At 56.9% G+C, this 250,325-nt stretch overlaps 82 protein-coding genes across 82 annotated transcripts; 43 read left to right on the top strand and 39 right to left on the bottom strand.

Moving 5' to 3' along the window:
- The first annotated feature begins 319 nt into the window (after positions 1 to 319).
- On the top strand, positions 320 to 12,764 carry F5144DRAFT_57802 (uncharacterized protein). The gene is made up of 4 exons (XM_066789244.1): positions 320 to 7,176; positions 7,231 to 12,360; positions 12,429 to 12,576; positions 12,664 to 12,764. Exons 1-3 carry the CDS (start codon positions 636 to 638, stop codon positions 12,473 to 12,475), a joined length of 11,718 nt encoding a protein of 3,905 aa, XP_066649015.1. The 5' UTR covers positions 320 to 635; the 3' UTR covers positions 12,476 to 12,576; positions 12,664 to 12,764.
- F5144DRAFT_57829 (uncharacterized protein) lies at positions 12,658 to 19,581 on the top strand. The gene has a single exon (XM_066789258.1). The coding sequence runs from the start codon at positions 12,774 to 12,776 to the stop codon at positions 19,524 to 19,526; it is 6,753 nt and encodes a 2,250-aa protein (XP_066649014.1). The 5' UTR covers positions 12,658 to 12,773; the 3' UTR covers positions 19,527 to 19,581.
- A 44-nt stretch (positions 19,582 to 19,625) lies between these two features.
- F5144DRAFT_477755 (uncharacterized protein) lies at positions 19,626 to 21,125 on the top strand (the record flags this gene model as incomplete). The annotated part of the gene is made up of 1 exon (XM_066785062.1): positions 19,626 to 21,125. The coding sequence occupies one exon, from the start codon at positions 19,626 to 19,628 to the stop codon at positions 21,123 to 21,125; it is 1,500 nt and encodes a 499-aa protein (XP_066649013.1).
- An 836-nt stretch (positions 21,126 to 21,961) lies between these two features.
- Positions 21,962 to 22,674, bottom strand: F5144DRAFT_557119 (uncharacterized protein). Its single transcript, XM_066788004.1, has 2 exons — positions 22,652 to 22,674; positions 21,962 to 22,591 (listed from the first exon to the last, which is right to left on the bottom strand). Exon 2 carries the CDS (start codon positions 22,547 to 22,549, stop codon positions 22,370 to 22,372), a length of 180 nt encoding a protein of 59 aa, XP_066649012.1. The 5' UTR covers positions 22,550 to 22,591; positions 22,652 to 22,674; the 3' UTR covers positions 21,962 to 22,369.
- Positions 22,675 to 24,473: 1,799 nt separating this feature from the next.
- F5144DRAFT_57723 (uncharacterized protein) lies at positions 24,474 to 26,736 on the bottom strand. The gene is made up of 7 exons (XM_066789184.1): positions 26,607 to 26,736; positions 26,015 to 26,548; positions 25,668 to 25,953; positions 25,452 to 25,586; positions 25,106 to 25,389; positions 24,867 to 25,006; positions 24,474 to 24,604 (listed from the first exon to the last, which is right to left on the bottom strand). Exons 2-7 carry the CDS (start codon positions 26,465 to 26,467, stop codon positions 24,592 to 24,594), a joined length of 1,311 nt encoding a protein of 436 aa, XP_066649011.1. The 5' UTR covers positions 26,468 to 26,548; positions 26,607 to 26,736; the 3' UTR covers positions 24,474 to 24,591.
- On the bottom strand, positions 26,708 to 27,658 carry F5144DRAFT_57689 (uncharacterized protein). The gene is made up of 2 exons (XM_066789166.1): positions 27,590 to 27,658; positions 26,708 to 27,519 (listed from the first exon to the last, which is right to left on the bottom strand). Exon 2 carries the CDS (start codon positions 27,504 to 27,506, stop codon positions 26,949 to 26,951), a length of 558 nt encoding a protein of 185 aa, XP_066649010.1. The 5' UTR covers positions 27,507 to 27,519; positions 27,590 to 27,658; the 3' UTR covers positions 26,708 to 26,948.
- Positions 27,659 to 28,374: 716 nt separating this feature from the next.
- F5144DRAFT_524130 (uncharacterized protein) lies at positions 28,375 to 34,975 on the top strand. Its single transcript, XM_066786784.1, has 3 exons — positions 28,375 to 33,315; positions 33,366 to 34,496; positions 34,558 to 34,975. Exons 1-3 carry the CDS (start codon positions 28,630 to 28,632, stop codon positions 34,672 to 34,674), a joined length of 5,934 nt encoding a protein of 1,977 aa, XP_066649009.1. The 5' UTR covers positions 28,375 to 28,629; the 3' UTR covers positions 34,675 to 34,975.
- Positions 34,976 to 36,127: 1,152 nt separating this feature from the next.
- Positions 36,128 to 38,784, bottom strand: F5144DRAFT_589135 (uncharacterized protein; the record flags this gene model as incomplete). Its single annotated transcript, XM_066790004.1, has 7 exons — positions 36,128 to 36,288; positions 37,030 to 37,221; positions 37,251 to 37,411; positions 37,753 to 37,805; positions 37,871 to 38,017; positions 38,440 to 38,558; positions 38,688 to 38,784. 7 exons carry the CDS (start codon positions 38,782 to 38,784, stop codon positions 36,128 to 36,130), a joined length of 930 nt encoding a protein of 309 aa, XP_066649008.1.
- A 4,481-nt stretch (positions 38,785 to 43,265) lies between these two features.
- F5144DRAFT_543726 (velvet factor-domain-containing protein) lies at positions 43,266 to 44,965 on the top strand (the record flags this gene model as incomplete). Its single annotated transcript, XM_066787264.1, has 6 exons — positions 43,266 to 43,585; positions 43,720 to 43,774; positions 43,843 to 43,922; positions 43,996 to 44,261; positions 44,337 to 44,640; positions 44,716 to 44,965. The coding sequence occupies 6 exons, from the start codon at positions 43,266 to 43,268 to the stop codon at positions 44,963 to 44,965; spliced, it is 1,275 nt and encodes a 424-aa protein (XP_066649007.1).
- A 2,443-nt stretch (positions 44,966 to 47,408) lies between these two features.
- F5144DRAFT_543725 (uncharacterized protein) lies at positions 47,409 to 48,018 on the top strand (the record flags this gene model as incomplete). Its single annotated transcript, XM_066787263.1, has 2 exons — positions 47,409 to 47,608; positions 47,700 to 48,018. The coding sequence occupies 2 exons, from the start codon at positions 47,409 to 47,411 to the stop codon at positions 48,016 to 48,018; spliced, it is 519 nt and encodes a 172-aa protein (XP_066649006.1).
- A 514-nt stretch (positions 48,019 to 48,532) lies between these two features.
- Positions 48,533 to 49,643, top strand: F5144DRAFT_598146 (uncharacterized protein; the record flags this gene model as incomplete). The annotated part of the gene is made up of 3 exons (XM_066790916.1): positions 48,533 to 49,290; positions 49,425 to 49,498; positions 49,564 to 49,643. The coding sequence occupies 3 exons, from the start codon at positions 48,533 to 48,535 to the stop codon at positions 49,641 to 49,643; spliced, it is 912 nt and encodes a 303-aa protein (XP_066649005.1).
- Positions 49,644 to 50,034: 391 nt separating this feature from the next.
- F5144DRAFT_589132 (Uroporphyrinogen decarboxylase) lies at positions 50,035 to 51,422 on the bottom strand (the record flags this gene model as incomplete). Its single annotated transcript, XM_066790003.1, has 5 exons — positions 50,035 to 50,117; positions 50,172 to 50,568; positions 50,621 to 51,156; positions 51,218 to 51,259; positions 51,368 to 51,422. The coding sequence occupies 5 exons, from the start codon at positions 51,420 to 51,422 to the stop codon at positions 50,035 to 50,037; spliced, it is 1,113 nt and encodes a 370-aa protein (XP_066649004.1).
- Positions 51,423 to 51,650: 228 nt separating this feature from the next.
- On the top strand, positions 51,651 to 54,147 carry F5144DRAFT_557088 (uncharacterized protein). The gene has a single exon (XM_066788003.1). The coding sequence runs from the start codon at positions 51,887 to 51,889 to the stop codon at positions 54,035 to 54,037; it is 2,151 nt and encodes a 716-aa protein (XP_066649003.1). The 5' UTR covers positions 51,651 to 51,886; the 3' UTR covers positions 54,038 to 54,147.
- A 3,185-nt stretch (positions 54,148 to 57,332) lies between these two features.
- Positions 57,333 to 60,652, top strand: F5144DRAFT_57281 (uncharacterized protein). Its single transcript, XM_066788924.1, has 4 exons — positions 57,333 to 58,360; positions 58,420 to 58,947; positions 58,995 to 60,473; positions 60,545 to 60,652. Exons 1-4 carry the CDS (start codon positions 57,509 to 57,511, stop codon positions 60,632 to 60,634), a joined length of 2,949 nt encoding a protein of 982 aa, XP_066649002.1. The 5' UTR covers positions 57,333 to 57,508; the 3' UTR covers positions 60,635 to 60,652.
- Positions 60,653 to 60,961: 309 nt separating this feature from the next.
- On the bottom strand, positions 60,962 to 62,940 carry F5144DRAFT_543720 (uncharacterized protein; the record flags this gene model as incomplete). The annotated part of the gene is made up of 3 exons (XM_066787262.1): positions 60,962 to 61,020; positions 61,070 to 61,094; positions 61,381 to 62,940. 3 exons carry the CDS (start codon positions 62,938 to 62,940, stop codon positions 60,962 to 60,964), a joined length of 1,644 nt encoding a protein of 547 aa, XP_066649001.1.
- A 229-nt stretch (positions 62,941 to 63,169) lies between these two features.
- Positions 63,170 to 66,181, bottom strand: F5144DRAFT_57246 (molybdenum cofactor sulfurase). Its single transcript, XM_066788892.1, has 2 exons — positions 65,861 to 66,181; positions 63,170 to 65,804 (listed from the first exon to the last, which is right to left on the bottom strand). Exons 1-2 carry the CDS (start codon positions 65,952 to 65,954, stop codon positions 63,400 to 63,402), a joined length of 2,499 nt encoding a protein of 832 aa, XP_066649000.1. The 5' UTR covers positions 65,955 to 66,181; the 3' UTR covers positions 63,170 to 63,399.
- A 188-nt stretch (positions 66,182 to 66,369) lies between these two features.
- Positions 66,370 to 68,801, top strand: F5144DRAFT_502888 (P-loop containing nucleoside triphosphate hydrolase protein). The gene is made up of 3 exons (XM_066786412.1): positions 66,370 to 66,564; positions 66,618 to 66,818; positions 66,874 to 68,801. The coding sequence occupies exons 1-3, from the start codon at positions 66,513 to 66,515 to the stop codon at positions 68,517 to 68,519; spliced, it is 1,899 nt and encodes a 632-aa protein (XP_066648999.1). The 5' UTR covers positions 66,370 to 66,512; the 3' UTR covers positions 68,520 to 68,801.
- A 25-nt stretch (positions 68,802 to 68,826) lies between these two features.
- F5144DRAFT_625706 (uncharacterized protein) lies at positions 68,827 to 71,225 on the bottom strand (the record flags this gene model as incomplete). The annotated part of the gene is made up of 2 exons (XM_066792238.1): positions 68,827 to 70,232; positions 70,954 to 71,225. 2 exons carry the CDS (start codon positions 71,223 to 71,225, stop codon positions 69,056 to 69,058), a joined length of 1,449 nt encoding a protein of 482 aa, XP_066648998.1. The 3' UTR covers positions 68,827 to 69,055.
- Positions 71,226 to 72,593: 1,368 nt separating this feature from the next.
- F5144DRAFT_524106 (Aldehyde/histidinol dehydrogenase) lies at positions 72,594 to 75,012 on the bottom strand. Its single transcript, XM_066786783.1, has 2 exons — positions 73,960 to 75,012; positions 72,594 to 73,905 (listed from the first exon to the last, which is right to left on the bottom strand). The coding sequence occupies exons 1-2, from the start codon at positions 74,651 to 74,653 to the stop codon at positions 72,851 to 72,853; spliced, it is 1,749 nt and encodes a 582-aa protein (XP_066648997.1). The 5' UTR covers positions 74,654 to 75,012; the 3' UTR covers positions 72,594 to 72,850.
- Positions 75,013 to 75,085: 73 nt separating this feature from the next.
- Positions 75,086 to 77,753, bottom strand: F5144DRAFT_557075 (Calreticulin family-domain-containing protein). The gene is made up of 4 exons (XM_066788001.1): positions 77,286 to 77,753; positions 76,859 to 77,138; positions 76,015 to 76,799; positions 75,086 to 75,961 (listed from the first exon to the last, which is right to left on the bottom strand). The coding sequence occupies exons 1-4, from the start codon at positions 77,430 to 77,432 to the stop codon at positions 75,458 to 75,460; spliced, it is 1,716 nt and encodes a 571-aa protein (XP_066648996.1). The 5' UTR covers positions 77,433 to 77,753; the 3' UTR covers positions 75,086 to 75,457.
- A 1,043-nt stretch (positions 77,754 to 78,796) lies between these two features.
- On the top strand, positions 78,797 to 79,719 carry F5144DRAFT_479267 (Methylthioribulose-1-phosphate dehydratase; the record flags this gene model as incomplete). The annotated part of the gene is made up of 3 exons (XM_066785151.1): positions 78,797 to 78,957; positions 79,048 to 79,569; positions 79,626 to 79,719. 3 exons carry the CDS (start codon positions 78,797 to 78,799, stop codon positions 79,717 to 79,719), a joined length of 777 nt encoding a protein of 258 aa, XP_066648995.1.
- A 283-nt stretch (positions 79,720 to 80,002) lies between these two features.
- F5144DRAFT_543714 (uncharacterized protein) lies at positions 80,003 to 80,696 on the bottom strand (the record flags this gene model as incomplete). Its single annotated transcript, XM_066787261.1, has 2 exons — positions 80,003 to 80,377; positions 80,481 to 80,696. The coding sequence occupies 2 exons, from the start codon at positions 80,694 to 80,696 to the stop codon at positions 80,003 to 80,005; spliced, it is 591 nt and encodes a 196-aa protein (XP_066648994.1).
- A 3,199-nt stretch (positions 80,697 to 83,895) lies between these two features.
- Positions 83,896 to 84,632, bottom strand: F5144DRAFT_479540 (DNA replication complex GINS protein SLD5; the record flags this gene model as incomplete). Its single annotated transcript, XM_066785171.1, has 2 exons — positions 83,896 to 84,436; positions 84,508 to 84,632. The coding sequence occupies 2 exons, from the start codon at positions 84,630 to 84,632 to the stop codon at positions 83,896 to 83,898; spliced, it is 666 nt and encodes a 221-aa protein (XP_066648993.1).
- Positions 84,633 to 85,353: 721 nt separating this feature from the next.
- On the top strand, positions 85,354 to 88,045 carry F5144DRAFT_57042 (uncharacterized protein). The gene is made up of 3 exons (XM_066788765.1): positions 85,354 to 86,088; positions 86,143 to 86,580; positions 86,653 to 88,045. The coding sequence occupies exons 1-3, from the start codon at positions 85,694 to 85,696 to the stop codon at positions 87,956 to 87,958; spliced, it is 2,139 nt and encodes a 712-aa protein (XP_066648992.1). The 5' UTR covers positions 85,354 to 85,693; the 3' UTR covers positions 87,959 to 88,045.
- A 277-nt stretch (positions 88,046 to 88,322) lies between these two features.
- F5144DRAFT_56825 (uncharacterized protein) lies at positions 88,323 to 91,318 on the bottom strand. Its single transcript, XM_066788639.1, has 2 exons — positions 90,635 to 91,318; positions 88,323 to 90,568 (listed from the first exon to the last, which is right to left on the bottom strand). The coding sequence occupies exons 1-2, from the start codon at positions 91,142 to 91,144 to the stop codon at positions 88,568 to 88,570; spliced, it is 2,511 nt and encodes an 836-aa protein (XP_066648991.1). The 5' UTR covers positions 91,145 to 91,318; the 3' UTR covers positions 88,323 to 88,567.
- A 1,264-nt stretch (positions 91,319 to 92,582) lies between these two features.
- Positions 92,583 to 97,270, top strand: F5144DRAFT_589118 (uncharacterized protein; the record flags this gene model as incomplete). Its single annotated transcript, XM_066790002.1, has 5 exons — positions 92,583 to 94,673; positions 94,946 to 95,225; positions 95,481 to 95,788; positions 95,927 to 96,772; positions 96,815 to 97,270. 5 exons carry the CDS (start codon positions 92,583 to 92,585, stop codon positions 97,268 to 97,270), a joined length of 3,981 nt encoding a protein of 1,326 aa, XP_066648990.1.
- Positions 97,271 to 98,239: 969 nt separating this feature from the next.
- On the bottom strand, positions 98,240 to 100,391 carry F5144DRAFT_480800 (FAD binding domain-containing protein; the record flags this gene model as incomplete). Its single annotated transcript, XM_066785248.1, has 4 exons — positions 98,240 to 98,547; positions 98,621 to 99,655; positions 99,709 to 100,088; positions 100,153 to 100,391. 4 exons carry the CDS (start codon positions 100,389 to 100,391, stop codon positions 98,240 to 98,242), a joined length of 1,962 nt encoding a protein of 653 aa, XP_066648989.1.
- Positions 100,392 to 102,658: 2,267 nt separating this feature from the next.
- F5144DRAFT_608600 (uncharacterized protein) lies at positions 102,659 to 104,051 on the bottom strand (the record flags this gene model as incomplete). Its single annotated transcript, XM_066791597.1, has 2 exons — positions 103,493 to 104,051; positions 102,659 to 103,449 (listed from the first exon to the last, which is right to left on the bottom strand). The coding sequence occupies exons 1-2, from the start codon at positions 103,884 to 103,886 to the stop codon at positions 102,659 to 102,661; spliced, it is 1,185 nt and encodes a 394-aa protein (XP_066648988.1). The 5' UTR covers positions 103,887 to 104,051.
- Positions 104,052 to 104,351: 300 nt separating this feature from the next.
- Positions 104,352 to 107,249, bottom strand: F5144DRAFT_637806 (Indigoidine synthase A like protein-domain-containing protein; the record flags this gene model as incomplete). Its single annotated transcript, XM_066792674.1, has 4 exons — positions 106,202 to 107,249; positions 105,617 to 106,153; positions 104,634 to 105,566; positions 104,352 to 104,453 (listed from the first exon to the last, which is right to left on the bottom strand). Exons 1-4 carry the CDS (start codon positions 106,775 to 106,777, stop codon positions 104,352 to 104,354), a joined length of 2,148 nt encoding a protein of 715 aa, XP_066648987.1. The 5' UTR covers positions 106,778 to 107,249.
- Positions 107,250 to 108,064: 815 nt separating this feature from the next.
- F5144DRAFT_479170 (uncharacterized protein) lies at positions 108,065 to 108,905 on the top strand (the record flags this gene model as incomplete). Its single annotated transcript, XM_066785142.1, has 3 exons — positions 108,065 to 108,164; positions 108,225 to 108,523; positions 108,609 to 108,905. The coding sequence occupies 3 exons, from the start codon at positions 108,065 to 108,067 to the stop codon at positions 108,903 to 108,905; spliced, it is 696 nt and encodes a 231-aa protein (XP_066648986.1).
- A 320-nt stretch (positions 108,906 to 109,225) lies between these two features.
- Positions 109,226 to 111,376, top strand: F5144DRAFT_56766 (WD40-repeat-containing domain protein). The gene has a single exon (XM_066788604.1). It carries the CDS (start codon positions 109,283 to 109,285, stop codon positions 111,125 to 111,127), a length of 1,845 nt encoding a protein of 614 aa, XP_066648985.1. The 5' UTR covers positions 109,226 to 109,282; the 3' UTR covers positions 111,128 to 111,376.
- On the bottom strand, positions 111,267 to 111,654 carry F5144DRAFT_589113 (uncharacterized protein; the record flags this gene model as incomplete). The annotated part of the gene is made up of 2 exons (XM_066790001.1): positions 111,267 to 111,383; positions 111,514 to 111,654. 2 exons carry the CDS (start codon positions 111,652 to 111,654, stop codon positions 111,267 to 111,269), a joined length of 258 nt encoding a protein of 85 aa, XP_066648984.1.
- A 431-nt stretch (positions 111,655 to 112,085) lies between these two features.
- Positions 112,086 to 114,300, bottom strand: F5144DRAFT_589112 (kinase-like domain-containing protein; the record flags this gene model as incomplete). Its single annotated transcript, XM_066790000.1, has 4 exons — positions 112,086 to 112,108; positions 113,176 to 113,614; positions 113,658 to 114,203; positions 114,286 to 114,300. 4 exons carry the CDS (start codon positions 114,298 to 114,300, stop codon positions 112,086 to 112,088), a joined length of 1,023 nt encoding a protein of 340 aa, XP_066648983.1.
- A 2,256-nt stretch (positions 114,301 to 116,556) lies between these two features.
- On the top strand, positions 116,557 to 121,470 carry F5144DRAFT_480925 (uncharacterized protein; the record flags this gene model as incomplete). The annotated part of the gene is made up of 3 exons (XM_066785255.1): positions 116,557 to 117,922; positions 117,983 to 118,939; positions 119,243 to 121,470. The coding sequence occupies 3 exons, from the start codon at positions 116,557 to 116,559 to the stop codon at positions 121,468 to 121,470; spliced, it is 4,551 nt and encodes a 1,516-aa protein (XP_066648982.1).
- A 353-nt stretch (positions 121,471 to 121,823) lies between these two features.
- On the bottom strand, positions 121,824 to 122,140 carry F5144DRAFT_557042 (uncharacterized protein). Its single transcript, XM_066788000.1, has one exon. It carries the CDS (start codon positions 122,048 to 122,050, stop codon positions 121,886 to 121,888), a length of 165 nt encoding a protein of 54 aa, XP_066648981.1. The 5' UTR covers positions 122,051 to 122,140; the 3' UTR covers positions 121,824 to 121,885.
- A 37-nt stretch (positions 122,141 to 122,177) lies between these two features.
- On the bottom strand, positions 122,178 to 123,306 carry F5144DRAFT_557040 (uncharacterized protein; the record flags this gene model as incomplete). Its single annotated transcript, XM_066787999.1, has 1 exon — positions 122,178 to 123,306. A coding segment is annotated over exon 1 (893 nt), but the record flags the coding sequence as incomplete, so codon positions are not given.
- Positions 123,307 to 123,660: 354 nt separating this feature from the next.
- Positions 123,661 to 124,229, top strand: F5144DRAFT_598122 (mitochondrial 54S ribosomal protein mL53; the record flags this gene model as incomplete). The annotated part of the gene is made up of 2 exons (XM_066790915.1): positions 123,661 to 123,841; positions 124,114 to 124,229. The coding sequence occupies 2 exons, from the start codon at positions 123,661 to 123,663 to the stop codon at positions 124,227 to 124,229; spliced, it is 297 nt and encodes a 98-aa protein (XP_066648979.1).
- A 276-nt stretch (positions 124,230 to 124,505) lies between these two features.
- Positions 124,506 to 125,595, bottom strand: F5144DRAFT_480911 (inorganic pyrophosphatase; the record flags this gene model as incomplete). The annotated part of the gene is made up of 4 exons (XM_066785253.1): positions 124,506 to 124,647; positions 124,702 to 125,129; positions 125,191 to 125,310; positions 125,413 to 125,595. 4 exons carry the CDS (start codon positions 125,593 to 125,595, stop codon positions 124,506 to 124,508), a joined length of 873 nt encoding a protein of 290 aa, XP_066648978.1.
- A 1,620-nt stretch (positions 125,596 to 127,215) lies between these two features.
- On the top strand, positions 127,216 to 128,230 carry F5144DRAFT_625689 (uncharacterized protein). Its single transcript, XM_066792237.1, has 2 exons — positions 127,216 to 127,278; positions 127,333 to 128,230. The coding sequence occupies exon 2, from the start codon at positions 127,582 to 127,584 to the stop codon at positions 127,909 to 127,911; it is 330 nt and encodes a 109-aa protein (XP_066648977.1). The 5' UTR covers positions 127,216 to 127,278; positions 127,333 to 127,581; the 3' UTR covers positions 127,912 to 128,230.
- On the bottom strand, positions 128,055 to 132,703 carry F5144DRAFT_56515 (uncharacterized protein). The gene is made up of 3 exons (XM_066788480.1): positions 129,990 to 132,703; positions 129,343 to 129,927; positions 128,055 to 129,279 (listed from the first exon to the last, which is right to left on the bottom strand). The coding sequence occupies exons 1-3, from the start codon at positions 132,579 to 132,581 to the stop codon at positions 128,290 to 128,292; spliced, it is 4,167 nt and encodes a 1,388-aa protein (XP_066648976.1). The 5' UTR covers positions 132,582 to 132,703; the 3' UTR covers positions 128,055 to 128,289.
- A 1,784-nt stretch (positions 132,704 to 134,487) lies between these two features.
- F5144DRAFT_480734 (uncharacterized protein) lies at positions 134,488 to 138,226 on the top strand (the record flags this gene model as incomplete). Its single annotated transcript, XM_066785245.1, has 6 exons — positions 134,488 to 134,551; positions 134,731 to 134,864; positions 134,936 to 135,322; positions 135,379 to 135,445; positions 135,503 to 136,868; positions 136,921 to 138,226. The coding sequence occupies 6 exons, from the start codon at positions 134,488 to 134,490 to the stop codon at positions 138,224 to 138,226; spliced, it is 3,324 nt and encodes a 1,107-aa protein (XP_066648975.1).
- Positions 138,227 to 139,032: 806 nt separating this feature from the next.
- On the top strand, positions 139,033 to 141,241 carry F5144DRAFT_617490 (cytochrome P450). Its single transcript, XM_066791883.1, has 4 exons — positions 139,033 to 139,617; positions 139,684 to 140,223; positions 140,402 to 140,903; positions 140,977 to 141,241. Exons 1-4 carry the CDS (start codon positions 139,401 to 139,403, stop codon positions 141,143 to 141,145), a joined length of 1,428 nt encoding a protein of 475 aa, XP_066648974.1. The 5' UTR covers positions 139,033 to 139,400; the 3' UTR covers positions 141,146 to 141,241.
- Positions 141,242 to 142,504: 1,263 nt separating this feature from the next.
- On the top strand, positions 142,505 to 144,148 carry F5144DRAFT_625685 (uncharacterized protein; the record flags this gene model as incomplete). Its single annotated transcript, XM_066792236.1, has 1 exon — positions 142,505 to 144,148. The coding sequence occupies exon 1, from the start codon at positions 142,574 to 142,576 to the stop codon at positions 144,146 to 144,148; it is 1,575 nt and encodes a 524-aa protein (XP_066648973.1). The 5' UTR covers positions 142,505 to 142,573.
- A 323-nt stretch (positions 144,149 to 144,471) lies between these two features.
- Positions 144,472 to 145,685, bottom strand: F5144DRAFT_637764 (chaperonin 10-like protein; the record flags this gene model as incomplete). The annotated part of the gene is made up of 2 exons (XM_066792673.1): positions 145,183 to 145,685; positions 144,472 to 145,014 (listed from the first exon to the last, which is right to left on the bottom strand). Exons 1-2 carry the CDS (start codon positions 145,534 to 145,536, stop codon positions 144,472 to 144,474), a joined length of 897 nt encoding a protein of 298 aa, XP_066648972.1. The 5' UTR covers positions 145,537 to 145,685.
- Positions 145,686 to 146,268: 583 nt separating this feature from the next.
- Positions 146,269 to 148,620, bottom strand: F5144DRAFT_481220 (kinase-like domain-containing protein; the record flags this gene model as incomplete). Its single annotated transcript, XM_066785273.1, has 5 exons — positions 146,269 to 146,756; positions 146,823 to 147,192; positions 147,256 to 147,851; positions 147,916 to 148,477; positions 148,573 to 148,620. The coding sequence occupies 5 exons, from the start codon at positions 148,618 to 148,620 to the stop codon at positions 146,269 to 146,271; spliced, it is 2,064 nt and encodes a 687-aa protein (XP_066648971.1).
- A 1,292-nt stretch (positions 148,621 to 149,912) lies between these two features.
- F5144DRAFT_598113 (uncharacterized protein) lies at positions 149,913 to 151,628 on the top strand (the record flags this gene model as incomplete). The annotated part of the gene is made up of 2 exons (XM_066790914.1): positions 149,913 to 150,835; positions 150,890 to 151,628. The coding sequence occupies 2 exons, from the start codon at positions 149,913 to 149,915 to the stop codon at positions 151,626 to 151,628; spliced, it is 1,662 nt and encodes a 553-aa protein (XP_066648970.1).
- A 462-nt stretch (positions 151,629 to 152,090) lies between these two features.
- On the bottom strand, positions 152,091 to 153,293 carry F5144DRAFT_598112 (adenylate kinase-domain-containing protein; the record flags this gene model as incomplete). The annotated part of the gene is made up of 2 exons (XM_066790913.1): positions 152,091 to 152,743; positions 152,951 to 153,293. The coding sequence occupies 2 exons, from the start codon at positions 153,291 to 153,293 to the stop codon at positions 152,091 to 152,093; spliced, it is 996 nt and encodes a 331-aa protein (XP_066648969.1).
- Positions 153,294 to 154,268: 975 nt separating this feature from the next.
- On the bottom strand, positions 154,269 to 155,876 carry F5144DRAFT_477874 (uncharacterized protein; the record flags this gene model as incomplete). Its single annotated transcript, XM_066785070.1, has 2 exons — positions 154,269 to 155,387; positions 155,445 to 155,876. 2 exons carry the CDS (start codon positions 155,874 to 155,876, stop codon positions 154,269 to 154,271), a joined length of 1,551 nt encoding a protein of 516 aa, XP_066648968.1.
- Positions 155,877 to 156,561: 685 nt separating this feature from the next.
- F5144DRAFT_589096 (uncharacterized protein) lies at positions 156,562 to 157,448 on the top strand (the record flags this gene model as incomplete). The annotated part of the gene is made up of 4 exons (XM_066789999.1): positions 156,562 to 156,663; positions 156,919 to 156,996; positions 157,055 to 157,288; positions 157,374 to 157,448. 4 exons carry the CDS (start codon positions 156,562 to 156,564, stop codon positions 157,446 to 157,448), a joined length of 489 nt encoding a protein of 162 aa, XP_066648967.1.
- A 2,243-nt stretch (positions 157,449 to 159,691) lies between these two features.
- F5144DRAFT_480552 (P-loop containing nucleoside triphosphate hydrolase protein) lies at positions 159,692 to 161,365 on the top strand (the record flags this gene model as incomplete). Its single annotated transcript, XM_066785235.1, has 3 exons — positions 159,692 to 160,212; positions 160,292 to 161,278; positions 161,332 to 161,365. 3 exons carry the CDS (start codon positions 159,692 to 159,694, stop codon positions 161,363 to 161,365), a joined length of 1,542 nt encoding a protein of 513 aa, XP_066648966.1.
- Positions 161,366 to 161,746: 381 nt separating this feature from the next.
- Positions 161,747 to 163,924, bottom strand: F5144DRAFT_524045 (uncharacterized protein; the record flags this gene model as incomplete). Its single annotated transcript, XM_066786782.1, has 4 exons — positions 163,457 to 163,924; positions 162,992 to 163,399; positions 162,610 to 162,896; positions 161,747 to 162,532 (listed from the first exon to the last, which is right to left on the bottom strand). The coding sequence occupies exons 1-4, from the start codon at positions 163,527 to 163,529 to the stop codon at positions 161,747 to 161,749; spliced, it is 1,554 nt and encodes a 517-aa protein (XP_066648965.1). The 5' UTR covers positions 163,530 to 163,924.
- Positions 163,925 to 164,250: 326 nt separating this feature from the next.
- F5144DRAFT_56108 (Nsp1-like C-terminal region-domain-containing protein) lies at positions 164,251 to 166,669 on the top strand. Its single transcript, XM_066788236.1, has 2 exons — positions 164,251 to 166,259; positions 166,336 to 166,669. The coding sequence occupies exons 1-2, from the start codon at positions 164,388 to 164,390 to the stop codon at positions 166,525 to 166,527; spliced, it is 2,064 nt and encodes a 687-aa protein (XP_066648964.1). The 5' UTR covers positions 164,251 to 164,387; the 3' UTR covers positions 166,528 to 166,669.
- A 210-nt stretch (positions 166,670 to 166,879) lies between these two features.
- On the bottom strand, positions 166,880 to 168,109 carry F5144DRAFT_56092 (mitochondrial ATPase inhibitor, IATP-domain-containing protein). The gene is made up of 3 exons (XM_066788233.1): positions 167,525 to 168,109; positions 167,143 to 167,274; positions 166,880 to 167,002 (listed from the first exon to the last, which is right to left on the bottom strand). The coding sequence occupies exons 1-3, from the start codon at positions 167,644 to 167,646 to the stop codon at positions 166,963 to 166,965; spliced, it is 294 nt and encodes a 97-aa protein (XP_066648963.1). The 5' UTR covers positions 167,647 to 168,109; the 3' UTR covers positions 166,880 to 166,962.
- A 1,593-nt stretch (positions 168,110 to 169,702) lies between these two features.
- Positions 169,703 to 171,840, top strand: F5144DRAFT_589091 (concanavalin A-like lectin/glucanase domain-containing protein; the record flags this gene model as incomplete). The annotated part of the gene is made up of 6 exons (XM_066789998.1): positions 169,703 to 170,139; positions 170,203 to 170,426; positions 171,003 to 171,006; positions 171,139 to 171,674; positions 171,728 to 171,751; positions 171,782 to 171,840. The coding sequence occupies 6 exons, from the start codon at positions 169,703 to 169,705 to the stop codon at positions 171,838 to 171,840; spliced, it is 1,284 nt and encodes a 427-aa protein (XP_066648962.1).
- Positions 171,841 to 173,809: 1,969 nt separating this feature from the next.
- F5144DRAFT_637732 (major facilitator superfamily domain-containing protein) lies at positions 173,810 to 177,842 on the bottom strand (the record flags this gene model as incomplete). The annotated part of the gene is made up of 7 exons (XM_066792672.1): positions 176,627 to 177,842; positions 176,443 to 176,519; positions 176,194 to 176,398; positions 175,395 to 175,729; positions 175,219 to 175,292; positions 174,332 to 175,120; positions 173,810 to 174,275 (listed from the first exon to the last, which is right to left on the bottom strand). The coding sequence occupies exons 1-7, from the start codon at positions 177,627 to 177,629 to the stop codon at positions 173,810 to 173,812; spliced, it is 2,949 nt and encodes a 982-aa protein (XP_066648961.1). The 5' UTR covers positions 177,630 to 177,842.
- F5144DRAFT_55979 (uncharacterized protein) lies at positions 177,843 to 178,669 on the bottom strand. The gene is made up of 2 exons (XM_066788169.1): positions 178,192 to 178,669; positions 177,843 to 178,132 (listed from the first exon to the last, which is right to left on the bottom strand). Exons 1-2 carry the CDS (start codon positions 178,513 to 178,515, stop codon positions 177,890 to 177,892), a joined length of 567 nt encoding a protein of 188 aa, XP_066648960.1. The 5' UTR covers positions 178,516 to 178,669; the 3' UTR covers positions 177,843 to 177,889.
- A 2,637-nt stretch (positions 178,670 to 181,306) lies between these two features.
- Positions 181,307 to 182,413, top strand: F5144DRAFT_55937 (uncharacterized protein). Its single transcript, XM_066788136.1, has 2 exons — positions 181,307 to 181,509; positions 181,591 to 182,413. Exons 1-2 carry the CDS (start codon positions 181,399 to 181,401, stop codon positions 182,308 to 182,310), a joined length of 831 nt encoding a protein of 276 aa, XP_066648959.1. The 5' UTR covers positions 181,307 to 181,398; the 3' UTR covers positions 182,311 to 182,413.
- A 570-nt stretch (positions 182,414 to 182,983) lies between these two features.
- F5144DRAFT_637728 (glycoside hydrolase superfamily) lies at positions 182,984 to 185,491 on the top strand (the record flags this gene model as incomplete). Its single annotated transcript, XM_066792671.1, has 5 exons — positions 182,984 to 183,141; positions 183,201 to 183,755; positions 183,815 to 184,393; positions 184,458 to 184,650; positions 184,724 to 185,491. The coding sequence occupies 5 exons, from the start codon at positions 182,984 to 182,986 to the stop codon at positions 185,231 to 185,233; spliced, it is 1,995 nt and encodes a 664-aa protein (XP_066648958.1). The 3' UTR covers positions 185,234 to 185,491.
- Positions 185,492 to 187,447: 1,956 nt separating this feature from the next.
- On the top strand, positions 187,448 to 188,463 carry F5144DRAFT_589085 (DNA damage checkpoint protein rad24; the record flags this gene model as incomplete). The annotated part of the gene is made up of 5 exons (XM_066789997.1): positions 187,448 to 187,508; positions 187,571 to 187,877; positions 187,932 to 188,173; positions 188,226 to 188,296; positions 188,350 to 188,463. The coding sequence occupies 5 exons, from the start codon at positions 187,448 to 187,450 to the stop codon at positions 188,461 to 188,463; spliced, it is 795 nt and encodes a 264-aa protein (XP_066648957.1).
- A 378-nt stretch (positions 188,464 to 188,841) lies between these two features.
- Positions 188,842 to 190,658, bottom strand: F5144DRAFT_617471 (mitochondrial 54S ribosomal mL59 domain-containing protein; the record flags this gene model as incomplete). Its single annotated transcript, XM_066791882.1, has 4 exons — positions 188,842 to 188,981; positions 189,021 to 189,702; positions 190,132 to 190,192; positions 190,260 to 190,658. 4 exons carry the CDS (start codon positions 190,656 to 190,658, stop codon positions 188,849 to 188,851), a joined length of 1,275 nt encoding a protein of 424 aa, XP_066648956.1. The 3' UTR covers positions 188,842 to 188,848.
- A 454-nt stretch (positions 190,659 to 191,112) lies between these two features.
- F5144DRAFT_556917 (Pre-mRNA-splicing ATP-dependent RNA helicase PRP28) lies at positions 191,113 to 193,802 on the top strand. Its single transcript, XM_066787998.1, has 2 exons — positions 191,113 to 193,407; positions 193,468 to 193,802. The coding sequence occupies exon 1, from the start codon at positions 191,188 to 191,190 to the stop codon at positions 193,303 to 193,305; it is 2,118 nt and encodes a 705-aa protein (XP_066648955.1). The 5' UTR covers positions 191,113 to 191,187; the 3' UTR covers positions 193,306 to 193,407; positions 193,468 to 193,802.
- A 184-nt stretch (positions 193,803 to 193,986) lies between these two features.
- On the top strand, positions 193,987 to 195,694 carry F5144DRAFT_608574 (uncharacterized protein). The gene is made up of 2 exons (XM_066791596.1): positions 193,987 to 194,695; positions 194,748 to 195,694. The coding sequence occupies exons 1-2, from the start codon at positions 194,307 to 194,309 to the stop codon at positions 195,331 to 195,333; spliced, it is 975 nt and encodes a 324-aa protein (XP_066648954.1). The 5' UTR covers positions 193,987 to 194,306; the 3' UTR covers positions 195,334 to 195,694.
- Positions 195,695 to 196,276: 582 nt separating this feature from the next.
- On the top strand, positions 196,277 to 197,727 carry F5144DRAFT_55792 (mitochondrial carrier domain-containing protein). Its single transcript, XM_066788050.1, has 2 exons — positions 196,277 to 196,600; positions 196,656 to 197,727. The coding sequence occupies exons 1-2, from the start codon at positions 196,472 to 196,474 to the stop codon at positions 197,568 to 197,570; spliced, it is 1,044 nt and encodes a 347-aa protein (XP_066648953.1). The 5' UTR covers positions 196,277 to 196,471; the 3' UTR covers positions 197,571 to 197,727.
- Positions 197,728 to 197,831: 104 nt separating this feature from the next.
- F5144DRAFT_478830 (TspO/MBR family-domain-containing protein) lies at positions 197,832 to 198,543 on the bottom strand (the record flags this gene model as incomplete). Its single annotated transcript, XM_066785122.1, has 3 exons — positions 197,832 to 198,146; positions 198,223 to 198,393; positions 198,430 to 198,543. The coding sequence occupies 3 exons, from the start codon at positions 198,541 to 198,543 to the stop codon at positions 197,832 to 197,834; spliced, it is 600 nt and encodes a 199-aa protein (XP_066648952.1).
- Positions 198,544 to 199,608: 1,065 nt separating this feature from the next.
- F5144DRAFT_55738 (uncharacterized protein) lies at positions 199,609 to 202,873 on the top strand. Its single transcript, XM_066788020.1, has 3 exons — positions 199,609 to 199,825; positions 199,958 to 201,951; positions 202,009 to 202,873. Exons 1-3 carry the CDS (start codon positions 199,711 to 199,713, stop codon positions 202,576 to 202,578), a joined length of 2,679 nt encoding a protein of 892 aa, XP_066648951.1. The 5' UTR covers positions 199,609 to 199,710; the 3' UTR covers positions 202,579 to 202,873.
- F5144DRAFT_556903 (chaperonin Cpn60/TCP-1 family) lies at positions 202,850 to 205,176 on the bottom strand. The gene is made up of 4 exons (XM_066787997.1): positions 204,856 to 205,176; positions 204,746 to 204,797; positions 204,037 to 204,692; positions 202,850 to 203,979 (listed from the first exon to the last, which is right to left on the bottom strand). The coding sequence occupies exons 1-4, from the start codon at positions 204,916 to 204,918 to the stop codon at positions 203,137 to 203,139; spliced, it is 1,614 nt and encodes a 537-aa protein (XP_066648950.1). The 5' UTR covers positions 204,919 to 205,176; the 3' UTR covers positions 202,850 to 203,136.
- Positions 205,177 to 205,196: 20 nt separating this feature from the next.
- On the top strand, positions 205,197 to 207,057 carry F5144DRAFT_502785 (P-loop containing nucleoside triphosphate hydrolase protein). Its single transcript, XM_066786411.1, has 4 exons — positions 205,197 to 205,460; positions 205,539 to 205,630; positions 205,684 to 205,798; positions 205,856 to 207,057. The coding sequence occupies exons 1-4, from the start codon at positions 205,458 to 205,460 to the stop codon at positions 206,963 to 206,965; spliced, it is 1,320 nt and encodes a 439-aa protein (XP_066648949.1). The 5' UTR covers positions 205,197 to 205,457; the 3' UTR covers positions 206,966 to 207,057.
- F5144DRAFT_556900 (uncharacterized protein) lies at positions 207,058 to 207,482 on the bottom strand (the record flags this gene model as incomplete). Its single annotated transcript, XM_066787996.1, has 1 exon — positions 207,058 to 207,482. A coding segment is annotated over exon 1 (217 nt), but the record flags the coding sequence as incomplete, so codon positions are not given.
- A 440-nt stretch (positions 207,483 to 207,922) lies between these two features.
- On the bottom strand, positions 207,923 to 209,462 carry F5144DRAFT_55708 (uncharacterized protein). Its single transcript, XM_066788002.1, has 2 exons — positions 209,143 to 209,462; positions 207,923 to 209,075 (listed from the first exon to the last, which is right to left on the bottom strand). The coding sequence occupies exons 1-2, from the start codon at positions 209,223 to 209,225 to the stop codon at positions 208,217 to 208,219; spliced, it is 942 nt and encodes a 313-aa protein (XP_066648947.1). The 5' UTR covers positions 209,226 to 209,462; the 3' UTR covers positions 207,923 to 208,216.
- Positions 209,463 to 209,987: 525 nt separating this feature from the next.
- F5144DRAFT_617461 (uncharacterized protein) lies at positions 209,988 to 211,111 on the top strand (the record flags this gene model as incomplete). The annotated part of the gene is made up of 6 exons (XM_066791881.1): positions 209,988 to 210,239; positions 210,397 to 210,420; positions 210,494 to 210,550; positions 210,611 to 210,738; positions 210,798 to 210,823; positions 210,902 to 211,111. The coding sequence occupies exons 1-6, from the start codon at positions 210,202 to 210,204 to the stop codon at positions 211,109 to 211,111; spliced, it is 483 nt and encodes a 160-aa protein (XP_066648946.1). The 5' UTR covers positions 209,988 to 210,201.
- Positions 211,112 to 212,560: 1,449 nt separating this feature from the next.
- Positions 212,561 to 213,710, top strand: F5144DRAFT_479525 (vacuolar membrane protein-domain-containing protein; the record flags this gene model as incomplete). Its single annotated transcript, XM_066785169.1, has 2 exons — positions 212,561 to 212,992; positions 213,051 to 213,710. The coding sequence occupies 2 exons, from the start codon at positions 212,561 to 212,563 to the stop codon at positions 213,708 to 213,710; spliced, it is 1,092 nt and encodes a 363-aa protein (XP_066648945.1).
- Positions 213,711 to 215,378: 1,668 nt separating this feature from the next.
- On the bottom strand, positions 215,379 to 217,648 carry F5144DRAFT_608566 (uncharacterized protein; the record flags this gene model as incomplete). The annotated part of the gene is made up of 4 exons (XM_066791595.1): positions 217,215 to 217,648; positions 217,024 to 217,154; positions 216,684 to 216,950; positions 215,379 to 216,632 (listed from the first exon to the last, which is right to left on the bottom strand). The coding sequence occupies exons 1-4, from the start codon at positions 217,507 to 217,509 to the stop codon at positions 215,379 to 215,381; spliced, it is 1,947 nt and encodes a 648-aa protein (XP_066648944.1). The 5' UTR covers positions 217,510 to 217,648.
- Positions 217,649 to 218,181: 533 nt separating this feature from the next.
- Positions 218,182 to 222,502, bottom strand: F5144DRAFT_608565 (uncharacterized protein). Its single transcript, XM_066791594.1, has 2 exons — positions 221,814 to 222,502; positions 218,182 to 221,744 (listed from the first exon to the last, which is right to left on the bottom strand). The coding sequence occupies exons 1-2, from the start codon at positions 222,282 to 222,284 to the stop codon at positions 218,511 to 218,513; spliced, it is 3,705 nt and encodes a 1,234-aa protein (XP_066648943.1). The 5' UTR covers positions 222,285 to 222,502; the 3' UTR covers positions 218,182 to 218,510.
- A 2,325-nt stretch (positions 222,503 to 224,827) lies between these two features.
- Positions 224,828 to 226,114, top strand: F5144DRAFT_55166 (P-loop containing nucleoside triphosphate hydrolase protein). Its single transcript, XM_066787701.1, has 4 exons — positions 224,828 to 225,119; positions 225,241 to 225,313; positions 225,382 to 225,401; positions 225,502 to 226,114. Exons 1-4 carry the CDS (start codon positions 225,070 to 225,072, stop codon positions 225,908 to 225,910), a joined length of 552 nt encoding a protein of 183 aa, XP_066648942.1. The 5' UTR covers positions 224,828 to 225,069; the 3' UTR covers positions 225,911 to 226,114.
- A 2,059-nt stretch (positions 226,115 to 228,173) lies between these two features.
- Positions 228,174 to 228,799, bottom strand: F5144DRAFT_598084 (40S ribosomal protein uS9; the record flags this gene model as incomplete). Its single annotated transcript, XM_066790912.1, has 4 exons — positions 228,174 to 228,338; positions 228,406 to 228,420; positions 228,489 to 228,688; positions 228,748 to 228,799. 4 exons carry the CDS (start codon positions 228,797 to 228,799, stop codon positions 228,174 to 228,176), a joined length of 432 nt encoding a protein of 143 aa, XP_066648941.1.
- Positions 228,800 to 229,993: 1,194 nt separating this feature from the next.
- F5144DRAFT_598083 (chitin synthesis regulation, resistance to congo red-domain-containing protein) lies at positions 229,994 to 230,566 on the top strand (the record flags this gene model as incomplete). The annotated part of the gene is made up of 3 exons (XM_066790911.1): positions 229,994 to 230,043; positions 230,099 to 230,227; positions 230,290 to 230,566. 3 exons carry the CDS (start codon positions 229,994 to 229,996, stop codon positions 230,564 to 230,566), a joined length of 456 nt encoding a protein of 151 aa, XP_066648940.1.
- Positions 230,567 to 231,468: 902 nt separating this feature from the next.
- F5144DRAFT_523981 (Metallo-dependent phosphatase-like protein) lies at positions 231,469 to 232,275 on the top strand (the record flags this gene model as incomplete). Its single annotated transcript, XM_066786781.1, has 1 exon — positions 231,469 to 232,275. One exon carries the CDS (start codon positions 231,469 to 231,471, stop codon positions 232,273 to 232,275), a length of 807 nt encoding a protein of 268 aa, XP_066648939.1.
- An 835-nt stretch (positions 232,276 to 233,110) lies between these two features.
- On the top strand, positions 233,111 to 235,173 carry F5144DRAFT_55014 (uncharacterized protein). Its single transcript, XM_066787623.1, has 2 exons — positions 233,111 to 233,490; positions 233,546 to 235,173. The coding sequence occupies exons 1-2, from the start codon at positions 233,321 to 233,323 to the stop codon at positions 234,933 to 234,935; spliced, it is 1,560 nt and encodes a 519-aa protein (XP_066648938.1). The 5' UTR covers positions 233,111 to 233,320; the 3' UTR covers positions 234,936 to 235,173.
- Positions 235,174 to 237,336: 2,163 nt separating this feature from the next.
- On the top strand, positions 237,337 to 241,471 carry F5144DRAFT_55002 (uncharacterized protein). The gene is made up of 3 exons (XM_066787613.1): positions 237,337 to 237,673; positions 238,139 to 238,881; positions 238,941 to 241,471. The coding sequence occupies exons 1-3, from the start codon at positions 237,664 to 237,666 to the stop codon at positions 241,383 to 241,385; spliced, it is 3,198 nt and encodes a 1,065-aa protein (XP_066648937.1). The 5' UTR covers positions 237,337 to 237,663; the 3' UTR covers positions 241,386 to 241,471.
- Positions 241,472 to 242,205: 734 nt separating this feature from the next.
- F5144DRAFT_54981 (uncharacterized protein) lies at positions 242,206 to 242,601 on the top strand. The gene has a single exon (XM_066787603.1). The coding sequence runs from the start codon at positions 242,291 to 242,293 to the stop codon at positions 242,519 to 242,521; it is 231 nt and encodes a 76-aa protein (XP_066648936.1). The 5' UTR covers positions 242,206 to 242,290; the 3' UTR covers positions 242,522 to 242,601.
- Positions 242,602 to 243,630: 1,029 nt separating this feature from the next.
- On the top strand, positions 243,631 to 245,525 carry F5144DRAFT_598080 (uncharacterized protein; the record flags this gene model as incomplete). Its single annotated transcript, XM_066790910.1, has 5 exons — positions 243,631 to 244,209; positions 244,271 to 244,370; positions 244,428 to 245,111; positions 245,165 to 245,365; positions 245,419 to 245,525. The coding sequence occupies 5 exons, from the start codon at positions 243,631 to 243,633 to the stop codon at positions 245,523 to 245,525; spliced, it is 1,671 nt and encodes a 556-aa protein (XP_066648935.1).
- A 366-nt stretch (positions 245,526 to 245,891) lies between these two features.
- Positions 245,892 to 247,845, bottom strand: F5144DRAFT_478088 (Ppx/GppA phosphatase family-domain-containing protein; the record flags this gene model as incomplete). Its single annotated transcript, XM_066785085.1, has 3 exons — positions 245,892 to 246,066; positions 246,118 to 247,635; positions 247,739 to 247,845. The coding sequence occupies 3 exons, from the start codon at positions 247,843 to 247,845 to the stop codon at positions 245,892 to 245,894; spliced, it is 1,800 nt and encodes a 599-aa protein (XP_066648934.1).
- Between the last annotated feature and the right edge of the window lie 2,480 nt (positions 247,846 to 250,325).

Here is a 250,325-nt window from a genome sequence, read left to right as displayed (position 1 = left end):
CCCTCCGAGTTCATCCAATCGTTGTCCAGCATCGGCTTGTTGCATGCGACTTGCAGTTTTCATCCCAGCTGAGGAAACTGGAAAGAGGCCATCGGGTTCGGGCCCCGGGATGGGTGGGGGCTGTTCGCTGGTCAGCAGCGCTTGCCTGCTCTTGTTGCTGCTGTTCGCAGTTCAGATGGACGGCTAGACGGGCAAGACGGGGTGGCACCGTGGTGGGTCGTCGCTGCCCATCGTTGGTACCCTTGCACGACCCTGGGATGTGGATGGAAGACCCATGTTGATGCTCTAGGGAACTTGGTCGAGCTTGGCAGGCTGAGGCGCTCGGTGGACCAACCTTGCCAGCTTGCCAACCCAATATCCATGAGGGGAGCTCTCGAGCCCCACCGGCAAGCCAGTGGCACCGCGGTTGAATCCCAGCCTCCTGAAGAGACCCTTGTAAACTAAACAACAAACACTGCTGCTCGTCAGACGAAATTACGGCCCTTCCACCACACGGCCATCGCGACGCCGACGGAAGCGTATCTCGACCCGATTGAGACCTGATCGAATATCGCGTAAATAAACGAAAACACACCCGAACATCAATGAATGCGCCGTGAAAGAACTGTTCAGCTGTTTTTGAGCGGTCAAGCACGATGCGAGAGCCCCGTCGACGGAGCCCGGAGAGCACCCGGCGGCGGCGCGCCGAGCGCCGGCATTCCAGAGAGCAGCTCGCCGCCGCCGCCGCTGCCGCCGCCGTCTCGGCTCCCGTCGCCGAATCCGCCCCGATAGTGTCCCACTCCCACTCCCAGGGACGGGCCCGTGCCGATTCGAGCTCGTCGTCGTCGTCGACCTCGTCCTCGTTGATGAACATCTCGCGAAAAAGTCGTTTCGGCATCCGCTCCTTCTTCGCCTCCTCGTCGGTCAAGAAGGTCAAGAAGCGTCGCTCATTCCGCAAGAAGAACTCCTCCTCGTCCTCTTTCGACAGCGATTTGGCCTATGGCGCAGGTTATATGTCCAGGTCCTCCTTTGAGAGGCAGCAGGAAGCATACCAGCAGCCCCATCAGCACCACCAACACCCTTCGTATCATCCCCAGCAACTGGTTCAGCAGCATCCCCAGCAATACCCTCAGCAATACCCCCAGCAATATCCCCAACAGCACCCCCAGCAATACTCTCAACAATACCCCCCGCAATACCCTCAGAACGCGCAATACCCACCACCACATGCGCAGCATACCCAGCCAACCTACCATCCCGCCCCCGGCGTCCCGTCTCACCACCCCTCGCAGGAGGATCCGTTGTTCGGGCCCGATGGACGGCCTGCACTGAACAGGGCCCAGACTGACGAGGAGATTCTCGCTCTAGGACGTAGGCTTTCGGACCTTGCCCGAGCCAAAAACGACCGAGACCTCGAACGGGTTGGCAGAAAGCGCCCTTCCCGCATAGGAGCAGCCGTCGCGGCTGTGTCCGAGTTCCAGCGCCACGGGCCTCAGGGGCAGCCCGCCAGAGGCATGGGCTCCTCCAAACCTAGCCGCCGCGACGACGACTCTGATACCGACTGGGAATCCGCCTCGGACTCCGATTCTGATTCGACGAGCGACGCTGACTCTGCCCTGGCTTATGGCCCCATGCCAAAGTTCTCGGACCCTAGCTTGCCCATCGCCCCCCCACCGCAAATCCAGAGCATTGCCCCGACCGTCATCTCTCAGGTGCCGCCTGAATCTATCTACTCTCCTCGCCGCAAGAGTTCCGCGGTGGACCCAGCCAGGTTCGGCCCTATCAACTCCCTCCGTGGCTTCATCAACACACCTTGCGGCTTCCGCCCTGGCGAGTACCCACAGCACCCTCCGGGGCCGACGGAATCACAACTGCCACAGCATGACCCGATCCCCCCACCACATAGTGCATCGATCGAGGCTGGACCAATGCGGAACGTTTACCCGGTCCCGACCACTAACCCCTCCCGCTTCGAAGCAGCTCCGAGCGCCTCGGGCGCGCCTGTTCCGCTTGCCGGGGCGGCAGCTCCATCTACGCCGACGCGTCGGGACAGAGACAGAGACACTGACAGGGACAGCGTGCTGTATTCCAGCCGCCCCGAGTCGTCTGTACCGATCCAGGCGCCGAAGCCGAGAGTTCCCGTGTCGCCCCGCGTGTTGGAGGACCAGCGCGCTGCCGTCGAGAAGGACCAGCAGACCCAGCAGGGGAGCCCGCGCGAGCGTCGGTCTAGGAAGAGTCGCGACTCCGACAGGAGGAGCGCTGTGGATTCTGTCGCCTCTGGTGCGCTGCCCGCTGTCATCGGCGCTGCTGCAGGTGCGGTACTGGCTGGCATCGCGGAGGACAGGCGGGAGAAGAGGCGCGATGATAAACGAGATGACAGGGGTTACTTTGATGACCGCCACGCCCACCCGGCGGCCCCCGACATGAGAAGCGCTGTAGAGAGTGCTTTTAGCGGGGCCCCTTCTTCTGCCGCCATCTCAGACGCTAAGAAGCAGCGTGAGCTCGACGAGCTTCGCGAGAAAGAAGCCCGTGTGCGCGAAGACCGTCTTCGCTACGAGCGCGAAGCGGAGCGTCACCGCGAAGCCCGCGAGTACCGCGAGAAGGAGGAGCGCCACCGCCAGGAGGAGGTGGACGCCCGCCGCCTTCGCGATGACCCGGAAATTGCCGACAAGTATGAACGTCGCGTGCGCGAGGAGCGCGAACTCCGCTACAAGGAGGAGCGTCGGAGCAACGACGAGCGCACGCGATCGGAGCATGACCGCATGTTGAGGGACGCCGAGAAGAAGCGCGATCGTGAAGAGAAGCGCAAGGTTGAGACGCGCGAGCACATGGAGGAGCGCAGTCGAGAGCGCGAGGAACGCCGCCGCTCGAAGGGCAAGGATGCCGTCACGGTCGTTGATGACCGTGGAAGCAGTCTCTCGGCCAGCAAAGAGGCCCCGCCCCCCTCCGAGAAGAAGCAAGGGGGGTTGGAACCTGGGGCGCGAAAGCCTACCCGCGAGGAGAGGCGTGCTAAACGCGAAGAGACTCGTCGCATGATTGAGGAAGTTCAGCGCCAAATCGAGCTCGAGAAGAAGCGGCTTGCGGAACTAGACGCGGGCAAGCAGCCTCTTGTAGAGGAGCGTTCTGAACCCGGCCCCTCGAGCAGCAAGAACGACACGGTCGATCCCTTCCAATATCAGGTTGCGACTGATGCCTTTCCCACTCCGGCGCCGGGGAGCCCAAAGCGTTCCATCACTCCCGTTATCCACACCGTCGAACGCGAGCCGGATTGGGCCCGTGAAGCGCCTAGTCGACTTGGCGAACGCGAGGAGCGGCTGAGCCGGCGCTGCTCTTTCGAGCGAGAGGTGCGAGAGGCCCAGGCCTCCGGTGAAACAAACGGCGCCACCACTCCAGCCGGGGACAGCGAGACCCCGGCTGCCATTCCAGTGCCTGGCGAAGACCGTGCCCGGTCCCGTTCGCGTGAACCTCCCCGAGGCAGAGATCCGGAACCTGTTAGAGACGTCGTGCAGGACGAGGCCAACCGGCACTACCGCGAGAAGAAGATGGCCGAGAGGATTGCCGAGGAGGAGATTCGCTCTCGCACGCCTTCCCCGTCGCGGTCGGTCGTGGACAAGTACGAAGACAACGAGGACCCCGTCGGGCGCATCGTGACTCCGCCCGAGATGAAACGCCCCCCCACCAAGAGCAAGTTCGATGGCCCCAACGCCGACGTACGCATCGACAATGTTATCATGCCGCACGACGTTTCCAGGTTTCATCCCCCTCCCGCGAGCGCGTCCGGCCTGGGCCCCGTGATGATGCCAATCTTCAAGTCCAGGGACCCGTCGTGTGAGCGCGAGCGGCCTATGCTCAACCTTGTTCTCCCCACGCCGAGGACGTCGCCCTCCCTGGAGAAAATGAAAGCCAGGCAGGCAGCCGTTCAAGCTGCTGATGATGCGACGTCTGAAGACGAGAAGAAGAAGGAAGACCGCAAGCCCAAGACGATCACCAACTACCGCGGCCAGACGGTTGAAGTTCCCGATGATTATGATACCGGCCGTGTTGTGGAGAAGGAAAGCCGCGAGTCGTCTCAGGAACGCCCTGCCTTCAAACTCAGGTTTGGTGGTAAGAAGAAGAGCGCCTGGGGAAGCCTCATTGCGGCTGCTGTTGTCGGTGCCGCGGGCAAGACGAAGGGCCAGGGATTGGGCCAAATCGAGAAGGCTGCTGGGGTTGTTGAAGCGGACAAAGACAAACCGCGGGATGTGGAACCCGTGCCGGAGCCTAAACCCGAGCCGGTGCCTGTTCCGGAGGTTCAGCCGACGATTGAAACTGTCGCGGAAGCACCCCGAGGCGTTACGCAAGAGCCGGAGCCGGTATCAACTGAAGCAGCGCCGGAATCGCAACCCTCGCCAACCCGGAGCGTCTCGCAGGCACCATCCACGCCCCCTCGTTGGTCGCGAGTTCCCTACGAATTCGACGATGACCCTCCCCAGGTCGGTCCGAAACCCGCCAGTCCACAGGCGCCTCAGACGGCGGGTTCTTATGGAGATGACATCGACTTTGCCGCCACCGTCGCTGTGGGCCTGCAAAGCACTGGGTTCAATCCGGACATGGTAGTTAATGATCCCACCTACCGAAAACGAGATTCGCCCCCCGGTTTAAATGAACTCACTTACACGGCCCCATCTTCTGAAACCGTCACCGACCGCGGCTTTGATTCTGTCAACCGTGGTGTCGAGAGAAAGGTTGTCGGTGGAAATGCTGAAGCCGCGCCCAAACCCGAAGATGTCGAACTCAGCAGGGAACCTTCGGTGCTCGATGCGGATGATGAGTGGTCAGTCAAGAGCTCCACAAAGTCCCCGAAATCGAAGCGGGACAGCTCTTACGACACCACAGTGTACTCCGCTCCTTCGTCTGAAGTGTCTTTTGGAAGCTCGAGCAGCAAGAAGAGCAAAAGGAACCGCCGCAAGAGCACTAAAGATTCCTATGATATACCGGAGCAAGACGAACCGCCTGATCGACCCGGGGAATCTTTTCAATGGATCGACCGCGAGGCGAGCTCGGTCGTGTCCGATCCGAGTGGCAAGCTCAACGGCGGCCATCATGACACGACATCCGTCATCTCGCTCCCCACAAACGGGAGCGGCGAACACCACGAGCGCTCAATAACACAGAACGGCGACGAGAAGGATTCTTTTTTAGGTAATGCCGGCACCTTTGGCGCAGGTGCCGGCCTGGCGGGAGCCGTTGTTGCTATCGCAGCTCAGCTTTCCCGTCCTAATGCCGCCCAGGACCTTGTCGAGGAGGAGAAGGAGCAGGGGCCGGTTCGTCGCGAGCGCAGCATCAGCTACAGCTCGCAGACCATCGATCCAGAGATCGTCCAGCGGGAAATCAAACCCGCCATTGACCCCCAGTTTGGTGATCTCCTACCCCTCCCTCCTAGCAAGCCTGGTTCGCCCAGCTTTGATCACCTAAACAAAGAAGATTATTTCTTCCCTTCCCTTCCCGACAGTGAGGAAGACACACCGTCTCCTCAACAAACTCGCCCACGCCGCGGCACCGTTGGCCACACGCATACCCGCCGGCGTAGCGCGGTTGAACCACCCAAGACACCGAGCCGTACTGCAGTGCCAGTGCAGTTCCGCATGGGCCGCGGCTCGGTTCCTTCCTCCCCGGCCTTCCGCTTCTCACCCATACACTCACCCGTCGCAACCACCCACTTCGAGACGAGTAATATCTCGCCCAAAAGGAACCGCTCTGCGCGGCCGATGTCGTGGGATAGCTCGCGAGACTTCAAGCCGCTTTACCTGCTTGAGAAGACCGCGAGCTCGAGCGCCCACGGTCCTGCCGCCGATACGAAGCAGCAGGACGAGTACCCCGCCCTGCCACCTAGCGAACCCCCCTCGCGGGAGTCGCCCGGGCCAGAGTTTGAGGGGCGCGAGGACGACCTGGATTACCTGAGCGTCGGGCTCAGGGTCGCCGCGGGGATGGGAGCTTCCGTGGGCCTGTTGGAGGCCCTGCAGATTGACACGTCGAGCAGGGGGCTTGATGTTGGTGCTGGCGAGGTCAAGTTTGGCGAGCCGCTGGGGTCGGGCGAGACGACGCCGAGAGCCGCCCCCGCTTCTCGTCCTCCTTCGCGCGGCTTCGATGCCCTGACGGAAAAGTCGGATGAGGCTGCCTATGACGCTCTGGGTGAGTGGCAGGTTGTGGGGGATCTGGACGCGTTGCCACCGCTGCCGGAGAGCCCTGTTGAATCCCCTGCCCTGGCACCGTCGCTCCCGGTTGTTGCTGCCGAGCTTCAACCTGTCTTTGAGGACTCGAGGGGTTTGCCTGCTCTTCCTGACAGTCTGCCAGCCTCGCCTCCGTTGGCGGCGTCGCTTCCGGCTCCTGCGCAGTTGCCTTTCGCTGAGGACTTGGAGCAGTTGCCGGCCCTGCCTGAGAGTCGCCCATCCTCGCCTGTTCTAGAGGTTCCACGTTCGGCTCCTAGCCCGCTGCTGTTTGCTGAGCCAGAGGTGCTGCCTCCACTTCCTGAGAGCCGCCCAGAGTCGCCTCCTCTAGAGGCGCTACCTGCTACTCCTAGCCCGATGCTAGTTGCTGGCTTCGACCAAGTGCAGTTGCCTGCTTTGCCTGAGAGCCGGCCGGGCTCGCCTGCTCTGGAGGTACGGCCTTCTGCCCCCAGCCCGCTGTTGCTTGCTGGCTCCGAGTCAAGGGAGCTCCCTCCGCTTCCTGAGAGTCGTCCGGACTCGCCTATACTAGAGACGCTGCCTGCCGCTTCTGGCCTGCCGTTGTTTGCTCGCTTCGAGCCAGAGCAGTTGCCGGCTTTGCCTGAGAGCCGGCCAGACTCGCCAGCACTAAAAACGCTACCTGTCACTCCTAGCTTGCCGATGTTTGCTAGCTTCGAGCCAGAACAATTGCCGGCTCTTCCTGAAAGCCGCCCGGAGTCGCCTGCTCTAGAGGAGCTATCTTCTGTTCTCAGCCCGCAGCTCCCTGCCCTTCCTGAAAGCCGTCCTTCTTCGCCTACCTTAGATGTGCTACCTTCCCCCAATCGATCGCTACCTTCTGGCATCGCGGCAGAGCAGCTCCCCTCACTGCCCGAGAGCCGCCCGGACTCACCACTTTTGGCACCGCTGTCCCCTGCGGCTACAACTCCTTTCCCGGCCAAGAATCTGGAGAACCTACCAGCATTGCCTGAAAGTCGTCCCGAATCCCCTGTATTGGGTAGGTTCTCGTTGCATTTGCTCCGTCTTGGTATTAAGCTAACACAACGCTCAGCTCACTCTGAACGCTCGATTTCGTCGCCAGTATTGCCGCCATCCACGCCCGCGTTGATCTCTCGGGCTACGGATGTCGAATTAGACCAGCTGCCGCCTCTCCCGCAAACCGTCCCCGGTTCTCCTGTTCATGAAGCCCTGGCTTCGCCCCCGGCGCCTGAACTGTTGACAGGCCCGGTCTCCCAGGATGAACTCGGCGCTGCACTTCCCGCTCCGGTACAAGAACCAGCGTTTGACCATGAACTGAAGGAATTACCTCCCCTCCCCGAAACTCAACCGGCCTCGCCTGTTTTATCGACAGTGGCTCAAGCTCCCACAGATTTGCCGGTCGACGACGGGCTGGAGTTGCTCCCGGCTCTCCCTGAAAGCCGGCCAGTTTCGCCTGCTCCATTGGAAATAGTTCATACTCCCGTCCTGGCGGCCGGTGATAAGCTAGAGTCGCTCCCACCTCTTCCTGAGAGCCGGCCACTTTCGCCTGTTCGGGAGTTGCCTGCTCCCACCTCGTTGCCAGTAGACGACAGGATGAACTTTCTCCCACCTCTTCCAGAGAGCCAACCGCTTTCCCCTGTTGAGGAACTGGCCGCTCCGTCTGAGCCCGTGGAATCTTCCGCCCCTTCTATTCCGGCACCCGAGCAAATTGAGCACGCTTCTGTTTCCCGCGGACTTGATCTCATCCAGGAACCAGAGGTCCTACCCCCTCTGCCCAAAAGCCGCCCTGACTCGCCCTTCGTGGAAGTTCTCGCTCCCGTTGCCGCGCCCCTGCCGTCTCTGACTGAGCAGGCGGAAGAGTTTACTGCGCAACCTTCGAGTCGCGAACTGGAGTTTGAGGATTTACCGGCACTTCCTGATAGTCGCCCTAGTTCGCCCGCTGAAATGGAGATAACGCCTGCTCCCGCCGCTGAGCCTTCCACCTCGATTCTCCCCGCTGGGGTTATCGCTGAAGAAACAACACCAGCGCAGGAGTGGAGTGCTGTCAAAGACTTGGAAAAGCTGCCTGCACTTCCGGACAGCCGCCCTAGTTCGCCCGCTGAAATGGAGATGACGCCTGCTCCCGCCGCTGAGCCTTCCACTACGCTTCTTCCGGCTGAGGTTATTTCTGAAGAAACAACACTAGCGCAGGGGTGGAGGTCGATTGAAGACCTGAAAAAGCTGCCTGCACTTCCGGACAGCCGCCCTAGTTCGCCTGTCGAAATAGAGCTCGCACCTGCCCCCGCCGTCGAGCCTCCCACCTCGCTTCTTCCCGCTGAGGTTATCGCTAGGGACGCAACACCAGCGCAGGAGTGGAGCTCTGTAGAGGACCTGGAGAAGCTGCCTTCACTTCCGGAGAGCCGTCCTAGTTCGCCCGCTGCGGCAGAGCCCCCAGTTGCTCCCACCACTGAGCCTTCCGCCTCGCTTCATCCCGCTGAGGTTGTCGCTGAGGACACTACACTAGCGCAGGGCCGGCGTCCAATTGAAGACTTGGAGGAGTTGCCTGCACTCCCGGAAAGCCGGCCTGACTCACCTGTTGTAGCCGACATCGCTCCGGTTGAAGTCGTCGACTTCCAGCCTACCATTGAGACTATCTCCACGCAAAACCAAGACCTGGAGCCAACTTCAGACGAGCTACCGCCTCTGCCTGAAAGTCGCCCCGACTCCCCAGTGCGGAGAGACTCAGAGTTGATCGAGGTTGTGAAGGCACAGCCTGTTGGTGAAGACATTGCTAGGGAGCACAGCTCTGAACAAGACCTGACGGCTTTGCCCGCGCTACCAGAAAGTCGCCCGGACTCCCCCGTTCAGAGAGACACGGAGTTGGTTGGGGTTGTCAGTCCCCCGCTTGTCGTCGAAGACATTGCGCAGGACCGGAGCCCTGAACAAGACGTGACGGCTTTGCCCGCACTCCCCGAAAGCCGCCCCAGCACTCCTACTCAGCTCCCGACATTACCGGCCGTGCTTCCCGAGTCCTCAACGGTTTCAGTTCCTGAAGGCGAACAGACACCCGTCGCTAAGAAGGTTCAGCCGAGTTTTAGCCAAGAGTCCACGATTCAAGAACGGGACTTTGCCGAGAGGCCTTCAGCAGAACCTCGTTCTGGTCGGGTTTACCAGCCTGCTTCAACATACGAGGAGCTCAAGAACTCTGGGTTCCATAAACGGATACCGAGCCCCCCGGCGACCCGCGGCTTCGACAAACGGGAGATTTGGGAGCCCACGGAGAAAGGAAAATCCAATCTGCTCGGTGCTACAGCAACTGCCGCAGGTGCGGCAGCGGCAAGTGGCGTTCTCGTTGCTCACATGCGCCATGACGACTCGCAGCCTGATCTGCAACGCCTTGAATACGACAAACTGCAAACGCCGAGCTACGACAGGGCCGAGAGTGTCTACTCGTTTAATGAAGACGCCTCTACCGTTGCAGCGTCTGAAGCACCAACCTACCTGTCCGGTTCGACCTTCTACGAGCCGCAGCCCGAGTCTGGAAAACCGGAGGAGTCACCGCCAAAACCTGGCACGCTCGCATATCTTCTGAGCAAGAGAGGCGTGAAGTTTCAAAACCAGGCAGATGAGTGGGCTACTGCGAGGGCTCCTTCTCTTGAACCTCTTCCCGAAGTGAGGGACAACCGCGACTCGGGAGAGACACGGACCGAAATCAGCCCGGGTCAACCTGCCGCTGCTGCTGTTGAGGAGAAGCAAGAGGCTGAGCCGCATACACTAGAGGGGACTTCAAGCGCGCGCAAGAAGGGCAAGAAAAAGAGCAGCAAGAAGGAGGATTCCCGCATCGAATCCCAGGCTGAGAATCAACAACAGAGTCAAGCCAGCGAATCTCACCCCGGGGACCTGGCTTCCGCACCCGCCGCCCAGGTTGATGCGACCACCAACGACCAGCCGCAGCTCACCACCGCCGAGACGTCCGCGCTAGATCCAGCTGGGTCTACCGACATGCCCGAAGGTCACGAGAGCACCCCTGCGCCCAGCAAGAAAAGCAAGAAAAAGAAAAAGGCCAAGAAGGGAGATTCCGTCTCGGAGCCCCAACAAGACCCCCGGTCAGCTGCAAGTACCCTCGAACCCGACAGCGCGGGTCTCACATCGGAGTCTCACTCGGCTGCAACTCTGCAAGGGATCGGACTAGACTCTGCAGCACCTCAGCACGTGGAGCCACGCGAGTTGTTGGAGGCGGACGCTGTCCCGCCCAGCAGCGGTGAGGTCACGGTTGTACGGGAAACCCCGGGAGATGCAGCGATTGAGCAGGGCCCTCGACCACAGCCCGTTTCGTCCGCACCTGCAGGTGTCAAGCCCGAGCAAGGCGAGCGAGTTACCCGAAGCTTGCAGGAAGCTGAAGCCGCGCCAGCTGAGCCGACTAAGACAAAGAAGGGCCTCTGGGGATCTTCGTTATCGATACTTCCTTCTATCACCGGCAATGTCGGGTCTCTTTTCGGCAGAGCGAGGGGGTACCCTATCCAGGAGAAACAGCATCAGGAGCCCGAGAAGCGGGAAGCTCAAGTTCAGCCGGAGCCAGAGGCATCTCGTGATGCACTTCCGATGCAGGATGCAGAACAACAACAACAACAACACAACGACGAATCATTGGAGTCGATCCCACTCCCGCCACCAAATTTAGGCGAATCTAGCAGCCAAATTCCCGATGTGGGGCGTGCGACTGGAGTGCATGAACCCCCTGACAGCGACAAATCAGGGGCCGACACGGCGGACGCTGCTGCAGACACCGCTGTTTGGACACCCAACGAGCAAACCCCAGCCCCTGGAATCCCCACAGTCGGTCCCGTCGATGAAACGACGCCACTTTCGGAAGCATCACGCCTCGAGAGCGATGTGGTGGGTAGCACTGACGACATACGCGGGGTGACAGAGGATGAGCAGCCTGACAAAACCGCACTTCGGTCGCCAGGCCAGTCCCAAGGTTTTGAATCATCGGACGGCACCCAGCAACCAACTGTCGAAGGTCCCGTTGCCGCTGATGATGGTGTCGAAACAGCCGATGCCATGGAAGAGAAGGGCGAGGAGCAGGAGCAGAAGGACATGCCCAAGGGGGATGAACCAGCTCCCCAGGACCCGGCACAGGATGCGGTGCCTCCACCGGAACTAGCACCGCCGGCTGTTGCCGAGGCTAGCCACGAAGATCCCCTCCCTGAACCCCAGGCCAATCCGGGACCCATTGTGGCCACCGAGTCTGGCGCAGTGACCAACGAGGGCGCTGATCAAGAAACACCGGCTGAGCCTGCTGCGAAAAAGGGGAAAAAGGCCAAGGGCAAGAAGAAGAAGCAGGCCGTGGTTGAGGCTGAGGAAGTGCCCGCCGTGGAGCCCGCTTCGGAACCTGCCGTCCCAGAGACAGCGCCGGAACCTCCCGCGGCTCAAGACGAGAGTGCCCCTAGTGAGCCGGTTGTCGAGACTGCTCCGGCCGAGGAGCCGCAAGTTGAGCCCCAGCCCGAGCCAGCGCCTTCAAGCAAGAAGAGCAAGAAGAAAAAGAAGAAGCAGGCCAGCCAGGATGCAACTGAGACTCCGGTCGAAGCTGCCGCTGAGCAAAACATATCCGCACCAGTTGAGGAGCCAAAAGCCGCGCCCACTCCGGACTCACTTCAGCCAGAGGCGCCCTCTGCCACGCAGTCACCATCGGTTGAAGATGCCCAGACGCCGCAAGGAGACGCCAGCACGCAGCCTGAGGTGGCCCAGGAACCTGCCACCGGTAGCAAAAAGTCCAAGAAGAAGAAGAAGAAGCGCGGATCGTTGGCTGTCGAGACCGAGACCCCTGAGACTACTGCGCAGCCTTCAACGTCTGAGGATGCGGTGCCAGCCCCCGTCACGGATGGTCCCCCCGAGCCGGAGCCGGAGTCGCTAGCAGCACCGAGCAACGCCAACGACGATACGCCACAAGACAGCCCCTTCCCAGCGCCGGACGCGGATGACGCACCCACAATCGCAAAGGGTAAGGACAAGAAGAAGAAACGGCGGAGCGTCAGTTTTGCCGAGCCTCTTGAGGAGCATCTGGGATCCTCCAATGCGAGAGGTGAGGACGACAACAACCAGAAGACCCAGGACTCGAAGGACTCCATCTCCGATGTCCCCACGGTTCCCCCGCAAAGCGGCGACTCTGTTGTTGAGCGGCCTGCCCAAGCCGAGTCCCAGAGTCCCAGCACTCAAGTCGGTGTCACTGTCCCCTTGCTTGATGCCCGCGATGTGTCCGGAGCTGGTTCTGACGTGGAGCCGCTGCAGGAACCCGCCTCTCCTTCTCGGTCCCCGGAACAACGGGTGGACAATGAGACATCGCACGGAATGTCCGACATGGATCAGCAGCACACCCTGGTGTCGGGTGAATCACAATCAAGGGCGGAGGGGGAGGAGGAGGAGACTTTGGATGAGAGTGAGTCGAAGTCGAGATGGGAAAACCGGACTACCTAAAGTCGGGTAGTCAGTCACTTCATGAGCTGACGTTTGTATTTTGTTTTAGAATCTCCAATTGACGATTCATCATCATATCCATCATCTCCATCATATCCATCATCTTCCAATGAATCTAAAAAGAGCCTCCCGCATCATACTGAGGCCGAACTGGGAAACATGCAGCAGCCGACAGGGCCACTTTCGGGTGAACAAGGTGACAATCTGGGACTTGGTTCTGGAGATGCAACCCCACTGCACACCGCCCACAGCACCACTGAACCAGTGCCAAGTGGTGCAGCCAGCGCCGAGTCTGGGCCAATAACAGCCACCCCAGCCGCCAACCACCTGCAGCAGGGACAGGGACCAGTCGTCACCCGGGAGCCTGGCCTCGAGTCCGCGGCATCTCAATCGTGGGATAATAAAAATAACGGTCAGGAAAACAATACAATTCACGAAGGTCAACAGTCGGCATTGTCCACCGAGCGAGTTCAAGAACCTTCGGTGTATCGGGTCGCCGTCGATGAGACCCAATCATCCACGGGAAAGGACATTGAGGCCCAATCGACCGAGAGTGAGATCCTCTCCCACCGAGCACTCTGCGAACCCCCAACTTACGAGGCTATAGTTATAGGTCCCGAACGTGAACACCTAGCGCCAGCTGCATCTCCAATTGGCACTCCACCGGATGAGGCCCAACCAACCAGCCTGCGCGAGCGGCCCTCGACTCCCTCCGACTCCGATTCCGAACCCGACTCCATATCCCAGGACATGCCTCTCCAGCCCGATGAGGACCGCTCACCCTACAGCCTTCTCAACAAGTCCAAGAAGAAGAGGAAGAAGCCCAAGGCCGAGGCAGAACCATGGCCCGTAGAGTCTCCGGAAGCACAGTCGGCCGCGGTTCCCACCTACGGGGTCCCCGTCTACGAGAGCCGCCCGAGAGAGCGCAAGCAGCTCAGCACCGTGGTGGAGGAGACCGAGCCGCCGTCCGAGTACGGCGATGGCGATACCCGCTCCCTCATATCGGGCGACGACAATCAGTCTCTGCAGCGCCGCAAGTCGATCGTCTCCGAGTCCTCCCACACCGTCTCCTCTCTGGGTTTCTCCTCCGAGACCAGCGCCGGCAGCCTGGCTGATGACGAGGGCGGGGAGCCTCATGTTAACTCGCTCAAGAAAGTGGCTGGTAAGAAGAAGAAGGGAGCTGCTAAGCACGATGCTGAGCTTACTTCCGAGCCCATTGCCCCTGTCCTTGAGGATCACGTCATGTTCGAGGAACCGGCAACGATCGAAGAGCCAACAAAAGGCGAAGAACCAGCACTACAGGTTGAAGAGACAGCACCAGCACCTCTAGCACCAGTCGAAGAGCCGACAATTCTCGAGGGGCCAACGGCTGTTGAAGAACCAAGAGCGGTTGAAGAGCCCACAACCCCTCTGCCAACTGAAGTCGAGGTACCTGCGCCAGAGGTCTCTGAGCTGGTTGTCACACCAGTCCAGGAAACGGAACCCGTGGATGCACAGGCAGATGTTGCTGAACCCCAGGCTGAAGAGCTGGCCCCCCCTCTGCCAACTAGAGTTGAGCAACCTGTGCATGAGGCGCCTGAGCCTGCCGCTGAGGTTGCACAGCAGGTTCGCGAACCCGCTCCCGAGTTTGATTCAAAACCCACCGAAGAAACGCCCAAGCCTCCCGTTGAAATTCCCCAGGACGCCGCACAGCCAGAAATTACCACCATCAAGGAATCGGCCATCGAGGAACCCGTTCAAGAGAATACGGAGCCCATCTCAACAATGCCTGACCCGGTAGAGGAACCCAAAACTGCCACTGTTGAAGAGATGCTCGCCCCTGAGGAGCCTGCCGGTAAGGAGCCCGTTGCTGAGGCGCCTGTCGTCGAAAAGCCCGCCGCTGAGGAGACGCCCGTACAGCCGCAAGAGGAAATTCAGCAGCCTCCCGAAAACAGGCAACCACTACGGGCGGTTGTGCCACAGGGGGCCATAGTCGAGGATGTACCTGAAACCGAAACAATGACTCCTCCCCCGCCTCCCGAACAGCCCCCCGTTGCTAACGACCGCGCGCTGGCGGTCGAAGAGCCGGTCCCCGCTGCCGATGAATCCTCTGGCGACCCCGAAAAGCCAGGCTCTCCTATTCCAGACGTACCGAGCGCTCCTGTTCCGGATGTACCGAATTCTCCCGTTCCTGAGGTTCCCGATAAACCTACTCCTAAGGTGCCAAGCGAGCCTGCTCCGGAAGTGCCAACTCAGCCCGCTCCCGAGGTGCCAGGCGATTCTGTTTCTGGCAAGCCAACTCCCGCCCCTGAGCCCCAGCCGGAGGAAGCTTCCGCCCAGTCAGCCAAGAAGGCCAAAAAGGACAAGAAAAAGAGGAAAGGCAAGGGCTTGCAAATTCTTGACCCTGAATCCGAGGCCCGGACTACTCCCACTGCCATTTCAGAAGAACAGAATCCAGTCGTTGATGAGCCAGCCCCCGGAACTGAAGCATCAGCCGTGGTTGACGAAATCAGTGCTGTCACAGAAGAGCTCGCTCAAGAACCCGAAGTGTCTGCGCCCCCGCTTGCGGAAGACACCATGCCTATGCCAGAGACAACCACGGCCGCGGGAGAACCCACTCTACTGACCGAGGAACCTGTCATTCCAGCCGAGGAGGCGGCTGTACCTACAGAGGAATCCGCGCTCCCTGCCGAGGAGCCGACGCCCGCACCAGAAGAGCCGGTCTCAATTCCTGAGCCACCAATCACCCAGGAGCCGAAAGCTGAGGTTTCCCTCGAAGCTGGGGCGGAACCGGTCATCGCGGAGGAGGCAGTACCCATCGTGGCCGAAGCAGACAAAGAAGCCGAGCCGATTCTGGAAGCACAACCCGAGCCTGAGCAAATCCTGGAGACACCAACGAAGAAATCCAAGAAGAAGAAAAAGGGCAAGGGATCCAGAGCTACCGACATCGAGGATCCGAGTACGAGCACGCCAACTGTCGTGGAAGAGCCCATTTCACGAGAGCTTGAAGAGACAACACCTGCGGTTGAGGGGGTCACGGAACCGGAAACTCAGATCGACGATGCCCCGACTACCCCGACCAAGAAGGGAAAGGACAAGAAGAACACTGAGGTGGAACCGGAACCTCAGCCTGAACCCGAGTCCCTTGCCGTTTCCCAGCCCGATGCACTCAACTTACCTGGATCAAATGAACCAACCACTACTGCTATCGAGGATACCCCTGAGACACTGGCCGAACCTACTCCCGAGAAACCGGAGTCTGTCTCCGAACTTGTCCAAGAGTCTGCGGCGGACCCGGAACCGAAGGAAACAGTTGCCGAACAGGAAGCGCCCCAGGGGCAACCACAAGAGGCCATCACCGAACTTATCGATGCCAAACCAAGGGAGCTGGAGTCTACGCTAGTGGGGGGTGCTCCTGAGCCTGAGCCCACATCAGAATCCGCCACTGAACGTATTCCTGAAGCCGAACAGAGCACCGCCATTGTTGAGCCGTTGAAAACTGAGCCCGAAGTACCAGTTGCCACCGATCCCACCGAGCAAGATGCCGTCTCGCAGGAGCCCAGTCAAGAAGCCCGTCTGGCAACCACGGGTGCTCAGGCAAGGGAGCTCGATCTCGCAGCGGAACTACAACCGCAACCGGAAGAAGCCCTAGACGTCCCGCCCAAGAAGAGCAAGAAAGACAAGAAGAAGAAGAAGGGAAAAGGCAAGACCGCCGCGCCTGGCCCAGAACCCGAGATCGAGGCCGTCCTCGAACCTAAGGTGGAGCCTACCATCGATCCTGCTGCAGAAACTACGACCGAGCCCGTTGTCGAAACTGTTGCCGAACGTGCTCTAATGCATCCTATTGGACTCTCCACAGAAGCTCTCCCAGAGCCTGCCACTGAAGGCGTTTTCGAGGCTGCCCCCGAGCCTGGGTCTGGGTCCGTCGCAGAACCCGTCGTCGAGGTTATCAATAGACCGGTTGCTGAGCCAGTTGCTGAGTCAGTTGCCGAGTCTCCCGCCGCAGTCAGCCAAGAGGCGCAGGAAGACACCTGGGAACCACCAACGAAAAAGTCAAAAAAGGACAAGAAACGCAAGGGTAGCAAACAAATTGCACACGAGCCGGCAGATATCCAAGTTGAGGCGCCTGCCGTTCCGGAGCCGGTGCAGATGGAGGAGTCGTCTGCTCTCGAACATGTCCATCTCCAAGAAACCCGCGAGGTCCCGGAGCCAATTCAACTCGGGACGACACCTGATGTTCTGGAACCTATCCAAGCCCAGGAGCCACCCGCCGCTCCGGAATCCATTCAGTTTGAAACGCCAACGTCTCGTGCGTTGATGGAAGAGCCCACTGGCGTCCAAGCTATCAATGATCACCAAGCTGTGGACATTCTTCCCGCAGGCACAGCAGAGGAAGATGGAGAGGATGAGGAAGTTGTCCATTTCACTGGCAAGAAGTCTAAAAAGGACAAAAAGAAAGGCAAAATGACGGATGCCATCCTTCCCGTTGCAGGCTTTGCCACTGCCATTACCGCGGGTGTTGCTCTCGCTGACGAGGACTTTGGTCTGAGCAGCAAGAAGGGCGAAATCGCACCCGAGGTTGAAGACAAACCGGCGGCTGAGGCTAGCAAAGACGTGCAGGAGAACCCAATTGGGGACGAAAAGCATCCAGAGGTGGTCGGCACTGCACCTTTCACGGGCTCGGAAGAAACCAACGGCAACAACAAGGTCGAAGACAGCAGACCACACTCACCAATTGACGAGAAACCCGAAATCCACCCTGCGGTCTCAGAAGCCCTCCGAGAATCACCCTTCCTCGCACCCACAACAATCGGCCTGGGCCTGATCCCCAACCCGCCCGAACCCTACCCCGAAGATGCGCCCTCGCCGAAACTGCTGAGCGGTCTCCAGACGCCTTTCTCGCTGGACGCGCAAGTCGAGGCCTCGCGGCAGCTCGGGGTGGACATGACGCCCGCGCAGGACAGCAGCCACGTCGATCACGAACCGCCTTTTGACTACGATGCGCACCGGAAGAAGGCCAAGACGGAGAAGTTGGAGGCGGAGGCGGCCGAGCTCTCGGAGCCGGTCGTCACGGCCCGCGATGCGGAGGAGGTCTGTCTTGTTGAGGACAAGGGGCTTGGCAAGGAGAAGGGGGAGGAGCGTGAGCATGAGCATGATCACGACAAGTTAGTGGGTGGTGTGGCGCTTGCCGCGGCGGCGGGCGCGTTTACGGGCGGGGTGTCATTGTTGGTGGATGAGATTGGGAGTGAGAAGGGTGGTCACGAGGAGCGGGAGAGAATGGGTGTGGTTGCAGACAATCAAAATTCGGCAGAGAGGGGTGTGGACTCTGAGGAGACGAGGGAATTCAAGGCAGAGCCGATGGTGTTGGAGGTGGATCACGAGGAGAAGAAGGAGGAGGTTGAGGAGATCAAGAAGCGCAACTTCGAACCAGCGACGATGGAGATGGATGAGCCCGAACATCAAAACGACAAGGGCTTGGACCTTCAGGGGCCGACGATGGAAAATGAGACAAGCGTTGAGTCTCACAACCCACACGGTCTGGGCCGCATGGATTCCGAGACCATCCCCAGGTCAATCAGAGGCCCCTACGCGGCAGGAGATGCACCGTCAAAAAAGGGAAAAGGGGAGAGGGGGGGGAAGAAAGAACAACTGGAACGGTCCGAGTCACCGGAACCAGCGGTGCAACGAGCCTTTTCCTTCCCCGACGACATCGCGGATGAGGAGGTATTCAACACTCGAGAACCCAGCAAAGAAGCCGAGGGAAGCGACAAGAAAGGAGCCGAGCCTGCAGCAAACGAACGGGTCCGACTGCCGGCTCTTTCCAACTTATCGGATTTTATGCGGTCCCACTCCAGCCTACCGCCAGTGCAGGAGGAGCTCTCAGACGAGGAGGCGGCAGACGACCAACGGCTAGAATCGCCAACCCCACACAACCACAGCCGAAACTTTGCAAAGACGCCAGAGTTGCACCACCGCGACAGTGGCTTCTCGTCCGGATCGCCCCATCTCTCCCGATCTCTAGCCATTCCAGACGACCATGATGTCGATACCCTACGCGACAGCGGTGTGCATCTCCGAGATTCGGGGGGAAGCCTGACACCACCGGTCCGAGAAACCCATCGGTCACTGTCGCCGAGAATTCCCGATGAGCGATTAGGATTGCACACACCGCGAAACCGAAACGAGGATGCAGAGCGGCGGTTCAGGCGGTCACCGCTAAGTGGGCACGGGGGGGTTGTTAGTGCAGTTGGGGCGATTGGGCCCGAGACACCACGCCTGTGCGAACCTTCACCGCCCCCTCAAACCCCCGAGCCAGAGAAGCTGCAGGTCACCAAGAAGCGGGCCCCAGCGTCCACCAGCGCAGCAATCACGCCGCATGTCAGCGCCATTGGGGGTGGGGGTGCTCCAGTGCAAAGCCCTTCAGACAGCGCCCATCGCCTGCCAAGACCCACAGACCCCAACCCCAACCCCACCGCCCACCGCATGTCGTCCAATACCAGCCTCGCCCGCCTTCGCACCCCGGAACTACCAGCTGCGTTGCGGCCTGACACTCCAGGCACTTTACGCTCCTCGAGCGGCGGCACCCCCCCGCTGCAGCTCCGTCGAATGGACAAGCGGACCAGTGGAGACCTGAGGTCCGCTTCACTCGGCCAGCTGGGTCTGGATGCCAAGACCCGCGAGCAAGAAACAAATCAGAACCTGGCTAGTGCAGCAGCTGCTGCTGCCGCTGGGGGGATCGCAGCAGGTGTGGGTGCAACGGCTGCACTGGGAACCCTCCATCTTCAATCACCGCCATTACCGTTACCAGCCAACTCCTCCCGATCTGCACAGAACACGACGCCCGTTGCGAATGAGGGTCGGGTCCGCGCCAAGGACATGACCGATGTCTTTGTATGTTTTTTTTTTCTATTCTTAATTCCCCGCTCTTCTTAACCAAAGTGGAATATGTCGATATTTGATACTAACTGGTCCAAGGATGGCTACGGCGAGGGCCGCATTGGCTCGCCACGCTCACCGACTCGACCGCACAGCATGCGTCGCCGTCAGAGCATGCAAGTGCTCGAACTCGAGTCGCGCGTCGAGCAACTCCTAGCAGAAAACCGTATGCTCGCCGATGCCCGCTCCCAATCCGACTCATCGTATACCCACCGCAATGCCACCGTTCTCGCCGAGCGCGAGTCCGAGATCGAGTCGCTCCGCCGCATGGTCAAGGAGGCCAACGATGTCATTGACAGGTTAAAGCAAACAAACGAAGGCCTACGCAGTTCCACCTCGGCCATCGCCGTCAAGCACACCGAGGAGCTGCGCCGCATCGAGTCGGAATATGCCCAAACCGCGCGGGAGCTCGACCTGGCCCGCGGTTCTGCGGCTCAGTACGCCCGCGCCGTGAAGGACAAGGATGTCGAGATCGCCCAGCTGCGTGGGGAACTCGAGGCGTCGACAGCCCAAATCCGCGAGCTGCAACAACAGATCCTTGAACAGACCCGGCCAGCGGACGACCCGGATTTCCTCAACAAACGCGACATCGACTACTTTGATCACCGCTGCCAACAGCTGTGTGCCCACGTTCAGCAATGGGTCCTGCGCTTCTCCAAATTCAGCGACATGCGTGCCTGCCGCCTGACATCCGAATTCAGTGACGAGAAGCTCATCGACCGCCTCGACAACGCGGTGCTCGACGGCTCTAACGTCGACACCTACCTCAACGACCGCGTCCGCCGCCGCGACATCTTCATGAGCATGACCATGACCATGATCTGGGAGTTCGTCTTCACCCGTTACCTCTTCGGCATGGACCGCGAGCAGCGCCAGAAACTCAAGCAGCTCGAAAAACAACTCATCGACGTCGGCCCGCCCCACGCCGTCCGCCAGTGGCGCGCCGTCACCCTTACCCTGCTTTCGCGCCGCCCATCCTTCAAGAAGCAGCGCGACCAGGACACCGAGGCCGTTGTCCAGGCCATCCTGGACACCCTCTCGAAAATACTACCGCCGCCGTCTAACCTCGAAGACCAGATCCAGTCCCAGCTCCGCCGCGTCGTGCGCGAGGCCGTCCTCCTCGCCATCGAGATGCGGTGCCAGCGGGCCGAGTACATGATGCTGCCGCCGCTGCAGCCCGAGTACGACGACACCGGCGAACTTACCGAGACCGTCACCTTCAACGCCGCGCTCATGAATGAGGCGTCCGGCAACGCCGGCAAGACCAACGAAGAGCTCGAGGGCGCCAACACCACCGTCCGCGTCGTCCTCTTCCCGCTCGTCCTGCGCAAGGGCGACGAGCTGGGCAAGGGCGAGGACGAGATTGTCGTCACCCCCGCTCAGGTGCTTGTCGACATCTCGCCCCACAGCAGACGGGGGACGCCTTCGGAAAAGGGTCTTGGCAGGATGTTGACTCCCGTCTCGGATGCGGGCGGGGCTAGTTTGGAGGCGAGGAGCATGGGCGGGGATAAGAGCCCCAAGGGAAGCATTAAGGGAGGCGTCGGAGTGACGGCCTTCAGTGATATCAGCATGGAGGGAACGGGGGGGTATCTTTGATGGAAGGGAAAACACAACATAACTACAGATGATGGAGAGTGGAGTGGATGGGGATATTATTTTAAGGGGCGGTATGGCATGGCATGGTATTAGGAGGGATGGGATGGGCCTGGTTCTGGATGGACCGATGAATGGGAGGATGGATAGATGGGAAGGTTGATCAAAAATGGGTTGGGATGGGTGGAAGGGAAAATCATGCCTGGCTACTTCTCTTCTTTGCATTGCTTTCTCCCATTTTGTTTTCTTTTTTTTTTTACTTTTTGGTTATTAGGAGTTGGGGCTTGTTTTTGTTTGATGGCTTCGGCCTTGACGTTCAGAGATGATGACCGTGATGAGAGAGCAATACATCATATAGTCCTGTTTAGTTTTTGTTTCTCTTGGCTTTGAGTTTTGGGGTTTATATCCTTGTTGCGTACTTTATTCATTCTCACTCTGCCACTATTTTAGAATGTTTTGTTCGTTGCATCTCAGAAACTTCTCAGACTTGGTCTTGGTGTTTCTCTTTGGTTCTATTGCAATTGTTCCTTACTTCAGCGTGCTGTTTGTTAGCTAGCGGCCTTCTTTACAGAGATAGAGGGGTTGGGTTATGAGCAATGAATGATGAAGTCTCTCTCGCACTGCAATCATTCCCATCATGGTTGATAGTTTCACTGTCAATCACTCCTCACTGCAATTATCCAACCTTACTGATCCAATGCTCTGTATCAGTCTCACCCTTGCAAACTCATGGCGGTGTATATTCTCGAGTAACCCTTCCATGGCCCACCAGCTTAAATACAAGATTGGTTCTTGTGCAGTGACCGAGCTCCATCAACCTTGTCCTTCTCCCAACAACCCTCACAAGAGAGTGGGTCGTGGCCGTGGTGGTATGAGATGGAAGACTGATCCGACCTCCCGGCACGGCCGTGCTAGATAAGGCCGCAGAACCGGGTCGCCTTTCGGGTGCCCGGTGGTGGCGTGGCTCTATGGGCCGCGTCTCAGGAACTGAACCGTTTGTCTTGGAAAGTAAACTTTGGATTACCTCTTCTGTATGAACACCTCAACGGTTCGGTCCGCCACCGGGCATTCGTTTTGCACTTTTTGCACCTTTTTGGTCAGCCTTCTTTTCGCTACTGTTAGATTGTTAGATCAGGCCGTTCTTGCAAATCTTATCAGGTGATTCATTAACGCTCTTGTGGGTTGTTTACATTCATCCCCACCAGCCCTTAGTACTCATTAGCTTTATTAACCACACTGCACTGAACTCAATGCCATTTATCACCAGCAACCTTCTGATAGACCAAGCCATCCTTCGCAACGCCAACCAACACCTTAACATCCAGCCCTTTCCGACTCGAGCACTTCCTTGTCTCCTCCTCCAACCATGCAATTACATCCCGATAACCCGCCTGTTTCCTCACCAGCACTTGTCTGCACGCCACCATAGCAAGCCTGCCACCCGTCAGTATACAGGCCAAATCACATATGTGGGTTTCATGGCCTGAGCTTACCAAGCAGTCTCCTGCTTATTGACAGAGCACACATAGCCCGGGTACCGTTCCCTCCTGACCCGGCTTGTCAGTAGCACAACGGCAACGTCGATTAGCGCCTTAATTGTGTCTACATTGCAACATTCTCTAGGTCAGCCGTGTTCAAATCCACCAGCAACTTACTATCCACACCAAGGTGTCACCTACCGATCAAAACCGCTGTACTCGGCCGACTAGCCAGGCATCGGGCATACGCCCACATCTTGGTAGCTGTTTCGACAAAGGCTGAGTATATGTTGGCGAGAACCTCCCGGCGCGAGTTGTGTGAGGTGTCGAAGAACATGAGGTGGGATTGGATTTTGAAGGTGTCTTGACTGTACGTTAGCAGTGCGAACCATAGTGAAGGGCTACCGTTGGCCTCAGGAAACCAGTCAATGGCAAGAGATTCAACTTACTGATGACCTTGCGCTTAAAGTTCTTCCCAGGACGGCGCGAATACTCCACCGTCAAGGAGTTGAAGATGCCTACATCCCCATAGTCAGCACCTCTCTCCCCTCCCAAGAAAGAAAAAGAAGAAACAGAACGGCCAGGAAAGCAAGCACATACCACTCTCTTTCAACCCCTCCCTCCCCTTCGCAACCGCCAACGTCCCACAATCAATCAACAAGCCACAGTATGGAAACCCGCTCCCCTCCCCAACCCTCGGCACCTCAACCCCCCCCACCACCAGCTCAAAATTCACCAAACTCTTTGCCGCGTTCACCACCACGCCATACTCCGGCAACCCCCCATGCATGACCTCCACAAACCTTCTCGCCTTGCCCTTGTCGGTGGTAACCAGCAAGAAATCATCAATCAGCCGCATCAGCATGCAGTCGTCGCCGTCATCGTCCTCGGCGCCCACCAGGAAGGGTAGGCGAGTGCGCTCGAGGTCGGCGTAGAAGTAGTTGCAGAGCAAGGACGACAGCACGGAGCCCTGGGGGATGCCGGCGCGCTGGCGGTAGAACTTCTTGCCGACGCGCACCAGGTTTTGCTGGACGTGCGCGGCGGTGAGGGCCAGCAGGTCGCGGGCGTGGTGGGTCGCGTGCGCGGCGCTGCTGACGAAGACGGTGTCGTTCTTGTGCTTCTTCTTGTTGCGGAAGGGGGCGTCTTCTTCTTCGAGGCGTTGGGGGAAAGGGCGCGTGTCGGTGCTGCTGGCGGCGGTGGTGTGCCAGCGCCGGGTTGGTTTTGTGTTTGTGGCGCTGCCGGTGGGTGACTCGGATAGGGCGACTTCGGCGTGCTTGAGGAGTTTGTATTGGGATTGTTGGGGGATTTGTTTGAGGAGCTCGATCATGGCGTCCTGAGGGATCGTGTCGAAGGCTGCTTGGACGTCTACCTTGGCGAAGTAAAACTTGTGCTGCCCGTCACCGAGCTTGGTTTTGAAGGCCTTGATGCGCTGGTAAACATCTCCGACAGAGAAGAGTGACGTACCTAACCGACTCGGGTTCAAGGTCTGTTTTTCTTTTGTGTCAGTGGACCAATCCTGCGTGCTATGAACAATGGTCTCACCTTCTCAAGTTTGAGCACCGCGGCGACCGGGCCTAAAATTGAGTTGATACTGGGCCCTAATAGCTTGCTGTTTCCTGGGAGAAGTGTACGCCGCCGTAGATTCATGATCGGGCGCATCTTATTCTGCTTCGGAAGGAGTCGAACGTGAGAGTAGCCCAGCCGCCGTGACTGTAAGATCTGGCGAGCGTCCTCCATCTTCACCTCTTCGAACATGGTCGTTTTCAAAACAGCTAGGGCCGGCTCGGCCACGTAGCGCCAAACATCATGGCGGAAGAAGAAGAGACGGTACCGGTCAACATTGGACTCGGTCACGTAAAAGTTGCTGCGAATCAAGGGTATTAAGAACGAGTCGATGAGATAGTACAAGAACTCGTAGAAGATTTCTGTTCGCTTTCGCGTGTCTGACTGGGAGCTCCTCTGGTTGCCCAGCCCTGGCGGCGTGAGCCATTCTATGTCATTAATCTGCCGGACCGTCAATATCAGCCAGAGAACGAGTACGGTAACTGCGCCTACCTTCATTCCCTGCATCACCTCGTGTAGGTACATGCTCTCGAAGCGCCGAAGACAAACAAAGTGATGGATCTTTTTTAGGAAGCACGTTTTATTGTGCTCCTGGATGGACTCTTGGCCCCAAAATTCATTGGGGATGACTCGAGAGATGACAGCCTGACAAAACGCAGAAACACTCGCAGCCGGGGTGGCTAACTCGGTAAGAGAGGCGTACTGCATATTCACGATAGGTGTAGCTGGCGGTTTCAGGCCCTTCGCCGTTCTTTTGTGCTTGCTTGGGGGCCTAGAAGATTGCGGCAGCGCTGGACCGGAAGTCGCCTGGGTCGTTTTTTGACTCCTGGCTTCCCCGGGAACCTGAATATATGAGCGCCAGGTTCAATGCACGAGAAGAAATGGACTTACTGGGCAATAATGCTGCAGCATCTCTGCGTAAGAACACCGTGAATGAAGTACCTGCAATCGTTGGACTAGGTCCACCGTCTTGCCCCTGAGCCTCTTGGGGATATGTTTGACAGGTTTCTTTTTGGGCTCAGACAGAGAGTACTTGGCTGCTATCTCTTCCTCACGGAGCGCATAATCCTGAACCTTCTGGGCCGTCTGCCTTCGATTCACAGCCGATGTAAACACGTTGTGAAGACCGAATTGCCGGGGAAATAGATACATCATGATATGAACGACATCATCATGGTTCTGGTCAAGTTTTGCAGATGCCTTGTAAGGAAATCGATTCAGAACATCTAGTCTGGTGAGTATCGGATTATGGGATAAGCAAAGTAACGGAAGAAGACAGAAGACATACGAATATGACGGAGGCCGAATTGGACGAGGCCTCGGGCATTGAGGGCGGCCCTGGCGTAAAGCATCCTATTCCTGGCAAAGGAAATTTCGGAGGGACGGAGACCAGCATCTCTCTGGCCAACACCCACAAGGAGAGCTTTTGCGTTGTCATTGGCCTGTGGTAAAGTTTCGAGCTCCGAGATGGGGGTTCCGCCCATCTGATAAAGGTTCCTCTTACCAGCCTTCACGGACCTGAATATTGCACAGTCAACTAATAAGTCGATCATGATGCGCTCCCCTTCTTTCCCCAGCAACATGAGAAGTTGCGGCCAAGGGCTTTGCTTCAGTGCGTGAACATGCTGATTGGGATAAGCTGAGTATAATCCGGGGATAGTCGACGCGGCAGCAGGGTTGGGTCTGTTGCTTTGGCCGGCCTGCTTTCTGAATCCATCGCACAAGGCGTGCTTTGGCCAGGAGCCAGCGTCTTCCCTGGAGAATAGGAGCCAAACGGTAAAATCAACGATCTTTCAGCGCATGGACATGTGAGTTACGTCATCCGGTACACTACAAGCATCGCCCTCTTACCTCGGACTGCGAGTAGATGGATCCCTTGAGGCCATCTGAGAGGGTCACATACGACTCGTCGCCTTTCTGCGAGAAGCCGACCCATTGCAGCCAGCGATGGCCGTGGTCGACCTCGGGGCGTTGGCGGCATGCCACAATGGTTGTGTCGAGAAGCTCACCCAGGGCAAGCTCATCTTCCGTAGGGGTTTTGTCAGGAGAGAGATGGCCAAGGCCTACTGATCCGATCTTCTTCCGTCGAATACGCGAAGAGGAGGGCAGCTCTGAGAGGGCGTATTGACGCAACGTCTGGATTTCCGGGTAATACTGGGCGAGCAGTGCGTGTTTGATGATGACGTTGGGTGGTTTCCCACACTTGACGTGCTTTGCCGGTGGTTCAACGGAGCTAGGCCCGGTTAACCCTCCGGCGTGGTCTCGGCCCCTCTTTCGGGACCCCGGACCCGAAGCCGGGTCCATTGATGCGGGGTCCGGTCGATGGGCTCCACCGGTCGCTTCTGTAGATAGCCCAACGGCTTCGAATGACCCCCAACGATGTTCCTGAGCGAGCAAAGTTCCTGTCGGTGCATACCTCGTCAAAGATGAGAGGCCGACTGACCAGCTTGATGGCGAGAGACAAAACCTATCAACAGCCGGGCGACATGTGCTGCTGGGTGATTGGGTAGGAGTGGTGCGGGATGAGATGAATTGGGATTCAGATGGGCTCTTTTCATCAGTCAATTCCGTTCTTCAGTTGAACATAGAGCAAGACAGGCGCATTTAGGCTGGCCGATTGGATGGGCGGCCACCGGCTCCAACAAGTAGGGTAGCCAAGCCCGAAGCAGGCGAGTGGCACTGGTGAGCACTGGCAAGCGCGCACTGGGTTGGATGCCCTGCGGAGGTTGTGTGACGGCGCGTCGGCGCGTCGGGGGGCGTGGATGGGTCGGGATGGCTGACAGCCTCAAACGGTTTGCCCAGTCGAGCCAGTTTTGTGACAACCTTTTTTTGGTCCTTGTTGGGGGTCAAGCCACGCTGCCCAACATCGTTTGCCCTTGCGGGGAGATGTTCGTTTCCTGGTTGGCGGATATTGAAACGGGGCTCGCGGGGCTGCTCGATGAACTGCAGCTCTGCAGCTAGAACACAGGATCGTGTTCTGGGTTTCTGGGGAATCGTTGTCGATTATGGGCGTCATTAGGCAGCCACACCCACTGGGCCGACTTTCATGCCTTCGGATCGGACGCCCGCGATTCGCTGCCAACGAAATTCCCAACCAACCCTGGGAGCGATCGGAATACGGAAAGTGGGACCCGAAGAGACCTCGAGGCAAGCACAGCAGGAGGGCAGCAAGGGCAGGCAAGTGCAAGGTAAAAGCATGGAGGCTTGGAAAAGAAGCCGTTGGCCTTATCTTTTTTACTGTTCTTACTTTTTTTATTGGGAGATCGGCACAGAGTCTGTGAGAGTTTATGCTTCTCGACGGCAGCAGACCTCGAATCTTTAGCTGCCTCTGGCGAACTTCCATTAACTACAAGTAAGTAATTACTCGCACGGGCATCCAGGAACCACTGTGGCGTTGGGGTTCATCCCTCTAACTATTCCTCGGATTTTTTTTCTTTTGGCTTTCCATCCGAACTCAAACCGAACTCAGCCAGGGTTTAACCTTGCTTTTCGAGGGGAATAGATTCCCGAAATACACGAAACCGAAGGTAACTTGAAACCGAGAAGCAGAGAGAAAAGGGGCAGCGAGTGAGAAAGGCTAGGAGGGGGATGGCAAAACGAAGGTGGGCATGAGCCCAAATCCAAATCGGGCAGTTGCTTCCTCATCAGTATTCGTAGAATCAATCCATTTCGAACCCGAATCTGCTTGATCCTCCAACCTTCCTCGCAAGCAACCTCCCTGGACCCCGGTTCGAGCCTGGCTGACATGCAATGCACTTCCAATTGCAACCCCGCTGTGTGCGACTTTTTTTTTTCTTGCTGCAGCCGCCTTCGCATAGGACGAGCCCGGGCGCCCCATAGCACAGGAAATTGCGTTCAGGGTTTCGAAGCATTCCGAGGACAATACGAATACTTACCGTGACTTTCCTTGTATCTGCGCTAGCTGCCGAGTTTGACTTTGTTCATTGTATTTACACACAGTCTGACAAGTGCCCACAACTCAACCAGGCCACCTGCATTGTGACTACATGAAGAGTGAATACCCCATTTAACGGCCGCGAGGATGGGACGGGTTCCTGCCTGTATTGCGAATTGCCTACATACACAGCACTGTAAAGGGAGGAAGCCCCTTCCTTAACTTGGCGCTCTGGGTGGATCCGCGGGTTGCAGCAGCGGTGCCGAGAGTGTGACTGCCAGAGGTGGATGGACGTTGTTTCTTCCCCCCAGGGCTGTCCCCAGTTGCTTCTGCCGACGGCCAATCCAGCCAGACCAGCCCAATCCAACCAATCCTCGTGCTTGCCAGCGCATCAACCTCGACAGGCCCCAACATCCCGCCCACCAAGCCCACCCCAGTTGCCCGCATGGAACGTCGATGATCTCTGGAATCCTCAAATCTTGTTCGCTCCGAGGCGTGTGCACAGTAGCAGCAGCCAGCCCGCCAGGAGCTGCCATAGAGTGATGGGAGGAGGGACGAGTACAACGACACCATGGACCATGGCAGTCTCCGAGACGAGCCTGTTTCGCGCTCCGGCCCGTTCCTCGACCATCTCGACCATTACGATTACAATAGCCAGGATCAATCGCCCCTCTCACCACAGCGCCAGCACCATTATCGCGACCCCTTCGACGACATAGATGCCCTCGGCTCCGGCCCGAACTCGCCCGACCCCTTCGACCCGTACGCCGCCGCGAATCTGCACGCTTTTTCCGCCAATGCCCTCGCGACCGCCCACCATCCACAACCTCCCGACGACTCTGTAGACCCCGCCGACTTTTACCGCAGCTACCAGAGCGCGCAGCCGACCGAGAATGCTGGGAATGCCTCCCCGCCAGTGAAGGACCCCATGGCCCAGGCGACTGTATCCAGCAGCACACGGCAAGCGCCGTCGTTGCGGTCGAACGGCAACGGAACGACCCCGAAACACCCCGCCGTTCCGGTGAACCACCGCAGCGCCCTGCGACCGGGCCAGCGTTCCGCCTCGACTCCCGTCGACAGCCGATCAGGAATTTCTGGGGCGGGGGGTGCGAAATCGTCAGCGGCCGCCGAGGGCGTTCCGCCGACCGTCAAGGATCTCAAAAAGAAATTTGACCAGTCATCCTCTCAATCCGCCTCCGGCGGCCGGAAATCCGTCCCGAGAGGCTCAGGCCGAGACACGGCGTCGAGTAGCGTTAATGGGAGATCACCCGGTACAACCTCGCACAGTACAACCAGGACGACGGCGACACGAGACAGAGACAGGGACACAGGGCGCGGCACAGGTAAAGGCTCCGGAACCCGAAGTTCGCAACGATCGAAATTGCCTACCGAAGACCAAACGTCTGGCAATTCACAGTCGTTTGCAAGCAGGATATCCAGACCTCGCACCGCCGGTTCCACCACTACAAAATCACCCAAGCCCATGGCACAGCCTGCTGCGCCGCGTCAAAATGGGCTTTTGTTTGGCGAGATCCTGCCGGATCAGAGCGACGCCGTCACACCAGGGTTCGGCATCGAACCGGCCCGGCCGAGGAGGACTTCCGAGTCCAACATCATCAACCCTGCACGGGCACAGATGCGAACTCTCTCGAACCCGGACATCGCGGACACCGAGCCACCGTCGCCAACCGATTGGTACCGCGCTGCAGGCCCGGTTGAGCAGCAGAGCACGGATCACCCCGTGTCCAAGATACCAAAAAGTCATCATTCTCGGGCCCGCAGTGATCTTGCTGGATCCAAACTGACCTTGAGCCGTCCGGATCACGGTGCAGCGAGGCACGATGTCGACTCCCCAATCTCACCCACATCGCCGGCCTCCCCGACCTCGCGTCTTCCGCGGCTGGCTCGGAGAATGAACGATGCCTCGACCCACGAAAGCCCGGTGTCGACGCGCTCCAACTCCCCCTCCACCTTCAACAAGTATTCCACATCCAGCGGGAGAACATCCCGACAGCATGTCTCATCAACAACAACACGCGCGAGGACGCCCACAGGGAACCCCGCCCCCAAGACATCAAGCCGAACCTCGAGCTCGGCTCGTAAGCCACCGCCGTCAAATATTGCAACCCGGCCCACCAGTCGACCCAGTAGTCGGCTCAATGCCTACGTCTCTGTGCCGACTCCCAAATTGTCTCCGAGCCTGCGGAGCTCTCGGCCACGCCAGTCAGTTGCTACCGCCACGACTGCAGCATCGAGAATGCGAACCGTAGAGGCAAGCGCTTCCCCTCTCAGACAATCCCAACGCACCCTCAAGACGGACGAACCGACCCCCCGAAGGCGTAAGGTATCCGTTGGCGCAATAGATTTCGCCCAACGACGGGAAACCATCAAACTTGCCTACAGCAAATCCATCCGGGAAACCCAAGCAAAAGAAGTCAGGCAGGCCGCTGCGGAAAAGAGAAAGAAAGAGTTAGCTGCTGTCGCTAGGGCAAAGGTTGAGGCAGAGGCGGCTGCAGTGGCGGCTGTTGCTAACGCCACGGCTGCGGCGGCTGCTACGGCTTCTGTGACGACACCGTCTAAGAAAGCCCGGGACAATGGTCGGCCCTCCGACGCGGCAACAGAACAACAAGAGCCCCAGACCGAAGAATCACAGGAGTCTGAGGCGGACATGCTTACGCCCCAACCACCGGCGGAGGAGTTCCGTGCTCCTCTTGATTCACTGAGATTAGAAATACCAGGCAGTTTCCCCGGCGCCGGGTCCCCATTAGACGAACAGGACGACATCCCCCTCTCCGCCATCTCGATGACAAGCGCGGTAACTGAATTCGATACCGAGGTGCAAACCGAGCCCCCTAGACAGGAAATGCCAATATCAATCCACGGCGCGTTGGGAGTGATCACGCCGAATTTAGTTCAACCCACACCTCAACCCGAAACAGTCGAGCAGCAACTCCCCGAGCAAATCCCCATTCCGGATCTACCCAAGAGAGCAACGTATCAGTCCCCATTTGATGACGATGCCGATGAAGACGACAGCGTTTCTATCAAAATTTCTCTTGATCCATCATCAGTCCCGAGACCACAATCATCCGAGCTCACACCAACTCGCGCGACCTTCGAACCCGAATCTCAGCCCGAACCCGCCGTTGCCCCTCCTCCGGCCGAAGACGACGAGTACGTGCCCCGGCCGTACACCTTCTCCGACAACTACGAAACCACGATCACGATTTTGGGCCCGGAAACTGATTTCAGGCCGTTCCACAAGGAGCTGCCTCGTGCAACCATACCCCAGACCAACTTGCCTCAAGCAGATGAGCCTCCCGCTACCATTACCCCTGAGATTATTGCTCCTGAGACTTTGCATCTTGGCGATGCCCAATTTGGGGAACCCCAGATTGAGGTCGAAACACTGGACCGTATCGAAGACTTCTATACCGGACCGCGCCTGCGCGACAACATTGCGGCTCTACGTGACTCAATCTTCACTTCCTCCGATCCTAGCACGCCTCTTGATGGTCACCTGCCCCCGGCGGAGTACCAAAACTTGCCGGAGGCGTCACACAATCTGGCTGTGCCTGGCCTGCTCGCACCGGGGAACCGTTCAAGTCAGCATTCCGCGTGGACCGACTTCTCATTCGGGAGTGAAGACCGCGACACTGGGCACCCGAGTTCTACATCCCAGTCACATGAAGTAGACACCCATGACGACGGGGCGTCGTTCAGAGCCGCAGCTTCTACAGGAGATCTCAGTACTTGTGCCTCAAGCCTCGGCGACCTCGCGCACAGCCCAGAGTCATCCCCGCTGGATCAATCCGGCGCCCCGCCCTCCCCTATGATACCCGATTTGTTGGGTAGCCAGCAACAACTCCCCGAGCTCACCACTGCGGAATCCTTCAAGCAGCAGAGCGAATCGGAACCCGGAAGTGTAGCGCCGCTCCCGGAACGTGAACCTCCTCGCCCTCCCACAACGGAGCGCAAGTATGAACGGGAAAGCACTTTGTATCTTGCGGAAAGCCGGCCAGAAAGTTACGCATACAGCCAAGACGGTGAACGAGATCTTTCCGGCACTGTGTCACCTCCGGAGTCCTTTTCTCAACTCCGCCTTGACCAAGAGCCATCACGTGTCTCGCTCAGTGAGACACTCTATGATGGCCAGACCCCGCTGACAGAAAAGGAGCAAGAAGAGCAGAAGCGGCTCCGGCAAAGGCAACTGGTTATCCGAGAGCTCATCGACACGGAGGATGCCTTTGTCCGAGACATGACTGTCGTCGAGGAGATCTACAAGGGCACGGCCGAGGCGTGCCCCAATCTGGACAATAAGACAGTCAAGCTGATCTTTAGGAATACGGACGAGATCATCGCTTTTCACGCCGCCCTGTTAATCGAATTCAAGGAGGGAGCATCGACCATCTACACCCCCAAAGGCAGGCGGTCTCCTCCCCCAATGCCAGATGCGAAAGACTCCGACACGGCGACCCTGAATTCCGTTTTCTCTGCGAACAAGCTCGAGCGGAACGACGAAAAGGATCGCCTCACCATGCTTGGCTCTGTATTCTCTAAGAATATCGAGCAGCTGAAGGCAGTTCATGAGGTGTATCTGAGATCTAGCGATAACTCCTCAAAGCGGCTTGTGCAGATACAAGAAGACAAGACCGTAATGCTCTGGCTCAACGAGTGCAATGAGGTGGCGAAGGAGCTGACCAGTGCTTGGAACTTGGACTCGCTCCTCATCAAACCGATGCAGCGCATTACCAAGTATCCCGATATTATCACCCATCTCCTGAAGTACACTCCAGAGGACCACCCGGACCGCGAATCGCTGGTCAGCGCGAGGACGGTAGTGATCGATGCTATCGACGAGATCAACAAGACTAAGAAGAACTTTGAGTTGGTCGGCCAGATCGTTGGCAACAGGAAGCGCAAAGACTCGGATGTCCGGGCTGGGATAGCCAGAGCGTTCGGCAAGCGCGTCGACAAATTGCAGGTGTCCGCCACCAAGACGGCCGAAGACGAGGATTACCAAAAGTTTCAACAGCAGTTTGGGGACGATTATCTACGGCTCCAGGTCGTTCTGCGTGACGTAGAGTACTACTCCAGGAACGTTGCGACTTACGTTCACGAGTTTCTTCAATATCTGTCCTCCATGGAGCTCGTCATGCGCCTCCAGCCCTCCCGAGACTATGCCCACTTGGAAAGCAAATGGGTGCAGTTCAACGTATCTATGAGAGACATTGAGAAGATCGCCCTGGAGAAACATGTAAGGCTGCCAACTCGGTTCTACTGATTTGCGTGCTAATTCATTGCCAGCTTACCGACGTTCGGAAGCATGTCATTGAGCCGTTTGAACAGGTCATCAGGTGCTACGGAAACCCCTCACTCGCTATGAAGAAGCGGGCGAAACGGCGCCTGGACTACGAAAAATACATGGTGCTAAAGGCCAACGGCAAGAAGGTAGACAAGCAACTCGCAGAGCTGGTTGAGCAGTACGAGGCGCTCAACGACACGCTCAAGAAAGAGCTCCCCAAACTTTCCGCCATGACAGCCAAGATCGGGAACATCTGCCTGGGCAAGTTCATTAGCATCCAAGCGGCGTGGTATGCCATCTGGAAGGAGAAGGTCAAGGCGCCGCTGTCCGACGTTACGCACGTCCCCGAGCTCTCTGAGATTGTGACCAGCTTCCAGCGAGAATTTGCGCTGCAGGAGGAGCGGGCAAAGGCTCTCGGGATCGTCAACCCCACGCTTAAGGGCAGGGCGTCTCAATCGACCACCGACGATGCTTCTTCCATTCTCTCCAAAACCAAGTCACGACCGAGCGATATCCTCTCGCCCCGCGGGAGGGGCTTATCCATTAACAGTGATCACATCCCGGCTCTCCCTACGCCCGACTTTGTGAAGCGTAACAGCGGACAGTTCAGCTTATCCCCGGCGAGCAGCGCCCTCCCGAGCCCCGCCAACTACTACCGCGACTACTACTCTGGTATTAACGGCTACCCCCGCGGCAGCGGCGGCTCGCCCGTCACGCCCGCTGAGAACTCCAACGGAAGCCGACCCCCGGTAGGCGCAGTCCCCCTTTCTATGCGCCCCAGTACCGGCCGCAGCTTTGACTCGACGAGCCTGCCGAGGCAAAGCTCCGAGTCCACCGCCATGTCAACGAACCGACGTGATTCGAACTCGACCTTCAACTCGAGCTACCCAGCCCACAGCGCCGGTGCCGATCAGCAGACCAGGCGTCTCTCGGGTCTGTTCAACTCTGCGCTACCGCTGCCCGATGGGCCGGAGGAGAGCGCCAGGTCGTCGAGGGCCTCGTCTAGGGACAGGGGGACTGCTGCTAGCAACGGGTATAACGTGCTCTGGCTGGCCGCGTCGCTATTTGAGTTCAACATCGAGACCACCAAGCATGAGGCGGGGTATCCTTACCTGACGTATCAAGCGGGTGAAGTGAGTTATCCTCCATATCCACCTATTGTGAGAGGGATGTTTGCTGACCGAACCTGTCCAGATATTTGACGTCATCGCTGAAAAGGGCGAGCTCTGGCTAGCCAAAAACCAAGACGATCCGCGCGGCGTCGTCGGGTGGATCTGGTCGAAACACTTTGCTAAGCTGGCCGATTCGTAAATCGTTGGTCGTACCGTACCTTCTCAACTCTCACGAGGGCGCTTTTTTTGCTACCAGGTCATGGGGGCTGTGATACCCATCCTGTCGGCTCCTCAGTGGGACCGACATCCTACCTGCGACCGGGTGTACTGATTTCTCTACATTCTACTCCGGATGCCGGATGGGAAGGCTCATGGAAGACTTGGACTTGTTTTTCTATTAACATCAAGAAAGAGGCCGGGGTTTATTACGATTTTGTGGGCACGGCGTTCAGAGAGGTGTTCAGTACCAGGGAAACGAACTAACTAGGGGAATCAAGGGGGGGATCAAGGAGGGGGGGGATGATTCTCAGAAATCAAGGAAACGGATGGATGGGCTTTATTTTGTCCTTTGTAATGCGGACCGCCACGTATGATTACTACCCCCACCAGCGCTGGTCTTTTTTGTCTTCACCTTTTTCCTTTTTTTTAAACTTCGACTGCGCGGCACAAGTGCTGCTTACATTAGGATTTGCCGATGAGGCTTGGGTACTAGTTGTTGTGCACTAGATACCTTGTGTTTTATGAGAAAGGGGAATGTTCCTCTACATGGCTTCTCAATTTCTGATTCTTGTGTGTATAATTTGAACTCCTCATTTTGTCTGTCGCCATACGATAGACAGGCAACCTCGTGAATGAGACAGGGCCACAAATAAAATTAGGTCTGAGGAATAAAAAACAGTGGTTGACTACATGGGTGGTTTGTCTCCTCGTGTATTTGCACTTCCTTGCGTCTACGATGAGACCGGATGGAGGAGAGAATTGGGTGGTCTCATTAAAGAAGAGGGTTAGGGTTGGAAATGCTTATTGTTTACTTTACCCCTTTTTCGGGATCGGTGATGGAGAGAATCCAGGTCTTCAATCGGTAGGCGGGTCATTAGATAACGAGCGTACCCTGACAAATCGGATACATCGATTTGATGTCTCAGAGTGTCGACCGGGAACAATGGAGATCTGACAATGGTGATTGAGCACGAGTGTTCGAGGCGGTAACTGACTAGTTCAAGCCAAGCCCAGACCCGAGAGATCTGAGCGACACTAACTTACAGATTACCGACAACTTCCTATTTGGGATCGCTACGCTTCGGCAAGGGCCGTACCGGTTGCAGGGCCGCTTATAAGGAACTGAGTAAGCTACTAACTAACTATTTAGTAATAAGGTGATACATTTGGCTCCCGAGCATGGGCTTTTTGTGCGATGGACGAGCCACGCTGGCGGACGGTTTCGAACCTGTCGATCATTCGCATCTGGGCTGCACCTTGGCACGGGCAACACGCGCGCGCGTGGTTGTGAACCCGGTTTTGACGAACACGACGACGTGGTTCTGGCCTCCTCAGTGCAACGCCGCGCAAGGAAAAAAAAACCCGAGAGTACGGGCGCGGACCCCCCGTGACATGCTACAGTGCTTGCGTAAGGTGTATGTATCATCCGAAGCTCACGAACCGCTCGTGCGCGAGGCTCTGCCACATGCTTTGAAGATGAGACGGCAGATGCGCCCTTGCGGCGATCCTGTCCCCTCGTCCCATCTTGCTAGGCGCACCCGGACGGAAATCCCCGCGCATCGGCAATCGCTCCTCAGCGTCCTGTCATCATCGCCTTACCATTGTTGCGTAGGAGATCACACCTGGCAGGCCGCCCGTCTCCTGCATCTCGTCCCGGCTCGGGAAGCGGGAGATCCAGAGCCGCAGGGGGTGACGCGGCACGAGACGAGAAATCGGCGTATGTAACGTAAGTGGGCTTTGGATTTGTCGTTAAACGCTCAGGCATCCCATCTCGATCGAGATCTGGCCGATTGTCTCATGTGCGTGCCAGATCGCCAGCCTTGGCGCAGCCGATCCTCAGTGTTCTGGAAACTCTCCTGACCGCAAGGTCCCCGATGCTTCGACTGCATCTGCGTCATTCTTATAACAAAAGTCGTTCGACGTTGTTAAGATATTCAGCGGGGAGAAGAAAATGAGAGATAGGAATAAGTAACAAGAAAACATAGATATAAAAGGCAAAAAAGGCAAGCAAAATAAGCGAAAAGAAAAGGAGGAACCAGGCTGACCAATATTGCTTGCCAATAACTATCAACTCTAGCTCTTCAGATAAGAAAAGGCTCTGGACGGGCCTTTCCTCACGACTAGTAGCGCCCCCGCCGTAAACGGGTTGGCTCGATCGGAAGCGCGCCCGACCGCTCCAGAAACTCAAGATGCTTTCTGGCAGATCGTCGGGCGCGGGCGGAGCCAAACAGATACCGGCATGTCAAAGCTCTGCGGCACGCCGTAGCCCATGCTGAGGAACCCCCGGATCTCGAATGCTGGGTGCTCCATGTCAACACCTGTCATGTGCGAGGACCGATTCCCGAGAACCGGGTATGCTCGACTGCCCTTGTCCTAGTCATCGCGGAGCGCCCGCGCGGGCCGCAACCAAGAATGAAGCCTGGCAGCTCGATTCCCCCGTTTGTGACAGAGAGCACGGGATAACCAGGAGCGCTGTTTGGGCCCAAGATTTGTGACCTACGGCTCGGGCTTTCTGGGGCGAGAGTGGCTGGAGGAGGAGGAATCCACGCGGCGAACCTTTCTTGGTCAGAAACTGAATGTTTGCGTCTTTCTTTCCACGCCGGCACGGGATCGACAAGCGAGTTGGAACTTCGGCCTGTCCAACATGCTCAAAGGACGGGTGCTCGAGGCCCCCAACTTCGCGACCCCTTCCAGTCCCGATGAGACATGTAGGAAACCTGTTTCGGTCCTGCCACACAGCTGGCCGGTCCTTGTTGGTGTGGTCGGCGTTTAGGAAAGGGCTTTGCTTTCCCATGGTCTTCACACCCACTCATCCGGACCTCCTCCCCTCGAAGCGCGCCCTCGAGGCCTCCACCCCGCGCAGAATCAGTGCTTCTGCAGCAGCACGAGTTAGGCAAATATACCCCCCCGCCCCGCTTCCTTGACAACCCCCGACACGCCAGCCGACCCTCCCCCTTGCCGATCTCGTCCACCGAGGGGCAAGATATCCAAGCTGCGTGACTCAGTGCCAACGGTAGGCGGCCCTGCTCAACCTATAGGATAAGCAGAGATCACGCACTGTACTGTACCACCCCCTCCCCACGGACAACGCGGAGGCGCCTTTGTCCTTGGCTATTGACCTGCCCCCCTATAGACCGACGAGGCCGAATAAGGGGTCTAGACTGCTCATCACCCACCGTCAACCAGCGGTTGCGGCCCGCAGCGGGGGCGTCATTGGACGGTAGTGCTCTCTGCTCACGGCGAGACCCGCGAAAGTTGCCGCCGTGGTACCGAGTCTGGCCCCATTCGTGATGGCCATGCTCGAGAGGCACCGCAAAAGGGCGCTGTGAGGGAGGGTATAACGGCCAGTATGGGAGGAGGGGAGTTCACGTAGTGTGTACGGGGCCCATCGTCCACCAGAATTGCTTCGTGAGGCTTCCGTGGATGCAAATTCATGTCCTTATCCCCACGTCTAGGCAGCCCCAGGTGATCTTCGTAGAAGACCCATCTTGGCCAATACCTTCTAGCCATCTAAGACCCCGCGTTCTGGCAATGGGCAGATTGTGACATGATGCGGTTACCCCCAAAAGCTGGGGCTAGCCATGCCCAAACATGTTCCAGGCGGAGTCCCAGCGGCGAGAACTATAGTGAATAGGATGGGTAAGAGGGTTAGAAGTGGTACGGGCGCCCGCTGAGAGAAAGCATTATCCTCGGTCCCGTACGCAGTGATTAGCGAGCTTCCTAGGTAAGCGTCCATTATAGCAACGGCTTTTCCCTCGAGGGCGCCCCCGGAGCAGGTTGCTGGAGGCGTTATTTCAACGCTCATCAGCCATGTACATCCGATCCCTTCAAAGACGGCTGAGCGGGTAGGTCTCGCGGAATATCCTGCAAAGAAACCCAGATCAGCTGCCGACGATTGAGGTGGGCGGGTTAAAGTTTGTGTGAAACGGTACGGATTGCAAAGCGCGGCACGTTTCCGTATTCCAAATCACACAAGGGGAGAAAAACACGCACCGGAGCTGTCTGGTGAATTGACTGCAGATCGGGACGGCACACGGGACCTGGGTAGACGGCGGTGCCGTGCTGGACACGCCAGGCTCGGATTCGGCATCTTGTCAATGCAAAGAAGCCGACGGCACGATTTTGTTTGCTAATTCGGCTAGGCGCCGGTTAGGCGAGGCCGGCGCTGTTACCCAGCCCTGGCTTGGAGCATGGAGCCAGCTGGCCATGGGGGAGTGTTGATGGTGTTCCCATGTCGAGGGGAAGCGGTGGAAGACTGAGCTCCCTTGGCATCTCAGCCCAGATGGTGTCAGTGCGAAGCGCTGTGGTTCCCAAAGAGTCACCCTCTGACAGGCGCCGCATGAATGAGCATGGGAAAACAACCCCTGGGCTGTCTTGAGTGCACGGATTTGGAACATCTAGAATCCTTCCCCAAACGCAACGCCAAGCCGGGTGGGTGAGCCATGGGATGCCAAGTGTCATCAGCACAACCATGCGCTCAACGCAAAGGCACACCACCACCCTTACCCTGGTAGCCGTGTCCACCTTGTCGACATTTTTCAAACGACAGCAAAGGTGGGAAAGGTGGCGGTGTCTGCTGAGGAGCGGGACTCTTCTCGGGTACAAGCATCCGGGCTGCGTACCGAGTTGTATGGCCGGCGATTGGACATCGAAAATCCATCTTCGACAAGGCAGCATGATCGAGGCGGTCCGTAGATCAGCAACTCGTTAGTTATTCACATTGGTCTGACGCCATTGAGGGGTGGATCAGGAATTGGGTGGAGGGGCTCCTGCAGCGCACTCTATCTGCCCCCGACGTTGGCGGCGGTGAGAGCGGCGAGCGACAACTCGGTTGCTTCTTCTGCTGCTTGGTCCGGGGGTTCAAGCGTCGGTTATGTTCGAGAAGCTGTCCATCTCGATCCTGGGCGGCACTCCCGCCGATGCGCTCTACCGCATGTGGAAAGGTTTGCGTGCAGAAGGCTGGGACGCAGGACCGTTGTGGTCCATCCAGTGTTTCAGTTGGAGACCTCGTCTGTCGAAGAGATTGATTCGGAGGCGAGGAGGACGCTGCATGATGCACGCCTGCAGTCAATGGAAGCTCCGTGGAAATCTTGTGGAAGCTGCAGGGGCACAAGGTGCAGAAAGAAAAGAGAAAAGAAAAAAAAACAAGGCGGTGCTGGGACAAGCCCGAGAGCGCGCACAGACAGGTAAGTTGACGTCTTTTCCTCGATTTGGAGTCGGAGCTTCTGGCGATCCAAGAATTCAGATGCGCTTCTCCCGTTTTGGGAATTTGCTCGTTTTTGATTTTCACTTTTTGGGCGTCTTTGTCGCTTGTTTGGGGGATCGACCAAAATTCCCTTCTTGGCGCGGCAAGGCACCAACTTGTCAACCAGCCAGCTGTGCTAGCCGTGATTGACGGCGATGCAAGGTCTGTGCGTCGTGGGGCGTGCGGTCTGATGGAAAAGCTCCTGCCACCCCGTCAAAATGCTAGCTTAGTGGGCCCGGCGCCACCCGGTATCCCCCCCTACTGTGTGGAATGCACTGTAACCAGCCTGTTGTTTCCGCACTGGAAGCTCTGAACCTGGGAACTTGAACTTCTAGATGAAGGGTATCCCACACACAAAATCCAGGTTGCAGGACAGGACCGGACCATTGAACCGCTCTTTCACGAGACCAGGTGCTCTCCTCCGTCCCCGGTTTTTTGTGTTCACGGTCAGAGATCTGGAAATCGTGGAGAACCCATGCCTGAGTTGACAAGATGACCGACCCCGGCTCGGTTCTTTTTTGGAGCCAGCATGGCCCGGAATTGCAGGGCCTGAGCTGGGGAGAGGAAAGGGCCTCTAGGCCTTCGGCAAGCAAGGGCAGCCGGGGTCACGCGGCTCTCGCAATGCTATTCTTGGACGTGGCAAGTCGACCCGCCGCGCCCCCAGATGAGAAATTCAATAACTAGGTATCGGGTGGGATTCAGCGCGCTCTCGGTGTTCGTCTTGCGAAAGGACTCGGGGTCCTCCCAGCGGGTAGTGAGCAAATTAGACCCAGCCTCTGCTTTTGGCCAGGCGTGGAAAGGTCCAGCGCGGGTTTGCTTTGGGCGGGGCTGGCCGCTGGCGAAATGTTGTTAATCCCCCCGCGACCCGAGATATAGCTTCACCCGGCAGGGATCTTGTCGGGAGGGGCGCAGTTGGCGTCAACCTGCTGGTCCTTTCCCCTCAGTCTGGTGAGGTGAGCTTGGTGAGACTCAAAGTGTAGCGTCTGTGGTCGAATAGGAACGCATCCAGCTTCCCGCAACAAGCACGCCGCTCGCATGCATGCCCGCTCTTGCGAGGCGCACACACCGGCGCTCTCCCACACTCTTCGGCGGTTGGGTGACGCCGCCATCCCAAGGACGGGTTCGATCCAAGCCAGAGGGGTGTAGCGGCGGGTGGCTCGTGTGGGGAGCTGCCCCAGGGGTTTCGCGAAAACCTCGAATCAACACCCTACCTTGTTGCCGTCAGTTATAGGAGCCGGGCCTGCTGTCATCTCGACGCACATGCCATATCTGGCGACCGCAGCGGGAACTAAATTGCAATATAAGCCCACACCATCTGCTGACTGGCTGACCGTCCAGGTGGGAGCGCCCACTTGCTTGTCGAGCCGCAGGTGCCGTGCCGCTTAGCCAATGAAACCGGGCACTGCGTGTCATGTTGCTGTACCGGTGTGGAAACTCGATGATGTGAGGTATTGAAAGACGTCAGGGATGCCCGGCGAGACACAGCGCACTGTCCACGGGATGTGCGGGGAGGGGGTATACCGTGGTAGGATGGGGAGCAGAAACCGGCCGACCGTGTTGTGGCGGGATGCCGATGTCAAGCGATGTGTTTCTTGCTATCCAGTATGATGCTCTCCGGGCGGGCAAACTTGGGCCAGGCTCGGTGGCGACCAACACCCCGCGGCACCTGTAAAACATTTGGAATTGCTCGTGGGTGGGAGGAAGACGCGAGCTGCGCGGTGCCGGCAGCTTACTCTACCCGAAGAAGGAACGGACACGGCAAGGCATGCTTGGCAACGAGCTCTCGGGATCCCAGCATCTCTCGCGCGAGATACAGATACCCCAACGCAACCCCCCTCGCGCGACACAACACAACCGAGAAGCCGCAGGGATGACACCTCCCTTGATGTGACCCGCGCATACTCGCCATGATAGTGATCAGGGCGCGGCGCGTGTAAACGTACGCAGTCCAGAGTCCGGGAAGGGCCGTGGCCGTGACCGTGAGCCTTGCTCCGAGTTTGACTGCTTCTCAGGACCTCTGAATGGTGTCTGTGGGTGTTTGTCGTCTGATTGACCCCCTGCCGAAGCCGTTCCGAGACAGAGAACCCAGGTCCGCGGATTCGATCGCGGGCCCGACTTCGAGTCCCGCTCGTCCAGGACCGGGGGTTGGGGAGGGGGTTAAGATGGAAGGTATCGAAATGGATCACAGCTGTCTTGTGTATGGCCCGTGCCCCACACCAACCGACCGTGTCCCGTGTGTCGAAAATCCGAATGGCACTTGCGCGTCGCGGGTCGGGGTTGACTTAAGGCTGACTGACCGTTGCAGACCAGAGTCGCCGTGTTCGTGGCATCATGCGACGGAGCTTCGGCGGTGCCCTGGGCACTGATGTTCTTCTCTCCCTCGGACCGGCGGTCTTTTTTGTCGGCTGAAACTGAAGGAGACCTGACTCCTGTTCATCCATCGCCGGGGATTCTGCAAGATCTGTTTCCTCTTCCCTGGGTCTGTCCAGGTTGAGGAGGTGCTCCCGCTCCCGCTCTTGGAACTATGGCTGCGGCTGAGATTTGCAAGGTCGTGGTTGAGTGGTACGTACCCAAAAGAACAAGGGGACTCGCTGCAAGTTCACCAAAATGGTGGCCCCTCCTAACCCCCCCCCAGCAGATGGTGGGGTTGCAGGCACCCCCAGCACAGTGCTGAATTAACACCCCCTGCAGAACAGCCCGTCCCCCAGAACGGATCATGGGTCAGTAAAACACACCAAAAGCGGGCCAAGCTCTGCCCGCATCCCCGGAATAGGTGGACCGCCATCGACCATCACCCATCACCGGGCAGCGTCTCCCCACCACGACCCTCACCTCCTCGCCCGATGCTTTTTGGTAGTTCCATGACCAGGGCGCAATAACACAGACTTCGAAGACAATTTCACCTTCCTGGTAGCCAGCTCGCCAGACGACCCCCAAGGGTATATAAGCAGCCACGGCCCCCCTCAATCCAACGCCAAGCTCAGGGTTTCCATAATCTCAGGCCCATTGTCTGTCTTCCCATCTCCAATCTCCAATCACCAGCCAACACCGCGCCGCTTCCATTTCCATCTCCATCCTCCCATCCTCAGTGGGCCACCCGCCGCCCCTCGTCGATCGCAGACTGCTCCCACCCACCTACCTTGCCGCGCCGCCTAAAGAAGCGCCCGTCGTCTACCCGCTTTATTCTGGAGCTAATCTCCGACCGACCGGTACTCTCTTTTGCCGCCGCAACACGCCCACACAGCCGCCTCGGGAATCCAGCCGACGACCGTCGTCTTTGATCCGCAACCGGCGCGGTCCCGCGGGACTCGACCGCAACCTAAAACATGCATCAACCGCCGTACCCCCCGAGCCAGGCACAGCCGATGCCCCCCGACATGCACCCGCATCCCCACCAGCCGCCGTATCCCGCGCACCAGATGCAGCAGCTCCCGTCAATGCCCCCACCGGGCACCCAATACCAAGAAACCGTTCCGATGGCAGGTCCCGGAGCGCTGCAGCAGCCAGGCCAGTCCTCCGCCGACGCCTCCCAGCCGTCGCCGTCGCAGTCGCAGGAGCGCGCCCCCCTCACTCCGGAGCAGAAACGCCAGCAGGAGTTGAACCTCAAACCGTACTCGTCCGAAGATGACCAGAGCCGGGTATACTCGTAAGACGCTTTTTTTTCCCCTTCGGCGCCGGGCCGCTCGCCTCGGTTGCAGCAACCGAGGCGCGGCGATCATGCGCGTCATGTATACTTTTTTTCGGGCCGCTGTGGACAGGCGCTAATCCGAGCTCCGGCAGCCTGGATGTTGTGCAACAGCCGCAACGTGCGCGGATGTGTGGCTTCGGTGACAAGGTACGCTTGTCTTTCTGGGCTGAAGATTTCGGCTTGTCGGACGGGACCGTGGGCTGACAGCCGGATAGGACCGGCGGCCCATCACGCCTCCGCCCTGTGTGAGGCTGATAGTCAAAGACGCAAAGACCGGGAAGGAGATCGATTGCAAGTAAGTGGACCGCCGCCCGGACCGAGACCAAATACTCGGGCCGCAGCTGACCAGGTGCATACTCGTCCGACAGCGAGATAGAGCATACAATGTACGTCCTCAACGTTGACCTCTGGTCCGAGGATGCGTTGAAGGAGGTGAATCTAGTTCGCCATACCACAGCCACGCCATCTATATCGTCCACGTCGCCTGCATCCTACGCCCAAATTGAACAGACTACGCCGGCGTATTCGCACATACTACCGTCCAGCAGGGATATGGGTTATCCCCAGCAGATGGCTTATCCTTCCCCGGGTCAGGCTGTCAGCCCTTATGGCATGCAGCAGCCATACGGCCAAGGTAGGCTTTTGGTCGCCCCTTGTGGAGGCACGCCGTTTTGAATCTCGTTTTGCTAATGATCGCCCGCGCAAGCAGGCTTTGTTTCGCCCAACGGAACTGGCTACCAGCCTCCGAATCAGTACTATCCTCAGGCCGACATGCAGGGTATGTCGCAGCTCGTGGGCTCGCCCTACGGCGGCCCTCCCAGAGTTTACGAGTCCCAGTTTGGCGGCATGCCTCAGCGCATGTCTATCAGCGGCAACCCCCCGTCGGGCATGTTTACTCGGAACCTCATTGGGAGCTTGGCAGCCAGCGCTTTCCGCCTCCAAGATACCATAGATAAAATCGGCATATGGTTTATTCTGCAGGATCTGAGCGTTCGTACAGAAGGTTGCTTCCGGTACGTTCTCCCCCCCGCTCTTTTTTTGTTGTCTTTTTTTCTTTTTTCTGTCGGTCAAACTAACCCATACCCAAGGCTTCGCTTCTCGTTTGTGAATGTCGGCGCCCCCGGCCAGGCGGGCAACGGCTCCATCAACGTCGGCAAGGCCCCCGTCCTCGCCTCCGTCTTCAGCGACGTCTTCCAGGTCTACTCAGCCAAGAAATTCCCGGGAGTCTGTGAGAGCACAGCTCTCAGCAAATGCTTTGCCAGCCAGGGCATCAAGATTCCCATCCGCAAGGACAACCCGAATAAGAACGCGAACCAGGACGACGATGATTACGATTAACCCGGGGTCCCCAGTTAACACTGTCATTTCTCGTACTCGGGGGTTACGACTGTCAAGCCACCAAACTAGTTTCGGCCCATGCGTTTGTCAGCCTGTATTAGACAGCGGTGGGTGCCATCCAATATTCGCCTTGTTTTCTCGGCCATTCCCCTCTTCCCTGGGGAAGTTCATAGACCGGGAAGGGGGGAGGTGACGGAACATTCGGGAGGATGGGTGGGCTGGTGGCTTGCTGCTGATGAAAAGTTTCTCTCTTGTTAACATACGGTCATGCCTGTTGGAAAATGTCATGATTCAGGATCGCGGTGATACCAATTGCCATTCGGGCCGGATTCTGGGTGGCGGAGGAGAAGAGGGCGGGTCGGGTTAACTTTTGTTTTTGCTGGTTCTTGTATTTTTCCCGACATATTTCCTTGTCTGTCTCATCATGTATGCACGCCATTTCCCAACATGACGAGATTCAGAGTAGATGGGCTGGTGGGTAGATTGGGTACATAGTTCGCGCTGGCTAGATTTGGAATCCGAGTCCCCCCCTATTTCGCAGTTCAGCGCTCAGCCCCCTAATATCATCTAATAATGCAGCACATAGCTATTAACTCCATCAACGCGGACGCCGCGCCGTCTGTGGTATGTACCGCATCACCGGTATTGAAATGCATCCATCGGTACGTACCTACCTACGTTGTTGTGACCACTCCACTCCTCCCAGGTCCTTCGCGATCCGACGTCCCACAGGGCAAGCCACAGGGTCGCACCGAGCCTCCCGACGACACTAGTGCGGAAGGCCTGGCCAACGGGAGGCGTGAGGGGAGAGACCGCACCCGGCGACATGACGTGCAGGAGAGGGGGGGAGGACGTGGACTGTGTGTGGTGCATGTGTGTAGGTATGTATGTATGTATGTACACTACATACGCGTGCGTGCGTGCGTGCGCGCGCTGTTGTGTCGGACCGCGCTAGTTAGGCTGCAAGTCATCACCCGATACATGTGGCAGGATGTAGGTAGGTGAGGTATGTATGTGTGTATGTTATGCTGCAGCTAATTGGGGTTTGTTTGTGTCTCATACTGTGTCGACTGTATGTTCTGGGTTTTGGCTTATCTTCCTTCGCTTCCCCCCGAGGAGGGCCAAGTACTATCTTCGATTGTAAGGAAAGGAAACTACGGTTTACTATTAAGAGCTCTTTCACAGTAAGGGTCGAGGATAAACCATGGCGTTGTTGACTCGAATTGACACGAAGCAGTTCGGTGAGTATTCACCCTCCGGCCAAAAGAAAAGGTGATTACAAAAGAGACTTCGGGAAAAAAAAAATAGAAACTGAGTAAAAGAAATGTAAATCGAGGGGAAAGAGCTTAGGCTTCTGGGTGGCTTTTGCTTCGCCCTACTACTCGAGCGCCTACACGTGGGGTCCAGCCTTGTTTTTTTCACCACGCGGTGGTATTGTCGAGGTAGGTATAGGTATGAGACTAGAAATGTGGTGTAACCATCGGGTTGGGGTTGATAGCGGGACTGGCGATTTTCTGCTGTGCTGTGAAACAAAGTATCGTCGATTCAGGGTTGGTCCTGAGCAGACTTTCCTCAATTATTATTTGAAAGGGGATTCAAAAGTATTAATGGCAAATCGAATCGGAACTTTGATAACAACGCGGTATTAAAAATTGAGATTCCGACGCCTTGCTACGATGCGGGCACTCTGAGGAGGTCGGTTCGTCCCAAAAAGGAGGACACTGCTGGGACAGAGAATGAATGTGCTTGAACCCCGCTCACCGAGGTACATACCCCGTTCGGGCTATTCCCCAGGGCTGAATCCGAAGTCTATGGAGTCACCGCTCGAAGAGGAGAAGGAATCGCCAAGTAAAATGGCACCATCTGGCACCTGATGCACATTCTTCAGCTAGAAAACAGCGCCCTCAATCTTGCCTGGTACCTCAACCCATGTCGAGCGCGCTGGGCGTTCCTGGGCAAAAGCCGGGCAACACCAGGCGGTTGGTCCATGCCCGGAGGTGAGGGGCATTGTTGGGATGGACAACGAGGGGCAACGAGGGGCAAGCTAGAATTCCAGGGGTGTTCAGGTGATGTCAGGCCAAGACGGCCGCCCCAAAATTAGCAGATCTTGTCCCCTGTTTGCCATGTTTAACTTGCAGGAGAGAACGTGGTCTAGAAGGAAAATTCCTGCAGCCTTGTGATCAAATTTTCGAACTCAGGTTCCCGGGCGGAGCTAAGCGATTGAAGAATTTGAGGTTGGGGATCCTTCCTTCCATCCCGGTCCCAGTTGGGGGATTCCAGGTCCAAGCATAAAATCCACCGCGGGGTCCCAGCTTTGCCGTCTTTGTTTCAACAGTAAAACTTTAACTCTATTTCCATGTGCCCTTAAATAAATCTACCACCAAACTAATCCCGACCATTCCTCGCTCACCTCGTCACACCTCCAACACACACACACACAACCATGTCATCGCAATTCCAATCTTCCGGCCGGGGCGGCGCCGGCAACATCGTCGACAGCTCCAAGGCGGCACAAATCCAGCCCGAAGACCTGCAAACCCCAACACTCAAAACCTCCATGGTAACCACAGGCCGCGGCGGGACGGGCAACTTTGCCGCCGGCCTCGACGCCGAGGAAAAGCGCCGCCGCCAGGATGTTGAACCGTACGGCAACCCCCCCCCCCCCCCCCCCCCCCACTCTCTCTCCCCTATTCACCCCGGCCAACAAACATTAAACTAACATAACACCTCCCAGCGTCGTCCGCCGCCCCAGCCACGGTGCTATGCACATCGGTCGCGGGGGCACGGGCAACGTGGTTAAGGACACCCCAAGTCCCGCGAAGTCGCCCGCCCCCCCTACGGCTACGTCTGGGGCTACGGCATCAGAGAAGCCGGCAAGCCCTCCCGCTACTGCTGCTGCTGCTGGGGTAGAGAGGGAGAAGAGCCGGTCGCCCGTGAGCGGGGATTCGGGGAAGGAGGACAGTGAGGGTGATGATGTGGCGGTGCCGGCGCGTAGGCCTGAGGAGATTGGGTGGGCGGAGAAGGGGAAGAATTTGCTGTTTGGGAAGAAGTGAATGGGTTTGATGTGATGGGGGAGGGGTGGAAAAGGTTGGGCGGGTCGGCGTTCTGGAAGGGGTGGGGGTGGTATTGGGCTGGGGCTTTATTTTCTCTGGCTTGGTTTGTTTTGCGCCTGGTTGGTTGCTAGGTTGGGCGGGTTGGTGCTGTTACTTGGATGACTCCCGTGTCTCTTCATACCCCGGCGTTGGTGGTGAAAATTCGGGCGGAGCGGAATGACTTTTTTATGTATGAGCGGCTGAATAATAGCAGCGGTGTATGAGTATATGGGGATATGATAGTGATTGAATCCGATCACAATTCGCTGTGAGAAAAGAGATAGCCTGGGATGTTCTCTGTCTGACTCACTACGCCGTCGAGAATCCTTTCCCGCGACAAATCCGGAGGAAGACCGATACGAGCCGAGCTTATCACCCCTGAAGTCCACTCCACATACTCCAAACTCAAAAGTTAACAACCACCACTCACCCCGATCATCAGTTACATCGGTGAGCAAACGGCAGTGCTATCGCCATGTCTCACCCTCAAACAATCCTCCTCGAGGACACCCCCACCCCCTCCCCATCCCTCCTCGCCCTCCTACAAGCCCACCTCCCCCATTCCATCACCGTCCTCCGCCACCTCCAATTCGCCCGCAACTTCCCCGGCGGCCACACCCCCAGCACCCATATCCTCTACGCTCGCCATGCGGAAGAGGACAACAACAACCCGCCCCCAATCACCACCACCACCGCCCCCTTCGCCGTGGCCTTCGTCGACCTCTCCCGCGCGCCCGAGACCCAACTCTCCCTCTATTCCTCCCTCGAGCGCGCCGCCAACGAAGCCACCACCACCACCACCACCGAGCCCGAACCAAACTACTACACCTGGACCACCCGCCCCCCGCAAGACGAAACCTCACTCGACCTCGTCCTCACCCTCTTACGGCGCATCCGAGCACTCGCCACCACCACCACCACCACCGAGGCCGAAAATCCGGACCCAGCACCAGAGAACCTGACCCCCCTCATCGGCTCGCTGCACGAGACGGTGCGGCAGGGCCTGCTGGCGCGCGGGGTGCGCATGGCCAAGTCGGCGGCGGTGCCGCCCGGGCGGGCGTGGGAGTTTTGTGGGAAGTGGCTGTTTCGCGTGGAGGCGCTGCTGGGTGGTGGGGAGGAGGAGGAGGGTGGGGGTGGGGGGGTGGTGTTGTTACCGGAGGGGGCGGGCTGGGATCGGATGAGGTGGGGGGATGCGGAGGTTGTGCAGGGACGGACGAGTGTGAGGCGGTTGCCGTGGGTGCTTTTTTTTCTTCTTCTGGTTCTTTTTTTCACTTTTCTTTTAGCTGGTTTTCACGCTTGTTGGGGAGGAGGGGGGGGCTGGATGGTTGGTTGGGGATGAAGTGCTGATCAGATTTCTGTCGCTGTAGGGAGACGCTGCTTAAGCTGCCGAGTACGGTTGTGAGGTTGGAGGATGGGACGCCTATCGCGTGGGCATTTATGGGTGAGTTGGAACGGAAATTGACCTTGGCTTCGAGGCAGCCGACTAACACATCGTCTGATTACCAGGGCTTGATGGGACACTAATGACATTACACGTCGAGGTTAGTGCTGATAATAACAACTATGTCGTAGGCCAGCGGCGTTGATGAGTGTTTAGGAACAATATCGCCAACGAGGTCTAGCAAAGGCTTTAGCCTGCAAGCTAATGAGAGAGCACGTATCAGATTACGGTGACGACGGCTGGGGGGCCGCCGACGTGTTTGTTGGAAATGCCCAGAGTCAAGCTTTGTGCCGAAGCATTGGCGGCAAGAAGAGTTGGATTTTATCTTGGTAAGATAAAGTTGAACATGGTGTTTCAGATCAGAACACTCGGCTAACATGTTTCAGGGCAAAAGTTGATCTTTCTAGTGTGGGAGGCCCGATGTGAAGAGTGGAAAAGGGGTTTGATGACATTTTAGAGCCCAGAACCCCGCATGATTTTAGCCAGTTTTACATGGTATCATGGCATTATATACAATGAAGACTCGGCCCGCGCCGCTATTGGGAATCTGTCTTGGTCAGGCGATGGATCTCCTGGAAGAAGAATTTCAGGTCGTCGGGGTTGACGAAGGGTGTGATCCCTAGAATCATGTTAGCGACATACGGCATCGTTAATAATGGATAGATATACGCACCGTGCCCGAGATTTACAATCCAGCCTTTCCTCCGGTTGGCCCAGTCGTAGCCTTTCACCATCTCCTCCACAACCTCGGTGATGCCGGCGTGCGAGCCGTACAAGACACCGGGATCGGCGTTACCCTGGAGGACGACTGGGCGGTCACCAACCGTCTTGACGGCCTCGGCAGGATCGTGAAGCCAGTCGAGGCCGACGATGTTGTATCCCATGTTGCATGCAGCGTCTAGGGCATACCATGCGCCCTTGGGGAACACAACCATCGGAACGGGTTCTAGCCCCATCTCCTTGAGCCTCGGGGGAAGGTGCTTGGCAATGTACTCCAAGTAGGGTTGAGAGAACTTCTTGAACGATGATGGCGAGAGTTCACCTGCCCACGAGTCGAATACTTGGATAAGCTGGCACGGATGGTCAATGAAAGCACAAGGAAGCGGGGATCGACTGCAATACCTGGGCACCAGCTTTGACTTGAAGCGCGAGGTACTCAACGCAAAGCTCCGAGATCTTCTGAAGAAGGGCCTTGGTCTCCTCAGGGTACTTGTAAATCCACTTCTTGGTCTCCTTGAAGAACTTGGACCCGCCGCCTTCGACCATGTAGCAGAACAAGGTCCAGGGTGCTCCGCAAAAGCCGAATAGCGGCACACGGCCCTGAAGCTTCTTCCTGGTTAGGGTAATAGCCTTGTAGACGTAGTCGAGCTCCTTTGCGACGTCGACATTGCGCTTCATCACCTCGGCGTACTGCCCGTCGTCTGGGCTCTGCAGCGGACTAGGGAAGTGTGGCCCCTTCTTGTCGATCATTTCCACCACCATTCCCATGGCCTGGGGAATCACCAGGATGTCGGAGAAGATGATAGAGGCATCGAGGAGGCCGGCATAGCGCTCAATGGGTTGCAGCGTGAGAGTGGATGCGACCTCAGGGTCTCTGCAGCACTCGAAGAAATCACGGCCGCCTTTCGCTTCGTGGTACTCGGGGAGATATCGACCAGCTATGCTGATAGTTAGCGCATATATATCAAAGCAGTGTTGGAAACAGGTGGGGTGCCTTACCCTGCCGCATCACCCAGATGGGCGGTCGTTCGACCTTCTCGCCTGTGACCTAACGTCAGTGTTTCCGTCCCATTCATCCGGGAAAAAAAGGATAAAAATAAAAGGGAGAAAAAAAGAGAGGATGAAAAGAAGATTCAAGAACGAACTTACCGCGAGCAACCCGCAAAATCAAATCATTTTGAAGAGGAGGGAATTGGTGTTCCATGGTTGCGGTTGTTGACATCAAGCAAGCTCAAGCTCTCAAGGTTCTCTGGATCGTGTTCTGGAACTTCCCCGCCATGGGCTCTTAAATGGGTCACTGACATTTGACAAGGACGCGGGGCAGTCGGCACAGCCGGCCAAGCCGTTCCCGGTCTGCGCCACACCTGCAAGGTACCCATGCTGGAGCTCCCACTTTGCCGAGCCATCCTTCCAGCCACACCAAGTATTCGAGATCGGCCAAAGCTTCTGAACGTCAAAGCTTCATCATTGCGCGAAAAGTTGGGGGGGCTTTTGGCTCAGCTTGCGCCGACAGCAACCGACGACGACGGGGCCAATCGGTCTCAACACCTCGCGACCGAACCGCATGCTGCTCCATCCACGAGTTTCAGACCTCGCTTTTTGGATGGAGCTGGCAGAACCCACCAATCGCTCTCCCCCTCTTCTCACCCTCCCCTCCGCCCCTCGACAATGACGCCCCCCGCTTCGCAGTGCCGCCGCGCCCTCCAACGCCAGATAGTCCCTTCGAAGGATTCAATATGGATTACGGATGGCTTGCTAGCCAGCGCATTTGAACGATACTGCTGCGTGTCGAGGACGTGGAACAGAAAGGCTAGCAATGTCCCGGGGCCGCTAGAGAGCCAACGCCGACTCGGACGGCGGCGCATGGGGGACGCCAGCACCTGGCACTGTCCACCAACACCGCCACCATGGGCATTTCTGGTGCCGCTGAACCTAACACAATGGACTTGGAAACCGCCATCATTAGCTCGCACCCGAGAACGCAACCAACTACGGCACGACGATCACACCTCCGCCGAGCCCATATCGCGGTTACCCCGATTGTTACGACAGTCAACACCTCAAGAGGCCGGTCGGCCCCTCGCGGCTTCTACAAGTGCGGCATTACATGATCCGAGTTTATCACCCGTTGTCACAACGCCGTCTGATCCATACGCAGCCCCCATGGGTGGTTTCCGGTGGGCGGTTACCCATGCCGACGATGAGCGCCTCGCATCCTACACCGGGAAGCTATGCAGCAGGTTGAGGCACCTTATCGTGCTTGGAGAGATCCCCCCCAATGATGTTCTACCGCTGTCGAAAGAAGTATGGGATATGTTGGGTTCGCGATTGCAGGGATCACCACTGGACCATCGACTCTCCTTGTCGTTCTGCAGGGCGATTATGAGCGGGATTACAAACTCTAAGGTGTTCTCACCCGATCTTCTGGATGCGCGATTCTGGAACACGTTTCTCCTTCAAATGTCGAGGCTCCCAGCCGACGATACGCTCTGCAACCTTTTCGTCAAAGTCATGGCGTCGATGCCTATGACGCACCGGCCCGATGTTTATGACGGCATTCTCTCTGTCCTTGGCTGTTTCTTTTCGACCTGGAATCTCTCGCGAGTAACGCTCGGGGGATCCGAGACCAGGCGGCTGATGGACATCGCCATCTTGGGAGAGCTGTACGAGAAACAGCGAAAACTCTCGGCTTTGCCTTCATGTCTACGGCAGGCCCAGGCGATTTCAGGTACCTTGCGGGGCGTTACTCCGGAAGAGACGAAGCAATTACTCGCGGCCGCCCACCGCCTCGTCTTCACGGCAGCAGGCACTTGGCAGACAGGTCGACACACCTTGCGATACAGCTGGCTTTATATACTCGCCCAAAATTCCCACGTCAACGAAGACTTCATGTTTGATGCTGCCGCCTCTCTATCACACTCGTCATTGAATATGCAACCTTTATCTATAGTAGAGGTGTCCTCGCTGCTACTAACGCAGTGGGCGAGCCGAGGATACCTCAAGGCCCCGAAGGACGTTTATCGAGCTTATAGGCGGCATCGTGGGAAACGCGACGAAGCGGCGCTCGCGGCGCTTTTCCTCGGAGTATTTTCCCGCGGGAAAGGAGAAACTAGGAAGGGCCTATACCGGAGTGCCTGGAAACTATTGACCAAGCTACAACAGACGGATTACGTGATGCGATCGTTGCTATTTGACACGCTCACTGGGAAACTGCCCGTGCGCATGCTCGAAGACCTCGCGTATACATCCAACGACCACCTTACGGCAATCCACCTCCGCGATCTGTGGTCGGAAGAGGTCAAGACCAAAGACCAACCGCAATGGTTTCCGGGCGCTTTCGAGAAGTACGCTGAAGACATTGTCCACGACCCGAAAATCCCGCCGAAAGAAATATGGCGCGTTTTGGACATCGGAAAGCTGGAACAGCAGGGGACGACATTTAGGAGCAAGATCCAGCGCCACCGCGGTGCGTTCGGGAGACGCCGAGCGGCGGTCGTGGAGAGGGTGGCCAAGGCGTTTATGGAAGCGCCCCATCTCTCGAGCCGCGCGACCCTCCGCCACGTATCGCGGTCGTTTGCGTTCCTCAAGGTAATCAGGGGCAAGGTCCCGGACTTCATCATCCAAGACATGTATCGCATTGTCACCAAGGACCTGTGGGAGGAGAAGCCCGGGAGGACAAAGCGGCTGTTGTGGTTTCTGAGAATTGTTGAGAGAAGACACGGCCTGGAGATGGCCTGGTCGTGCCGTCTTGCGTTGAGGCGCTGGAGGGCCAGGTTGCTGCAGAATTGGATCAGCAAGGGCGGGGGAAGGCAGTTTTGAACGGGTTTGCGCAGAGAAAGTCAGACTTCAAGCATGGGCGGCACGGGGCCGTGTCTCGCTACAGACTCGCGAGAGAGTTATCATTTCGACACCGAAAATAAAGTCATACAAACCGTTCCAACCGCCTAGCCTTGCCACCCTTGTGCTGTCCGGGAGAGCCGAGAGCTAGTAGCTCCGGAACCTGTCCTCCTGCTCAGGCGATGCATGTTACGCACGTCATTCCACGTGAGGGGAGGCGCAAGATAGCAAGCAAGCAAGCAAGGCCGATCATGCCAGTGCCCATACCACCAATAACAACAGCCACCAATAACAAACCTGAACTCCCACACTCCCACACCCCAACCAACACCAATCCAATTACACTCAAACCACAAACCATGCCCTCCCCTCCTACCTAATCCTCCCCTCGTCAATTCTTGCTCCCCCCCTCCCCCCACCACACCACCCACCCACCTGACACCCACACAGGCAGGTAGGTAGGCCAGGGCGGCGGCGGGCTTGTCCGTCATAGTCGCACAGGGGGCGACGCAGCAACACTGGCTTGACGTTCCACAGCATGCCTAGATCGAGGTGGGGCCCGGGCTGGCGGAGGCCGCGGGGAGGAAAGCGGTTGGCGGGGGAAGAAAACTAACTCTAACTTAGGGCCGGCAGGGAGAGTGGAGAAGGGGGGGCGATAGTCCGCCGGAGGGGGGGAGAGACAGGAGTGGTGGGCCCCGGGGCGCGGAGAGGCAAGAATGGAAGCAGAAAGGGGGGAGGGAAGCCAGCCACCCGGTCATACTCTTCCGGCTCGGTACCTATGTACATAGTACACACGGTATGTACATGATGATGGCTGGACTGGCGTGTGCGCGTTTTACTCACACGCACACACACCACACCACAAACGCGCGCGCGCGCGCTCGTCATGTCTCACCCGGATGCGTGGTGTCGGATAAGGGGATGCGCGCGTGCGCGCCTGTGTGGGGATGCATGCCGAGTGGGAGTGCGTGTGGGTGGACGGGTGACGGTGTTGAGCGGGGGGATGAGCGTGGTGGTGCGGGAACGGGCCACCTTTCCGCTTTCCCCGGCGCCTCTTCCCCCCCTTCTTCCCCCCCTCCCCGCACCCTCGACAGCCTTCTTTTTTTTGTTCTGCTTCCAGTGGCGTCCTTAGCCTTGCGATTGCCAGCTCGTGTCAGTGGGTGTCTTGGATGATCTGGAACGGCAGGCTGCCTCCCCTGACGGGAGCCGGGGGGGAACGTGAGTGAATGTTGTTTCACTTTCGACGCTCGACACTCGATCTTCCCGATGGGCCTAATCTCGATGCTGCAGCGACCCTCTTGCCCCCCCTTTCAACCACGAAGAATCAACATCATTGATAGGACGGCGTCATTTCGGTGCGCGACATATTACCAATCAGCCCAGCCCGCGTTCCAATTCTGGATCTTTCCTAGACTTTCTCCCCGTGCATGTGAGAAAAGGGTACGGGAGTTTTTGTCTCAGTTTTGCGTCGCGTCGGGGCCAAGGCGGCGCGGACGCTGGCTGCTACTGCGGACTCGTCGGATGGTGGCTTTCATGTTGAGGTTCAACAAGATCCGTTTGAGCTGTGGTCAGAGCCAAGCTTTAGATCAACTAGAAATACAAACGCCTCCACAAAATAACCAAGCTGCCAGGGTCGGCTGATCTGCAACGCTAGGCTAGAAACCTCTTAGCGTGAAGAGGGTGGGGAGTTTGTCAACATGCCAGTGCGTGCTCAGCTCGTGGTCGTGGTTGGGCTTGGGATTAAAAAGCGTGCGGCATTCGATGTACACAGTAGCGGGCGAAATTAAAATTCAATCCTGTCAAGATTCATAAATTAATATTTTACACCTTCTCTCTTAGGTGCCTCGTCCTATATTTGCCCATCCTCAAGTGAGAGAGGGAAAAAGGAGATGGCGGAGCCGATCATCTCGGGATTGTCTCGCACCGTCCGGCAGCGAGCGGGAGTTTAGCGTCCGGGTGGGGTCGGGACCCTGGAAAAGCGCAAAGCAAGACAACTTTACCTGACACGACAAACGTCTACACCGGACTGGAATGGGGTGAGGCGGAAGGGAAGGTGTGGGAGGAGAAGAGGCTTGCGTGAATATTATCCGCCTCAGCCACGAGGTACCAGCCTGCCTACCGAGGCAGTCTCGGACCAGCCCGAAAGTCGACAGTTGCGTGTTTTAGCCAATGGCGCCATAGGGTTGCAAAAGGCACCCGGTAAGATGGGAGAGGCTCTGAGACGTTGAAAAGTCGGTAGCAGCCCCCACCCCCCGCCATCCCTCCCATCCCACGCGCGCAGAGTAGGATTGAAGATTGCCTGGTAGGTACAGGGGGTGTGGAGTCGGGGACAAGTTGTAGCCGAAGTATCGCTGACCCGGATACCGAGTTCACCTTCTGCAGCCCGGGGCGATCTGCGTCGGGTATTTGGGGGGAAGGTACGAAGTACTCTCGTACCGTAGCCCTAGGTGGTCTGCGGGCTGCTCCTACAGGAAAGAACTACCTTAGGTCTGTAACCGGGCAGAGCCGGGCAGGACCGGGCAGGGATATGGGATCCGGACTGCGGGCCACCGGGAATCGCCCCTTCCCAACCCGTCTCCTGCGTGCAAATTGCTCCAAGTGTAGGCCGCAGTGAGTGTCATACGCCAAAAAAAAAAAAAAACGGCGGGGTGCCTTTGCTTCAGAAGGCCATCCATGGTGCCGACATGGAGGTGGCCCACGTCCCAGGTTGCTCAGGACAGCGGAAGCTCCCCCCCATCTCCCCTCCTCCCGGGGACCTAGACAGAGTCTAGAGCACGGAACACAGGCCACAGAGCCCCGGCTGCCTCGTGTTCCTAAGAATGGAATAAAGCCCGACACCCTCACGAGGCCATGCGGCTGTCAAATCAGACCGACATCTAGTTACTATCACATACATCCGCGTCAACCAACTATCGAACGGAGGTGGAGATGGATGCGATGCTGCGTTGAGGCTTGTTCGGGAGACGGGCCGGGTCGGCTTGCCTTGACTAAACTGACCGGAGTCACTAGACTGGGCAACACGCTCACCCAATGTCGAGTGTCCCCGGGTTGCAACAAGCCGACACCAAGCAGTGGACGAGAGCCGGTACAAACCTGCCATATCTGCACCTTGGCTGCACGCAACAGATAGGCCGCGACTCCAAACACCCTCTGCCAATCTATTTAAGTTTGAAGCATCACCCCTGCTTCCAACCACTCGAGTCCTTCGTTTTACCTGTCACCTCGACCTCGACCGTTTTCACTTCTGCGTCAAACACTCGACATTATCTACTTTGATATCTCTCGTGCCTTGACTTCGACAAACACACGCTTCGGTGTTTGCCCGAGACCCCTCCAGTCGCGGACCCCGTACGCTCGTTTGCTTCGTTTTCCGGCCCGCTTTAATAATATCTACCATTCACCCCCTCGCCCCTCCGATACTGGCTACTGGTCTACATCTTTTGGACCGTGATCATGGTTACCAACAACCTTATCCCGGATATGATGCCCGCCCACTACTGGTCTCATCCAATACACTCGGCGCCGCTCCGACAAGGCCAGGGCACTTACGGCACCGTTCTACCACATCGCTCAACCCCAACACCTCATGGCCCTAGTGGTGCTCGGGCATCTGCCGTGCTTGACTCAACCTCGTCCGGAATGCGAAGGCAGAGCCTCGCCACCCCAGCGCCGCCCTCCACATGCAACGCCAATCCGATGAAAAGCACATCAGCAAAATCAAATGAAGCTTCCAATGGGCCACCTAACGGCGAGGAGGATGCCCAAGTCCTCGGCCCTGGGCCGCTTAAAACGACCGCTGCCGCTTCCACCCCGCAGAAACCGATTCGCCGCCGAATGCGCATGATTACCTCCTGCCTCGAATGCCGACGACGCAAGCTGAAGTGCGAAAAGAAACATCCGTGCCACAATTGCAAAAGGTTCCAAAGAGAATGTGTCTACCTCGGCCCCAATCTTGATGAGGCTAGTCAGCAACGCTTGACCGAGATCAAGGAAAAGGTTGGCTCACTCGAAAGACAACTGGAGCGTGATGTGGCCAAGGGAGCAACCTCCCGCCGCAGTGGCAGCGGGAGCCCCGACGACGGCTCCGACCCCCAACACCAGCGGTTTGTGGCAGACGATGTCGAAAACGACCTCGGCGAGGAGCGAGAGCTGCAGATTACCCCGATGGTGGCTCTCGACCTCACCTACGACGACTATTCCGACGGCAACGGAACTGACGATCTCATTGACCTCGGCATCCGCGTTGGGAAGATGAGAATAACCGAGCGGATTGGCGGGCTAAACAGACCGCGCATATCGGAAGAGGTACGCGTTATAGCACGAGGAGGTCTCCCCAACCACTATGCCTCGCTAATGCCGCCTAGATTCAAGCCGGGATAGCCGATACCCAGAATCAAATGTACGGCACACAGAGCGCCTTCGTGGTCAACGGTGGGCTACAAGACGTCCTTGATATCCCAGATTTCCTCAAGCCGGGAGATTCATATCTTGCTCCAACCAGCGGCTTCTTTTTTGGTCAGTTTACCGAGTCGCCGACTTTGCTTAGCCTGCTGCCGCCCATTGAGTTGGGCCACCGGTTGATGCACCGCTACCTTGAGGCCGTCCACCCTATCGCACGATGCGTCCACCGGTCCTCCTTTGAGGGGATTTACACGTCGTTCTGGGAGGAGGTTAGGCAGGGTATCGAGCCTCGTGCCTCGGTACAAGCCGTTGTCTTCGCGGCCTGGTTCAGCGCTGCTGTTAGTGTGGACGACAGTTTCTGCCGGGGCCAGGACTGTAGCAAAGCCCAGCTAGTACTGCACATGAAGATTGGAACCGAGACTGCTCTGAGCAAGGCTAACTTCCTGAGCACGACGAGGTTCGAGACTCTGCAGGGCTTTGTCATGTATCTGGTGAGTTACGCGTTCAACTGTCTCCTGAGCAAGCTAACAGACACCAGCTTCCACTCTGCCGAGACGAGATTTCGAGGGCTCATTCGGTCCTGGTCGGCGCCGCTGTCCGGGTGGCCGAGTGCATGGGCCTTCACCGCGATGGCTCAGCATACGGTCTCACCCCTTTGGAGACGCAAGTTAGGCGCCTGGTCTGGCACCAGCTGTGTTTCCTTGATGTCCGTACATGCGAGGCCCAAGGGCCAAAACCGGCGATACGGCGCGAAGACTACGACACCAAGATGCCCTTCAATTGCGAAGAGGACCAACTGACGCCGCAGGCCACGGTCTGGCCGGCGCCGGCAGAAGCGTGGACCTCGATGCTCCTGCCGATCATGCGGTCCGAGATCAACGAGATGATGCGCAACATCTGGACAGACCGGCGCAAGCTGGAAAATCGAAAGACGACGCTAACTGCCATGCTAACCCGTGTTGAGAACTTCCGGAAGCGGATGCTAGAGAAGTATAGCCGGCAACTTGACGATCGGGTACCGATACAAATGTACGCCCGGCTCGTCATGGAGCTGCTTATTTTCCGGCTCCATGTCATGGTGCTGCACCCTTTTCACTCCAACGCGGCAGACCCTCTACCCGAGAAGCTGAGCGGTTTGCTGGTCACCAGCGGCGTTATGATCATCGAAATTGCCATCCGCCTGGAGACGAATCCCATGTTCCGAGATTGGGCGTGGTATCTCGGAGCCTACCAACAATATCAGATCGCACTGCTGCTAGCGACCGAAGTATTCTACCGGCCCAACCACCGGGCAGCCGAACGCATATGGCCCTGCCTCGACTGGGTGTTCCAGCTTGACCCGAACGTGCCGCGGGAGCAAAAGAGTCTGCAGATATTGACTGAGATCATGAGTAAGACGAACCTCTACATGAATCTCCGCAAGGTCCGCGCCCCGACAGCCATCAACAAGGCAGTGCCCGGAAAGAAAGCTGTCAAAGAATCCCCGCCACCACCGCCGCCGCTCCCGGACCACCCGCCTCTTCAACCACAATCTCAAGGGCACCCATACCCACCCGCCTCGCAACCCCACCATTCTGCGGCTGGGGACGTCCCCATGCTCAAGACAGAGCACATACCCTGTCCTCCTCCCTTTTCGTCTTCTCTTTCCGGGCCTATGGACAGCACCTTTGTCCCCAATACGTTGCCGCCGTCTTCGTTTTCCATGAGCATGATGCTTCCACCTCAGCCACAGCTGCAGGATCCACGTCAGCACCAATACCAACAGCAGCATCAACACCAGCAGCATCAGCCACTCGACTTTCTACCACCAAATCATCATCATATGGTCTTCACGGGTGTGACCAACGGGGAGGCCCTCTGGGGCTTGCCGCCGCAGAACGCCGGCGCAGGGAGCCCCGAGAATAGCAGCGACGGCGGGAGCGTGGCCGGCCAGCAGCGCCACGGAAGCTTTGCCGGCCCGGTGGGGCACCCGATGGGGCAGCCGCCGATGATTAATGTAATGCAGGACCTTGACTGGGTGAGCTTTCCCGTTCTCCCTTTAGAACCGGTGTGTCATGAGTGAAAGGGGGGCTAATGATATACATACAGGAGGCTCTCAATGAACTGTTCCCGACAGACCCGCAGACGGGCCAACTGAGTTTCGATACGTTTCTTGAGAACGGGATGGGTCCGTGGTAGGGCGGTGTGGGTTGTGGCATTGATTCAGGGGGTGTCTAATGTTGCCCCATGTGGGTGGTTGTGTTTGGTGCGGTTGGCTGAGAGGGTTTGAAAAGAGCGTGGTGGATAGCGGGACGGAATTGGTTTGTTCTAAGTGTGTGTTTAATACGGGGCGCGTATCTGAGATTCAGGCATAGAGCGTTAATTGTCTGTTGTGATCTCTGGCCGAAACTAATCAGTCCAGGGAGGTGTAGGCCGGTATGGCTCATTGTGATTGGGGGTTACAAAGAGAAGAGATTTGGAAGCTCGGCTGACTGTTTGCATGTTAAAGTCCTCCTAATACCAGATCTACCGAATGTTTCTCCTCCGACCTTTCGTTGCACCCTCGAGTTTAGGTTGCATGTAAACTAGTGTGATAAACAGTAGCACGGGATATCAAACGCTCGATTTACATACACTGAGCTCTACCCATCCTTACCCCCTAAGTCTACCCAAATCTAACCCGTCTTATCTAAATCCATGCACCCAGTATACCATACAACAGGAATGAAGAACATCCTAACAACCCCCTTCCACCCCCACCCCCCCACCCCAAATATAACAAATAAATAAACAAAAGAAAATCACAAAACAACCCCCCCCTCCCACCACCACCACCCCCACCCCCCCTTTCCTCCCCCGTCCCACCACCGCAACCCATACGCCACCCCATCCCACCGCCAGCAGCCCCCCTCCCCCGGCGTCTGCACCAGCCCCAACGCACGCACCACCGAAAAGGGCACCGGCTCAAACAGCCACACCCCGGCCCGCCCCATGTCGTCGACTAGGCCCCAGGCGGTGAGTTGGAGGAAGGCGAGGGTGTAGAGGAGGTTGGTGAGGCGGTGGGAAGTCTTTTTGGGGTTTGGGTTGGTTGTGTGGGGGAGGAGGATGGGTTGGAGGGCGATGCCGAGGGTTTGCAGGGTGAAGAAGGCGATGGAGGTCCAGGGGCGGGTGGTGCGCGGGACGGAGGTGTGGCCGCCGGCGGAGTGGAGGGTGCCGCTGAGGAGGAAGGCTAGAAAGGCTTCGAGGAGGGGAGGGGCGGGGGAGGGTTTGTTGTTGTCGTTGTTGTTGTTGTCGTTGTTGTTGTTGTCGTTGTTGTTGTTGTCGTCGTTGGGCCGCTTTTCCGCCGACGCGAACCACCACCGTGCGGGCGCGACAAAGCCCGCGCGGAAGGTCTGGTGCCACCAGCCGCCCCAGAACCCGGCGAGGCCGCGGTCGAGGACGGAGGGCACGAACCCCCCGAAGAGGGTCGGGTGCTGCCAGAGCTCGGCGCGGGCGCCGAACAGGCCGCGGAGTGGGAAGACGATGGCGAGTTGGAGGAGGGAGTGGTACAGGTGTATGCCGGCCATGATGCCCGCGAACGCGGGGATGTTGCGCAGCACGGGGATGGTCACCGCTGGAAGGGGCAGGCGGGCGTACAGCGCCGGGAGGGGGTGGCCCTGGGTGGCGTAGTCCGGGCCGAGGATGAAATAGGGGTCGTGGCGCATGGTGCCGGTGAGGATGTCGATGGTTAGGTAGGAGAGGGTGAATTCGAGGAGGCGGGAGCGGAAGAAGGCGGCATAAGTTTGTGAGCGGCGGGTGCCGGTGCGCGAGGCGAGGGGGATGAGGTCGAGCCGGACTAGTTCGTTGCCGTCTAGAGGTTTGGTAGGGAAGGGGGGGTGGGGGATGGACGAGATGGAAAAGTTCCATCCTGCGCCACGGCACGCGGTGAGAAGGTCGGCGGTCCAGCCGAGACGGGTGAGGTAAGAGGCAGTAGCTGGGAAGGGCTGCCAAAAGTATTCGTTGTGGGGCAGGGAGGCGGCAACGCTCTCATCGGGCGGCACCATGGCAACTGGCTTCTCTTTTTCCCCTCCGAGGCCATGCCCGTTTTCAGTCCGCCTCGGTCGCCGCTCAACCCTCGCCGCCTCCCATTGCGGCCGAGTAAAGATCAGCAGCCTCAGCGCCGAGATGGTCCCCCAGACCGCCAGTAGCCCAGTCGCAAAGGCCACTGCCTCATTTATGGCAGATGTAGTCTGCAGTAGGCGAGTGTTGAGATAGACGACTGCCGCGGCGACAAGCCAGCGCATGCGGTACAGCCATGGCCGATTCGTGTGGGGGATGCTGAGGTAAAGAAGCGGAAGGAAAAAACTGCCAACAAAGGACCAGGGGATGACCAGTGGTTTGAGTTCACCGGCCGCAACCGCCGCGTTGAATGCATCCCTGTATTGCTGTTGTTGGTAGACGGCTAGGTTAAAGAATTCTTGGCTTGACCCGGACCCGGAGGCGGATCCGGGAGCGTGGACGACCATCGGGGCACCACTTTAATGCTATCCGAAACGGGAAATAATGAAGCAATTAAGGTTGTAAGTCGAGTCAGGTTGTGAAAACACTCAAAACAAGAACCCAACAGACCGCCTGGCTTGGCAAATAAATTAAAAGAACAATTGAAATGGAAAGTGGCTGAACAAGGGAAGAAAATTTGAAGCGGCGTAAATGATCAGCTCGCACTAGCTAGAAGCGGCGGAGTTTGCCGTGGGCGTTATATTGATTCGAAAAAGAAACACACCACTAACCGGCTTCACTCGGCTCATTTGCTGCTGTGGCTTTCGTGTCTTATGCAGTTTCGAGGGTTCGCAAGTCGCAGACCTAGACGGTGAGACAGCCCACTTAACTACATTTAAGCACGAATTGCCACGTCTTCCCTAGCCCCGATGACCACGCCGAGATCTGACTCGGCAGTTCGCATCTCATCTCACTCCCCGGACCGTTTACTCCCCCTTCCGCCACTCCGGCACAACCATGTCCCCAACTCTCACAGTTGGGAATTGCCTCTCCTTCGTCAATCCCAATGTTCCTTGATCCCCGTCATTATAGCACATGTGCACCCCAAAGAACACCTTCCCGTCAAACCTTCGGGTCTTTGACAGCGTCACGAACGGCTCCTCGCTCTTTTCCGCCGTTTCCTGGTTGATGCAGACCATGTGACACCGCCGGCATGCACCCAGCATTTCAAACCCGTGCTGTTGCGGGCCAACTTTTATGCTTGACCAGGAGTCCTCGGCGTAGGGTGCCAAGGGAGCGTCTAGGTCGGCAGGGGCAATGACTATGTTGGCTCGAAAGACGGCGGGCGAGACCTGCTTGGAGTCGGGCTTAGACAGGTGTATTTCTCGGTTGAGTTCAGTGACGCTCGGGAGAGTAATAGCGAGTATGGGGCTTTCGTTAGAGAGTAAGATCCGCCGCGAAACCGTCTTTTCCGTGTCCGAGTCCGGGGGTGACGGCGGAAATGAGCCTGGGAGGGCGGGCCTGGCTGTTGGAAGGAGGGAGAGTTGATGTTTTTGCAGATGGGCCTTGGAATGCCGCATGCTTTTACCGTGGCCTCCCGCGGGGAACCGCGCCAGTAAGCAGGGCACACCGAGGACGTCGGAGAAGAAACTGTTGATGGCTGTGGACGAATATGTCTGCGCCTGGATCTCCTCTCCGCATACACGGGAGGACCTCGAGCGCGAAGACGAGGAACGGAAAAGAGAGGGATTTTTGGAGAGCGGTATACTGATTTCTCGGGTTTGGTGAGCTGGCAACTCCCCCGCGTAGCTGACCCGCAGCTGGCCCCGTTCGAAATCAAGCGCCGGGCGTATGAGGGCCATCTTAGGATGCCTTTTCTGGCTCAATGCCTGGCCGGTGCCTTGGTGCACTAGACACCATTCTCTATCCCAAGCAAGCCCTTCGGGCCTCACTTCCCAGTCGGTACCCGGGGGAACCTGGAACCCACAACAGCTCTTGATGGGGTAGATGGACATGCTGTGAATGCGAAGCCGTGACGAGTCATGGGGTTGCGGCACCGGTTCCGTCCTAGCCGGGGACAGTGACGCATCCCGGTAGAACTCGGTAATAAAGTCGACGAAACTGTCTACGTCGGAGATGGTACTCATGGCACCGAGACTTGCCCGGATAACGCCCGTTGGCTTCCCGGCCATGATATCCATGTCAGTCCCGCAGCGAAAGCCCGAGCTGAAGTTTCGTCTCATTTCCCATGGTTCAAGCCCCAGGGCCGAGGCGATGCCGCCAGGGTTGCAGACACCGCCAGTTCGAATATGGAACCCTTTCAGGGTGGCAAGTTTCTCAACCTCGGCCAAGCTTATCCAAGCCCCCTGACTATTGCGGATGTTGAAGGTAGTAACGGGGCCACTCGCAATACCATTGCTTGACGTCTCCGGGCTCGGTGAATACAGGACACAAACCGGCTGGCCGTTCCCGTGCCTCAACGATTCGAGCCTCGTGTAGAGCATCGCGGATAAGAAAGCTGTATGCGACGCGACATGCCGCATCGAGCCGAACAGCTGCTTGTGCACATCTAGCGCCGCATCCAGCGCGATGATACTGTGAACCGGTAATGTTCCGTCCTCGAGACGTTCATGTAGAAACTGGGCCTTGGGTGCGTGCCACTGCTCTTTCAAGCAGACCACCATGTCAACCGTGCCGCCACCAAAATATCGCCTCGTATCGAATGCCCCCTCTGCGTCCCGCCTCACGATCAACGCGCCCAGATCCGGGAAACCAAAGATCTTGTAAAAGCTGAGGACGGTAAAGTCGGGAGCTGCATCGGCCTGGCTCAGGTCGAGTGGGGACGAGCAGACTAATGCTGCTGCATCTAGCAACGTGTACGTCTTCCTCGCCCCACGACGACGGACCTTTTCAGCCCAGGTCAGGGGGTACCGCCGCCCGTCCATGTTGGACTGTGCCGGGTAAGCAAACAGAACCGGGCGGTCTTCGCTGTCATTTTCGAAAGGGCTGCTTCCGCTAAGCCAACCATCAACCTCCCCGTCGTTAAGGCAGAGACTATTTCGAGCCTCTTCTCTGACGCCAATGAGGCTTGTGTGGCTTGCCTGGTGGTAGGCATAGTCGAACCCGTCCGGAGCAGCCCTCAGGGCATCAGCGACAAGCTTGATTCCAGCAGTCGCATTCGCCACAAAAACGAGGTCGAACTCGGCGGGGTCAGCATTGAAGAAACGCAGGACCCGTAGACGAATGTCCTCTATTCGTGTCGTCGAAAGCTGTGACGAAGCCGACGCAGAATGCGGGTTTCCGAACAGGTTCGAAGTCATCTCCTTTGCAAACCTGTCCATCAAGGACTTGGGGTAGGGGGTAGTCCCGGCATGGTCGAGGTAGATAGAGCCTGTGATTTGGTTAGCCACTCACATCTGCTACATGTAAAGTCATGAAATTACATACCATTCAGCATAGGATACTCTTCATCCCTAAAACTTTCAACACGAGCATTGTAGCGTGTGTCGACTGACTTTACTTGGTCGTCGGTCCTTGCCATGACCACTCTGATGCTATCGTCGTGTCCGTGCCTCCACTGATAAAATACCGGCTCGTGACATCTGCGAGCGTAACACGGTGATATGCATATCTCTTAGAATTCAGGAACAACGACGCCGAAAGAGTGCTGTTATAAGTGCCACAAGCAGTTGTGGTCAGGCGCTGCTTTGACCCACAATATGGCCTTGGGGCAAACGGAGTTCGCCCCCTTCCACTATGCGCTTGAGGTGCGCTCTTGTCCGTGCGGGGAATGTGGGGTCAGGTCTTCTCCAACTGATAACAAACATCCCCGCCAGCCACGGTGGCTGAATTGAAGCCACAACTACATACGCCACATTCCGTCTTTAAGTGGTTCGCGCTCAAGCGCGTCAGGGTCCCGCGACGCGGTCGCGTTCCACGAGCCGGGAGGCGCGTAGCGCCAATTTACACAGTACATGTGGACCGGAGCTCCCTTCTTGGCCTCGACACCTTCCTCCCGAAGCTTCGTCCTTTCCTCTTCCGAATTGAACTTCAACAATTCAACTGCGCCTACCACATTTAATTTAATTGTATTACAAAAATGGCAGTCACAACTCTTGGAAAGAGGACACGCAGCTCTGGGCAAGAGGAGGGTAAGTGTGATCGACTTGCACCGATCGAATCGCTATTGACAACCGTCTTACAGAGCCCACGCTGAGTCTCGACTTCTCCGCAAAACGCCCGAAGCGGACCCCGAGAAAATCTATCGAGAAGGAAGACAGCTCGGTTTACGATAAGGAGAACAAGGAAAACAACGAGCCCGAGTCTGATTCTCAGGGGGAGCCGGACCCTACACCCACAAAGTGCCACTCCCGACGGACCTCGATCGCCAGTACCGTCAAGAGTTGTAAGTAGATGTCGGTAGAGGACGCATTAACTTAGAGGCTAACCCCCACCCCCAGCTACTGTCGCCCCCGTCACTCCCTCCACACCGCGTCATTACGATGTCTTCGCTAGGGGCACAACAACTCCCCGCCACCGGGTCATGTCGGTTGGCAGGCTCTCGAAGCGGATGACACCTCAAACACCGCTCACCCCTACTACTCTTCAGACGGTTTACCACCAGGCGAGGCAGTTGTTCTCACGAAGCGCAGGCCCCGGGCAACTAATCGGACGCGACGACGAACGTGAGCAATTACACAAGTTCCTCGAACGCTGCAATACAACTCGCCCCAGTGGATGCCTCTACGTCAGCGGTCCCCCCGGTACAGGCAAGAGCGCGATGGTGAACAGCATTACCGACGAAGTGGTGTCTGGGTCGGATTCTGTACGGAAGGCCTACATCAACTGCATGAGCATCAAGTCATCCAAAGACCTCTACATCACCCTGCTGGACCAAGTCGGTGGAGACGCCGACATGTCCGAAGACGACGTTGTCGAGGCTCTGCAGAAGCTCTTCGTCCGCAAGAAGTCCTCTGATGTCTTTTTGGTGGTGCTGGACGAGATCGACCACATCCTGACGATGGACCCCGAGAGTCTCTACCGTGTGTTTGAATGGTCGCTGCTGCCAACCGCGCGCCTTACCATGGTGGGCATCGCCAACGCGTTGGACCTGACCGACCGCTTCCTCCCTCGCCTCAAGTCGCGCAATCTCAAGCCTGAACTCCTCCCGTTCCTGCCTTATACCGCGCCCCAGGTCAAGCGGATCATCACGGAGCGCCTCAAGACTCTCGCCCCCAAGGGTTCCGAACCCGACTTCATCCCCTTCTTCCACCCGGCGGCCATTGAGCTCTGTTCACGCAAAGTCTCCAGCCAAACCGGCGATCTGCGCCGCGCATTTGAAGTCTGCCGCCGCGCTCTCGATCTGGTCGAGTCCGAAACCCGCATGAAGCACGAAAACGAAATCAAGGAGAACCTTCTCCAGCAGAGCCCGTCACGCAAAGTCCTCGGCGAAAACCGCAACTTCGCCTCCCCGGCCCGTCCTTCGGGGGCCCAGCAGCTTCAGAGGTCTCTTCAGCATCTTACCGTCTCCACAGCCCCGCGCGTGAGCATAGCCCACCTCAACAAAGTCACCGCCGCGGCCTTCAGCAACGGCGCCAGTCAGCGACTGAAGACGCTCAACCTACAACAAAAGGCGGCCCTGTGCTCGCTCATGGCCATTGAAAAACGCAACCGCTCCACCCAGGCCGCCCAAGCCGCCTCCACACCCACTACTCCTTCCTCCCGAGCGCGCGGCGTGACGGCCCCGACGATCAAAACCCTCTACGCGGCGTACTGTACCCTCTGCACCCAGGACTCGCTTCTCCACCCCCTCTCGTCCTCCGAGTTCCGCGAGGTCGTGGGTAGCCTGGAGACGCTTTCTCTGGTTGCGCCCGTGGACGGAAAGAGCGGCTCGTTTGTGGCGTTGCTGCAGGGTGGTACGCCCACCCCCAAGCGGGGCAGGAAGAAGAAGGATGTTTTTGCTTTTGGCGCGAGCGGCGGCGGCGGGCTGGCCGCTGACGAGAAGAGGGTTGCCAGCTGTGTTGGGGAGCGGGAGATGGAAGGCGCTGTGGAAGGGCTGGGGGCCGGGATTCTAAGAGGGATTCTGAGCGGAGAGGCCTTGGATTGATTTGATTGTATGGCTTGTTCCTTTTGCAGTGGATGTGGGTTGCTTTTTATACTCTTGGAGTTTGGGGGTTTTGCATGGCATGGCCGAGTATTGCATCGGCGGTATAGCATTGTTTGGCTTTTCTGGTGTTAGCATCGGGTTGGAAAAGGGGATGGGTTGTATTGTGGAAAACGGCATGGTGTTGGAGAGCATTGTTATATAGACCACGTCACTGCCCGCTAGTAGCAGTGGACATACATACATGTGAGAGCAAACACATCAGAATACCTGGAAGACTTTCGGGACTTGTTTACCTGCGTTTTGTGACCCTCCGCGCTTTCTTGAATACAGTCTGCACAGACAGGTGCTTGGGCGCATGAAGAGAGCTAGGGGCGTTTGGATGACGAGAGCGCAGGCAAAGATGCAAGTGTTAAAGGTGAATGGGGCTCCTTCTATTCTTTACTGTGAGATAAGACGCTCAACAAATCATACAAACAACTGGACCTGTTCCTCCAACTACTCCCCCTCTGCGTGATGTTACCACACCTTAGCAAACCCTACTCCCCCACCAACCGGTCTTCGGCCTGGGGCCGCTCGAATCGGGAGACTTCTTCATCCACCCGACGATCCATCTCCTCGAGGACTCGATCCCTCTTAGCTTCCAACCTGCGGATTTTATCATCCATCCGGCGAAGCATCTTGGCCGTTTCACCAGCCGCAATGGTATTCATCCGGCGCAATGCCTGATCCACCTCACGATCAATCGCCACAAACAGCTCATTCTCATCCCTTTCCGAGTAACGCATCACCCTCCCACTCACCCGCCGGCCCCGCCCGCGGCCCCTCCTCCTCCTCTCATACAACCGCACCCTCACCCTCAACCTCTCCCTCATATCCCTCCCAATCTCCCTCCCCCTCCACCCCGCCCACCCCCTCACCTTCCGCACACTCCCCTCCACCTCCCCCCACAACTCCCCCACCAACCGCGCCCCCTCCCCCTCCACCCGCCCCCAATCCCCCCACTCCACCCTACCCCCCCACCTCCACCTCCCCCTGCCCCGCTGGTCCAGAGAGCGCCCCTCATCCTCCTGCCACCCCGCCACCTCGGCGCGCACCTCGTCCTCGTGGTCGCGCGCGCCGTCGCGCAGGTCGTGCGCGCACTCGGCGGCGCGGGAGCGGAGCTCGGAGATGAGTGCTTCGCTTTCGCGGTGTAGCTGGCGGCGCGCGTGCGCGAGGCGGAAGGAGAGGGTCGCGCGGAAGAGGTCGGGCGCGCGTTGATGGTGGCGGAGGGGGTGGGGCGGGGGGGAGAGGTGGGAGTAGCGGAGGGGGGAGTAGCGGAGGGGGGAGGTGGAGGAGGGGGGGGTGCGGGAGAGGGAGAGGGAGTGGGAGGGGGTGCGGGAGGGGGAGGGGGGGTGGTTGTTGTTGTTGTGGGGGGGGTGGTTGTCGTTGTCGTTGCGGTGGGGGGAGCGGGGGGGGGATGGGGATCGGGTGGTGTTGCTGTGGGAGAGGATGGGGGAGCAGTAGGGGGATGGGGTGTTGTTGTGGGGGGGTTGGTTGTTATCATCATCGTTGTAGTTGTCGTTGTTGTAGTTGTCTTCGTCGTTGTAGTTATTGTCGTCGTGGTAGTTGTCGTCGTAGTAGTCGTTGTTGTTGTTGTCCACACCCGCTCTGGACGGGGTTGGGCCGTAAGGTGTGTCCATGGCTGGTAGACCCTCTAGAATGATGATCGGAGGGCTGTTGGGAATGTCAGGTATGTTGTATCTGCTCTTGAGTGATGTGAAGTAACAACAAATCACTTGAACCAAATAGTAGCAGAAGGCTGGTACAAGGCCGTGCATTCGTTGGCAACTCAAGCAAACATAGATCCCGTTGCGGAGTTACTGAACCAGGTACCGGTTGAAGAGAGGGGGGGAAAGAGAAAATGACCCCATTACTGGACTTATAAGCGGGATTTATATTGCGGAATGAAGAAATTCAAGTGGCTTGTTCCGAGTGCCTTGTTCGAGTCACTTCCTTGTTCAAGTCCGTTTATCTCATCACAACTTCTTAGCCCGGCTGGTTTGGTGGCTCTGCTAGACCATAGATATGATAAATTGACGTCGATTTGGAATTACCGTTTCCCAGATCTGAGCCCCAAGGTATTTGGATCACACAAAAAGTGCTGGTATCCTTTCTCTCTTTTATTTCCTGGCTTTTATTACTTATTTCCTTTCTCTCTTCTTTTTTTCTTAGTTTCATTTGCTTCTTTCTTTCTGATCTTTTCTTAATTTCTTACTACCTCGCGAAATGGAACAACACGTTTTGATACCCACTTTACAAAAGGGTGCTTCACACGTACGCCATATATCCGTAGGTATAGGCCGCTTGGCTACGTATGGGTATGGCCAACGGCCCGTGACATGGAACTATCCAAGGAATTCTCTCAGTATCTGTCTTGCCGCGCGCTTTGTTGAACCATTCCTTGTACCCTTCCATGTGCCCTTCCTTGTGTGCTTCGGCGACGGCCTGCTCCAACTCGGCCACACGCTGCTCCCATTTGGTTATGTATCGGTTCTTCTCAGACATGTCATGTTCCATGGCAAATCTTCCCAGGATGAGAAGATGAGCTTTAAAAGCCTCTACAACTTCATGGAGGTATTCTGCCTTACCGCCACCCCCCACCTTGAACTTCTTCGGGTTGGAAATGAGGCGGGTCCTCCGGAGGATGCCCTGGAGCATCACAGACATGGTAGGGACCCTAGGTACGATGTCAGGTAAACTTGTGGTCAGAAAGTAAGTACTCACTCGCATCTTGGCACCCACATATTAAACCGCCCACATTCAAATATATATAACTCGATAGAAACAAAGCCAATTTCCAAAAAAAAAACCCATCACATTGTAGCTACAAAACACGGCTTTAATACTCGGTATACCAACCTTTCGTCCTTTGCACTGCAGCCAACCGACGTGGCATCGAATCAATAAGCCTATCAATAAGGCTCTGTGGCACCCTCTCCCATGCCACCTTCAGGGCACCGGCCACCTTTTGTCTATTTTCTTCGTTGTTTTTAAGAAGGTATAGCCCTGGAAAGTCCCTACGCAGGATCTCCTTCATTTTCTTCCAAAGGTGTTCGATCGGGTATAGATCAGGGCTGTAAGGTGGGTGGTCCTGAACCCAGATACAGTGGGTTTCCAACCATTCTTTCGTCTTCTTTGCTGTGTGGATTTTCGCATTATCCTGAAGAAAAAAAGTACCTGGCCGGTAGAATGGAGCTAGGCCTTTCCGTTTTGCCCCTTCTCCGTCCATCTTCACTTCCTAGAAAGTGCCCTCTCCTCGTCGTGGGGCATTTGGATGAACCTGATGAACCTGATGACCCCTTGGCCCCTATGCACCCCCTTTGGCCATTGGAGGGGACCTAATGACGGTGGGTTCACTTCGTGGGTACAGATCGACCTCGCCGGCAGGTTACTGAGCAGGAGCACGAGGAGAATCTGATGTGCTCTCGCTGTCGAGAGGTTGAGGATTTCTTCTCCTGTCCTAGGGCAGTTCGGGATTATAGCCCCCGTCTTTATATCTAGTAGGGGGCGAACGACAGATCGGGTATTTCTAATCCGAATTTCAGCGTTCCTGATCTGATATTCGACTGATGAGAGTTGGTGGGTGATATGTCGGACCCGGCGGTGTAATCTCCGGTTCCTGCGAATCTCTCTTCCCTGTTGGTTACTGGTGATATTCTCGAGCTGCGGGCCGACTTGGATAGGGCCAATGTTAGCAAGTAAGGGAAGTTCGGTTCTTAGGTTAGGTAAAGCTAATATTGCAATATTGAAACCTAGGAGTTTCATTTGAGGTAAGGTAAGCTAGGCTCTACTAAGGGGATATATTATACCTAGGGAGCTAGGTACTACCAGCCCTCATGCGGTTCAGGGGCCGGCTGAGAAAATGCAGCTTCCACACGGAACGGAACTCGGTAGTCCATATCCGCCGTGTGGTCACGCCGTAGGGCCTGGGAATAACGCCAAAAGCCGTTACAAAATGGCGACGCACAACCTCGGTCATTGGGTTGGTGGTGGGCCGTAATAACTGGGGAAAGAACACGTATAAAGCCCGAGGCATGATCGATTGACTCAGTATATTTTGACTTGCCATCCCCGATCCGAAGCTCCAAGCTATGTATATATAGTTGCAAAAAGGGCAGGCAGATGGATGACCGACGCAACACTCTCTCGAGTCAAGTTCCAAACAGCAATGCTCGCTCGCTTGTTTACTTCCCTCACCAACCCCAATCCCCACTAAACAAACCCACATCCTCAGCAGCTCAGTTCAAAGACCCCATCAACCCTCCTCCCAACCATCCACAGCCATCAGGAACTCAGCTATGCGTGGGCATAGCCACATCCGCCTTCTTCGAGATGGCATCCTCGGCACTCCACATGGCCGTAACCGTCTTCTGCTGCGTGTAAAAATTGATGCCCGGCCTTCCGTAGAAGGTGCTGGCGCCGCCGCCGGCGATGCTCTTCTTGTTGCCGGTGAAGCTGAACATGGGGAGGGGCACGGGGATGGGCACGTTGATGCCGACCTGGCCGGCCTCGATGCGGCGGCGGAAGGTCTCGGCGGTGGGGCCGGAGCGCGTGAAGATGGCGACGCCGTTGCCGTACTCGTTGGCGTTGATCAGCTCGATGGCCTCGTCCAGCGTGTCGACGTTGAGGCAGACGAGTACAGGGCCGAAGATCTCCTCGCGGTAGCACTGCATCTGGGGCGTGACGTTGGAGATGATGGTTGGGGCAACCCAGTTGCCGTTGGGGTACTTGGCGGGTTTGAAGCCGCGCCCGTCGAGGAGGATGTTGGCGCCTTCGGCTTCGGCTGATGCGATGAGGGACTCGATGCGCGCCTTGCTTTGGGGGGTGATGACGGGGCCGAGGTCGGCGCCCGGTTCGAATCCGCCGTTGACTGACAGCGCCTTGGCGCGCTCGGCGAGCTCGGGGAGCCAGTCCTTGGTCTCGCCTACCATGACGAGGGTCGAGAGGGCCATGCACCGCTGGCCGGCCGCGCCAAAGGCGGCGCCGACGACGGCGTTGAGGAACTGGTTCTTGTTGCAGTCGGGGAGCACGGCGGCGTGGTTCTTGGCGCCGAGGTTGGCCTGCACGCGCTTCCCGTTGGCCGAGCCGCGCGTGAAGATGTACTCGCCGGCCTTGTTGCCGCCGACGAAGCTGACGGCCTTGATGGCGGGCTCGTCGAGGATGAAGTTGACGGTGCGGTGGGCGCCGTGCACGATGTTGACCACGCCGTCGGGGAAGCCGGCCTTCTGGCAGAGCTCGGCCAGGATCATGGCCGCACCGGGGTCGCGCTCCGAGGGCTTGAGGATGAGCGTGTTACCGGTCACGGTGGCAATGGGGATGCACCAGAGAGGAATCATGGCGGGGAAGTCTAGACCGTCAGGTTAGCATCTCCAATAACTTGCGTATCCCAAGCAAAACCTACTAAACGGGCAAATCGCGGCCACCACCCCCAACGGCTCACGGTACGTCCTCGTCTCCATATCCTTGGCCACCTCCAACACCTCGCCCTTCAACAATTCCGGCGCACCACACGCCGCCTCAGCGACCTGCAAACCACGAAGCACGTCGCCCTTAGCATCAGCAAAGGTCTTGCCCTGCTCGAGGGTGATGCTCGCGGCGAGGCGGTCCCAGTTCTCGCGGATCAGGCCCACCAGCTTGAACATGATCTGCTGCCGGTGCAGCACGCTGGTGGCGCGCCATGTCTCAAACGCCTTCTGCGCCGAGGCGACGGCGGCCTGCAGCTCGGCGTCCGTGTTCTGCGGCACGCGCGTCACCAGGTTGTTGGTGGCCGGGTCGTGCAGGTCGATGAACTCGGTCGTGCTCGAGGAGACGAACTTGTTGTCGACGAAGAAGGGGGTGTTCTGCACGTCGGAGATCTTGTCGTGTGTGGTCGGGAAGCTGGTGGCCGTGCTGGAGAGCCCGGCGGCGGCCGAGGCTGGACTGAGGTGTTGTGCTGTAGCGTGTAACCTCCTCACCGCCGTCGACGAGGCGGGCTTTGATGAGGGTGTCATTCTGGATGATGAGGCGAGAAGGGCGGATCTGGGAGTGCTGGATGATTGTAGAAGACGGCCGGTTGTAGCAGATGCTGAAACAGCCCTCGTTGCTAGACGACGCATCGTGTTCTCGGGAAGACGGTGAGACTAGGTCCCCTGGGTAGGTAGGTGGCTGGTCTGGGCGTGTTCGGACAAGGTATGGGTATGGGTTGGGTTGGGTTCAATACCGGGCTCTATTATTAACTACCGAAGACCGAATTGTTTGGGAATTGCCCCTTGTGGTTGGTGGTTGGTTTTGGTTTTACTATCGGTGCAGCCCGTCCCTCCTACGTAGCAAGCTTCCCATGGATACCATGCAGCGGGCGTCTCCTCCCTTTATCCGATCCGCCGTCTCGCTGTCGGCAACAGGTCGGGTGCTGCTGCGAGGACCGGACGTGGGGCCAAGGGCGGCGAGTCGTGGATTCGTGGAGGCTTCTCCGCAGTCTCCAAAGCCGCGTTCTGCCGACCGCCAATCGGGGTGCCCCAATTCCGTCTTTCAACTGGAGAAGCTCATGTGGAGACCGCCGAGAGTCCGGGGAGGAGGAGCAGCCCCGACCCGATTTGGGGCGTCACGGGGTGCGCTCGGCTTACTGCGGAGGGATTAGGGGCTAGGGTCGGTTAATGATAATAATGATAACAACATGGCAGAGGGACTGCTCCACGTAATCAGCAACGAAAACAAGCTGTGTCCAATACTAACGCCTGTGTATTTTGGTCCTAGAATACATATGCGCCGAGGGACTCCGCAGACCACGAAATAAGCAGAAGAATGAAGCAAGAATAACAGCCTCGCAATCGCCAGCCACTGTCCTCAGAATTCGTTTGACCTTGACTGTGGCACGCTCTCGATTAAACTCCCACGACAGATCCTCCAACCCCAAACACCATCTACGACTGGCTCCGGGTGTTGCGCTTGGTCGCCTCCTTGGCGGTGTCGGCGCCGGTGGCGGCAGCCGAAGCAGCCTTGTCCTTCACGTCCTTGGCCTTCTCCTTGACATCGGCCGCAACCTTCTTGGCGGCCGGAGCAGGGGAGGAACCGAGCCCGATGAGGCCGAAGATGAGAGCGACGAAGGTGACGAAGATAGCGGCAATGCCACCAGCGATCTCAGGCACAAACTTGATCGCCTCAAGAGGGTCCTGCTTGGCGATGGTCAAGAAGAGGTCGAGCTTCTCCTGGACGTACGTCTTGGGGTCGTCGAGGAACTTGAGGTCGCTCGGCGAGCTGGGCTTCTCAGCCTCCTTGGGCTTGTCGGCCTCCTCGAGAGCCTTCTCAACGGGGTGCTTCTTGAAGAAGGTCTCCTCAGCAAGCTTCTTGGCGTCATCAACCGAGTGGCCGACGTAGATGTTGTCGAAGAGGATGTCGTTCTGCATGGTCCAGATCTCAAAGCCGATCTACCAAAATTCGTTAGCAAAAATTATGGCAGTGATGAAGAAGAGTGACTTACAGCGCCGATAGGCTCAAAGTTGGCGGGGTGCTTGTCCTCGAAGTAATCCGGGTTCTTAATCTGGCGAGGAGCCCAGACACCCTTGTAGGCCGGGTTGTCGATGTACGGGGCGGTCCACTTGCCCTTGTAGTCGGGGTTCTTCTTCATCGGCTTGGTCCACGGGCCACAGCCAGAAACGTCGGCGCACTTGGGGTTGGCGACGGTGGGGGCAATCCAGTCACCGTCCTCCTCATCATCCCAGTCCTCGGGCTTCTGAGCCTCGGGGTCGGCGACGATCAAGGGCTCGTCAACGAGCCAGTCCTCGGGCTGGGTAGCCTCCTCATCGACAATCTCGAAGGGGGCCTCCTCATCCCAATCCTCGGGCTTCTTGGCCTCGGGGTCGGCGATACGCGCCTCGTCAACCCAGTCCTCGGGCTTCTTGTCCTTGGGGTCGTCGATCTCCTTGGCGGGGTTGACCGCGGGAGTGAAGTCCTCGAGGAGGCTGCCCTCCTTGACCTGCTCGCCGTTCTGCTCGATCACGTACGTGTTGTTGGGGTGCACGATGAGCGTGTATAGCTCCGTGGTCTTGACGATCTTGGCCGCCGCCGGGGAGGTCAGGTGCTTCTCCTCGTACTCGCCCGTCTTGGGGTTCTTGTGGTTGAAGATGAAGTGCACCTTGTTGGTGTGGCCGCACTTGTCAGGACCGAACATGATGACGTACGGGGTCGTGTTGGAGAACTCGTCCTGGTGGAGGGCCTTGGTGTCCCTAAGAAGCTTCATGTAGGCACCACCGCACTCGAGACCATCTGTAGCGCATGCGTTAGAGCCACGATGCGCGGTGATTTGGACACGTGGGAAAACGTACTCTGCAACTTGACCTCGTACTGGACCACCAGGGTCTTGCCCTTGGGGTCGATCTTCTTGGGGAACTTGGCCGAGATGGCGTGGTGGGCAGCGGGGTTCTTAATGACAAGACCCTTGTCGCCCTCCATTCCCTTGTAGACAGTCGGCTCCTCAACCGCCCACTCGCCGACGTAGGCCCATTCCTCGTCACCCTGGACATCCTTCTTGGCGTGGGAGGGCTTCCACCGCTTCTCCCAGTCGTCGGTGAACTGCTCGAGGAAGGGGGCCTTGAGCTTGGAGGGCTGTAGCAATGCGCGTTAGCAAGGCTGTCCGGTCATTCGCCAGCTCAATGCTCCCGAGGTCAAACGGCCGGAGCTCGGCATGTCTGATGTAGGGTCGATACATCGCGGCGATTGTCGCTGGCAAAAAAACAAAACAGCAACACTCACAGTGAAGGTAGGAAGCTCGGGGGCGGCCTTGGTGGCCGACTCGGCGACCGAGCTAGTCTCGTCCTTAATCACCTTCTGGTCCTCGGCGCTTACGCCACCGGCCAGAAAAGCTGCGCCGGCGGCAGCGGCAGCGACGTTGAACTTCATTTTGGAGGACCGAGTGCTATCTCGAGCGGCTCAGTAAACCGATAAGTTGAAGCGCAATGCAAGAGACCAAGGGTTGTTGGAGGGAGGAAGGAATGTCTTTGCAGACAGTTGACACGATGGGATTGGGCAATGGATATCGCTTCCAGAGCTCAAAGAAAAGAGAAAATCGCCAGGCGTGTGGCAGGCAGCTGGTGTGGTGAATTTGAAGCTCGGGCAGGCGATTTCTGACAACGTGTCTTTAACAGAACGCTGAGCTTGAGCTCCCGGCGCTGCGACAGTGGGACTGCGGGGACTGCATGGGGAACCAGGCTGGTCAAACAGCGGGCCTGCCGAATTCATTGGAACCTTCCGTGTGATTGGACTGCCCTGGCCAATATCTTGTGAACACCCATCAACAACACGCCGCAGCAATCCGGCAGCAATCCGGCAATCAGCTTTCTTTGTCTTGTATACATCAATTCCACAGAAAGGTTCTTTCTCCTTGTTGTTTGAAACCCAATTACTCCAATTGACACATGTGCCTTTATTTTTGAGATTCCAATGGCAACAAAACCGGAAGGACCGGAGCTTGTCACGCCCAAACAAAAAAAAAAAAAACACATCTGCTATTAAGGGCCATGATTATCTCCGTGACTTGAAACTGTATTCCGAAACTACCACGGCAACCACTTAGATAGCCAGCTATAGGAGGGCACCAGTAGCCATGTGTTCTGATCCCAAAGTGAGAGGTGCTTGTCCGCTGAGTCAAAGGCAACCTGCAGCCGCTCGGGTTTGGCCCCATCTGCTTCGCCGAGCAAACCACATAAGAACGCTGCACATGTGAAACCATAGCAACGAGTTAGCTAGCAGCAGGTTTGCATCCAAAGAGTCTTGGTTGATGATATTCGAGAGAGCCTCTCAGCTGGCCTCCCAATGCTTCTTCCAGAGAACAAACGAAAGACCACGTGGAAGAACCATAAGGGCAATAAGGAGCGAGCTATTCAAGACTCCGTCAAATGCTCCGGGTGGAGTCGCTGCAGGTCAAAAGCAAGCAGTGCCGGACGCTATCAACGCAGTCCATGCAGTTGAATGCTTCGCCGCATGTGCTCCCGCTCCGCATGCCAAGTGGAGGGACCATCCGGAACCACTCCGCAGATGCGAGCTTCCCTGTCGTCAATTTAGCCCAAATAGCCTCATGTCTGGATTTGAAACTGCCGCCTCTCATTAATATTTGCCGACAACCACGGACACCATTGACAACACCCATTTGGAAAGAGGACACCTTGAGCGTTTCGGCCGTACACAGTAAGCAGAGAGCGCTAAGACCACGCCGCTACCGAATACCCGTGGACGCTGCCGACAACCCCGGACCGAGCCCGCCCGGCATGACCCCGCCATCAAACGGCCAAGCTGCCGAGACCAATGATCACCTCGTCCAGTCTGATAATCCGGAGCACCCAGCGAACCTGATCCCCTCGCTCTGCGCCAAGTTTTGGACACTCGGCTGGGTCACTGGCACTGGAGGAGGCGCCTCGATCCGCGAAGAGTATGTGCAACTAACTATCACCTCATCTCACCACCTTACCCCGCCATCATACCTCGGGGGGACCCAACACTGACCCTACGCCAACGGCAGTGACCTCGTCTACATCGCGCCCTCGGGTGTCCAGAAGGAGCTGATGAAGGCCTCCGACATTTACGTACTCTCCCTCGCAGCCCAAGCGCAGTCCCTCGACAGGCGAAGCCGGGTCTACCTGCGCAGCCCGCCCAGCTACAAGCCGAGCCAGTGCACCCCCTTGTTCCTGGCGGCCTTCACGAAGCGGCGCGCCGGCTGCTGCATCCACACGCACTCGCACTGGGCAGTGCTGGTGACGCTGATCCTCGAGACGCAGGGTGCTGGGAAGGACCGCGAGTTCCGCATCAACAACATCGAGCAGATCAAGGGCTTCGGGAAGGGGTTTGAGAAGAGCGGGAATTTGGGGTACCACGATACGCTGGTGATTCCGGTGATTGAGAACACGGCGCATGAAGAGGACTTGACCGAGTTCCTCGAGGAAGCGATGGATAAGTATCCCGACACCTACGCCGTGTTGGTAAGGCGGCATGGCGTGTATGTGTGGGGTGACAATGTGCACAAGGCCAAGACGCAGTGCGAGAGGTACGGCTCCCTTACATCCATCCGCAAGCAAGGGAGAGTCTCCTGACAAGCAGCAGCCTCGACTACCTCTTCCAGCTGGCGGTCGAGATGAAGCAGCTCAACCTGCCCTGGATAACCGACATCGAGCCAGTGACGCCGCGGAAGCCGTAGAATCTAGACCGGGCGGCTCACAACAGACTTCCACAACTCACACAACACCAATTGAGTCACTCGCCCATTCCCGGTGGTGTCATGGCATTGCATTTAATTACCATCAATTCAAACCTGCAAAGTTGCACAGCCTAACTACCCAATCCCAATTACCCACCCAGGCCCAATTACACCATCACATCAAGCCCATCCACCCACCACCCACCGAGAGCACATTCTCTTCCAATTTGATACCCAAAACCCAAACGTCATGAACCCAAACTCAAAATACTTTTTTTCCCCTTTACAGAGCCAGGATGGCAGCCACGAGCCCAAGAGCACCGGCCGAGGACGCGCCGAAGAGCGCAGCAGCGCCAGTGGACTGGGACGGCGCGGCGCCGCCCGACGTCTGGGAGCCCTCGCTGCCGTCGGTGTTGGTGGCGTCGTCGCTGTTGCCGTTGTTGTCACCGTTGCTGTCGCCGTTGCCGTTGTTACCGTTACCGTTGCCGTTGTTGCCGTTGCCGCTGTTGGAGCCGCCGGTGGGCTGCGGGGTGCCGACGGTCGGGGTGTAGTAGTTCTGGCCGATGCAGTCGCCCACGCACTTGGCGTAGGCGTTGTTGTCGGCCTCGCTGCCCTTGCCGGCGGGGCAGGCGGCCACGCAGGTGTTGGTGTCGTTGGCCTGGGGGGAGGGGAGGGTTAGTTTGGTGTGTTTTGTTTGAGTGTGTGGGGTTTGGGTTGGGGGTGGGGTGAGTGAGATGGGATGGCTTTTTTTTTTGGCTTACCTGCTTGTCGTTGGGGTTGGGCACGGCGACGCACTTGGCGCGGCAGTTCACGTCGTCGGCCTTGCAGGTGTTGAGGCAGCGGAGCACCTCAGCCTGAGCAGAGGTCTGGGCGGCGGTGGCAGCGTCCACGGTCTGGCTGGGGGAGTTGCCAGTGGTGGTCTGGGCGTTGGCGAACAGCGCGAGGCCGGCGGCGACGAAGATGGAGGTGACACGCATGTTGGCGGTGTTATGGTATTACAGATATTAAGTTTGTAATTGGTGTGTGAGAGCAAGTGATGCTTCAACGAGTGTGTGATAGGGAACACGATATGAAAAATGGGAAAGGTGACAGGTGAAGGAAGACACGGAGAGGGTGTGGGATGAGGAGTCAAAACAGGAGGAGGGAGGAATTTGAATTCCTCGGGCCGGGCTGGGGCATTCTTATCCGTTTTCCCATCCCAAGGGAGAGACCATCAGGGAACTGGCGCTCGTTCTGCAGCCATCGGGCGCGATCCGGAAGCTGGGCGCCGTGCAGGGAGCGGCACGGTCACTTCCCACCTGCATTCTGCTGCCGCGGTACATACCATCCAATGGAGCAGAGTGTGCCACTGCCAACCGCGCCCTCCCGTCCCCACTCCTAGAATAAACACGAGGAGGGATCCTCCCTGCTCGTTTCTATTCGTGCCACACACACACATACACACAGCAACGGGCATGCGGGCGGCTCAACCGAGCAAAAGAGACTTCAAGGAAACCCAGGGGGAGGCGTGGGAAAATGGGAAGATATCTGGCTCTCCAGGTTTTCTGTCGTGCAACAATCCTGTTTCCTTCCCCACCCCATCGTCCGTCCGCATCCCCAGCCGTTCTCGAGAATATTTTACACGAAACGCGGAGTGCTACCTGAGCGTGCTGAGCAGTCACTTCGTCTTGTTATGAGAACGGGATTTCCTCGCTTCTCCCTCCCCAGGGGGGGCAAAAAAGAAACCATGGCGCGCTTGTTTAAGATTGCGATAACTCAAATCCCAGCACCATGCTCTGGTCAGCCCAAAGAGTGGAAAGGGGTGGCATCTGCCCGATCTGGCCATCCGATCATTCTGGGCACCAATCATGACGCGGGATTTCGCGTAACAGGCTCCAAGGAAAAATGACTTGGCGCCCACGGCCCAGCAACGCAGCGCCGTGTAGCCTGGCGAACCTGGAGACAAGCCCGGGAAACACCCCGGACGCGCGATGTCATCGTTCAAGGGCATGGCTGCTGCGCCGGTTTTCATCCCTCAATGCTCAATGGCACGGTCCGGATCCACGGCATGTCAGAAGCTTCTCCGAGCCAAATTGGAAATGTGTGGTCCGTCGAACTACCGGCGGAAAGAATGAAGACCCCAGCCGCTTTTCTCGATCACAAGCCATCAATTTGGCTAGTGTTCCTTTTTCTGTTGCATCACTCCCGGTCAGGATGTGGATCGGTCATCATCATTCTGGACCATAGCCTCTCCATTTTTTGAACTCTCTCTCAGCCCACAGCAGGAGTTAACATCGTCTGAAACAAACAACACTGACAAGCGATATGGGACGGATGAATCTGGCCTCTGAACTAGCGCCTCGGCGTGGGCCAAAGTCACTTCGGTGGCTTTGATTCCCTCAGCTGCAGCCTTCGTTTGGGCCAATGGCCTCGGCCGCCCTTGTCTTGTCTCCAAGACGACCAGCGCGAATCAGTTCGGGGATCGTCGGTGCTCACGACGACGGTGTCGTTAGACAACAAGTCTGGTGACAGAAGGTGTTGGTGATTTGTCTCGGGGGCGTTGTTAAGTTATATTACACAGAGAGTCAGTCACGTTATCACACGACTAGCGTGTTCATCACCAAACCACATCTAGAAGAGGCTGCGGGTCAACCGAACCCGCGTCCAGATTCCTCGATCCATTCCAGCAGCACCAGAGGGCTCTCCGTTCAGCATCTCGGCCGATAGTTACTGAGCGCAGTCGTCATCACCATTGCCGTTTTGCTCTCGGGTCAGGCCACATCCCATCTTTTCAGAATCAACCCCCCACAAGAAGAGCCCAGGCCCAAAAACATCCGACCTCCCATGCATTTCGAGGCTCCTGTCGAGTCACCAGGTCTAACACAGCGGTCGTGGCGCGCCCACGGACAAACTAACTAGCTAGCGTGGCACTGGTCTGACTAGGAAAATGATATGGCGGTCGAGCCGGCCCCATGTCATCATATCCTTGTCCGTCGTCGTCGTTGAATCATCTGAAGTCAAGAGCCCTGGTTACTCCGCCGGCATTTTTAAGACGCAAAGCGAGCCCGAGGTCGATCCGGTACAGAGCGAGCTGCTCAATGGAGAAGTGGGTGCAGGCTAACCAGTTCGCTAAAACCGTCGGCCGTGTCCGAGAGGAGAGTGGGCCTCTAGGAAGAGGTTGTGGGCGGGATCGTCAGTGTGGGCGGTTATTACAAGACACAACAAGACTTTAGAAAGCAGTTACTGTTACCTCTGCCAAAGGGCGGAACAGGGGATGCTCGGCAAAGACCAGTCCAGCACTCGATTACGAAACGAATTGTTGCAAAAACCTGCAAAGAAAACGAACAGCTCCACTTTGATATACGAGAAGCTCAGAGACCGCTCTTGCGGCTCCGGGCTTGCACACGCCAGCTGGCAATCGTTGTCAATTTCTTCCATCCAAGCCACGCCCTGTCTCGGCACTCGGTCACCGCCGGAGTGGGGGACAACACGATATTTCACCTTGCCGACACTGTGTACCGCAAGGGAAGCAAGGAAAAGCAAGGCGGAAGTCGACAGAATTTTCTAGCAATGTCAATGCATTGTTTCTTTCTCAAAGCATCAAGCAGCCAATTTCCAATTCCAGGGCAACAGAGCGGGGAACCGTTGTCAACTCCACCCGCCCCACCACTTTGTTCAAGGGCCCGTGTTTGCAACCAGGTTGTTGTTGTTGTGGGAACCGAGATCTCATCGGTTGGTTCCACATCGGGCCGGCTCTCTGAAGCGGTATTCCGATTCAACCGGGCCGGGGGCAGTAAATGGTGGCCGCCCTTTCTACGGGTTCTCCCTCGGCTTGACCGCCGGTGAATCCGAGGATGGATATTCTTGAGGCTCTTTGACAGCTGGCGCGCCCTAGCCTACAACTCTCTCACCGTCAACCCATCGGCGGACCAAAGACCAGATGAGGGGAGTTTCGGTCCCCGCGCGTATGCTGGTGCTGGCTGTGGATGGGGTTGGGGCCCGGTCGAGGTGACTTCCTGCTGTCTCGGCGCCCCATGTCGCATCTGCTTGGGAGCAGTGTGGAGTTGTCCAGCGTGGTGGACGTTCACAGCCCTTGACATCTGACTTTCACTTTCCAAGCGGTGGGGGAGAGTGACGGTTCACGCGTGACATGGACGCCTTCACGCCCTGGGAGCCACCATCCTCGGATGTCATTATTCAAACGAGCTCGGCGGTCCCAGCCTCCACCAGCTTTTTCGCATCGGCCCACCGCAAGATAACGATGTCGCTCTCCTTCAAATCCGCGTACGCATCCGTGTCGACGCCGCGCGCCTCGACGGGCGTGTCCTTGAGGGCGCGGATGAACACGGCCGACTCGAGGTCGGGCGTCTCGATCATGCTGATGCCGGCGGCGGCGTCGTTCAGGTTCTGCAGGTTGGCCGGAAACGACGACAGGAAGGACGACAGGTAGTGGTTGTGCAGCAGGGCCTGGTGGCGGGTCGCGTAGGCCAGCTCCATCTCGGACAGGCGGGCGCGCAGTTCGTCGGTCGACAGGTAGTGCAGGGTGTGGCGGTCAATCTTGGCGATGCGGGCGCGCAGGTAGCTGCGCACGAGGTAGCGGTAGCGCTCGAGCTCGGTCTGGATGACGATCAGGGCGAAGTTGGTCTTGGGGTCCATGTCGCCCGTCATCTCCTCGACCTTCTCGATCTGCTGCTTGATGTTGTCATTGATGCGCTCGAAGAGGCCGTCGGCGGGCCAGCTGTGTGTTTCATGTTGAATCAGCGCGTGTTGGGCAGCGAAGGGGTCGAGAGCCAGGGCAGAGGGCCATACGCCAGGAGCTCGGGTGCAGATCTCTCGGCGATCCAGGCGCGGGTGAGCTCTTGGAGATCGCGCTTTTCTTGTGGTATGCTATGAAAGGTCGGGTCGACTTCCCGGAGGATGTCGTCGATATCCATGGTGGCTGGCCACTGACCACTGTGTGCCTGTGTGCTAATAACGCAAAAGGGCCGCTTCGTTGGAATCAAACTGGGAAGGGTTTTTTGGGGGTGCACAGATGCAACTAGCTCCCCTTGTCGAGCTGACGGGATATGCGCGGTTCTGTTGTCGCGCTGAACGCGGGGCATTCGGGTGGGGGTTGCTCGCTGCGGGCCCCACAATCGGCCTCCTCCCAGCCCTGTCGATGGAACGCTGCGGCAACAACACAGAATGGAATTGGAGTGCCTGCCAAGTGCCGCTTCTTCCCTGCTTCCCGAGACCTCATCCTTGCATCGAGACTGAAACAAACTGCCCGCGAATGATTTTATTTTATTTCATTTTTATTTTATTATATTTTTGAACGAATCACCTAGCATTCAATTCGATCAATCACCGTATCACTTGCCAGTCAGTGTGCGGTTCCCGTAACATAGCCTCAAGGATTTTATCGGGCCATCGTATTCTTCAGCCCAACCCAGGACCCCCCCCCCCCCGCAGCCCCGATCTCCGGCTAGCCATCCAAAAGCGATGGCTGAAGAACACCTCTGTCATTCCGTGGGCGATTCGACAGTTCGACAGCCCCGCGTCAGCTGCACCGCCCGCAGCCCCAATTAGTCAAGCGATGGTTGGGTTCACAAACCTCCCCGAGATCCCGACGGCTTGCGTCAATCTGACCCGAAGAACGAGACAAGAAAAAGGCAACTTTTGACCCTCGCTTGACCCCTGCCTTGAACCCCCGTTAGCTATTGGTTATTATTCGCTCGGGCCTGAGTGGTGCCCGCCATTGCGGGTTGTTGTTGCGTAGCTGAGAAGTCGGTGTACTTCGCATGCGTATGGTCTGCACGCCGCCACATGTCTTGGTCCTTGATTTGTTGTCTGACGCGGTGAACGAGGGGAGCAAAGCTCTGTCTGTAGAACGGGGAGGGATCGTCCCGGAGCCACACTGCTCGGTCAGCCTTCTTGATGCCGTTCAGGTAGTTAGTCCTTGACGTAACATGTTTGCTCTCTCCATGGAACCACATCATGATCCGGCATACTCGCCATGACTTCTGTCTGGGCCCGGCTAGCTGCTGTCATTACCGCCGTCCTGGTGCTTGCTGCCTGTCCAGCCTCATCGTCGATACTGAGACATGGATCTGAAACAAGCCTACCTCTTGCACCTGATGCAAATACCCGGTACCACAACACTTGGTTGGACCCGATTCCCGGGACCGAGCCTCTGTTCGGCCGCCGCGAGCGCACCCTGGACCTAGGCAAGAGAGACTGCCTCGCCAACGGCTCCAATTACTGTTTCGGTAACGATGTCGACTTCTGCCCTGGCTGTGGGAACTGTTGCGTTGATGGGGAGTTCTGCTGCGGGGAGGATAAGGTGTGCTGCGGATCTGGTTGCTGCTCGAGTGATCAAGTATGCTCCCAGGGAAAATGCCTCGCCTCGGTGTAAGTCATGTAGGCTGCCACAAAAGTACCAGGCCACCAAGTTGACAAGCTAAGGGAAACCGTAACTGTTACGTCGACTATCGTCCAAACCATCACACATATTGCGACACAGCGAGCCACCATTTTTATAGCCGAGGTCGAAACATCAACGATTCTGTCAACCATCGATGTCACTATCTCAACCGCGGCCACGCAGACTAGCGTGGTGTGGGAGACGACAACCGCGGTCGCAAGAAGAGCTGCCACTGGTCTGCAACAACCCCAGCCGAGCAAAGGAGGCAACCAGCCGCAACGTCCACAGACCATCGAAGGCCGGGGGACCTCTATTTTCGCTGATCCCACTCCTATCCCAAGGAAAGCGAGACAGGAGGCCACTCCTACGGTGACCGACTATGTCACTGAAACGGTTGACACGACGAGCATATCCTCCATTATGATTACCATCCATACAACTTCAACGGAGGTCACTACAGTCTATCAAACAAACACTCAGTGCGTCTCAAAATATCATCATGGCTAGAGAAGCTGTGATGGGTACCGACTAGCAATGCTTACATCCAATAGCGTCCTCAAAGCAGAAACAACCACCACCATAACCTCCACTATCACAGTCACCTCCAAACCACCCACAACGGTTACCCTCACCGAGACCGCCAGCATAATCCCTTCACCAACCGCATCCGAAACCAACGAGCCCACCTCTTCATCCTCCGCCGCACCAAACGCACTCCCAACCCCAGCCATCGCCGGCATAGCAGCAGGAGGCAGCGTCCTCGCCCTCCTCCTAGCCGGCTTCATCATCCTCTCCATCCGCCGGCGTTGCGGCGGCGCCTTCCGCCGATCAGGGAAACGGCGCCCCTCCGCCGACTCGGTCACCCTCGACTATTTCCAACACCAATTCCACCAGCAGCAGCAGCACCACCACCACCACTACCCGCTCCATTCCGACGAGGACGCAACCCTCTACCCGGGAACCGGAACCGTAACAGGGACCGCAACCGCCAACCGAAGCCGCAGCAGCACCCACACCGGCGCAGGCGCAGGCGCAGGTACACGCACCAGCACAAGCGCCCGCCCCAGCCTCGGCTCCCGACAGCCCACCCTACCGCGCGTCCTACCACAGTTCGCCACAGCCACCGCCGCCGCTGCCGCCCACCACGACGCCGAGTACACCCTCCCCGCCTCGGCCACCTCTCCCGGCTTCCCCACCACCCCTACCACAACCACCAGTCCCGGTACCAACGGGAGCGCGTACAAGGCCGGGGGAGGGGGAGGGGGAGGGGGAGGGTACCTGACCGCCAACCCGGAGCAGTACCAACAATACCACCAGCAGAAATACCAACACCAGCAACACGAGCGGAACGAATCCGGCCTGACGACACTTGTTGGCACACCGTCGCCGACATCGCCTGGGTTTGCGGTGCCGGCCGGCGGGAAGGGGGTGGGGGTGGAAGAGTATGGGTATTTACAGCAGCTGCAGAAGCCTGCACAAAATATGCCGGTGAGCCCTATGAGTCCGGGAAGTCCGGGGGGTTTGGGCGGTGCCGGCGGCGGTGGTGGTGGTGGTGGTGGTGAGTTGGGTGGGAGTCCCGGGAGCGGGTGGGTGTATCGGGTTGAGATGGCAGCGGAGGCGGATGGGGGGAGTAGCGGCGGTGGTGATGTTAGTGGTGTGGGCGGGACGCGGCAGAGGGCGTATTCGTCGCCGTCGGCAGCGGCGGTTGGTGGTCCTGGTCCTGGTCCTGTTGTTGCTGGGGCACCGCCGCGGGTTCCGGCGTGGCGGTATCAGAGGAGCCGGGCGGCGACTGTGGGGGAGCTGGCGGGGGATGTGGTTGAGATAGAGCTGGATGGGAATGGGGTGCGACGGGGTTGATGGGAACGTCTGTGGTGTGGTGCGGTATGGGAAGAGATCTGTCTCAGTGTGCTTCCTGGGAAGCGAACCCTCGTTTTGCTTTTATTCTTTTCCCGGCGTTCATCTTTTCTTTTCTCCTAAGATACCACGGGATAACTTTCGTTTAGAGCGGGCAAGGCGGCGGCTGGGCTGGTTCATAGGATGGGTACATTTCGTACCAGAATAGGCCGTCTGGGATGGTTGGGGCATGCCATACATTCGCTTGAGGCAGGACTCAAGCTAGGGGGATTTTGACGTCGCGGGCGTTGATGTTGCTTCGGTTTTGCAGACTCATAGATACCCTCGTTTTCAGAGCGCATATTTCAATCGAGAACAACGGCGAAAGCCAAGTTGAATGACTTTATTACATCGTCCCCGTGACCCTACCGCTAGTTATCCCGATGCAAATCACTACGCCGTCCGTGAGGCCCGAAAACATAAGAAGGTATATACCACCGTTCCTGCAGTTCATTACAATATACACTATCGTCCCCACACATGGTTCGTCTTTTCACCTCCCCGTCGATACCCAAGATTCATTCGTGATCCAATACACAACATCCCCTTCCCCAAACCCGAATCGTTCATACATCACCGCTCGTACTTTGGTAACGGCTCTTCTGGCTCAGCAGCATTCCTCGATGCCGGTAATGGCAATGCATCTGTCCCCGCCGGACCGTAAGCGTAATGCGATCCATACGCGCCCTCATCTTCGAGCACAGGGGCCGAGGGTTGGAGATCGTGACTAGGGGGGGCACTCGGCTCGGCTGCTGGTGCTGCTGCTGCGGCGCTGCTGCTCCCGCCGTTGTCGTAATCTTCAGGGCATTCGGGCGGCGCGCCGGCTTCAGCAAGCAGCCGACGCCTCTCGAGTTCCTGCTTATCTTCATTCGTATGGGCACCGGTGCTGGTGGACAGATCCTCTAGCGCTGGTGCCGACGGCGCGCCGAAATAGTTTTCTCGCGTTGGATTAGACGGCTGCACATCGTGCGAAGGGCCCGCGACAGGCGTTGGTATTTGGTCGTCGGCGTCGTAGATGTTCTCGCCGTTGGTGAGATGTGAATTGGAATGGCTCGCGACGGGGGCTTCTGGTGGCTGGCTGGGGAGCAACCGTTGTTCGGCACGTCGAATGCGCTCTTTTTCGGTGAGATGGGTATCGTCTGGGATGTCCGGAGGAGGGATGTAGTGGGGGGCAGGCGGATGTTGCGGCGAAGAGGTTCCCCAGTAAGGGTAAGGTTGAGGCGCTTGAAAGTGAGGTGATGGGGTATAGTCCTGAGGATAGTCATCTGGAGGGTAACCGTTGCCGTCCTCGGGGGCGTTTGGCCAGGGTTGTTTCTCATTCATATCGCCATCGTACACATCAGTTTCTAAGACTGGCACGGTGTGGGCGAAAGAGTTCGGCTTCGCCGGCGCTTTGGCTCGCAGCCGGCTACTGTCGGCTGTCCCCACGACGACCTCAAACACAACGCAGATGACGCCCTTCTGGCGCCGGAGCCCGTCTGTATCAATAATGCTTGAGCTCCAAGAGGTCATGGTGGCGGGACCTCCTTCGTACGGGTTCCCGGTCAGGCCGAGAGGTCCCGCCACGGGACTCACTCTCGTGCCAGACGGCTTGATGCCATGTATTTGATTCGCCAGTTTCCCCCCCAGGTCGACGATCACCTCGACGTGGTACTTGAACGAGATCATCTCGTACGGAGCACCTTTGATGGTGGGAAACACGTCTTCGGGCACTCGCACCGAAGCGGTGAGATTGGCAGTCAGGGTGTCCGGGTCGATGATCAACGGGGCAAAGGCTTGTGACAGGTCCTTTCGGAACACGCTGCAGGACCCTGCCGAGGACAGAGATAGGCCGCCCAGCCCTGTCTTGGACCTGGGGTAGTATTCTTCCTTCTCCAACCGCCGAGCCTCAGCCTCGGGTAGTTCCTTGGAGAGCAATGGCGGCGACGAATCTATGCGACCCAACCTATACAGAGTGACGATGACACCGTGCATGCTCTTGATCCGCCTGATGTGCTGGACCGATATTTTGATGGGGACCATGTCTCCTCGAAGACAACCGCCTTTTGGCAGTTCAACGGTTGCCGTGATGGTTCGTTCTTTCACAGCGGGGACTTTCTTCCCAGCGAGTGAAGGGGTTGCGGCTACCGCATAGTTCGCATCTCCCGCTCTGCTTTGGCCAGTGCTGCCACTAACGGCGCTCTCGCTGCTCACACTCCGGACATCGCTTTGCGGGCTTCGAGGATTATTGCCCGTCAGCTCGTGTTCTAGGTCTTCGCCGATCACGGATAGGGAGCCTTCGGTGGAGTTCTCGTTTGCCCGAGACGAGTCAGGCTCAGAGACCGGCACGGCTCCGTCGATTGCGACGGGAACCTTTTCCGCGCTGACAGCAACCTGCTTCTTCTTTTTGGGTCGCTTGGAAATGGGCTCGAGATAGATGGTACGCGGTCGTGGCGGGGCTAGGGATCCTATGTCAAGCTTCTCAACGAGGTAGAGTTTTCGCTCGCAGCTCGTTTTAGGCGCTGTTTTGGTGCCTATGGACGTCGGACGCGTCAGAGTCGCCGTGATCATGTAGGATATTGTCCCGCGTTCGAACTGGACCGATGTAGGTTAGCGACTGACGAAGAAAGTTAGGTCACATAGTGCCCGGAGGGCGCGTACATCTATACTGCTCGGCAAACCATTCGTGGGGAACAGCAGGTTGAAGTTAAACTCGTATTTGCCCGGCTCGAGCCTCCCATCGCCGCTGAGGGTTTGCTCATCCTGAAATAGTCTGACGCAGCCGTTGCCGAGATGTTTATGACGCGAACCACGGCTCGACGTAGTCAAAGCCTCAGCAGGATCAATTATGGGCTCGTTCGTGGGGGCGTTGAGGCCCTTGTAGACGCGCATGTGACCATGGAGCGACACGACCAGGTGGGTGATGCGGACGGGCTTCACGACGGTCAGGACTACGGCACCCTGCACCTGGTCACCCGCACCATACTTGCGATGGGGCTCGGCCGGGCGGATATGGAAGTCGGCGATGTAGCGGGCACGCGACCGGAGGGGTAAGGTGAAGCGCGAGAAAAAGGAGAGGCTGCTGGTCGACGACGGTTCCTGGGAGGCAGACGCGGACGCAGGGGCAGGGTCGGCGGCGCGGTTGTCGGCTGGCTTCTTCGAGAAGCCCATCTATGCTTGTTGCCTTGACAAACAAACCGAGAGGCGAATGCGGATACGTGTTTGGCGCGTTCGGGAAGCGGCGTCTGCGAGATGGGAGGGGGGCGTGTGTGTGTGTGTGTTCCAGCGTTCGGGTTCGGGTTCAAGCGTCGGATGCTGGATGGCCGCGTCGCTGGCCATGCGACACAGGAGGTCGGGCAGGGTCCAACAAGGGCGCGCACGCGTACGATGGATCGGGCTGCGCGCTGGCGGCGTCCGACCGAGTCGGGATCGCGATAGTAGGCTCAAGAGCGGGACCAGAAGAATACAAAAGCCAAGAGATCGTGGACGAGATGAAGCTTGGGGGTTGCATATGCCAAGGCTAGACAGGCTGACTGCTTGGCTTTTGCCAAGATGACAGGAGAATCGTGGGGAGCGGCCAGAAGGTGGAGGACGCTCGAATAAGACAGGAACGGCTGGCTGGGGGGTTCGCGCGGGGTCCTCTAATCTGCGGGAGGCTCCGGGTTCTCCGCTGGGAAGGGGGGGTGCGCCGTTTGGGACGCCGAGGACGGCCTGGAAAAGCTTGACTCGGGGTGATCCAGGGGCTCCAACCCGGTCTTATGTGGGCGGAGAACAAATATCCAGTGCAAACCAGACCTGCATACTCAACGGGTAACGCCGTAGCTTTTGCGCGCACCAAATGGCATGAGGATGGACGTCCCGGATTGCACATACACATTCGTCGCATCTATGTTCCATCAGACGAAATGATGGGTTGCGTTTTCGTCTGACAACACATCGACGCTTTAGGTCCCCTTGACCGAATCATCTGATAGTTGGTCTGCATGGTGAGGGTTGCCGGCGTGGAGAAATCAGGAAAGCTAGACGGGTTAACTAGCACCGAACTGGTCGGTCTGCATGGTAATATTAATAACGGTAACCGAGCCTCTGGAGGGTTCGGTTTATTTCGGTGTCGGGTGTCTCGGACTCACTGAGTCGGTGTAGGTTGGGCGGCCTCCCTTAACTCAATATACTGGACAAGTAGGGAAGTAGGACTAGTATCCGATTGCAGCTTCACTTCCACCATTTGTGAATTTGGTGGTGTGAGTCAAAAGCTACCGAACAGCTCAGGTGCCCGTGTCCGAGGGAAGGTGCGCTCTGTTGACGGTTGATGGGGCAGTGCCCTCCCACCCACGAATACTGTGTCAGCACCCTCAGGGAACTAAACTAACCCCAAAGCAGTGGCACCGCCTTTCGTGCCCACTTTGGAACACTGCTCCCCCAAACTACCGACTCGACCTTCCCAATTCCCGCCCCAGCCAATTCCTGTTAACTGCTGAACTACTGCACCAACATCAGTTCGTACATACCATCCACACAGTACGTGCCCACCTGCATACGATGCTAGGCAACTGTGTTCATGCAGTCGATTAAACATGGAATTTGAACATAGAGGCAACCCATCGCGAAAATGAGAGACATCACCGAGTTACCTCATGATCTTTTTCTTCTCATCATTTGGTATCTCTCGCCTCGGGATTGCGTGCGGTGCCGCGCCGTCAGTCGCCAATGGCACGCTGCCTTCACGAGCGAAGATATTTCACTATTGCTTTTGCGCTGGAATATCCCTCGATGTCGTGAATTACGTTTAGCTGCAGCTGCCGCATCAGGTTCGATCCTGAAAACCGAATTTCCAGCGAATGTGAAGGCCGAACTCGAAGAGGTCGCCAAACAGCCCCGAAATTGGTCCTCGACCTTCGCTGAGGTGGCTCGCCGATATTTCCATTTGAACAAGGGCCGTCCTGGGGTCATCGAGAAGCTCGAGTTAGCCCCGAGTAGCCAGGAACACGGGTCCGTCTTCTCCTTCTGGGGCGTCGCACATTGGAACCGGTTTCTTCGCGTGAGCTATGGGACTTGCAACTTCCACTATCCTGATCCGGTTTGGTGGTACAGTCAGGAAGATGGAGTGTTGGTGTACCCAGCCGCCTTGGAGGTTCCGCCAGAACGCTGTGATGGGCGCATCTATCATATCCTCGACCTGGCCACGGGTCAACGGGTCCCTGTTTCCTTTGACGTCCGCGCAAGGCACGTTCGTCGAGTTCGGTTAGCCCAAGGGGTGCTCATTTTTGAGTGGGCAGAAGCACTGCCCTACCACCAACTCAATGACCGAGAGGTCGTACATCGCCATTTTGTGACGGCTTTCGACGTTATTCGCAAGCCCTCCGGCGCTGCCACAGGGAGGACATGGGCTATCGAGTTCCGTTCCGAGTGGAAGCTGCATTTCCTCGGCCTGCCCCTGAACCGCTCTGACCGCTTCTTTTCGGCACACACTGCCACCCACTATGCCGTGTACTTCTGGCAACCCAACCGCTCACTCTATCAAGATGACCCTATCGAACAGCTGGCTATTTGGGATATCTCGTCTCCCAGCCCGTACCGGCCGTCAGAAGATCCTCAGGGCGGCAAGCGGCCAGCCGTCGCCCGGGCGCCGTCGTTGCCAACTGGTTTGTGGAGCGGGCAGAATCGAACGTCGGCCGGTAATGTACAGGGGCTGGTTGACTCTAGCCCAAATACGAAGACGCAAAGAAGAGCCTCGTTGGCAACTGCTACCGCTGGGCCACAGGTTATCCGACGCATGGCCTGGCGCGAGCTGGACTTCTATGGTTTACGCCAACGGGCAACGCCACGGCTCAGGAGCTTGGCCTTGGATAGCCAGAATCTATATGTGATAGAAGAAGAACACCGGTGGGCCGATGGTCAACATAGCTCCCTGAGCCCACCCCGTGTGCACCTGGTTCGAAGCACCGGAATACCCGTCATCCCAGCGCCAACGCCTTTCACGCAGGAAGCCAGCAAGATTGCTGCTCGGTCTACCACCGACCTCGCCGGGGCCAGCCAACCTGACCCCCCGACGGCTACGTTGTCCAACATTGTCGATGGGCCCGTCAACGGTCCCATGTGGGTCGATACATGCGGCGCAAATGGGGATGTCGATATGAACTTTTGCTGGCGCATGGCGGACACCAACGGCTTCAGACCGAGCATTTCACACGGCGTGTGGCTCGCTCCAACCACGGGACATCACCAGGAAAACTACGACGATCGGTCCCAGCCGCGGTCGCCGCCGAGTCCTGTGGGCTGGCCATGGGCACTCAGTGAAACGAGCTCTTCAAACCCCATATTTGCGACAGAAACGGCTCGCTGGCCTGGCTGGGCCCCTTGTTGGCGTCACGAAGATTTTCCGTACCTGACTGTCTCAGAGATGGTGGATTGTGCCGCCGGCGTACGGGTAACGGCCCGCCACAGCTTCATGTTTGAGGGCTTGTCGGTGCATATCCGCCCGACCGTTGTAGTTAAAAATACTGCGGCGGTGACAATGGCCCAAACCAATGGAGCTACTGGGAAGGCCAGGCGGCGGTCTAGTAGTACGAAGCCAGTCGCAGCAAGAAGCCAGGAAGCATCATTTCCAAACCAGATGTGGTCTGACCTCGCCGCTAAGGGGCATATTGCAGGCGATGAACGGTGGATTGTGGGAGAGGATGAAAAGGGAAGAATTACTATCGTGCGATTCTGAGCAATACTGCAGCCATCGAGCATCCGATTCCTTTACACATTAGAGAGACGCCTAGGAATCCCAAATTGGGTTACTGCCCGCAGGGAGCCTTGCACGATTGCGACGCGAGCGGCTGGCTGAGGTTGCCTCCCATTGGAAGAAGGGTGGGTGACTGAGCCCCTCTGCCCTTTTGGGCTGAGGAGCCCAAGGCTCCTGATCTCAACTGGCACCCCTCGCTCGACTTCCATCTCTCGGGCTATCTGCTCATATTTGAGCGTCAGCAATCGACTATGCGCCTCCTAAATGTCGATACCTTTAAGCTAGAGGAGTTCTTCTCTTCGCCGCCCGCCTACGCCATTCTATCCCATACATGGGGTAACGATAACGAAGAGGTATCATTTCGCGATGTCTTAGACGGGAGGCTCGACTCGGACTCTTCGCGGCCGCTGAAAGTAAGAGGCAGCTGCAAAATTGCCAAGGAAGATGGCTACCAATACCTCTGGATCGACACCTGCTGTATCGACAAGACCAATTCGGTCGAGCTTCAAGAGGCCATCAACAGTATGTACAGGTGGTATCAAGAATGCGGCGTCTGCTATGCGTACCTCTCCGACGTCCGCCCCGGAGAGGACCCGAATGAGGATCGATCAACCTTCTCGTCAAGCCGTTGGTTCCGGCGAGGATGGACTTTGCAAGAGCTCCTCGCCCCGTTGAATATGCGTTTCTACGACGCAGATTGGTCATGTCTAGGGACGAAAGGGGATTTGTGTCACTTGGTCGAAACCGTCACGGGAATCCCAACTTCGTTCCTGTTAGGTATGACCGATCTTCACCAGGCCAGTGTCGCGCAGAGGATGTCTTGGGCCGCTAAGAGAGTCACCAAACGGCCCGAAGACATCGCGTATTCCCTCCTCGGAATTTTCGGGGTCTCCATGCCAATGATATACGGCGAGGGGGATAAGGCCTTCCGCAGGTTGCAGGAGCAAATCATGAAAGACCTCGGGGACGACTCAATCCTTGCCTGGGGATTTGAGCCAGATCCAGCGCCACCTGATGATACAATCAACACCGTTCTGGGGGCCGCCCTTGCACCATCCCCTTCGTTTTTTGCGACTTCAGGGCACGTAGTGATGATGGGCCACGGAGCCCACTCTTCGTTCGAAGTTCATGGTGGATGTATTCACCTCTCGATACCCGTCCGGGTCACAGCAACAGAGATTTTCGGCCTGCTCCAATGTGAGCTTGAACGGGACAACGACAAGGTGGTGGGGATACCTCTCGTCGCTGCGCCTGGGAGACCACCAGGCAACCATTTCAGGTTGGACAACCGTGGAGCCAGATCGCTGCCAAAGCCTGCGCCCGACAGCTCTACCACTTTGGTTCATCTGCAGCTTGATGGCGAGCGCAAGTCACCCACTCAGGCCGTGGGTGCCTGTCTAATCCATATCCGGAAATCCGTCCCGGGCTTGGAGCTCATCGGCGTACATCCAGAGGCTTGTTGGCACAAGGAGAGAGCATTGATTGAGGCGGCAGCCAAACCCGCGGCAGAAGGTGTCCAAAGGATTATAATGCGGTTTCGGGAGGCTGCCAAGGACGTAACCGATTTTGTTACCGTTGTTGAGATCGACGCCGAGGCACAACCCAGCTGCATTCTCATGGTGGCATCCAGAAAAACGACGTTAAGGGAAATCGATAGTCGTCCAAACGCCTGGAGGAAGATGGCCATCGGGCAACAATGCGCGTATAACTCTTCCCTGGCCATACGCATGGATCTACAGCCGCTCCAAGCCTCTACTCCGCAAAGAAGATACGTCCTCACACCCTCGGTAATGCCCGCGGCACTTGATTCCACCGTCAGCGCGACAACTGCGCTAGAATTAGCAGGGCCCGGCGCATTATTGGGCGACTTACGTCGGGCCTACAAAGATCAACAGAGCAAAGCGGAAGAATTACAGGCCACCCTAAAGCAAGAGAAGGACAAGGTATCCCGCAAACAAACTGAGTTGGAAAGGGTGAAGCGCCAGCTCGCCGCCCTCGAACTGGAAGCCCGCCTGTTGGCCGGGGCCGTTGACCGGGGACACAAGGCAAATGCTGATCTACTTGAACAAGTGACGCTGGCCAAACGAATACAAATGGATGCCTGGCGGAAGGTTTTCAGCATAGAAGGGTTCATGGCAAACTATGACGCCGATAAGAAGGCCCCCGAGAACGAGGTTGCCATATCCAAAGCGGCCGAGCATATCTTAGCGTTCGCAGTCGAAAGGGGATACGATAGCTTCGCACGCAAGTTCATCGAGCGAACGGACAATATATCGATACCGGATTGCGAAGGAAGGACGCCCCTCCACTACGCCGCCCACCGTGGCCAGGATGAGCTGGCCCAGATGCTGATCAACAAGGGCGCCGATATCACCTCGCGGGATGCACAAGGGATGACCCCCCTTCATGTAGCCGCTGAGCGTGGGCTCCAAGACATCACCGTGTGTTTACTTCTCTGCGCGGGTGCCGACCTGTTCGCGACGACCAACGCCGGTGACACGCCACTCAGCCTGGCTAGACAAGGGGGACACACTGCGCTTGTGGATCTTTTGCAGTTGACAAACTAGCCCGAGCGGCGCAACACGGGACCCAACGACAGCCCATCCCAACCAACCTCCCCTCCCATCTCCACTCCCACGTACAGGGCCGTTCCGCCTATGCCGCTAGGGTGGGAGGAACATATCATCCACGGCAATCCGCCCCCGGTGCGAGGTCCTCCGAGCATGGAGCGGAGCCTGTCAGCTGCGAACCGGGCCGGTTCCCCCGCCGCGGGCCCCATTACGCTCTGGGAACCGCCCAGCCACGACTCTGACGAACGATCACGGGTGTGTCGGAGTCCCGGATGACTTACGAGTCAAGGCGTCCATGGCGCAGGTAGTGGAGGGCGCATAGAGGTAGACAAACCCCCTCTTCTAGGTAGATGTTGGCGCCCCATTCCCGATAGGGCTGTAATTGTAGTATCTACGTACGTCAGGAACTCGAATGTGGCATGCGCGGTTTCGTGTTATGTGCAAACAAGCTCAGGGGCTAGGAACGCCAACACCTGCGGCGCCAACTCTAGCCCAATACCCCTTTCATTTCACTTGATGTCATCCACAAAGAAATCAGTGAGATACTACCATATTACACACGGTTGTATTGCCGAAGTACAAGGTAAAACCCGAAGGTGGACGAAGTTTGAGTATAGTGGGTCGGAAGTAAATAAAAGGGGTTAAGAATGCCACCTTGGGGGGAAGCAAATTCAACGCTAGCAATCGGGCACAGCGCCGAACACCAGAGAACAAGTATGAAAGGAACTAGAACACCTAAAAATTTTGAATGTCCTATCGTTCCGGGCGCCATACAAGAAAAGAGGAAGAAAGAAAACATAAGGTTGTCAGAAGAAGGAGGGAAACTAAACTTCTTCTTAAACACCTCCCCCAACAGCAACTCATTGTCTCATAGGATCTTGTATACAAACAAACCCCTTCTAATCCTTAGAACCACGAATCCCGCCATCCCCAGTTAACCCCCACGCAAACTCACAAACCGTCAGGTCAAGCTTGAGCCTGCATCGCCACGGGCAACTGCAAAAACCGTGAGTAGTATTGATCCAGCCACCTGGCGGCCATCTCCCCGGAATCTCCAGCGTTTAAATCCCACTGGCCGATCGAGCCGACATAGCCGTCGGGGCGCACATTCACAATGGTCACCTCGTCCGGGAGGAGGCCGCCGACCCACTTGTTGGAGCAGCGCAGACCACATGTGTCCTGTTCGGGGATGTCATCCAGATAAAAGGTCCAGCGGCTATCTTGGAAGAGCGGGGGCAGGCTCTGGATTTCGACGTCTGCTTGAGGCATTGTTGCTATTGAAACGGGTTAGTTCACTGGGCAAGGGGTCGCGGAGAAAAGAAATGAGAGGTAGGTAGGGGTACGTACTGACGAGTGCAAACGTGAATAAGTGGCTGACAGCCGTGTAGCGCTCTGGGCGGAGGTAAATGTCCTCTGGGGCCGGCATGCGCGGCTGCTGAGTGTATGATGCCTGTGCTGCGGCGGAGAGCTGGCAGACGAGAGAGCTGGCTGAGGCGATAGCGCGGCAGAAGGCATCGAGGAAGATACACGACTGGTTGACGTCCCACGCCATTACATAGATGCGGAATTGGCCAAGCATTGGAATATCGAGCTGGATATCAACTGGATTGGAATCAATGTAGCGTCTGACTTTGCCCGGAGGTAGGAGCGAACCCGGTTTGAGTTTGCCGATGAAGTTTGGGATGGACTCCTTCATGTTGATGGCGTTCTCGCCGTACTCGGCTCCGACGCCAGAGATAAGACGCGCATTAGTCCTGAAACTCTCACCAAGCGCGGCGAGATTTCCTCCGGCGACCCGGATTTCGTGTTGGTAATCGAAGTTGATCAAATCGAGGGCAATCTTCCTCCGCTCCGATTCGTAACTTTGAAGTAGCACGGGTTTGGCAAAGCCTCGAACAGCAAGGTTGAGTTTCCAGCACAGGTTCCATGCATCGTGCATTGATGTGTTCATTCCCTGGGCAGACTTTGGCGAGTGCGTGTGGCTGGCGTCTCCGGCGATGAAGGCCCGCTGATGGTCGTCGCAGAATCGGTGCGCAATACGCTGGCCGACCTGATAACGGCCGAACCACTCAATGTTATTCCACTCAAGCTCAAACGGAGCCATTATCTCCCTGGCGCGTTGCATGACGGCCTCCTCGCCGAGCTGATTCTTATCTGCCTTGGGCGAGTTTTTAAGCTCGACGTAGAAGCGCGTTACGTTACGCTCCCGTGGAATCACCAGGATTGAACCGTATTCCTCCGATTGCACCAAAGCCTTAGACCAGATGTCAGGAAAATCGGTCTCCACCTCGCCGTCCAGCACACCCCAGAGCGCAGGTTGCGAGATTCCGTCAGACGTAGCGCCTGGGATGCATCCTCTGACCTTGGAATGGGCACCGTCACCTGTAGAACAGTCAGTCCAGTCCTCAAACCACACCGGTCTCAATGATACGCACATCCAACGAGATACCCCGTGAGAAGAGACCTGCGCTCTTGGTTCACGTTTGTCCGGCAGTTGATCTGGAGAAGCCCGCTATTGTTGTCGCACACGCTGTACGAGTCGAAAGCCGTGTTCCTGCGGATCTCGATGCCGCGCTTCTTCAAGTCGTCGATGAACACGCTCTCAACCACGCCCTGGTGTACCAGCAGGACGTAAGGGTCTATCACATCAACGACGGGCGGGTAGTGGATTTCGCGGCCAATGCGTTTGAGTGGTGTGTCGGCGGTGCTCTGCCAAAAGGAAATGCTGTAGACCCGGACGCCGCGTTGCAGAAGGGGGTCCGCCAGCCGCATTTGCCGAAAGGTCTCGAGTGACTTTGGCTGCAGACCGTCGGCTCTGCAGCACACCTCAAGTCAGAAACCATGGATGAAGGGGGTGGAGATGGCCTAGGGTAGCTTACCTTCCCACCGACGTTTGGTCTGCCCGATCATCCACCACTTCCACCTTGATACCGAACCGGCCAAGGTTACATGCCAGCATCAAGCCTGCCGGGCCTGCCCCGACAACACAAACCTGGCATTTAAGGGGTGCCTGGGGCATGCTCCGGAGCAGGGCCAGGCGGTCGACACACCCAGCCGTGTCCATTCGGTTCTTGCCCTTGCCTTTCGAGGGCTCGCTGGGCACTGTATCGAATACCATGGCTATTGCTGTTTATTGGATAGCAAGTGGGCTGGCTGGTCGCGGGGGGTGGCTGTCCGCTATCCGGTAGGGAACTCCTCAAAAGCTGAACAGGGCCGGCGGAAGCCGTTACCAGTCACAAGGCGTCGTCAAAGATACAAACCAGGCTCTCGATTGGGCCCCGAGGGTGAGAACTGGAGTTGACAGCTCAGTGGTGGACTGCAACGACAGCAAGCGGGGGACCGCCGCAGCTCGAGATGACAACGTCACCTGGAGTTTGGGTGCAAGAGACCGGAGTGCTGAGATAAAGCTACCACAACCGTAAATCCGGCCTGGGTCTTTGGCGAGGGCAGATCCAGAGCGTTGCAACAAACAATAATGGTGACAAGACAGAGGCAGAAACCCTGAATTTAGAATACAACTTGAATCTAATGCTGTCAATGCGGCAGGGGATCTAGTGGGACGAGAGATCTGCAACCCGCTGCTTGGCTTGGGGTAACGTCAAGATCGCGGGAGCCGCTCAGAAGACAAAGTTCTTCGGGAAAGGGCACTTGGGCACGAGGCAGTGAAGGTGCAGGAAAGAGGGTAGGTACATTGTGTGAAAGGAACTCGGGCTGAAATTGGTATTCGATGAAACCTAGGTAGTGCAGGAGGTATTTGACAGGCAGGGAAGGGGCGACGACCCGGAAGGGTTCAACGCTCGATTTTGGTGCATCGTCTCAAGCTTGTGCTGTTGTTTTGCGGGCAATGCCAGGCGGGTTTGGCGGGTAAGCTGATATGGTGTGGTCCATCCTTCCCCATTTTGCAGCACAAGTGGGCTGATTCTACACAGGGGATGATCTGATCTCGCGTGTTCGCTCCCCGCAGGTCTCCGCCCGCTGCCCAATCGGCGGGCATCCATTGGTCACTGGCCAGTGACAAACAGCCGTCAAACAAGCAGGGGCCCAGTCCCGCCAGTCCAGAACATCACTGAAGGCAAGCCCACTTTCCGAGCTTGGGCCTCGAGAGCGCCACCAAGCATTTCAAAGCCTTTCCTCTCGAGGCCGCCTTCTGGGGGTTTCCAGATTCCTTCCTGAGATGAAATTGAAGTAACAGCATTCCATTTTGAGACATCGACATCTCCCCGCTTGGATCCAAGCTACTACCTAGGTATTCATCAAAGGAAAAAATAAATACGCCCCGTTCGATGTATAGACCTCCTAACAAGGACAGCGGTTAGTTTTTAGGGTTGTGTAAAACCTTTGAATGAATTATGAGTTCTCTCAACTTCTCTGCATCTTCGTACCCATTTTGCTGGGCTACATTGCTCTCAACCACCGCATTGGGAAATTCACGAAGGTGGCGCTGCCGAGACGGCCAGGATGTGAGGGGAAAATCAAAAAGGCGAGACAGCAGGACTTTTCCGAGGCGTGCCGTAACAAAACGGCCACGCTTCTAGCTAGGTAGGTAAGGTAAGTAGGTACTAAGAAGAGAAGAGACCGGCGTCGACAGTCCAGAGCTGCACGGAGAGTGAAGCTGCCGACCACGAGTTTGTAAATGTATCGACGAAAGGGTGGGTATTACTGTTAGTGTTGCCATTAGTTAAGGGGTATGTTGTCAAGGAAAATTACTTCTAATAGGATGATTCGTTGAAGTTACAAATTCAACATGGCTGTTATTGTGAGATGGGTTGGTTACCTAAGTAATTCGTTTAAGGTTAGTAAGAGGTATTACTCCTGTCCCCGGTTCTATAAGTAGCAGTTATGTATCCTGAGGTTTGTTCTTGCCTTCTCACCAAAGTATAGCTTCCAGATAATCGGGTTAGGTTGTCTTAACCTTGGGCTCTTGATTTGTAGCAGGAGGCGTTAGGTGTGGTGTGAGTTTGGGCAACCACCTGGCATACTGGGAAAGTAAACTAGCAGGGACATTCAAACCGCACCCTTAGATATGCGCAACAAGACTGAAATGCTGGGCTAGTTCGGTGTTGTCTAGTCATTTGGCGGTGGCATTGTCCCCTGCACAGCGTGTTATTGTCGTGTCTAGGTACCTACCTAGGTACCCATGTACGCTCGGCGCGGTATAATCCATCTCCAGGTGTGAATACGGTCTAATTAGCGTTGTAGTACCTCCCTGGTTTCGTTGGTTGGTAGCTGATTTTATATTGCTCGAAGAACTCCCAAATCATTAAATAGGATACACGCAATAGAAGAAAGCACCTGATACGCCCGTGAGTACACACATAAACAAACACACAACACCCCTCCACGCCGCCTTATCCCTCTCGAGGGACCGTTCCAACTCCCATCACATCACTTCTCCACCAAAACCGTACTCGCACCCGCTCCGACACCCTCCTCCGCCTCCTCTTCCACCGTAACCCTCTTCCCCCTATCCTCCTCCTTCTCCTTCTCCTCATAAAACCGCTCCACATCCTCCACCACCTTCCTCCCCGCAAACGCCTTCATAATCGTCTGATTCTTCGCCCTCAACCTCGTCTGATACCAATGCGGCATCCCCGCCAGCACCGGCAACGTGCCCGCAAACCCAGGCAGAATCAACTGATTGCTCTCCCCCTTCAGCACCTGCCTCACAACCGCCTCGGCCACCGTGGCCGGGTGCAGCGCGGGCATCAGGAAGGGGCTGTCGTTGTGGTAGCCCCGGAACAGCGGCGTGGTGGTGTAGCCCTGGTTGACCAGCACGGTGCGGACGCGGGGGGCCCCGTAGCGCGTCGCCAGCTCCGCTGTGAGGCCCTCGTGGAAGGAGTGCGCCGCCGCCTTGGAGGCGGCGTAGTCGACCATGTTGGGCACCGTCACCCACGCGGCGACGGACGCTACCGTCACCACCATGCCGTGGTTGGCGCGCACCATGGCGGGCAGGAATTCTTGCGTGGTCCAGTAGTGCGCGAAGGTGTTCACGTCGAAGGTGAAGCGGATGTCGCGCTCCGAGGACTCGAGGATGGTGCGCCCTTGTACGACGCCCGCGTTGTTGATCAGGACGGTGGGGTCGCCTACCGCGAGGCGCACCTCGCGCGCGACGACCGAGAGGGTTTTGCGCGAGGTGAGGTCGCATTTGAAGTAGTGGACGTTGGGGGCTTTGTGTTCTGTTAGTTGGTGATGGGGAGGAGGGGAGTTGTGCTTGCTTACCAGCCGTGTAAGTCAGGGGCTGGATATCCAGCACAACGACCTTGATGCCCCGTTCGGCCAGCAACTGGACAATCTGGCCACCAATACCGCCAGCGCCGCCTGTTACGACGACGATCTCCTTCGACCAGTCATACTTGTCGTCGACCCAGTTGTTCAGGACTTTTCGGGAGAAGTAGTTGTTGATCCACCTGACAAGGCCAAACACCAAAAGCTTCTTGAGGCGGGAGTAAGCCAATGGGTGGAGGATGGCCCAGTCCTGGCCCTTCTTCGTGTACTTGGTCAAGAGAAGCAGCGGGAGAACCACTTGCGGGTTGAGCGCCGTGTTGCGGATGATTTTGAGGACCGTGTCTCCCTTGAAGCCCTCGCGGGGGAGGAAACCGTTGTGCATGGGCATTGTGACGACTCTGCCAATGTCTGCTATCGTGAATTGAGAGAGGTAAAAGGCATATGATGGCCAACGTCCCTAATTAAGTCTGGAATGGTACACGCCAAGGAGCAAGGGAGCGGTGGAGATGTGGGGAGCTCTCCCTATGCGGGAAGATGCCGAGGTTGCTTTGGGTATGATGCGGGGAAGTTGTGAAGATCTGGGAGGCCTTGTTGCACATGTTTCATCCCGTGCCTGGCGTGCCAATTGCCTTATTGGGCTGGTGTCTCGATTGTCAGGGAAGAGATCTGTGTTGCTCAGGGGAGAGTCAACAACATCCCACGAGTCGTGGTTGAGAATGCGACTCCGCAGCATTTGTTTACTTTCTTCCAGTCTGTAATTAGGTGAGTTGTGTAGTAGCAAATGATCTCCGGGTATCTCGTTAAGAACAAACTTCATATAATACGTACATACACTACAAACGCACCCATCACCTCATCGCCGCGACTCCTCAACCGCCCTCCTCAAATCCCCCCTCAACCCCCTAACCTCCTCACTAACACTCTCCTTACTCCTCAACGTCAACACCGCCGCCCTCTGCGCAACATCAATCAACCCCTCCACCCCCCCCCCCATCGCCAACCCCGCCACCAACACCCCCATAAACGTATCCCCAATCCCATTCACCGACACCACATCCTCCACCCTCTCCACCACCGGAAACAGCCTCATATACACCCCTCCCACCTCCCCACCCCCACCCACCGACCGACTAACCACCCACCGCGCCTGCTCCGGATCCCTCAACCTCGGATCCCCCTTCCCCAACACCATCACCAACAACGCCCCCCCCTCCCCCATCTTGGCCACAATCGTCGGGATATACGGCAACAAATTAACGCACTGCACGGGCACGCCCGAATCAGCCACCGCCGCGCCGGCAATGTCCACGAAGCGGTCGCGCGCCCCGGCCATGATGCCGAAGCCGTCCAGCACGCCGAACCACGGCGCGCCGTGCTCCAGGTAGCCGCGCGCGCGGGCGGCTTCGTACATGGCGAGGAGCTCGTGCTGGTTGGGGGTGCAGAGGTCGACGGTGGGGTGGGGGTAGACGCCGAGGGTGGGGGGTTTGTTGTTTTTAGGGAGGGCGGGGAAGAGGCGTTGGGATTTGGTGGCTGAGACGGGCTCGAAGGCGGTGCGTGCGTTGTGGTGGGCGCCGGCGCGCAGCCAGGTCTGGATGTCGGTCTCGGACCAGTTGGCGTCGACGACGAGCCATTTGGGCTTGGAGGTGGCGACGGTGGAGGCCCAGTCCGCGGGGAAGGAGTGGGTGGTGAAGATGTCCATGTCGGCCATGGCCATGACGAGGTTCTTGTCGGCGTCGTTGACGGCCACGTATTGGGCCGTGCGGGTGGACGGGAATTCGGCGCCGAGCTGGCGGATGCTGGAGGTGTCGAGGCCGGTGGCTCGGAGGGTGGAGAGGATGGTTGACCCGGCGATGTCATCGCCGACCATGCTGCAGAGGCGGACTTTCCCGTCGCCGCTGATCCTGTGGGCTGCGAGGGCGATGTTGTGCCCGACGCCGCCGACGGACTGGCTGATGCTGGAAGGGTTGGAGGTGTGCAGGGCTGGGGACACTGTCTTTCCACCAGTGTAGTCGCAGTTCAAATCAAGGGCTACTGAGCCTGCTACGAGGACGTCCACCGGATGGGGATCCTAGGCCCGGTCAGTCGAAAGTGGTGTGTATTGGTATCCTAGTGGCCTACCTCTGGCTTGGCCGTTGTATCTACCCCTGATTGGACTTTGGCCGCCGGAGTTGATGCTTGGTTGGTTCCGTCAACGCCGGCCTTGACCGTCACCGGCGCCCCGTCTAGTAGTTTCGCCAGCTCGACCGAGATCTTTGCGGCACGCGCAACATTGGACCGCACCAACGCTACATTTGCCGTCGTGCTTCTCTCCTCGGTGAGCTGCCTGATCCTGGTCAGGACGTACGGCGTGTTGGCACTGCCAGTGAATCCCTTCTCCGCCGCCTCCCTCACAGCCGTCTCAATAACCAGCTCCATCTCCTTCCTCGGGATCCCCGCCTCCTCCGGGATGGGGTTCGCAAACAGCATCCCCGACTCGACGCCCAACCGCTCCTGCGCCAAGATAATGGCCGCGGCGTCCCTCTCATCCCTCACCACCGCCGGGCTCGGCACGCCGCTCTCACGGGCCCAAAACGCCGGGAAATCCACCCCCTTCCCATCCACCACCGCGCGCCCGTCCGCAAACGTCGCCACAAACGCCCCCTGCGTCTCCAAAAACTCCAACGTCCTCGGAATATCCAAAAACCCCTTACACCCACTACTCACCACCGCCACCCTCGTCCTCCCCAACTCCGTCAAATCCGCCGACACATCCATCGAGCTCTCCCCCCCACGATGCACCCCCCCCAACCCGCCCGTCCCAAAAACCCTAATCCCCGCCAACCGCGCCAGCACCATCGTCCCCGAGATCGTCGTGCCCCCATGCCCCCCCGCACCCGTCCGCCCCAACACCGCCGGGGCACTCAACCTCGCCAGATCCCTCCGCGACGCCTTGGCCGCCCCCTCGCGCACCATGCGCGCGATCTCCGCGGGGGTCAGCCCCACCGTCGGCTTGCCGGCGAGGATGCCGCACACGGCGGGGACGGCGCCGTGCGAGCGTACCACGTCTTCGAGCTCTTGCGCGAGGGTGCCGCCCAGCGCGCCGTGCGTGTAGATGGTGGATTCGAGGGCCACGAGGGGTTGGTTGGTGGTTAGGGCGGTGGTGACTTCGGGGGAGAGGGTCAGGAGGGAGGGGGGGAGGGTGGGGTGTGTGGTGGTGGTGAACCGGCGGGTGGAGAGGAAGTGGTGGTGGTTTCGGATTGGGGCCCGGGAGAGGGCGCGCGTTGCCGTTGTTATTGCCATGGTTGATGCCTCCCGGGGGTTGTAGATAATTGGGGTGGGTTGGTGTTTGTTGGTAGCCCCGGATAAAAGGGCTGCTTGTTTACCACTCTGGGAAGGAACGGGGAGAGAAACGTGATCTTTCTACCTTTGAAGTGGAAGGACGTGGTCAAATACCCAAGGAGGTCATCGATTCCCGAAAAGCGATTCCGAACTCAGTGACCCCTCAAAAATGGTGGATTTTATGGGGAATCTCTACAAGTGTTACTCCCAAGGTGGAAGGTGGTGAATGAGAGCTGAGAACCACAAGAGGTCTCGGTGAGTCCCGCTTTCGAAGCAAGCGGAGAAGCTCTCGGCTTGAATTGACCAATCAGCGATATTACCGATCATACTTCCAAGAGGTTTGCCGGGTTTAGTATTTGAAGAGATGGTGTGGGTGGTGTATGGCTTTTAAGGAGGTTACTGGCCTTTAAATGGCCTCTAACCAACTCAAAGTCCATCCCGAACTTAAGCAAACGTTCTTAGAGTTCAACTCAACCCACCCACAGCTCAAGGTTGGTACTTTTGTTAAGCATGGCCTGTGCGGCACGGCAGGTTCGGCCCTGCATCGCGGGTGCCCCACGCTCAACGTTGGAGCTTACCGGATGAGGATTGGTGCCAGGCCCAGGAATTTCAGTCAATCTGAAACCCTCCAACATGCATGAGAGAGCTTCTTCCTCCACCCTACCCGCATTCCCACAACAGCTTGGGCGACGCATCACAACGTGGAGTTCTGACCCTGGTTCTTTCTGCCGCTCTCTCTGTCGCCAACTGTGAATCATGCGAATCATTTATGCCCACTCTTCTATCCGTATCGACAAGATGTTGAATCGTTGAGTCGGTCGTTTGTCCTCGGTTCCAGTACATCCGATCTGGTACATACATGGATTCGGCATCCCACACCCGCGGGAGCGGATCCGGGACAAGACAGGAAGCGAACCCGGTTCTTGTTAGCCCATCCTCTTAATTTCGTTTCGTTATTTAGGGGCCGCGATACCCTCCAACGCCATTCATGACCACTGCTCATCTTCTCTTTTTCGATCTTCTTCCCGTTATTCGAGGTTTCTAGAAGTTCTAGAAGTTTCAGACGGCAGCTTACCCTTCGTACACTCCTTAACCTGTAGTTTCGACATTCGACTTTTTTGAGGACGCTGGTTATCCGCTTTTTTATTCGCGGCGCTGCAAATATTGTAATTTTAGTTTAGGATTCAAGAAATGGCATCCAAATCCCTAACCACATACGCGGGGGCAGCTCTTTTGGTTGCTGCCCGGATGACGTCCGCGCTCAACTTCACTATCGCCAACGGCCAGATCTTTACACCGGGCCTGGTTATCGTTGATGCCCCTCAGCCGGGCACGCCCCTCGGCGGCGGTATGTCCCTTTCCTCTCTCCCACGCAGTTGATTCAAGGGTGACTAATTTAATTCCCAAGACCTCATCGAAGTCGCCCTGGACGTGTCCGTCAACGGCAAGCTCCAGCTCCCTCCTTACCCCGAGGACAGTTCCAGCATGATCCACAAAATCGGCATCTTCCTGTCCAGCTACAAAACAATGCACAACTTCACCATCACCAACGGCACCGCCTCGGCTAATAACGCCAGCCTGGGCGACATCATGTTCCAGGAGCCCGGCAGCACCGTGAAGCACGTCAAGTGGACCTGGCCCGACTGCCTGGTCGGGGACGGCGGCGCAGACAAGGGCTTGGGAGACACCGCTCGGGGGGCGTACAATGTAAGCCAGGCACATCCCCTAGACCCCCTTTTACCATCCAGAACCAGTGAAACTGACGGCGGCGGCCGCGCGTGCGTATTTCTAGGTCTCCATCCGCCAGTCTTTCCGCCTCAACGGCGAGGACTATTACACCATCTTTGACCTGCCCATCTCGGTCACCAACAGCATCCCCGCCAGCGACAACCGGCCGTCGTGCGCGGAACTGGATAACCCGCTGCTCAGCCCCGAGGAGGTTTTCGATTCGGCAGATAACAGTGTGCCGGTCATGTTTGCGCCGGGCGATGCGACTACTTTGGAGACCAATCCGAACGGCGCGGCGAGTTGGAAGGGAGGGATGGGGTGGATTGGTGTGGCGGGTCTGGTTGCTGCGCTGGTGATGTGAGATAAATGGGAATAGACCAGTGATGGTTGTGTTGTGATAATACCCAGGGATGGGGTGGCTGGATAGGGAAAGATTTCATAACCTCCTATCTTGTTACAAGATGAATGGAATACCTTTTGAGTCATTCAAGTCTCACAAACATACACCCTCACACTCACCTCGCCTCATCTCAAATATCTGATTACACAGGAGAATATGTGCGAGGCTGAGGGATCTAAGACCCTGGCTTAACTAGCCCCACTTAGTAAAGTCTTGGCATTGACCATTCTGCAAGGCTGCGATGCAAGCTCAGAAAAAAAAAAAGGGAACCAAAGCGATCACTGATTGATCTGCCCCTCGGTGTTCTTCCACAGCCAAAATTCCCACAACAACTCACCATGTCGAGGCGCCGCCAAGAACAACAAGAGGACTTGCCCTCCGACGAGGGGTCATTTGCCAACTTCGACGAAGATGATGTCCTCTCTTCCTCCGACTCCGACGACGACGATTTCGCCGAAACGAGGAGAACTGCGCTTCTCGACAAGGATTCCGACGAGGAGGAGCTGGAGCGCTTCGTCTTAGGGAGCAAGGAAACATTTCGCGAGCAATTATTCCGTGACGACTTTCTCCCTGCTGTCACCGACTCCAAAGCACTTGTAAAAGTCGCGCCTGAAGATGATGCTACCGCCACAGGCCACGAGCATGTCTCCGACTCAATGCTCTTTACCCTCGACACAGGGGGAGACTCAGACGAGGAGCTTGAATTGGCTGAGGCAAGGCAGACACCGCAAGAAAAAGAGGAGGAGGTACCCGCGTGGGAGGACAGCGACGACGAGCGGCTGACCGTCTCCCTGGCCGGAGCCACGCGGCTTAGGAAACTCAGAAACACGGAAGCAGAGGATGTTGTTAGCGGCACTGAATACGCACGGCGGTTACGGCAACAGTACCTCCGCCTTTACCCCCTTCCCGAATGGGCCAACGAGGCCGCTACCGCCGGGTCCAAACGGAGGAGGCGCCGCTCCTCGGCCGGCTCGAACGATTCCTCCGCCTCGGACATGGAAGTGGACAGCGACGGCGAGAGCATCGACGCCCCCCTGCCCCTCGACACCTTCCTCCGCGACGCCAACTCCTTCGCCCCCACCGCCGACAACACCCGGGCCAAGCGCCGCAAGCTCCGCCCAGAAACCCTCGACATCCAACGCACCCGCGACATCCCCGACACGCACAAAGCAGGCGTCTCATCCCTCTCCTTCCACCCGCGCCGGCCCATCCTCCTGTCCTCCAGCACCTCCTCCATCATGTACCTGCACCAGATCGACGGCTCCGCGCACCCCGTGCCCAACCCGGCGCTGACGTCGGTGCAGGTCAAGCGCACGGACCTGCGGCGGGCGGCCTTCGTGGGCCCCGACGGCGACGAGGTCGTCTTCGCCGGCCGCCGCCGCTACTTCCACAGCTGGAACCTGTCGTCGGGCCTCGTGAAAAAGGTCTCCAAGATCCACGGCCACCAGAAGGAGCACCGCTCCATGGAGCGCTTCCGCCTCAGCCCCTGCGGCCGCTACCTCGCCCTCCAAGCGAGCGACAAGAAGGGCGGCGGCATGCTGAACATCGTCAGCGTCGCGTCCATGCAGTGGATCGCGCAGGCGCGCATCGACGGGCGCGGCGGTGTTGCGGACTTCGCCTGGTGGGCTGACGGCGAGGGGTTGACTATCGCGGGCAAGGATGGCCAGGTCGCCGAGTGGAGCATGGCCACGCGCCGGACCGTCGGCATCTGGCGGGATGAAGGGTCCATCGGCGGTACGGTCATGGCGCTGGGCGGGCGCGGCGGGCCGGCCGAGCTGGGCGGCGATCGCTGGGTGGCTGTCGGGTCCAATAGCGGCGTGCTGAATGTGTACGACCGCAACGAGCTGCTGGTCAGGCCGACGACTGGCAAGCAGTCGGCTAAGGCGGATGCCGCCGTGGAGATCAAGAAGCTGCCGGAGCCGACGCGCTCGTTCGAGCAGCTGACGACGTCCATCTCGGTTGTTACGTTTGCGCCCGACGGTCAGCTGCTGGCGTTTGGCAGCTTTCACAAGAAGGATGCCCTCCGGCTGGTGCATCTGCCTACCTGCACCGTCTACCGGAACTGGCCGACCGAGCAGACGCCGCTGGGGCGGATTACGGCGGTGGCGTTTAGCGCGGGGAGTGATGTGTTGGCGGTGGGGAATGATGTGGGCAAGATTCGGTTGTGGGAGATTAGGGGCTGAACGAACGGGGGGTTGGTTACGTGGAGAGCAGCATGTACAAGCAGGGTGGGAGAAGGGATGGGATGGATGGTGTACAATTGATGTTCAGAGAGGAAGTGGAAGTGTTTCCTCGAATGCTAGATACAGTGTGGTGTTGTGATCAGAAGAGTATCCGCAACAGAGCCCTCACAGGCCCCATCTCCTTGGCCCGCTTCTTTGGGAAAATCTTGCGCGTCCGCATCGTGTATTCGGCCAGTTGCCTCGCGTTCCCGAAGCGCTGCGGCGTCGCCCCGTCCCCACCGCGTCGAGAAGGTCGTGGATGTTGACGTGGATGGTCCCCAAAGCCTGCCGTTTGTTCTCTTGTCAGTCACCAGTCCGCGCTGCTCGACATCAGCGGGTGGTCATACCTTTCGGCACTGCGTGATGCTCGTGTAGTTGCCGGTGAGCCCGACGTCACGGCATAGACGCTGCCAGTCTTGGACAGTGCCCGCGCCAAAGTAGGTGTTGAATTCCGCGGCGATGTTGCGAGACCTCTTCTTCCTGGCCATGATGGCGGTGCTGAGTTCGGCCCTGGTGTTGGGACTCAGGGGGTCGTCGAGGACCTGGGTTCTGGTTTCCTCGCGGGAGACAGAGAGAGGTAGCCGGGTCAGGAACCTAGGATTGGTGGTTTGCTTGAGGAAAGAGAGAGAGGAGATGATGTTGACTCCAGCATGCGGACGCACTCCTTAAGTCCTGGCTCGACACAAAGAGCAAACCCTGAGTTGGGCGCATATGCAGCTCCCTGCAACTACCCATGGCCGAAGCTAGAACCTTGTCATTTTTATTAACTGCTGTATGTTTTGAGAGCTGTCATATAATTCACAGTTTCAGATTGCTCTCTCTCAGAGAAGACAAAGCAATCCGTAAAATAAAAGTGACTGCTCAACCCACACATCCCCCTGTCCCAAACAACACCACCACAACCACCCCTTAAGCTCACTCACCCTTTGGCCAAAAAGCGCACTGGAAAGGGGAGCAAGAATCAATAAAAGAGAAATAAATAAAGGAGACTAGGAAAGAAAAGGAAGTAATGGGACCCAGGGAAAAAAAAAGGAAAGGATCTCGAGAAATGAGAGAGGCAAAGGAAACTGAGCAAAAAAGATTACCTAGAGAAAATAAATTAGAGAAAAGGAACCGAGTAAAAATATTAAAGTAATGAAACTAACCAAGCAAAACGAAAATAGAGTGTACGCTTCCCAGAAGCTCTTTTCGTTCCTATAGTCAAAGTCAAAGGTTCATCGACACCCACACTGGGAGCTCAGCTTTTTTTGCCCATGGGGTGGCGCCCAGGCTCCCCTCCCTCCTCTCCCTCTCCATCTCCATCCCCATCTCCTTCACCATCTCCCCCCACCCCAGCTCCATCGCCAACTGCACCGGCCGCCCGCACACAAACCTCACCGGTTCCCTACCCTCCCCAAACCCATCCCCTCCCACGTCTTCCCACCCCCCCCCCCCCCTCCACATCCACATCCACACCCTGCCCTCGCCGCCACCAACAGCCGCACTACCCCGGCCTCCCCCATCTTCACCGCGCGCACTAAAGGCGGCGTGTAGTCGGTGTGGGTGGTGGTGTTGGGTGTGGCTGATGTGGCAGCCGTTGTCGTTGTCGAGCGGGTGGGGGGGGTGGGGTGGTATCCTTGGGCGAGGAGGGTGGCGAGGAGGGTGGCGAGGAGGGTGGCGAGGAGGGCGTGGTTGCGGTGGGTTATGGCGCGGGTGAGGGTTTGGGTGGGGGTTAAGGGGGGGGAGGGTTGGTGGTGGTGGTGGTGGGGTTGTTGTTGTTGTTGTTGTTGTGGTCGGGGTTTGGGACGGGGGTGAGGTGGTTGGTGATGGGGGTGGAAGGTCAGGTTTGGTGATGGTGGGTTGGGAAGGGTGGGGAGAGGGGGTGCTGGTGGGTTCGGGGGTGGGTTTGGGTTTGGGTTTGGGTTGGCCTGAGGGTCGGTTGTATGTGAACCCGGCGAACTGCTTCAGCCGTTCCTCTAGGGATAGCCATCGTTCAGGGGGATAGTCGACGCCGTGGTGCTGGAAGGAACTCGCGGAATAGCCGGGCTTGAACACAGGCTGGTAGCCCCGTTGCATGAGCTTGCTCCAGTCGATATCCTCGAAGAAAGGATGGCCCTTGGCCTCTACGGTACCGCCTGCGCCTGATCGTTGTCCGGGATCTTGGTTAAGGAGCTTGCTCAGGATATACGTGACTAGTGAAGGGAGTGAGTTGGGGAACTCGAGAGGCTGGTTGAGGATATTGAGCTGGACCTTTTCGGCGTTATTATCGTAGAATGGCGGTAGTCCCGTTGGCATTCCATACAAGAAGACATACAGTGTCCACCAATCGGCGGCCCTGGGCGTGTTCTTGTGATCAACAAGTAATTCCGTCGCTGGATACTCGGGTCTTCCATGGGTGACTTGGTCACTGCTCTCCCTCTGTCGTGTGAAAAGACCAAAACCGCAAAAGAGTGATATGTCCCACCGAGTCTAGCAAGGCATTTCCGGCTGTTAGCTAGCCGATAATGTTGACATTGTGCAGATATTCCAGCGCGCAAACCATCTCAACGGCATAGAGTCTGGCCCTCTCGACGCCGAAACGTTGTGGTTCTTGGAGATGACTTAAAAGAGGGCCTCCACTAACAAATGGTGTGTATAACTCGAAACCCCTGGTTGATTGGCGTGTGAACGTGAGGGAGGGGACAAAGGGAGGGCTGATTTGGGCAGCCACTTTAGACAAGGAACCAAGTTGGGCTCCCTTCATCGTCCTCCTTGCATACCGCTGTTGAGTGCCCTGTCTCTTAACTTGCTCGACTCCGGATGGGCCGAGCCACACATAATCGGACGTGTCAATATCCAACGTCCAGTCCTCAACATGTGCGTATTCTAGGCTGACGAGAATCTTGCCGGTGCCGCCTTGTAAAATCACCCACTGCGGGCCTGATACCATCGATCCGTCGAAGGAATTTAATCTTGCTACACCAAGGAATACGGCCTGGCTCCCCTTCCACGCCTTTGGGCCTTTGGGGTACAACTGACTAACCAACTTAGCGGCCCTCGAGATATCGAGCTTGCAGGTCTAGTAGCACCGCATTGAGCAACCCACCCAGGATTTTCAGTGGTCCCCACAAGAGAGTCACTAAAGACTTGCAACCTCTCACCATCCAGCAAGGCATATGGGAGATGGTACCGGCGACGAGAAGATGGCTGGGTTCATCGGAGTAGCCGTTGAAGATTTCACCGTACCGACCCGCGGCAAAAAAGCCGACCTTCGTGTAGTGTTACGATTGGGATGCTAGGGAAACTAGGAGCTGTTGACATGGTGCGCGCTGCGACGCTACGATGCGCCTTCGTTGATGGGCAGACATATAGATGGTAAGCACCGGAGCTTAGTTGCACGGCAGTTCCGGGTTAGGAAAAAAGTGCGAGGGTTGTGTACCATGCAACCCTACCAATGCCTCGACACGTAAATCATTGATGAAGAGAGAAAAGCGAGGGAATCGAGCCTCTGTCAGAAGCAAGAAAGGGGGGGCTGGGTTGGGTGGGTTAGGTGCTTGGTTCGAGGTTCTTGGTTGATGAGTGAAGCTGACGAAGACCAAGTCCATACATCCACATACCTACAAATGACAATGGAACCAGCAAATGTTTGTCGTCCGTTTGCTTCTCGTCATGATATCTCGGTAATTCTTTGTATTTATTCTCAAAGATCAACATTCCGAAATATTGATCTCTCAGCCACAGGGACGGAATCGGCCATTCCGGTTGTCGACCTTTTCTTTCGAAGCAAGACTAACATGAAGCGCAAATCCCAACCAACCCCTCTGAAGTTGAGGGGTAGGGCAATCTCCACATGCTAGTCGCCAGCCTGCCGGCTCCCTTCCCACCTTCCGAGCTTCCATGCCTTCCCTGCTTGCTCTAGCCAGGCCCACAGCCATGCCTTCCAAGGCTGGTTGGGCCCCACTCCCATGCCGGTTTTTTTACCAATCTCCTGCAAGCCACTCGGATCGCGAAAGGCTGAAAGATTGCCGATCCAGCGCGATTAAGGACTTGCAGGCACTGGCAGGGCCGCCATTGGACCATTTGAGAGCATTTGGGACCATCCTCGGTTCTTTTTCCGCTGCTCCGATCCTGTGCGTTCGCCGCAATGGTAGGCGCTTGCAGAAGTGCAGAAGGTGCAGAAGGTGCAGTGGGGCGGAGACCGATGGTGAAAAACCCAATTCGAACAACTTGTGCCGAACCTCAATCTCACAAATGCGCCGAGCCAGGTCGACTTACCGAGCTAACCCGGCCAGTTCAAAGCGGCGAGGTGGCCAAAAGCTGGCACAGCTGGGCAAGAGACCCGGCGATACGCGTTTCGACACACCAGGCGGCGCTGGTTGCCGCTGGCCGTGCTGTTTCACACCATGTTGGCAACACCTGTCACCTGGTTGGTGTTTACCAGCGCTTGAGTGGCTGACCCTCATTCCGCAATTCCCTCAACCCATTCCCGGGTGGGATTCCCGTCCCGGGAGTAAGCCATTGGACCGATCCAGACTTGCCAGCCGATGAGAAATTGGAAGTCGCTATTGTAACGAACAATCACAGGCCGTCGCTCTTCCCGCGGAATACGTGTCAGACCAGACTGGCAGTGCCAGTCAGCCTATCACCATGAGGCCTCACTTTCCTTTCCCAATCGTTTCCCAATCGGCCGAGGATGGGCCTGGCGGGAGGGGGGGTAGCCTGGCTAAGGCGGCTGCTATGCACGCCATATCTTTGTTGTCCAGGGCCCCTTGGGTACAGCCAGCCCTGCGCCGCGCCCGAGGGCTGGTTTCTTCTGCTGCCCGCCCACGTTGCACCGTATGCACGGGGGATCGTTTAACACCCATTCTGTTTATATCCTTGATGGAGGGGTAAGATCTGACTGCAAAAAGCTTTCTTTGACTTGGCAGGCAATCAATTGACAAACTCACGTTTCCCATTCCTCCTTTTCCATCTGACACTCCCCATCCATCATATCAATTGGCTTTACCTGTTCCTTCCCCTGCCACCCGAGGACATGGTTCCCGACCTAGCATCTTGATGCCCCTGTGCTTCGATAATTGTTCCCCTGCGCCGATTGCCTCATCGGAAAACCCCTCTACCCCACAGAAACCTGGTCAAGTAGTGGAGCACACACATCTGCGTCTTATACAGTCACACACGACAGGACACTGTCGACAGTCGACAGTCGAGCAAATATGGTTTGGTGGGAGTCAGAGCACAGCATCCTCGATGCTTCGCCATCGGCAAGAACGCAGCTCATTATGGGCGATACCTTCCCTCGGTTGGAGCTCACACCCGCCGAGAAACACAACGAGATGGAACGAGAGAGGGCATTACTGTCTCCCGTCTTCGAGGAGCATTTAGGGTCGTCCACGATACCGGCCCTGGTGGTGCACGTCGACATACGCTTCATGGACCCCGCCATCCGGTCCAGGTACTGCCGCAGATATACCAGCTCCTCAGAGTTCGAAGCCACAAACAGGATATGCCGCGGCCTTGTGCGCCGCATTGAGCGCTGCTCCGAGGAATTCATCACCCGGAAGGACTCGGGTGCCCTGGAGATGTTCAAGAACGACACCTATGAGCGCAAGCCGCAGCGATTCGAGATGACCTTCCGCGTCATGAGGAGAGGGATGGGCGAGTGGGCCGAGCGAACGTACCGGTCTTACGAAAAACAGCCCCTAACCGTTGCGCACACGAAGGAGGTTATGCTGTCCGTTCACTGGATGATTGGGCTCTTTATGCGCCGCCACGACCGAGACTTCCAGTGGCTCGACTGCCCGGCCCCAGAGCTTGATTCAGAAGGAAGCGAGACTGCAGTCCCTTCTCGCGATGGCCCCCTTTCAACCTTGTCCATACCTCGATCCCGCTTCGTCGAAACCTCTCAGGCCTTCGAGTTCGTGTCTGGATACAGCATCGAAATCTATTTTCGAAGTAGGAACCCGCACCGACGGGTCCCCACGTTCGAGAAGAGGGCAAGAGTCTCCAGCACACAAACCACGCCGCTGACCCTGTTCCTCAGCGAGGACATGCTGTGGAAGGCGTTGCAGTTTGCTAACCAGGCACTGGACTCAAAAAAGCGGCAGTTTGACCATCATCTCCGAGACCATAGGGAACTCTACTCCACTCATCTTGGGGATGACACGTTTGAACTTAGTCTTAGGGTGCAAAATCACCTCGGACCTGCATACAACCATGTGCAGAGAAGCATCAAGAGCACGCTCGCCCTATTTCGGGACCTGGACGCTCAAGACTGTGGGGCCTTCTTTTCTGGAATCGAGGGGTATCTTTCGCACGTTCGGGACGAGGCCGATGCATTGCTGAGCGGCATGAACGACTTCGAGATCCACATCGCCGAACTCAAGGGCGTGGGCTGGACAGTACGAGACGCCGCCAAGTTCACTCTCGGCCCCTCGGCGTCGTACGGCCGCCGGACCATCCAAGCAGCACTGGATCGCATCCAGACCGGCATCGGGGATGTTATCCGCGGCCACAACATTGCCATCCACGTCAACGCCCACAAGCGGGGACACCTTGTCCTGGACAAGGCCATCGTTGCGCACGAGAAGCACGGGAGCGCGAAAGAACCATTTGCCTCACGCGAGGACGCGCAGGCGGCCTTTGTCGAGAGGCTGAAAGCCCAGGTCCAGAAGGATATGGACAAGATATTCGAGGACTCGTGTTCCATCGACGACATCCCCGAGTATGAGGACGTTTACTTTGCCACTCGCCCCATCACGCCCGTCACGCCACTGCATCCTGAACATGCCGTGTTTGGTGATACCCCCCCAAGGCTCGATGAAGGCAAAGTCTTACCGCCCAAGCCCAAGGGTGTAGATGTGACGTGGACTCCGGTTGCTGCTCGGCCCATCACGCCCGTCACGCCGCTGCAGCCAGAGCAAGCCGTGTTTGATGAGCCCTCCCCAAGACCTTCGCCCTCGTCAGTAAAATCCTCACCAGCAAAGCGGCCCGCCCTAGATGTTTTGCAAAGCTCACCGAAGCCGCGCGCCCGGCGGCTGTTCTCGCTGTCTCGTCGATCTACAGAGTCCGTGAGGTCGATCGATTATCTCAAGAAGGCGGCTCGTGATTTGTTTTCGCATGATAGTAAGTCCGGTTCTGTGATCAGCGAAGAGAGATCAGAGCAACATGGGACGGAGTCGCCTATGCCCGTGCCCGAAGCCCGAGGGCCCTTGCTAGCTGCCGCAGAGGTAAAATCCACGCGGTCATTTTCGTTGTTTAGACGGAGCCGCTCTTCTACCTTTCGCACGAGCAACACTTCGACTCTCGTCGAAGAGCAGACCGCAGAGGGCGGTCCCCATGGTCAGAATGACAAGAAAGCTAGAAGGGGGCAGCTACAGGGACGTTTTGAGGGTTCGATGACGTCTGGAGAGGAGGCGAGCTCTCAAGTTGCTCTGACAGGGACTGTCCTTGTAGAGGCACCCTCAACTTCCGGCTTGGGCATCAGCCTCGCTGTCCAACAACCTGAAGCACCGTGCACAGAAAATAAAAACACATCAGCAGCTATTCGCCAAAAGAAACAGGGGAGAATGGACACTGCCGAGTTTACCGACGCTCGGGAGTACTTGGTCAGCCCGGCTTCCGAGGAAGTCGCCCAGTCGGAGCTCTCGGGTGCTCTGGCTAGGGTAGTCACCCCGAGAGAGGATGACGAGTTCTCAACGGCACCGTCCACCCCCGAATTGAGCACGGGAGCCTCGTCACCGAGGCACAGCGTATTGATAACTCCGGAGTGCCAACGGACTAAACCGGGCACGAAGGACCCTGCCCTCCCAGGCCGTTACCCCGTGTCCGAACCCGAAGATGTTGTTGCATCCGATCTCCCGGGGGCGAATATCCTTGAGCTGAAATCTAGGGATGAACGCGACTATGTCGTAGCCGACGAAGACCCTGTCGACCAACCCACAGCAACGACAGAGTTCGGGGACTTTCCCACTAGTCACACAACCACTCCCCGGGTGTCGGAAAATGCCGACCCAACCGCTCGGGTTGTGTCACGTCACCAAACACCCGACAACCCAACCCCCCCCTCACCACCACCACCCCCAAAGCCCACGTCTAACAACAACACAACCCCCCCAGCACCATCGGATACCCAGTCTTCTTCTTCTTCTTCTCCCTCCCCCCTCGGAACCGAACCCCACGCAACCGCAGCCGACAGCCCCCCCGCCGCCGCAGCCCCTGCATCGGACTTCCCCACCCCAGAGTCCGAAATCCGGCCATCGGACCCGAGCGAGCAGCCGTCGGCCGCCTACGCCTCAGATCTGCTTGCTGTTGCTGCTGCTGGACGGTGCGAAGCCACTGCCACTGCCACCACCGTTACCGCTGCCGCTACCCCAGAACCCGCCTATGGGCTGGACGCGTCATCGCACGGGAGCGAACTTGGCGCCGGGCGCGGTGCCGAGGCTGGGGCTGAGGCTGGGGAAGAGGGCGCGGATGGGGTGAAGGGTCCGAAGAGTGTTGTCGGGCCCGATGCCGGTGCCGGAGAGGGGTGTGTCGGTGATGGAGAGGTTGGTGGCGGGCCCGGGTTTGTGGGCGAGGAGCCCGGTAGGGAGCGCCTCGCTGTTGGGGAGGTGACCTCGCTGGATGTCGGTCCCGTCGAAGAGGCCGAGGATGTTGGTAGTCCGGCTGTGACTGACACCCGGGTTCCCGAGGTTGTCGGCGAGGAGGAGAGTCGCGGTCCCGATTCCCACACCGAAGTTCATGTTGCGCCTGAAGGCGGTGCCGCGATTGAGGAGGATGTCGAACTCGGTGCCGTATCTGACGGACCCGACGGACCCGATGTGTCTGCTAGTCAGGCCGGAAATGGCCACGCCGCCGGGAACTCGGATTCGGAGTCCCCCATCGAGGAGGAAGAGCAGGTGGCCGTGCCCGGCCTTGGGAGTGATACGTTACCGAACGGAGACGGGATCGAGGAAGAGCCGGGCGCGGTTTCAGCCGTGCCTGATACCACCGAAGGTCCCGAACAAAGTTCCACCGGGGAAGTTGAGGAATCCGTCTCGGCTCCGGTGCTGGGTGGACGACTACCCGGTGACAACGTCGACGGCGGGGCGCGCGAGAAGTCCGAGATTGACTCTGCCGGTCCCGAGGCCGCGGGTTTCGGTACCCTTGAGGAAGACGAGGGCGACTCGATCATGGACCCGATCGTGCCCGGAGCTGTCGAAACCGAATCGCCGAAGCCTGAAGATGTCGAGGAATCGAACCCGGTGTCGACGGTGGCTCTCGACGGGCAAAATGCCGGTGAGCGGAGTGCAGAACAATCCGTGGCGGCCCCGGCTGCCCCTGAGGTTGTCAAACCCGAGGCCTGGAACGGTGCTGTCGCGCAGGTTGTCGGGCATGGGCTGTCGCAAGAAGTGGATTTTTGGGCTGACGGGATTGGCGAGGAGGATGCTTATGAGTCCGAACAACCTCGCTCTGATCCTAGGATCGGAAATGATGACCTTCTCAGGAAGGCGTTCGGGCCCGAAGCTAGGATCGACGAGACCGGCGCTAGCTCTGAAGTCGGAGATCGGCGTGTTTGCGCCGACAGTGGGACCTCGGCGCCGGATTCCCAGGGCAAACAGACCGCCCCGGAGATCTCCGCCGGCAGCCTTACGCCCCACGCTTCCGAGACATCGGGCTCATCAACAAGCACCGTTCGACCGAGTTCCCCGATCAACCTCAGCAGCCTTCGTGAGAGCCTTGAGTTCGCCCGGACCCCAACATCAGCACAGTTCGCGAAACCGAAGCCGAACCTCGCACCCATCCCCGACCTCTCCAAACTCCCGAAATCCATCCCCGCCCTAAGCCGAATCAGCCTCTCCTCCGACGCCGCATCCTTCACCAGCCCAGTCCGCGACTCAGTCGACACCATCCGGCCGTCGACGGACGAAACCCGATACCCCAAAGCCCCCCCCACCGAGCAGCCCCACACCAGCAAGAGCCGTCTCCAAACAGCCGGCTACCTGCACGTCGGCCTCCACGAGACGCGCCTCGTCGAGGTCGGGCTGCGCGGCGCGCTGGGCGGCGCACTGGGCAGTGCTCGGTCCCGCCGGATGAGCCTGCCGCTGCAGAACCTGCTGCTGCTGCCGGACGGCGAGGCGGCGCGGGACCGCCCGGCTGCTGCCGCGGAGAGGTCGGTCTCGAGCGGGCCGGCGGCCAAGCCGGATGATCCGAGGAAGCCGTTGAGGAAGGGGATGAAGAGTGGGAAGGAGGTGGGAGAAGGGGGCGGGGGTGAGCTGGATGATGGGCGCTCGGTGCTGCCGAGGATGATGATGCTGCTTGCGGGGGCGGTGGCCATTGGGAAGATGATGAAGGGGCCTGGTGATTGAGTACTCCTCTTTCCTCTTTTTATTTGTATTATTGTTGTATTTTATTGGGGGCATAGCGTGTATCGGATAGTTATGACGTCGATGATGATTTATGACATGGGCTGGTAGTAGGGATGGGTTTAATGGGTTGGCTTACAGGGACGGAGTCTGGCGCATTTTCGAGGGTGGTGGTGCATATACACGGCCAGCACATTCAGGCAACTGAGATAACTATGAAATAAACATGTATAATAACCACCGAACACATGACACGAAGGGCAGAGAAGTAAGGTGATGACCGTCACCCATTGTTTTATTCCCCGCGTGTCACTGCTGCACTGTGAAAGCGTGTTCGAAGCTGGGACTGGGCGGTGGTGGTGGTGGTAGTTGCATTAATATTTTGGGTATCTCTCAAGACGGTTCCTATCAACATCAATCATAACTCGTCTCTCACCCCCTCCGCCTCCCCAACCTCCTCCTCCTCCCACACCCTCTTCATCGGGTTGGGCTGGTCCTCCAGTTCATCCTCCGCCGTCCTGTTCGCCTCCTCCTCCCTCCGGTCCAACGTATCCTCCACCATCCTACCAACCTTCTCCACCATCGAATCCCCATCACCACCACCACCACCCCCTTCCCTCTCTTGCTGCTCCCTCCCAACCCGCACCGTCGGCACCGCCCCCTCCTCCCCCACCCCAACCACAACCGTCCCCCCCGCCGCCCCCTCCTCCCCCGGCACCACCACCCCCATCGTCGCCCCTTTCTCTCCAGCACCACCAAGCTGCGCCACCCCCCTCATCACGCGCCACCCCGTCCGCAACGGCAGCCACAACACCCACCACAACGGGCCATACAAAAACCGCCTAAACACCAACCACGCCAACGTCCCCAACAGCAGCCGCAGCGCCATCTGCAGGTACCAGGTATCGCTCTTCTGCGCGCGCAGCAGCGTGCCGACGAGGTCGCGCGAGCGCGTCAGCAGGCCGTCCAGCCCCTCGTAGCTGCGCTGCAGCTCGGCGAGCGCCGCGGAGCTCTCCGCGAGGGTTTGCGTGGCGAAGGCGGACTTGGCGACTTCGCCGGCGATGAGGGCGTGCGTGCGTTGGAGGGCGAGCGTGATGTCGCTGGAGGTGGTGATGGTGGCGTCGGTGCTGGAGGAGCGGGGGATGGTTTTTTTGGGGTGGCGGCGGCGGGGGTGGGTGAGGAGTTGGGCGCGCGCTTCTTCGTGCGTGAGGGGTTGGTTGGGTTGGGGTGTGGTGGCTGTTGGGGAGGTGGCGTCGGAGTTGGTGGTTGTGGTGGTGTCGGGGTTGGTGAGGATGGTGGAGGAGGCGGCGGACGCGGAGGCGGCGTAGGAAGCGAGGAGGAGGTCGCGCTCGAGTTTCTGGGCGGCTTCGAGGCTGCGGCGGGCGGAGGTTTGGGCTTTGCGGAAGGAGGTGCGACAGTCTTTCAGTTCGGCCTGCAGCCGGTGCGCGCCGTCTTTGAGGCGTGTCTTGCGGTGCTCGGCATCGCTGCCCGGTCGACCGGAGCGCAGGTCGATGATCTCTTCGTTGAGCAGCTCGAGGTCCTCCTCCTCCTCGCGCAGGATCTGGCCGATCTCGGTGCTCAGCTCGGTGGCGACATTGTCTTCGTCGCTGGTGCTCAGGGGTACGGAACCCGGCTGGAATTGGATGTTGGCGAGGCGGTCGATGAGTTCGCGGAGCTGGCCTGTTGTTTCTTGGAGCGCTGTAAGGCGCTCTTGCAGTGATTCGAATGAGGCCATCGTGCTAGAATTTGCGTGTGTAATATCAAAATCCCAAATGTTCGGGTGGAATTGAATGCGCACGAGGAACCGGTTCTGGTGATGTTTTAGCTGGCTGACAGCTTTGGAGAGTTGGCATCTTGAAGAATCGGCCAATGGATGGACGTCATTGGGACAATGCATGCAGGCGTTTAGAAACGGAAGAAGACGGAGCGCCGTACCTTAAAACAGCCCTCCGTATTAGTAACCGTTTTACATCTACCCCTGTATCCCACCTCCGTCCGGCAAGCTCCGTCCCAATTGAACTGCAGCCGTTCAACACCAATTTTCCCACCCACGATCCGATCTCGAATATCCACCCCCACCACCACCACCACGCCGCCTCGCACCGCCTTTCCCTCCCCCAACCTCACCCACCCCACCCCCGACCCGATAGACGACACCCCGAACCGAACCACCCAAAACCAAGAGAAAAGAAGATGATAACCCGCTTCATCACGGAAGTCAACACGCGGTTCAACCCGTTCTCGGCGCGGGCGCGGTCGGCGCGGCTCTTCCTGTCCTTTCTGCCGCCGACGGCACGGTCGTCGGGCATGGCCATCACCACCAAGCTGCTGCCGCGGACGTCGACGGAGCCCAGCACGCTGCACGTCAAGTTCAGTAGGTTATGCCCCGCACCACTGTCTATTCGTTCTTGTGTGGCACGCGAAATCTTCCGTCTCCTGGGAGTTTTGTTGAGGATGGGTTATTGTGGGGGTGTAGTTTGGAGAGGGGGGATACGATGCGTTGTAGGGTGGAGAGCTGCGCACTTCTACGGACTTTCTCTTCTGTCCTGGTGGGAGGGAGCAGCAACGCAAGCTGGGTTGGGAAGGGAAAACGTTGAAGGCACATTAAAGCGCAATTGGATTTGATCTGAGGCTAACAGCAAACAGAGGACGGCAAGGAAATGAACCTCGACTGCGAGGCCATGGGCATCAAGAGCATCGTTGAGGAAGTCGACCGGCACTCGCGTGCGCTACAAAAGGCGGCTGACCTGGCGGACGGCTAAATATGCGGAACGGGAACGAACTGGATGTACATCTGTCTGTATCGATACGATCTGCTTGTGTGGTGGGTGTACACATAGAAGCATTGGGAGGCGTTTGCTCTTTTCTTACACGGAAGAATATACCACTTAACGAAACTCAACCAAACCGTACGTCCGGGAAGGGATTGATTGTATCAACGTCGATCATATTCTTTCGAACGAGGACTATTTTACTTTTCAAAGCCAGATCTACCTGGAGGGATTACCCAGCGACGCTTTTCCGCACGACAAAACCATCTAAGAGGAGGCACCGCTAATGAAGAACCACTTGTCGATGGAGGCGTCGATCGGGGCGGGCGGGAGCTCCTGGTTCTGGGGCAGGGGCGGCAGCTGGTCGGGCGAGACGCGGGTGCTCGAGTTGTTGACCGTGAGGTTGGTACTATTCTTGTCAGTACTCGAGAACTTCCAAAACACCAAAAAGGGGGGAACCTACGTGGCGATGCCGCCGGGGGCGGTCTTGCCCGTGATGAGCTTCTCCCAAGCCTCAGCGCAGTCGCGGACGACGTCCATGGCGTACGTCTTGTTCTTGCACTCGCCGGTGAAGGCGAACTGGTTCTCGGGCTTGCCGTCAGGGATCTTGTAGATGCGGAACCACTCGTTGGTGGCGCGCAGCAAACCCGGCAGGTGGCGCTCGACGTCCTCGACGTCGTTGAGCTTGCCAGCGAGCGGGTCGTTGATGTCGATAACGATCACCTTCCAGTCCGTCTCCTCCTCGTCCAGCAGCGCCATCACGCCGAGCACCTTGACCTGCTTGACCTGGCCCGTGTAGCCGACCAGCTCGCCGATCTCGCACACGTCGAGCGGGTCGTTGTCGCCCTTGGCCTTGGTCTCGGGGTGGACGACGTTGGGGTCCTCCCAGGTCTGTAACGGTCAGATCATTACACTCGCAAATATAATTCATTCAGGGGCTTCCATTCCATACCTGGGGGAAGGCACCGTAGTTCCACAGGTAGCCCTTGTGGGGGAAGCAGTTACGGACGAAGCGGAGCTTGCCCTTCTTGGTGTCCTGCTTGATGGGGTTAAGGAGCTCATCCTTGGAGATCTAGCGGCGAGTAATAGTAATGTCAGTCACGGCTAGTTCGCTTCCCTGCCCGTCCACGGCCACGGCCAAAACGAGCCGGGAAAACGGAGAGCCTCCACCCACCTCGAGCTTAGCGTTGGTCCAACGCGGGATCTCGACAACCATGTTGAGAATGGTCTGCTCCTGGTTGGCGAACAGGGGGATGTCGTGGAAGGGCGAGACGGGGACGCCATCCTTCTCGATATAGACGCGGTGGTCGAGCGTGTGGGGAGCGCCGACCTTGCGGACGGTGTACTGGGACGCCATGCTGCTGGATGTGGTTGTGCTGTAGCTCTTGGAGCTCTGGTGGAAGTGTTGTGCTATCTGGGCTGTTCGAGAGACGGGGGAGCTTCCCGGACGCAATTGAGCAATCGAGGGAATTGTTGTGGTGGCAGAGTGCGAGATCGCAGCAACAGCTGAAGAATCAGCACTGGAGGCGGAGAGACCTTCATCGGAGCAAGGCGGGGGAGGGGTTCGAGAGGCAGATGTGGGCCCTTTCGAGTGTGACGCCAGCCCGCGGTGCTGTGATTGGCCGGGGCGGGTCGATTGCTGCTGCGGCATGTTTTGGGCTCCGAAGCGTTGCTGCAATCGAAGACCAAGTTGCTGCTGCTGCTGCGTTTGCGCGAGGAGTCGACTGAGTCCCGCTGACAACGCCCGCTCCGACCGCAACACTCGCAAGGCCGACATGCAGACCGATGTCGTTTTGATGGGTACCTTAACACGGGATGTCGCAGGATGGATGGGTTGGCCCGGGTGTTTGCTTGGTAAGGAACCTGGAAGGTGGGTGTTTATTTCGAAGTCTCCGACCTCCCCCTTCGGCGCGGGTCCCCGAATCGTCGGCTCGGGACCTACGTCGGCTAGTAACACGGCTTCAATTTCAAATAACCGGTATCTGTTTTGGTGTTGTGAACGGCTCTTATATTTCCGGTTTCCCCCTTTTACTTTTGGGCCGGATTTTCTCCATTAATCCCTAACAATCGTCATAACTAACCACGAATAATTTATTTCACCGGCCCCTCCTTGTCGTTCCAGCCTCACTGTGGCTTGCCTTCAGCACGTTTCCGTTTTTCTGTCGCCCAGCAGCCGAGTCTTGGCAAAACCACCCCTTTTGTTTGTGACAATAACCAGTTCGAATGGCCAGACTTCTCTCCACCACCAGCACTACCAACACCTCCACCGCTACCGGTCCCGCCTCTAAAATATCCAAAGGTCCGCATAGGCATCTATTAATCAGTCATAGAAGCCATATTGACAAAGAAGAAATTTTCGTATGGAAAGACAGGGAAGGCGACTCGCTGCCTGGCTGTTGGGAAACTCAGGTAGGAAAGTGCGACTTGCACGAAAGGGGATGGGATGGGAGGGGAGGGTGAGTCCACGCAACCTCCTTTTCCTTAATGGGCCTCACTACCATTTAGAGAATATAATTTTTCGGGTATGTCTGCCACAGGGCCCATGACAATGTTTGTAATGATTTGTCGTGCTGAACCAGCCCCCCCTCCCCCTACAATTGCGATTTCTACCAAAATGGTGTCTGGGTGGTCGGAGTTAGCTGATTTGCAATCTCTACCAAAATGGTGTCTGGGTGGTCGGAGTTAGCTGATTTGCAATCTCATCGAATTTCTTCTATGATCCTGGTATTATTTAGCCATACTTCCCGAGCCCGGTTTATCTGTCGTACGGCGTTTCCGGATGCTCGGAGGTAGGTTGTAGTATGAGTTTGGGCATAAATACCGCCATCTTGTGGCACAGGCTGCTACTCCACCCACAACAAACCCAGCAACTGCCCTTATGTCCTCCAAACTGTTGGCTCCGATCCGTCTGTTCTTAATAGAGACTGGAAGCCCATCCAGTTTGTGCTTTCTGATGTGCCCTTTGGTTCCCATCCCCATGGGCCCCGTCGCCAGCCCACAGATGTCTGAAGCCCCCCCAGACACATTCGACATCTTGAACGTGCCGTCCCGGGTTATGACTCCGCCTCGCTCGCTACCTCTTAACAACTTCCAGCTCGAAAAGCCGGAACTGCTCATTGACGAGGCTTTTGGCAAAGAGTCTGAGCAAAAGGCCTTTGGGGGTAGCGTCCCGGCTTAACTTTACTATACTCGGATTTTGGCTAAGGCTATCCTCAGCCTTTTGCTTGCGAATCGGTATTGTAGGTAGTTAGAAACTTAAGAGAGATGATTACCGTACCCCGCACCATTCTTTTTCATCTGTTTCAATCTCCGCGGACCAACAAAGATGTAAAATGCAAAGTACATGGCGGTGATGATGCGAAGTACATCAACCCATCTGAGGTTACCCGTGGCATGGGTAAGGGGCAGAGTGCTTCGTAGACAGAGGGGTTTCTTGCTAATCTCCGCACACTTGCTGCCGGCCTGCCGGCTCCCTTCCCAGCTAGTTATCTTAACATTGTCTTTCAGCCAAAATAAACCCGAATTTAAGGAACTACAGGGCAATACAATACAGTCCTTGACGCCTACTTTCTCCGTTTCCATCACACCATACAGTCAGTCATCTTGGTACTCGACACACGGTTTGCTCGGGTGTAGGATGATATCAACCAAACTTTGCCGGTGGATTCACTAAAGTCGGTTCTGTGTACCGTTTTCTGTTGGCCAGAGGGTGGTTGATAAGAGGGATTGGGCACATACGCACAACGGCCAATTAAGCGTGTACCAACAACACCAGCCCTCGATAATGGCATCGCGACCTCATCAATCATTCTAAACAACGTCCCCAGGCTGGTAAGAAACTGTCGGGTATTGCCTGTTCTCCAACGCCCTATCCGCTTAACCAACCACACAAATAAACAAACAAGCACCACCCCAATCAGGGGAGAATCGTAAAAGCAACCACGAGAAAAAGACAGAGAAATGAAGATAAAAAAGAGCCATTATAACTCGTCCCCCCCGTCTTCCTCTTCCCCCTCGCCACCTTTTCATAAAAAAAGAAAACCCCCACAAATCACCTATTCGGCAGACTGTTCCTCCCATACAACGCACCCCCAAACGCAGGCCCGCCACCGGCCAGCCCCTGGCTGACGCTCTGGCGCAGGATCATGGCAGCAGCGCGGGAGGCGGTCATGCGCTCCTTCTGGCGCTGGCGCTCCTTGAGGTAGTGGGCCGCCTCGGGCCGCATGCGCAGGATGCGCAGGATCATGTCGTCGGAGGGGTCGGCCTGGGCCTCCTTGCGCTTCTCCTCCTTGGCCTTGCGCATGGTGCCCAGGTTGCGGTTCATCATGATGCTCTTGCCGCGCCGGATCGTGCCCAGGCTGCCGAAGGGCACGTTGCCGATCCCCGACGCCCCGCCCATCGACGGCACCCCGAGCATGCTGGACGAGGACATCGAGAGCCGGTTGTTGCTGTTGTTGGTGTGGTGGTGGTGCGCTTGCTGTTGCGCTTGCTGGGCCTGCTGCTGCGCGCGCTGCGCGTTGGCGGCGGCCATGCGCTCCGAGGTGCGAATCAGGTTCTCGCTCGTGTCGAAGTAGAAGAAGTTGAGCGACACCAACTCGTGCCACTTAGGCGACTTGAGGATGTCGGCAGGGATTCCGAGTACTTCGCCCGAGTCGTGATCCTTGGCGTTGAAGAAGTCAAACAATAGCTCCAGCCAGCGGTAGGTGACGTCCAACTCGGCTTGCGTGAGCGGCTTCTGGAGGGACGGCTTGTCCGACAGGGGCGGGACGAGCAGGTTCTCGATGGCAAGGAGCACTTCCTTCCACAGGCGCGTCATGACCGCCATCATGGTTGCGTCTGTGAGGGTCTGCTTCATGATGGCAAAGTTCTCGTCGAAGTAGGTGAATAGGGGCCGGAGCGCCTCCTCCACCTCTTGGGGTGTGATGCTTGGCGCGTGGGATTGTCTCTTCTTCCAGAGATTGGCCATGGAGGCGGTGATACCCTTGCTCAGCAGGCCACGCAGAGAGTCACGAGACAGTAACAAGTTGATGTGCATGGATAGCTGCTTTGGTTAGCACTGGCTCTTCTCAAACCGACGAATCGTAACCCGGCCGACTGTACATACCTTGCTGGTGACGGCGCGCACCATGTCCCGCTCCGTTCTCTTGAGATGCCGGAACGCCTTGGCAAAATGGAACTGAATATCGTCACGTTCGCCCTCCATCGAGGCCCTGATCAAGATTCTCCCTTGAGTATCCAGATCCAGCCAGAACTCCCGCGGCAGATAGTCGCCAAAATGCACCGGGTCGAGCTTTAGCGATGTGCGGCCGACGAAATCATGGTCTCCAATCATGTCATAATCCCAAATGGTCGCAATCAAGTTCAACGGTCCATCTACCGTGATATCGAACGCCTCGTCCCAGCGCGGGTTGAGGTTCCGATTGATGACTCTCGTCCGGTGAAGGCGTTTTTGGTACTCATCGCACAGGACAACGTAAGGGTCACTGTACCCGTTCGTGTCACAGGCCTTCAGGTCCTCACCTTCCACGATCTTAACCGTGAACACATATTTTGTCGCCCTCCTCCTCGCCGATTGTTTCGGGGCGTCAACTCGGTTGAGGATCTCGGCGCAAGCGTCCACATTCATGCGTTCCCCCAACTTGTCCAAAACCTGCATAGCCCACTCAATGTTATTGAACTTAACAAACGACTAGAAATAAGTTAGCAACCAATAACGGCCAGATTGTCCAATGGACACGCAACGCCGCTCACCTGGGGATAAAATTGGAATGGCTCAATCCTTTTTTCAGGGTTGATAGTGTCCTTCGCGTACTGGAACCATTTCCCCGTTCCCTTCTGCGCCGCAGCAAGCTGCTGCTGTTCGGCCTCTCGATCCATCTCGTTTTTGAATTGGTGGTACGCAAGGTCGCAGTACATCCCGATGGCCCCGGCAAACGATTTGGCGAGAGCAGTCGTGAAGCGCGCTAGCTGGACCTCATCGTTCCACTCCAGTTGGAGTAGTTGGTCGACTGTCTGGCTGAATAGCGTGAATATGTCGATGATGGAAACGCTGTGACGCTCATCGTCGGTCGGTATGTCTCCTTCATGGCGAGTCCGCACCTTGAACGCGTCCTGCTTGATGGCCTCCTCGATAAAACCCGGCATTCTGTCGTCGGCGTTCTTGATCCACCGCCATACAAAGTTCTCTAGAAGGCCTTCGATGTGGAAGCCGAAGGGCTTTCCCGGGAGCGCCTCCATATGCATCTTTTTAATGTCGACAAGTTCCCGGTACAGGTCAAACCCGTCTTGGATGTCAATCTCGATACCGCTCTCTTTGGAAATCTGCAGCACGCGCTTGATGATCTCATGGCCATCCTCTTCGAAACTTGGGAGCGTCGTTTCAACCAGCGCCCTGAACGGACTCGCGCCCATGATTTCGGGGTTCTTGCGGTACCGTTTCTTGATCTTGTCGGCGAGCTCGGTAACGGCTTTACCCAAGTTGACTACGTGCCCAAAATCCCATTCTTTCTGGCTACGCGGGATGTGTTTGTCCAAGGAATCTCTATACGACTGGGCGGCCTGTTGGCGTAGGCCGCTGTCAAGTCGCTGAGAGAACTCGGCTGCGTCTTCCGGTCGCTGCGAGAAGGCAGGGTCGGGGTAGACGTGAGTATTGAGCAACGCCATTACAACGCCGACGGTGGGCGGCTTTGGTTCATAGCATCGCATGAGTAGAGTATAGAGATCCCGCAGCAGGGCGTCATGGAGGTCCTTCAACGACTGCTGGTAGCCTGCGAAATCAATTATTGTCCATGTGCTGGGTCCGATGTCACTGAGGCTGGACGTGTACCCTTGGATGAGGATCGGCTTCTTGGGCTCCTCTAGAGGCTGCTTCACGAGATCTAGACATTCGTACAACTGCTCCGGAGGCAGCTCTTGGTCGAGGAACTTGCGAGTTGTGACCTCGACGAAGGCAACATACCGGGAGAACTGCGGTATCCGCCAGCGCACGGCGAGTTCTATCAAGAAATCCGACGTCTCTTCGGATAGGGGCGAGACAGATGTATCCGAGTGAAGCTGATCGTACGATACAACGTACTGTAGGATGACCTTGTAGACAGAGCGGGGGTCTGGGGGGATAAAGGTGTAGCTCGGCCCGTCGGCGGCCCGGATGCTGGATGTCTCTTCAGAAGTGAGCGACCCAAAGCCGAACGAGGGGTCGAGGCTGGGCGCGGGGGACTCGGGGTTAGAGAGCATCCGGCTCAGGTCCGCATACGCCTGGTCCTCATACATGGAATGGCGAACGGGAAGCGGCTTGTCGATTCCTCCACCAGATCCCCCCTTCAAGTCAGGGCGAGCACTCAATATCTCAGCAAAGATCTTGGCCAAGTGGGGGGCCTCTCCCCGCCTCCAGTCTTCATATGCTTCGTCCACATCAAAGTCCTGCTTTCGCAGGGTCCCAGCCATGCCGGCGGAGAGCCTGAACTGGTACGACTTGTAATCTTTGAGCGCCGCCTCCTCAGTCCAAGCGGACGTGTTCCGGTCGATGTCGGCCTGCACCTGAGAATTGGTCACGCCAAAGATTTTGGCAACGAGCTGCACCATGTGCATGTCCTTGACCTCGTAGCTCAGGGGTATGTCCACTTCAACATAAGAATGGTCTTGCTGGCCTGTGTCAAGATAGAGGTTCTGGTCATTGCTCATGAGCTTCTTCTCCAGTGTGTTGAGGCGGGTGACAAGCTCGATATCCCCCTTGTCTCTGAGGATGCTGCTGAGCAGCCGGATAAACATAGCCAAATGCCTATCAACAAGCACCTTCCACGAGTGATCCTCGGCCGGCTTTCCTCGACCCTGCGCTTTTGAGGCCGCCGAGTAAAAGATCAGAACTAAGGGCTCGACCTTGCGGTCCTTGTCGATTGACTTCTGGAAGTCTTTGGCGGTAAATGCAGTGTAGGCCTCGGCAAATGTCCGCTTCACGGCAGCATCGCTAAATCCAGGTAGTCTCTCGATGCCCTGGAGGACACCGGACATGCGTTTTTCGAGGGAGTGGCGAAAACCAGAAGGCAGCTTCATCGAGGCCGAACCTGAAGGGACGAGTTCCTTGACAAGCTCGGCCACGCTCGAGGTGTGGACACGCGGAAGCGGCTTGGGAGCGCTGACATACTCCTTTCTCTTTTTCCTGGGCTGGAGAAGGTAGCGGAGGAATGCGACGCGGAGGGCGAAAGAGTATGCATCGTCGTAGCTGACGCTTGCCACAGCGCGGGCAGCTTTTGATAGTGTGCGATTTGGTCGGTCTTCATTCTGCACGCTCTGCACGCTGCCGACCCGGCGGCTGGGATGGTAGGAGGATCGGGATGCCGTCGACATGTCGACAATACGCACGGGGGTGGTGGCGCCAGGAGTCGGAAATCGGGCGGGGCTGTTGTTGGGCGATGGTCGGCCAACGTCAAGCGCCCGTCCTCATGGCGCCAACAGGGGCAGCAGTTAAAGCACCGGCGCGCTAAAAGCGAGCGCACAAGGGCTGCAAAAAACACCACAAGGGCAGGCAGGAATAACTCCAAGTAAAGCGCGCTGGTGCTTTCCAGCAGGTCGTGGCCGGCGACAAAGAAGGGATGAAATCGAAGAGATTGGCGTTTCGAGGAGGTTGGACCAGGGACGTCATACGCCTCTTTGCATACCGCTGCTGCGCTGTTGGATGGACTGGGATGGTTTTCTGGGCCACCAACCGAAGTGGAGGGGTCAGGTCTTGGGGTTCGTTGAGTGGGCAGGGATGTTGCGCGCCATGGAGCACCTCGTAACAGCGCTAGCAAGTTTCATCATTGTGCGTCCAACCTTCGATCACATACGTGCATATTCTCTGTATTTTGAGCAATCAGGAGTATCTCTCTAAAGTTAACTTGCCAGATCTTCTTGGGAGGCCATCCCCCAACTAAGGTGGGAATTTATTATTAACCTATACATGCAAGTGGGCGGCGTGCTAAGAGTAAGGGTAAGCATTCAAGACGCTTGTACAAAATACCTAGGTATATAGGTACTGTCGTGTACACACATCTGCATACATCCCTGCGTTCCCGCGTCCTCGAGAACATCCATCCATGCCTGGCCTCGACAACAACTGTCCCTTGTCAAGGTTACCACCTTTTGCCCTCGAATATGCAATGGCTCTCTTCCATGTTAGTGTCAATCCATTTTCCGATGCATCACCCTTCCGCATGGAATTGGCGTTGGGGAACACTTTCATCCAGCAATCCTTTCGGATCTTCCCGAGATGTGGAATGAATCTGTCTTTTTGAACCACAACTTGTTGTCAAAGACCGGCAGTGGATGGTCCCGAAATAGAATGGTACTGAAGGCTCACGTGGGGTCAATTCCATCTTTTCTCGGCTTTGGGGTGGGAATACGAACGCCCCGCCCTCAACAGGAGGAAAGACGAGCGCCCAGCTGTAATTACCAGGTGCCCAGGGTGAGAAACCGAAAAAGACAGCATGGAAAATAACCAGGCAAGCCAGGTAGGTTGGAATAAGCCTTTCTTTACTTCTGGCATCTTGTGACTCCGATGGGTTGTTTTATCCGCCGAGATGACGTTGATAGCAAAGACGTCATTCGGTCCCTTGTCAGCACGCTAAAGGTTCACACGACCGATTTAGCACCCCCCGTGCCACGGGCCATTCCTCGCAAGCCCAAGCTGACGTTTCGCCTCGTGGCTGTGGCTGAGGGCGTATGGAGTACGGAGGTAAATATTCGTAACTATCCAATGTGTGTATTGCCCTATGGACGGTGAATTTTGGAATGTATTATCACCGAGGTGGGGCCTGGAGTTCCCCAGAGTACTATCAGCACATATAGGTATCAAACATTGATGAAAGTCAAAAATCAAGACTCCAAAAGAGACATCGTGGGGTGGATGGTCCAGTGTCTGACTCTGGTATCGTATCCGTGTAACGGAGTATGGAACCTCCAGTGTTCTCCCTACCTCAATGGCTGGGTGGATCTCGTGAATTACAGGGGCTTTACCCAAGCGACCGTTACAGGGCGCACCTGGCTTGGGGGCCTGCAGGGTTTCAGAAGGCCGTGTTGCGTGTCCCGAATGCCCCTGCCAGCCTGCATCTGAATTGAGCAGGCAACCCCGCTGCGCCGCTGCGAACCGCCCGCCAGTCGCCAACCTAGAACTTCGTTTGGATTTCGACTACTGCCGACCACCATCAACCGACTTGAACATCTCCTCCCACCTTGCCGATAATCGGTGCCCGCTCCCAGCATCCTCGGCGCCGATATGGGCAACGTTAGCAGCGTGCCCGATGAGGGCGCACCTCTCTATCTTAGAGATCAGAATCGCTGTAAGTTTTGGATTTCCCCGCCGTGCGACAGCGAAGCGATGCCCCGGTCTGTGCAATGCTCAGCGCGTAATTGAATGCGCCTTGCGCGACCGGCTGCCTGTCGAAAGCGTGCTTAGTGCGCTTGTTGTGCTTTGCTTTGCGCAAATTGAAGTCTTTATGCTAACTCCTCTTGCTCGCAGTATCCATCTCTTCCGCTGTCATAACTAGTCCGAAACGTCGTACCCCAATAAACATCGTTCCGAATGCATTTCCGGCTACAAGAGTATCCGCATCGAGGGCATCTGGCGACTCTACCCCCGTCGAGTTCGTCCTAGTGAGTGGCCGAGTCCTCCCTCAAGGTTATTGTCTCTGGGCCCCGGTAAAGTGTTAACGCCATTGTTGTAGGATGCCGAGTCAGCCAGTTCTGGTTCTGGTCCCGCCTTCCTGTTGAAGCTCTCCAACGAAGATGAGCTCGTCTTCACATTCAGCTTTATCATTCGCCAGTCTCAAAATGGTGTCCAGAGTCCAACAGGAAGTGGCGATACGGTAGCTACAACGAACACCCAGCTCAACGGCCTGACGTTTGTGTTCGCGTCGACACCCCGAGAAGTCGAGAACTTGGTGACTCGCGAGTTCCACGCCGATCCAAACCTTCATAAGAATGCGAATGTTGCTCTTGTCGGTACCTACTCGACCGACGGCAGCTCTTCCGTGACTTTTGATTGGACATGGCGCTGGAAACCACCCAAGCAGGCCGAGGACCGGGGCGGCGGCTGGAGGAATACATGCAGCGTTGGCACCCCTTTCCAAATGCTCGCTGCTGTACAATGGCTAATGTATATGTGCAGTTTGTCGAGTACGACCAGCGGGCCCACCGGCTCATCACCTTGGCCAGCTTCTCATTTTATGTCGCAAGTAGGTGTTCCTTAAGGGTGCTTTTCAGTTATAGGACCATACTTACCTACGTATCAGACACCTCGCCTTATCTGAGCCAGCCTAATTCCCCCACTCCGCCACTTCTGAGCGCTCCGCCGAAGGTCCGCGTCGTGTCTGCACAATCGCTCGAGTCCCAAATTAGTACCATCCCAGAACACGAAGAGGTTGTTTCACCGCAACAAGCTCTCGGCGATCCGATCAGCGCGCTGCCACCTGCGGCCTCAGCCCTAAAGGAGCCCATCAAGGTGGATGTATCATGCCCTCGACCGGCAGAGGATATGTCCATGTCGGACGATGGGCCACTCTTCCGGGCCACGATGAAGTCTCTAGAGCAGAAGACCGGCAACATGAGGATGCAGATGAAGCGACTGATCAAGAAGGCCGAGTACGTGCACCAGTCGCAGCAGGAGGCCAACGACGCGTTTGCTTCCTTCATGGACGCCCTCAAGGAGGTCTCAGCCACCAACGCAAATGCTGTCCAGCCTGCCATCGAACACTACTTTGACAAGATTGCCCGCGAAATCTTGCTGTACGAGCGGCAAAACACTATGAACTTGCAAAAGATCGTCATCGACCCGGTAAACAAGCTCTACCAGATGGACATTAAGCAGGCCGAGGCCAAAAAGCGAGACTTTGAAGAAGAGAGCAAGGAGTTTTATGCATATGTTAGCCGGTACCTCGGGCAACGGCATGACTCGGTCAAGGCAAAGCAGAGCGACTCCAAGTACCAGACAAAGCGCAGGAACTTTGAGCTCAAGCGGTTCGACTATTCGTCATTTATGCAGGACCTCTCAGGCGGCCGCAAAGAGCAAGAAGTCTTGTCGCACCTCACCAAATATGCGGATGCGCAAGCCAGGTACTTTCTCCGGGCCGCGAAGAAGGTTGACGACCTGCTCCCGCAGCTCGAAGCCCTATCCTCGGAAGTCCACGAGGCAGATAAGGAGTATCAATATCAACGCGTCGAGCGGGAAGAGAAGAGAAGGCTCCTCGAGAAGGGCAGTCTCGCATACACGGAACCCGAGCCCCCCTCTACCGCCTCGGGACCCAATCCCGCTGCGACCCACCCGAACGGCACTCAGTCAAGCTCAGACACGGAGATGGGGCGGGCGGACAGCACTGGGTCGCAGCTCAGGCCAACGCGCTCCATAAACTCGAGCGGTTCGCCCAGCGTTGGCGACCTCTCAAGATCACCCGGCAGCCTCAGTCAGCAGCACGGCGTTGTTGGCAGCCCGGTCCAGAGCAATAAGTTCAAGGGCATCCGTGATCTGGAAGAGCGGGATCTCAACCAGGCGGCGCAATCCGATAAGGATGCCTCGAATAGGAAGGAAGGTCTACTCTGGGCGTTGAACCGCCCCGGAGGTCACGTCGACCCACGGAATCTGAACAAGCAGGGCTGGCACAAGTAGGTCCCTAACTATACCACCATTCGGTATTTCTCACTAACAGTGTGGTAGGTTTTGGATTGTTCTCGACCAAGGGAAGCTGTCTGAGTACAGCAACTGGAAGCAGAAACTCGATCTCCACATGGAGCCAATAGACCTACGCCTTGCATCGGTCCGGGAGGCCAGAAACGCGGACCGCCGTTTCTGCTTCGAAGTCATCACACCTCAGTATAAGCGGGTCTACCAAGCAACATCCGAAGAGGATATGAATAGTTGGATTATGGCCATCAATAATGCGCTACAAAGCGCCGTCGAGGGCCGGACGTTCAAGGACAAGCCATCGACGGCTCACGCTGACCTGGGCTTCAATGGGGTCGATATCGGTTCCATGCTGGTCGGCAAGAGCTCATCTGTCAGCCATGCCAGTCATTCGAACGCCATCCCCTTCCGACGAACGACCGTTGGGGCCCGGCCCAGCACTTCGCGCGGCAGTAGTTTCGAAGACAAGCCGGACAAGCTGCTGCAAATGCTCCGCGAGAACGACCAAGGCAACTGCTGGTGCGCCGATTGCGGATCCAACAACAAAGTCGAGTGGGTTTCACTGAACCTCGCCATCATCGTCTGCATCGAGTGCAGCGGCATCCACCGATCCCTAGGAACCCACGTTAGCAAGGTCAGGTCGCTGACACTTGACACAACCTCGTTCACGCCCGATATCATTGAGCTGCTTCTCCTCGTTGGCAATAGAGTGTCCAACATGGTGTTCGAGGCCAGGCTGGATCCAGCCGCAAAACTCACGGCTCAGGCCAACCGGGAGCAGAGGCTCAGGTTCATCAATGCCAAGTACGTCGAACGGGTATACGTCGAGCCGATCTCGGCGACGCTGTCAAGATTTGGCACGCCAGAAGACACCCTCTTAGCCGGCATCAAGCGCAACGAGATCCAACAGATTCTATACGCCTTGGCCCTCCGCGCGAGCCCCAACGTCGCCGACAAGTCGCGTGGCACACACGCCATTTACCTAGCCCTCGCGGCGGCAGACCCGGCACCGCCCTCCCCATTGCCAACGCAGGCATTGGCTCCTCCAACCTCGACTGTCGACCGGGTGGTACCCTTCCCGGTGGCCGAGCTCCTCATCCAAAACGGCGCCGAGATCCCAGATTCGCTGCCCCAGGTCCCGCTCAGCCTGGCAGCGCAGGCCTACATCGAGATGAAGCGCGGCCGCAAGGCGGCCATCGAGGCGTCAGGCTCGTATGACTCGCCGGGGGGCGCCACAGCCATGTCGAGCCAGAACGATAAGCGCGAACGCGACGCGCGGCTACAGAAACGCGTCAGCGCCGGCGGGAGGCTAGCCAAGACGCCCATCCCCGAACGCTAGAGCGCGTTGGGGGTTGCGGTGGTGGCGTGTGGCATGCCGGGGTTTTGGAAGCCCGGGAATCGGCGAAGGGGGTATTCGTCGTGAAGGATGGATAATCCGTCCGTCCTTCCTAATGGTGTCTCTCCTCCTCACCTTTCTGCCTCTTGGGGTGTACGCGTTGCTTCGAGTTTCATGGACGTTATATCTAATTTCTTTTGCTATTGTTTTTCTTTTGTTTTCCTCTGTATGAGTCTAATCGGGGCGGGGCGAGTGTCAACCGCAGGCGACAGGAGTGGATGGCCATTTGAAGGAAGGACACGGGGCTGGCAAACAGGAGCAACTGCACTGGATCACACAAGTAGTACTAGGCTGGCAGGGCTTGGAAACGGGTTGGTTGCGGGTTCTGGGAGTTGGTTGCCTTTCGAGAGGGATGAAACGGGATGACGGAAGATCCAGCCCAGATGGATGGGGAGGGGCGGACGGGAGGTGGCAGGAATGCGAGGCGTTCTGCGTGTATGGGTATACTATCTCTGTTTGGTATGGATCGTTCCCTGGCTGGCGCACATGGATGGGGCGGGACGCATGGGCTGCTGGTCTGGGGTTTGTAGGCATAATCTTAATGAATGATCAATGAACACTTTGTCACTGGGGTAGCCCTCATATGGTGTTATGTGGGTGAGATTCACGGCGCAAGTCCGAGCCCACCGGATTGGAGTGAGTGCTTGCCATTCACTGAAGACCATCCTAGAAAAGATCCCAGCACCCCCGGTCTAGTCGTGTGGTACAGACTTCGTCAGCGCTGGGCTTCCAGTCTGGCAACGATCTCCCAGACACTCGGGACGTGGGGATGTAACAACCAATGCAGCAACAATGCAACGCTGAGTGGGTGAATCTCTGCGGGGCCATGTCTCATGGTCTCAGTCTCACCCATTGAACACACTCGCCTCGGGGACTTTTATAGTCGGACTTTATCGGAGACCTCGAAACGGAAACCGGCTCCCTTTGGGAGATCGAACGGTATGCCCATATACCTCACTACCACCACCTCCGACAGACTTGATATGAAGTATACGAAATCAATCCCCGCTCAGCGCTGTGTTGTATACAAATTTGGGTTGGACTATCAAGTCCCCATCGGTTGTTCTCCCTAAGCTTAACTCATCACAATACGTTACATTGCTCCCATACCACCACTATGGAGTCTGTTGCTAGGCTCCTCTCCTGGGGCAATGTGGTTGGGGTAGTTTTCGTCTACTACTTGACTCTCGGGTTCTATCGTCTATTTCTCCATCCCCTTGCTCGGTTTCCTGGTCCCAAGCTGGCAGCTGTCTCACGTTGGTATGAGGGTTACTACGATCTCATTAAGGGTGGGCAATACACCCACAAAATCAAGGAGTTGCACAAGAAATACGGTAAGAAATTAAGTCCTTGCGGCCTTGCTCGGTTCATATTCATGGATAGCAACTTACCTCGTACAGGCCCAATCATCCGTATCAGCCCCTACGAGCTCCACGTCATTGACCCGGCCTTTTTCGAAGTCCTCTACCGCATGGACGGCCGTTGGGACAAGTATGCCTGGACATACGATGCTTTTGGCGCGCGGAATTCAACCATCTTTGGGTCGGACCATGACGCCCACAAGGCGTACCGTAGTGCCATAGCGCCCCTGTTCTCAAAAGCGAAGATTGATGCTCGACAGGATATAGTTCTCAAGAACGTGGATAAGTTCTGCGAGCGCATCGCTGGCTTTGCCGGAACCACTGTTAACCTAGAAGCAGCCACGGGGGCCTTGGCCCGGGACATTGCGAATGAGTTCATATTGGGCAAGAAGTACAACGACCTTGACTCGGATGATTTCAATTACGCCTTGTCAGTGGCGTCGTTGGGCACGGGAAAGTTCTGGCGCACGAACAAGTTTATACGCTGGTACGGTCCGGCGCTGAAGATGATGCCCGTGGACTGGGTTAGCAAGACGGCCGACCAAGGCATGAAGGCGTTCCTCCGCTTGTTCAAGGCAGGTTACTCTGACAATAGCCCAGGCCAAGAAGTCTGCTACTAATCCATGAACGCCAGCAATTCGAGCATGACACGCGAGAGGCCCTAGCCGCCGTAACATCCTCGTCCCCAGACCCCAAGCTGCAAAACACCCTCGTCCACGCCATCGTACACTCCAACCTCCCCCCCCCGCCGCCAAAGCCTTCAAACACATCCGGCAAGAAGTAGGCACCGTAAGCGGCGCCGGCTACGAAACCACCGCCAGCGCCCTCCGCCTGATCTTCTTCCACGTCTTCACCAACCCCCCAATCCTCCACCGACTACGACAAGAGCTCGACTCCGCCACCACCACCACCCCCCTCAAACTAGAACCCCTCCCCCTCAAAACCCTCCTCCCCCTCCCCTACCTCACCGCCGTCCTCACCGAAGGCCTGCGCCTCAGCCCCGCCGTCGCGACACGCGCGGCGCGCATCTCCGACAAGGACCTCTTCTACGGCGCCTGGCGCATCCCCGCGCGCACGCCGGTGGGGATGACGACACTGCTGATGCATACGGATGAGAAGCTGTACCCGGATGCGATGCGGTTTGATCCGGGGCGGTGGTTGGGTGAGGGGGCTGGGGGGGGTGGTGCGAAGAAGGGGGGGTTGGGGAGGAGGGGGCTCGCGCCGTTTGGGAGGGGGACGAGGGGGTGTTTGGGGATGCAGTGAGTTTTTCTTTTCTTCTTTTCTTCTTTTCTTCTACTTGCGAGAGTACTAACGATGGGTTTTCCTTTCTAGTCTGGCATGGGCCGAAATGTATGTGGCTCTTGCCGCCCTTGTTCAACGTTTTGATTTTGTGATCGAGGGCGCTACGGCAACGGATTTTGAATTTGAGAGGGATGATTTTAGCATTGGGACCAAGGCTGGATGCAATTTGCTTGCTCGTGTTAGTTTGCGTGGGAACTAACAATGGGACGGAAAGAAATAATTATTATTCATACTCCGCTATGCCCTAGGGCGTGCCGGACCCTCTGCTATTTAGTGTACAGGAAAACCGTGCCCTCCCGGGCCGGGTGAAAAACCCCTACCAACAATCAAGGAACGATGCGTTCTGGTGAGTCTACGTATACAAAGAGAGGAGGCCTCCTGGCCTCCGAACGGGGGCGCTTCAGGCCGCCGTTTCCAGCTCGAGCCTCCTGGCCAAGCTGTACATCGGCAGCCTCCCCGAGTCCATCAGCCAGTCGAGGATCCTCCTCGCAAGCCGTACAGTCGTGGGATTGATACCGTGTAGAACTGAGTAAAAGTCCCGTCGTGTCCGAATTCCAGTTCTCTCCCATCTTCGAGTCAACGGTGGGGCCAAACACCACACTACCAGGTGTTCGGCAGTCTCTCGTCCCTCGCCACACTCGCAGGCAGGCGTCAGAACCTCCGGGACTTCCCGTGTAAACAAGTAGTCCCGTAAGCCTATTGCTCCCGTCCGGATTTGAATGAGCAGTGAGCTTTTCGCCTTGCTGAGACCGTCATGCCTCCTTAGGGTTTCGTTCCGGAATAGCGTCTCCCGCTGATGGTCAAAGTCGTCCGCCGGCCTGGTGATTGCTCTGCCGTCCCGTTCCTTTGACCACCTCGCTCTCCAGGCCTCTTCTACTGCCTTGTCCGTGTCTATGGTTCCCCCCGTCCAGCGCATGATCGTGCCCGCGGCTCTCTCTACCGCCGTGGGCCCTTGAGGCCTCAAGGTTCGCGGTCGGCCCCTGTTGCCCCTCCTCGAGCTGAGTCTCTGCTGTATCTTGCGGCAGGCGGTAAGGATAACGCTCCCCGCCGTCTTTTTGCCGCCTTGGCCGTCGTCCAGATCGGGTTGTTGGAGTCGGTTTTCGAAATCTGCAAGCCGTTTGTTTAGGTATAAGTCCAACGGTGGTACCCACGTCTCTGTCTCGAGGTTACGGATGGGGGTAGACTTAAAGGCTCCCGCCACAATCCTCAGGCTCTTGTTCTGGGCCTTCCCGAGGGCCTTGGTGATGCCTTTCTTCACCGGTTCGCCTCCCACATCCGTGGGAATGTGGAACGACGATGCGCCATAGGCCAGCGCTGACCGGATGCACTTTGTGTACACTTCTCGCGCTTTGGCTAGACCCAGTCCCCACGTGGAAAGAAATAATACGACTCGTAGGAGTTAACAAAAGGAGGCTCAGAATCAGGGTGTTTGACTTGCATATCTTTCAAAGGCGAAGAATACCCAACAAGAACAGGTCGTGTGTTTGCTTTGTGCCATTATTTTGTATATATTCTGGGGTATTCAAACATTGTTTCCCCAACGCCAACCCAAACCCAAATCATAGGCAACCAAGTACTAGAGCAACACCTAGTAAGGTACTTGTCCGGGCAATTTTTATCGATCAAGATGGCGTCCTCAGAGCCAGCGAGACCGGAACAAATCCTTCCGTTTGAAACAAAATCAACTGAAGCCTCTCCGGCACCAAAAGAACCGGCACCGGACAAACCACAACCAGCCAACCCCCCCGTTCGCAAGTTCTCCCTCTTCACACACCTCCCATCCGACATCCGCACGCAAATCTGGAGCACCGCCATTCTCCGCGAGCTCGGCGACGGTCGGCCCGTACCCTCACTCGTAGACAGACCACCAATGCTCAAGAAAGGACAAGGCGGCGGTGGGTGGGGGCGAGGACGTAACCCACAACAAACCACCACCACCACCGACACCACCGACACCACCAGCAACCCACCACCCGCCCCCGCGCCCAAATCCGCGCCCAAACCCGCACCAACCGCGTCAACCGCGCCCAAGCCACCTCCCCGCCTGCACATCATCCCCTTCCACAAACTCTCCAACGAAGAACCCTTCACCCACACAGTCACCTACCTCACCGCACGGTACGGCGCCGACTGGGGATGGCCTGGTGATGGTGATGCTGCTGCCGCTGTTGCAGGGCCATCACAGTCCTCCGAGGCAGCGGTGTCGGCGTGGCGGCATGCGCGGATCGCCGAGGCGGAGGAGGCCGTGCGGGCGCATGCGCGGTCGCGCCTCGTGCTGATGCCGCCGGGGCGGGCGCCGGGCACGGGCGCCCAGTTTTCGGGTGGTTGGTGCCGTGGCGAGGTGGCGGGGTCGTGTGTTGAGGCGACGGCGGTGGCGGATGCGTTGGGTCGGTGGGTTAATCGTGGCGGTCACGGTGGTGGTGGTGGTGGGCACACTCGAGGGGACGGGGATGGGGAGGATGGTGCGGCGGCGGCGGTGGTGGGCCGGGAGGCGTTGATTGACCTGGGTAAGGGCGATGTCTGCTGCTTTGTCAATGTTCGCGCGGATGGCTCGCCCATCGGCTGGGGGGATATGCTGAAGTTCTGGAAGGAGGATGCTTACAGAAGAACCTATACAGAAGTATGCGGCCAGAACCCATCCTGCGACCACCTGAGTCTGTTTCCTGGAGGAGAGGAATGGATCGGGGCTGCGAGGGAGGGAGGGAGGTGTGACAATGGGATGTGGGCTGGAGTGAGTGGCTTGAGGGGCCTGCTCCCGGCCCTGGCGCAGTGCGAGGTGCTGGTTGGGGTATGGCATCCAGCCATGTGCATGAGCTTTGAAGAGGGACGCGGACTATGTTCTGGGGTCAGACGGAGCCTGGAGAGTCTGCCTGTCCGTTACCCCCACCTCAAGACCATCTATATTATTGATCCGGCGATGAAGCCCAAGTCCAAGTATTTACTCAGCGGCCTAGGGAAGCCTGCACCGAAGTTCCGTGGACGCAATGCTACGTTCTACTCGGCCCTTTCTGACTATTTCATGTCGGAAACGGAATTTGGACTTCCGGGTTGGTATCGTGGCGGATGGAGGGATGTGATGAAGAGGGTATTGAGAGCTGTTACGGCACAGTTGGACCCGAACAGACAGCCCATCCAAGTAGCTGTTTTGGCCTGTGTGCCGGACGACCGTAAGAAAGATCCCTGGGGGACAAAGCATGAGTAATCAGCAGGTAGGATGTAAACGGATAGGTATTCTATAGCTTTAACCATCAAGTGTTGTGTAGCAATGATCAAGAACCGGGTCGTGTAAATGTGTGTTGACCGAGAGAGAAGTAAAAGAAAACCAAGAAAAGAGAAAGATGTAAAGAAACCCGAGCAAAGGGAATCAAATAAAACGAACCGAGTCAAATGATAAGTACATTTTGGGCTTCTGAATGGCTTTCCTATTGTTCCTCTACCTAGTCGAAGGTCTCGTTGGCATTTACACTTGCACGAGTTTCCGCGTTTGTTTTGGCCTAGGGGGTCCGGTGCCATTCATTCCATCACTTAGTCCACAACCACGACCATCTTTCCTGCTGCCCGTCCATCCTCCATATACTGGTGAGCCTCCTGAATCTCGTCGAATCTAAACACCTTGAACGGCTTTGCGTCGAACTTGCCATCCGCCACGGCCCGCACGATACTGTTCAGCGGGACATCCGACAATGGGAACTCGGGATTCCCAAACACAAAGCTGCCAAAAAAGTTCAAGTGCACCCCGCTAACCATCTGCAGCAGCGGGTTGAAGTCCTTGATCGGATCTAACCCCCCAAGCCACCCAGCCAGACAGACCCTCCCATCCCTCTTCACCAGCGTCAGCGACTCAACAACAGTGCTGTTCCCGACGAGCTCGAGCACCCGATCAAACTTCTCCTTCACCCTCTCCGGCAGCCCAGGCCCCTCCAACAGCACATCCGCCACCCCAAGCGCCCTCAACTCCGCAAACTTAGCCTCGCTCCTCGTCGTGCCCGTAACCACCGCGCCCGCCTCCACCGCCAAGTTGACCGCCGCCCGCCCAAACGCCGACGTCGCCCCCCGAATCAGCAACCGCTGCCCACGCTGCAGCGCCAGATTCCTAAACAAACACGTCCACGCAGTACAATACGACTCCGGCAGCGCCGCCAGCTCCGCCCACGGCAACGGCAACGACAACCCCCCCCCATCCCCCTTCCCACCCCCACCCCCGTTCCCAAGCGCGACCACATTCCCCACCCTCACCACCGTGTACTGCGCATAACTCCCGGGCACCGTCCTCCCCATGCCCCCCATAACCGCGGCCACCGGCTCCCCGACAACAAACTCCCCCCCGGGGCAGGCATCCACGGTGCCGACACACTCGATGCCGCTGATGGGGACGGACTCGGCCCACTCGCCGCGGCGCATGTGCATCTCGGCGTGGTTGACGCCAAAGGCGCGGATGCGGATGCGGACGGTGCCTGGGGTGGGTTGGGGCAGGGGGATGGTGGTGTGGATTTGGAGCGTGGAGGGGGGGCCGGGGCGGGTGATGAGGATTGCTTTCATGGTTGGGGGTGGGTTGGTGGGTTCGGTGTGGTGGTGGTTGTTGGTGGACATGGTGTCGGTGCTGATGGTGATTTATTTGGCTGACTTGGTGAATGTTGTTGTGAGATGGGTAAAACGGCCAAGTTGATGATATGGAAATCGAAACTTTGAAGCGCGATGCCTATGTTTGCTTTATAGATATCGAGATCTGACTTTGCTTGTTTCACAGTGGTATAAGTCAATTGCCGAAATGGGAAATCCAGATTCCAGCGTCAAAGTGGTGCTGAATAATCCCACACCAACCGTTCATGAGTGTGCCCAATGAAGGGCGCGAGGGATGAACACCATGATTGTAAATGTCGAAGGCGAAGGGCGTGTTCAAGACATGAAATCGAGGATAAGATCAAAAAATGATGTCAACATGATGACAAACACGGAGACCGACCTCGAACCTGGAAACAACAAACAACAGACATAATCATCAACCACTCCCAACCACGGTGAACTCGGCCGTCCGGCTCTCTAAAAATAATATTCCATTGACTTGGATTTTTCCCAGGCCTATAACCAGAGAGATGATAATGTAGGAAATCCCGTTAACTTAACACAGAGCCCGAAGAGTAAAGATCTGACAACCCCCCATGCTAACCAGGGACTAGACAGAGATGCTGAAAAAAAACAACCCGAAATAAACCCACACAAAAACCAACAATTATGAACCAGGCGACGACCCTCGGCCACGCCGTGGCTAAATATCCCACATCACCAAACACCACAATCCTGTAACACCACCGCACCAACCGCCTAACGTCCCCCCTTCGCCTTACCCTTACCCTTTACCTTCCCCTCCGTCCCCGCCGGCCCCGTCCCGGCGATGTCCTTGGTCGGATACCGGCTGCCCCCATCGTTGCCGAACAACTCCTGGTCGCCCTTCCCACCCATCTCCATAAACTCGCCCGGGTCGCGATTGTCGTCCGGCCGCATCTCCCTCTTAGGCGTCGGCGGCGCCCCCATCGCACCCTTGGTGTTCTTCGCGTAGACCTTGACGTCGGGCTTGCCCGCGCCGGTAGGGACGCGTTCCGCCACCCTGTACGTATTGATGGAACTGATTAGCGTACGTTCCCTAAACGGGGCGCGGCGGCTCATTTCCAGCCCGGCGAGGCCCGAGACAAGACCGTTAGTGCTGTCGTTGACACCGGGCGGCTTCTGGGTGAGCCAAGGATGCGCGAGGCACTGGTCGACGGTGAAGCGCTTTTCGGGGTCCACGACCAGCATGCTGTCAATGAGGTCGACTAAGGCCTGGGTTAGCAAAATCTCAACTCAACAGCGCGAGAGGGTTAATGCGGTCAAGGACGTACGAGCCGGGTCGCCGACAGGGTCCCAGTATGGCGAGGGGTAGTCAAAGAGACCTCTCCGAATCTGGTCCGATAGGTCGTAGGGGAAATCGGCCCTCCTAAGCTCGTCGGAAAATGGGGGGAAGCCGCAGAGGCAAATGTAGAGCACCACGCCGAGAGACCAGATGTCGACTGCCTTGGTGTACCTGCGGGACTTGTTGTTAACAAGGATTTCGGGCGCCACATAGCTGGGCGTGCCGCAGAGCGTCGTGGTGAAAGAGGCCTCGCCGACAATCTTGGCAAGACCGAAATCGCCAATCTTGACGGTCAAGTCGTTGTCCATCAAGAGGATGTTCTCGGGTTTGATATCGCGGTGAACCATATTGCGGTCATGCTGCGTGTCGTGTCAGTGATGCATCTCGCGCGGGATACTGTGGTAAGCGGGAAAAATGCTCACCAGATATTTGATTCCCTCGAACAGCTGGAGGAACACCTTGCGGCATTCGGCCTCGCTCAGCTGCTTATGCTCCGTAATGTACTGGAACAGTTCCCCTTCGGGTGCCAATTCCAACACCACATAGACGGCCTCGGGCTCGTTGAAGGTCTCCTTGAGGCACAGGATGTTGGGGTGGCTGATGCCCATGAGCATCGCGACTTCCTGGTGCAGACCATCGTACTTGGCTTTCTCGTCCACGTCTGGCTTCTTGGTAAATCTCTTGACGGCATAGCAGTCACCCGTGGACTTCTCGTTGCACAGGAACACCTGGGCAAAGTGGCCGCTTCCTAGCTCCTGCTTCATTGCGTACTGCTGAGCAAAGGGTTTCCCGTGTCGACATCTGGGATAGCGAAATATGAAGCCCGCGCTGGCGCTGGTGACCCAAATCTCGTCACCCTCTCGCAGTTCCCGCCGGTCGTTTCGTTGCATAGTAGCGCCATTGACCTTGGTGCCGTTGCTCGAAATATCCTCCAACACGGCCACCGTGTCGTTGCGCTTATTCTCGGCGAAGATCAAGAGGTGCCGGTTCGAAACTTGCCTGTCGTTGACCCTGATATCTGCGAGGCTTTAGTATTTTCCTCTCCATAGCTAGGCAAAAGCCTAAATTTCGTCAGAGCTTACCGCATTCCGGGTGCCGCCCAAGAACATATCCCCCAGAGGCTGGTGAGCCACTCTTTTGCTCTTGTTCTTTTGCTGACCCTTTTTGGCCCCTTTTGCTACCATTCCTCGTGACCGCGGCAGCGGGAGACTCAGCCGTTGCTGAGGGTGGCGGGCACACCCCCTTTTTCTTGAACACCACAGGCGCTCGTACGAAGCGAGTGTCAAGCGGTAAGAGATAGCCCCAGACACCTTCCTTGATCTCATCAACCCCCTCGACGAGTGGGGCATTGGGGTCAAAGTCCTGTTGGCTGAATGCTTGGGTGTCCTGCGGAGGGGAGCTGAAACCGAGTCCTTGCGAAAAGGTCTCCTCGGCGGTGTGGTCTTGGGGAGGCGTGGCCGTGGTTTCCTTGTCAAACTCGGCGGTGCTCTCGTTCGTAAGGTGCGTCACCGGCGAGGGGAGGTGGTGGCGGTTCTGCACCGGGGTTTTGAGACCGTCATGATCGGCGGCGGTGTCAGCGCGCTGCGACAGGCGCTCGGAGCGGCGCGGCTTCTTGAAAGATTCTTGCCCGTCGACCGGCGAACCCTGCAACCAGAAGATTAATCGGCGGAGTGTTCCAGGCGGGCGCGACGCCATCGAGTACAGGGTGCTCGCAAATAGAATAGCGAGTAGGCACCTACCGATACGCGGCTTCGCTTCAGGTGGCTGCCTTCAGCCCGTGGAGCCATGGTTGCAGAAGCCGAGATGACAGCGACTCGTCGCCAAATGGTTTCCTTATGTAGCAAGTCGATGCGGCGCAATGTGCAATTCCCCCCCCAGACAAGTGTGGGCAGCGGGGTGGCAAATGGAAGGGTTGCGGGTGTGGATGTGGGTGTGGGAGCCTGTTTGAGTGCCTGGAAAATGCGCGAGGCCTCGTGGAAGGCTCAGCAGAAGCAACCACGGGTGCTCATCATTCGAGCTTGGAAATGGAGTCGACCGGGGCAGCCGCGACGGGTCTCGGAGGCCCTGCCTGGTTGGACCACTCACACCTGGGGTTCACGGGCCGCCCCTGCTTGCCGGGGTGACTGGACGGACCTGAGAATGATCCGCTGCACTGCTTGACTGCATCCAAGCTCTAGAGGTCTTGGCGATGCAGGTTGTTGACTCCCGGCGCGGTAGGGCTGGCAATTGGAATGTGCCAATGTGGTCGTGACTGGATCGCGGGGGTCAAGTGGTCACCCACCGAGTCCTTACCGTGACTCGATCGATCGCATGGCGGAGAAATACTGTCTACACCCATTCCTGGGATATTCGAGGCACACAGACAAATAATCACCACAGATTTAGGAGCGATGCAAAACATTCCAGGTTAACTGCACTCCATTTCAGCCCCACAACTATTCGGTGTCTTTAGCTGATTGTGTGGTGGCCATTCTCATCTTACAATCTAGAAGTTTTGAGTTGGATAAGTCGTGGCCCAGGGCAGATTGGCGCTTGCAGCGCCCACCTTGAAAAACAGCCCAGTCACCACTGCCACCCCTCCGCCACAGCCCCAGTGTAATGGATGCTCTGAAGGAAGATGGGGCCGGGACTCTTCCATCAAACACGCAATTTCTAAATCGCATTCCTACCTATGTCAGGTAGATATGTAGGTAGTCTTGAACCGATGGGGTCAAATGGGCATGGGGGAAAAGCTCCCATGGGCTCAGCCAGGTAAAGGTACTCTCCGGTCTGTTGGGTGGAGATGAAATACAGCTGTCCTTTCAAAACAGTTACTGTTTGTTTCTAGATGTGTGAATTGAGGCACAGAGTTCCCCAATCCTTGAAAACAAAACAAAGATGATTGAGAGTTGTCGTTGTGGTCAGTGGGTGGCCGTACAACGGTTCTCGACTCTTGACGATCCCACCACCAGCAGCCCACCTTGCCCCACCATCACCATCTGAAATCCATCACCAAGTTGATCGCTTAAATTACCGCTTTTCGACTAGCGCATCTTACACGTGATTATCGCCGCACAGAACATCCAGGCAAAGGGAAAAAATGGCGACGAATGCGGGGCAGGGAAATTCTGCCAGTCGAGAGGCAGAGGAGGCCAGAGCAGCAAAGGGAAAGAAACCCAAGCCTCCGGTTCGACACCAGCTCCCACCGGGCCCTCGTACCCCCTACGATTTTTACGACGCCAGGACCCCTCCGGCAATCCCTAAACAGTCCGACAACAATCGAGAGTCGCCCATTTCCGACTGGGAGCCTGCACCTAAACTCGAGCCTGTCAAGTGTCGAACACTCACACCGCACAGCTACAGTCTGTTGCTCGATAGTTTCTATAGCAGCCACGCCACGGACGTTGTCAGAGGCGCGGCCGAATACCTTGAATTTTACGGCAGACAAAGACCCCGAATGACTGGGTTTGTCGTCAGCAACATGGCGGCCCCTCAGTTAATTTTCGTCGATGGCACCTTCGCCGAGCTGGCCCAGGAGATGGCCGAGTACGTCCAAATCGGCGAGCAGGTGAAGCCGTATCTCGCCAACGAGCAGAACGAAGAGGCACTACAGGCGATCATCGAGGCCTCGCATGTTCTCAATTCGATCCCCGAAAAAGAATTTACCGGCGCTTATAACCTCCTCATTCATTTGGTCCTGCAGTCCAAGGATCCCCTCAAATATTTGCCTCCCCTGTGCGGCAACCTCCAGAAGCCCATCACATCGTCCCCGGCCCACGGTTTTACTCTCGCCGCCAATGCCTTGAGCACGGTATTCAACCTTCTCGAGCCGGACAACCCGACTCGGTTCAATGTGCTGCTGCAGATCACACGCTTCATTCGGCAGCACGGCCAATACGACCTGCTCAAGCCGCGGCTAGAGAATTTGGAAGGCTGGTTCAACCTGTGGAACACGAGCGACGAGGACCAGCGGAGGCTGTATGTTGAGGTGTCGGATACGGCGGCCGAGGCCGGCGATGACGAGTGAGTACTGTTGGGTCTACGATGTAGAGTTATTGCTGACGACGGGCCCCGCAGGGATTCGTACCGCTACCTCATCAAGGCTATCGCTACCTTTGGCCGCGAAGACCAGGACGAGATTACCTCAGAGGAGGCCCAGAAGCTCTCCCTGAAGGCCGTCCGCTTGGCCATCTCGCACCCCGCTCGGTTCGACTTCCAAGACCTACGCATCCTTCCCAGCGTACAAGCGCTCGGGGACTCGCACCCCGTCTACTCACAGCTGCTCGACATTTTTATTGAGCAGGACCTGGAGGATTACAACGACTTTAAGGATGAGCACGAGGGTTGGGTCGAGAAGGAGAAGCTCGACAATGAGAAGCTGCAGCGCAAGATGCGGCTGCTCACCTTTGCCAGCCTGGCTGCCAGCACCCCCAACCGCGAGATCCCGTACGCCAACATCGCCAAGGCGCTGCAGATTCCCTCGGAGGAAGTGGAGATGTGGACGATCGATGTGGTCAGGGCCAAGCTTGTCGAGGGGAGGTTGTCTCAGCAACAACAGGTCTTCCTGGTGCACCGCACCACCTACCGTGTGTTTGGCGAGAAGCAGTGGCGCGAGCTTGCCACCAGGGTCGACCAGTACAAGTCCATCGTTGACCAGCTGCTCGTCTTCCTGCGTAAGGGTCAGGCCGACGTGGAGGGTCAGCGTGAGCGCGAGCAGCAGGAGCTCGAGCGGAAGCTGGCTGGCGCCGGCATGGGCGGCGGTCCCGGCGGTGATCGGCGCCGCCAGCACAAGCCGCGCACTGATGAGGATGACTGAATGACATAGGCCTGGAGGACATGGACGGGGTCATTGCACTTTTGCTTGATTTGGTACTGGAGTTGGAACCAAAATGGCAAAAGGTAGACGCGCGCAACGGATGCTCATTTTCACATGGACGATAGATATCCAAGGCACCTTTCTCCGCTGACCGGCTTGGGTCTTGCACATGGGGCTGGAGGGTATGGGGACATGGCTTGCGGACAATGTATGAATTACACGAGGCATCTGGGACACTGGTGCTTCCCTAGTACTGGGACATGGCGCTACTTGTTACTGAGGATTACAGTAGAGCTCAAAGTTCCACAAAAGGAAAAAAAAGAAGTAAAGCAAACAATCCGCTCTACTCGTAACAAACAAGAAATGGTGAAAATGGTGATTAACATCCGCGACCCTACCACTCAATGCCCGCTCCGTCTAGTCTATACCAAAACCCCCCGAACCGTCCCCAGACAATCCCGCTCAAAACTTGTCCCCCAAAACCTTCCTCAGACGCGCCTGGGTATCAGCGTAGACACCATCAGGCGTATCCGTAGCATTCACCTTGACGACGCGGTTCTCCTTCTCGTAGTGGTCCACAACCGGCATGCTGGTCTCGACAAAGGTGCGGAAGCGCTTGCGGATGCTCTCGGCGTTGTCGTCGGCGCGGCCGCTCGTCTTGCCGCGCTCCAGCAGGCGCCGCTCCATCTCGGCCTCGGGGCAGTCGTAGAAGAGCACCAGCTTGGCCGGGCACACCACCTCCTCGAACTTGAGCGCCTGGTCCATCTTGCGCGGGAAGCCGTCGATCAGGAATTTTCCATTACGACCGCCGGACGCTTGGATCGCGTCGCGCATCGCGTTCTCCAGCAGCGCCACCGTCACCTCCATCGGCACGATGTCCCCGTTCTTGATGCAGTCGCGGATTAGCTGCCCGTACTGGCTTCCCGGCCGGTCTTGCTCCGCCCGCAGCAGGTCGCCTGCTGAGAGGTGCGTGAAGTGGTAGTCGCGGACTAGGCGTGCGCATTGTGTGCCCTTGCCCGCGCCGGGACCGCCGAGCACGAAGAGGACGGTTACGTCGGTGGGGGAGAAGGCGGGCGTTGAGGGGCCCTCGGTGGTGTTGCTAGTGGGAGGCATTTCTGGGGGTGAAGGGGGTTAGCGATGGTTTGGTGGGAGGAAGGATAGGTTGGGGGTGTAAGAGGAGTATAGACGCAGAAGAAAAGGGAAAAGGAGTGGGACAGCTGGGAAGACGTGGTCCTCTCTCGTGAAACGGCGTGCCACCGCCAGCTGTCCCCTATCCTTCTACCCCTTATCCAACGTGGGCTATTGAGTGGGTGGCAACTCACTGCTCTGCCTGTTAATCAGAAGCATATAACCCCCAGAACCAAGCGCAATAACGATCAAAAACGGCCAGAATTTGACCTGGTTGTTGCTGCCCTTTGGCGGGGTATTCTTCCCCTGCGAACCAGAGCTGTACGAGCGTTGGGCGAGCGGTTGTTGGCGGAGAGCGAAGGACGGGGGTTGTGATACAGTGCGGCGGGAGGAAGCCCGTGTCGTAGAAGAGATCTGTCGGCAGAAGGCGGATCGGTATTGTTGTTGCTGCTGGCGCAGGATGTTCGAAACAGGTCCGCGGGTGGTGTTGCCTATCAGCTGGCGCCAAGCTTGGCGGCTAGAAGCAGTTGCTGCCATTGTTTCGTTCCAAGGTGTTGCACTCGATCTGCACGATGACGCGGGTTGATTGTTCCTCGGTTGGCTTTTCTAACGCGTAGGTCGACTTCTTTCCTTGGGCAGCAGTTCGACTGTTCGTCCAACTGAGAAGGTAACAAGAGGTGTTTACTTGTAGTATGGCGTTGTTAGTGCAGGGGGATTGAAAGCGGAAATTTTAAGAAATTGTTAGTGTCGCATCATGTCATCTCATCTCAGGGCGACAGGGGGCCAGGTTCCTACTTGGCGAGATCGCAGCGATTAATTCAGGGGCCCGAAGCGCGCTCTGAGTCGCTCACATCGTCAGTCGCTTCGAGCGTGTTTATCCAACGGGACCCTCCTCCCCCCTGATCAGCGCTGGCAATGTCGTTAATGCACTGTCCCTGTACCTTCTACGAATAGACGCCCAAGCCTCCTCCAGAGGAAACTGATGAGTTGTCCATTCAGTGGGCCGTTAGCTTAAGCTTCAAGAAACAGTTGCCAAGGCGTGTGTGCACCTGAACAAAAGCTTCTTTCCGTCATCGCAACCAGCATTTCGTACAGGTAGAAGGACCATAATCACAACTCAAGAAGCGAACTAAAGTTGACGACCAAAGGCATTGCCATTTGAATATCTCAGTGTCTGTCTAGACTTCATCCACCCATCATCATCATCCGCATCCCACCGCTAGGGTTACTTATACACAACACACACATTCCCCGCCCATCCATTACAGCCGTAAATCGCCCAACCCACACTCGAAGAGTCCCAGCCCGCTTTGTTTGGTATTCGCCCGCAACGCCACTGATGTCCAACAATCTCAAGAACAAACAAAAAAAAGATAAAAGGTAAAAAAGAAGAGAAGAAGGGAGGTCAAACCCAGACTGTCGGGTCCCTCCCAACAACAAGAAGTAGAAAACAAACACCTCAACAAATGAGCGTATATACGCCACCTCCACCCCACAACCAAGCAACCCCACTCAAGCATACCGCCCAGCGCCGCCCGGACCCGGCGGCAGGTTGAAAGTCGTCTGCAGAGGCGGCGGGCTCTTGACAGCCTGACCGGCGTAGGCGCCGGGGATGGGCACAGCCTCGTACTGCTGCTCGCCCTCGGCGGTGGGGGCGTGGTCGTGCACGGTGACGGTGACGGCCGGCAGCGCGGGCGTCGTCGGGGTCACCGGCGACAGGTCCGCGGCGGTCGGCGGCTTGTACCCGGCCTTGGGGGTGGTCGGGGTGGCTTTGTTGGCTTTGAGGGGCGGGGCTTGCAGCTTGAAGCCCGCTTGGCTGGGGGAGAAGGACGAGGGCGGGATGACGAGGCCCTTGCCGCCGGGGGTGAAGGGCGAGCCTTCCTCGATGTCGCCGAGGGATTTGTAGGCGGAGGGGGGGAAGCGCGGGGACATGGCGTATTGGGAGAAGGCGGGGGATTTGGGGCCGAAGCCGGGGGTGTTGGGGGCGGATTGGGTGCGGAGTTGCGCGAGGTAGAGGTCGGAGCGGGCCTTGTCGCGGACGTCCATGGACTTGCGCAGCTTGCGCTTGGACCAGTAGCGGTAGAAGACGATGCTGTAGAGCGCGATGCTGATGATCTCGACGACCAGCTCGATGATGATGCAGATCAGGCTCCAGTCCTGCAGGCGGCACACGAGCGCGTAGTCGACCTTCTCGCCGAAGAGGTTCGAGCGCCGGTTGTCCACGCATGCCCAGCCCCACATGTCCTTGTTCTCGCTGCTGTTCCGCGAGACCTGGAGCACGCCGGCCGCCACGGCCCACATGGCCATGCTGAAGATGAACCAGCCGACCGCGAACAGGGTGTAGTAGACGCCGACCTTCTCGGCCCTGCGGTGGCCGCCGCGGCAGTAGCCGATGAAGATGACGATGCAGATGAGTAGCGAGACGCAGGAACAGGCGAGGACCACCTTTTGCGGCCACGCGTTGGCGTCGGTGTTTTCAGCCCATGCTGGCATCCCGCTCATCGCGGGGAGGGCCTTGGTGGCGTGGAAGATGGAGAACGAGGCCGAGATCATGGCCAGGATGATGAGACTGCAGCTGAAGCTGACACCGCGCAGGGCGAACTTGGCCATCCGTACCCGTGTCTTGATTTTCTGTGGCGTTGTTAGTCTCGGGGGCTACTTTTGTCACGGTGCATGTGGCCGGCTTACCAGATCCTGTGCCTGCTGCTTGTCGGTCGCCTTCTCCCTCGATTCCAAGACCTGCTCTTCCCTAAATGTCGGGCTCAACGGGTTCTGCAAGGCACGCCCCGGTGTCCCGGGTACCTTCATTGCGCTCTTCAAAGGCGACCTCGGCGTCATGGGCACGGCCGACGAGTCCCTGTTCCCAGCCCCAATATAACCGAACCCGACATCTCCTGGTTGTGCGTGGGCGACTTGTGGCTGCTTCTCGGAGAAGGGGAGCTTCCGGGGCTCTACGGGCGAGTTGACTGCGGTTGCTTCGGCAAACCGTGGTGTCCTTGGGGGTTTTGCTAGTGATGATGATGTGGATGTGGAATCTGTGGTGGAAACTGAGCTGGCCGACATGGTGCGGGCTGGTGTGAGGTTGAGGGCCATAGGCCGCTTCTTCTCGTCGAGACCCATGGTCGGCGGAAAACGGCGTCCAGGACGCTACTGGTCGTTTCTTTGTTGTCTTTTTTTCTCTTTGCACGTGGAAGATAGAAGAATAAATAAAGGAAGGAAGAGACCAGTCTTCACTTCTCCAGATACCAGCGTTGCGCGGCAGGACGGTCACAAAGGACGGAGTGCTGAAACCGGTGGCAAGCTTTGGGGGTAGAAGGGAACCAAGAGGAAGGGTTGGTTGATATGAGTCCAGCTGCTAAAAGAAGAGGGATCCCGAAGCAGAGGCGCCCTCTGGGGCCCGTGATGGTTTTGAATTGGCGCTGGACACACCAGGTCCGGCTTGAGCGGGATCCGCTACTGCATGGCAGCGTGAGCGGGTGGTTCGATGGGTGCACTCGAAGCCGCTGGGAACACTTACACGGAGCAGGGGGGGAAGGGTGGCACTGGGGGTGTTGGGCACGCTGATAGGGCAGAGGGTCGAGGTGCCAATCAAGCTCGGCGACTCGCGAAGGGAACTTAGACGCCCAGCGGAGTGACGGAACGACGCTGGACGGCTGCTAGTCGAAGCTCGGCGGCCCAGAAAGTGGCCACGGCCTGCAGATGCCGGTTACAGGAGCAAGGGGCCACGCAAGAAAATGACTCGGTCTGTTGCTGTTTCTGTCTCGGCGAGCGGGTTTCGTCGTGTCTTGTCTAGCACAGCTTCACAATGGGGAGGTGTGTGAGAAATGAGAGGGATAAAGGAAAGCCGAAGATCCTCGAAACGACGAGGGCTTCTGGCGCAGAAAACCCATGGGAGGCATGGGGGTATGTATCCCGCAGCCGAAGGAGGGGCTGGATCAACAAGAATAGCAAGCCTGGTTCAACGGGCCAGACTGGGAGGGTTACGGTGTGCCAAAGGTCTTGCAGACGGCGGGAGACAGGGGACACAATGATCTGGATTGCCCCCAACGGTGACCTATCTTGCCTGTCTCGGAACGCCTTGCGCCCTTTCCCGTCTCTGGGTCATGACTCTTGTTTTCAAGCAGGCCATGATCTCCAATGACTCTGCCTTGAAATGCCCTAGGAAGTAACCCATGTGCATTTTCTGAACGGCCGCCATGATGGAAGCGAGGCAGACGAACAAGACGAAAACGGGAAGATCGTGTGCAGCTCGCCCTCCCTCTCCTCTCGCCCTTGGCGCCCATGTCGTCGCAACCCAGACTCGCATCAGCAGCTGTGCAGGTCCATTGGATGGGGGCCGGGCGCTGCGGGCTGGAAGTCAGGGCCAGTTCCGCCGAATTGGACAGTCAGTTTGGCCGCCGAGACCACGGCAAGCACCCGCCAAGGCGATTGAGGGCGTGAAGGCGGGGCAATTGCAGCTGTGGTTGGGCGGCAAGAGGAAGCAACCGTCGAACCCTGTCACCCATCTCCCATCAGTGCGGCCAATCATAGGCGTCACATTGAGTGGATTCCGGATTGCTTGAAAACAGATGGCCAATCATATTGCTGATCGCCGTGATGGACCTGCCGGCCATGCAGGTGGGCGGTAAACCGCGCCCCACAGCGGCCGACCTCGTCGCTGCCGAGCATGTTTCCCCAGCACACCTAACCTAGCCTTTCCGCAAGCGACTGGACCTGACAGGAGAGGAAACCAAGCTCAGCCGGCGTTACACACACAGTCCACCAAGCCCTCGCCTGGTTTGCGCAGTTTTCTCGTTTCTGTTTTCTTCAGCCCCTCACACGATAACCTCATAAGTCTTCCTCTCCCAGGCCGACCATAACTATCACCTTCATCCTCGATACCCCTATGATTCCGAACGGAGTGTCCTTTCGGATGACCTCACACGTAAACTACCACCACACCTATCTAATAACACAAATATCTGGAATTAGTTGCTTCCTGCAGTCAGCAGTCGTCAGCAACGCACATCAATATGGATGAACAGATCTTGATTGAGTCAGTCCTTACACACACAAGGTCGGTGCTGTTGGGAAGAATATTGGGCAAATTTTGGAAACATGGCCGTCCCATTGCATGACCACTGCACACCGTACCATACTTTTGCCCACCCACCTTCTATATTTTTAGCCCTCTTTTCGATATTGCCCACATCATCAGCGGGCGAGCGGCGAAAATGGGCAATAGCCCCTCCTTCCGTCACCTCGAGGGTCTCCAAGCTGCCGGAACGGGTTGCGTCGTATCACCAGGAACAATGAACGCTAGGGGCGGCTCTCCCGGACCATTTCCCACGGCTCGGCACTCTGCACGTGTCTGCCCATCCTTCCCTCCCACGCTGCAAACGAGGTTGGGGGACGGATTTTCATCTCAAATATACAACCTCCAACAGCGTTACCAAGAAGCAAGCGAGCAGGCAGTGGGATGGCGTTGATCTGTGCGGCGGCTGGCTAGTGGTACCACATTCCGTCTGCTATGGAACAGGGACCACGCAATAGCACATTGTAGATGGAATTTGTCATGATCAACCCGTGGCCTGCCGTCGACATCGAGATCAGACCGCTTGTCGAGTCCCGAGAGGCTTCGGATAGATTGCGATGCCTGTGCCCCGGGATCGTGAGAGGCCCGTGTTGTGCAGATCGAAAGTCTCGGAGAAATACCGGTGGCGACCGGGAGTGATGCCACGGAGCTGAGCTGTTTGCTCGGATCTAAGACTGCGCCTACTCTAGTGTATCCATTCCAGCTATTGACAGCCCAGCATCAAGCTGAACAGCACAGCCTTAATCTGTCTGGGGTTGAAAGCCGTCATTCCATGGAAGTGGCTTATAACCATCCCAACCCAAACCGAGGAGCTTTTGATCCCTTTATTTCGGGAATCCGGTTCGTGATACTAAGGATCTGAATGACAACGGCCTGAAATTCACAGATGCTTGATCAGAATTGGCATTCTGCATCGGTGTTTGCAAGTAGTGAGTGGTAAAACGGGGGTCATCGAAGGATGCACAGGCGGGCGTCGTTTGAGCTTCACACAAGCCCAGGCATTATTGGATCAAGCGTAAAGTATAGAGACAATGTTTCTGTGGTGTTGCTTGAATCTGTGTTTTAAAAGCTCAAGTTGGACCTCAAAACTTGCGGCCTCAACTCTTCTAAGAACGCCAATCAACTCCGCCATGTCATTGAGTTTATAGAACACCTTCTTGGAGAGATCGTCGACTGTTTTTGAAGCCACCAGGAGACGTTTGACCCCAGACAGTGGTCATTGCCGAGAGAATGGAGCGCATTGATATGGTAGTTTTCATGGAGCTAAACTTTGCCATGGTGGTGTAGCACTTTGCTAGGATCCCAGAATTGACGCCCCCGATTCATCTGAACATCGATGAGTATTGCAAAGCAACAGTAGGTAACAATGATACGGGGTCGCTTGCACTTGTAAATCATCGAAAATTTGCAAACCGTACCAGCTCGAATAATCTCAGCACCGCCCGGTAAAAGGGACGGCAAGTTGATGTACTTAACTTCAATCCTTTCACAAAGAACAATAAGCCTCTCTTCAACCCCTCGTGCCTTTATCGTCCTTATCGGCCAGCGTGGGGCAAAAACGACTAGCCGTATAAGGGTTAGCGTCTCTCCAGCACCTCGCCCAGCCAGGATTGAGCGTCAGGCCTACCCAAGTATGACTGCACACGAAAATCGTGAGAAATATCAACTGTCAGTCAATCTCCCAGCGGTCTCCTCCAAGACAACCTAATCTCCACCATCACCGATCCAGCGACTTCGTTCATTCCGCCATTGGGTATTTGAGTTAATCACCGCTCGCCCCGGCAAACCGACCCGAGACAGCAAATAAATATTTAGAGAGGGGCTCAAAAAAAATCATTACCCCGCGGAAAGAGTCATCACCATGGCGGCCAACGGAGACAAGTTCGGCAACGACATCGAGTCGGAGTCCGACTCCGGCAACGAGTCCCAGATCGAGGCCCACGACTCCGATAACGAAATCTCGGAGAGGCCCATCAAGTCCGCTCTGAAGAAGACAGCCGACGTCGTCCCCGCCGTCCAGCGACCGCCACTGCCGCCCCAGACCGACCCTAAAGATCTCGACGTCAAGGCTTTGAACCCTTTGACACCCGAAATTATCGCACGCCAAGCAACCATCAACATTGGCACCATTGGCCACGTCGCTCACGGAAAGTCAACTGTAGTGAAGGCCATCTCTGGTGTGCAGACGGTTCGTTTCAAGAACGAGCTTATTCGTAACATCACCATCAAGCTTGGTTACGCCAACGCCAAGATCTACCAGTGCGACAACCTAGAGTGCCCGCGGCCAACATGCTACCGGAGCTACAAGAGCGAGAAGGAGGTCGACCCTCCTTGCGAGCGGGAGGGCTGCGCGGGGACATACAGGCTACTACGTCACGTCTCGTAAGGCCCCTATTTTCCATGCTGCGGCGGCGCGGCAACATATTCGAGATATTCATCTGAGCTATACTGACGGGAATAGATTTGTCGACTGCCCCGGGCACGATATTCTGATGAGCACTATGTTGTCAGGCGCTGCCGTCATGGACGCTGCCCTGCTGCTCATTGCCGGCAACGAATCCTGCCCGCAACCACAGACGTCCGAGCATTTGGCGGCTATTGAAATTATGAAGCTCGACAAGATCATCATTCTCCAAAACAAGGTTGATCTCATGCGGGAAGAGGCTGCCAAGCAACACTACGACTCGATCTTGAAGTTCATCAGGGGTACTGTCGCTGGCAAATCGCCTATCATCCCTATTTCCGCCCAGCTCAAGTTCAACATCGACGCCATCAACGACGCTATCGTCAACACCATCCCTATCCCCCCTAGGGATTTCTCGATGGACCCGCACATGATTGTTATTCGGTCTTTCGACGTCAACAAGCCGGGTGCCGAGATTGACGAGCTCAAGGGTGGTGTCGCTGGTGGCAGTATCTTGCACGGTCTGCTGAAGCTCGGCGACGAGATTGAGATCCGGCCCGGTATCGTGTCGCGTGACGACAAGGGCAACCTCAAGTGCACGCCCATCTTCAGCCGAATCGTATCACTCAACTCGGAAGCCAACGACCTCAAGTATGCCGTCCCCGGCGGCCTTATTGGTGTCGGTACCCGCATCGACCCTACCCTCTGCCGTGCCGATCGTCTGGTTGGTTTCGTGCTGGGCCTCAAGGGCCGCTTGCCCGAGATCTACAGCGAGATCGAGGTCAACTTCTACCTGCTTCGCCGCTTGCTCGGTGTCCGTACCGCCGACGGTAAGCAGGCCAAGGTTGACAAGCTCGCCAAGAATGAGGTCATCATGGTGAACATCGGTTCTACTTCGACCGGTGCCAAGGTTGTGGCCATCAAGAAGGATGCGGCCAAGCTCCTGCTCACAAGCCCGGCATGCACAAATATCGGCGAGAAGGTCGCCCTCAGTCGGCGTATTGAAAAGCACTGGCGTCTCATCGGTTGGGCTACTATCGCAGCGTAAGTTATCTCCACTGACGTGTCGAGAATCTGATCACTAATGATTATTGCAGCGGTGTCACGCTCGAGCCTAGCACCTCCTCCTAAGTGCATTTATTTTCTACGACTGCAACGAGAGGACATGAGCTACGACTGGCCGATAGGACTTGGGGTCGTGGATCTGTCTGGTCTGGGTTTTGTGCGAGTGGACAACTGGTTGGGACTGCATGATTTGGCGAATAAATACCAAGGATGTGGTGGACATGAACACGCTCTATGCCTCTTCATTTCACGCAGGGATGGATGGGTAGACGAAAATTCAGCGGAAATTGGTTGTTAGAAAGTGTTAACCAGCATATCGTTGCCTGGGATTTTTTTCGGTCATATCCAGATGATGCTGCTGACCTCTCCTGGTTAATGTAGCCCAGGCCAACCTCTTTTTCTCTATCCATTGCATCCTCTATTAACTCGTTGTGGTATACCACCCTCCTACTTCCTCATTTTCTTCGCATGCTTGACCAGATTCTCAATAACCCCCTCAAACGCCTCCCGATCCCCAATCTTCTCATCCGTCCTTTTCTGCCAGTATGTCAACACCCCATGCGCCGTCCCTTGCATTGCCTCCAACCTCCCAATATGCGCCCGCAACTCCCCATCCGTCATCCCCCCCAGCGCCGCATCCGTCAACATGCACACCTGCCGCGCAGAAACCAAATCAAAGCCCCGCTCCGGACTCGCCCTCCCCCCCCCACCACCACCCCCATCCGCCTTCTTCAACCTCCTCGACGACGCCGCCCCCCCCTCCCCACCACCCGCCTGCGAACTCACCCCCGAGTCCTTCCTCCCATCCCCACCAGCACCACCACCCGGCACCACCCCCCTCGCCACCGCCGCCTTAGCGGCGCGCGAATCACTCGACGCGCGGCTCTTGAGCGAGCCCGACGAGCTCGTGCGGTGCAGCGACGGCAGCACGAGCTTCTTCTGCTTGGAGGACGCCGGCAGGATCTCGTCCAGGTCGACGGGCACGCCCAGCGAGACGAGGAAGAGCCGGCGGATGCGCGAGCGGATCCAGTCCGGGGGTTGGAGGGGTGGGGGCGCGACGAGTTGGGACCAGAGGGAGGCGGAGCGGGGGGTGAGGAAGATGGGGTTTTCTTTGGCGGAGGGGGTGGGCAGTGGGGGAGGGGGGGAGGGAGCTGGGGGGAAGAGGGCGGTTAGGTAGGGCTCGGTGAGGGTGGTTATTTCGGAGGGGGTGAGGTCGTCGAAGGTGGGGATTGGCTGTGGAAGAGGCGGGGCGGTTAGTGATGGGTTGGTTGGTGGTGGTGAAAGGGGGGTTGTGGGGAGGGGCGGCTTACGAAAGAAAGGGATGGAGCGGATGGGGCGGATGGAGGTGGTTGTGGTGGTGGTTGTTGTGCGGGGGTTTGGAAGCCGTTGTCGAAGTCGTCGAAATCGCCGTCTTCGCCGCCCTCTTCGAAATCGTCAAAGTCATCCCCGAAATCGTCATCCTCTTCATCCCCGTCTACAGCGCTTTCAGCGCCTGGCAGGCCGGGGCTTAATGGGGACCGTTTTAAAGCAAGCGAGGATTTCCTCCTCGTGCGTGCCGATGTGTTAGGGGTATTCAGAGACGATGCTATTGGAGTATCTACGCAATCGAGAACATGTCAATACGAGCTATGGAGAAATGAGAAGAAATCAAGGGGAGGCCGCTCGGCACAAAAGCAGGCTACGCATCCGTACCATTTGCTGCTCCGCCATCTTCCACCTTTCCGTCGGCCTTGACCACCAGGTCTGGGTGCGCATCCGACTTGCGCCTTTGCCTGTTCTCCGCATGTGTCACCGAGCCCTCGACATCCGGCGTCTCCTCTACCACCGTTTTTGGGATGGGGTGCCCACCGGGTGTAGGTGACGGCGATGTGTGCTCGGGCTCGGGTTCTTGGGGGTTCTTGGGGTCGGGAATGATGGCTATCTCATCCGGCTCCGCATCACCTTCCCTCAAGCGATAGGCTTGCGTACCTGGGACTTCCCCATACGCCGGCTTATCGTCGACCTTTTCGACTCTGGTCTTCGGGATGGGCGACGCTCGGGAGGGGGACATGGGCCCAGACTGGGCGTCCGAGTAGTGCTCCTCGGAGTCAGATGCCTCTGCTGAAGTGGGTGTTAGTCTAATGCGGGGCGCAGCGGAGGGAACGGAGGGAGGAATACCTAGTTCACGAGCACCTGGGTCGACTGTGCCCTGACGCTCCGGAGGCGAAAGACTGTTGCGACGTGAAGACATTGCGACTTGTCAAAGAACGGGCAACGCTCTATCGGGTTGGAGACCACTGGATGCTGGACCAGCAAGTCCGGGTCCGCTAAAGAGGGGGTTTTGGCACAACAAAGTGGACAAAACTGCCTTCCTGTCGTGCGCAGGGAATGCAAAGTGGTTTTTTCTTTGGTGTCGCACGTCCCTGGCTTGGGTGTTCAAATACTCAAAATGCAAATCGGGTATGCATCAGCATGGGACCTGTTCAACCGGAGTCTAGAACATGGTTGACAGCGCCTGGTCAGGAGGTCTGATACCCCCCAGCGGCGAGACAAAGGTGGAGCACCGCCTGCTGGGCTCGCTGGGCCAGTCGAGGGCCAGAGCTTGCAGCGGAACAAGCCACACAACCAGCTTCCCTTGGAATTGGCCCGTGCATGGCTTGGCACCTGCGAGGGTAGGGCGACGAGCAAGGCTGACCGATATTTTTCTGGGGCGCGCTTTGGCAGCTGCCAAAAGTCGGCCCCATCAGAGCATCGCCCAATTTAGAGCTTTGAAAACAAAGCGACGGTGCAAATCGACCAAACTACCGAGCACACCACTTCGCTTCGATTATTGAAGGGATTTGGTTTTGCAGATCGAGTGCCACATACTGGCGATCGACGCAATTCCTCCGAACGAGACGACCGCGACCTGCACACGAAGATCGCCCGTTTGCGCTCTCCCTGCGCTGTCCCAAACGCGCCGCCAAAAAGTAGTCGCAGCTCTCACTCTCCCACGAACCCCGTCGACGTCAAAACCATCTCATCTTTTGCGCTTGGCCACATTAGCTTGCTCCGCTGCGGAGACCCTACCTACCTTACCTGACGCAGCCGGCCGCACCTAGCCGCTAAGATGTCCTTCACATTCGGCACACCTGCGTCGAGCGCAACTTCGGGCCAGGCGACCACATCCACAGCTCCAGCTTCCGGCGGCTTGTTCGGCGGTGCAGCTGGCTCAACGTCATCGTCCTTCGGATTCCCCAAACCCGGAGCTAGCGGAACAAGCACACCCTCAACGGGAAGCGGTTTGTTTGGAGGGGCAGGAGCGACGGCCGGTCAGACAGGAGGCTTGTTTGGCAACGCGGGCGGCACAACTACGCCGTCGACAGCGGCGCCTGCCTCAGGCACGTCGTTATTTGGTCAGACCGCGGGAGCTTCGGCTGGGGGCAATCTGTTTGGCGGTGCCAAACCCCCAGGGAACATGTTTGGCAATACCTCGACCCCAGCGTCTGGGACCGCAACTCCTACGGGCACACCCAGCCTCTTCGGCAATAAGCCTGCCACAACGACTGCTGCCCCGGCAGCAGGCACTCAGGGCGCTACAACCAGCGGCCTCTTTGGGGCCGGGCCTTCTACGACTCCTTCGGGCGCTACTCCAACGACCGGGGGGTTGTTTGGCAACACCGGTGGTGCATCGATGTTTGGTTCAGCTACCCCCACCTCTGGAGCGGCCGGCACCCAGGCGACCCCAGCGAAACCGATGTTTGGAGGCCTTGGCTCGACGACACCGGCCGGTGCGCCTCCGGCCGACACCAAGCCCGCCGCGAATCTGTTCGGTGGTGGCCTTGGGGCTAAACCAGCGGCTCCCGCGGCCGGCACTGGGAACCTCTTCGGCCAAAGCACAACACCCGCTCCTGGCGCTGCACAATCGCAACCCAGCAGCACGCCGGCCGCCGGCCCGGGAGGTCTGTTCGGGGCCAAGCCTGCCCAAGCACCTGCTACGGGGGGCACGCCATCACTGTTTGGCGGCGCTCAGGCTAGCGCCGCCGCATCCGGTGCCAGCACTCCTGCGACGGCCGCGCCGCCGGGTGGTCTGTTTGGGAAGACGCCCGCTACCGCCGCGCCAGCAGCCGCCACTCCTGCTGCCACCAAGTCTCTGTTCCCGGCCGCCGCGACAACGACAGCACCTGCCGCGTCATCCGCCGGAGCGACCCCTAGCTTGTTTGGTGGCGCAACGCCTGCTACTGCGGCGCCTGCCACGTCGACACCGGCGAGTGGCGGCCTGTTTGGCTCGGCTCCCGCAACGACCGCCGCAGCGACCACCTCGGCTACCCCCGCGGTTACTAGTACCTTGCTTGCCAAGCCGGCCACTACCACTACGTCGACAGCTACTCCAGCCCCCGCTGCCGCCGGAAGTCTATTCGGTGGTGCTAAGGCCGCCGGTACCACGGCCACGCCGGCGCAGGATGCTGCTAAGGCCAGCACTGCCGCCGGGCTCTCGGCCTCGACCATGGGCCCCGCCTCCCAACTCCCCCGACTGAAGAACAAGACCATGGACGAGATCATCACGCGGTGGGCAACGGACCTGTCCAAGTACCAAAAGGAGTTCAAGGACCAGGCCTCCAAGGTGGCCGAGTGGGACCGCATGCTGGTGGAGAACGGCGAGAAGATCCAGAAGCTGTACACGAGCACCTACGAGGCGGAGCGGGCCAACGCCGAGATCGACCGGCAGCTCAGCAACGTCGAGAGCCAGCAGGACGAGCTCGGCGCGTGGCTGGACCGCTACGAGGCCGACCTGAACGAGCTGTTCGCCAAGGGCCCCGGCGCGGGCAGCGCGGCCAGCGAGCAGGCGGCCGGGCCCGACCAGGAGCGCGAGCGCACGTACAAGCTCGCCGAGAAGCTGACGGACCGCCTCGATGACATGGGCAAGGACCTCACCAAGATGATCAAGGAGATCAATGACATGTCGGGCGCCCTCAGCAAGGGCAGCAAGCCTGATGATCCGGTATGTTTCCCTCCACCACTCGCACCCATTTTGGGGGGAAGACGATAACGAGCTAACTCTTTCTGTGCGTGAACAGTTGACGCAGATTGTCCGCGTCCTCAACGGGCACCTGTCCCAGCTGCAGTGGATTGACAGCAACGCGGCGGCGCTCCAGGCCAAGGTGACGGCGGCGCAGAAGGCGAGCGGCAACATGGGCACCAACGTGTCCAGCACCGAGACGGATGCGGCCGAGAGCTTTTACCGGTCGTACCGCAGCGGTTACAAATGAGGCGGACACGATGATGGAGCAGGAGATGAGAGGGGATAATGTCAGGGTACTTGGGTCGGGATTTTACGTGTATGTCTATTTGCGGGAACAGCCGGCGGCAGAGACCAATTCGTAGAGAAAATGGGACCGTGCCAACCAGCTATGTGCACATGTAAAAATGAGGTGTGGGGAGCATGTGGTTGGAGTTGGTAGGAGTTGGTAGCAGAGTTTGCGCGTATGTACTTGTACAGGTAGGTGATGGTGGAGATTTCCCCTCGAGAACCGAAGCATGAAACAAATTCAAGATGCGGAGCGATAAGCAATGCGAACGACAACGCTCGGCCGCCACCAGGTATGATCTCGGTTTTCGTTTTTCAAAGTCCCGTCACGCCACAAAGAGAGCTCGTCATCTTCTCGTTTCCATTCTAATCCCCAGAAACAAAACAGGGTGCTGCTTTAGTTCTGCTCGCCGCCCTGCTCCTTGGTGATCTCGTCGCTGCGGGAATTTCCATGTCAGTATTCCGGGTATATCCATCCAACATCCAACCAATGCGGAACCGCGCGTACAACACGCTCAAGAGAAAGCGACGCCGCTGGTAGAGGGGGTAAATGGGGGGGAAAGGGGCAAAAACATACATGTGGTCGGAGAGCTGCTGCAGGTGGGCCTGCTGCTCGGCCAGCTTCTTCTTGAGCTCCAGGAGCTTCTGCTTCTCGCGCTGGCGGATCGCAAAGTCCTCGTTGGCGCGCTCGCGTTTCTGGAAGGCGTCGCTGCGGGTGGGGCGGGTGTGTTAGTATCTTCTTGGTTCTTTGTTCTGGTAGGGGGTGGGTGGTGATGGTGGTGGATCAGGAGGATGCGGTTCGGGAGGAGAGGGTGCAGAGGGAGGGAGGGAGAGCCGGCCCGGCTCGCGGAGGCCCAGCCTGCTTGTCCTGCTGATATGGCTGCTCTCTATCCCAGTCCCAAACCGCTCCCATCGCCTGCCAGAGTGATATCTCGGTGAATTGGAGGGGGGGAACGTACCCCGCGCCGCCGGTCTTGGGCGGAGCGCCGGTGTCGCCAGCGGCCATGACCCGGGTGGTCGTGGCGAAGGTGCGGGAGAGCAGCGCCGGGCGGGCGAGCTTGGCGATGGAGGTGCGCATCATTGTGGCGGTTGATTGGGGTATTGCGGTGTTGTGGTGTTGTGGGATGCGGTTCTGCACTTGATTCAATGGCCGGTGTTGAGCTTGCTGCCGGGTGGTCTGATCAAGCTCGCAAAAAGTGGGGAGCTTTTCGGCCAAGCGCACGTCACTGCAAGCCTTGGGCCCCGCTTTTTGCCGGCCGTGGTGGAGAGGCGAGCTCCCTGGCCAAGAAACCGCTGGTCCTTGCGGAGTACACCAAAAACTACTTCACACACAAGAGCTGTCTTGATGCAACATTTTTCGGCCAAATAAAGTCCGAATTGGATGAAATTCAGTGAAATACAATCACTGGCTATTTTTTACTCCATTTCTACAATATGGCCTATTTAACTTGTTTAATGGTTTAGTCATAGCTTGTCTAGGGGTAGTACATTCATGAAGGTGAAGGTGACTGACAGGCGGCCCCACTGAAAGTCAGTTGGCCTACTCAACTCGGGTCCTCGGCCACGAACCAGACAGGGAACAACTCCGAATTGAGCTCGTTTTGATTGCCCGACTGCCCATTTTGGGTGTGAGTATACCTGCTTTGGTCTATGGCCATCGTATCAACCCACATTTTCTCCCCTAGCCGGGTTTCTCCAGGAGTCTGAGAAACCAGCTGTCCGATCATCCAATCCATGTCATCCAATCATCGAAATTCCCTATCTCGTCTTCTATTTTCATCTCATCCTCTACCTCGCAAACAGATATGCACCACCGCGCCTTATAGTCTCTGACACATACCGTATAAGCACTTTCCTATGAACGTGAAGTGAGCAACATATCACACATGTCTGCTGAAGAATTTCTGAAAGTCGGGCTAAACGTGATTAGAAGGAACAATCACAAAGTTACTCATACCGACAACCTTAAATCGCTCCCACGGTTCATAGGTAGGCAGTTGCCGCATGTCGCTATTGTTTATCGGACCGACCTACAAAGAGTCTCTAAGCCCGGTATTGCACTCCGAGATCGAGATACGCATTATCGGCGACGTCCTGGAAAGACGGAAACGTTGGCCGAAACCAGGGAAATCAAACACGGAGCCAAGCCAAGAGGAGCGAATAGGCATGCGGGGACTCTGCACCGATAGGACGGGGGAGAAAGCACATTTATATGAAATGGCGATCGCATCATCAGCTGTGACAGCGGGTGAGCGCGCACGGCGGGCCGGGGCACGCGTTCTGCCCGCCGTAGAGCACAGCACATAACTGCCTTACGTTAGAATCGGGGAGGCTTCGGCGGTAGTACGACCATACACGCGACAGGTATAGATTGTTTGGATGAAAGCGACAAGCATACAGTACTTGGTTACCTTCTGTATCCGACGATAGGACTACAACCTATCCTCCGATCATCCATCATATCTTGCCTCTCACGCGAAGGGGGTGTAACGGAACAGTCGCAGCGATTCCGTGATCTTGACGGGATGGTTGAGTTCATAGCCCTGATATGGTAAAAATACGGCCCCAGACATGGTTTGTGCAGTAAACGCCCGAGTCGAGTTCGAAAACTGAGCACTTCCAGCAGGTGGAGAGTCGGGCCGTTAGGTTTATAAATTATAATGACGGTCTCTGCGCCGGCACCCGGCTTCTTACCACCGACACAGGCAGCTTCGGCAATCAAAACCGGCATTGTGGGACGCGGAGAACACTCCGGGACTTAAGCGGACGGGAAGCCGGCTGCATGGACCAAGAAGACTGGGAAGTCAATTACATTACCATCCCCACTCGAGTAAAGCATTGTTAGGCGCACCAACCAGGTCAAAGTATCCCATCCCAAACTCGGAACCATCCACTATTCCGTCCAGAAACGGAGAGTGTCGGAGTGAAGTCGAGAAACACAACAAACACAACACCAATACAGGGCTACGGGGTAGAAGGTAACAATATAGTCATGGGCCGTATAGATATTGAAGGTTTTATTGTTAGTTGTATAAAACCCAACGGCGTCTCCTGAATAATAAGACCCAATGCTTTAGGACTAGGTTCCAACGTTCAAGCGAAGAACCACAATTACAGCCACAAACCAGCCAGCAATTATGAAGGCCTCACTCCTTTTCCTCGCCACCGTCGCCGGCGTGAACGCGGCAGCCTTGGCCCCTCGTCAACAACAAACTCTCTGCGAGTTGTATGCCTACTGGTCCGGCAACGGCTACGAGCTGCTCAACAACCTCTGGGGCAAAGATGCGGCGACCTCGGGGTCCCAGTGCACATACCTCGACGGCGCTTCCAGCGCGGGCGTGCAGTGGCACACGACCTGGACTTGGGAAGGGGGGCCCAACAACGTGAAGAGCTACCCCTATGTCGGCCGGCAGGTCGCAAAGGGCAGGACCATCAGCTCCATCAGCAAGATGCCGACTTCGGTCAAGTGGACCTACGACAACGAGAACATTCGCGCCAATGTCGCGTACGACATCTTCACTGCTGAGGACCCCAACCATGTGAACAGCAGTGGCGACTTTGAGCTTATGATCTGGTGAGCTTCTCTCGGAGTTTAAGCAGGAAGAAGAGATGAGGTCGACTGACACAATCATCGCAGGCTGGCACGATATGGCAACGTCTACCCCATCGGATCCTCGGTTGGTACCGTCACCGTTGCTGGCAAGACCTGGGACCTGTGGACCGGATTCAACGGAGCCATGAGGGTCTACAGCTTTGTGCCACCCTCGGGGACCGTCAAGGACTTCAGTGCCGATGTCAAGGAGTTCTATACGTACCTGGAGGAAAAGTACCAGTTCCCGTCCAGCAAACAGAACGTGATCGGTGAGTTTTTTCTTCATTATGGGAACGCCCTCATGGTAATTCAAGATGGTCCGCTAATTTTGTCTTTCTCTAGTCTTCCAAATTGGCACCGAGGCCTTCACTGGAGGACCAGCAACCTTCACCGTGTCTCAATTTTCTGCCGATGTCGTCTAAGGGATTTCCTTGTTGAAGTTGTTCCTCTCGGTAAGAGCACACGTACCTCCTATTTCTTCTGGCGGGTTCCTACATTAGCCTCGGGCTGCATTCAGACGAGATCCCGTCCTCGGGCTTCACTGCATCACAAACCCCGCACTTTGGAGTACCATTGGGAGTGCGGGCAGCGGTATAAGTGGCAGCTTTGAACAATTGTCAGTGTGTACTCCAATAGCGCCCCGAAGCAAATGCAAGTGGCTGCATTCATGACCTCTTTTCTGGCGGGGACTTGACAACCTAGGTTCGTGAACAGAGATTAACACCACCGCTGCTTCCAACATCACTTCAAACCAACCCATCCTTCCATTTTTACACTCGCGGCTTCCTTGCCTAGAGCGGACCAAAGTGCTCACTAGGAGTACAACCTCTGTCTTATTCAATAAGTTTGGTACTAGGATTATCTCCGAACCACCCACCAAAATACCCATTGTCGTCTCGTTATCGACGCTATGTCTCCCCTCCGTAGACTGCCCGCCTTCCATCGCCTCACACCCCGCCCTCTCACCATCCGGCCCCTCAGCAACCCCACACCACACCACCACCCCCGAACCCTCACGACCCCCCCCCACTCAACCACCCGCCCCCGCGTAGCCATCGTCACCGGCGCCGCCCGCGGCATCGGCCGCGGCATCGCCCTCCGCCTCGCCCAAGACGGCTACCGCATCACCGCCTCCGACCTCCCCGCCCTACAACCCCAGCTCGACTCCCTCGTCAGCGAACTCACCTCCGCCAGCAACACCAACACCGACACCCAAACGCACCACCACGCCTTCCCCGCGGACGTAACCTCCCCCTCCGAGGTCGCCGCGCTCGTGCACGCCTCCGCCACCACCCTCGGCCCGCTCGACACCATGGTGGCCAACGCGGGGATCGCGCAGGTGAAGCCGCTGCTGGAGCTGACGGCGGAGGATTTCCGGCGGATGATGGAGGTGAATGTCGCCGGGGTGCATAATTGTTTTCAGGCGGCGGCGAGGGGGATGATTGCGCAGCAAAAGGAGAGCAGGGGAACGGAGAGGGAGGGGGAGGAGATACGCGGGCGGCTGATCGCGGCGGCAAGTATCGTGGCGTTTAAGCCGTTTGCGCTGTTGGGGCATTATAGCGCGAGTAAGTGGGCGGTGAGGGGGTTAAGTCAGGTGTATGCGATGGAGCTGGCGGAGCATAAGATCACGGTGAATGCGTACGCGCCGGGGATTGTGGATACCAAGATGTGGGAGCTGATTGATGAGGGGTTGGGGGGGAGGGAGGGCAGGGGGAAGGGGGAGACGATTAGGAAGTATAGTGACGAGTTGATTGCGCTGGGGAGGACGAGCGTGCCGCGGGATGTGGCCGGGTTGGTGTCGTTTTTGGCGAGTCGTGATGCGGATTATGTGACGGGGCAGACGTTTGTGGTGGATGGGGGGATTATCTATACTTGAGGTGTGCAAGGTGTTTTGTCTATCACCCGGGAATTCAGATTTTGAGTTGAATCTATGGGATGGAAGGCACTGTGTACATGTGGGCTACATTTATTCCCGCGCAAGGACACAGAAACTTCTTTGCCGCCCCTTTCTACCTTACTGTTGTAAAGATACAAAGGTTCCTATGAGGGGGTCTTCAAGCCGAATCCCAGGCCGCCCTCCAGTGGAACTGGACACGAAGCGCCATGACCCTCATCACCATTACGGTATCGGGGGTGCCGAGGCATTTTATACCTTCCCCCACCAGCCGTGGAGTGTTGGCGAAAGCGAGATGGTATTCCAGTGGCGGTCTGGTATCTGGACAGCAAGCGCGAATGGGTTCTTATAACCCTCGGCTGCACCCCCAACAAGTATCTGGTAAAAGTTAGGAGGGGTACGATAGAGATCTACTCTGTAGAATAGGAGATATCAAGGCAGCCGTGACGGGGAAATAGTTCAGGTCGTAGGTTGGCTAGGAGTTGAGGAGTTGGGGAATGGCCGGGTCAGGGGTTAGTTAGGGTATAGCCTGCTCAATTCTGAGCATGAGATGCACGCCCGGAACGAACAGGTCCACGCCGAGGTTGAGAAGATGCGCTTAACCATGCAGCAAGCTGCCGAAAAGGCCTTCGAGGACTATGTGCGGCTTCCAGCTTCTTCTGTTGCATTGGCGGCGAAAGGTATGATGTGGCAGACCAGAAGGAGCTGGAAGCCGCCCATAATCCTCGAAGGCCTTTTCGGCAGGTCGCTCGTCCCTGTGATAACACGGTTTTGGTCGAGTCTCTGCCGCTTCGCTGATATGTTCAAAGGCAGCGACGCCTCCTCGGTAGCAACCGGTATGGAAACAGTTCGCCTCACTAGGTATTTTATTGAACTTCATAGGTACCATTGATACCTTGGGATGGACAGTTCACATGTTGGGATGGACAGTACTTTGTATTGGGACGGATAGTATTATATATTGGGATGGACAGGAACATCCATCTCAGGTAAACGTCCATCTTAAACCCTACTATCGGTCTGAGGTTTTAAACTATGCAAGTTCCTCCTCGGGAGAGTTATTGTCACAGCGCAACGTCAATCCTACCAGGACAACATCAGCGCGTGGCTCGTGACCGGTTCCCGCATGCACATGCACAACGCTCTCACCGCTCGTCGCACAGATGAAGGGCGTACCAGCCTTATCGCTCGCGTGCAGACCTTCCTCGCCGGCGCCCCCCTCGCCCGCTGCCTACCAGGCCCACCACGGAACCCACGTTGGAAAAGGTTCAAGATTGGATCCGAGAAGAAGCGGCAGAGGGCAAAACGCGCCCAGCCCATGGAACAGGGAAGAGCTCTGACAAGGCCATGGCGGGACTACAGTCCCAAATGGACAAACTCCGACTTACCGTCACGGTAAACTCAGACTCACAGTAAAACACATGCCAAGAGCGAAGTCGCCTCTAGTTTATGTGGAGGAAGACGGCGGTCTCGACATAACTCCACCATCGTTCTCGTCCAGCCAGCTCTTGACTGGTAGGTTGTTTCAATGCGGGTAAGACGGATAAATCTTCGCACTCGGTTGTACTTGGAGTAGCCGCTACATGTACTTTGGAGACCGGCTCCCATTTCTATGAGTATTACAGATTACTATTATCCGATACTGCAGCAACTCGACGCCGCTCCGTTATAGCTAGAACTATACATATAGTTCTCGACCAACCCCACCTCCTGCCATTACACATTACAGCGTTGATATACCAGATATTTTAGACTCAATTACAAGCCCTCCAACTTCTTCTGGGACGGGATTTGACTCTTCAGATGACTTTCCAAGCTGTGCTTAGCGAACGGGCTCTTCTGCCTCAGCACTCTTCCGTAGCGAAATAAAACCCACGGGGCCAGACAAAAGACCAGTGCAAAGCAGGCAACAACGGTGCCCGCAATGTTAGCCCCGAGAGCCGGGTACATACGGTTCGCCACGAGCGGCATAATGCCCGAGACCAAGGCGCGCACAAAGGCCAGGCCACAGAACGCGGACGCGGCATAGAGCAGGTAGGCGTCTGTAAGATAGGCGCTGAGTGTGTAGGACATCTCGTTGACGGCAAACCCAACCAACACCAGCGCTGCCGTAGGGACCAGCCAATGGACCTGGGGAGCTGCGGGTGGGATCGTCCAGGAGAACCATATCAGCCCAATGGCCAGCGCGGGCGCGGCGACGGCGAAGCCCATGATTTTATCTTCCCTGCAACAGAGTCAGCATTTTGCAAAGTTAACACACCGGGACAGAGATATGCTAACGGCTGTATCCTCTCTCCCCGCCGCAGGGCCTGACGGACGGCCCTCTGATCCCACAGCCGTGGTAGAAAGCCGAGCGCGATACCAGGCAAGAAGGCCAGGAAAACCATCGACGCGGTTGCGGGCGTAAAGCCGGCCGACATGGACAGATAAACATCCGGCAGCGACTCAGTAAAGAGGTAGATGATACCCGAAGACACGGCCCCGATGACCGTGACCATGATCACAATCGGCTCCGTCCCCAACAGCTTCAGCGGCTGCACAACCACCAGCTGGAGCAGCGCCCTCGCATCCGGCGCATCGTCAGGGTTGAACCACTCCAGACTCCCAACCCCCCCCTTCGCCTCCAGAACCTCAATCTTCCGCTTCAGCACCTGACTCGGCCTGCTCTCCCTTACCCCCAGCAAACACCCAAAACACACCGCCGTCACCGCGGCCGAAACATAAAAAATCCACCGCCAATCCCCACAAACCGCCAACAAACACGCCCCATACAACGGCCCCACGCACAGGCCCGCAATCGAGCCCGCATTCCACACAAAAACCAGCCACACGCGCTGCCCGCCGTCGAACATGTCGTGGATGCTGCCCGCCGTGACCACCGCCGGCACCGCCGACGTGAAGCCCGCCGCGAAGCGGCCGAGCCACACGGCCGAGACATGTGGGACGAGGCCGGTCAGCAGGCTGAAGATGCTGAAGAGCGCGCACGAGACGAGGTAGGGCGTTCGCCGCCCGATGAGCTCCGAGAGCGCGGGGGTGATGAGCCCGCCGAGGGCTTGGCCCAGGTTGTACCTGAGTCAGGGGGTTAGTGGGGGGTGGACTCGGGTGAGGTGCGTTTTGATAGGTAACTCTGGAGTGGTGAAAGGGGGGGTGGGGAGGTGGGTGTTTACATGAATGTGAAGGCCAGAATGGATGTCACTTTGTCGCCGCCATACTCGGGTTGCGCTGCGTGTGCTGCTGAGGTCTGTCATGGTTGCGCCCAACGGGGATGGTCAGCCATTTTTCAAAGTCCAAGGTTTCTGTAAGCACTAGACAAGTCGAGGTGGGCAGTGAAAAAGTAACTCACCCCGGCCGTGCTGACCACCGTGACAAAGAACTCGAGGAAGATGATGACGGTCGTGTCGAAAGTCTTCCTCGCGGCGCTCCAGTTCCGAGGATGGTCCTTGCTGTCCGGCAGCCAGCAAATCAACCCATCGCTATTCCGCTGGAGGCCCAGGCTTGTCAGTTGCTCGAGCTCTTGGTCCCCGTTGACCGTCTCTGCCCCGGAGATACTGCCTGGTTTCGACATTATGGATTCAGGGGGGCACTGATGGTCTAGGACCGGCGTCAAGAGTTGGCGGCGTGGTGATGAGCATGTTTCGATCTCTCCTGCTCGGGGACCGGGGACCCCTTTACACTTTTCTACGGAACCATTTCACCGCATGGGCTGCTAGGCATAGCACAATTCCAGATGTGCTGTCAGCACCCAGACCCCCCTCAACCCGCCGAGAAAATCTGGTGAAAAAGGTTTCAAAGAGGACCCAGTCTTATTGCGCGTCCAGCCGATCCAAGGTCACGTAACAGAATGAATTTTCAAACTCGGTTTCACCTCGGACTGACCGCTACTTCAGGGATCGGCCCCAACACGTCGATTTTTCCTGGATCCGTATATGAAATGATTGCACGGTCTTAGACCTCAGCTTCGGGCTGGGCCCAATCGCAGTGCCTTGGGAGGAACGACATAAAGGGAGAGAAGGATCTGGATTGACACATGGCAGGTGATATTCCCAGAAAAGGCTCTAACAAGTACTATTGTACAATCACATTATCAAAAGGGCTAGAAGGATTCCGCAGTCACACTCGTAGGGCTGGCTGAAGGGTGGAACTTCTGATGCGCACTTGCGTTCGAGGGCTGGGAAAGCCTCCGAGTGGTGGTTGAGCAAGAGGATCGCAGGATCCGTATTCAGTCATCCTTGGCCCGTACCAAAGACGAGTGAGCTTGGACACATACATATAATCACACGCCATGCCACCGTCACATCCGCCTGGCCTCACAATCATGGCCCAGTGACCCTGGACACAAGACCGAATCTACCGATTTTGCTTTCGCCACCATGACTCTGACCACCACCGACTCGAACCGTCCCTGGGGCACCAAGGCAGTCCCCGAGAATGGCGCCCATACCACCTTTACCGAGACAGACGAGGTGTCCTGGGGCAATCCAGAGCATACGGGCACAGCCTTTGACTTTCGAAGTGAGCCCCCCCCCCCCCCCCCCCTCCCCCAACACTACCCCCTCCCCATCCAAAACCCAAAACTAACCCCCCCACCAGCGGACGCCACCACCACCCCCACCCTGCGGCAACTAACCGCCCTCACCCACGCGACCCTCAACGACACCATCCTCAACGAAGACCTTACCACCGCCTCCCTCGAGCACCACATGGCGCACATCTGCGCCCGCGAGGCCGCCGCCTTCGTCATGTCGGGCACCATGGCCAACCAGCTGGCGCTGGGGGCGCTGGGCGCCCTGTGCGCGCAGCGGCCGTTCGGCGTGCTGGCGGACGCGTCGGCCCATGTGGTGTGTAATGAGGCGGGGGGGGTGGCGGGGTTGTCGGGGGCGACGGTGGTGGCTGTGAGGCCGGAGGTGAATGGGTTGTTTTTGACGGTGGGGGATTTGGAGAGGGGGGCGAGGTTGGAGTTGGATGGGGAGGGTGGTGGGGAGGATGGGGTTGGGGGTGGTGATGGGGGGTTGCCGTGGACGGCGTGTCCGACGAAGGTGGTGAGTTTGGAGGATACGGCGAATGGGAATGTGATTCCGCTGGCGGGGCTGCAAAGGATTAGGGAGTGGACGGCGAGTCGGGGGTTGCTGGTGCATATCGACGGGGCGCGGGTGTGGGATGCCGTGGCCTCGGGCCGGTCCGCGGGGACGCTGGCGGAGATTGCGGCGTGCGCGGATGTCTTGACGTTGTCTTTCTCCAAGGGGATCGGCGCGCCGATCGGAGCCGCGGTGGTGGGCTCGGCGGCGGTGATCCGCCGAATCAAGAGGTTGCGCCAGAGCATCGGCGGCGGTGTTCGGAAGACGGGGTTTCTGGCGGCCGCCGCGCGGGAAGCGGTGTTCGAAAACTTCGGGCCGGGGGATGTGGACGTCAGGGGGGTGTTCCGCATCACCCATGGGATGGCGGCGGTGGTGGCGCGCATGTGGACGGACAGGGGCGGGAAGTTGCTCCGCCCGGCTGAGACAAACATGGTCTGGCTGGATCTTCCGAGTGCCGGCGTCCCGGCTGAGACATTGAATGGCGTGGGTCTGCAACATGGCATCCTGATCGCCGCTCCGCGGATCGTCCTTCACCATCAGATCTCCGCCAAGGCGCTGGTGAGCCTGGAGCAGGTGTTTGAGGACGTTCTGGTTCGGCGGCAGACCGAAGTCGCGAACGGGCTGGGTGGGCTCCGTGTGAGGAGCAAAGGATGCGTCCAGAACATATGACAGGAAGACTTGATGGTCGGACAGTGTGTCAGCATCTGATGGGCAGGTAATGACTGTTCTGCTTCTTTCAACGAGGCGCCAACCATGAGAAGTTTTAACCGATCCTCGGCTTTCTCCTCACCCACACCTCTTTCTCGGCGGCCTGTGCCCCCCTAGTCTCGCGCAACTCAACCTCCCACACCTTGAGCTTGTAGTTCCCGCGGTCTGACCTGCCGGAAAAGAGGTCAAAGGACCAATTATGCTTTGGGCAAGTCAGCCCTGCGCTGAGGACAATACCAAAGTCCTCGATGTCGAACGGGATGCCCTGTGATAACGGGAAGGAGGAATGAGGGCATTGCTAAATCTCGTTAATACAATAATTCCTTCATGTTAGTAATTGCAAACATTGTTACCTACATGGTCTACTGCGTGAATCTTCCCCCGATATTTAAACACGAGAACCTGGTCGGTCAAGTCCTGGGCCGATTCGTCTGGGATCCCGAGTTCTGTCCGCTGGGAACTGTCTGTCCTGGGAACGTGGAAGACTTTGCACCCCGGTTTCGGATCCTCGCCAGGGCTGCTCCTGCTGCCACACAGCCGAGGCTCGCTCTCAATTTCGTGGGCTTCTTGGTTTTCATCAGATTCAAGTCCGACTTCGGGGAATGACGAGGCGACGCCGACCGAGAACCACTCTGATCCTGTTCGGGAGGGCCCTCGAAACGGACTGAGTAGAATATCCATTGTAGGTGCTATCGTGGATATTACTCAACGAGATCGGCGAGACCGTGGGGTGATAATTTTGATGTCTCTTTTTTTCAACTTCTCTAGTCGTGAGAGATTTCGGCGCTGCGGTTGAATAATCGAATTTAATACTCCAGATGTGGACCCTCACGTGCCTTTGATATCATCGATAGGAATAATTCAATCATTGATCGTGTAAGTCAGCCTCAATCCCGACTCCCGAGTTATCTTGCCAATGAAACGGATTATGATAATTTGGGTCTTAGTAATTGTATAAATTACTTAGAAATTCGTCAAATAAAAGAGCAGTGATAGCATGGATAAACACAACACATAGGTACCTGTTTAGAGATAATTAATGGTAATAAAATAAATATAAAAAGCTCACCACCAAGCCCCATTCGCCGGTCGAATGGAGGTTGATGGTTACGAAAACTCTGAAAATAGGGTTTTGCGCCGCGAGGGGGAGTTGAACCGGTCCTCTTTCGATTGGTGTCCAACCGGTCCTCCTCACAATACCGCTGAGCTAAACCGTTGTTCAACTTCAATTGTGAGGAGGCGGTGACAGTGTGTGCGCGGGAACTTGTATGTATAGCACTGGCAGGAGCGCGGTGGCAGGAAGGTGGGGGGATTCAAGGTTGAGATGGAATTGGGAGCAGGAAGGCACACAGGCCATACCAGGTGAATAGATACCTACCAGGCACACTTCACAGACGGCAATCACATCATACGCACGGGTGTAGGATAATGGCGAAGATAGAATGAGCTGGGAACAGCAAGAGGCCCAATACATGTAGGTGGAGGGACCCAACTAGTGGAGTAACGAAATGCTGCGGGAAATGTACCGACGCGCAGACATAGACAGAGCACTAGGCGCTCAGCGATTTATGAATCGTCGTTTATACCGCTTCCGTCACTTTTGCTAAGCGTATCTCGACGACGTCATCATTTTCAACAGGACGGTGCAAGAGCATGTACAATATGTGATAACGATCTTGACGCTATCTGAGGACATTAACCTAAGAATCAACTATAATCACATTTTCTGACTTCCAGTCGTGCACTGCCAGATAGCTCACCCAAAAGAAAAAAAAAGAAAGAAGAAAGAAAAAGAAAAAAAGGCCAGGGGCGGTTGCCCAGCGCGGCGGGGATCGTCGTATAGCCATGACTGCTCGTCCCATATAGTGGCTAGAAGCTATAGCCTATAGGGAGGGGAGGCATAGTTCTCTATATCGCCGGTGTGGGAGGGGGGAAGACGGTAGTGTTCGCGTTGCCAGCCTATGCACAGCCGGACAGCTTGACCATTGTCATCCAACCACTGCGCACACTACTCCGGGACACCGCTCGGCGGCTCCTGGACTGGGGCATCAAGGCCCTGGTCTGGGAGGGGGAACCGCCGAGCGGGGACTACAGTGTGGTCCTCGTCTCCCCAGAGGCCATGGAAGGGGATGCGTGGGACCGCTTCGTCCGTACGAACCAGGGGCAGTATAAGCTGGACAGGATCATCTTGGACGAGGCGCAAGAGGTCCTGGCCTCTCGAGACTTCCGGCCCCGGGCCTTTGATCTTGTTAAAGAGCGGATGGATAAGATCAGTAACACACAAATCTTCCTGACGGGGACCCTCCCCGTTACCCTGCAGGCCGAGTTCCTGCAGGTGTTAGACCTGGATCCCGACCTAGTCCAGGTCGTTAGGACCCCGACGACGCCGCGACATGTACGATTCGAATACCGGGCAACCAGCAGGGTCCTAGAGGAGCTTATTAATACACTATATAGCCAGCTACAAGCCTCGCTGGACGTAGCTATTATGCCTGTATGTATACATGTAGGTAGGTACCTACCAAACACCGCAAAGCACAACGACGACCACTACCTACCGATGTTCACTCAACACAGATAGAACCCTACCTATTTCTGCATTACCCCTTTTCCCTCTCCTTTCCATCTCAAATCTAACATCACAGCCACAAGATGCTATGAATCCAACTTGCTCGTCTGTACTCTCAACGTCAGCTGTTGTGTTGCTTGTGTCGTGAGTCATTCGAGAAGAGACTATACTATTCCCCTCAAGATCGTTAAACAGGCGCTTATGAGTTCGAAATTAGGGATTGTATCGACTTTGTTAACCCCCTAATAATCCCTGATGGACGTTGATAGGAGGAAATGGGGGTTGGAAAGGCTTCACGAGAAGAGTACCTATGCACAATCGAGATCCCAAGTCCCGCAATTAAATTCCGGGCAGAGGAAGTTTATGCATTGCAACGGTAAGTTACAGCGGGGGAGTAATTGCCGAATTATCCATATAACCGGCGTGTTTCCAGGCAAGTGGTCGCTTCTCTAGGCGCCCCAACCGGGGTTTTCCCACCAACCTCGGCACCCCCTTTTCCCTGTATCATGCCCTCATCATACCCTCATCTGGAATCGGAGGACCGGAGCCAGCTTCTTGAGTGGTTACGTATATCTCGGGCGAGGGCCAGCGATCATCAACCCATCACTCGTGCGCCTCGCTCTCGCCCACATTATCCAGGAACAAAGCCATAGATCTTCACTTTGGTACCGGGTACGGACCGGAGGGGGCCATAACGATCGGCATTCCGATGTGGGGAAATATATTGGCCCCAGGTTCCCGGGCCTCAAAGCAACACTCTCCCAGCACAAGTTGAAACAACATGACGCCCCCGGGGGGTGTTCGTCATAGCCGCTCAACTCAGAAGGCAGATGGGTAACACAACCGGGTAGAAACCCAGATTTCTGATCCGAGAGGAAAAGCATATAAAACCGGCCCGGGAACTCCCTCAGCCGCTACTCTCCTAGAGATCTCCACATCGCCACGACGCACGAGACCTAGGCCCAGTCACAGTATCACCAACCTTCACAGCCAACATGAAGACCACCCTTTCTGCGCTGGCCCTTGTGGCTCTCTCCTCTGCCACCCCCGTCTCCCTCAAGGAGCGCCAGGGCCAGAGCACCGGCGACGGTCCGTTTGCGCCAGCGGTATGTCACCAACATCAAATAACCATGTCCAACCAAATCCACACTGATCTCAACTAACGTGCCTACCTCCCACCCCCACAGGGCTACTACACCTCCAACGCCCTGCAAGGCCACACCTTCTACGCGCCCAAAGAGATCCCCGAGGGCACCAAACTCCCCGTCATGCTCTGGGGCAACGGCGGATGCTCCGCCGACGCCACCGGGCAGGCCCCCTTCCTGACGCAGCTCGCATCGCACGGCGTGCTCGTCATCGCGAGCGGCACGCCGGGCGGGCAGGGCAGCACGACGGCCGACGTCATGAAGCAGTCGATCGACTTCATCAGCACCAACGCGGGCCAGGGCGATTTCGCCAGCGTCGACGCCTCGCGCATTACCGCCGCCGGCTGGAGCTGTGGTGGTGTGGAGGCTTACGCCCAGATCTGGGATGATCGCGTCCAGAGTGTGGGGATCTGGAGCTCCGGGCTGTTGACGAACTATACGGCGGCGGAGAACTTCCGCAAGCCGGTGTTTTTCTTCCTGGGTGGGCAGAGTGATATTGCGTTTGGTAACGGCGAGCGCGACTACAATGCCATGCCGGCGGGTGTCCCCAAGTGGAAGGGTAACTTGGATGTTGGCCACGGCGGTACCTATACCGACTTTAACGGCGGCAAGTTTGGTGTTATTGGCGGCCACTGGGTGGAGTGGACCATGCGTGGCAACAGCTCGGCGTCTGCATACCTCACGGGTGATGGTGCGAAGGCCGATGGCTGGCAAGTGGTCTCGGCGGACTTGGACAAGTTCAGCGTTGAGCCGATTGCTTAAGGATGGGTATATGAATAGGGGCTGGAAGACTCTATCAGAGGTGTTGTATGTTCGATTGTTCGATTGCAGAGCACAACTACTTTTTCAAATGACCGTGATTGATTGCAATAGCCAAACTGAGAACATAACATCGACGAGGTCCTGCATCTCCCGAGTCCTGCTTGGGCCGAGCCGGCTATTGTGGCCGACGCCGTATACGGTAAAGCATGCGGGAACGCCTGAGGGGGGAGCAAGGGAAGAGGGAAGACAAACACGGAAATGTAGCTCTTTTGCCTAAGACTACTAGTCGGTACCCAGCTGGGCTCGGCCAATCCGATACGCTGATTGGGGCGCATGTTGCCGGCTGTTTTCCCCTGTTGTTCTCCATGGTTATCCGCGTGTCTTAGCCGCTTGTTTACTAGTCCGGACCGTTGGTACCTGCAGTTAGTAATCTCGGGTCCAGGAACCGGGCTGTAAACGGGAGGTCGGCCCAGGAACAAACCTGCTGGCAGCTGCATGAGTACTACTCCATCAGCAAGTAGTAATCATATCGTCCCATGGACCCGGTTAGCTTCTGCATTGCAGCGTGCGGAGAAGAGCCACGGCCATTTAAGGCCATGACGCCCGCCGTGGATGTTGTTGGGCCAGAGCCAGGGCACTTGCACTGTCGCTTGTCTGTCCAAAGTTTTCCAAGATGGCGCCCCTTTCGCTTCGGGCCCTCTCGCTGCTCGCGCTCACGGGAGCCGCGGCGGCGGTGACCCTGTCGGTCGCCAACTCTGGCGGCAATGATACGTCCCCGTACATGTATGGCATCATGTTCGAGGACATCAATCAGAGCGGTGACGGCGGGTTGTAAGTTCTGTCGCGGCTTTCCCTGATACGCTTGCATGGTGCTCAACTAAAGTCCTTAGGTACGCCGAGCTGATCCGCAACCGAGCATTCCATAATAGCTCCCTCGAGGCCTGGAGCGCCGTGGGGGATAGCACTCTCGAGGTCGTAACCTCTCCACCGTTATCGGATGCCCTGCCTCGCTCGGTCAAGGTCACGAGTGGAAAGGGAAAGGCGGGCTTGAAGAACGCCGGCTACTGGGGAATGGACGTCCAGAAGACCGACGAGTATAGCGGCAGCTTCCACTCGTACGGCGCCTACGACGGAAAGTTTACCCTCTCCCTGGTGTCGGACATCACCAATGAGACCCTGGCCACCACCAAGATCAAGTCCAGGTCGATGGAGCACGCCTGGACCGAGCACAAGTTCGAGCTTCTCCCGACCAAGAGCGCGGCGAACAGCAACAACAGCTTCGTGTTGGAGTTCAGCCCCTGCCACCAGACCACGCTCCAGTTCAACCTCATCAGCTTGTTCCCGCCGACGTATAAGAACAGGCCCAACGGCATGCGCCGAGAGCTCATGGAGAAGCTCGCAGACCTCAAGCCCAGTTTCCTTCGGATTCCAGGAGGCAACAACCTGTAAGTGCCCTAGAGGAACAAGTAGGCGCTTGAGAGACACTAAGCTTAGCAAACAACAGCGAGGGCAACTATGCCGGCAACTACTGGAACTGGTCAAGCACACTCGGCCCGCTGACCGACCGGCCCGGTCGTGACGGCGTGTGGACGTACGCCAACACGGACGGCATCGGGTTGGTCGAGTACATGCACTGGGCCGAGGACCTCGACGTGGAGGTTGTGCTGGCAGTCGCCGCGGGCCTGTACCTGAACGGCGATGTGGTACCGGAGGAGGAGCTGCACGTCTTCGTGGAGGATGCGCTGAACGAGCTCGAGTTCCTCATGGGCGACGTCTCGACCCCTTGGGGCGCGCGCCGCGCTAAGCTCGGCCACCCCGAGCCGTGGAACATCAAGTACGTCGAGGTCGGCAACGAGGACAACTTGTGGGGCGGCCTCGACTCGTACAAGAGCTACCGGCTGAAGACGTTCTACGAGGCCATCAAGGCGAAGTACCCTGACATCTTCATCTTTTCGTCGACCGACGAGTTTGTGTACAAGGAGTCGGGCCAGGACTACCACAAGTACACCCGGCCGGACTACTCCGTGTCCCAGTTCGACCTGTTTGACAACTGGGCCGACGGCCACCCCATCATCATCGGAGAGTGAGTGAACGGCGACCCCCACCTCCCCTTAACACGAGATCGCAAGCTAACAAGTCACCCTCAGGTATGCGACCATCCAGAACAACACGGGCAAGCTCGAGGACACGGACTGGGACGCGCCAAAGAACAAGTGGTCCAACTGGATCGGCTCCGTCGCCGAGGCCGTCTTCATCCTTGGAGCCGAGCGCAACGGCGACCGGGTCTGGGGCACCACCTTTGCGCCGATCCTCCAGAACCTCAACAGCTACCAATGGGCCGTAAGTACCAACCCCAACCCCTAGAGCGCCCCCCTCCCCCCTCACAAACACCATACTAACCCCCGGCACACAGCCCGACCTAATCTCCTTCACCGCCAACCCGGCCGACACGACCCCCAGCGTCTCCTACCCCATCATCCAACTCCTCGCCTCCCACCGCATCACGCACACCCTCCCCGTCAACAGCGCCGACGCCTTCGGCCCAGCCTACTGGGTGGCTGGTCGCGGCGCTGACGACGGGTCGTACATCCTCAAGGCGGCCGTGTACAACAGCACGGGGGGTGCTGATGTGCCCGTGAGGGTGCAGTTTGAGGCGGGGGGTGGTGCTGGTGGTGGTGATGGGAAGGGGAAGGGGAAGGGTAAAGGGAAGGGGGGAGAAGGTGGTGAGGGTGTGAAGAAGGGTGATCGCGCGCAGTTGACGGTATTGACGGCGCCGGAGGGGCCCTGGGCGCATAATACGCCGGAGAATAAGGGGGCGGTGAAGACGACGGTGACGACGTTGAAGGCGGGGAGGGGTGGGGTGTTTGAGTTTAGTCTGCCGGATTTGTCGGTGGCGGTGTTGGTGGTGGAGGGGGAGAAGTGAGGTTGTTGTGTTGTTGCGGTTGAGGTTAACGCTGCTGGTGGTGTAGTGCGGCGTCCTTGGAGTTGTTGGAGTAAGGTAGTCGTAGTAGCTGGGGTGGTGGTGGTAATAGCTGGGCATCCCGTTCTTCCCGCTTGAGGTCCATATTTGAAGTTGATGTTGTTGCGGCGACTCACTCACATCCTGCCGGATGAGTCCCTCGATAACCAGGCCTTGCCATGGTCATCTCTGGATTCTTTCTTGTTCCTCCCCCCCGCCCCTCACGTATGCCTGACCACCACCGTACCTGAGTTCTGCCACAGAACCCCCCCCTCTCACATCTTTCCCGAATCTGCCCACCATCTCTGCAAACTGTCGGGTACTTTCCACTGATCATATAATGTGGTCGGCTTTGAGCGGGTAGGTTCTTGCTTCACTCCAGGCACCATTAGTTCAGACGAACATGGTGTTGTTGGAGGTTGGCAGACAGGGATTGGTCTTGGCTGGGGACGCGCTCAAAGTTTTTCTGGTGGAAGTTGTTGTTGCTTGCTGCTGGCTCGGTGAGTCATTTTGGTTGACTTCGGTTCTTGTGTTAGTTTTATTTTTATTTTATTCTCCCCCCTTTTTTCTTGTGTTTATTTCGTTCCTGCTGAGCGACGGGTCTGTCGATTGCGTGATCCGACTTGGAGTGCATGTTCTGAAGAGAAACCCTTTGCCGATGCCCTCTAATCACTAAATTGGTCATCCAGTGGTTCATGCCCCCCGCCCTTTTACCTTTTCGTGGGATGTTACCCTTCGTGTATATTTTGAGTGACCCAGATGCTCTTTCCGTTTCTTGAGGATGTGATGTGGTGTCAAAAAGGCGTGTCAAAAAAGTGGGTCGCCATAAGCAGGTACCGACCCAACTTCAGGGGCTTTTCTGGCGCTTCCACGCCTGGACCACAGGCAGTCATCGTGAGACTCGGGCAGTAAGGGTCCCTGTTTGTTTCACCACCAGATTGCCAGGGCTGGCTCGGAATAAGCTATGCTATGAATAACACGGGGGTTTTGATGGGCTTAGAATTGACCGAGTGGTAATGTTGATTCTGGAAGATGTGCTGCAGGGACGAACAGACCGCCCAACCGCGCATCACAATCAACCAGACAGGCTAGGGAGAAACGCATAAATGGCCTAACCCAGGGTGCCAGGCTCCTTTAAGCTGCTTTATGCGTCTACTGCTGCTGCCCGACCGTGATTCATGATAGCCCTTTCTTTACCAGCAAAGTCTGATCTCAGTCTGTCCTGCGGTACTTGCGACGGTACGAGCTTCTTACGGGTTCCACTATGGTTTCGGCACGGGGGTGGCTCAGAAAGTCAACGCCGCGTCGTAGTGTTTCCAGTTTTGGTAGTCTGTTGGTGAGGTGAGCTTCCTCGAGAGTGACGTACTAGGCTCCCACAGGGCCCTGGAGCTGCCGTCACGTGTTGAGCTCAGGCGGGGTCCGTTTGAGTGGCCGTGCCAGCCCAAATTTCACTGGTCGCCCGCCCACGCATCCCGCCTTGTGTTGTCGCTTCGCTGCGCTTCGGCCTTGCCCCTTCCCTCATTTCCAACTTTGCATCCAAAACCGGTCACTTCGCCCACTCTCGTCCTCTTTCCAAAACATCGAGCGACTGAACCACATCGCAAACTTTTTTGCAACCACTTTCCACCCCACCAACTTCCCCGCGAAGCATCCTCCTGTCGGCATCCCGCCATCCACTACATTCCACGAGGTTAGTCTTGGTTATTCTCCCCTCACTTATGCTATCGTCCTCCGCACCGCACACCACTTCTCGCCCGCTGTCGTCATAGCCTGCGCGATCGGTCCCTGCCTCCACCCTCTGAGTCCGTGGTCACGATCTTCAGGGTCGCCTCGGGCTTACCCTCCAATTGCCCCCGAGTCTGCGCCCGACATGCCAGGAGGCCTTGCTTCACGCAGTCTAAGGCAGACCGGGCTGCGCATCCGCACCCCACACCGAGAGCGGGGAGCCTGGCAGGAAATCACCACAGAACAGCGCAGCGCAGCACTTTCGCATCAACAAGAGCCGCTCTGTTATGGCGGTTTTTGTTGCTGTGATGGAAGCGACTGGTCATCTGGCAGCCTTTATTTCCCCTCTTCAGGCTCTCGTTCCGTTTTTCGCTTTTCCACACACCGACTAACCCCGACTATTTCTGCTGTCCTGCTAACTGCGATCTTGCAGATACTACTCCATCCGTCAAAATGGGCCACGAAGATGCCGTGTACCTGGCCAAGCTCGCCGAGCAGGCCGAGCGCTACGAAGGCACGTATTCACAGATACTAAAAACCCCGGCAACCGCCGCTAACACTCCACCCCGCACACAGAGATGGTCGAGAACATGAAGATTGTCGCCTCCGAGGACCGCGATCTTACCGTCGAGGAACGGAACCTCCTGTCGGTTGCCTACAAGAACGTTATTGGCGCTCGCCGTGCATCGTGGAGAATCGTCACCTCGATCGAGCAGAAGGAGGAGTCTAAGGGCAACTCTACCCAGGTCGACCTTATTAAGGAGTACCGCCAGAAGATCGAGGCTGAGCTCGCCAAGATTTGCGAGGACATCCTCAGCGTCCTTGACCAGCACCTGATCCCCTCTGCCAAGTCGGGCGAGTCCAAGGTGTTTTACCACAAGATGTCAGTAATTCCCCTGTCAACGTGCTACCTTAGCTGGGTCTAACCCCAGTCCAGGAAGGGTGACTACCACCGCTATCTCGCCGAGTTCGCCGTTGGCGACAAGCGCAAGGATTCGGCCGACAAGTCTCTCGAGGCGTACAAGGCTGCCACCGAGGTTGCCCAGACCGAGCTGCCGCCCACGCACCCCATCCGCCTGGGCCTTGCCCTCAACTTCTCCGTTTTCTACTACGAGATCCTGAACGCTCCCGACCAGGCTTGCCACTTGGCCAAGCAGGCCTTTGACGATGCTATTGCTGGTACGTAACCCCGCGCCGCCAAGACGCCAACCTTTTCTAACAATGACTGCAGAGCTCGACACATTGAGCGAGGAGAGCTACAAGGATAGCACCCTGATCATGCAGCTCCTCCGTGACAACCTGGTACGTGGCAAAAACGCGAACATGACGATCAGACCAATGCTAACGCCCGACAGACCCTCTGGACCTCTTCCGAGGCCGAGGCCCCCGCTGCTACCGGCTCCGCCGAGGCCCCGACCCAAGAGGAGCCGAAGCCGGAGGCGGCTGCGGAGGAGCCCAAGGCCGAGTAAGCGGCGTCATAGATGTTCCTGGTCTCTTGATAGTGATAACCCCGGTTTGGCAAATCCCTTGGTGGAAACGGTGTCTTTGGAGCGCGGACTGGAGATCCCCACGTACCTTTGCATGTTTACGGCAGATACACAAGACTTGGCAGGCGGTTCGTTGCGGCGGCTGAGGGTTGAAGCGCAACATTTGGAGGGTTCTGTTTTCCTTTCTCAAATTGCTTGCTTCTAGACTCGGACTGTGGCGAGGATCGCTTGGGCAAGAATAAAACCCCCCCGTCGTCAATAATAGACCTGTTTGGCGTCTCACGCGTTGCTGGTTACAGCCGCCGTTATAAGTTGTATTGTCTTGCATCATGTCGAGCTAGTTCACCTATATAACTAGATTTCACTTTCACCTTTCACCATCTTCAGCACCAACGCTTGTTCCTCCCTTCCCCCCGCTGCCACTACTACTACCTTCCTGCCTCCCGACACCACCGGCGTCAACATCATCCCCATTTTCCTCAACCACCGCAAAACAAACCCTCAACCACAAACTACAATCCGCACATCCCACCATCAACTCCCCCAAATCAGCCGCATCCTCCAAGTCAGCCTCGGTGAAATAATACCCCCTCGGATTCCCGCACCGACACGACCGATACCACTGTGTCTCGCCTCCATCCCCGCCCTCGCCCTCATCGCACTCCAAATCGTCCAGGTCGATCGTCTCGATGCCTGTTTGAAATGCTTCCCCTGTTCCTCCACCTGCTGCTCCTGAGTGGGATTGCTGCTGGCGGAGGAGGAGGAGGGAGGTGTCGTAGGCTTGGCGCTGGGCGCGGCGGGAGAGGGTGGCATAGGCGGTGGAGATTTGGTCGATTGTGTAGGTGTGTGGGTGAGTGGTGGACGGGGGGTTGTTGGGGTGGTGGGAATGGTGGTGGGGTGGGTGTGGTTTCTTGTCGGGGTGGTGGTTGAGCAGGGCGCGCCGGTAGGCTCGTTTGATGAGTGCTGCGGCCGCGGGCTCGCCTCCGGTTTCTTCTTGCGTGGTGAGGGTGGTGGGGGAGAGGTTGAGGATTTCGTAGTAGGTTGGGTTGGGGTTTGAGGGGGTCATTGTGAGGTGTGCCTCCTTGGCGGTGTGTGGGTGCTGGATGGGGGTTGGGTGCTGAGCTAGTTGATGGTGTTGAAGAGAGAAGTTTGTGCGAACTTTGGGGGGCAGAGTCAGAAGAATTTGGAGCCAATCACGTGCGTTTGTTTTGTAAAAGGGCCCTCTAAGTGCCCTAGGAGCGAGGGAGACCTTCTCCAGACGAGACGCGGGCGTCAGGGAAAGAAGGGGAAGGGGGGGGGGGGCGGAGATAGTTGACAACACAAAAATGGCAGTGGTGTGTATGATATCTGTTGCCCACTTGGCAGGGAACTGATCGCCCAATAACAGCGGGGAGGCGAGAAGAGGAGCATAACCAAAGCTTGAATCAGACGCAGATGGTAGCACACTGCGGGCCCTCTTGAGCCGCATCTCGAAGGTCCTCCAGTGGTTGAATGTTGTACATTTGTATTGGTACAGTCTAGAAACACCACAGCTCTTGTGCATGGTATCTGGCCGCTTATTTCGGGAACTTGGTCCAATCCCGTTTTCCGACCTGTAACTTGGTTAGCAGCACATTCCAAGCCGTGAGTACCAGCCACCAGAAAAATTACCTTCTTCCATTCCCTGATGAGGTCCGGCATGTCCAACATGGCCTGTCTCCTCTTGTCCATCCTGTCGAACATCCAAGTCAGCAAGTAGCCCCAAAACAGCCCCACCACTCGTCCCAGGAATTCCGGACGTACTTGACACCCAGCTGCCTCTCGTGCTTGTGACCCTTGACCTTCTGGCCAACACCGGTACCCTTGACCCGCAGACCGAGCTCGACCCTCTTGCGTAACCTCACCTCGGTGCTCTTGGGCCCCTCCGGCAGTAGCTCCTCCACACCATGCTTCCGCGCCATCTTGACTAGTTCGGCCTGCCGGCGCAGGGAGTACTTTGGGTCGTGCCACTTCCCAGTCACGGGGTGCCTCAGGGGCCTGAACGGGTTCGGCGTGTCTTCTTGGTAGCCCGTCTTGTGTGTCTCGGGGTCGGCGCCGGCGGGGAGGATCGAGGCCGGGGGGTACCGCGCGAGGAATGTGCGCAGCCGCGTCGGCAGCGCCAGCGCTAGTTGTATGTTCTTCGTCGCCGCGGCCGCCATTGTCGGAGTCTGCTTGACGCTGTGATGTGGGCGAGCGAGTGCCTTGCCGACAGCGAGTCGAGCCGAGAGGTTCATGGTCGCGGAGCAGCAGCAATGGATTCTCAAAAAAGAGTGGACCCGCAGTTTTCTGACAGTGCGTGAAAGAACCACACTCACACCACCTCGGAAGGGTTGAGGTCGTTTCTCCATTCGGCATAATAAACAAATAACATATCAGATTATTGTCGCTGGTTTCCCTGAAGAAGCAAGAAAATTAGAGGTTCTTTGTTCTCTCATTTATTTCATCTCGCATGTTTTCTGCTCTCATCGGACACAACTACCTAGAGGTGTATCTTGAGTACAGTGTATAATAATCGTTCGCCACACGGAGGCAAGGTGCCAAGCAAGCCAAGCACTTGCGCCAAGATCCAAATGCACATGAACCGTGAGTGGCGGTCCGGCATCGAGCGGCCATCTCATTCCTCAAACCAAACTTTATTCGTACCTTTAACCATCTCTATCTACACCCCGGCGACACTTGTATCGCGCCATGGATAAAAGACGTCTACCGCCAGACCTCCCAGCTTTGCTCCGGCAGCGGGAGGCTGAGAGAGCCGCGGCTGCGAAGCCTAGGTTCATCCCGAAGAAGGAACGAGAGCGCATGGCCGCAGAGAAAGCGGCGAAAGAGGAGGAAGAACGGAAACGGCGAGAAGAAGCGCTCATAGCGCAACGGCATTGGTCGACAAACGGGACAAACGGACCGAATGGATACTCGATCGGAAAGTCGACGGCCAACAGTATACCGACCGGCCCCAAGGCGATGCGACACCCAGGCGACAGTGGCGAACCTGAGCACGGCGGGAAACGGCGCCGGCTTAACGACAACGATGAAAAACGAGCCGAGATGGAGCGGAAGGACGCGGCGGAGTTGCGAGCAAAGTACATGGGCCCTGAGGTCAACCAATCTACCTTCTCGGCGAAGAAGAAGAGAAAGAGGACGGCGGCGAACAAGTTCAACTTTGACTGGGATCCCGAAGACGACACGAGCCGGCCTTTTGACCCCGTCTACGCAGAACGCCCAGAGTCACTCGTAAGGCTCGCGGGCTACGAGAATACCGACGAGTTGGTGCTCCGGAAAGCAGAGGCCATCCGGCGCGGCGACCCAGAGACGGGAGAGGAGCGCGCGAGGAAGTTGTTGGAACAGCACGAGCGCGTCAAACAGGCGGCAGAACGCAAGAACTTTGGCAAGCACTGGTCGGAGAAAAAGCTAGAAGACATGAAAGAACGCGACTGGCGTATCTTCAAGGAGAACTTCGGCATCGCCACCAAAGGTGGCGCCATTCCAAATCCGATGCGCAGCTGGGCCGAGTCAAATCTGCCACGGCGGCTGCTCGAAATTGTCGAAAATGTCGGGTACGACGAACCAACTCCCATTCAAAGGGCTGCTATACCGATAGCACAACAGGCACGCGACCTGATCGGTGTTGCCGTTACCGGTTCAGGTAAAACGGCAGCCTTCCTCTTACCTCTCCTAGTATACATCTCGGAACTCCCTCCTCTTACGGAATTCAACAAGAACGACGGGCCGTATGCGCTCATCCTCGCCCCGACCAGAGAATTGGTGCAGCAAATCGAGACCGAGGCCAGGAAATTCGCCGGCCCCCTTGGTTTTACTGTGGTCAGCATTGTTGGTGGTCACTCTTTGGAGGAGCAAGCCTTTGCGCTCCGGAACGGCGCAGAGATTATTGTCGCAACTCCAGGTCGTCTGGTGGACTGCCTTGAGAGGCGCCTGCTTGTGTTTTCCCAGTGTTGCTACATTATTATGGATGAAGCAGACCGCATGATCGACCAGGGTTTTGAGGAGCCCCTAACCAAGATTCTCGACGCTCTACCGGTAGCAAACGAGAAGCCGGATACGGAAGATGCAGAGAACTCACAACTCATGAGCCGCTACCTCGGCGGCAAAGACCGGTACCGCCAAACCATGATGTATACAGCGACCATGCCGCCGCTCGTCGAGAAAATCGCCAAGAAATACCTCCGTCGTCCGGCCATCGTGACTATCGGTAATGCTGGTGAGGCCGTCGACACAGTCGAGCAGCGTGTCGAGTTCGTTTCGGGCGAAGATAAGCGTAAGCGGCGCTTGCAAGAGATCCTTAACTCGGGCCAGTTCAAGCCGCCCGTTATCGTCTTCGTCAACATCAAACGCAACTGCGAGATGGTCGCTAAGGACATCAAATCATGGGGCTACTCGACGGTCACGCTCCACGGCAGCAAGACGCAGGAGCAGCGTGAAGCGTCGCTGGCGTCGGTTCGGAACGGCCAGGCAAATATCCTGGTGGCCACGGATCTGGCGGGGCGTGGTATCGACGTGGCGGATGTGTCGTTGGTCGTCAACTTCAACATGCCCTCGAGCATCGAGGCGTACACACATCGTATCGGTCGTACCGGTCGTGCGGGTAAGAGCGGTGTGGCCATCACGTTCCTGGGCAACGAGGACTCGGACGTCATGTACGATCTGAAGCAGATCATCTCCAAGTCTTCGATCTCGAAGGTGCCGGAGGAACTGCGGCGGCACGAAGCCGCGCAGTCGAAACCGACGCGCGGCGGGGGTAAGAAGCTGGAGGATAGTGGGGGTTTCGCTGGGAAGGGGGGTTCGTGGCAGTGAATGCCGCCGTGGGTTGGGGGCGGTTGTGTGTCGGATACCATTGGTGTGTACAGTCCTCGGGGCCAGGCCTATAAGGAGGCTCGTCAATACACCTTAAGCGTTCTATTGCAACAAGTTATGTCAGCTTGTGACCGACCTCGAGTCGAACGTGGGGTATCAAACATGCGGGTTCTTCCGAAGACTTGCTTGTGTCGTGGGGTATCGCTGTGGCTGTGACTTGCTAACATCTCCACTGTCTGTTCTAACAATGACTTTAAGTTGACAGGGAAGCCGGCTTTGCGGGTAGATCGGCTCATCGGATAAGAACCCTGCAAGTGGGATCACGGTGGCTGAATCTCCAGGATTGCCAAGTCCACTCGTGCGGCCCGAGTTGCGGCGCATATGGTGGTTCTGTAACAAGGAGAAAAGAGATGAAGGAGTTGTTTTGGTTTTTGTGTTGTGTAAGAGGAAGGGAACTCAGAATAAGTTTGGGAATCTGTTACTTGGAAATAAAACACAGACTCCCGGGCTGACCATGCCACGTTCCAGAGTGGTAACCGACAGAGCCGACCAACGACATGTGTTCGGTAACCTCTTGGTATTGGTCGGCTGGGGCAACTTTTGAGATGCTGTGCCCGTTTCGAAACAGGACCCGCAAAGTCTAAGCCTGATTGGATGGATACTAGTTCGTACAAGGTCGCACACAACGTCCTTTAGAGAGGCACGACAGAAGGACGACTGACAATTGCTACCTATTTATAGGAATGGATCGGCACCTAAAACAATAACGTGGAGTTAGATCCGGAGGCTGAAAACATAAGGTAGCTTCCCACGATTTCCAGGTCGCGAAAATGGGTTGCCCTTCAGTTGATCAATCTCATCACCAGCGGCGGCTGATTCAATAATCTCGATTAACAACGTAAGCACGGCTTCACGGGCAGCTTCGCGGGTTTGAAAATCCTCGGCTTACCAAGGTTTCGTGACTTCGGTTGCCAACTTGACGAGTGCGATACAAACACACCATGTCGACCACGCCCACCGCCACCACCACCGTTGCAACAGAACCTGTGGGCGGTAACCTGAGCGGATCACCCATCATATTCTACCCTTTGCCGACACCATGGCCAGCGCCGATAGGGTGCGAGAAATACTTGTACCGACAAACCGATGAGGGCACCATTCTTGCTTGGGATCCCGTCTATCCTAGCAGATTTCAGATAGAAGAGGCCAGAAGATGTTTCTCCAGGCAGTTGGGTGACTGGTGGTGGCAGGACCGCACCGGCAAATTACCACTACAAACAGCATTTGGGCCGACGTTTGTTTGTCCCGAGGCCTATACGGCTGTTCATACTAGCACACTAGACAGCAGTGTCTCGGCAGCGCAAACCGCGTTCACCTACTGCTGCCCTAGGTAAGCCTGTGAACCCTAGATAAGGAACGTGCGTGGGTGCTAACGTGAGCAGCAACTACGCCTTAGGTGCGGTTTTCCAGCCAACTCAAAGACACGTAATGCAGTGCACATCAGTGGTCATGCCGGGCGAAACCCTCTCCTACATGTCCCGCACTTCCGTCACCCGCACGGTCACCGTCAGCGGCACCTCGGAGAAGGCCACCGTCCAGAGCACCAACATTGCGACCTCGACCGTCGTGAAGTCATCTCGCGCTATCGTCTACGCAGTTCCTATCAACGGATTCAACATCGTGCACCAACAGGGCAGCGGCACCGGGCCTGGGAACGGCACGGCGACGCCCCCATTATCAACAACGGATACACCCTTGAAGTCCAATAGCCCATCAATGACGCCAGGCGCCATCGCCGGGGTTGCGGTGGGCGCAGCCCTTGGTACCGGGTTATTGGCCCTCGGTGCATTCTTCATTTGGAAAGTTTGGGAAAGGCGAAAACTTAACCGAAAGGGAGTTGCCACATTGGAGGAAGGGGCGGGAAAAGACAATCATTATGTGAAAGCATCAGGGCCGAAATACGAGATGCCCGTCAAGCATCATATACACGAGCTGTCGCATTTTAAGACTACCCAAGAGCTGCCCTGAACAGGATTCGAGTGGCTATGGTGGAAGTTGCATGCCTGTCAGGCTGTCTGGGATTAATGGCCCATGTATAGAAAGCTATGAGGTTTCCATTTCTCTGTATCAATACTTAGAGGTTAGACACCAATATTAATGTATACTTTCCCACAGTCGGTATGTCTGTTCAATTAGGTAAGGTAGTCTGACGATTTTTCAATCCGTGGCTTACATGTATTCTGAAGCTTGCAGAAGACCAGTCCCATCGGGTCTTGACTATATCAAGGCTTGCAACTTGAATGCTTCAAACCAGAGATATAGCAACAACAAACTATGTGCTTTATCAGGTTAGACACTGTTATCCTATGGCAAGACAACGTCGTTTTAGAAATTTCTACTTGAGTCGTATGTACGTCGGCTTCGGCCCTTTAACCCCACCACCACCCACTTCCCGTTCCTGGCGTACCCCTGTTGCCAAGAGCCCGGACCGTTCTCAATTTTTTTGTGTTCTGCCACTGCCGATGCACAGTGGTGAGGACAGTGCCACTCCAACCGCCATCATGTCCTGAGCTGGATTCGGACCGTGTCCGGTACCAAGGAGGAGACCATCCCCAGTCTTAACATGTGAGGGTTTTTTTTTTTTTTTTTTTGGACCTTTCACGCAACGGCGAGGTGTCGACGGTCTCGACGATTGTCCCTTCAACAGCCGACAAGACAAAGCCAGACCGGCGCCCTCTCGCCTCAGCCCTTGCAAGTACATACCTGCTCCGCTCATCGGGACTCCAACTCAAGTCTTGCCGCCGCCCCTCGATGAGCCACTGAGCGGTGATTTGTGACCAACTCACCTCGCACCGCGCTTTTGTGTGAACTGCATTGTGGACAGCCGGGCTGTATCATTTGCCTTGCATTGAACGAGCAAACAAGGCTTGGATTTCCTTGTTCCATCTCTGTCATCCTGTTCTGAGCGTTGCCTGTGCGGTGCGTTCCGTCCCGGCTACCCGCCAAAAGCACTCGGCCAGGGGCATCACCCCGCAGCCCGAGATCTTACCCACGCACACCGGGAGGTTGATAGTCAGCCCTTCTGGTTTTAACGGCCGGTCGCCGGTCGGGAAGGAACGAGGACTTTACTTCTCCACGTTCCGACCTTGACACACCGTTGACAGACATGGAGCCAGCAACCAACCAAGAAGGCGCAAGTCACCTCAAGCCCTTCTCAGAAACCACGACTGCGCCGGCACACCTGAAACCCAGGACAGCAGTCATGGAGGCCATCGAAGACATCATCTACGGTTCCGTAAGCCAATCCCACCCCCCTCACCCCCCACCACCTTGCTAACCCCCCACTCCAGGTCGCCGGCATCGTAGGCAAATACATCGAGTACCCCTTCGACACAGTCAAGGTCCGCCTCCAATCCCAACCCGACCACCTCCCTCTCCAGTACAAGGGACCCCTCGACTGCTTCCGGCAATCCATCCGCGCGGACGGCTTCCTGGGCCTGTACCGGGGCATCAGCGCACCACTGGTAGGCGCGGCGCTGGAGAACAGCAGCCTGTTCTTCTGGGAACGGCTCGGGCGCGCCGCCGTCTACGCCGCGGGCTACACGCCCCGCGACCAGGCCCTACCACTCTCCGCCCTGTGGGCCACGGGCGCCTTCTCCGGCGCCATGACCTCCTTCGTGCTGACCCCCGTCGAGCTCGTCAAGTGCAAGATCCAGGTGCCGGCGTCGGCGGCGGCGGGCGAGGCGGGCTCCAAGGTGGCGGCGGCGCCGCTTCGCCCGCTGCCTGTCATCCGTGATATCTGGCGCCACCAGGGGCTGCGCGGGTTCTGGCATGGCCAGCTGGGCACGCTGATTCGGGAGTCGGGGGGTTGTGCGGCGTGGTTTGGGTCGAAGGAGACGGTTACGAAGCTGATGCGGGAGTGGAATGAACGGTCGGCGCGGTCGGAGGCGGAGCGTGAAAGGATTCGTGCGGCGGATGCCTTGCCGCTGTGGCAGCAGGCGGTGGCGGGCGCGTCGGCGGGGATGATGTATAACTTTTTGTTTTTCCCCGCGGATACCGTCAAGTCGCGCATGCAGACTTCGCCGATTGGGGAGGGCGCCGCGCCGCAGAGGAGCTTTTCTGGGGAGGCGGCGGCGCTTTGGCAGCAGGCGGGCTTGAAGGGGTTTTATCGCGGGTGTGGGATTACGGTGCTGAGGTCGGTGCCGAGCTCGGCGTTTATTTTTATGGTTTATGATGGGTTGAAGAAATACTTCCCTATGCAGTGAGGGAGGGGGGATGGTTGGGAGGTTGGGGTCTTTGGGGGGTTTTATAGAAGGGGGCGGCGGCATAGACGGGGAGCATTTATTTCTCCTTTAGCGGGCGTTGCGGCACCGGGACTTTGGAAACGGGACCTGGTTCATGATATCGGTATATAGAGCCATGTTTGTTGATACACAGAGGCGAAAAGAGCGATAGATATCTAACATTCTTTCCACAATCCCACCTGCCCTCCAACCCCCACCCCCTTCAAGATTCTCCCATCACACTCAAGTGCTCTTCTTCTTCCCCTGGCCTCCGACGATGGGGCTCAAGTCCCAATTATTCAGATATCCCGTCCCAAACGACAGGTAAGTCGCGAACCCGAGCCAGCCGACGTAGGGGACCAGCAGCCAACCGGCGACCTCGTCCACCTTGGTGCCCCACAGCCAGGCGAGGTACGAGTTGATGCCGACAAGGGCGGCAGCGTCGATGGTCGCGAGCACGGGCCGGTTCAAGCCGTAGAAGAGTGGCATCCATGCCAGGTTCAGGCCGAGCTGGATCGTGTACAAGGTGGCGCCTTGGCGGGCGGCGAGGATGGTGTCCTAGCGGAGGGGTGGTGAGCTCGGGGTTCGGGGCAGGGGTGGGTGTGGGTGAGATTGGGCAAGGAGGGGGGCTTACGGTGGTGTTGAGAGGGGAAGTGCCCAGGTAGACAGCCCGGTGTGCGGCATAGCCCATCACGCCGTAGAGGGCGGTCCAGACAGGTGGGAAGACGCTTGCTGGGGGGCGGAGAGGCGGCTGCTTGAGGGTGAGGGATTCACGGCGGTTGGTGGCAGCTGTTTGTGTGTTATTCTCAGTGTGGTTTTGACAATATACTCAGAGGGACACACGTCTTGTGGAATAGCCTACTGCCGACCCCAAGGTGATGGGCAGCAGGATAGAACCTGGGAGGCTGCCGAAGATGGCCTCCGGGAGGGTGAGTGAGGGTATGTAAGTTGTCATCGTGCCTTGGTTCAAAGATGAAGGTGTATGGGATTGTATATCCAAAAAAGGTATTACAAGTCAGGTCACGGTTACGAACTCGGTTTGTTCCACGTTAAACATAAAAAGGTGAAGTTGCAGTCTGCCCCAGACGAACTCGGCGAGGATGACATCACCGAATCTGGCTTCCGAGACATTTGGCGAGAGTAACGGGCAGGGGCAAATACACCACAACCTGTGAGATAAGAAATTAAGAATATGTACTTTGGAACTGCTAAAGCATCATATATTATTTCGCAACAAGATACCATTTACTGTCCCAATACATCTTGACACTTTAAATTGAAGTCTCATGGTCCCAAGTGCAATTTACCCTAACCCCCATCAAGCAACTTAGCTCGGTTAGTCGGAACGGGTGGGGCCGCTTTTGAGTTCAGCTGCAACACGTGACTCCGCCCAGCCACTTGGTGGAGCGACAACCTGGAATTGTCCACTTGGAGTCTTGCACCTTGCCAATTCAGCAACTCCACGCTGTTCGCGGTCTCCAAACCCCCAACGCGCATCGGCCTGCTCCGAGGAGTCCCGTCTTCATCGTCGCTGTAGACGGCCACCATCAATTGTTCGTTCACCCTTTCTCTTTTGCTTATTTATGCCCATTTTGATTTCCCTCACCATCACCGTCATCAGATCCTGCCCCAGCGTTTTGCTCTTGAGCACGCTTCTCGGCTTCATTTCTCAGCCTGATCCTCTCCCGCCCGTCCTCCACTCCTCCCTGCATCGTCGCGATGAACGTAGCAACCTCCTCGAAACCCCCAACCCTCATACTGCACCTACCTTCTTTATGCATTCATCCCCTCATTTGTGGCTCGATGCTGCATGCTCTTTTCTCGATTACATAACCCTCCCTCATTGTTACCTGCTTGCCTTCCCTCACCCGCCAAGATTCGTTGCTTTCTAACCGCAATCATGCCGCCAAACAGTCATTACCGGCCATAGATATCCAAACAATTGGTTTTAGGAGTAACGTAACAAGCGGCAAACAAGGCCCCAGCGGCGCGCGACAAAATCGAACAGCAGTAACAGGCCTCCTCCGTCCTGTTCTTTGACTTCTCGACCTTGCGCCCTCCGAGTTCTGCTCTCAGAAGACAGAGTTGATGTCAGCGAAATAACACGGTTACTCAAGACAATATGGAGTATCACCGTGATTCGGCGCGATCGCCCGGCGACCGCTGGAGCGGCCGCGACGACACGAGGATCAAGGAGGAGAGGGGGGACACCTTCTACCGCAGTGGCAGATCTCCTGGTGCGTGTTAAGCTCCTGCGAACCAACATTTTTGTGCTCCCAACCGCGACTTGTTATCATGGCACAGTTCGCTTCCCAGCTCGTCATATCGTTGCGCTCTCTCCTGATTCCCTTTCCTAACCTGCGCTCTAGGTACCGACCGTAGTCGCCGTCGGTCTCGGTCTCCCCCTGTGGTCGATCGGTACGAGCCAAGGGGACGGGGCCGCGACGAGTATGCCGGCACTCGCGATCGGGATGACCGCGGTCGCCGTTCCCCCCATCCCAACATCGACCGTTACGTTCCTGGCCAAGATTCCACACCGCATCGAAACCTGAACAATCTTCTTCCCGATCCTCTGAAGTTGCCATATCAGGTAGGGTTCTCGTGGTTTGGCGAGTGGTGGAGGTCGAACGAAAAAATAAAGGAGGATAAGGAGCGGTTAAAGAGCGGCCGGAGTAGGGAACCCGAGCGCCCTCGAGGCCCGCGCGAAGTCCAGGCGGAGCGGGAGAAGGAGAAGGCCAAGATCCAAGCTGCTTACGACAAATACAAAGAGGACCTCCAGGCCAAAATGGCCCATACCTTTGTTAAACAGCACAAGGAGGAGCAGTGGTTCAAAGAGCGCTACGTGCCCGACGTTCGCGACCCCTTCCGCCAGCAATTGAACGAGCAGCGGCACAGTGCGTATGCTCGATGGGAGCAGGACCTTGCGTCCGGCATCTTTGACGAGTTATCTCTCGAAGGCATCCCAAAGAGTGAGAGCAACGGAGTCGGTGGCGTGGTCGAGAAGGAAGAGGGTGAAGCAACGGCCGCAAATGAAGTACTCGGCGTCGGTGATCTGGTGCCTACTATGCCCGCCGACGTCAGGGACGAGAGCCTGGATCAGCCCACTCTCCTTATCAAAACCATCGCGCCCTCTGTAAGCCGCCAGAACCTTGAAGCCTTCTGCAAGGAGCATCTTGGAGAGGGAGAAGGTGGTTTCAAGTGGCTGTCCTTGAGCGACCCCAACCCCAGTAAACGGTACCACAGGATCGGCTGGATCATGTTGCACCCCGCACCCGAGGCCCCGATCCCTGAAGAGACCGAGGAGGATGCCAAAGACGAGGAAGATGGCGAGTCTAAGTCTGCCGCTCCCGTTTCGACTGCCGAAAAAGCTCTGGAGGCGATCAATGGCAAAACTGTCAAGGACGAGCTGCGCGGTGACTTCACCTGCCATGTTGGTGTCCATAACCCACCTTCGCACCCTAGAAAGAAGGCGCTTTGGGATCTGTTCTCTGCTCCAGACCGCATTCGCAAAGACCTCCAGTTAGCCACCGAACTCGTCGCCAAGTTTGAGGCAGACGTTGGATCTGATTTCAATGCTGCCCGCCAAATTGAAGAGCATGCCTATCGACTTCGTGATGAAGGGAAACTCCAGCCGGCGATGCAAACGGCCCCGGTTAAGAAGCCGAAGAAGGAGCGGCGCCTTCGCCTAGACGAGTCCTTGGACGTGGAGCGCGAAGAGGGAGAGGATCACGACATGATTGAAGAGGGAGAGGATGACGAGGACGAAGGCATGGTGGATGACGAGGTTGATGACATGGACCTTTTGGTTGACAAGAAGCGACTGGATCTGACCATCGAGTACCTTCGTCGCGTCTTCAACTTCTGCTTCTTCTGCGTTTTCGAGAGCGACTCGATCCATGAGCTGACCCGCAAATGCCCGGGCGGTCACCTCCGAAGGCCCAGGAGCACTCTGTCCTCAGCTGCCAAAGCTGTGGCCGAGGCGAGCGCGAATGGAGACCCTTTCCCCGCTAAAAAGCGCAAGGAGGAGGATATCGAGGAGGGCGAGGCACCCGAGGAGGACCGCAAATTCCGCGCCACGTCTAAGGCTGAGCAACAGTTGCAGCGGGCCTATAATTGGGTCAAGACGTTTGAAGACAAGATTAACCAAATTCTGCACCCCGAGACGGCCGACCTTCGGAAGCTTGGCGGCAAGCCAGTCGAGGATGCGATCAACGACGACCTTGGCAAGTATTGCAAGCAAGAGGACGAGCATAAGTGGCGCTGCAAGGTACCCGAATGTACCAAGCTCTTCAAAGAGGAGTATTTCTGGCGCAAGCATGTCGAGAAACGCCACGTCGAGTGGCTTGAGAAGCTCAAGGAAGAGGTGAACCATTACCCCCAACCCATTCCATCATCTACCTATGCTAACGCTATGATACAGTTCGAACTCATCAACGCCTACGTCCTCGACCCTGCCCACATCGCCCCCTCACGCACCGACGCAAACTCGAATGGCCACTTCCCCCAATCCAACGGCCAACAACCGACGGGCACCCCCCGTGGCTTCAACCTGCAGAGCTATGCCGTGAACAACATGATGAACTTCCCGAGCTTTCCCATGCCCATGTTCCCGGCCGGAATCATGAGCGGCGCTGGTGGCGCCAATCCCCTGGCCAACCCAGCCGCCTGGCACGCCGGTGCTGGTGGAGATGAGCGTGGCGGCCCTGCCGGCCCTATCCGTCGCGGCGGCGCGTCGGGCGGCGGTGGGGGCAGGTTTCAGAACCGGTCTGGTCCGTATGACCGCCGCGGGAACAATCCCCGCTATGGTGGCGGCGACGGCGGCAGCATGATGGGTGGCGGGCGGGGCCGTCCTGGACCGGCGAACAGGTGGGGTGACGGCGCCGGCGGTGCTGCCGTCGGGCCCCGCGAGGCAGTCCAAGGCCGGACGCTCAAGAGCTACGAGGACCTGGATCAGGTATCGGGTGGTGGTGGCGGTGAGCTCAACTATTAGACTGATTTGCTTGAGTTGTGGCTTGGAGGCGAGGCTACTTCGGGCGCGGCGGGGGAGGCAGAATTGAGATTGAGGAAACCCCAACGCATGGACGTGATGAAGGACAGCTATTGCTTTTACCTAGCTATAGCTCGTCAGTTGGAGGGGCAGGTGTGGTGCGCTTGGGGACGCACAGGGGGCTCAGGAGCGATTGTTTAGATTCTGTACAAATATGGAAGGCCTGGCTGGCTTGCGATGATTCCGACATTTGCCAAATAGTTAACCAATTTTATCACCTTTTTTTCTATTTCGTTTACTGTGCTTCCTAGTGACGGCACGGCTACAAACACACACATTTCACTGCTTTCGTTGTACTCCTTCTTAGGGATATCCGATGGCAACACTTCTTATCAGGTAGATGTATTGCGGTCCCAATGAGGGATCTAGATTCTAACTGGGTCGATTTCTCTAATTTCCTCGACAGCAGCGAATCCATCATTCATTCATGCAGTTGTTTTATTTCCCTGCCATTTATTGTCCGTGATACACATACCCTACCCAGCTCTTTCCCCGCCCCCTTTACCTGCTGAGAGCGATATCATCGATGCGCAGAATCATCTTGACCGTCTCGGCGGCCAGCTCGATGGCGCTCGTGCTGACGAGCAGCGGCTGCAGCACGTTCTCCTTGGCGATGTTGGAGTTGACGCCGCTGCTCTTGATGCTGACGCCGGCGTTCTTCTCGCCCAGCTCGTGGCGGTGGCGCAGGTCGGTGACGACCTTGATGCTGTTCAGGCCGGCGTTCTCGGCCAGCGTGGTGGGGACGACCTCGAGGGCGTCGGCGAAGGCCTTCCAGCAGATGGCCTCGGTGCCCGACAGCGCGCGCGCCTGCTTGCTCAGCTGCGACGCGATCTCGATCTCGGCCGCGCCGCCGCCCGCGATGAGCGCCTTCTTCTTGACCAGGCACCGCACCACGCAGAGGGCATCGTGCAGCGACCGCTCCGCCTCGTCCAGGATCAGGCTGTTGGCGCCGCGGACCACCACCGAGATGGTCTTGCCCGCTGACCGCGTGCCCGTCACCTTGACCATGCGGCTGCCGGAGCTCTGGACCTCCTCGACCAGGTCGGCGCTGCCGAGCTTGTCCTCGGTGAAGCTGTCGATGTCGGCGATGGGCTTGCAGCCCGTCGACTTGCAGATAAACTCGACCTCGTCACGCTCGATATCCTTGACGGCGAGGATGCCGAGGCGCTGGAGGAAGTGCAGGGAGAGATCGTTGACGGCGTCACGGAGGATCGACTTTTGGATGAGGAGGACGTTGCACTTGGCCTTCTTGATCTTCTTGGCCATGTTGAGGAGGTACATCCGCTCCTCCTTGACGATCTTGTCCATTTGACGGTAGTCGTTGACAGAGATGGTGTTTTCCATCTAACGTACGTCAGTAAGGTGGGTGACCTAAAGCACAACATAGAGAGTTCAACATACATCAGGTTTGGGCGGGCTCAGTTGGAACTGAATTAGACCGATCTTGGCCTTCTCCATCCGTGCCGGCCCCCCTGCGCTCTTGAGGACAGGCTGTGTCAAGACCAAGCCGTCCACCAACTCGCTGTCTTCTATCGTCCCGCCAACCTTCTTGATGATACGGATATTCTTTAGGTCGACGTTGTCTGCCGTCTTGAGGTCTATCGTCTTGGTGACTGCGTTGACGGCCATGGGGCCGAGGAGGTTCGAGTATTGGGAAACGATCTTGGATGACAAGGAGGTGTTGGCAGCTTGGAGGAGGGCGGCCGTATCTGTGAGGGCGATGGGTTGCGACATGTCGTGAAGAACCTTTACCGCGGCGGCGGCGGCCCTCTGGAACGATTCGGAGATGACTGAGGGGTGGATGCCCTTGGAAAGTAACCGGTCGGCAGCACCGAGTAGGCTACCGCAGATAACCACCACGGATGTAGTGCCGTCACCGGCTTCGACGTCTTGAGCATTCGACAGTTGTACAAGCATCTTGGCTGTGGGGTGCATGACCGACATGCTCTTGAGCATTGTGCTGCCGTCGTTGGTGATAATGGTCTCGCCCTTGCCACTCCGAATCATCTTGTCCATACCCCGCGGTCCCAGCGATGTCCTGATGGCGTCGGCAACGGCTGCAACTAGTCAGCACCAAGGGGTTGCTCGACGGCAGCAATAGGTTGCCTACCTCTGGCGGCGACGATGTTCGAGGACCGGACAGCCAGCGGCTTCTCTTTGTCCTACATCGAGGGGTCAGTATCAGCTCGACGCGATGGACCGTCTTCTCGGAGCAAGTACCCTGAACGTCGCATTTCCACCCCCTCCACCCTGCTGTGTCGCGGTCGCAGTCGCAGTCGCCATTTTGCAAGCTCGTTCTGATTCGTTTGCGCGCAAGTCGGGCAAAAAAAGGCGTGTTGTGTTGTTTTGACAAGCGGTGTGATGCTCTTTTCTGTTGACTACCAGGCAGCTCCCCCTCCAAGGTACATCTAATAGGCAAGGTGGGACGGGATTTTTTCAGTCGGGTGCTGGAGTTCTTCCCAAGCCGTCAGTGGGGGAAGAGCCTAAGCTGGACCGCTGTGGCCCTGTTGCAGGCGGGGGGTCTCCATATCAGTTGGCGCTAGCCGCATTTAGACTAGAGCCCTTTCAGCCTCGCAGAGCTCTGGGCCCAAGGCAGCATGGGGATTACGGAACAGCTGCCTCTGGGTTCGCTGCTGCAGCCATAACTAACCGCCTCCAACATCATCCCTCGCCAAAACTCCACGACTTGTCGCCGCAGAAATTACCACAACCCTATTTGACGATACCGCCTACCTTTGGCCGCGAGTACCCCTACTACTGCTAAGCGATTTACGATTTAAACCCCCGAATCTGCATTCCATTCCCCTCCGCCGTCCGTCATCATGGTACGCCACCCAACACCACCGCCCCTTGGTTTGGTCGCTGCCCGCGCCGTTAGTTTCCGGGTTCTAACGATCACATAGCCTTCTGCCACAGGTTCAAGCTGGGAGAAGTACAAGAAAAACTTCGCCGATGACGAAGTAGAAGAGAAGAAGATCACACCGCTCACAGATGAGTTGGTCACACCTGGAACTGCCACCACCACGCTACGGAGCTGACACCATCAAGGGATATCCAAGTGCTAAAAACATACGGTGCTGCGTCTTACGGCGCTGCCATCAAGAAGCTCGAGCAACAAATAAAGGAGAAGCAACAGAGCGTAGATGAGAAGATTGGCGTGAAGGTACGTTATACTTATGAAGACGACCCAAGACATGGCCTTGGCTGACTTTCTATGTAGGAATCAGATACCGGCCTGGCGCCGCCTCATCTTTGGGACGTTGCCGCCGACCGTCAACGGATGTCGGAAGAGCAGCCGCTTCAAGTAGCGCGGTGCACCAAGATTATCCCGGATGAGAAGGACGAATCGAAGAGCAAATATGTCATCAACGTCAAGCAAATCGCCAAGTTTGTCGTCCAGCTCGGCGAGCGCGTCAGCCCGACAGATATTGAGGAAGGGATGCGCGTTGGAGTCGACCGGAACAAGTACCAGATTCTCCTTCCGCTCCCGCCCAAAATCGACGCTAGCGTGACCATGATGACGGTCGAAGAGAAGCCCGATGTCACATACGGCGATGTTGGTGGCTGCAAGGAACAAGTCGAGAAACTCCGCGAGGTCGTCGAGATGCCGCTGTTGTCGCCCGAGCGCTTTGGCAACCTGGGCATTGACCCACCGAAGGGTGCTCTCCTCTACGGCCCCCCCGGTACCGGCAAGACCCTGTGTGCGCGTGCCGTGGCCAACAGGACAGATGCGACCTTCATCCGTGTCATTGGCAGCGAGCTGGTCCAGAAGTATGTGGGTGAGGGTGCCAGGATGGTTCGCGAACTCTTCGAGATGGCACGGACAAAGAAAGCATGCATCATCTTCTTCGACGAAATCGACGCTATCGGCGGCGCGCGTTTTGACGATGGTGCCGGAGGTGACAACGAAGTGCAAAGAACCATGTTGGAGCTGATCACCCAACTGGACGGTTTCGATGCTCGCGGCAACATCAAAGTCATGTTCGCCACCAACCGCCCGTCGACGCTCGATCCCGCCCTCATGCGGCCGGGGCGTATCGATCGCAAGATCGAGTTCTCGCTGCCCGACCTTGAGGGCCGCGCCAACATTCTCAGGATTCACGCCAAGAGCATGTCGGTGGAGCGCGATATCCGTTGGGAGCTTATCTCGCGTCTTTGCCCCAACGCCACGGGCGCCGAGCTGCGTAGCGTGTGCACTGAGGCTGGCATGTTCGCCATCCGGGCGAGGAGGAAGGTTGCGACTGAGAAGGACTTCCTGAGCGCGGTTGACAAAGTTATTAAGGGCAACCTTAAGTTTAACTCGACTGCTGCGTACGCGCAGTACAATTAGAGCGGAAGGGTGGCTGTTTTTGTATGTACGAATAGAGCGTACTTAGCCGTCGAACTGTTGGCAATCACACAAGGACAGATTCCCCAGCGAATGACTTCAATAGTGAACTATCGGGCCCTAGCTCCCCCCATTTGGGGCCGCTCCCACTATGCCTACTATATACACTTATGCCTCTAAAGTTTCTTGATCTTTCGTGCCTAGCTTTGTATGTACAGCAGTACTCTTTAGACTCAGTTTAGTTTATAGGCACCGAATTGCCGCTGTATGTTGCCCAGTGCGCGACTCCCTGACACTGGCCTCGCGGCCTCCTCAAGAGCACCGTCTTGCAAGATCCGGATGGATGCAATAATAAAATTATTCCTCCTGCCCTGCCGCCTTGCGGTCTTCTCGTCCCTTTTCTGTAAGCTGGTTGACGCCAAAAGAGATATCCAGATGACGGCCCAGCAACCCATCAGGTGTCACGGTTATGGCCGCATGCAGGGTCCCGATGGGGGGTGCGCGGAGAGCGCCCCCCAGCCAATCATTAAGAATGGGTCCCAGACCAATCAGGAGAGGAACGGGGGGAACGGCTACCGTTCCCAAGGTTCCTATAAAGGAACGAGAGGAACGGCCACCGTTCCTCACGTTCCCCAAGAAAGAGGTACGGAGATACCTAGGACCTAGATAGTATATAGTCACTCGTCCTGGAGAGCTCTGGGAGTTCTCCAGTTAGCAATCACAACTACAGTTCGCTACAAGCTCGCAAGCCTACTGTTGAGACAAGTCTATTGTTGTGCACCCTTTGGCTGCACCGAACCTAAGCATCCTCAAGAGATTACCTTCACCGAAGCTGAACCCTAACAGGATAGGATCCTGGAGTAGGTTCGTCACATCAGGCCGCAGCGAATGCCCGGTGAACAACTAGCCCTTGATTGAATCGCCGGATCTCGCTTCGTCTAGCTCGTTCCATCCTCGGGGCCATTTCTAATGGTTCCATTTACCGGGGCGGGCTCTGTTTTCGGCCGGTGAAGCGGGTCGGGTGGCGTTTATTCTCTTTCTTCTCCATCGCCCCTTTCCTCGCTCTTGTCTGGGGGTAATAGAAGTCCTTGTCGTCGGCGGGTTCCCAACCCCAATAATCCGTATGGAACGGCTGGAGTCCGAGTCGGAGGGGGTGCTCAGCCTTGTACTATCCGACCGACAGACAAATATATCAGCGGCCAACATCAACCAGAACCGCCTTTCTAAATGCTCCGTCTACGCATGTATAGATCTTCAGCCCTCCACAAACGGCAAACATCCCAAGCAAACCACCTCTCCGTCCTGGCCCCTCTCAACACAACACCGGCTGCACACCACCCGTTTGTGCCCGCCGCCTGTTGTCCACCCCTGCTCGTGCTCCCTTCTCCCAACGTCGTCGTGCTGCGCCTGCTGTTGCTCCTCGTCGTCTGCGTCAAGCATCGTAAATGATACCTCCCCCGCTTCCTCCGCAGAGGCGCCCCCTATCGATGTAGTTGTTGTCGCGGTCGCGGGGGAGGGGAGTGCGCGAGCACTGTGGTGGGGTCCCTCGGACACGGCTGGATGTGGGTTGTGTGGTTGCGCCCGCCGTTGTGGTTGCGGTTGCGATTGTGGTTGTGGTTGTGTTTGTGTTGTCGTTGGCGAGTGGGCGTATGGATATGGGCTGGGACCACCACCGCCGCCACCGCCGCCCCAGCCGAGGCACTCGCGAATGCATACGTAGCATGTCCGCTGACCGCACCCTTCGCAGTCGGCGAAGGAGTCGAGGTCGGATTTCTTGTTGGGCTTGCGCGAGCAGATGTGGCAGCGGCTCATGGGGGGCGCGGCGGTGGGGGTCGGGAGCGTAGATCGGGATCGGGTGTCCTCTTCGACCCGGGAAGCGTCCCTAGTTTGTTGATGCTCCCGATGTAAATGATGAAGCCCATGGTGGTGTCTTTGCGGGGGCGAATTGGAGGGTGATCGCTGCATCGGTTCTCCATCCACTTCGAGCTCTATGTCGACTAATGTTCGCTGCCGCTTGCCCGGCGGTATGGGGATGATCTTGCGGTTGGCTGAGGCAGAGGAATGGTGGGTTCGATCGTCCTGATGAAATATCCCGTGAGGGGTGTTTGTAGCACTATGCAGGTTGAAAGATGGAATTATTAGCGCCAGGGTCCATGGATATCGCGGTCAGGCTCGCATACGGGTGTATCTGGTGGTCGTTGCCGTCTCGCCTCCGCTTCCTGGACGACTGCACCGTCGGCGATTCCTGGGCGATCGACGGCATGTCGATTTATTTTTTGGAGAAAATACGGAAAGTGGCGATCGATCCAGGTCCGCTTGAGTCGTATAAAAACCGACTAAGACGCAAATATCTCTACAGTGGTTATGGAAGGATTTGAAGGATGTCGAAAGGGCAGCAGCGGCATGGCATTGTGGAGGCGAGATGTGAAGTCGAGTTTCCATCCAAACTCGGCCAAGCTTCTGGGCTTCATCGAATCAACGCTTGCACTGTGTTGCCCCGTGCCTGGCGAGTCGCGTTAAGTGCAGCGTTCGGAAATTGGGGGTTCTGTTGCGTGGCCCCTGCATCGCTCCACACCTTGAAGAGTTATTATTTCAAGTCAGCCCTGGATGGAAGTCCACGAATCTGAGTGCTGCAGCCACGTCAATGAGCATGACTATCTGCATCCCGGGCCTCGTTACCAGTGACAGATCGCGCCCAGTGGTTACAAAACGACACTAGGAAAAGGTAGGAGCGGGCGAATTGGCAAAAGAATGATTGTTGTAGCCGTAAATGAAGTATTTGATACTTAACTACATGGATAGGCGAACCACACGGCGATTCCAGAACTCGGCTAGTTAGTTGCTAAGCATGTTCCCCGACCAAAAATGTTCTCTCAATGCATGGGAAGTTCGCTTCGTAGTAAATAAAAACGAATCTAGGAACGCTTGTTAAATTTCGGATATCTTCGGAATCTCTCCAGACGACTCTTTGAAAACGCGCCGTTGCCCTTGCGTGATCTGCAAGTTATCAAGAAACCTGGGATGACACGCATCACGTGGGCCGCTAACCCCAAATAGGCAGAAGCCCCACCTGGCTACCTTCCGCCTTCGAACTTCTCTCCTCCTCGCTCCCGTGTCAACCCGTTGTTCGCTTGAGCCTCAACACCTTCCAACACCGCACCACCCGCAACCCCCAATCGGAGGAGTACGATACCCAAACAGAATATCGAGTCGAGAATTCACGAAATCGGCATCGAGATATGAGTCGAGCCAACAAACTTGGCCCGGAGGTAAATCGGTAAGTCGACCTGTGCTTTTACTTTGGTGGCCATTCCTCCTTCCCGTTCTCCACCCGGTCGCAACCTACCGCCTCAACGGCAGCCCCGGCTCCCGTCATCCCCGATCGGCCTCGCTGCATCCCGGTATCTTGACTAACGACACCCAACTATGGATAGAGCTTTGTTCGTGAAGAATCTAAGGTGTGTTGCCCTTGCCCGTGTTTGATTCGCGTTCTTGAGAGTTCGGTTGTCCTAACCTCCCTGGCCTACCTAGCTACAACGTCACTCCAGAGGAGCTGTTCGACCTGTTCGGAAAGTACGGACCTATCCGGTATGTCAATTCTGCATCCGCCTTCATTTCCGAGGTCTTTTTATTAACTCGGATGTGTAGTCAAGTCCGACAGGGTATCGCGAGCAACACGAAAGGCACCGCCTTCGTTGTCTATGAGGACGTGATGGACGCAAAGCAGGCGTGCGACAAGTTGAACGGCTACAACTTCCAGAACCGTTACCTCGTCGGTATGTTGAGCCGTGGTTACCGTTGATGGTGACATCCCACAACTGACCGTTCGCCGCAGTACTATACCACCAGCCCGACAAGATGGTCCGGACAAAAGAGGACCTGGACGCGCGCAAGGAGAACTTAGAACGCCTCAAGCACCAGCATGGCATCGATTGACAGTTAGACGGGCCTGCGGACAGTCTTCAGAGTCAACGCAACGTGTCTGGAGGCCCGTCTCCGACAAACGCCTCCGCGAAAACAAAGGCGGCCTCGGCGCCCAGGGCGCCAAAGTCCATCGTCAAGAAGGGCAGGCCGGATTTCGCCATGCACGCACGCAGGATGCCTCACTTCGTGCGAAAGCTACTTCCGACCGTGCCAGAGTGCGCCTAGCCGATTCAATTCGCGGTCAGTTTCTAGACATGGTCACCTTTTGCTGGCCAGTCACAGCGTCGCAGTTCACGCCATCCACACAAAGCTGGTAACTTTTCTCGTTTCAGTTCAAGGGTTCTTTTTGCTGGTGTCCCCGGGTTGCTTGGGACTCAGGGGTAGGGGTTAAGAGGATGGAGTTTTACGATTGCAATTTGGGGTCTTTTCCGGTGCGAGCAGGGCAGTCACGGACAATTTTATTGCCCGTCAATATTTCGGTACTGCCCAGGCGGTTTCCAAATTGGCATTGGGCGCAGACCGATTTTTGACACAAACATAACTGTAAGCCATGGTTGGGGACAGCGATGGTACTTGGTAGCAGCCTTCCATATCTCCCTAAAATGCTTTTCGACGACGCTACTGGTTTATCCTGGCTTATTTCCGTTTCAAGAATCTTTGTTCGTGTGTTGGATTACGTCACTTCATCATATAGCGACATGTGTGTCTTCGTGTACCGTATATATGAACGTTTTTAAGACAGCAACTTGTGCAGCCTTTCGAATGTCAGCAAACTTCTGATCCGCCTCTATGCAGCTGTGGAAAGTAAAGCATCTCGTATTATTCCCTTGTTATCTACGCAGCAAACCAAAATCATGCCAAGTCGGCAGCGGTTGCCGGCAGCCAGCAGCAAGCAGCGAGCAGCTGGGTAGTGGGCCCCATGAACCAGATCTGGCCCGGAGGTAAGCGGACCCGCCATGTGGGCCATTTGACGTGGGCCAGCCTCAAGGCCAACAGCGGACGGCCAATAGGGGGCCTGATAGAAGAAGTCGGCCGCAACGACCTCGTGCATTGCCCGCGGGACTGCCATCTGCGCCTCCCCTCCAGGCACCACGCATCTTTCTAGGCTGTTGCAACCGTAGCTTCCCAATATTAGTTAACCTTTCTCTCCAACCTCAGCTTCTCCTTCCTTCCTTTCTTCCGATACACACCTAACAACAATACGCCATTCCAAATTAACAAGGGTCTCAACAATTGATTTCCAGAAAAAGCAGCGACCATTTCCCGAACTAACGAACCAACCGAGCGGACCCTTGATTCAGTCAGGTGAAACACTCCTTACCAAGCGGACGGACTCCGGCCCCCTTTCCATCCGATTGGCAATCACGAACACGACCGGAAACGAAACAGGAGTTACGAAGTACAGACTTTTCGCTCTCGATGTCTACGAACTGGAGCAGTAGAAGAAGCTTCAAGGAGTAAATGTTAGCTGTCAACCGATCGCCAACCGCCGTTGCAGTCCCCACATTCCCAGATGTCGCAGTCCCAACTTTCACAGCGGTAGCAGCATCGAGCCTGCCTTCCTCCTCCTCCGTCTCCTTCTCTCCGGGCGACCACACACCGCCCGTCCTCCACCTCCACGTCTCCGCCGCCGATCCCGCCATCATCGGCCTCGTCGAAGCGGTGACCGTTGCAATGACGTCTACCAACCCCACCACCACATCCCTCCTCCCAACCGCCCCGACCGCCACAGGCTCCCCCGCCGGGCCCACGAAACCAACCGAGTGCAGCCTCCTCGGCTCGTTCGCCATCCTCGTGCAGCTCGCCCTCGGCGCCCTGGCCCTGCTCTCGCTCGTGTACAAGCGCTGGCGCGAGCGCCCGCAGCGCCCCGTCAAGATCTGGTTCTTTGACGCCTCCAAACAGGTCTTTGGCAGCGTTTTGGTCCATGGCGCCAACGTCTTCATGTCGCTGCTGACCAGCGGCAAGTTCAGCATCGAGGTCGATGCCGGGGCCGTGGCTGCGAGCGGGGTGGTCAGGAGGATGGTGGGGGGGCTGATGGGGAGGGCCGAGGAGGACGTGTATGTGCCAAATCCGTGCTCCTTCTATCTGTTGAATTTGGGGATTGATGTGAGTATTTTTCTCTCTTTTTATTCTCTGACTTTGGATGGAAGCTAATGCAACACAGACTACCATCGGCATCCCCATACTCATCGTCATTGTGCGCGTCCTAACCAAGCTCGTGGCCCACACCCCCCTCGGCAACCCACCCGAGTCCATTCAGAGCGGCAACTATGGCACTCCGCCAAACGCCTGGTGGTGGCTCAAGCAAAGCTTGATCTATTTCTGCGGCCTCATGGGCATGAAGCTTGTCGTGCTCTTCATGTTCATGGCGTTCCCGTGGCTGCCGCACGTGGGTGATTGGGCGCTGGGCTGGACCGAGGGCAACGAGAAGCTGCAGATTGTCTTCGTGATGATGCTTTTCCCGCTCATTATGAACGCTCTGCAGTACTACATCATTGACTCCTACATCAAGAAGCAGGAGGCTGCCGCGATCGACGGGGAGGCCTCCACAGGCACCGGCTCGCCGATCGCTTACGAGGAGCTGGCGATTTCCGAGAGCGAAGATAGCGACGACGACGAGGACGACGATGTGCAGAAGAGCGCCAACGCCGAGAGGAGCTCGCATGTGCGGATGGAGAGGCAGGATTCCGTCACGGGCCGGCCCAACCGAGAGGGCGAGTATGATCCGGATGTGGATGGCGACAGTCCGACAATAATCGGCAGCAGCTCAAGCCACATCTCGGACAGAGGGACGCTGCCTAAACCGTTGCTCCCTGCCGAGTAAGTGAGCAACTGTGTTGGTGAAGGTCGGGGTTGTACATGGCTCGGCGTGATGTGGGCTTTGGGTTCTACGGTTTGGGCGTCAAACATGGGTGCATTGTTTCTTGTTCTCTCGGGCATCTTCCCTCCTTGTTTCTTCCGTTATATACCGGCGTTGGATTCACACATACACGGGCGTACATTCGAATAATCAGCGGGTTTGTTGGGTCAACGCATAGCGATTTTGGATTTATCAACGCTTGCATTTTGTTATCTAGTCTCGCTGCTCAGGGATATGACTTCTTGGAACGCAATACACAAGGCGCAACCCCGAATCCCTCTCGGTGCCATCTGCTCTAGCGGTGTGATGTGATGTGTTCGACTTCCTGATACTTAAGATAAAATGAGTCAAGAGCCTGGAGCCGAGGATGGATAGGTGACCCACCGGTTGGCTGTCCTTGAAGAAACTACTGCTGCTACTGGGAGAACGCAAGCTGAGATAATTCAGTCGGTGAAGCAGAATTGCTGCTGAACGGCTGTTCGCTGTGCCGCTAGGCCGACTGGGACATTTATTTACCCCTAGGGCCCCCAGAATCCGGGTAGCTTCAGGTCCTGATAGGTAACTGCGATATCTGTGCGATGGTCGTAGAACAGCCAAGAGGGGAATCAGACGGCAGCGAGTATTGGCAACTAGCCGCTGGGAGTTCCGTGCCTAGCGATGTGCGTTATCACCTTTCGTGATGCGAATCCCAAGAGCATCGATTGCTGCTAGAATTGCTTGGATACCCTCCATGCCTTGGAGATTTCGGAGCCTTGCTACTTCACGGACGAAGTTGTTTCCGTGAGTGACAATATTGTTGAAAAAAGGGAGGATATTATTATCGTCGTTGTTATCAGCCATGGTCGGTGTTGCTAGTGGTAGTATTGGTGTTGGATTTTGGGTTGGAATTGGTGTTGGTCAAATTGGTTTGCTGGTGTGAGAAGCTGAGTTTAGTTACCTACCTATTTAGTAAAATGGCAGTTTGAAGGAGTTACGACCACTTGACTGTAGGTACCCTCCTACCTCAGGCTGGACTTCTACCCGGGTAGCCCGATTCTCCAGAGTCTGCCCAATGAGCTACCAAATACTATAAGTTGATCAAACGATATGTGAGCAAACTCCTGATCAGTGATGGAGTGGACAGAGAATGAAAGTAAACCGCCTTTTCTCCATTTTCCTCTTTCATTTCTGATCCTCTCTCCTTCGTTTGACATTTGCCCTTCACAACATCAAAATGGCCTCAGGTTACGGTGACCCAAAAACAGAATCAAGGAGAATCAAGGAGAATCAAGGACTGGCAGATCATCCATAACAACACAGCTCAGTCAGTTAACGCAGGATAGTAAATTCCTAACTCAGTTTAAGCCAGACACAAAAAAAGAACAGCAATTCAATAACGACACCATCCACGCTCCCCCGCTACGCACTCATATCTCCCAGCAAAACCAACCAAGCTAATCGAAAAAACAAGCCCCCTCCCCCGAACATTACACACCCATTACCGTCCCCCCCTCGCCCCCGCGTTCATCATAAACACATAAACAATCCACCAACCCAACCACACAACCGCTTCCCTTCCGTCCCTTCCCTTCCCTTCCCCCAAACCATCCCAAGTCACATACCTACCTACCCACCTACCCCTTCCACTCAACCTCAACACATCTCCAACCCCACCGTTGCCTCCCCCCACCGCGGCAACTCCTCTTCGCTCCACGGCGCCGCCACGACCGAGTTCACCACCTGGATAACGATCCCCGGAAGACACTGCTCACCAACCATCTCCCCCTGGCGGCTCAGCACGACCTTCTTCAAGTTCGCGCGCAAATACGGCTGTACGTCCGCCGGCGCGAGGCTCGCCAGCTCGCCCTTCTCGACCTTGGCCACCAGCGCGGCCGTCAGCGGCACGCTTCCCGACATGGGGGCGTCGTGCGCCATGCCTGCGCCTGCGCCGGCGTCGCTGGACCGGGCCGCGGTGAACAGGCCCATGGCCCCGACATAGTTGGCCGCTGACGCCCAGGCCTGCTGCTGGTGGTGATCGTCGGGGATGGGGCCGCCCAGGAAGAAGACCACGGCCGAGGCGCCGTCGAGGGCCTGCTCGCTGACGCGCACGCTGGCGGTCCACTCGTGGTAGCTGTCGCCGCTGTCGCTGTTGGTGTTGCCGTCGGCGCCGACAAAAATCTTGGACTGCAGTAGGGAGTGGTACGGGGCCTTGTGGCTGGTGGCAAGGCCAGTCCCCTGCTGGGTGCGCAGTTCCTTGAGGAAGAGGCTGGCCGGGCTGAAGGATCCGTACATGCGGTTGACGGCCTGCTTAGCTGTGTTGACTCGCGCTACCTTGTCGCTGGGAGCGGTGCCGGAGGGGCCGCGGAGCAGCTCGGCGTAGGTGTAGCCGAACTTGGTGTGGTCACGGACTCCGTCCGAGGTCCAAAAGGTGCCGTTGCTGTTGGAGAAAAAGGGGGTGAGGGCGGTGTTGGCGTCTATATACTGGCCTCTCCGTGTGGTGTACGAGTTCAACAGCGCTTGCGACGTTGGAACCCAGGTGTCAGGGTGGATTGTCTGCCAGAGAGCCAGGACACGATCGACCATGCAGTGATGCAAAAAGAAGACAGGGTCAAAGGCGGACCACTGAATGTAGGCCATGTGCCCAGGTTGAGTTGTCGACTGACTGGTCCCGAAACCGCCGACCAGACTATGGATGGTGTCGTGTAAAGATTCGACCGACTCAGCCGACCCTCCCGCTGCATTGTTGCTGAACGTGGTGTAGTTATCATTGCTCGAGAACAAAGCATAGAGACGCTGAGCGATGGAAGGGCGGTTCTGATCCAAGTTCATGGCAACCAGCGAATTGTTTGACTGGGCGTCTGCACCGTTACTCGATGGGCTTCTGAGCGTCCGGGTCCAGACGTTCCACTACATATAACTTGTCAGTGGTCACTCTAAAGTACTTTGGAGTCCACTCACAGGGCCGGAACTGAACGCTGTCCTGTCGAGAGGCTTGAAGTTGTAACTGAATAAGGGGTTCGCAATCCGCTGGACGCCGTTGGGGCCGTTGACATCGATGAATGGGCTCCCTCCGATACTCTTGGGGAGAACACTCTCCCCGGAAGGGGGGGTGGCCGCCCAGTCCCAGTAGGGAAGCCGAAATCTGCGGGCTGCGCTTTCATAGCGCTGTCTCTCGTCGTCGGGCCAAAATGTAGCAATCATCTGGACCAATTCGTACAGGGCTTGCTGGGAAGAAAGTTAGACAACAGACCCGACTACCAGGTTGGTCAACCCGATGACAAGGAGGGAGCTGTCGTACCTCGTACAGCGCCATGTATGGCCGGTGCCATGCCGGGAACAGAACTGACGAATGGGTGCAATACCCGGTATTCTCGTTCCCCGTGACCGGTTCCACGCCGCCCCAACTCTGGTGAGGCATTCCGTGTATCCCTATGGCCGACGGTCAGAGACTTCTTCACAACCAGGTACAATGCCGAAAGAACCACAAACCCGCAAGCCCATAGTACGACATCGGCGACGCCTGATCCGTGTACTGCAACATGCTCAGACCCAAAATATACAGCGTCCACAGCTCCTGATCCTTCTCGACCTGCCGAACCTCCTGGCGCACTTGTATGTCGCCCCCAATCTTTTCCTGCACGGCCATGGTTGAACGGCGGTCGAGTTGGCGCTTGACTCGCTTCTTAACGTCGAAGCCATAGTTGTAGGCTGAGTACTGGGCGACGACGAGGGTATTCGCGAGATAGATAAATGCGAGAAGGAGGGGCAGTCGGAGATGTGCCATCGCTATCGTCGTTATTTTTCGTGACGACTGGTACTGTTGAACCGAGGGGTGGTGGCTCTCGAGGAATTCGATGACTTTGAGTCCCTGACGAGGTGGCTGGGCCCGAAAGAGCTGCTAGATAGATAATTTCTATCAAGAGTCCTCCGAGGCCAAAAATGGCGGGATTCAAGAAGCGGCGGGGGTCGAGATGAGAATAAATAAAACAAAAGTCAACAAGATTTGCCAAAACCAAAGGTCAAGATAGCACCATCCGCCGTGAATATCGGTCCACGAACAACGAGAGAGGAAGCCAAGGGCCAATTACCCGTCAAGGTTCCTACTTGCTCGGAGAATTGGATGGACTTTGGCGTAGACCCTAATTTTGTGACAGGGAAGGGGCGATACTTGAGAGATGACCTCGGTATGAACCAAGCCCGCGGGACTGCGCGTTGAGAATAGGCCGTGCCTTCCTTGTTGAACGGATAGGGCTTGAGCTATTGCCGTGGACTGCCAAATTCTTCCCAAAAATGGTCAATTTATCGGTTTCAATTTGTTGTGAGACGAGGCCTCGTTCAGTCGGACCCGGGGATCTTGTTGGAGTTGATACGAACAATGAAGCCCGAACCCCTATTCAAGGCAGCGGGAGACTGCATGATATACCCGTCACAGCCGTCTGCCATGAGGAAATAGATTGCATTTAGTTTGTGTTCGGATCACTGCAGAGGCAGAGGCCTCTCATTTCCCTCGTGTTCCCCACGACACCCATGGCATGCATGCATCTGTGAGCAGGCAGGCGTGGTCATGTCTCATGCCGCCGTAAAGGCTCAGCTCTGCTCGCGAGGGCGATGTCTTGGTGTTGTTTTCGCCATGTGTAACGGCGCCGTTGCCCAGTCCTTGACGGAGGCGTTATCTCGAGGGAGGCATAGCAAGGCCGAGGCGGCCGAGACGAGACATGAGAGAGACTCTACAGTACTAGACAGTTTGACTATTTTACTTGCAACAAAAATTCACATGTTACTCCATTACGCCGACGCGGGTACGTTCGGGAGCGCCTTCGGTGCCGTTGGCCTCAAGGGCCCCCTCCGAATCGCATCCTTGGTGTCCACACGGTACTTCAACTTCACACCCATAGCCGCCAGCTCCACATCCAAGAACTTCAGCGCCCCCGGAACAACCACCATGGTGGTGTTTTCACCCCCGATCCACTGCACTCCCTGTCCATCCTCCCAGATCTCGCCGTCCAGCTTCATGAGATCCAGTCCCTCAATCTGATCCAGGCGCTGCGCACAGTTTCGGCAGCGGACGGTGCCGACTTGCTTCCGCTTCCCAATGAACGGTGACACTGTCGGCTGCACCGCGAGGAACGACCCACAGTCGCGGCAGATCCACGACTTGGAGTAGTCGGAGCAGTTCAGCAGGCGGTCCTGCAGCAAGAAAGCTGTGCCGTGCGCCAGTAGCGCGTCGCGCTCCATCTCTCCCACACGAATACCGCCACCCTTCTTGCGGCCCTTGATAGGCTGGCCCGTCGTCGGGACTACGGGACCCGTGGTACGCACCTGATACTTGTCGTTCACCATGTGACGCAGCCGTTGGTAATAGACGACGCCGATATAGATGTCGCAGGCGAATTCCTCGCCTGTGATGCCCGAGTACATGGGCTCGTTGCCGTGGTAGTTGTAGCCGGCCTTCATCAGCTGGTGGCCGAAGTAATCGCCCGCTGTGTGCTCTTCATTGAATTTAAACGGCGTTGAATCCTGCGCCAGGCCGTGCAGGGCACCAGCCTTGCCCGCCAGGGACTCGACGAACATGCCGATGGTCATGCGGGAGGGGAACGCGTGGGGGTTAATGATGACGTCGGGCTGGATGCCCGTCTCGGAAAAGGGCATGTCGATGGCCGGCCACTTCTGAGAGGCGACACCCTTCTGACCGTGGCGTGACGAAAACTTATCGCCGATGATGGGCGATCTGGGGATGCGAAGCTTGATCGAAACGGTCTGCAGGGGTTCGGTGCCCGAGTCGCTGCCGATCACGCGCACCTCCTCGATGAAGGCGTCTTCCGCCTCCTTGTATCGCTCCCAGTGCGTGATGCCATCCCTGTTGATCAGTTGCCCGCTATAGTCGGCCGAGACAGTGTGCCACGCGCAAAGGATGTCTCCCTCCCTGACCAGGCGTCCCACATAGGGCAGCCCATCCTCGTCGAGCATCTCGCGGTCCGACGCCCTGACGGGGCTGCCGGGGGCGAAACCGAACATCTTGCTGATCGTCTTGGACGTGCGCGTCCTCGAGTCGTCCTTGAGGCTGACCTTCTTGGTCTTGTAGATCGTGCCGTGCCCAAACCCGCGCTCGTGGGCCGACTTGTTGATGATCATGGCGTCATCCATGTCGTAACCCGTGTACGAGATGACAGCGACCACGGCATTCATACCGTTGGGGAAGTTGTCAAAGCCGTACGTATTGTGCAAGGGAGCGCGGACGATAGGCGTCTGGCCTGTCTGGAGGCGGTACATCTTGTTATCCGTTCGATGCCGGAGCGCAGTCCCTGGTGTACCCATCGTTTGTTTCCCCATCTGACACTGGTACATGTTGCGAGGCGACTGGTTGAAGTCGGAAAAGGGTGTCATGTTTGCTAGGATGGAGAGGATGTGGGTAGGGTCGAATTCGACGTGTGTTGAGTCACCTGGGAGGACTTCACCATCGGTACAGGCGATGGACATGTACGGCTGCTCGTGGGGACCGACAAAGTCTTGCTTTCCGAGGGGAAGATACTTGACGGGCCGGACCATCCTAGACGACTGTGAAGACATGTAGATACCGGGGTACGATCCGCCCTTTGACGGGGGAACGTAGCCGATCTCTAGGAGTATGGGGATACCGTGGCCGCCCTCCACCTTCCAGCGCCGTAGGTTATCGGCGACCGCCCTGGCCGCATTGGGAGTGCACCAGCCGATAATCCTACCGTCGAGCATCACCACGACACTCTCGCTGGTAGCGGCAGAGGAGTAGTCATTGACCCCGAGCTCCATGGCAACGCCTGGGACGGCAGATACGTCCACAGAGTCCGTGATGATCTTGCATTTGTGGGCCATGTGGTTCAACAAACCGCAGGGCGAGCCGTCAGGGGTGTGTACCGGGCACAAAAAGCCCCAAGACTCCGGCAGCAGTTTTCTGACAGTTGTGGTTTTCAGCTGGGCAAAGAAACTACCACGATGAACCATGCGGAAGTGGCTTATGAAACGCAGAAAATTGAGTTTCTCAGCCACCACGGTGAAACCCGATGTTTGTTGCAAGTCGAGACCTGAGGGACTCTGGAGATTACCCGTGGAGAGGAAGTACTCCAGTGCATTTCCGAGGTTCTCGTTCGTCCTCCTGGATATGGCAATGGGGAAGTCTTTCGTAAAGCCGGGCGAAATAAAAGACTGGGACGGGTTCCTCCTCAAATAGTCGCGCAATGCTAACCTGAGTGAGACGCCCAACAATTCGTCGAGACGCTCCTTCAACACCATACCGTACAGGAAGCCACCGAGGAGGATTTCCTGGTTTTGAACGGCGTCAGGATTGTCAACCGCACAGTCGCCGGCAACTAGTGCATATAGTTTTCGGCACATGAAGAGCAGCATCTTGAACTTGTCGAGATCTTGCTCCTCGGTTACATCGACGCAGCCAAGGTTGACCAAAACAATCCTCCGGAGGAATTCCGTACCGACTTCGTAGTCCGACATGGTTTCGGGGACACCGAGCACGACTCGGAATTTCTCTCCTAGATACGCCCGAGTCTGTGTCTTGGTGTAAAGGCCGTATGTCTTGTAGGTGCGGAGGAGGAGTTCGACACGGTCCGTCAGGAATGTGTTCTCGATTCCCTTTGAATTGGGTGGGCCCACCAGGCCCTCGAAGATCTCTCGGTCGTTCGTCTCGATTAAGGCCTTCAGTATCATCATGACTGGTACGAGATACTCGTTCTTTCTCCAAGAAAACCGAAACGTGACATTGCCGTCGTTCAGGTAGTGGAGCACATTGGTCTGGGAGGTCTCATCTGGTCGAACGGATCTTACTATGATACCGTATGGCGTGTATGAGGGCCCGCGGTTCGTGAAACTTGGGCGGATGATAGCCAGCGGGAAGTTTCTTCGGTTGACCAGGAGCAGACGAATAATCTTTTCGATGCCGTTGACGATAAAGTATCCACCTAGCTCCTCAGATTCCTCTTTCCTTTGCACAAGGAGTGCCGGGGAATTGTTCTCTAGGTGGCACTTGTTGGACTAAGCCGAGGACGGGGCGTCAGAACCTACTTCCCGCATCTTCTGGCCAAGGGGAAGTGCGTGGCATACCTTGATCATGATGGGCATCTGGCCCAGCTCGCGGACAAACTCTTGTGGTTCGCCATCGTTGATGCTGTACTCGAGAACCGCCGTGAGTTTCCCTCGGTAAGAGACGTGCCGTTCTCTGCACTCGGCCGGGAAAATCTCGCGCCTTTTGGCGAACTTGTTGGATGGCGGGACCTGGGATCGCTGGAGCGTAACGCTTTTGTACCGTATCGTCAACTTGTTCTTGTTCGCAGGCGCTGCCCTGTCATCTCCATCCAGAAATGTCTTTGTCCCAATTTCGGCAAGCGCATGGTCGAGGAGGCCGGGCTTCCCGTCGGTCCGAAAGAGCGCATTGAACGACTCGATGTGGGGGTCAACAGCGAGCTGGAGGGCGGGGTAGGCGGTTCGGTCTGTTGGCGGGTTTCGGAAAAGCTTCTCGCGGCGAAGCGTATTGTACTCGTGGTCCCACGATGTGTTGGTGCGTTCGGGGGCCATCTTCGCGTACTCCTGAAACGAAAAGCAATTCTTGCAGCTTAGAATGCGATCGCGCTGCCTCGGGGTCTAACGGCAACCCCTCGTTCAATCTGGTGACTGTTTATTTCCCGCTCATTACTAGGTCTTTGCGGGCTGGAGGGGGGACAGGTCTGGGTATCGTTCAGGCTGCGAATAACTTCAATTGACAAGTTTAATCGTCTGTTTGGGTAACTTTTTTTTCCTTCCTTATCGCTTATCGAGCAGCTGCTGGGCCCGCCATTAGTTTGGTGGGGTACCTTTTTTGTGGGCCTTTTAGTTAGCCCACTCGGCCGGCAATTGGGGTAATTTGGGTAAGGCGCCGTGGGCTTGTATCGAGAACCGCCAGCAGCAATGACGAAAAAAACACGGTTGGCGCAATCCCACCAGTGCCCTTTTTCTTACAGTAAAACAGTTCTCAAGTCAAGATATATTCTACCATTCGAAAATACTCTTTAGCATGAGTCAGTGGCCTTGATGGACGCGTCGCCTTCGCGGTTTCCGTTGCCCTCCCTACTAACTAAAGCATTCGTTGCGCCGTAGTGAAGGGCTCGGGACGTGTGGCTTTGAGAACCCGGTAGTTGTCGGGTATGTACGTGGGCCGGTCGACGAGTATCACAGCAGAGGACAGCTAGGTTCCTCAAGCTTAGTCTTGGGGGCCACAGACCGGATGTTGTGCATGGGACAGAACTAACCCCGGAAGCAGTCCGGGTGCCTGTTGGGCTGCCTCTGACCACCTGCGTAGCTATCATGGATGTACGAACTACATTACGTTAGATACCGGAGATTCCTTGTCGTTTTGCAGTCATAAGTGGCCAGGAACCGAAACCGCCTTGCCGATGCTCTGTAGTCTGGATGTAACTCGGACCTCTTCTGCTGGGATTCTCCTGCAGCAGCTTCCCCAAACCTCCATGGCCGGACAAGCTGCGGCCCTGTGGGGGTTTGGCCACGCTCAACTGGTGTCCAGTAAAATCATCAGTGGAGTCGGCATCCAAACCACCTCAGCCCCAAAGAAAGGCCCCGGGCTGCAGCAGCCAACCATGTTGAGGCAGCCTGGTCCGAAAAGACGACGTGCAGCCCACAGGGCCGACAGTCAAAGCCGGACTTCGACCTTGCATTTCCGCGAGGTGTGTGTGTAGTGCTCAGTTGGTATGGTACAAATTATGTCCAGCATAGTCTTCGCAGTTATGGAGAGCTGATACTCTGCCTCGATGAAACTGAGGCAGATTCCCTCCACAAGTTGAGATGTGCTTTAGCGACGGCGGACTCCACCCATGCATCCAGAGATAATGGACCCCGGCCACCTAGCCTGGGGAAATGTACGGCACAACGATTGACATCTCAAAAGCCCGGCCCGATAACTAGTTAACGATGGATCTGCCGCGGCCGCCCCAAAATCGGAGGCGCTTGCTTTTGGAGTTGGGTCGGTTTCATCATTGGCCTCAAGTCCAGCACTTTGCAGGACGCCATAAACCTGCTCCCTTCAAGTCTCTCGGTTGCGGCCATTGGTTTTCTGGGCGTGGGGAACCCTTGGCCAGAGCTCCTGGGTTGATTTTGATGGCCCAATCACTCGAACGCCTGTGACCCCGCTGTTGGTGGCCGCTGCTTCCCCAACCCGTTCAACCACTGTCACGGAGGCGTTTGTTCGTCTTCTTCCAGATAAATAGCACAGGCCGCCCATCATCTATCTCCACCAAAGTCTTGGACTTCGGGGCTTGGGCTAGAGCAGCAGCGATAGCGCAGCCGTAGCACCAGCAGCTCGGACAGACAATACAAATCGCCAAGTATAATAGTCGGCCACTCACCAGAGACGCCTACCCCCCCCCCAGGGCCAGGCCCACAGAAGCAAGAAAGCCAGCAACGACATCTCATCTCAACATCTCATCTCAGATCGGCTAGGTCTCCCGGCACAAAAGTATCCAGGTCCCTGCAGCATCCACAGCGGCAACCTCCTGCAGCAACTCCTTGCAGATCCGGGCCTTCCTTGCGCTCCCCATTCTCTTGTCTGATGCGCGATACGACCCTCCTGGCTACGGCTCTTCTCTGCTACCTTACTTACACTTGACGCCGCCGTACCCTGCCACACAGCCGCTGCCGCTGCCGCCGCTTGGCTCGAGGTCTCAGCACTGACTGTGACTGCAACCTGGGGAGTCCTGAGCCGCCGCACCCTCGTCCGTGATCACAGTCGATCGTCTCGTCTTGCCGACACCTTCCACCGCTCCTCGCCGTCTCGGCGCTCCACACCCGGGGTCCTGAGTGCTAACCGCCCGCTCGTTGTTTAACATCCATCATATTCCTGCGCACCAAGGCACGGGCCACAGCTTGACTTGCACAACAGTTACCTACCTGGATTTTGTGTTCCCCGGCAGCATCTTTGCTTGGTGGGCCTGGTCACTTGCTCACCCACGCCTGCCCCCGTCTTGCTCTTCACCGATCACAAACAGGAACCCGCTTCATTCTAGTTCCTATTTCTTACGAAATTGCAAAAGCCCCTACCGGGACACGCGCCATACGAGACATTTTTATTCATAATCCTGCGCCCGGCCGCCGAGTCTCGGCGCAGAATATTTAAACTGGTCCCGGCTGAGACTTGTCACCGCCCATCCATCAACTCTCCCCGTCACCCCGGACCCGAACGACGCTCTCGAGAATACCTCAAACCACAAATCACCTGCGCGACTTTTTCGGCCTTGACGCGCGCCCCAACCTGGTCCCCCAACTCCTTCAGCTCCCTCCCGCCCTCCCGACCACAGCGTGGCCCTCAACAACCATGGCGGGGCTATTCAGGAAAGTGTACGACTGGTTGTTGCGGACGTTTTGGTGAGTTTTTGGCTGGCATGCACCTCCCCCGCGCCGCCGAGCTGCGGGGCACTACCGGGCCGCATCGCATCGGCAGCGCATCGCCTGCGATATTTGGGGTCGAAAGGCTAATCCGATGCAGGGCGACCGAAATGGATGTGACCATGATCGGATTGCAGAATGCTGGCAAAACCTCGCTTCTCCGTGTAATCTCAGTGAGTAAATGGCCGACCGCTCGACCCTGATGCATCGCAAGGGCTGACACCGATTTCCTCGTCGACAGGGCGGAGAGTTCGCGATCGAGTAAGCAGCGCCCTTTTTCCACACCCTCTCCCGGTGTCACCAAAACCGATCCTCCCCACCCCTCCTAAGTTTTCGCCCCGGCTGACCTCCTCTTTTGCAGCTCCATTCCCACAGTCGGCTTCAACATGAAGCGGGTGCAACGGGGGCATGTGACACTCAAGTGCTGGGACTTGGGTGGCCAACCCCGCTTCAGACCAATGTGGGAGAGGTATTGCCGCAACGTTAACGCCATTGTCTTTATCGTCGATATTGCCGACCTACACCTGCTCCCCGTGGCCCGCGAAGAGTTGCACTCGCTAATGAGCCAACCAGCCCTGGAGGGCATCCCCCTCCTTGTACTCGGAAACAAGTCGGACCTGCCCAACAAGCTCTCGGTGGACGAGTTGATCGACGCCATGGACCTGAAAAATGTCGCGCACCGTGAGGTCTCGTGCTATGGCATCTCGGCTAAGGAGGAAACGAATCTCGAGGCCGTCTTGCAATGGTTGATGAAGTTTGCCAATCGGTGAGCTTGTCGTCCCCCTGCGGGCTTATCGTCGCGCGTCTTGTTTTGGATACCCAACGTTCGGCGGGATTCGGATTCACATGGTGTTTTGGGACACCAGGTCGGCTTGGTTTGCGGTGTAGTTGGAATTTCGGGGTTTGCTTTGTTGTTTTTGTTTTTCTTGTCTTTTTTTTTTCCCCTCTCTCCATATCATCGACGCAGTTTTCGGGGCAAAAGACATTCGATTATCGGCCGGCGACGACCAACTCTTTTGTCAACACCGCCCCCTCTCTTATCTATCCGACGGCGTTGGAAGTCTGCGACGAGGCCAAGGTTATCTTTCAACCGGCAGGCTTCGTACCGTTTCATTGAGCACAATACAGCTCGCGTTTGAGACGAGGACTCAACGCCGCCGTCGTCAGACGAGCCCAGATGGGAGCCGCAAGGCCGGGCATGATTCGCAGCATCTACAAGTGGCGCTTGCCACTCGCAGGAATGAGGTCGGAAATTTTGAGGATGCTTTCAGAGAAAGGTGCTTCTGAAATACGTTATGACAAGGACAAGGACAGGTACGGAAAGGAAGTGAGGGCTTTCGGTGGGCAAGGCGCGGGTAGTTAGGTTGTTCCTCGATGATTTTTCTCAGCAGCAACGCTTAATCTTGATGACAATGAATTTTTGAAAACTCCCGATGAAATGAAAATGACGAGACAAAATGAGATGATTTGAGATTGAACCAGCACCAGGGCCAGCTCTAAACCTGTTCAATCGCAGCAGCGTGCGAGCGCTCGCGCTGAGCGAGGGATGAACACCTCTGATGAAGCCCCCACCAAGTTGGGCCTGAACCGTGTTGGGCATGTCGCTCAAGCGTCTGGGCAAGATGCGAAATTTACGCCGAAACCAGGCGAAAAAGAGAGCGCAACGCGTGAAATAAGAAGGATATTCACCACGGTGATTTGAAGAAAGAATATGAAAGAGGAGAGGCCGGAACGACGAGGGGAGAGCGCGCAAGGTCAAGTCCTGGACTTACACACGGACCATTTCCGGCCATTGACGTGTGAAGGTATCATTGGCTGCTGCTTTGCTTGGAGAATCCATCCGTCGACAAGACAGGCGCCGGCACACGGAGGGGGGCAAGCAGACCACCCGGGCAACCGGGCAACCGGGCAAGACAGGGCAAAGCAAAGAGTGGGTTCACACCGAAGTCATATTATTTTCAAGGTGTGGTCGAGATTATTTGTCTTGCCATTTGGCGGTGTTGTGCTGAGGCCCTCAAACGCCTCCGGCTTCTTGATGGCCAAATGGTTGGTGGGAAGGGATCTCTGTGTATTTAGAGAGTCTATCCCTGCGCATGGAGCCCGAGTCTTCGAGCGGGCCCAGTGTTGCATCTTATAACTAATCCCTAGCAACACTGAGATGCACACAAAAGCGATTGGCAAGCTGAGAAACGTCACCGTTGACATACGCAACCTCCCAATTCCGAGCAAGCGGCCAATAACAACGGGCTGTTTTCAGATGTGAAGTCGCCGTGAGAGTATTTTTACAGAAAAGCTCCATATACCGAACGTTCGGGGCTGAAGAATGGCTTCTCGGGATCTTTGCTCTGCATGATTCATATCTCTGCCGTGGTCAAATAGCGCACATGATTTGTCGGACTACATCCCGATACCGTTCTTCTTCTGGTTCTGTGGTGGGGAACTTTGGCTGGGGACCCAGGGTCAATCTTCGAGGGCAGTGTTCTGGTGATCACATCGTCGCCGGACGATTGCTGTATCCGTGGCCGCGGCATCCGCAGTCGAAGCAGCTTATCTCGTTGTATGATCCCTCCAGCGCCGTGTCTCGTGTCGGTCGTCCAGAAATTGTCGAAAATACCCAGAGGGTATGGTGAACTGGACAATAATCAGGAACCCGTGACAGTCTTCAAGCTCACTATAACCCCCTATTTTGGGTCTGCACTGTTCTGGACATCCGGAATGGAGAAACACCGATCGCATTCCCACCCGGCGCGGGCAAACCAGACGGTCACTCGAGCTGCTCTACTGCTTCCACGACTCCCATCCTCCCCAGACACCCGTTTCCCATATTCACATGATCCACGCATGAACCCGCCAGGAGTATCGTGTGGGGGCCAGATAGACTCGAGTCTTATTCCTATCTCCCGAGGCGCCATAAATGTGCACCTCAGCAGGCCATCGTCGGAGGCCAATATCGACTCGTAGCTGATCAATGCAATGCCGAACGCCGTCCGTGTCCACGCAAGTCCCCGCTTCCCAACATGACCAAAAAACCGATCAACGATAGGACTTCTGGAACCTCGCACGGGCACCCTTTCCACCAAACTTCTTGGGCTCGCAACGCCGGGGGTCGGCGACTAGGAGGTTGCGGTCGAACTGGATGAGAGCGGTCTTGAGGAGGTTCTTGGAGTGCTCATCGATGTACTTGGCGTAGTAGGCGACCTAAAATTCTCAGTCAGTATTCGCTTTCTTCTCGGCGCGGATCGAGCCGTTATGTTCGGGGACTGACAATGGCCTTGGCAATCTAGAAAAACGTCAGATTAGCATTTTCCTTCCCAACCTCATTGCGCAAGAGGACTCGCGAGTACGTACAGCCTGGCGCGTCGCGTAGACCTGCGAAGTGTGACCACCACCGGTAACGCGGATGCGGATGTCGACCTCGGCGAACTTGTCGGTGCCGAGGATGAGGACGGGCTCGTAAAGCTTCGCCCGGAGGATCTCGGGGGCAAACAGCTTGAGCGGCTTGCCGTTGACCCTGATCAGGCCCTTGCCCTGCACACAGCGCGCGACGGCTGCGAGATTGTCAGAGACCGGTCCACCGATGTGCTTCGCTCGAAACTAAAATCCGTACCTGTGGCATTCTTCTTCTTGCCGAACACCTGAACTGCCTGGGTGGTAGCCATTTTGACGTGATGGCGGGATACCTTCCTGTTTGTTAGTTCGGGGCTGGATTTTTCTCCTGCTCCAAAATTTGTGTGTGGAGGGGAAATCAAGATGGGGCTAGCGGCAGTCACGTGGCTGTACCTTTGTGGCTGAAGCCTCGAGAAGTGGCTGGAGTTGCAGGCCGAGTGGGGTCCTCGGAGCCCGGCACACGCCCGGTCGAGTCTTCTCCATTTTCGTTCCGGCAGCACCATCCCCAGCAGCACCGGCGCCGGCGGGTGTGAGCCACGATCAAATGGACCCCGCGCTGGGTTCTGCAATCTTAACCATCGCAAATTATCGTGTCCTTTGAACGAGAATTAACCTTCAACTCTTAATCTCGGAAATCACTCTACCGAAAGAGGAAAACCGTATCTATCATCGAGGGCCACAGACAGGGTGTGGGCGGCATTGCGCCTCGCCCAAACGTGCGTATGCGGGGTCCGTGTTGGCATGCGTATTCCCACCACCTGGTCCGTATCCCCAGCCCCATGCGTATCCCGAGGTCAGTAGTTAGGCTGTGGTTGTCAGCGGGACTTGAACTCTCCGGCACTGCACACTAAAGTCGTCCGAAATGGCAAGATGGAAGCGTGGCAGAGCTTCCCTGCGCCTCTTAACTTCCTGTATAGGTAGTGCATCTCTTCCCTGTGGGATCAGCGCTACCCGAGTCGCCTCAGGCGCCAGTGTCGGGTTCGCACTGTCGACAAATTAGTTGAAAGCACCGTCGGTAAGACAGCTTGAACGGGAAAAAAGTCAGCAGTTGGTTTGCCCAGATCTTATCCGCTGCTTGGCAGCTTCCCTCGAGCGATCTAATTGGGAGAATAGTGAGAAGAATGACAGTTTGCCCGGCTCAGCCACCAAGTGCCACGCCTTGCGTGGCACCGTGTGGTTAACTATCGAATCTCACTGTGCTGCCATGCCGAGCTCTTGCCAATGCTGCGGTAAAGCACTTTGATCCACAGTGCTGAAACTGCAGTGACGGCACGTCGCCTTCCCGTCCCTCACTGCCTTTGTCGCATCATATCTTTGCCAACAACCTCCCACCTCGTTCAATCAACATCTCCCCTTTCAACTCTCAATTACCATCGGCCCGCCCAACCTTGAATCATCACCCTCCACCAACTTTACGCAGAGAAACACGACTCAAAACATTTTGGGCTGTTGAAACCAAATTCACAATGGCGCCTTTCATTGCGCAAATGGCCGAACTAGCAAAGCGCCGGGACGGGTATGTACAAAACGGCGCATTAGTTACAGATCATGGCGACTAACAATATTTCCAGCTGCGGGAGTGGCGGCTATCGTGATTACGACGGTGACTGTCGCTATTATTCATCATGGTACTGGTGGGGACGCTGGGTCTTCGCCGGGTTGGCGGTTCTCTTCATACTCCTCGTCTTCGCCTGTCTTTTGTATGTCTTTCCTCGCATGTGTTCACACGGCATCTGGAAACCTACTAACACGACCCTAATAGCCGTAACTCGCGCCGTCGCAGAAGGCAAGGCGCTCAACCGATGTACGGAACGGGTTGGATGGCGCCTGCGCCACCTCCTTACTACCCTCCGCCACCGCAATACTCGGCTCAAGATCAAGCACCACCAGGCGGTTACAAATATGGCTCGGGTGATGGGTATTACGCCGGCAACCAAGAGGGTATTCAACTGCAGCAACCGCAGAGCGCGTACCACCGCGGTACCGAGCCCGAATATGCGCCTCCCCCGGGACCTCCGCCGACCACCAACGCTAAATAAGTAGGATTGAGACAAGGGTGTAGGGAGGGGGTTCAGCAGGCGGAGGCCACACTCGCTGTTTAAACTCGGGCAGGGGCATCAACGTTATGGGACTGCGTTGATATGCTTGGGGAGCTGCCTATGGAACGGTTCACGCGGCATCCCGGCGTGAATAATGGGATGAGGCTTTTATTGTATCTGTGCTTACCAGGTTCTTGTACTGTCTTGTCTGCTACCTATTTGACGTATAGCGGTACTACCGATTTTTCCCTGGGTCAGCGAGCCATGGGTCAAAGTTCCTGGTGTCCATGACGTCGGCAGGCCCGTGCTATCAGACCAACGCGGCGAGGTTGCTGAATCATGTAACCACCCAACCCACACTCCGACCAAAAACAGCCGAGGGAAAGAAACCAAGAAAAAAGAAAGAAAGAGGTAAAAAAAAACCGAGCAGGATGGATTAAAATGAAAGACACCGAATCAATAAAAGTAAAAAGTACTTTGGACTTGCGAATGGCTTTCTTTTCGTTCCTCTACCTAGTCGAGGGCGGCACCAGACCCACGATATTAGTGCGCAGTTCAGGAGATAACTAGGTTGTTACTTAACCCGGTAGCAGTGCTTGAACGAGGCCATCTCTGCTTCCATTCTCCGTCTCCCCCGGGATTTGTACGGGGAATCATCCTTTTCTTACTGTATATGGCCGTTTCAACAAAGGGTCTTGCCATGAGTAATCCGAACCTAATTATAATTATCCACAGCACAATACAGGAATGACATCCCCTTTTCGTCCCAATATTTGTTCCGCTTTGTTTGGTAAACCGACCAACCCCGCCAAGACATTTATTTGTATAAACAGCAAAATCCCCTTGCTTGCGTTCTAAAACCGTCTGTTTTATAATTACACACCCGCAAGCTCTCGCACAACATGGCGATCCAGATCCTCTCCGACCTGCACTTGGAGGCTCCTAAAGCATACGATGTGTTCGACATTGAGCCCAGGGCGCCGCATCTTGCCTTACTCGGCGATATTGGGAATGTCGCGGCGCACAAAGATGACTTCTTCAAGTTTCTGACTCAACAACTCCAGAAGTTTCGGGTTGTAATGCTCGTCCCCGGGAATCACGAGGCGTACGGTTCCAACTGGCCCGAAACCCTCGATCTTCTTCGAGCTTTTCAAGAGGACTCGAAGGCGCGCAAGGATGCGTCGCTCGGCGAGTTCATCCTGCTCGACCGTGGCGTTTTGCGGCTCCCGGAAACCAACACCGTGATTCTGGGCTGCAGCCTCTTTTCTTACATCCCGCCCGAGAGTCAGATGGCAGTCAGCATGGGGCTCAACGACTTTTTCCAGACCGACAAGTGGGACGTGGAAGCGCACAACGACAGGCACAAACGGGATCTGTCTTGGCTCAATGCACAGGTCGCTGAGCTCGAGGATTCCGACGCTAACATCGTCATTTTTTCGCACTGGAGCCCGACTCTGGATGCTCGTGCGGGTGATCCCAGGCACGCCGGCAGCCCGGTCACGAGTGCCTTCGCAACCGACCTATCCAAGGAGAAGTGCTTCAAGAGCGGCAGGGTCAAACTTTGGGCTTTTGGGCATACGCATTACAATTGCGATTTTGTAGTTGATCGAGAGGATGACGCCGGCCCGTTGAGGTTGGTAGCGAACCAGAGGGGGTATTACTTTGCTCAGAGCGAGGGTTTCGACGGTGATAAGACGGTTGAGGTATGAGTAACTATGAGTTTTTCGGTTGAACTTTGTGAAGTTGAGCATGGCAACTCGCCCAACTGACTGGCTGATGCCAGGTACTCGGAAACATTTCTATAATGGATAGGAAAAAGTGAACAAAAATAAAAATAAAAAGGCGATATAAACTGCCGACAAAGAATGCCTTCGAGATAAAAACCATTGCGAACAGCGCTGCAGCGCTCATCTTCACTCCCTGATGGTCACGCAATCTGTCCGCATTAGGGGGAATGTGCACTGATTTAGTGGACATGGACGATCCCCCAAAATGGTTGGCCCCTGTTGCAGGGGTTTGAAGCCGTTGGTACCTTGCAGAAGCGAAGATGGACGAGGGGGGGAAACCCGGCGGGCCAATGCCGTGCGGGAGTTCGTCTCATGCGCCCGCACTTTTCCTCTGCTAGGGCGGCAGTGCGGGACGCATTTCGCGCTCCCTCTTTTTTCTGTCAGGCTGACTTGACTGTCTCCCTTCCTACACACCTTAGTTTCATCTCATCCACAGGTGAGACGGGACAGCCACTCCTTTGGCCTTTCGTTGGCAATATCTTGGGTGTTGGCGGCAATTGCCCGATTCCTCCCGTTTTTGTACGACTCGATCTCGCCCTCGTTTGAAGTTCGAGTCTCCGTATCGAATACACTCGATTTTGCTTTCTTTCGCTTCGTTGTGCCAATTTACATCAATCATTCGACACAGTTCTTGCCATTTACGAAACACTTTTTACCATCCGTTATTTGTACTTCGCGACTAGGAATATCATTTCGAGCATCGGCCCATCAGATCTCCGACTTCTATGTTCTGCTACGTTTCGAAACCGACAACAGATTTCCGAGAATCGCGGCCGGGACGCCATTGGGCGCAAGACGATCATACACAAGCGACGGCTGGTCGAGCAATGGGGTTGTAGTTCTCGCCAGATAACGATATCGTTCGATAGTTCATGCGAGTGTGGATCACGTTTGTTGATCGCTCACGTCCTCGATATTCTGGGACTTGCTTGCCGACTAGCAGGAGGCCGGACAGCCGAGAGGCAAGATGCCGTCAGTCAACGTGGCGATGGAGAGGAGTTTGCGGAGGGGTTTCCTAGATCTGTTCGTGGCCAGTTTGCGACCCGCGCTCGCGAGGAGAGACCTCGAAGGGCAGATCACGGATGTGAAGACGGCCTTTTCCAGCTGGGATAATTGCATGCAGGTCAACTACTGCAAGTAGGTCTCCCTTATTCCCTTCGGCGGCGATGTCGTGGCGCTAACATCAAGCCAGATGGCCCGCCATTGCGCTCATAATTGTCGGCGGTTTGATCATCTTCGCGGTAGCTTGGTGCATGATTCGGTGCCTATGCTGCGGGCTCTCTTGCTGCTGCTCATGCTTTCAATGCCTCAAGTGCTGCGGCAATTGCTGCGGGTGTTGCGATCCACCGAGGGGCAGCCGGCACAAGTATCTCGACGAACCCTACATCCCGCCGAACCACGGATACAAGGCACAAGAACCGATGCATGCTGGTTTCGATAGCCGTTCGACAGCGGCGCCGGTTTCCAAAGGATCGGCATTCCCTCAGTTCGCCGAGTTTGACGCTGGAGGCAAGAAGGACGACGACTCGCTGCCCCAAATGCCCGAATGGGAGAGCGCCGAGCGCAAGAAGGTGTACCTTGAGGAGGAGGCCGTCGAGATGAACGCCCTGAAAAAACCCGAGGCGGGTGGGCAAGCTGCCGGCGCCGCCCTGGCGGGCGGAGCTGCTGGGGCGATTTCTCCACACGGATCGCGCTCGCCGGTCAACCGAAGTCCGTATGGACCGCCAGGGGGCAACAACGGATTCTTCGCTGCTAGCGCTATCAACAACAACGACCCATACTCGCAAGGCGCTCCGGCATACAACCAACCAGGTATGGCCTATAACGAGCCGAACTCAGGGTACGGGATGGCCGGTGCAGCCATGGGTCCTGGGCGACGCTCACCACAAGCTTTCAACAACGGATACAACGACGGACACAACAACGGCTACGGGCGAACTCACGATTACCCCGATCCCGGAGCCCAGGGCAGTTATGACAACTATGGAGGTGCCCCCCACCAACAGCCGTACGACAACTACGACTCCCAAAGCAACCAAGGCTACGGCATAGCGCGCCACCAAACCCCCCACGCAATGGACCCCTCCCCCTACGGAGCCGACCAGCGACGCTCGCCCGCACCCCAAGGGCCGTACGGGGCCGACTCACGACGATCCCCCGCCCCACGAGGCCCGTATGGCGCCGGAGGAGCACGCCACTCCCCCGTACCCCAAGGCGCGGGAGCCTACGACACCCCTTACCTCGGCGGCGGCGGCGGCCCCGACCCCCGGCGCTCCCCGACCCCACAGCAACAGGCCGGGTTCGAGACCAACAGCAACCCCTACGGCGGCGCGCGCGCCCCGCCCCAGAGGCAGTACTCCAACAACAGCGGCATGCACTCACCCGCCGTCAGCTCGCCCACGCCGCTGCGGAACGATGCCGGCTTCGACTTCACGTCCGGGTACAGCCGCCCGCAAGGCCCTATCGCGACCACCACAAGCCCCGTCAATGCTGGTGGCTACCGGCAGCCGAGCCCGAGCCCGCCTGCTGAGCTCGGCGGTGGGGCTGGGGGGTATCCGGGGTATAAGCCGTATCAGCCGTAGATGATGGAGGTGAGCGGCTCGCGCGGAATTGCACGGGTGGGATGGGATGGGATCAACATGGGATGAGGCGAGGCAGAGTGGGATCTAATGACCAGCGGCTTATGTTCTGTGGAGTTGGTGGGTTGGTTTTTTCGCTTCTTGCCTTCGTTTCTTGACCCCTTTTTTGGTTTCTTCCTCTCGTTTATGTCTTGCGACATCATATAGATGGTGCTTTTTGTTGCGTTTTTTTTTCTATTGATGACCTGGGAATCTGGGCTGGGATGGACAAGCTGGCGGTGTGATATAGGGGGAATATTGTGGCGCTGGTCAAAGGTGCGATGTCTTCTTTTTTTCCGCCTTAGCTGCTGTTTTGCTTCTTATTGGGGGAGAGCAAACGGATGCTCCGGTCAGAAGCCTTCCTTTCTATTTTTACAATTTTCGCTTCTTGCTGGTCGGCTGAGCAGCGCGAGTTGGGCTTGGGCCGACAAGTCTTCTCATGCTCAAAGCGAGGGTCCCCTGTCTGCGGAATCTCTCGGTAACGGGACGAGACGTGGATTTTGCGGACTGTTTCTGTGGTGAGGTCTGGGAATGGGCTGCAATGGGCAGCCTGCTCAGGCAGATCTTGGGTGTATTGTGTAAATGGGTTTGGTGTACTACTAGAGCTAGACAGAAATGGGAGGTATTGGCCGGTTCGTATACCAATTTCAAAATGTCCATGGTTGGACTCGACACGCCTGACGCGTGGGACCACCAGTCGTCTACACTAGTTCCCTGGGCCGTTGTTTCACGGTTGCCTACTGAGCTCAAACCCCATTATTGGAGTGGGCCATGGTGGATTTCCCGGGTGTTCCCTCGAGGGGCCGCGAGCCCCGAGCCGCGTTGCAAAAATTATTAGTTATGTTTCCTTTCGGTGGAATCAGAATATGCTCTTGGTATTGAGCAGGTCAGGGATGGGAGCTTGGGGAAGCTCAGCCGCCGGATGGGGCCTGATCCTTCACAGCGGGTCGTTGACACGTATAGAAACCCACTACAAATGTAGTTAACTAGATGACTGTATTTGGTATCATTATGGGCGTGAGGTTTGGCCATGCACCAGCGAAAGCCTGACAACTCTTTTAAGACTCGTGGACATGTTACACGAAACGCACCTCGCTTATTTGTTGAGAACGCAGTGGTCCGAAGTCCAAATCTCGGGTCGTTTGACAGGTCGAAATGCGAGAAACACAGAAACAAATCCTCAAGAGTACAGTAAGGGAAACCTCCCGAAGACCGGGTTTGCGGCTGAGGGACTGTTTCGACCAACGACCAACGCGGGTCAGCTCATCACTGATGAGGGGTTTCGGCACCCCGATCCTCTGGGCGTCTGTCATCAGGCTGCTTTTAAATTTAAACCACTCACTGAAAGAGTGGCCCCGCGGTTATGCATCGCTCCGACACGCCGTAAGATCCCAAGCCGCGGCTCCCAACGGCTCCCTGACGTGGCCCGTGGCGGTGCGGTGGAGGATGCGGATCGCTGCGGTTGCGGTGGGGGGACTTCGAAATGCGATCTTCGGGCGTTTGAGGGATGCCGCTTGCTGTGCTACTGTATGCGCTGCAAGGGCGACCGACCGAATATATTTCCTTTATTATGGCGTTTGGAATATGACTAGCTTCGTATCGTGACCAACACTGAACTCGGAATGTAGTATCCGGGGTAGCACAACTTTGTTGAATCGCCAAGTTTTCTAGAGCTTCTCTCATCGCCGCAGGAATGCAGCAAAAGCCCCCCGTTAAACCTGGGGATCTTTGGTGGGTTGCAACGACCCTTTAACCTTAACGCTTGTCTGAAACAGGCAAGACCCATGCAAGTTCTCAAAAAAAGCCCAGCGAAATGACGTTATGCGCGTTGTTGGCTTTTTTTTTCTTTCCCCTTCCTGCCCCAAATTTCACAATTCGATCCCAACACGCCGCGTTTCCCCTCAGCAGACAGGCACAAAGCTGTCTGCACAAGCCAGCTCCGCCATGTGGGAGTCATCCCATCGGGTTGCTTGCGGCTGAGCCGAAGCGATGGGTGGGTGCACAACTTGCAAGGGAAAAGCGGAAAGACGGGTGCTAAATAACCAGGTTCATTGGGTCGGGTCGGGGATCGGGGATGAAAAGTTGGAGCACACCAGACCCGGGTCTCCGGCCGCTAGATTCGGTCTTTGATTTGTTGCTTCTCCTTGGATCCGTCTGTTGGGTTCTTGTTTTGATTTTGCCATCGGGCTCCCCTGCACATCATTTCGACTTTGCCTGCTGCCTAGCTACTTTTTGATGATGCTATTGAATTGTTGCAGCATCAGCAGCATCCTTCTCTCTCAACAACGAACGAGTACGAAGTAAACATTACACTACCCTACTTGTAGTTACACGCCTCTCTTCAAGAACAGCCCATCAGACTAATGTACATCCCCATCCCTGTCACCCAAGACTGAACACACTTCAGCCAGCCCTGCATGACACCGGTCGAAGCTAGGAAACCCTGCCGCTCCCACTCCCTAGCAAAGCGTGCAAGCTGTCACCCACGGAACCCCCGCGGGCTTGCTCAAACACCTCCACATGGGCATTTAACGATCCACCATTCGTGCTCAGCTTGCCCGGACAACGCCTCCCCTGCGCTCGATCCTCCTCCCTCGGCCCTCCGGCTGTCGATCACCAAAGAAGCACCAAGAGATTCAGCTGTACGATCGTGTCTGGGATCGCACAGTCCGAGACATACCGTCTACCTACAATGCTCACGAGTAAGTGCCAAATCGCCCTGTCCAGCAGCTCGCAAGGGCGCCCCCCTTCTGCCGTTCACACCCCCGTCGCCTTAAGCCCCGCTGCTGCGAGGGACTGAGAAGATCCCCGTCACCGAGAGTTGTGCAAGAGGCGGAAAGAAAGAAAGCAAAGAATTCTTGAGCGGATCAGTGTCACAAACTCCCCCAAACTCAAAAAAAAAAACCCCGAGGGCTGCAAGCTTGCCGAATCACCACACTCTGAAATCTCCAAGACGGAGCTTAAGGCGTGGTTGACGCAGGCGGGCGCATTGCTCCCTAAGAACAAGGAGAAGAAGAGCAGGGTCAAGAAAAGGAAAGAGCATAAACAAAGACAAGACCTCGTCGATACAATGGGGACGGCGACGGGAACGGGGGCAGAAATGCAGAAACGGCGGCCTCGTTTGGGGCTGTTGACCTCGTTTCTTCCAAAGCTCACATCTCGCTCAGGGCCGCAATCCCCGGAGATCAATCGGAAGCCCCTTCCGGCCAGTTCGACGACCTCCTCTTATACCTCGCCGACCAGTACCGTACCGACAATGACGACAGGAACCGCCAGGACGAGCGCCGACTCCAAGTCGTCTTCCCGCTTTGAGTCGGGGCCCGGATCAACACCCTTGTCGCCCATCGAACAGAGTGCGCCGCTCTTCGAAAACACCCTTCTTGAGTCCTCGCCGCCCAGGAAGCTTCACAAGATACCAGCCATGCCTACTGGCCCGCCGCCACCGCCGCCCACCCTCCTCAAGAAGCTCGGTACGCCAGCCCGCGTACCGGCCGTCCCATCAACCCAGGCAACGCCCCCAACTGTGAGGAGAGCCGACAGGAGCCCGTCGCCCGACCGTCCCCCATCGAGGGCAAGGCTCCAGCCGAACCAGCCCCAGCCCAGGCAATTGTCTCCGAATCCGAACCCGCGTGGTCGCAGTGTCTCGGCACAACCCCCCGTCGTCCGTGATGCCGCGGTCGACAGCTCGCGAGCAGTCTCCAACCCAGTCCAAGGCGGGACTTTGTCGAAGCCCCCTAGCGAGGGCAGCCCTCCCGTCACCGCCGACAAGCGGAAGAGGAAAAGCTGGTTTCCGGGCGCCCGGTCGAGAGCTAGCTCGGATGTTACCAAGCCCATGCCCCGTGGCGCTTGGGTTATGTCGCCAGATAACCAGGTCGACTATAACATAGCGCCTCTGGTGAATGGGGAGAAGGTACCGTCTCCCACTGCAGGAGAGTTGTCGTCCTCGCTCAAAATGCTAACTGCATGCAGGTGCCTGAACTATGGAGTGAATCAGGCAATGTCCTGGTGTACCTGCACCCCAAGGGGAGCGATCGCGGGCCCAGTTTCAAAATTGCCGATCACATATTTAGCCCGTCGGCAGTATTGGTTGAGCTCCTGGTAACGGAGATGATGGCCTCGACGTCTCACAATGCCGGATACCTCGACGTTGCACCGGCCGACGGCCCCGTGACTGAAGGCCATTTGTACCTGCCCCTCGGCAACACCGACCTCGAACGCCTTGTCGCCGCGCGGAACCTCTTCGCACTCCTGACGCACCAGCCCCTCGTGGGAACGTCTGAGAACCCGACCTTGTTTGCCGCCGTGCTCCAGGTCGCTGGTCTGCTTCGGCGGTTCAACTTCTGCAGCTTCGATGGCTCCTCCTTTGGCGAATCGGTCGACAGGGCCTTCGACTTGTTTATGGACCAGACTGGCATCGCTGATGTGCGCCACAGCCGGGAGAAGACGCTCGAGGCGCTCATCCTAGCGGAGCAGATCAAGTCGTGGAACCTCTACAACGAGGCGTTTGCCCATGCCGTGGGCAAATATGAGTATCTCCTCGAGCTCAAGTCGCCTCTGTACGACCGAATCTCCGTCAGCACCCGCCAGCGCATGGACCGCGCTCATTTGGACTTGGCCAACCGCCAGGCCAGCGTCAACACGCGGCTCGAGGCGTTTGAGTTCCCCTCGCTATTCTCCGGCACCGCTAACTCGACCTCGTCCGAGGAGTACAAGAACGTCAAGTTCAAGGAATGGCGGACTTCCTTTGCCAAGATGAAGAGCTTCGTCCTCAGCTACTACAAGGGCCTCTTTGGCAACTGGCCACCGCGAGCCCGCAGCAAGAAGAACCACTTCTCGCAGAGCGGGCTGAACCGGGAGTGCCTGAAGATCCTCTACTCGGACTTCTGCGCCCTCTACGACCTCCTGGTGGATCGGCAGTCTATGACACCCCGTGTTATCGGCGAGGGGCATGACGATTCCGACGACGACACCAAGGAGAAGACACCAGCCGAAGCTTCCATTTCTGCCCTCCGCAGGGTTCTCGGCGAGTTTGACAAGTCGTCGCCCCCCGTGCTGCCACCGATCCCCTTCGACGTCCCCAAGCTGCCGAGCATGACGGCAATCTACGAGAACTACCACGACCTCCCCGCCAAGAAGCAAGCCAAGTACAGCAAGGCCCTCCAGCCCCACGAGCTCCAGCTCATCCTCATCAAATCCCGCAACATCGACACCGACTCCCTCGCCCTCCCCTTCCTAGTCGCCTACAAGGAGTTCGAGCTCAAGGAATCCAAAGGCACCAACCCCGCCGACCTCGCCGACCAGCGCATCGGCAACTGGCTGTTCCTCTACGTCGTCATCCAGTCCCTCCCCATGCTGGTCGTCGACGCTCCCGGCCTGCACTACACCGAAGGCGTCGAAGACTTTTTGTGCCAGGCGCCGCAAGGCAACCCCCCCTGGACCGAAGACGCCGGCCAGAGCCGCAAGATGTGGTTCCAAACCGGCAGCTCCAACGTCGTCGAGCTCTCCGCGGACGTAGTCATGTTCTCCGTCGAAGGCATCTACATGCGCTCGCACTGCTGGCTGGCCGCCAAAGAATGGGACGCCATCGCCGCCGGCGCCCCTCCCACCACCACCGCCACCACCACCGCCCTCACCGAGCAAACCTCCCCCCTCCAACCCCCCCGCGCCGGCTTCCACGACATGGACCCCTCCTCCACCGGTTCCCCCACCACAGCCTCCCCCACCACCACCACCGCCCCTCCCCCCCTAACAACCCACCAACATCAACAACAACACCGCTCCCAATCCCCCAGCCTGCACCCCAACCCCAACCTGCACCCCAACCCCCACCCCACCTCCACACACCACTCCACCCCCACCTCCTCCCCACACCTCCGCCCCCGCAGCGGCTCGACCAACGACCGCGCGCGCCAGGCCTTCCGCGCCAGCATCGCCATCGGCCTGGAGCCCTTGCCCATGCCGGCGGTGCCGGCGGCGGCGGCGTTTGACCGCGGTTCGCGCGTGTTGAGCGTGGGGAGTATGTCGAGTGGTGGGGGTTGGACTGGGGGTGGGGGGAGTGGGGGGACGGGGAGTGGGCCGGGGAGTCCTGGGCCGGGTGGGTATGGTGGGGGGGATGTGTATCAGTTGGGGTTGCGGGCGAGTCGGTCGGCGGCGAATCTGTCGCAGTTTGGTGGTGGGGGGGATTATCTTGCGGGGCCTGGGGGCCAGCCGCGCAAGTCGAGTTATGGGGGGCTTGCGGGTATGGGTATGGGTATGGGGATGGGGGGAGCAGGGCCGTCGAACCTGGGGCCGGGCGCCGCTGCCCCGGGTCATCACCATGGTGCGGGTGATTCGATGGGTGGGGGTAGCACGTTTGATGATATCTTGAAGGGGATGGATGGGAAGGGGAAGAAGAAGAAGAAGCTGTTTTTCTGATTCATGTTTGGGAGCGTGGGATCATGGGATGGACATTTTAAACTGGTTTTTCTTTCTCTCGGTCGGTTTGCGCGGGTTTAATTTTGTTTTGTTTTTTTGTGAGAGAGAACTTCTGGCTTGGGCCTTCGTTTCTGTTCTGCTCCGCATCTGTATAGATGATACCCTTTTGTAATGCGACTGCGTTCTGCTGTCTCGCTTTGGATTCGGGTTTGTTTAGTTTTATCACTTCGGGCTTTGGATGTCACATCAGAAAGGGGCCCCTTACTCGTACTTACTTGTATTGGGTGTTGGTTAAATTTGCATGGCATACGCGGTACGCAAGGCAAGGTACAAGAAGAAACGGGAGGCAGCATGGGTTTATCCATATAATAGATTTCACAGTTTTAGGATGAGGGGGATTAGAGTGGCGAGAGGAGGACAAACTAGGCAGGCGATGGGGGGGGGACGGGTTCAACAGGTCTCAGGAATGTAGTAACTAATGCAAGGGCGCCTGCCACGTAGTTAACGGGCCATGCCACCCGGTTGTTTCACCGATTTTCAATTCTCAGATGTACGGATGCCCAGGCAGTCTCAAGGCCCCCACGTTGTATACAGATTGCCTTGCTTATTCGGTGTCACCGATGTCACCCAGGCACTCGGCCAAGGTTGTTGGCGTTCGTGTGTATGTGCATACATACATATTGGGTGCTAGGCTGCTTGCATAATGGGGTTGTGACTATCCCTAATAAACGATAGAAGATTGTCCTGCATAAAAGTTGTTATCACTGGTTTGATGCTACTGCGGGAAGGTGACCGGCCGCAATAGACACAACCCTCATTGCGGACTTGCGCAAACTGAACTACAACCCAACAGCCTCGTCCACGAGCCAAGATCCAGCTTGAAACCCAATATCAGCCTCAGCGGCATGGCGACGAGGCCAGCGCTGTGTGTCCAAGGCACAGCAGCGTACCTTACCTTAATGATCCCACCCAAGGTGGTGACGGGCCTGGAGTTGGTGTGCCACCCGCATGCGCACAAGCTGGCGTCCCGTCCTGTGTGCTCGCTTTGGCGCAACTGTGCCCCGCGCAATGGGGGTCCACGGCAGCAGGCCTCACTCACCCCCCAAAATCACGAAACAACCGCGCTGACGCGCTGAAGCGCTGAAGCCCTTTGCCGTGCCGTGCCACCTCCAACTCCAACTCCCGACCCCAATGTTCCAACCCCATTCTGCCGCGCGAGTCCCCTTTTGGACAACGAACTCCAATCAAGCTTCCTTCCACCCACGATACTGGGCGCAATTGCGCTCTGGTTCCGACTCATTGGGCAAGACACCTCCCTGTTAGCAAGCTACCGCAGAAGAGAACCCACAAGGCATTGGGAGCTGAGACTTGTTACTGTTACAGGTCGGACCGATCCACCCACACATTGACCACGAATCTCTCCTCTGCCCAACGGTGGCACGGTTAGCAGCCAAACCTGGCAGTGTCGTTGTGTACCCGCCGACTTGGGAGGGTGGGGCAGCCGGGGATGGCGTTGCCGAGAAGAGACCAGCCCCACAAGCACAGGGCCGAACAAGAAATGAAGTCTCGCCAAATCAACTCCAACGTTTCCTGTCTTAGTCATTCCATAGAGCTGGTAGTCAATCATTGCTGGCTGTTGAGTAACTATGTCAAGCTGTCTCGAGCGCGAAATGGCACCGGCTGAGGCTTCTTGCGAGCTGGATACGTGAGAAAGTCAACTTGAGCACTCTTCCATACAGGATTGAGTCCCACAAAGGGCTTCAAGAGGCCTAACTACTTCATACTTCGGATGTGGTTCTGAGAGTGAAGGACTCAGTGACCAACAACACCGGGAAGAACCTTTTTTTGTGTCTGGGTCACCCCTGTCGTCCAGAAATCGGTCTGAAGCAGGGCATGATTGGTTCACAATCCCACCAATCATACCCCTCTCTCTCAGCGAAAAGGGCAGTCGTTGTAAGAGCCGTTGCGCCTGTGTGTGTGTGAAAGGAAGGCAGACTGGAGAAGGGTGATGAGGCTCTCGAGGTGATGGAGGGTACAGAAACTCAAGGGGGCACTCCTCTTGACTGCCCAAACCTCCCCTTTCCTTTGATTAGAGCAGTGCCGTAACCTGCATTACTGAACCCATTGGCCACTTTGGTGTTGCCTCGTGAGTCTTGTTTGACGCCGCTTCATCCTGTATTGTTCGTTTCGGCCGCACTCTCACGCCAACCTGCCGCTAGTTCCGAGATTGGAGACGTGGAGCCACATGTCTGACACTTTAGACCGCTTCGGCATCCTCAATGGGGGTACGGGTCCCAAGCAGCTGTTCTGCGAGGACCCTACGCCCCACAGCAACTTGGCCAGGGTCGATGACGGGGAGACCACAAGTGTCTCGACGTCCGAGGACTACTCGGATATCTTCGACTGGGATGCATATTATGCATCCGGAACGACAACAGATGTAACCACACAGTCTAATGCTCCCTCCTCGGCGGGGAAGCTTGCCGTCATGCCCTCTGCCGTGACCCCCGCTGGTGCCCCCCCGCCGGGTCCCGGCCAGGACGAGGATTGTCCTATGTCAGACCCCCCGGAGACTTCCAACCAAGACGAGGATTACCAGATGCAGGACGCCCCGGTACGAGAAACCCAACCTCTTGACGTCTGGCCGAAGCTCTTGGGGCCCCTTCCTCCGCGAGACACAGACATCTTGCTAGAAGGGTCACCTTCGCCATCACCGCCCCCAGAGATGCACCAGAAGAAGACGAGAGTTGTCAAGGATAGGGAAGAGACAGGCAGGGTTCGGGAGCTCGGGGCTTGCTACCCTTGTAGGATGAACAGGAAAGGGGTAAGCGTCTGCCACACCCTCACGGTAGGGCTTCCAACTTCTTGCTAACTCTCAATGCCAGTGCGACTCGGATGAGATTTGCGAGAAGTGCAAAAACCGGTCGTTATCAAAGTCGATATGCATCCGAACACCGTTGGTGGAGATGATCCCGGCAAAACATGGTGAGATTTGCCAACAATGTGCCGTGTGAGGTCCAATGGAACTGACTCTTTGATCAGAGCGGTGGAACTGGAACAACCCGAGTCGCGAGCAGCCGGGCAAGTATCATGTATATCACCTGCTCATTTCCTGCTCCGACGATGCCAACAGCCCTTGCCTACCCCTCAAGGCTCGTGCCTTCGCGCCGCCGGGCCAGGGTCGACTGGATATCGCACTGCGTGAACCGCCTTCGGAAACAGAAACTTGGGAAGACGTAATATGTCGCTGGATGGAACAACAGATCCTAGCGGAGACGGGAATGGACTTCGAGGCTGAGATGGATAGGCTGCTCGTCAGGTTTGTTCGTCAGGCGAGGATGAACCTGCGCCCGGCGGGGCAGCAGATGGCTGGGGCGTTGCTGTCGGACCTTTTCCAACTGAGGTGTATGTGGAAAGTCTGGGGTTGCAAGCAACTCTTTTTTCGGGAACAGCTCGAATCCCGAGGACTTCCGTTTGACCTCCGGTTTGAGGCAATTCAGGACTCGCTTCGGCGGTTTGCCAGCCAAAAGATATCAGAACTCGAGCGGAACATCCTCCCCGAAATCGACAAGTACATCCCCGGGAAAGAAACATCTCGTCCTGCAGCAACGGAGACCGACGTCATGAAATGGTTTTCGTCGTGGCAGCTAATGCTGACCTATCGCCAGTCATGGAGCTGGGTGTTGGAGCAACAACAAACGAATGCTGCCCCAATACCAATCGAAGGTCAGTTCATTACCGCCAGTTTTTCGTTCCCTAGATTTTGACCGAGAACTCAGTGGCACCTATGGATGTGACGAGACATCAGTTTCGAGAGACGACTGAGCGATTGTTCGAAGGCATCATCGTCATCTACTCTGGGATATTTCACAAGAAAAGCACAGTCGAGAAGATCAGAGACGCCGATTTTCACGTCTTCGGGGCTGATCAGAGCCTCCACGCTGCATACCAGAGAGTCTGGCAAACGCTCCCTGACTTTTGTAAGTTACCACCAGCCAATGGACAATAGATAATCGCTGACCTTACCCCATAGACGGCCGAGTGGCACACCAGGTGTCCCCCACGGATGGGTTGTTCATCGAGCGCATCGTCAAAAAGGAGTCAAAGTTCTTGTCGAAAACTCGCTCAGTCCGCAAATAAACACCAGGAAGATGTTTGTTAGAAAACGGCAGCGTATTTGACGTTTTGATGCCGTTTAGCTGTTTCATATGTTGGGGTTTCAGTTCAATCGGAAAGGGCGGCAGCACTTTGAGAAGCGTCCGGCTCCGTGACTCGGTTACGGTGGAGGGGCGCATGCGGCGGCCATGAGCAATGAATTTCCATGTGTAAAGCAACAAGAGGTTGATGGATGTATCCCAGAATGTTTGAAGTAATGTTGCGGGTAGTAGTTAGAACGAATACGCTGTTGTGGGGGGTCCGGACCTGTGTGGCTGGGGCAGCTTCGGCCGTAAGCTAGCCTCGCAGGAACGGTATGGGACGAGCTGAACATCGTTGTGTTACCCGTTCTCAATGGAGTGGCTTGATGCTGACCGTAACTTTCTTTCCACAATGCTTATGCTTCTTCAAACTCTTGAAAAGGCCGACAACATCGTCGAGGTCCACTCCCATCGCTGCTTCTTCATTGATGAAGATTTCGAGTCGAATATGGAGCGTCTTCCCCTGCTCCGCGGTCGACCGAAAGCTAGTTCTCTGTTTAGAACCATGAGAGACAAGTAGAAAGTCTGGTGCGTACCTGATTTTATCTTGGATAGCGCGTTGCGTCTTGGGCCAGTTTTTCACCAGTGCCGCCATAGCTGCGGTCACGGCGCCAGTGTAGTCAGCCCAGAATGTCGCATCTGGATCCGCCGCATCCATCAGGGCCCGGAGGCTCTTGTATAGATGCTCGTCGATCGGTGCTAAGCTTGCTCCCCACCGTGCACAGGTTGTGACACCCAATACGGCGCGGGCGAGGTGCGTCAGCCCGGGCTGGTCTGGGCAACTGATCGCGTTATGCAACGTGGTCGATGCATTCTTCTCAGCTTCGCACCCCAACTGAGCCCATATTTGGTGAGCATAAAGCGTACCGAGCTGCAAACTGAACACAGTGGTCGTGGTGGCCAAGTTGAGACTAGGCGGAAATGCGGACCGTAGCGCATCAAGAACGTCTGCAACACTTGCTAAATCTGAGTCCATGATGGAAGGTTCGGGGTTCCCCATGATATCCCCGAACTGCGTCAAGGGGTTACTCTCCCGAATATCTGGTGGTAGGCTCATCATCAAAGCCCCTTCGCGGTTCCCACCAGAACAGAAGGTAACAGAGCGAATAGCGGGTACAGCAGCAATGAGTGCGTCGACCACAGCGATAATGGCAGGGAACTGCGCACGCCGGCGCTTTGACATGCCAAAAATCTTGCCGTCAAAAGACTTGTTGAACTCGAGCAGATCTTTGTTTTGCCCGAACACACTCCCTGAGACGGTGAACGACCCGATGGAAGGGATAGGGTATGGCTGCACAGGGTGTCTATGCATCAACATGCTCCCGTAGCCTCGGAAACCACCTCCGCAGAGATAGACGTCGATCCCTGGCGTGGCTGCGGCTTCCTTTTGAGACTCATTCTGATGGGCTCCGGTGGCATCGGCGGCAAGAGATGGGAACTTAGCGCACAATGTCTGGAACGCCTTGCTCATGCCGGCGCGAAGACTTGATATTTCGGTGGCAGCGTCGCCGTTGTCCAGCACCTTGATCAGGCGGGCAGCCCCAAAAGGAAGACTTTGTCCAGCGAGCGCGGCGGCCACCTCGGGCCCAACGTTATCTTCTCGGGGACCGGACTTTGCGGCATTGGAGTCCAAGTACGTCATCTGGACACTTCCTCCACCGAGATCGAGGAACAAACCCTTCACATCGACGAAGCCCGAGCGGGCCCCCACTGAGCCAAAAAGGGTCTCGACTGGAGGGGCCAAGATGTACACGGACAGATCTGGGGACGCTTCCCGTATGGACTCAAGCATAGCCGTGGCGTTTTGGGCCCGACGCATCGCCTCTGTTGCGAAAACCCTCAACTGGTTTGGAGGGACGCCGTAGTCGTCGATAGCGATGGATCTAAAACGTGCCAGAGTCCGCGAGACCAGCTTGATCGTCTCGTCGGGGAAAGTTAATGATGGCCCACTCAACGCGTCAAACAGCGAGATGGCTGCCCGCTCCCTGTAAACGCTTTTCAGGAGCCGTGTCCGCGGAGGGGAGAGGTCCAAGATGGAGAAGCGGACGCCGTTGCTTAATGAGACCTGTTAGAGTGGTGGGATTATTCTGTATGGCATAGCTCCTATGACCCATGGCCATGGTGCAGGGGGGTAGGGGTGGTGTCTAGGTAGCTTACCTTCCCATATCGACCAAAGCGTAAAGATGATTGGAGCCCGAGGGGTCCCATCGCGGCAACTTCTGATCCAGGTTCTCAAGCGTAATGATATCAACTAGGGAGTCCATCTTGATAGTGTTCGACTTTGAAAAATAAAAAAATGAGCCAAGAAGGACGGCTGATGCTGAGAAATGGGCGAACCTGGAACTGCGGGCTGTTCTCTCGTGCACCAAAAGTTGAAGTCGGAAAGTGGGAAATCGCCGGACGGATGTGGGGTTATGCAAAGAGGCATGTCTGCCCAACATCCACTAGGTGCACCTTTAGGGTTTGCGCGGGTGGTGGTAACCACTAGCAGGGCAAGCCTGACTTCAAGATGCTGTTTCCTAAAACGTGGGCAATTACAACTGGGCACCAGAACAGACAAGGCAGGAGCGATTATCGCGGCAGAGAATTGATTGTCCGTTATCTCTGTCGTAGCATCAACAGCCGCCGGGCTGTTAGCCCGCTAACGGGCGTTGACCACTTAAGCGCGGGGACAAGAGCCTCCCGATAGGTAATTCGGGCTCCCACGAACCAATGATGTTGGAGTCGCGAAACGATTACCAACTAAACTGCAGCGACCTCAAGTATGGAAAGATGGACTGGACGACAGAAGGCTTCAACCTCTCGTGGTCCGAAATGGCTCGTCGTCTGAAGTGATCTCTTGGCAAACCTGAAAGTGTCGTTGGTTGATGGCTGCGTCTAAGACCGGGGGTCCTGGATTCTCCATACTGAGGATACGAATACAAGGAAAAAGGAATCGGTACCATGGCATGCATGGATCCATTGATGCTTGTCAAAAAATGCTCCTCATCTTCCCACTCCGCGGTTTTCAGGAGGTGCGAAGTACCCAGGTACCCAAGTGGGTGTTGCACAGAGAAACCCACGTGCTTGGGCCACGGTTGCAGAAGTCCAAAAAGCTCGGGTGGTTGTAGGGATCTGCAGGTTTGGGAAGCATCGCTCTGGGATTCACTGTCCACGCCTGCAAGCCAGCCCAAGGAACCCCTGGGACAAAAATCTTCAACGCAGCTGGGGCCGATCGGTCGTTCACCCTCGGTGTGGATTTTGACGACTTATCCGATGAAGCGGTGAGCAGACCTGACAAGATCCCGCGATACAACCCCAAGTGGTGTCCATCCCTGGCCACGTTGACTGCAGTGGAGTGCACAGACGACCGGGACGGCAGCGCGTCGACCTGGTTTCTCTCACATGTAAGTCGCAAAACGCTCGTCCCAAAGACCATTGCTTCAAGCAATGAGTAAATGTCCTGGTGCTTGAGTAGATACGATCAGAGCAGATATCTTTGCCGTCATTCAACATGGGGGATCAGATGATAATGTTCTACTGTGTAATACGAAGTATTCGCTCCCATCTCGGCCCCTCATGAACGTGCGGAAGATGGCCGTGGGAAGGAGGTCTTGATTGGATGGGAGCCACTTAAACTTCGCGTCTCGTCTCCCGCGCACTTAACGCGAAAAAACGCGTCTATTTAGTTCCCTGTTCCATCTCAAACCCCTCGTCTGTCACACAGTGCACCACACCCTGTCATCCCGACCACACCTCCCCAACAGGAACTCTTCTCCTCCCGTTCTGTTGCCCAACATTCATGTTTTCGCCGGGTGCAACACACCCAATGCCGGGTCCGTTACTGCAATTAATAAACAAGCATAAACTTCCGTAACGGTAAACTTGCAGGCGCGGATTTACCTGGTCGGGGCGAGATATCCATGTTGCCAATGCACTGTAATTTTAAGGTATCTATTCGCACCGTCGACTGCGACCCCTCGCGGTTTCCATTCGCTTGCAGCCCGCATGTCTGGACTTCGCGCGTCATGAACGCTTCCCAGCCTCTCAATTCCTCGCCTCAATCGGACAAGCTACACCTATTCGATCACAGCGCACAGCTCGAGCTTCCCGTTCTGTGTGCGACGCGCGGATTCGACGCTACAGCAGAAGGATTCACGAAACTTGCGAATCGAGAACTCCAACTCATCTGCCTCGGCGCTCCGCAAGCCCACCTGCCCACTTCCATGCTTGCTGTCGAACTCCACACGCCCACAAGTCAGGGGTTCACTCCTTGAGCTTTTCGGGTCTTTCGCTGTGAGCGGCGTCCCAGCGCATCACTAGGTGCGCGTGGGAGTGTTGAATTAGCCGTCTGAAGGTACTTGTATGTATGTACATGCATAGACCGCATCGAGCACTGTTAGTTCCCTCCCCTTTGGGAACGTGCATTGCTTGAACGGACCAACCCGGATCAAGTCCGTCGTGATTCTCGACGCGTTGCGACCAGCCCATCGCCCTGCCCGACCGTTGGCCGGCTGCTGTCCCTGCTTGCTGCAATCGGCTCACGAATTCACAAATCAGCGATCCGTTGACAGCTTGCGCCTTCAACAAGTGATCCATTGCGACGTTCCCGGCGCCCGCGCCTATCGGGCGGCGGCAGCAAGCATCAATTGCTCCACCACGCAACAGCCGTGCTGTGTCGAGTGTGTGTCGATTTGGGGATGGGGGGCCCTGGAATTCGAACTGCAACTGCACCAACAAGGTTCTTTACAGGGGCCTTGCACCG

Source organism: Chaetomium tenue (genome assembly GCF_020726465.1).
Source record: "Chaetomium tenue strain MPI-SDFR-AT-0079 chromosome Unknown F5144scaffold_1, whole genome shotgun sequence".
NCBI classification, from domain to species: Eukaryota; Fungi; Ascomycota; class Sordariomycetes; order Sordariales; family Chaetomiaceae; genus Chaetomium; species Chaetomium tenue.
This window is presented reverse-complemented; position numbering and strand designations above follow the sequence as displayed.

Bases quoted from the DNA above. Each gene is read 5' to 3' on its own strand.
- F5144DRAFT_57802 (XM_066789244.1), top strand. From the start codon at position 636: ATGCGAGAGCCCCGTCGACGGAGCCCGGAGAGCACCCGGCGGCGGCGC. The intron at 7,177-7,230 runs GTAGGTTCTCGT...CACAACGCTCAG, and splicing joins TCCCGAATCCCCTGTATTGG to CTCACTCTGAACGCTCGATT. The intron at 12,361-12,428 runs GTGTCACTGTCC...GAGCCGCTGCAG, and splicing joins GAGTCCCAGCACTCAAGTCG to GAACCCGCCTCTCCTTCTCG.
- F5144DRAFT_57829 (XM_066789258.1), top strand. From the start codon at position 12,774: ATGCAGCAGCCGACAGGGCCACTTTCGGGTGAACAAGGTGACAATCTG.
- F5144DRAFT_557119 (XM_066788004.1), bottom strand. From the start codon at position 22,549: ATGGTGGCGTGCAGACAAGTGCTGGTGAGGAAACAGGCGGGTTATCGG.
- F5144DRAFT_57723 (XM_066789184.1), bottom strand. From the start codon at position 26,467: ATGGACCCGGCTTCGGGTCCGGGGTCCCGAAAGAGGGGCCGAGACCAC. The intron at 25,587-25,667 runs GTAAGAGGAACC...ACAACGCAAAAG, and splicing joins ATTCAGGTCCGTGAAGGCTG to CTCTCCTTGTGGGTGTTGGC. The intron at 25,390-25,451 runs GTATGTCTTCTG...TCACCAGACTAG, and splicing joins ATTCGGCCTCCGTCATATTC to ATGTTCTGAATCGATTTCCT.
- F5144DRAFT_57689 (XM_066789166.1), bottom strand. From the start codon at position 27,506: ATGGAAGTTCGCCAGAGGCAGCTAAAGATTCGAGGTCTGCTGCCGTCG.
- F5144DRAFT_524130 (XM_066786784.1), top strand. From the start codon at position 28,630: ATGGACCATGGCAGTCTCCGAGACGAGCCTGTTTCGCGCTCCGGCCCG. The intron at 33,316-33,365 runs GTAAGGCTGCCA...ATTCATTGCCAG, and splicing joins AGATCGCCCTGGAGAAACAT to CTTACCGACGTTCGGAAGCA. The intron at 34,497-34,557 runs GTGAGTTATCCT...GAACCTGTCCAG, and splicing joins TGACGTATCAAGCGGGTGAA to ATATTTGACGTCATCGCTGA.
- F5144DRAFT_557088 (XM_066788003.1), top strand. From the start codon at position 51,887: ATGACGCCCCCCGCTTCGCAGTGCCGCCGCGCCCTCCAACGCCAGATA.
- F5144DRAFT_57281 (XM_066788924.1), top strand. From the start codon at position 57,509: ATGGTTACCAACAACCTTATCCCGGATATGATGCCCGCCCACTACTGG. The intron at 58,361-58,419 runs GTACGCGTTATA...AATGCCGCCTAG, and splicing joins GACCGCGCATATCGGAAGAG to ATTCAAGCCGGGATAGCCGA. The intron at 60,474-60,544 runs GTGAGCTTTCCC...ATATACATACAG, and splicing joins TAATGCAGGACCTTGACTGG to GAGGCTCTCAATGAACTGTT.
- F5144DRAFT_57246 (XM_066788892.1), bottom strand. From the start codon at position 65,954: ATGGCAAGGACCGACGACCAAGTAAAGTCAGTCGACACACGCTACAAT. The intron at 65,805-65,860 runs GTATGTAATTTC...ACCAAATCACAG, and splicing joins AGAGTATCCTATGCTGAATG to GCTCTATCTACCTCGACCAT.
- F5144DRAFT_502888 (XM_066786412.1), top strand. From the start codon at position 66,513: ATGGCAGTCACAACTCTTGGAAAGAGGACACGCAGCTCTGGGCAAGAG. The intron at 66,565-66,617 runs GTAAGTGTGATC...ACCGTCTTACAG, and splicing joins CAGCTCTGGGCAAGAGGAGG to AGCCCACGCTGAGTCTCGAC. The intron at 66,819-66,873 runs GTAAGTAGATGT...CCCCACCCCCAG, and splicing joins CGCCAGTACCGTCAAGAGTT to CTACTGTCGCCCCCGTCACT.
- F5144DRAFT_524106 (XM_066786783.1), bottom strand. From the start codon at position 74,653: ATGCGTCGTCTAGCAACGAGGGCTGTTTCAGCATCTGCTACAACCGGC. The intron at 73,906-73,959 runs GTAGGTTTTGCT...CTGACGGTCTAG, and splicing joins GGCCGCGATTTGCCCGTTTA to ACTTCCCCGCCATGATTCCT.
- F5144DRAFT_557075 (XM_066788001.1), bottom strand. From the start codon at position 77,432: ATGAAGTTCAACGTCGCTGCCGCTGCCGCCGGCGCAGCTTTTCTGGCC. The intron at 77,139-77,285 runs GTGAGTGTTGCT...GCATTGCTACAG, and splicing joins CCGAGCTTCCTACCTTCACT to CCCTCCAAGCTCAAGGCCCC. The intron at 76,800-76,858 runs GTACGTTTTCCC...CATGCGCTACAG, and splicing joins GTACGAGGTCAAGTTGCAGA to ATGGTCTCGAGTGCGGTGGT.
- F5144DRAFT_57042 (XM_066788765.1), top strand. From the start codon at position 85,694: ATGACTTCTGTCTGGGCCCGGCTAGCTGCTGTCATTACCGCCGTCCTG. The intron at 86,089-86,142 runs GTAAGTCATGTA...TGACAAGCTAAG, and splicing joins GGAAAATGCCTCGCCTCGGT to GGAAACCGTAACTGTTACGT. The intron at 86,581-86,652 runs GTGCGTCTCAAA...TACATCCAATAG, and splicing joins GTCTATCAAACAAACACTCA to CGTCCTCAAAGCAGAAACAA.
- F5144DRAFT_56825 (XM_066788639.1), bottom strand. From the start codon at position 91,144: ATGGGCTTCTCGAAGAAGCCAGCCGACAACCGCGCCGCCGACCCTGCC. The intron at 90,569-90,634 runs GTACGCGCCCTC...ACATCGGTCCAG, and splicing joins GTTTGCCGAGCAGTATAGAT to TTCGAACGCGGGACAATATC.
- F5144DRAFT_56766 (XM_066788604.1), top strand. From the start codon at position 109,283: ATGTCGAGGCGCCGCCAAGAACAACAAGAGGACTTGCCCTCCGACGAG.
- F5144DRAFT_557042 (XM_066788000.1), bottom strand. From the start codon at position 122,050: ATGGTGGAGAAGGTTGGTAGGATGGTGGAGGATACGTTGGACCGGAGG.
- F5144DRAFT_625689 (XM_066792237.1), top strand. From the start codon at position 127,582: ATGGCGGTGATGATGCGAAGTACATCAACCCATCTGAGGTTACCCGTG.
- F5144DRAFT_56515 (XM_066788480.1), bottom strand. From the start codon at position 132,581: ATGTCGACGGCATCCCGATCCTCCTACCATCCCAGCCGCCGGGTCGGC. The intron at 129,928-129,989 runs GTGAGCGGCGTT...ACTTATTTCTAG, and splicing joins CATTCCAATTTTATCCCCAG to TCGTTTGTTAAGTTCAATAA. The intron at 129,280-129,342 runs GTATGTACAGTC...TAACCAAAGCAG, and splicing joins TGCGCGCCGTCACCAGCAAG to CTATCCATGCACATCAACTT.
- F5144DRAFT_617490 (XM_066791883.1), top strand. From the start codon at position 139,401: ATGGAGTCTGTTGCTAGGCTCCTCTCCTGGGGCAATGTGGTTGGGGTA. The intron at 139,618-139,683 runs GTAAGAAATTAA...TACCTCGTACAG, and splicing joins GGAGTTGCACAAGAAATACG to GCCCAATCATCCGTATCAGC. The intron at 140,224-140,401 runs GTTACTCTGACA...CCGCCGCCAAAG, and splicing joins CCTCCGCTTGTTCAAGGCAG to CCTTCAAACACATCCGGCAA.
- F5144DRAFT_56108 (XM_066788236.1), top strand. From the start codon at position 164,388: ATGTCCTTCACATTCGGCACACCTGCGTCGAGCGCAACTTCGGGCCAG. The intron at 166,260-166,335 runs GTATGTTTCCCT...GTGCGTGAACAG, and splicing joins GCAGCAAGCCTGATGATCCG to TTGACGCAGATTGTCCGCGT.
- F5144DRAFT_56092 (XM_066788233.1), bottom strand. From the start codon at position 167,646: ATGATGCGCACCTCCATCGCCAAGCTCGCCCGCCCGGCGCTGCTCTCC. The intron at 167,275-167,524 runs GTACGTTCCCCC...CCCCACCCGCAG, and splicing joins CCCAAGACCGGCGGCGCGGG to CGACGCCTTCCAGAAACGCG. The intron at 167,003-167,142 runs GTATGTTTTTGC...AAATTCCCGCAG, and splicing joins CAGCAGCTCTCCGACCACAT to CGACGAGATCACCAAGGAGC.
- F5144DRAFT_55979 (XM_066788169.1), bottom strand. From the start codon at position 178,515: ATGGATATTCTACTCAGTCCGTTTCGAGGGCCCTCCCGAACAGGATCA. The intron at 178,133-178,191 runs GTAGGTAACAAT...AACGAGATTTAG, and splicing joins AGATTCACGCAGTAGACCAT to CAATGCCCTCATTCCTCCTT.
- F5144DRAFT_55937 (XM_066788136.1), top strand. From the start codon at position 181,399: ATGAAGACCACCCTTTCTGCGCTGGCCCTTGTGGCTCTCTCCTCTGCC. The intron at 181,510-181,590 runs GTATGTCACCAA...CCACCCCCACAG, and splicing joins ACGGTCCGTTTGCGCCAGCG to GGCTACTACACCTCCAACGC.
- F5144DRAFT_556917 (XM_066787998.1), top strand. From the start codon at position 191,188: ATGGATAAAAGACGTCTACCGCCAGACCTCCCAGCTTTGCTCCGGCAG.
- F5144DRAFT_608574 (XM_066791596.1), top strand. From the start codon at position 194,307: ATGTCGACCACGCCCACCGCCACCACCACCGTTGCAACAGAACCTGTG. The intron at 194,696-194,747 runs GTAAGCCTGTGA...TAACGTGAGCAG, and splicing joins TTCACCTACTGCTGCCCTAG to CAACTACGCCTTAGGTGCGG.
- F5144DRAFT_55792 (XM_066788050.1), top strand. From the start codon at position 196,472: ATGGAGCCAGCAACCAACCAAGAAGGCGCAAGTCACCTCAAGCCCTTC. The intron at 196,601-196,655 runs GTAAGCCAATCC...CCCCCACTCCAG, and splicing joins AAGACATCATCTACGGTTCC to GTCGCCGGCATCGTAGGCAA.
- F5144DRAFT_55738 (XM_066788020.1), top strand. From the start codon at position 199,711: ATGGAGTATCACCGTGATTCGGCGCGATCGCCCGGCGACCGCTGGAGC. The intron at 199,826-199,957 runs GTGCGTGTTAAG...CCTGCGCTCTAG, and splicing joins CCGCAGTGGCAGATCTCCTG to GTACCGACCGTAGTCGCCGT. The intron at 201,952-202,008 runs GTGAACCATTAC...GCTATGATACAG, and splicing joins TTGAGAAGCTCAAGGAAGAG to TTCGAACTCATCAACGCCTA.
- F5144DRAFT_556903 (XM_066787997.1), bottom strand. From the start codon at position 204,918: ATGGCGACTGCGACTGCGACCGCGACACAGCAGGGTGGAGGGGGTGGA. The intron at 204,798-204,855 runs GTACTTGCTCCG...CCCTCGATGTAG, and splicing joins GTGGAAATGCGACGTTCAGG to GACAAAGAGAAGCCGCTGGC. The intron at 204,693-204,745 runs GTAGGCAACCTA...GACTAGTTGCAG, and splicing joins GAACATCGTCGCCGCCAGAG to CCGTTGCCGACGCCATCAGG.
- F5144DRAFT_502785 (XM_066786411.1), top strand. The intron at 205,631-205,683 runs GTTGGTCACACC...GACACCATCAAG, and splicing joins ATCACACCGCTCACAGATGA to GGATATCCAAGTGCTAAAAA. The intron at 205,799-205,855 runs GTACGTTATACT...CTTTCTATGTAG, and splicing joins ATGAGAAGATTGGCGTGAAG to GAATCAGATACCGGCCTGGC.
- F5144DRAFT_55708 (XM_066788002.1), bottom strand. From the start codon at position 209,225: ATGCCGTCGATCGCCCAGGAATCGCCGACGGTGCAGTCGTCCAGGAAG. The intron at 209,076-209,142 runs GTATGCGAGCCT...CAACCTGCATAG, and splicing joins AACGACCACCAGATACACCC to TGCTACAAACACCCCTCACG.
- F5144DRAFT_608565 (XM_066791594.1), bottom strand. From the start codon at position 222,284: ATGGCCCCCGAACGCACCAACACATCGTGGGACCACGAGTACAATACG. The intron at 221,745-221,813 runs GTATGCCACGCA...TCCTCGGCTTAG, and splicing joins AGATGCCCATCATGATCAAG to TCCAACAAGTGCCACCTAGA.
- F5144DRAFT_55166 (XM_066787701.1), top strand. From the start codon at position 225,070: ATGGCGGGGCTATTCAGGAAAGTGTACGACTGGTTGTTGCGGACGTTT. The intron at 225,314-225,381 runs GTGAGTAAATGG...CCTCGTCGACAG, and splicing joins CGCTTCTCCGTGTAATCTCA to GGCGGAGAGTTCGCGATCGA. The intron at 225,402-225,501 runs GTAAGCAGCGCC...CCTCTTTTGCAG, and splicing joins GGCGGAGAGTTCGCGATCGA to CTCCATTCCCACAGTCGGCT.
- F5144DRAFT_55014 (XM_066787623.1), top strand. From the start codon at position 233,321: ATGCCGTCAGTCAACGTGGCGATGGAGAGGAGTTTGCGGAGGGGTTTC. The intron at 233,491-233,545 runs GTAGGTCTCCCT...ACATCAAGCCAG, and splicing joins ATGCAGGTCAACTACTGCAA to ATGGCCCGCCATTGCGCTCA.
- F5144DRAFT_55002 (XM_066787613.1), top strand. The intron at 238,882-238,940 runs GTACCGTCTCCC...AACTGCATGCAG, and splicing joins CTCTGGTGAATGGGGAGAAG to GTGCCTGAACTATGGAGTGA.
- F5144DRAFT_54981 (XM_066787603.1), top strand. From the start codon at position 242,291: ATGGCGACGAGGCCAGCGCTGTGTGTCCAAGGCACAGCAGCGTACCTT.